The 243793-nt window shown below is 39.2% G+C and overlaps 1 protein-coding gene across 2 annotated transcripts; it reads left to right on the plus strand.

Moving 5' to 3' along the window:
- The first annotated feature begins 90059 nt into the window (after positions 1-90059).
- On the plus strand, positions 90060-238681 carry ARHGAP28 (Rho GTPase activating protein 28). 2 transcript variants are annotated; one of them, XM_060120913.1, is made up of 19 exons: positions 90060-90324; positions 170433-170635; positions 176164-176381; positions 181803-181895; positions 186964-187056; positions 193929-194018; positions 201893-201977; positions 204007-204149; positions 206438-206603; positions 206731-206822; positions 209103-209180; positions 214022-214184; positions 218941-219023; positions 221772-221969; positions 222293-222406; positions 229324-229380; positions 231781-231905; positions 234898-234962; positions 237038-238681. In XM_060120913.1, the coding sequence occupies exons 1-19, from the start codon at positions 90149-90151 to the stop codon at positions 237130-237132; spliced, it is 2337 nt and encodes a 778-aa protein (XP_059976896.1). In that variant the 5' UTR covers positions 90060-90148; the 3' UTR covers positions 237133-238681. The 2 variants fall into 2 exon arrangements, with proteins under 2 accessions (XP_059976896.1, XP_059976897.1); XM_060120914.1 differs by lacking the exon at positions 181803-181895.
- The last annotated feature ends 5112 nt before the right edge of the window (positions 238682-243793 follow it).

Genomic DNA, 243793 nt, shown 5'->3' on the forward strand with positions numbered 1-243793 from the left:
CCTACCCTTCGGCACTAGATCAAAGCACCAGGGGAGTGATGCACGAGGGCTGCCTGGGAAAGCATTTTTGCTTTGCTATCAGATCTTCTAGGTCTTTGCTCCTATCCGTCTAGAATCTTTGCTCCTATCAGTCCAGAACTGTCTGATCTCAGGACCAGAAGAGGCTGTAGGCAAACTTCTAGAGCAGTCACTTACCATCAGGAATAACCACAATGAAATCATTTCAGAGAAATGCATCGTCTTAAGCTCTAGGGAAAAAGAGCTCATACTTTCCTTGAATGATGGCTTCAAGGAGTTTAAGCCTTTTCCAGGAAACCTCCTTGATGTCTGATTCGACCCTCCCGTCAGAGTTTGGCAGCCTGCTGAGTGCTCTGAAGACAAAGTAGGTGCTTTAAGGGGACACAGGAGTGGACGGACAAACAAGGCCACAGTGTAAGCCTCTGCTGCTTGCTCTCAGTGGAACACAGTGGAAATGCATATGAAAGTGACTCTCATTTTCTCTAGATAAATATTCACGTCCCCTGTCGCCCACCCTTTTAACTCCTCCTGTGACTCTGTGGAATTGTCTAATCAATCGTCTTTATTTTCTCCATAACTTTTTCAGCTGTAAGAGAGCAGAACAAGTTGCTGGAAAGTCCATCAAGAGAGGCGAGTCATTGAAAGATGGACTGAGTTTCCCACTAAATGGCACGAAAGAGTCACACTTCCAAAATACCATCCCTGTAAGCCACAGGCACTGAGATGCCACTTGGGAGGAAAGACACCTTAGGCTGTTAACCAGCCGTAGAACTTAAGTTTGATTCTGGCAGTCAGGTTACCCAGCAGGACCCCAGAAGCAGGGGCGGGTAGTGAGCTACAGGACAGATACGCTTTGCTAGGGGAAGAGGGGGTTAGTGGTGAAGTGTTAAGGAAGAAAAGGGAAGATTCAAGGCCTCCCACAGAGCTGGCCTGCGAAGGCAGGGAGGGCTTGCCAGGCCTGCGAAAGTCAGAATGGGGCATTTGGGAATGTGAAGCTTGTGAAAACCTAAGGCGAGCTGCCAGAAAGGGAGAGAGAATTCAGAACGTTTTCTAGAGTTAAGACAAACTTCATCCACTCAGTTTTCCGTAAGGCCAGCCTGCAAGAAGTGCAAACCTCACATGATGTCTGAGACGCGGCCTTGTTTGCAACAGTGCATTGGCAGTCCATCACTCAACATGCATTTATGGTGGTTAAGAGCACAAACTGTGGATCCAAGCAGCATAGGTCTGAGCCCCACCCTGCCATTTACTAGCTGTATAAACTTGCTCAAATACAGTCATCCCCTGGTGTTCGCGGGGTATTGGACTCCTGCAGACACCAAACGCCAAGGATGCTCAAGTCCCTCACATAAAATGGCAAAGTACAGTGAATGCGATTGGCCCGCCATATCCGCGGGTTTTGCATCCACAGATTCAGCCAACCGAGGATCCTTCTGTGTCTCAGTGGGGTCATCAATGGAATGGGGCTTACAAATAGCCCCTTCCCTACATAGGATGTGGATGAAATCAACTAGCTAATATCGTAAAGCACGCAGACTGCTGCCTGGCACATAGGAGGTGATGGATAAATACTAGCTGCTATAATTTCTAGTAACATATTAATGAAAACCAGTAGTTACTGTAGAACTATTCTACAGTTTTATTTTCAAAAGCGTTCCTATACCAGCTAGCTACCATAGCTGAGAGAGAATTGTTTGCATTCTGCCTTAAGGTCATCACGTCTTCTTTTGTGCCAGAAGCCTTATGAATCAAAATTTGCCTCGTCACTTAATTTCCAGTAATAGAATAGTTAAGAAAAATATGCTGTCCTTACTTAATGGTATATTAAGCAACTTAAGATGAGGACAAGAGGACGACATGCCCAAATGGAAGCATACCTTCAAAATAATAAGTGAAAAAAGGAGGGTGAAAAATTGTGCAAATACTATGAGGACATGCATATGAAAAAATAGACTGGAAGGAAAAGACCGAAATTAAAACAGTCTTCTTTTTTTTAAACACTGTAATTGTTTTATTTTTCAGGTTCATTTTGAAAGGCAGTGTTCATTAGGGTGTATATTTTGGCAGTTTTTAAGAGGGACTTTTTTTAAAAAAAATTTATTTTATTTATTTTTGACTGTGTTGGGTCTTCGTTTCTGTGCGAGGGCTTTCTCTAGTTGTGGCAAGTGGGGGACACTCTTCGTCGTGGTACGCGGGCCTCTCTCTATCGCGGCCTCTCTTGTTGCGGAAAACAGGCTCCAGACGCACAGGCTCAGTAGTTGTGGCTCACGGGCCTAGTTGCTCCGCGGCATGTGGGATCTTCCCGGACCGGGGCTCGAACCCGTGTCCCTGCATCGGCAGGCGGATTCTTAACCACTGCGCCACCAGGGAAGCCCAAAACAGTCTTTTTTTTTTAATAACCTGAAATTATGGGTGAGTTTTTCCTTTATTTTTTTAACATCTTTGTTATATGATTTGATTACTTTTATACATTATAACGAAATAATGCGCCATCCCAATGCTTTCTGTAATTTACATAAAAACAAGCAAGACATCCCTATAGAACCTGTTATAATGATTTTAATTTCACATGTATGCGAGAGGGTGAGTTTTGTATGAAATAAAGGCTAAGGGTGTTCAGGAACATCAGGGAAAATGAACGAAAACCTTTTAGAAAGAGTAAGAATCTAAGTCCTTCCATAAAAAAATAAATTTTCCTTAACAGCTAAAATTGGCTGTCTGTGCTGAGAAAACACTGGAGGGGCCAGGAGGAAATCTGAGGCTGCTTACATTTCCACTGTGGAAGGACTTCTGACTGATGGAGGCTTCCCCTCCTTCCCTTGTGCAAGCCTGCAGGAACTCTGCCTGAATCCGGGCCACGGAGCTGACGTGACCCCTCCCCCCCCACCCCCGGAGCCCACCCCTCCCACCCCCAGAGCCCACCCCTCCTGCTCCTGCAGGGACCCAGGTGGGCCTGGTCTCTGCAGGCTCCCCCTTCTGCAGTTCTGGCCTTGTCCTCCTCTCCTCTCCCCACTTCCCCTCCCCTTTCCTGACATCGGTAGGTCAGTTCCCAGATGTTACTGGAAACAGGCAAAAATGTCTCCCGCCACTGGGCCCACTAGTCATGGAGAGATTCAAGAGTCATGGCCATTCGTGGTGGCCAGTCATCGTGCAGCATAGCGGTCACGCAGGAGCTCTGGCTTCTGATTATCTGCTTTGAATTCACAGCCTCACTTCTTAGCAGCTGGTTTCAAACATGTTAGCTCCCCATTGGGAAAGCTGGGATGGTGGTGACGTCATCTGTCTTCTAGGGCTCCTGTGAGGAATCAGCAAACTGCTGTAGAAAGTGTCCGCATGGTCGATGCTCAAGGAAAGTTAACTACTATTCCTATCTTTTTATAGAAGTTTCAGCTCAAGTTTTGCCCCTGAGATAGTTGCCTCAGCAACCTTTTTCTGAATCCTTTTTTGCCTTTCAACCAGTTGCCTTCCCTCCCCGCATTTTCTCCCCCAGCTTCCACTGGATAGTATATTATTCTGTAAAGGCAGGAGAAAGTGAGCCCGATAAACTTCTGTACTTTCATATCTAGAGGAGGCTGCAGCTATTCACCAAAAGCCTAGTGAGAGCCACTACTGGGTCCCATCTAAACCCAAGCGTTTATTTCCTTCCTGGGAGACCCCGAGAGATTAGGCAAACCGCCCAGATCTCTGCAACAAAGTCGTGGATCTGAAACACAATGAAACACAAACCACATTTGTCCGATGACACCAGGGTCCATGTATGTCCGAAATATATATATTTAATTCTTTTCTTTTCTTTTTCTTTTTAAGAGGATTGACTGAAATTCCCAGGAATTGGGTATCATTAGGGGAGGAATTAGGGTCACACGAGTTACCCCTGAATCCCAGTGCCTCTCATCTCACACCACTTAAGAGACCTGCCAGGCTGCCCAGGGGCAGAGCCTGCACCTGCGGGTACCAGGTGGCACCCACAAACCTGTGTGAGATTGGGGGGAGGAGGGGCAGAGGGGAAAGCCCAGCCATCTCTTGGCCACCTTACTTTACACAAATTTCTTAAAAAATTGAGTATAAACCATTGTAAATTGGATCATATTTTCAATTGACTTTTAATTTCAACAACGAGGTCCCCAAAGAAAGAAATTGGTCCCAAGACCACAAAAGAATGCAGTAAACCATTTACAATAATGCATTTCGACAAAAAGTATTACGAACTATTTTAACATAACCAATTTAGTGAAATAATGTGATAAAAATAGAGCAGAGACCACCAGAAACTGTATAAAAAGGAAAAAAATTCATTTCATTGGAGCAGCTCTTGGGATTTGCGGGTATATATTTTTCTTTTTACACCAAAATTAGCCTCAAAGGTCTATTTTTCCAACAACTCTTCCCCCGACCCCTCCCCGAGGTTCTAGGTGGCTCCCTCTCTCTTATTCACTGGCCTCATTGGAGACATCACCACCTCCGGCGTGGAGCTCCCATCCCAGCCTCCTGGATTCTCTGTGTGACTCAATACCAGCGGACATGAGCACATAGAAAAGCAAAACCTTGGAAGTTAGTTACCTTAGTAAAATAGGTGGACAGGAATGAATGTTTTTGCCCAGTATGGACTCCAAGGGGTATTTGACCAATGAGACCCAGGCTGGGGTCTCCTGGGAAGCGAGCTGGCCGCTTCCTTCTGTTCCTCCCCGACCGGTCCTGTCACCTTGAACGCTACCTCACATCCTGTGTTCACCAGTTTGGACTGGTGTGCCAGAGAGGGTAGTGCTTTCTGAAGAATGGGGAGAGAGTTAAGGAAACCAGGAGAAGACAAAGAATGAAGAGGCTGCATTCTAAAGCATCAGCACGACTCCCACACATTTTGCTACGTGTGGTAGCCAGGGCCTAGCTAAACTACGTATTGCTGACTTTCTGGGAACTAGGCCTTGTCACTCAAGTTTCTGGGCCTGTGAATAAAGGATAGAAGAGGGAGGTTTTAGCACATGGGGTGTCACAGAATATTGGGACGCCTCCACTTCTGTGCAGTTTACCGCATCAGGGCCAACTCTGCTCAAAAGGTGAGAGTCCCCGAAGTTTATCATTGGGATCCACTTCTGTCTCTGAGCTGATTATCACCTGCCTCTGTCCTCCCCCCCGAGTCTCCAGAGCCTGAGTCCTATAGAACAGCCCCTCCCCCAGACCTGTCCTCCCCCAGGGTGACCCACACTATCCCCTCACACTGGAGTGGTCCATGTCTTAGCATCCACTAAATTCATCCCGGTGTCAGGAGAAAAAGAGCTGATTAACTCAATCTATCCTAATATCCAGATGATTAATGACTACTTAACTCTTCGAGAACTTCACTCATTTGGGGGCAGGTCGAGTACGGACCCATGAGAACTTTCTGGTATGCAGTGAGAGAGGAAATGTGTCCCCAGGAGGCTAACTCACTGGCAGGCCCGCTCTGACTGCCCAAGTACCTTGGACCATTTCTGTTTTCTTCCTCCATTGATGAGTCTGCAGTTTCTTCCCAAACTCCAGGTTACTATGGTCCACCCTGGTTCTGGGAAGTGGCAATGGAATTGCTACTGTGGTCATTATTTTTTAAATACCACCTGTCATCTCCATGAGCCTCAGTTTCTTCATCTGTAAAATGGGGTTTAATAATGTCTACCAAAGATTATCTCAAAGATTGAAATAGTAGGTGGTAGACAAATGTTAGTTCCATCCTGCAAAAAATCCAGTGTTCTCAAGCCAAGCAATGACCTTTACTTCATGGGAGATACTCAGAGCTCTTAGGAGAAACATGCTTTTGAAAAAGAATCTTAGTGGACAAACGCAGTTTTTACCAGACAGCATCTAGTCCCACCTTTTCTGAACCCATCGTGACTGCCCCCTCTACCCTCCCTGTACATAGACTGCACAGTCTATTGTGCTTTGTGTAGAACTGGCCTTTCCATTTCTAAAGATGAGCATATGGTGAGCATATGAACAAAGATGAGAGGGAGAGAGAAAACGATGTCACTGGAGACTGGTTGATGTCTGCATCCAAGCATCCGTGACACTGGACCTGCCCTTGATTTTAATTTTACAAATCTGGGAATTCCTTTCTTCCTTTACTATTTTTCCTAACTTAAGGGAGTTTGAATCCTAAGACTCGTCTCCTTTTTGTGATTACTACCTTTTTTTAAAAAAAAAACAAAAAGGTTATGTAACCTGCAGCCCACTGGTAAATATGTAAAACTAAATATGGGCACTTGGCAGTGCTGATTTAAGTCAGTGTCTCTGAAATGTGTTTATTGAAGCCACCTACCCAACAGAAGAAACTTAATGCTTCTGAGGTTTGCAGGCCCCCTAAATGTTAAGATCTTTGTAGCCTTGTGTTCTATTATATAGAGTGGGGATTTTGCATCCCACTTGAAAATATAACCATTGTTTTTTTTATTATAAATGCATTTTAAGTTATAAGTTGTATTGCCTTCATTTCTCCTCCACCCTCCCACACATTTGAGGAAAATTGATGCCATTTATCCTGTGGATTGCTTCATATCCCAGAGGTACATGTAAATTAATTTGAGACACACACACTAAAGGAAACCAAGACGGGACCCAGAGCCTGTGAGCTCAACCCCGGAAATGTCAACCATCAGAGAAGTCTGCCCTTCTAGCTAGCAGTCCACTTAAATGTGCAAATTTACTTTAATGGGCATAAATTTAAAGGGACATCCTTTAGCTATGGCACCTGCAATGACATTGGCATAGACAACCAGGTCCCGTCGCATTCCTGCCGTGTGACAGTGATGGCGGAGGCAGAGAGCAGAGTCTGGGCTGCGTGAGAACACGCTGGTGAATATCACCCAAAGTACAGAGCCGCTTAAGAAAATATTCATCTCATGTCTCTGTCTTAACCTCTTCAGGGCTCAAAACAAAGACTGAGCAATATATAAATGAGAACAAGGAGTGATTAGTTCTAAAAGTTAGAGCTCTACCCTTTCCTAGCTGTTATCTCATACCTTGGACAGTTGCCTGTTTGGCCGCCATCCCTTTTTTTCTTTTCTTCAATCTTCTCTTTTTAATCTGCCCTTTCTCTGTGAGGAGTTCATGCCGTGGCTAGCCAAGCAAGGAGAACCCGAGTTGGAGGTGGAGAAGGTTATGTCCTTCTAGAAGGATCCATGAGTTTAGCCTCCTTTTGCATTTTAAAAACCGCACCTGGATTTGCAAACCTTTCCAAGGTTGTGAAGTTTTCTGTTGACGATCGTAACATTTGATATCATGTGGCAAACACACACCAGTAGCAAATGTTAACAACTTCATGGAATCCTAGAGGCTGTGATTTCAACTAACTAAATAAAAAGATGGGGAGGGTGGAGATGGAGTCCTTTGGGGTCAACTATGACATGACAAACCTGTGAAAAGGCTTACTTACATCTAGGAACTATTCAAGAGAGCTATAGTTTTGGCCGAAAGATATAAAGATTTGAAAAAGTACATTAAATTGAAATTCTTTACTTAAAATGGGATAAACTGTGTTTGACGTTTGGAAACTGCTGTTTCGGCAAAGATAAAGGTACTAAGGTTTCCAAATGTAAGGGTGAGATCAAATGTGAAGGCTTCTTGAGATTCTGAAGTACAATTTAGGAACTTGGAACAAAAACGGTTTCTTGGAAGATGCTTGGGGAAGAAAATATTTCTCTTGGCATGATGTGCTTCATTTTTCTTAGGGAAAAACTAGAAAAAAGAAAAGGCTGAGGAGGGCCAGTTTGCATAAATGGGGCAGAGGCTGAAATAAAAAATAATAAACAGTCCAAACTCATTCCTTTTTAGCTTCAACAAAGTAGGAAGGAGTAAGCAAAGAAAAGAAAATAATTTGATCAGAAATTATTTTAAAGCAAAAGCCTTGGGACTTCCCTGCTGGTCCAGTGGGTAAGACTCCACACTCCCAATGCAGGGGCCCCAGGTTCGATGCCTGGTCGTGGAACTAGATCCTGCGTGCATGCCGCAACTAAGAAGCCCACATGCCACAACTAAAGATCCCACATGCCGCAATGAAGATCCTGTGTACCACAACTAAGACCCAGCACAGCCAAAATAAATAAATAAATAAATATATTTTTAAAAAGCAAAAGCCCTATGAATTCTTACCAAAGGAATTCTGGGAGGGCTTAATATCATAGATTAACATCCTTAGCAACAGAGTGGGCTCGAAACTGAGCGAATCCATCAAAATCCTGAACCGAAGAACAGAGGATGCCTGCCTACATGAAAATGCAAACATCCCAGTCTTCCTAGATAGAAACAAAGAAACTGCAAAGTGTGTACAAAATCATGGCTGGCCGTTTTCTGTTCAAGTTTTCCACTTACACAGAAATGGGAACCTGTCTGTCAGGTTTTGGCCCTAGCATGTCTCTAGAATAAAATTGTAAAGCTAACAATGGAAGTTCATCACAGCAACTCTGTCAGAACTTCAACTACAGTGCTTGGAACCAGCAGTTCTGGTCAAGCTCACAGACAGTTTCAGGATACAGTCTGGTTTTTAAAATCTTTTTATTCGACTTGAAACTGAAAGTTCATCTCTTCCTTATTAAATTGAAAAATGAAATGGTACCAAATCGCAGGATTATAGATATCATAGGGTGTTAAATTTTCTCAGACAAATCTCTTACTTCACTTCACACTTGAATCCCAACATGCTTATTACTTTAATTTGGGGAGTCTCCAAATCCAGTGATTTTCTGAGCTCCACTTCAGCTACCCCACCCTTCTGAAGAGCTGGGGACAGCTATGTCTGACCACACATCCATCTAGACTGAAGCAGGCATCAAAGACATGCTTTTGATGTTCGTAAACACACAGCCGTCAAATGAAACATTGTGCAGCAGTGAACTTGATGTCTGTCTTTGCAGACAGATATATAAAACTTTAATTATCAAGAGTCTAAGGAATAAGAAACTGCAAATAACTGAACATTTTTCTGTGTACAGACCAAAAAGCCAAGGGCAAGAAAACACAAGAATTTTGAGATTTTAGTCAAAAGACCATTTCTAGCTCATGCTTCAGGCTTGGTACACGTTCAAGTCATCTTTCTTTCTATTTAGAGCTGAGTTTTAAGCCTTGCTCACCTCTGTTTACCCACAGATGTCAGGCCCATATGCTCTCTCAATTATTACTCTCAGCTCTCTCTGTGAACTAGTACCATCATCACGGGGTTCAAGCTCTGGTTAGATTCCCAAGTCGGTGCTGGTACCTTCTCAGGTGACACGCTCTGTAAGCCACCAGTAAATGAGGAATGGATTACATCAAGGTTTCTCATTTTTAGAAGGCGGTTTGGTGGTTTTTTTTTTTTTTGACAAATGTAAAAATAAAGCTTATCTTCAATGTATCTGTCAACTATCAAGAAAATTTCTTGAGCTATCTTTTCTGAAATTGATATGAATATAATATAAAAGTATAACATCAAATTTGCATCCAATATTTAAAAAGAAGAATATATTCAATATAAACAAATTCAATATTATGATTTTACATGTGTAAAAATGAAAAGCATACCTATTATAACTGTGCCCTGAAACTCAGTGCCACGGAAGGGACAAGCAGTTTTCAACCAACTGACCAGCCAAAGAAACGAACACGAAATAAAGAAGAAAAAAAGAAAGGGAAAAAAATCTGCACTAAAGTAGAATGCGTTTGCAAGCCCCCTCTTCCAAGACATTCAAGTATTCATTTATTTGGGAATGTATCAGGAATTAATCCCTCCAATTCCTGTTGACCTCCTTGTGGAAAATTCGGGTAGGGCAGGCACTCACATGAGAATTTAGAAGCGCACTGCCCTGTCTTGAGATTTTCTGTCCTGGCTCATTGATTGGAAGGTTGGGAATCTAGTAACATGAGACGTAATATCAGCAAATATTCCAACTGACCTCAGCATACCCCTTCCACAATCTTCCAACAGCTAGGAGATTTGCATGGCAGAGGTAACTAAGGACATAAGGGGTTTCTAGTGACATCGTTACCATGAGTGCTGCTGGAGAAAAATAGATGGAGAGGTGCTAGGGTAAGTCGTTTGAAATCTTATTAGCGCTGCTCTGTGACCAGGGGATTTCATAGCATTTTTTCTGAACTCCATCTGCTACAGTTCAACAGTTTGAAATGCAACATCCCTTTGCTTCAAACATTCTATCAAATTGCCCTGGTGAGATGGGTCCTTTTGGAGGTTCTAGGCTGCATCCTCTGATTTACTCAGTTGTCAGGATGCCCGGGTTTTATCACTTGAGTTCCGTTTTTAATTAAAAATCATGTGCAGAAAATCTTTTCTTTAAAATAGCTTAAATATATATTTAATCAGCAATGAGAAATGACCTTGGGAGCAGTTGTTCTTCCCCGGCGTGTTGGGACGAACACACAGTGTTTGTTGTCATTCTGACAGGCTCTGGATGTTCTGTCCTAGCCAGCCTGTTGTGGGGTACTGTGGTGATCCATGGGAAGTGCTATTTATTTGACCTGTGTGGAATGTAAAGTGCGGTGGAAGGGGTCTCAGTGTGAGAGCAAGCTTTTAACTATGGTAATTCAAGTAAACCAACTTTTGAAATGACTTGGTCTTAAGGTCAAATTCAATTTGCTGTATTGTTTTTCCTTTCAAAAAAATGCTTGGAAAATCTGTCTTGAAGCAGATTGTGAGCTGGGCAGTGAGTGGTCTTTCATCTTTGGAACTAATTCCTGATAAATATGATACTGAGAATTGTGCTCATATATCAGTTTTCTCAAAATCCTTCAATAGATTTAGCTCTACTTAATTTTTGCTCTAGAGAAAAAAAAGATATGACAAGTGTTATTATTAATATCGATTTAGCAGGATGACCCCTGTAACCAAAATCACTGTGATTAAAGAAGCCATGATGAAAATTCGACGCCTGTCTTTAGTGCTGCTAAATTCCCACTTAAACTGCTTCCATTTTCTCTGTTACTGGGGCAGTTTTGTTGCTGCTCATGGTTGAAGAAAGTCTCATACTGGAGCTGACAAAGCCCTGTAAAAAGAGCAACTCTGAACACTGTCGATCAAAGTGACCAAAAGCCCAACTTTGTTTTGTATGACCTCCAATTTTTCCCTATAGGAAAACTGCATCAGAATGACAGAAAAAAATCTGAGTGCCTTCTTTGCACAGATGTTTTATTTTCATCATCTCTGTAATCTTCTCACGGAGACTATGACTTATCATTACCGTTAATTTACACTTTCTGAAAATGAGGAATGGTTACAATGCCAGTTTTTTGTAATCCTGTTTTCTGGCATGTTGTCTCATAAATCACTGAGTCTCTCCTCATTTTTTTTTTTTTAAGAATTTTCCCTAATCTCTGGGTCTCATTTTAGGTAGTTTCTATTACTATTCCTTCAAGTTTATTGACCTTTTCTTTTGCAGTGTCTAATCTTCTATTAATCCTATCCAGTTATTTTGTAAAGATATTTTTTCCTCAGAACTTCAAATAAATGGTTCTGTTTATGTCTGGCATTTAGTGTTTCTAATTAGAAGATTGGTGCTATTCTCTTCTCAGTCCGTTTTGGAGACCTGGCTTTCTAGAGTTCTCTATCCCCAAGGTATTAGTTGTTCTTTTCATTAGCCTTGTTATTTGGTGATTCCAGTCTGAAGACTCTTGTCTCTTTTTTTTTTTTTTTCATCTCCAAGGATTTTCCTTCTGTTACTTCTTTACTTATTCTCTTCCATTTTTTCTTTTCTTCACAGCTGGAACTCTTATTGGAAATATTTGGATGCCCTGCATCTATCTTTCATGGCTTATAACTTTAATTATTAATCTCCTTGTTTTCTGTTCAATATTATATTTCCTTAACTTTGCCTTCCAGATTAATAATTTTCCTCTTTAGTTTTGTCCAAGTTTTAAATCCAGCACATCCACTGATGTATGTATCCATGTATTTTAGGCAACAGTATTTTTTTTTATTTCCAGGCAAACTTCATTAAAACCTCGACCCAATCAGAAACTAGTTACTTCTCATCGACTTTCCTGGTAATGTCCAGACCTAAGCCATCATCATCCCTCAACTGGAATAACTTATATCCCTTGCCCTCCCTCTCTCCAGAGTTTGTTCTTCACATACAAGTGGTCTCTTTAAAATGTGTTCCCATCATTTCATTCCTCTGCTTAAAATACTACAATGGCTTTCCATCTCATTCAGAGTAAAATTTAAAGTCTTTACCATGGTCTACAAAGTCTTATTTTACCTGGACTTCTACTACTTCTTCTGTCAACTCTTCTACTTGTCACCCCCTCCCACACTGTTGCCCCAGGGCATTTGCTCTTGTTCTTTCTCATGCCCTGGGACACTCCTCCCCCAGATTATACATGTGACTTCCTTCCTCAACTCATTCAGATCTCAGCAAAGCCTTTCCTGACCCCTCTGTTATGGACTAAACAGTTGAGTCCCTCCCAAAATTCATATGTTGAGACGAAGTCCCCAGTCTAATGGTATTTGGAGGTGAGACATTTGGGGGGAGGTTAGGCCATGAGGGTGGAGCCCTCAGGAATGGGATTAGTGTTCTTATACAAGAGGCTCAGGAGAACTTCCTCCCACTAACACCACGTGTGCTTATAGCAAGAGGCTGTCTGTGAACCAGGCAGCAGGTCTCACCAGACCCATAGTTTTCCTGTACCTTGATTTTGGGCTTCTCAGCCTCCAGAACTGTGAGAAATAAATATTTGTTGTTGATAAGCCAACAGCTGATGGTATTTTGTTATATTAGCCCAAACAGACTAAGACACCTTCTGTTTAAGATCCCAACCCTCTTGTTCCCTCCCTTCCACCATTCTCTGCTTTATTATTCTCCATATTATTTCATTTACTTATGACATATAATATCTGATTGATTTCCTGTGTGCCCTCCTGTAAGTTCCAGGAGGGCAGGGGGCTTTATCTGTTGTGGATAGTGCTATACCCCCAGCACCTAGAATAGTGCCTGGCAATGGTAGGCAGAAATAATACATGTATGGCAAATTGGTGAATGAATAAGTAAGCAAATAAACGCTTCTCCAATTTTTATCCTAATAGCCTCTGGATTAGAACTCCTCTGAAATACTGGTGACAATTTTGTGTTCACCTTAGTGTATTACTTGTTCTCAGTTTTCCTCAAAGATCTGATTCTTCTTCGTAGTGTGTTATTTCTTCAGCTACAGTTTTCTCTTTTTCCTCTGCTATAAATTTTATTCCATTCTCTTCCACCTTCCGTATAGTCCTTAATATTTCTGGGCCACTGATGATACACTTATGGTTGCATAGTTTAAAAAATATATTTATTGTAATTTCAGAGGGACTTTGGTGGGCAGCAACAGGGATGTGAGTGTTCTGTCCACCATCTTGAATAGGAAACCTTGGCTCTAATTCTCAAATCTGATAAATTTATTCGTAATGCCTCCAATTTGCCTACTTGGCTTTTTACTCGAGGACATATCTTAATATGATAAATATCGTTCAGGGATTGTTGGGTAAAATCTGTTTCCCTTCATAAATATTTTTGTCTCCTTTCCTAAGCTTTCAGGATGAAACAAAACCAAAGAACCAAACAACGAAGGAAGACTTGTTAATTGAACATATGTCTTTCTGTCTTGAGGCACATGTTTATAAACTCTGCCACATCAGCATTCTATGAGTGCAATCTTCCACTTTTAAACGTCATTGAAACGTTTTAATATTAACTACTTGAGCGTATTTTCTGCTTTTGTCTTATCTTTTCATCTTAAATATGAAAAAAACACCAAGTGACATTTGAAGAGAACCATGACAAGTTTATAGGAGGAAAATATGGCATCATTTTATGTTCATTTATTTTCTATTTCCTTTTGTTTATCTTATTTTTATATTCTTTGAAGCTTGAATTAACTGTGTCCTCTGAACTCTGGGATTTCTACCAGATGGGCTATTTAATTAACTCACAAGCCTTCATAGAACATTTTGAGTGGATAAATCATCCCAGAAATTAAACTGGCAAATTAAAAGTGATTTTTGGTATCAAGAGTTTTGGGCCTAAGATTATTTTCAGTTGATAAATAACATTGCAAAATAGTTGAGCCTGCAGTTGGTTATCTGAGCCTTTATAGTTTCCCAATGTAGTAGGGGCAAATATGATCCAGAAAGGAAGACAGAAACTGGAGAAAAGCCTCAAGCGTGATAGACAATATCTGCAATAATTCTGTACCCTTTTAAGTGATTCAAAGGCAAAGTTAAATGAACACACTCTACAAATACATTTTGTCCATTATTTATTTAGTATAAAAAAGAATACATTCTAAAGAATACATTTTATTTCCAATTTTTTTGTCGGTCTCTATAGATCTAAATGAAATGGTACATTCTACATTAGAATGAACCACTTTGGATTACTGTCAAATACATGGAGATGCCAAAACTTCCTCATGGCTTGAAGTGACGGCATAGTCCAGAGCACTCATACTTAAGGACTCATTTCCATTTATTGTCCTCTCATCTTTGTGAATTCTTGTGAATTCTTTTCCTGCATGAACATGTTATTCCCTACTGAGGACATTACCATTTTTCTCTTTCCTTACTCAAAGGCTGTTAAAATCAACTGAGCTACTTAATTACTTAGTGAAGAGAAAACATCTTAATTGGAAAGTATCTTCCTTCTGCAGCCAGTTTTAGAATTTAGAGCTTCATAGCTACAGCTTAAGAGAAATTTGCCAAAAGAACCTCAAGATGCTAATTATAAGGGTATATAATTTACATCGATTTACATATACATTTCGATTTTTTTGAGAATTAATGGAGTGCAAACTGATGAGGGTAATCACTGGGGTATTTTAAGATTTTCCCCTGTGATCAACCCAAGCACATCATTTATTTTTAAAATGTGTATTAGTTTGTTCTAATGAAAAGTATCTCAAATAGACATAAATAATTATTAGTTAGTATTCATGAGACCACATGGAAGAATTCTTTAATCGTGAGAATTGTAGTCTGGTGGGTCTCTAGTCATCTGGATACAGAATCACGGGGGGGAATCTCCGAGATTAGGGTTTAGTTACTCTGGAGTGTGGCCTAGGTCTTTGTGTCCTTTCAGAGCCTCCTGGGTCATCCTTCTGAGCAGTCGGGTAGAGTCAACAACTAACGTGAAGCATATCACATATCATTTTACAAACACTGCCACCAAAATTGTCATTGAGTTATACCATTAACAAACTTCAGCAGGGGCAATGTAGTGAGCATTTTTAAAATTAATGATCCCCTTAGAAAATCCTTGTGATAACAAGGAAAATTCTTGTTACCTGAGAAATCCAAATCTCCAATTTTCCCTTCCTTCCTTCCTTCCTTCTTTCCTTCCTTCCTTCCTTCTTTCCTTCCTTCCTTCCTCCCTCCCTCCCTCCCTCCCTCCCTCCCTTCCTCCCTCCCTCCCTCTCTCTCTCCCTGCCTTTCTTCCTTCTAGTCATACTTTGGTAGCATTCAAAATGATATGGTCTTCCTAGCTATCCTAAATGATTAGGAAGAAATGTCCATAAACTTTAGTATTGTCTTTATGTCTGATATGTTTTTATGCAAAATCTAAGTAAATTCCTATACATTCCCTGGTACACTAAACAGGTTCAATGTTATTTCCATACACAAATGATAAGGTGTATGTTCTTTAGTATTAAGCTAATGAAACCTAATATTGGATTGGCTAAAAAGCTCATTCGGGTTTTTTCCGTAACCTCTTATGGAAAAACCCCAATGAACTTTTTGGCCAACCCAATACTAAGGAATACTAAGGGCTTCCTAACTCTTTGTCTTTTTATTCTTTTCTCATTAAATTGACTCCTTCTAATCAGAGTGGTCTGAGATCTGTAATATTGCCTAGTGTTAGTCACAGTCACAAAGTCAATTTTTTCAATATTAATGTTTCTAATCATTACTTGATAAACTACCAAATACGAGGTTATACCTGGCTCAGGCCCAGGACAGCCACCAGAAACATATATGTCCAGTTGCCTATAACTCTGGAAAGCAAATTTCGGCCATTTTAATTTTGGTTCTATAAATATAGATGCATCTTGATCTAAGAAAGAAAAATGCACTGAGGTTTATGACACTTGAGCTTATATTAAATATTCATATTCAGGTGATCGCAGCATAGTTTTTTCATTGACTTGATGTACATGTTTTTTCCAAAACCACTGAGAAGAGTCAACTGATGGTTATAAAGAGCTGATCTTAAAATTAAAGACACACACAAAAAGAAATCACGAAATGACACCTAAATATCTCTTGACAAGATTAAATATCTAACCCTTTCAGGTAACAAACGAGAAACCTTATATTCTTCTGGTAAAGAAAAATCAAAATTACGGAACAAGCAGGTAGGGTGGCTGTGTTATCTGAACTTCCGAAATCTTTAAAAATGGCTGAGTCAAACAAGTTTGTGTCAGTCTCTAAGAAATTATTCTAAAATAGGAACTTTGGGGAAGGTTCAGACATTTTTCTATTATTCCTGTTTTTGCCCCTAAAATTATGTCACAAAAAATTTCCTCCACAAATGATATCAGGGAAGAAACAGTGAAATAATTCCAGTCTCTGCTTGTAGGCAAGCTAGTTAGTTGACTGCATCTACTAAACACCAGGTGGCTAATTGTACCCAGAGTGGTTTATTTTGCCAGCATCAGACTGCTTTTGTCCGTGATCATTTTGGTACCAAATTTTGCATCTGCAAATGGACAAATTATGAATATAAATTGGAAGTTTATACTGTGTAAAATTCACCCTAAATGTAGAAACTAAGTTTTTTATTTTGATGTGTGTCCAGACCTTATTTTCATCTGAATTAAGACAAAACATGTACCTAAAAGCCATCTCAGGATGTCATCACTTCACACATGTGACACCAATACCAGTGACCTTTGGGGAGTGCATCTGTAGCAATTAAATCATTTCTTCATTTTATGTAGTGTTTCCTGAAGTACATTCCACGAAATTTTAGAACATCCTATGTGGAAAGCAAAAGGTAAGGGAGAAAAGGAAGACTTGGTCCTGAAAGTTTGGGAAATATTGTCTTCAGTTTTAAAATACAGTGCTTTTAAACTCCTTTAATGAACAAGTATTCTTTATGGATCTCCAAGATCAGAAAGTGTAGCATTTCCCAAATGTATTTGACCTCGTAGGACCCAGTGAAATGTAGGACCTACAAAAATCCTGCTTTAATGAATCAAAACTACACATTTGTGAAGATAATTTCCATTCCCATATCCCTGTTGTCATAATTATTGCTCTTAACTTATATCACAAACTTGTCTGCATTCCAACAGTAAAATAGATTTTACTTATCTCCTAAGTATATATGCTAAGACAGTTGCAGTGGTTTAAAACAGACAGCTAATATCTCCAGGGACTTTTCTGGAAGCTGATACTACCCCAGGATCTAGGAGTGAGCAGGTTACATGAGGTGGGTCTTATTAAGTCTGGAGAGCCATCTTGGCCACTGAGCTGAGCTCATTTATATATACCTTGTTTCAAATAGTCACTTCTATGCCTAAAATTTTACAATCTTGCTATTAATAACTTACTAGGTACAATTTAGAGGCAGCTATAATCGTGCACATAGCCCTTTAGATAGGACCTACTCAGAAATTATCAGGCAGATGCTGGTTAATTTCCCATTATATTAGCCAAAGCATTTTTTGTTCCATTAACCACTGTCAAGTACACACTTAAGACACTCAGGTATTACCTGCATTGCTTCCAGCTCCTGTTGAAGACGGGGTTCAACTCACCCTGAGCAGTCCAGGCCCCCGAACTAGTAGGGTTCTCTGTGTCCCTCTGGTGAACACAGAAGGCTTCCTCACATCAGGGTCTCTGGAGGCAAATGGGTAACTGCTTCCAAGGTGTATCCTGATGCCCTTTACAAAATCAACTTTATTGAGATATAATTTACATACAATAAACGCAGCCACTTCAATAAGTTTTGACAAATCATAAATCCGTATAACCGCCACCTGGTGAGGATTTGGGACAGTTCTGTCACACATGTTCTCTTTGAGCATCAGTTTCTTCAACCCCTGGCTCATTCTAACAACTGATCTGTTTCCTCTCCCTCTAATTTTCCCTTTTCCAGAATATCCTATAAATAGAATAATACAGTATGTACTCTTTGTGTGTGGCTTCTTCTGCTTAGCATATTTTTAACATTTTGAGGCTGATCAGTGCTGCATATCTCAGCAGTTCATTCATTTTTAGTGCTGAGTAGTATTCCATTGCATGGTTACACTACAGTGTGCTTATCCACTCACCTGCTAATGGGCATTGGATTGTTTTCAACTTAGAGCTGTTATGAATAATATTGCTATGAACACTGGTGTTCAAACTTTTGTGTTGCCATATGTTTTCAGTTCTTTGGAGTGAATGCATCAGAGTAGAATTGCAGGGTAGTACAGCTAAGAGTGGGTTTAAATTTCTAAAACTTGCCAATTTTCCAAAATGGCTCTACCACTTTACATTCTCATTAGTGATCTATATGAGTTCCAGTTGCTCCACTGGAGTAACTATTAATAACCAGTCTTTCTTATTGCTTATTACTGTCAATGTTTTTTGTTTGAGTCTGCATTTTCTGATGACTAATTTAACATTTTTCATTGATTTCTTCACTAACATTCTTATTTAATATGAACCAAAATTTACTTTTAAAAGTTCAGTGCTAAATAAATTTCATGAGCTCAAATGTATCTTTTTTTTAAATAGATTTTAAAAATTTATTATTTATTTATTTATTTTTGGTTGTGTTGGGTCTTCATTACTGTGTGCAGGTTTTCTCTAGTTGCGGTGAGCAGGGTCTACTCTTCATTGCGGTGCTAGGGCTTCTCATTTTGGTGGCTTCTCTTGTTGCGGAGCATGGGCTCTAGGTGCGCAGGCTTCAGTAGTTGTGGCATGCAGGCTTCAGTAGTTGTGGCGCACGGGCCTAGTTGCTCCAGGCACGTGGGATCTTCCCGGGCCAGGGCTCGAACCCATGTCCCCTGCATTGGCAGGCAGATTCTTATAACCTCTGTGCCACCAGGGAAGCGCCATGTTGCCATCATTTTTTTTTTGCGGTACGCGGGCCTTTCACTGTTGTAGCCTCTCCCGTTGCGGAGCACAGGCTCCGGACGCGCAGGCTCAGCGGCCATGGCTCACAGGCCCAGCCGCTCCGCACCACGTGGGATCTTCCCGGACCGGGGCACGAACCCGTGTCCCCTGCATCGGCAGGCGGACTCTCAACCACTGCGCCAGCAGGGAAGCCCCATGTTGGCATCTTTTGTCAGAGATTTTGGTCCTGTCACTGGATACAAATTCTGACCTCTTGCTACAAAGTACAGGGGCCCTTCCCAATCAGGAGGAGAGAAATGTTGTTTTCAGGGGGAAAAAGAAAACCAAAACATTTTATTTCATCAAAGCCTGGCTATCTCCAGTGGGCAAGTGTGGGAGAGTGACAGGTACCTGCTCAATACCCAGTCTCTTTTTCTTGCTTTGTAAGAAGACCCTTCTTTTATTCATGCTGGCAATGTGTCCAAGTAAAAGACTGTATTTCCCAGATTTCCTTGTAACAAAGTACAGCCTTGTAATGAGCACTGGCCAACAGAAGTAAGTTGGATTTTTGGATGTGATGTCCAGGGAGAGTGTTAGAGGGAGCTGTTCCACATTTTCCTTCCTCTCTTCTGCCTTCTCACTGCTTGGACAGTAGATGTGATGGTGAAGCTTCAGCAATCCTATGATGCTCTTGAGGACAGAAGTACTAAGCAAAAGATGCAGTTAGAAACAGAAAGAAGAAACCAGGGGCCCTGAGGAATTTGTGGAGCTGCCTACCTGGCCCTGTTTACCTAACTCAACTTTCACGGTGTGAGAACAGTTATAAAAGAGAACCATGCTTATACAACTGTTATTTGGGGTTTTCTCTTTTATGCAACCTGAACTAATCCTAAGTGCTACTGCCAGCAGAGAAGAGGCATGAGCACTGTGGCCACCTGCAGTGCCCCCATCACTCCCTGAGAATTACCAGCCAGCTGCAAAGGGGAGGGATGAAAGCCAGCTGGAAACAGCAAGTAGCCATAGCAACTCCAAGCTCAGTAAGATGGTCCTGATCTATTGTCTGGTCTTGTTTATTCCAGCAGAGAACTTTTCCGGGCAGTATACTAAGTCTGTGAGCACTCTGGCCATCTGAGTAAAATAAGTAAATCAATAGACTTATTTCATAAAAATCATTCCAGGCAATCAGCGTGGTTTAAAGAATAGAGTATTGAACCAACACTCAAGAAATTGGGGTTCCAGTACTGTTTCCACTTGTAACTAACTCTGGGAAAACTGTTTCTGTTTTCTGAGCAATAAGTGAATAACTCCATTGCTATTAGGAAGGTTAGTCTTTAATGTGATCCTTCTTTTCTCCAGTGATGGTCCAACTGTGACTCTAGGTGAAGGTGACTGAAAGATAGTGGTAAGGTAAAAAATCATAGACAGAAGGCAAACAAAACAAGCTAAAATTATGATTTTTACATAATATCCTATGCTTATTATATATAATTTTATATACTATTATACACGAAGGTGACTTGAGGATGTTAAAATAAACTACAGAAAGCTCATCTTGGAATTGATTCTGTTGCAGTAGAACGGTAATAACGAAGTAGCCATAATGCCCAAGCTTCTCTTTTCTTTTCCACCTTCAGTATATTTATTTTGTGTCTAGGCATAGTATAGTATCTGCTTTAGGTTGTGAAAATGGACGCAGCTCCTCCCCCTCCTTACACGTCTGCCAGGTATTCTGCTACTGCCTCTGCCTGCCCAGCTGACAGCCAGCCAGCCCCTAGAAGCCAGCTGCCCCCAGACACGCAAGTGAGCCCAGTCAAGGCCAGAGCAGCCCAGATGAGCCCAAATTGCTGACTCACAGCATCATGAGCTAAATAAATGGTTGTTCTTTTAAGTCACTAATTTCTGAGATTGTTTGTTATTCAGCCACAGCTAACTGATACTTATTCCTGTGACTATTTGAAACGGAATTTCCTTCTGTATCTTTTTTTCCTTCTTTAAACATGAAAAAAAAAAACAAGGAGGCATTTCAATGCAACATTTTCCCTCAGTAAACTATCATGTTTGGGGTGACCCAACAATGGAAGGGATGTAGATCTCTTTTGTGTCCACCTTAAGGCCATCAAACTAAACACACTTTTTTTTTTTTTTTTTTTTTGCCGTACGCGGGCCTCTCACTGTTGTGGCCTCTCCCGTTGCGGAGCACAGGCTCCGGACGCACAGGCTCAGTGGCCATGGCTCACGGGCCCAGCTGCTCCGCGGCATGTGGGATCTTCCCAGACCGGGGCACGAACCCGTGTCCCCTGCATCGGCAGGCGGACTCTCAACCACTGCACCACCAGGGAAGCCCCTAAACACATTTTTATTTTGTGCTGAAGCAACTACCTGGACATCACTGTATTTCTCCTATCTTTATAATGAGGTTTTATTATTTTTTAGTGCCCTGGTCAGCTTTACTGGGACCACATGAATTGATGTGAATTGCTGGTGCTGGAGGCACCTGGGCTGTGAGGTCTCAGAGTGAGTGAGGCATTATCCACCATCACTGCCCTGTGAAGAGTGAAGGTCTTCAACGGTCCATTTCCCAGCCATGGGCTCCTGATGTGGGCTCACCATCTCCGCCCCCGATGCAGGAAGATAGCAGGCTGCTTTCATTTGCAAGCTTCAAAGTTAATTTTGAAATCATATGTTTGTCTTCCCATGAAATCCTCGAGGTTTTCGTGGGTAAACGCAGGTATTGGCTAATTAAATAATCTGTTTTCTGATGCCCCACCTCATCATGCAGAGCACTGACTGCAGTGGCTGCAGGGGTCTTGTCACAAGTTGACAGATTAGGAGTCCTGCCCAGGACGTAAATTTAATGGTGCTGTGAAAATTCCTTGCTCTCCCTCAAGCGTCTGTCTCATGCTTGTCACCACACCTGGATTCACTCCATTAGCTCGTTATTTCTTCTGATCTTAAAGTTTTCTTGATGTCTAAGTGTTCCTCGTTAGAGATAAACCTCCCTGGCATCATCACTTAGCACATCTGCGGAATTAACTGATAGCTAATGAGGAGGAAGACCCTTGTAGGATGTAGGATAGGTCCTGAGAGGGTAGGTGGTGTCATTTCAGGGACTTCGCCGAGTATTTGGGGGACTGTCACTTTTCGCTTTGGAGCTTTTCTTTGGAAAGCTCTGCCGATTACTCACCACCACCTCCAAGTCTCTTTCACACTCAGCAGATGACAATTTACTTCTGTTCTTTGAGATGTTCGTGTTCCCTTATTATTACTTTGGAAGCAGCTTTATTTCACTGTTGAGTTTTGCTCAAGTCATAGAATTTCATAAGCATTCTTAGAGGTCATCTCTTCTGATTCTCCCTCCATCCTGATTTTATAAACCAGGAAGCGAGGATCAAAGAGCTCAAGCGAGTTCCCTGGGCTCTGAGATTCCCCACTAACTGCCTGGTTCCTCTCCTTAAATACACACACACACACACACACACACACACACACACCTCTAAGGATCCTGGGATTTGGAGGAGTCAAGCCTGGGGTTACAGGGAGAGAGAAGGAGGGAGAGAGAGTGAGGGAAATAAGAAATGATAAAAAGGAAGCAAGGGGGGAAGGAAGGAAGGAAAACATACACGTCTGGGAAAAAAGGCATTAGGACTACAGATTTTGCCAGATATTTAGATCCTCAAAGCTGATGGAGGCCACCTCTCTGGGCCTCCAGGAGGTCAGGGTGGGGTGGGATTTGTACTCTAGTTACAGACATGTCAGGTTATAGCAAATGAAGTAATAGTCTCCATTTCCTTCCCCTTCTTTTAGGTATAGAAATCTTGAGTGTGAGGGGAAATTAGGGAAGTACATCCGCAATTATCCCCACGGGTACCTACGAGCCACCAAAGGTTTCTCCTTGCTCTGTTCAAGGACAACATCATTTTTTGTGTGAGTCAGTAACACCTTAGCCTCCCTTTACTGACTGTGGCAGAGACCCTTGTGGGGGTAATGAAAGATGCTCTGAAAGGAGGAGATTCAACAGGATGTAAAGAAATTGTCTTAGTTTGGGTCTCCCAAGAGCGGGGCCTGAGATGAGGCTGGGTGCAGGGAGTTTATCTGGAGGTGGTCCTGGCAAAGAGCAGTGAGGGCGCCTGTGCAAACCCGGCAGGATTTCCCCACCCGAAGGGCCTGAAGTGGGGTGTTTCTACACGCATCCATCCGCTGCAGAGCAGGTGAAGCCAGCGGGTGGAGGGGCGCAGGTGTGGACGCCGTGGATGTGGACTGAGCTGCCGCAGCTATGCGCAGCATCTCCGCGGTGATACCTGGGCTTGGCTCGAGTCGCAGACAATGTCTTAACTCCCTGATTCCCTCCTGAGATGTGGGAGACGTAAGTAGGCTTCGTATTGATATGGTTCCCAAATGACAGCAATCAGGACCTTGAAAACCTGTAAGCATCAAGTTAGAAGAGGGACTGTCCCCCAGTATGCCCTTTGGGTTTGATTGACAGATGCTGATTGGAGCCAGGACTGGCCTCCACGTCTGGACCCCGGGATCCCGGCTCCTCCCACCAGCCTTGCCTGGCAGGTCTCTGCGTTCTCAAGTTGTACCCTCTGATCATCATATCAAATTACGTTTTTCCTTAAGAGAGAAAATAGTGAAGTTGTTAAACATTCGGGTTTAGTGCCAGACTGCCAGCTTCAAATCCTACCCCTGCTGCCCACCAGCCATGTGAGCTGGCAACTCCAGCTGTTTGGGTTTCAGCATCTGTAGAACAGGGGTAATAATACAAGAGAACCTACCTCCCGTGGTCGTTGGGATTCAGTGAACACAGCGGGTATAGAGCACAACTGTTCCCAGCACTTATAAAAAAAGCCAGCTAAGTAGTAATTGTGGATGTTATGATTCCTTATGTTTTAGGCAGACTTACTCTTGTCTCCGCAATTCCCCAGTGTTCCTTCTTCTTAGTATTTAACTTACTGTGTTGGGATTGTTTGGCCGCCTTTCTCCCTGCTAGTCTGTGGGCCCCTGGAGAGAAGACTGTCCTCTTTCTTTTAATTTTCAGAAATGAACACAGTACCTAGCACATAGTAGGTCATTTAAAATCTTGTTTGATTGAGTGATTCAATGATTTCATTATACTCAGAATAAAGCCCCCATTTTTTTAAACATGGCTTTCAGATTCCTTTTATTTTTTAATTTTCAGATGCTAACACAGGACCTAGCACATAGTAGTTCCTCTAAAATATTGTTTGAAAGAATGATTCAACAATTGCATAATACTCACAGAATAAAGCCCAAATTTCTTAATATGGCATTCAGATTCCTCCAGAACATGACTACGATGTCACCTTTTAATCCCCTCTAAACCTCCGTGTGTCATGTTCCATCCACGGATGCATCATGAGCTACTTGCTGTCATAACGTGTCCTGTTCCTACTCTCACATCCAATGTCCGCCTCCCCTTGCTTTGCTGGGTGGCTTTCTTTACTTCCTAAGGCCTTTCTTGAATGTCACCACTTGTGAGAGTTCTTCCAGGCTCCTTCAACTCTACAGGAAGAATATATTGCTTTTTTTTTAAAATGTGTTCTCCAGGTTCTTTGTTCTTCCGTGTAGCGCTTGTGAAAATAAACTGTGGTTGGTCACATGCGTGTCTCCCTCCTTTAGTTTGCCAGCTCCTCCTGGAATAAGAGAATTGAGGCTGCCAGATATTCAATAAATATTTGTTAAAGGTTAATGCCTGTGACTTTGCTGCTTTGGGTGATGTTTACATGTCTGTCTGCCACATCTACTCAGGGTTCAGGAGGTGATTTCTCCAGGCCAAGCTAATCAAAGGCATGCGACTAGGTGGTCTGCGCCTGGTGGAGTCACAGATCATTAAACTTCATCCCTGGTGTTCAGTGAACCGTTGAATAAGCCATGTGTTCCTTTCTTTGTCCTTCTCTGTACTGACTCCTCAAGCTGGAGCCTACGGATCTGGAATATACTTACCCAGGTGGGGGTGGGAGTGGGGCTGGAAACCAACATGTTTAACATCCTATTTGAGGTTTCCCTTGGCTTATTTTTAGTGATTGATTTATTTGTTTGCGGGTGGGGAAAAATAACTTTATTTTTGCTAATGTCAAACTAAAATCAATCATTTTATTCACATTGGAATAAGGATGACAAACCGCTGTAATATTAACAGTCCCTGAGATGTTGGCAAAATAAGTCCCAGGTATTTTCATATGATATTTCACATGTAGCAGATATCATTTATGCTAGCATTACTTCAGAATTACAGGGTGTAGTGATTAGTTGGTCCAATTTTTTAAATTAATTTTTTTAATACAATTTTAAAGGTTACCTTCCATTTACAGTCATTACAAAATATTGGCTATGGACTTCCCTGGTGGCGCAGTGGTTAAGAATCCGACTGCCAATGCAGGGGACACGGGTTCGAGCCCTGGCCCAGGAAGATCCCACATGCTGCAGAGCAACTGAGCCTGTGCGCCACAACTACTGAGCCTGCAGTCTAGAGCCCGTGAGCCACAAGAACTGAGCCCGCGCACCTAGAGCCCGTGCTCCGCAGCAAGAGAAGCCACCACAGTGAGAAGCCCGTGCACCACAGTGAAGAGTAGCCCCTGCTCGCCGCAACTCGAGAAAGCCCACACGCAGCAATGAAGACCCAATGCAGCCAAAAATAAATAAATAAATAAATTATTGGCTATATTCCCTGTGTTGTACAATACATCCTCGAGCTTATCTTATACCCAGTAGTCTGTGCCTCCCCTCTCCCACCCCTAAATTGCCCCTCTCCCCACCTCCCCACTGGTAACCACTAGTTTGTTCTCCATATTTGCGAGTCTGCTTCTTCTTTGTTATATTCACTAGTTTGTCGTACAATTTATTTTTAAATGTTGGAGTTTTTCCTCATTCTTTGCAGAGAAGAGGGGACTTTGATATTTGTTAAGAAACTGTAGATTCTTGTAGGTAATTTTTGTTTGTCTGTTTCCTGGATGGATCCTAACACTGTCTTGCAAAAATAAGCAGTTTAGTAGTCTCAGATGGATATTAATCTGAGAGTCTTTGTGTCCATACAGGCACTGACATTTAGAGCCAGGTTTGGGGACAGAGAAAGAAGAGGAATGATGAATAAATGTCCCCTAAAGAAGGGCAGTGGAACACCCAGTGTGACAACTGACCTGTGTTAGCTGCCTATTCTCTTCAGTTGTCTCGGGTCAGAGACCAAAACACCAGCCACGTCCCAACAACTCTGTTCCCAAGCCTCTGTCTCTCTTGACTTTTATGTGTCCCCCTCCTCCCTCAAAGCCTAAATGCTACATCAAAGGTTTCATGCTTAGTCACATGAAACCAAAGGAGAAACAGGTAATCCTCTTCCACATTCTCTGAGGTCTAATTATTGTCAGGCAACTCTTAGATCTAATCATTAAAACTGTGCATTTACACGTGTACACACAGACACACGTGGAAGAAAGTGCTTCAGTAAGATATGAATGTAAGCATCTACTTTTGTACCTGGTATTTCCAAACTGTTTTCTTAAGTGTTAGAGCTTTGTACGAAGAAATATAGTGTGGATTTAAACATTACTTTGCATTGATACATATGTTAAATCGAGTTGCCAGGTTTTAACTTCAAGTAGAAAAATGAGGAACATACTATAGTTTAAAACTAGTATTCACAACATGAAATAGATGGACGCAGTATCTGTTTTTATGACAACTTCAACTGTGTAGCAAGATCAGGATACATGTAGTTCAGATAGTCTGCCAATGGTACCATTATGATTGTAACAGTCCTGAAGTAACAATAGGTTATATTTCCAGAGTGTTGGCTGTCTAGAGAGATAGCAAATGTGCAGCCTCATTTAAATCCTACCTTATCACCACCAGGGAAATACCACTATTCCCACGTTATAGATAAGGAATGGAGGTTTAGAGAACTTGAAAGTAATTTGCCCAAGGTTACAAACTGGCAAATAAATCTGAACTCAGATGTGTCTGGCTCCAAAACTCATGTAGGCACAGCTATGTTACCATACTATCTTCTCCAATAATAATTGTTCATATTTAGCACCTACCTTCTCACTTCCAGATCCTGTGAACAAAGCTAATCCAGTGTTTAAATAGAGACGGCTCAAAGGACATTCAGGGGAGTATGGACTTCATGAGTTAAATGTACTTTATCTTTTACATGCACCCCTACGTTCATAGCAGCACTATTTACAATACCCAAGACATGGAAACAACCTAAATGTCCATCAACAAATGAATGGATAAAGATGTGGTACATATATACAAGGGAATACAACTCAGCCATAAAAAAGAGAAAAAAATGCCATTTGCAGCAACATGGATGAACCTAGAGATTATCATACTAAGTGAAGTAAGTCAGAAAGAGAAAGACAAATACCATATGGTATCACTTACATGTGGAATCTAAAATATGACACAAATGAACCTATCTGTGAAACAGAAATAGACTCACAGACATAGAGAACAGACTTGTGGTTGCCAAGGAAGAGGGTGGTCAGGGGAGGGACGGATGGGTCTTTAGGACTAGCAGATGCAAACTATTATATATAGAATGGATAAACAACAAGGTCTTATTGTATAGCACACAGAACTATATTCAATATCCTGTAATAAACCATAATGGAAAAGAAAAACATTTTATGTACTTTATCTTTGATACTATGTCTTAAAGAAAAAAATCTAAAGAGATAAACTTAAATGCATAAGTTCAAAATATATTTATTACCATGACTTACACTAAACCTTCTTGCTCCTGTGTGGACTCTTACCACAGTCTCCTCACTGATTTCTGTGTCTCAGTCACTTCATCTCTGATCTGTTTTATATTCTGCCTCCAGGTAAATCTTCACAATGCATGATGCTCTGCTCTTCAAAAACCTATGGTTTCAGATTCAAAGTTCAGCTTTCTTATCCCTCTGAATAACTAGACTATGTTGTTTATATTACTCATGTGATACTTATCTCATACCCTCTTGTGATTCAGCAATATGTATACAGTTTATATTTCTTTACAGAATGTAAGCATTTTAAGGGTTGAGCCCTGAATTAGGTAGCCAAAGTAAACAGTAAATAATTATCAGATTTGGAATTTTCCAGTAGGCAGCAGAAAATGCATTATTTTGGTTCTGTCGCTGGCTTTTCAAATGAGCTCAGCTCAGGCATGCTGTTCATTCCTGAGCAACTCAAAAACCTGCCACCATCTCATCTTAGTTATTTACCCAGATCTCTGCCCGCTTCCTTTTTCTCAACCCCATATTCCTTGGTCTTTTCTTCCACAAACCTTTAGCTCTGTCCTCTAGCCACTAAATCTTCCTCTGGCCTTGCTGGATCGGAGGGTGCATTTGAGCTCCAAATATGATCCTCCAACTCTGATTCTTGGTATCCTGTCTTGAACCAGTCATTGTCAACAGTCTTGTAACTTGTGCCAATAATTGTACATATTCCTTCCTTCACAATCTGTCCCATGGAGCTAACACCAGAGCCAACCTCCCTGAATTCCTGCAGGGGAACATGTATCAAACATATTGTCTGAAATACTTATTAGCCACTAGGTACTGGGTGGGTTAACAGATGAGAAATCACAGGGCTTCTCAGACAACAAAGTGAGGGTTGATTAGAATGCCTTCGAAAGCCATGCCTCCTCGAACTGAAGGGGATGCAAGAAAAATTGGACTTAGAAATAGAAATAGAAATAATAGAAAGAGAAATAGAAATAATAGAAAGAGCCTTAGCTTCAGAGTCCAGATGTAGAGATTCCATTTCTTAGGACTGTCAGGTGCAGGTAATAGTATCTGATGTGTCCCTTAAGGGCTGTGGAAAGAAAGGGTCAAATGAGATGATGAGTATGAAAGTTCTTTGCCAACTGTAAGTGTTATAAGATAGAACTAAAAGACAGAGGCCCTTCTCTGTGACAGTTTCCCATGTGGAAAATGAGGATGTTGGACCAGAGCATCCTCGACCTTCCAGGGCTACAAGACACAAGCTTACGTCTCTCCAAGGCTGAGACACCTTCCAGTCCTGTGTCTTCACACTGGGACAGTTGGGAAATTACTCTTTCTTCTCTTTTGTGGATCCACAGATGCAGAGTACAAACTCACATGGCCAGAGGTGAGGGATACCCATTCCCTCCTCTGCTCCTGTGACAGTTGCCTGGACCCCTGGAAGAGCTGGTGTCCGGCAGCTCCTGGAGGGACTGTGCCCCCCAACCCAAAAGTGTGGGGAAGATAGGTCCTCATTGGGGTGGTCTAGAGTTGAGGAGAAGCCTGCCTATAAAATGTTTACCCTTCTTATCCCCAGTGGGATAAAGGGGCTTCAAACAGCATCTTGTCTGTGCCCCACACAACAGAGCAGTAGTTGTGTTTCCTTGAGAAGCTCTGGACAGCTCGGTCATGTACCACTTTACCTCTGCTTTCCCTCCTTCCCTGCCTCACTTTCTTCTTTCCCTCTTACTTGCTGCCCCGAGATTACACTCCCAGGTAGAACACTGGCACAAGAGCTTTGCCTTAGGTTCTGAGTTTTAGGAACCTGGGTTAAACAGATTCCCAATGTAGAGATTTTGACCAGGCCATATCTCATTTCGGGCAGTGACATGGCCTAGTTTCTGATCGCTTTGCTGCCTGTTAAAAAGATTATTACCAAGAGGCATGATCATACACACATTTTCCTTAGAAAAAGTACTTGGTGGCAAAATATGAAGTCACACCTAATAATTTAACCAATAATCACTCAGTTAAAAAAAGCTACAGCATTTTGCATTGAAATGATAGCGCTCAAATTAAATTGTCAAATCGCATGTGTTTGGCATGCTCTTTGGAGAAGTAATTTAATTTAGAAAAAGGACACTGGAGGATCATGTTACGTAGTTTCTAAAAGATCCCCACTCCAGTGTTTTACAATTTAGAAAGAACATGCAACCTTTTTGATACTCACATTTTGTTTCTTAGCATTTTTGAAGGAGTCACTATGATTTTAGGAAAGAAAAGAGAACAGAAGCTGGGGCAACGTCAAGAGCATCCAGGGCGTTAGGAGCCTGGGAGCCACGTGCAACCACGTGATTACGTGGTTCCACGTGGCTCCCAGGCTCCTAACGCCCTGGATGCTCTTGAATTTGAAACCATAGCCACAAATTGAAATTCAAAATTCGAATTTGGAATTTGAAACCATAGCCACGAATACATCACCACGTAGCCAGGAGCAGATTTCCTGGTTCACACAGTGATGGAATTACACGGAGGCATGAAGAGCCTGGGTGGGAAATGATGAAGTAGCAAGAGCTTGGGTTGCCAAGGGACTGTTTCTGACAGTGAGACTCAGAAAGTGTTAGGACCAAGGAGCTGTGCTGTCGTTCTGTTTTAAGATTGATGAGCATGTTTTTATTTACATTTTTACAAGTATTTATTACATTTAATTTTTTTATTGGTCATCAGGAACTTACATATTATCATCATTTGTTACAAGTCCTCCTCCTTCTTTTTTTAAATTAATGCATTTTTAATTGAGATATAATAGACATATAACATTGTTTTAGTTTAGTTTAGTACTAGTTTAGGTATAAATCAAATAATGATTTGATATGTGTATATATTACAAAATGGTCCCCACAATAAATTTAGTTAACATCCATCACCACACATAGTTACAAATATATTTTCCCCTTGTACGAGAGCTTTTCAGATCTACTCACTTAGCAACTTTCAAATATACCATACAGTATTGTTAACTGTAGTCACCATGCTGTACATCACATCCTCAGGATTTATTTATCCTGTAACAGGAAGTTTGTACCTTTGGTAGCCATGTACTTTACTCAGAATGTGTGAGGACCAAAGGAGTTTTTACAGCAGAATCCAACCTGAAAGTAGAGAATCTATCCTTGGGTAACGCACAGCTCTAGCTGTGTTGCTGAGAGTAATCTGGTGGAAACAAATGCAATTAACGTTGAGATTTCCAGGGACTTGTGTAATCCCTTGTAGAGTCTTAGAAAGCTAAAACTATAGGAGTGGTCAATGAAGTGCCTGTACTGCAAGCCTGAACACTGAGAAATCACAGCTTGAGAGAGATGAAGGACCCCCAGAGTCGCTAGGCAGCCCCAAACCATGTGCTTATCCGCGGTGAGTAGGAACCAAGTGGGGTAAAGTCGACAACACAGAGGGAAGTCTGGCTAAAACTCTGACGCCAGATTCCCTTTGCTGCACTTAATGGATGGAGTGTTTTGGCAAAAGGCAGTACCAGACCCACATCACACAACAGGTTTTGTTTGGAGGTAACTGTAGGTTTGAACTGTATATACTTTATTCCGTGAGATTATTTTAGTCGTTTTTATTTCTCACTTAGTCCCTTTGGTCCTTTTTACAGAATTCCTAGGCAAAGATCTTGTTAGTATAGGCTGAATCATGATCGTTGGAAACAGGAAAGACCCCGCTGGCAATAGTGCTCATTCTGCTTTGAGGTGAGGGCCAGGGGAGGCCTAGTGGAGACCAAGCACAGAGCCCTTGGCCTAGATGGGCTTTGACAGAGAACACTGGGTGGAAAGTTGTTGGACTAAGCATGCTGTTCTGCTCTGCCCAAAGACGGAGAGGAGAAAAGTAGTCAGAACAAGGTTGTTTGTAGGAACTGACGGCTGGAGCTGATGAGGAAGGGGGAGGAAGCGTTCAGTACACAAAGATAGGTCAGATGAGCAAAATACAGACATGGTGGCAGATCGCCCAAGAGGAAAACTGTCACAAGCAGCCAGTCAGGATTAAGCCCCTGAGTGCCTTCTTTGCAAACATAGAATCCGGAAGATGCTACGTAGCAGAAAGCTGAGGCTATTTGATAAGGATGGTGGTGGTGTGCAGCGGCGAGGGTGTCCAATTGAACGTTATCCGACAAGGTGATTTTGCAACAGCTCGTGTGTTTCCATCTTTGCTGATCTAACTTCATTCTTTAAAGAGCAAATGATGTGAAATCTGACACCCAGCTTCCTGTAAGTAGCCTCCTTTATGGAATGGTGCTCAAATAAAGCTTAGATTTAAAATGCCTTTAATTACATGTGTCTAATCAGGCTCCTGACTTATCTGTTGTGAAACAGCAAACTTGGGCCGTGTATCTTTCAAACTTACATCTTGAGGTTTTCCATGGTAAAGCAAACTTTTATTCTTTCACTTAGGTGGCGCTGTTGATCGGGAGAGTGGCTTTCCAGGGTAGGGCCTCTCTGCAGAGCCTAAGCCAACTTCCAGAGGAAGGAATTTAGAGCTTTTCCACCTATGGGAAGATGCAAGAGTCTGGGCTCATTGAAACCATTCCTTTGATACGCACCTTAGCTATCTAGGGCCTGTATCCTGTTCTTTCCCATCCTGAGTTCCCACAGGGCTCACCGTCAGGGGCCTGCAGTGGCTGATGGCAGCAACATCCTTTGTTTATTGATATGGCAGGCAACATTTTTCATTCACAGCCTTGATTATCTCTCCCTCTTCCATTAACTTTCTTATATATGTTTTTTTAATCTTCCTCATTTTATTCAAAGAGGCAGAGTATACGTGTTAAAATAAATTTCTTATAGGACTTCCTTCGAATAGACTGTGATCTACAGGACTCCATGGATTGTGCCCTGGGGTGGAATTAGACACTGGGGTTGTCACCCTGTGATACAGTCAGCCTTTCTCAGGACCGAAACTCACCATCTTACAGGGCTCAGTTCTCTACTATGTCAAGACTCATTTCGTGAGCTGGAACCACTTAGGAACCAACTTTCTTGTTATGGGCGAATCCCCAGGAAATACGATCATTAACATCGAAGTGTTCTATATACTAAATTGCTATATCACAAACGACCCATAACAAGTAGAGAAAAAAAAAGTCCAAAGTAACGAGCTAGTTATTATGCCATCTCTTCATCATTCCTAATTATCTCAACAAATTGCTAAATCCTTAGAAACCCTCCATGTAGTTGTCTCCGCACTACAGAAAAGAGGAAATTTGTGGTTAGAACAATAAATCCCTAGTTTAAGGTTAATGTAAACCAGAATTTTAAAACTCCTATCGTTTCGACAGTGCTAAATTATAAAGAGTTCTAACTTGGAATTGTGTATCCCTCTAGGGGGTCATGGGTTTCGGACACTATTCTTAAGCAGAATTAGGTCTCATCTTGATAGTTTTCTCTACTCCCAAGATCTCAGCATCTTGGTGAAAAACAGATACTCATTTCTCACTCAAGCCACATGTCAATGTGCAGTGGGATTGAGGGGGGTGCGGGTGGGCCTGGGGAGGTTCCCAGAGCCCTTCCATCTTCTACCCACTTTCTGTCCTTGGTGTCCTCTGTCCATTTTGGTTGCAGGGAAGATTGTGGAGGAAGCTTTCCTGGGTCAGACCTCTAGGTGGCATCCTTCATTCTTCCCAAGTTCTGGGTCACAAGGAGATATCCATGTGCAGGTGAGGCTGAGAGCCCAGAAAGGAAAGGAATTAGGACTTAGAACAAGGCAGTCTCCCTCTCATATTTTGTTGCCCCCAATTTTCTGTCTTCGTTGTATCAGCAAATTTTGACAGAATTTACCCCACGAAGGAGCAATTTGTTCAGTGTGGGTCTTTGATTCCATGTTGTCAAAAGTCTCTACCTTCACCACTAACACCTTCCACCACTTGTGATTCATGTAAGGTTCTGTTTGTTTGTTTCTCTCAAATCAGTTCACAACCAGGTTTAAACCATCTCCATCAGAGGAAGAACTCCCATGCCTCTAGGGGTCAGGGGGGTCAGGCCACAGATTGTCGTGGGATGGATGTTAAGAGACAGTGAATTGCTGAGGCTGTGCTAGCACAGGAGTTGCATCTCATGTTTTCCATGAGCCACCGTGCGGCCCCTTGCCAATTGTTGCCAAGAAGGAACATGGTCCCAGGGTTGTAAGACCGTCTACTTCTGTAAAAGACACAGATATCCAGATTTTTCAGTCAAATGTCCTCATTTGGAAACGTTAACCTAACTAAAAACTGTCTTTAAACCTCTGAGTAGGCCATTCCAAATGTATCCGAAGGCCAGACTTGGCTGGTAGGTTGCCATTTTGCAACCTGTTTTAACTTTTCTGCCCTCGTGAGTGAAGACAAGGATTCAGAAGAAGTCAGAGCAGTGAACCGCAGCCCTTTCCCAGAGGAAGGAAAAGCTGCCAGCTGCTTCCTTAAAGGCCTGGTGTTGGGATTTTAGGGACAGTCATCTCTGCAAGGGTAATTAAGACTCGGAATTCTACATGTTGAACACCCTTGTTATTTCTTTGCAGATGTTACAAATACCAGGTGTATGTAAAAATGTTGAAGTTCTTTTTTATGGGCAGAAGGAATAGGACGGTGCATCCGAATTTGTTGCTGCTGAGTAGGAAACTGATGTGTGTGTGTCTGCATTGTGGTGTGTGTGCATGTGTTTATGTGTGTGTATATGTGTATGTGGTGTGTGTGTCTGTGTTTATGTGTGTGTGTATGTGGTGTGAGTGTGTCTATGTATTGCGGTGTGTGTGTGCGTGTGTGGGTGTGTGTCTGTATGTGTGTGTATGTGTATGTGGTGTGCATCTGTGTGTCTATGTATTGCGGTGTGAGTATGCGTGTATTTATGTGGGTGTGTGTCTCTGTGTGTGTGTGTCTGTGTATGTGGTATGTGTCTGTGTATGTGGTGTGTGTCTGTGTACGTGTATGTGGTGTGTGTGTCTGTGCTGTGATGTGTGTGTTCATGTATGTGCATGTGTGTGTCTTGGTGCTCACGTATCAGTGGAACTTGTCTAAACTTAAAGTGGCGTATACTTGCAGTCAAATTAGCAAGAGTGCTCGGTAGAAATAGTTTTGCAGTGTTTTGTTTTTAAAATGTTTGTTAAAGGGTGTGAAGAATGGTGCGGGGAGGAGTGGGGAGAACAAAAAGAGCCTGGTCAAGAGTACAGGGAAAAATATTATCTGAGGAAACCACTCAGTTGTCCACAAACAGACCTACCAGAGTAGAAGAGAGACCGGGGAAGGTGGACACACAGACCAGGACTTTCCAGCGGAGACTTGCAGACTTCCCACTTCTCTAACCCACAAAGCCGAAGCCCAGCGTCCTTTAGGGAAAAAAAAATAAGCCAGGAATCCCTCATTGAGCAGGAGGTTGGAGTAATGGCAACCCTGGACATCTGGGCCCATTGGGACAGAATTTACAAAGAGAGAAAGAGTCAAGTTATGGCACAGATCAAGTCCCAGATTAAAAGGACATAGAAAAATATTCAAATAAATACATAGACCCTTAAGAGAACGGATGTGAATTAAGAGAGGGATAACAGATAGGAATTAAGGAAATTGAGATTAAGGAACACCAAATGCTATAAAGTCATAAAATGAAAAGTGTGTGTGTGTGTGTGTGTGTGTGTGTGAGTGTGTACATGCAGATTGTTTCTAGACATGACTGGAGGTCTGAACTTTGTGCACTTTGCAGCCATGTTTCTTCTTGTTCAGGAGTTTTTGCTACACGTGGTCCAGAGCTCAGATTTCCAGCCTCAGACATGCTGTGCGCATTCAGTAACAGATGTAGTATTATTTGAATGAGTTGGCTTAAAGTTATTTTGTTTTTATTCACTCACTAGCACTCCCCTTTAAACATCATTTATCATAAACAGAAGTTTTGCACACATCTTATGTACCATGGAGAGGTTTTATCCTATAAATTTTTTCCCCGTGATATATCTCCAATTTTAGGAATCTTTTTTTTTCTTTCTTTTTTAGTTGAGATATAACTGACATATAACACTATATTAGTCTCAGATGTACAACATAATGGGAATCTTTCCTTTTCTAAGAGACTGGTCTGCTCTTAACAATAGAACAATAAGACTTTGTATTTTGTAACTAGCCACTTTTTAGAGTAGGCCTTTGATAAAGTGTTTTCACTTTCCTGAAACTTATTATTTTTATTTATACTTCATTTTTAAAGTATGTTATGAAACTTAGCATAGGCCTGGCCCATGGTGACATGAACCTTCAATAATTAAAATGTAAGTCATCAGTCCTGATTTATTTAATTAATCTAAATTTAATCAATTAAGTTTTCTTTTCTATAAATAAACAGGTAAACATTTAAAATCCCTACATACTTATGGAGACTTCAGAAATTGCTTAAGTTTCATTAGATAGTGGTACAGATTTCTGGTAAATATATAAGAACCTTATAATGGCAGAGATATTTACCCTAAAATCCTCTGTGGAAAACAGACAGGAATTTTCACGAACCTGATCTGTTTGAGACTGAATCCAGTTGGCTTTTTCTTTTCTTTTTTTCCAGAAGTTCTCTTGCCTTCAATTTTCCAAGGTACTGGATGGAGCCAGAAAATCAAAGATCAACTAAAACTTAAGGTAGATCTTCAATTCCTTCAGTTATATACCAAATTTGATTAAGGCAAGTGAACACTTCTGAAAGGAATAGACAAATGTACAATGCCAAGGAATTGAGTTGAAATGGGGAATTCACTTCTTTGGGCCCATTAACTCTGTCAAGGAGGGCAGCACTGAGAACCATATAAAGGCAGAAAGCACCTAGTGCTGAAGGTGGGTCTCTGCCTATGGTTCTAAATGTTCCACATGGACAAAGAAAACAATCTGGGGAGGCACTCTCCTAAAATACCCTGAGTCTCCGTACAAATTTGGATTCCTTTGATTCAGGAAGGCCTGAACTACATTTGGTGTCGGTTTCTGGCTTACGTTTAACCTTTGGGTGTGTAAGGCAAGGAATGTCCGTTAATCACCTTTAGCCCCATAAAATCTGGCGGCTTAAAATGTTGACACTGTTTTGGAGCCATGAACTCCAAAACGGTAAAGATTTTATATAAATGTAAGCAAATATCACAATAACTATTTTCATTATTGTTGTTTAAATTAATATTCCACAACATAATGTTGTAGTAATGGTCTTGCGGGATGCTTCTCTTAGCTTAATTCAGCAAAATTTTGATGTATCATAGTGTCAATTTAATGTAAATTCTTGAGATTGTTTGAAAACTTTTTGAATACTTAATAATTTAGAATTTGGGACTAAATAGTACCTCTTGGTATTACAGGCATTTCCAAAGCTCTTACAAATGGACCTTGAGTACCAACTTTCTGGTTCTAAGACAGCCCAGCGACTCATCCTCTTTTAACCAAGGTGCACATTTTTAACCTAGGAAGGCTCTGCCCTTCAGCAGTTTGGTGCTGTGAGGGAGAAGAGGTCCAGTTCCTGACAGGCCAACCCTGTCCAGGGTTGCAGATGTCACAGCCAGATCACCCTCAGTCTGCCGAAGAGGAAAATGTATGACTAAGGCACGTGGCAGATTGTTGCAAATTGGTTTCATGGAAATTTCGCCTGCTATTCCATTCCTCTGTTCACTTATCCATTCCTTTGCCCCTGCTTTTATGAGTTGTCTATTGCTGTCCATGTGTCTGTCATCTGCTCAGAGCTGAAGACACAATTCTGAAGAGTAAAAAGAAGAAAAAGGGAAAGAAAGAAAGAGGAGGAACAGAAGGAGAATAATAATAAGGATAAAAAGGCAGCAGACAAATAATTATTGAGCATTTATTACATGTCAAGTCCTGTGCTGAATGCGTTATCTACTATCTATAGATGCATTATCTCATTGAATCCTCTCACTTCTTGAAGCCAATACTGTTATTTGTTCCCATGTTTCAGATGAGAAAATAGTTTCATTCAGGGCAAGAAATGACCCCAGGTCCAATAGCTAGTAAGCAGTGACTTTGTTCTAGAACCCAAGACTCTGATTTAAGAGGCAACACCTTATCATGATAAAGAGCATGGTCTCTGCAGATAACTGCCGAGGTTCAAATTATGGATCTGCCACTTACTGGCTGCGTGACCTTGGGATAGATAACCTCTCTCTGCCCCTGTCTCCTGTGGGGTGGTTATGAAGATTAGATGGCGTTCGTCTACGTAAAGCACTCAGAATAACACTTGGCGCGTAGCATTCACGGCAAAGCCCATGTGCATAGCTATCACTTGCCTGTCCTCATGGAACTTAGAGTCTAGCAGAGAATCAAGGTCATAGTACAGACCTAAACAGCCTGCTAAGGGCTCAGACAGGAGAAGTGAAGGGCGCTAAGGGAACGTGCTGGTGGTCTCGAATCCAGACCTGGAGTTTCAGGAAATGCTTCCTTGAGCAGGTGGCATCCAAGTGGAAAGACCTGAAGAAGGAGAAGGAGGAATGAACTATAGCCCAGGGAGTTGGGACCTGTGTACCAGGAAGGCTAATTTTCTTCTGGGAAATGTAAGTGTTAAAAAAATTAATTCAGGGAATTATTGCAAGTCTTTACTAACATTTTCCTGACTATTGAAGCAGGAAACAGCACACTTGACAAAGAACAGTGTAAATAAAATTTCCAAATAGATGCTAATTATTGGATCTGGAATTAGCTTTTGCATCAAGAACTTTAGAAGTACTTTTGATAACCTTTGATTGATATTCAGCACCATTAATATCTGTGTAACAGAATGCACAGAAAGGTCAACTGTCTCACTCTTTGCCTGTTGCCTACTAGTCTTTTTTTGTCCTTCCATGTCTGTCCTCTCTGGTCCCCCATAGAATTCCCCAGTGACAATATTCACATCAGGTCTAAGTGCCTGCTACAAACCTCTGTGTCCTCTCAGTGTGCTCATAGCCCCAGTGGTCCCCGGCTGGGGAGAGAAGACAGCCTAAATGACGGAAAGAAAGAGGGAAGCAGGTATGTTCAGGGAACACGTGGCCACCTACCTTCTATCTAGCGTGCTCTGAGGATGTAAGACTTTCTCAGCACTCCCGCCTGCCTGCTCTGTATGAGGGAGGATGCTCTTTGTCTCATCAATATCTTACCTTCTATAAGAACGTCTCAGTATCCAAAATGTAGTACTTTCACTCCAAAACAAAATTAATAATATAATATGATTTCAATCAAGGCTATTATGAGGTGCAGCCTAATCCTAGATACAAAAACCCAGGCACGTGAAACCCATGTTTCTTCACCTCTTAGCAAGAGAGGGCATTGCACTTAATCACTTAATCCAGGGTTATGCAATCCATACAAAAGCAAAGTGAGAAAGATTGCTTTCATTAGCCCTTGCTATAAATTCCCAACTACTTTAAGAAGAAAAATGCAGCATCCCCTCCCCTGCAGCAGAAGAAAAGCAAGTGCTAAACGTTTCCATTATAAAATTTCAACCCCACAAAATGAATTTTTAACTTAAATTTTTTTTTTGGTTAAAAAAAAAATTGTGTTTTTTAAAAAAAAGTCTCTCAAGAAAAGACTGTCCCTTGTGAATGCTGCCTAACTTTTTATAAGCGTTACTTTGCCAGCTCGAAGTTACCCCTGTTTCATTTTCTGTGGCTAATGCAGTGAGGGCTGAGGTGTAGAGTCACATCCCCCTGTCTGTGGGGTTTAAGGTGTGGTGCTGGTTATAATAGTCTTTATCTCTACTTTTCTGTGATTGCAAAGAAAAAACCCTTGTTTGCCAAGTCCAGACAGGATCCCTGATTCTTTTTGTTGATCTTTCTATGCTTTTGCTCATTAGAAAACAAACTCATCCAAATCATCTTTCTTTTAGTGGAACCTAATAGCACACTTGCAAAATCACCGTATAATTTTGTGAGCTATATTTAAAAGCTGATTACATCCTACTTGAGCAATTTTTTTGCACAAGAAACCTAGAAATGTCTCCCAGTATAAATACGAAAATGCTCCAGGCCAAAATATATCATTGTTTTAGCCATATTTTCACTTGTAAGGCACTGTGCACTGAAATTGTGTTCTTTATTTCCATCCTATTAACTCATATAAATACAAGCAATGAGAATAAAACCGGGATAACCGAGGAGGGTAGATAAATGGATGAACCTTCTCTCCTCTGAATACCTAGAATTGCTGCCCATACACTTCACAAGTGGCAACTCACAGCCAATCCACAAAAGCACTGAGAGCCGTAGGTGGCCCCAATACACAAAGCACAGCTGGAAGATGTGGATTTGGGGAGCAAATAATAAATGTCATTAAGACATCCATTACTGTACTTTGCCATCAGCGCTACTCCCCTTAGAAAGTACACTGATCCAATGGGAATTGGCCCCAGACTTCAGTTTTCTGATCATGCTTGCTTTATAGCTTTGCTGTTTCCTCTTGGGCTATCATAATGTCAACAATCGCTACTTCATATTTCTTTCAGTTGGAGTTTTAAAGGTCTTTCTGAATTTGAGGTTCTTAATCTTTTGTAGAGCTCTAAGTGAGGACCATTTCTGTTTTAATGCTCAGGAGCATTTTTCTTTTTCGCCTTCGATTCTCATTGGTGATTTGGACAGTTGAGGTTTTTGGATACATGATGGATCTGCTGTATGAGGCTACAGTGTTTGAAACGAAAACTCTGTGCCTAAGAGTAAGCAATTCTGAATGTGAAAATATGTTTACTATTAAGGTAATCTGGTTGTCCATATCTTAGTCATACCAAGGCTAAAATTAATTCTAATTCTTCTTTGACATGAGTTTGACCAAAATCAAATGTTCTTCCTATGAAAACATATCCCGTTATAGTTTTCTTTTCACTTGATGCCAAGCGATTATTAACTTATTTCTAAGATCTTTTACAGAGCTCATGTTACAAGAATATGGCTATGGAAATACACAGCTTTTATTTCTCAGCACATGAACCTGATTTTAGCTAAAAACAAAGCACATATTTCAAACAAATGAACAAAACATTGAAGCATGTGAACAAAAGAACACAAATTATCATGGTTATTCCATCAGTTTGTGATTAGGGCAAAACATTTCTAGTATAAAACATGTGTTGAACACATGCATGGCAGTCTTCCAAAATATTTTCATAGAAAAATCAAGAGGGCAAAAACTCAAAGTGCTTTTCACATTTTTAATACTCAGTTTCTGCTAAAGGTTACAACAGAGAAATAATATAGAAATACCAAGTAATAATTAGCTATTTCATTATCATTTGATTTTTACATGTAGGGTAAATTTGAAAATGCCCCAGATTAAAATCTGCTATAAAATATTCCTGGGAAAACTGGAGTATAGGAATATCTCTAAGATATTGTACGTAGTCCACACTGAAGGTGATTCTTTCACTAAATCTCTATGCCTCATTTTCTAGCCAATTGCTACTTTTGAAACAGAATGAAGAACTAAATCAATTAGCCAGATTATTCTTTTCCAAAATAAAGGTAATTTCACTTTTCTTCTGATTTTAATTATAATATATACTCCTGGCTTTTTATTTTGGTGAAATCCATGTCACGGAAAAATCAGGTAATTTTAACCTTGAGCAAGTTCAAAACACTCTGAAGAAAGTAAACATTACTCCTAATCACACCACTCAGAGTTAGGCATTCTAAACCTTTAGAGGACCGTCTCTCTATACACGTACATACATATACATGAGTATGCAATTTCAAATAAAGTGAATTATATGTATTGTTTCATAATCTGCTTTTAAATCAAGGTGTCATATAGATCTTTCCCTGTCTATGAATGTAGATATACATCATCTGTCAAAGGGTTACATAGTATTCTAATATATAGCCAGACCACAGTTTATTTAACCAATTCTGTATTAATGAAGTTTTAGATTGCTTCCAGGATTTATTATTTTAAAAATGAAATGTTGTGGTGAACATCCTTGTACCCTTGTAAATCTGGCTACTTATCTTATGGGAAACACTCAGAAAATTCCTTGTATGGGCTGGAAACCCTTGGTTATACCTGAGCAGTGATTTTTCTTTTTTCATGGAAAGTGGAACTGACATTGATCATCGTCTATCACCTTAAGCAACTACTGCAAAGATCCATGTGGCCCTTTCCAGAGTAGAGAATACATATTTACAGTGAGAAACAGAGCATCTAATGTTTCAAGTTTCCCTCTGAAAAGCCCTTTTTTTGTGTACATGGATATAATTTTCCTTTTGTATGTGGTATTATATTGACCTTGGAGAGAAGTAAAAAGATGCATTTCATCTGACACAGTTCAGCTGAATAATGATGGCTTTGAGTGTGCTTGTCTCCTAAGAAAGAGTCTTATATTTTAAGGAATTATGTTTGAAGAGTAATGTTGTGGTCAGATAGACTTTTACCTCTCAGGAAGAAAGGGTTTTCTTTTCTCTGGGTCTTCTTGTCAATAAAAATAAATCAAATATTTGGATTGCTTGCTTTTACTTGCTTTAAAAATAAAGAGTGAACAAAAATGTGAAGAAAACTTTTCTGAGACCATTGAGTGGTTTTAAATACTAGAATGAAGGCTTTATGCTAAAGGGGTAAGTAGACACAATTATGCTGATTTGTTTTAAGAAGCTCCAAAGGGAAAAGAAAGTGATTACTCTGAGACTGATGTAGAGAAGCCAAGAATCATTTAGAGCTTCCAGAAAACTGGGACAAAATCAATAGGAAAAGGGGTCTTTGTTTATAAGGGAATTTGAAATTTAAAAGTGAAAGTCACTAAAGTCTCTGGAGCTCCCCAAAGAATTGCTAAGTGAGTGAGTGGGTGAGATCTGGTGAGGCAAAGGAGAGGAGATGAGAGGGAAGGAGATGTAATAAATATTGCGCAGTTTCAGTGAAAGAGGAAGCCACCAGTAATTCCTTTACGTGACTAGACTTTATCATGGGAGATACTCATGAGTGTTATATAAGAATTTTTCTAGTTTTTTTCCATTCCTTCAGGTCAGCTGAGTTTTGCCTAATGCCCAGTGGAGGTCCTTGACCTCCAACTTAGGGTAGCCCCCTGCTATGACATTAGAGACCTATACAGGACATGCTGACCTCATGTTGACCTCTACTTTTGAGCTGATTATTGAAAGGTAAGATGAAAACAAGTCTCTAAAAGTCACCCAGACCTTCCTTTTCTGCAAACGGCCAGCTAGATTATTTCAATCAACCCTCTTGCTGGAAACAATGAAAATGAGGCTAGTAGTTTTGGCTTCTGGGGTTCTGACAATGTTGTCTTTCTTGATCTGAGGTTTCCTTGGTAGTAATTACATCTCTTGACCTGGGTGGTGATTACTTGTTTTTGCATTGTTCTGTATGTAAGTTATATGTCACAGTTAAAAAAAAAAATGTAATTACCTAATTTGGCCTTCAACCTTCAGGCAGGTAGGTTTTGCCCACTTAAGATATATTTTCACTCTCCATGAATAGAAGTATTATCTTTCTTTAGAATCCAAAAAACCCTTTGTCAAATTCCACCTCCTAGTGGCATTAGTCATCTTATATATCAAATTGAAAGCTGCAGGTCCCAAACTGAAAATAGTGAAAAGACTTCCCTGAAAATTTTTGTCTAGAACATTAAAGTTTATGAGGTTGCCAGTTAGAATCATTTATAGTGGGAATAGTCTTCAATGTTTCTACTACAACAATTTTGTTTTAGCAAAGAGTTCTTATTCCTCTCATTCAATTTCTTTAAATCCTGCATTAGGAAGTTCTGGTCTCTGAACATTTCTCACAAATCAAAAAGTAATGATGTGGCTTTTAATAATTGCATCAAAAGTTTGATTCTCTGCATCTAGCCAAAAATATTTGGAGTAGGAACTCTTTTTTTTTTAACATCTTTATTGGAGTATAATTGCTTTACAGTGGTGTGTTACTTTCTGCTTTATAAGTGTGTTAGTTTCTGCTTTATAACAAAGTGAATCAGCTATACATATACATATATCCCCATATCTCTTCCCTATCCCACCCCTCTAGGTGGTCACAAAGCACCACCGAGCTGATCTCCCTGTACGATGCGGCTGCTTCCCACTAGCTATCTATTTTACATTTGGTAGTGTATATATGTCCATGCCACTCTCTCACTTCGTCCCAGCTTACCCTTCCCCCTCCCCGTGCCCTCAAGTCCATTCTCTACATCTGCGTCTTTATTCCTGTCCTGCCCATAGGTTCTTCATAACCTTTTTTTCTTTTGATTCCATATATATGTGTTAGCATACGGTATTTGTTTTTCTCCCTCTGACTTACTTCACTCTGTATGACAGACTCTAGGTCCATCCACCTCACTACAAATAACTCAGTTTCGTTTCTTTTTATGGCTGAGTAATATTCCATTGTATATATGTGCCACATCTTCTTTATCCACTCATCTGTCGATGGACACTTAAGCTGCTTCCGTGTCCTGGCTATTGTACATAAAGCTGCAATGAACATTGTGGTACATGACTCTTTTTGAATTATGGTTTTCTCAGGGTATATGCCCAGTAGTGGGATTGCTGGGTCATATGGTAGTTCTTTCTATTTTTAGTTTTTTAAGGAACTGGAGTAGGAACTCTTAAGCTCATTATGGACAATCATTGTCATCAGAATAATTTCATCAACCACAGCTAAACTTTATTGAACTGACTATGTACAGACATTCTGCTAAGTATATACAAGCATTATTTCATTTAGCACACACACAAATCCTGTGAGACAGGGAGTGGAATTAGTCAGTTCCAATTTTTAGACTGGAAACCTGAGAACCATAAAATTTAAGTATCTTTCCCAATATAAGACAGCTACTAAGTAATAAAGCTGAGATTCAAATTCAGGTCTGTCTGACCCCAAAGTCATAGCTCATAATCATTGTTCTATGTCCTACGGAAGTCATAAGCAAATTGATGTAGAATCATTGGTGATTGTATTATATCCTTAATAAAGATTTTTTTCCCCAAAAGATAAAATTGAAAGTAAGAAAAAAAAATGATTAAAGTCTGATGGGCCATTTTCTCTTCTCTGTATTTCTTATACCCCTGCATTCTCTAAGTCCACATTTTTCTTGAATATTCCATTACTCCTACTGTTTTCCTTTCCATAATTATGATATTATCTGGTTAGTCAGTCTTTCCTAGGATATAAATGAATATTTCATTTCCAAGTTAAATTGGCAATAACTATATTGAAGAAATGAGAAATATCTTTTGTTTAAGTATGAAAGTGGAGTAGATTACAGTAAAGTTATCTAACTCTTATTTTCCTAGGTGATATGATGCTATCATGTCAAATTTGATTCCATTGAGACTAAGTTATTCAGTTTCCGTCTAGTCTTAAATTCAGTGGTACACCAACCAGAATTTAGTTAACAATAATTTATGTAGAGAATATGTGATAGTGATTGGCATGTAAAAATTAACCAATATTTAGAGGAGGTAAAGTCAACGTTGGATAAACCGAAGTGTTGCACCATTTTATAGGTGTAACCTCAAAACAAAGCAGCTACCAAGAGGGTGAATGCGGCTGAGCCTGGAGGGAATGATCTTGGGCACCCCACCCTCAGGGACCTTATCATCCCCCGCTCAAGCTCAACACACAGGATAAACTATGCATGAATGAGAAGCAATTCCTTTCAGACTGCGATCAATGCTGTGTGTCACACCACGCACACCAGTTTGCTGAAATACACAGAGAAAATTATTGGCTCAGACTGAGAGAGAACATTGCAGTGGGAAACGATAAGCCAAGACATACAAAAGGTCCCAACTTCCCTCTGGAAGTTCCTTGATAGTCATATCAAATTCATTTCATCCTCTGTGTACTGAAACATTTCATGTTTGAGAAAACGATTCAAATTGCATGCAAATAAAAACTGAGAAAGAAAAACTGCCGTTTCCTTATTTGGAATAAAAATCCAAACAACTCTGAGAAGTGACTTAGAAATATCTGAGATTGGCTTTAAATTCTCTCTCTGTAGTAAGATAAAAAGCTACATAAAAGTATTTTCACTAATGAAGGGGAAAAGTAAGATAATTTTTTTAAACTCTTGAAATAAAATACTCAGTAACCAATCTCTATGGAGTACTGTATCCTATAAATAAATGTATGTGTGTTTGGGTAATTTTCCTTTAATAAGCGGTTGCAAAAAATTATATAAAGTAGGTGCTTTCTAGCTTAGGCAAACTTCTCTCCCTGCAGAATCAGCAACACTAAACTTTAGCATTAGACCACATTATCAATTATAATAATGGACATGATAGGTCTTGTGAAAAATGGCTTTTCTTTGAGGATAGTGACGGACACACCAAATCATTGCAGTTTCTCTCGGCACAGCTAAATTGAGAGACTATTATTAATCACGTGGAATTTGTTGAAATGCTTTTTGTGTCAAGTAGGTACAGCACTGGCCTATTATAGTTACTGTCACACTCTTCATTTTTTTTTTAATAAACCAGATATTCTCAGAAGAAAGCAGAATAGAATTTGATGTGAAAGGAATGAGTTTATCATGCTAGTTGTGATAAATGAACCACATAGAAAGATAATACACATTGGTAGAGATTGAAGCTTAAAATATCTCCAGAAGGAAGACCAAGAATTACAAATAATGAGCACCCAAAAGAAGGAACATTATTCATGTTAATATCCTATAGAGGAATATTATTCAGCCTTAAAAAGGAAGGAAATTCTAACAGTCTACGACATGAATGAAACTCGAGGACATTATGCTATGTGAAATAAACCAGTCATGAAAAGACAAATATTGTATGATCCCACTTATAAGTACTTAGAGTAGTCAGTTCATAAAGACAGAAAGTATTGGTTTGGCCAAAAAATTCATTTACGCTTTTCTTAAACTTTTTGGCCAACCTGATAGAATGGTGGTTGCCAGGAACTGAGTTGAGAGAGGGGTGGGGAGTTGTTATTTAAGGGGTATAGAGCCTCGATTTTGCAAGGTGAAAAAGTTCTAGAAATTGGTTGTACCGTAGTGTGAATGTACATAACACTACAACTGTATATATACATTTAGAAATGGTGAAGATGGTGAATTTTATGTTATGTGTATTTTACCACAGTCGAAAATTTAAAATGTCTTATTGATCCCAGTTACAAACATTGTATTTTTCAGAGGAAATCGTACACTCTTCATTCAAGTGTGTTTGATTCTCAAAATAATGCTGTTGGGAATTTATTATCTGTGTTCTTCATCTGGAGAAAACAAAAGAGAAGAAGGGGTTAACTAACTTGTTTAAAGTTACAGAGCTAGTTAGTGTCAGAACTGGGACTGAATCCCAGGTCACCTGTTTCTAAATACAGAGCTCAGGTTGCATATTTATGTACATTCTATTCATATATGTGTATGTTATGCATAGCCATCAATTGTGACCACAGTGAACCATTCAGTTCAATTCAAAGAATATATATTTTTTAATTTTATAAAAATTTTATTGAGGTATAGTTGATTTACAACATTGTGTTAATTTCTTCTGTACAGCAAAGTGACTCAGTTATACGTATACATATTCTTTTTCATATTCTTTTCCATTATGGTTTATCACAAGATATTGAATATAGTTCCCTGTGCTATACAGGAGGACCTTGCTGTTTATCCATCCTATATATAATAGTTTGCCTCTGCTAATCCTAAATTCCCAATCCATCCCTCCCCTATCCTCCCCTTCCCCTTGGCAACCACAAGTCTGTTCTTCATGTCTGTGAGTCTGTTTCTGTTTCGTAGATATGTTGATTTGTGTTATATATTAGATTCCACAAATAAGAGATATCATATGGTATTTGTCTTTCTCCTTTTTTTCTTTTTTGCTGTGTTGGGTCTTCGTTGCAGTGAGCGGAGCTACTCTTTGTTGCAGTGCATGGGCTTCTCACTGCAGTGGCTTCTCCTGTTGCAGAGCACGGGCTCTAGGCACACGGCCTTCAGTAGTTGTGGCACGTGGGCTCAGTAGCTGTGGCTCGTGGGCTCTAGAACACAGGCTCAGTAGTTGTGGCGCACGGGCTTAGTTGCTCCGCAACATGTGGGATCTTCCCGGATGAGGGATCGAACCTGTGTCCCCTACATTGGCAGGCAGATTCTCAACCAGGGAAGCCCTGTCTTTCTCCTGACTTACTTCACTTCGTATGATAATCTCTAGGTCCATCCATGTTGCTGCAAATGGCATTATTTCGTTCTTTTTGATGGCTGAGTAACATTCCATTGTATATATGTACCACATCTTCTTTATCCACAAAGAAAATTTAATGATCTCATACTAAACTTTAGAATTATAGCCCCTTTCCTATATCTTAAATTTGTTTTCCCCCGAAAATGCTTGCAAATCATTCTCTCTATATTCTTAACAAAACGTGTTAGGCAAGCAGTCAAAAATCTATTACCTTCACATATTGGCTGAGAAGCAGAGAGGGTCAACGCAGTGCTTAAAATCAAATGAGCTAAAAACCTGGGGAGCTGAGAAGAGTTTAGGGCTCCTGACTCGGTGCCAGGTTCTGTGCACTATGCCCTGGGAAATCTGTGTGGTGAAGACTGTAATAATCATGTAAAGTCAGCATTCTTTCCCTCGTGGAGTCCAAATAACCTATGACAACTTGAACTGTGTTTGGGTCTGTGTTCGAGTGAATCTTCCAGAAGTCTCTCATGCTCACCTGCCGGTGGTCACGTCGCTTCTGCTTCATTACAACCACAGTCTGTGTTGCAACAGTGTCCCTTTCATGTCTGGCCCATCACAGGGCTGAGATGAGAGCATAGTTCAATACTTGTCGACGGGCTTAGCCTAGAGCTTCACTCCTGCTGGCCTTCTCCTGCCACTCCATGCCAAAGACCCTCTTGACCATGCATCTCCTTATTTTAATTCTTTTTTTAAAATTGAAGTACAGCTGATTTACAAAGTTGTGTTAATTTCTGCTGTACAGCAAAGTGATTCAGTTATACATATATATACATTCTTTTTTATATTCTTTTCCACTATGGTTTATCATAGGATATTGAATATAGTTCCTTGTGCTATACAGTAGGACCTTGTTGTTTACCCATTCTATATATTCCTTAATTCTTTACGATACCATCATTATCATCCCCATTAAATAGGTTTGAAATTCACTTGCCCAATTTGTAAAGTTGTGACTTGACAAAGCCGGGATTCAAACCCAGTACTCCCGAGCCCTGATACTTAACCATCATGTTACTTGCCTTAAGTTTCTACCTGGGAGCCATGTGATTGTCACTTCTGTCAATCTCTACATAATAAGAATGCTTCTTTTTCTTCTGGTGCACACACTTCTCACCTTCCTCCCTCTCAATTCAGTTCTCTCCTTCTGCATCAATCATTACTGGATAATGTTTAACCTAAGAGGCAGAATCCAGTGACAGTTCTCATTTTCTAAGAAGACTCATGGACTTGGTACAATATTTCCCTTGTGTAAACTGGTATTTGATCTCAGGCTCCTCAAGGCTCACTGCCAGGCCCTGTGCTTTGCTGACTCTGCAAAGCAGCAAGTGATAAATTGCTTGCTTCTTTGGCTTCCGTGCTTTAGAACACAGTCATCCGTCCACATCCTACAATTTCTGTGTCCTTGTCAGTGATACATGATAATGTTTGTAATCTGGTAAGGTGAACGAGTCTCCCAGATGTCAAAATATATATTGTGACACAGCTTTCTACATCCCTTATTACATTCTCAAATACAACAGCACAGAAAATGTTGAACAGAACTGAACATAATACACAGTCTGACTTCACTCAATTCTTGTTGGACATTGAGTGTTGGTCAACTTTTCAGGCTTGCCAAGCTTCTGAAGAGTAGTTGCCAGGATGCAGTTCTTCTAATGGTTGCCAAATCCTTTGTAGTTTTAGGAATGCATTTCAGAGATTCTTATGCTATTTTCTTCACATTTCCCGTGCATTAAAACTATGTGTATTATAATTTGCCTTGATCTTAAACACATACATAAAGCTTTACATTAGCTGGCTCAGGGGTTTCTAACTAGGGTTTGCATTTTCAGTGTGAAGGTCATTGTTTGAAATGGGTAATATTTTTCAATGTAAAATATCCAGCAATGATTAGCATTACAAGTGACCATGAACATTTGGTACATGAAAATTTGAATTTCTACCAAGGCACCTGCTTCTAAATCTGTAGCTCTGTTACCTATCCAATGATAGATAGATAGATAGATAGATAGATAGATAGATAGATAGATAGACAGACAGATAGATAGATAGATAGATAGATGGATCTCACTCTGGGGAGCCAGAAATTGAATGTATTTTAAGGTATATACATCTATCAAATAGTCCTGTTTACACAAAAATCATTAGATTTAGCAATAGAAGGATCAGAACTGTAATTTGTTAATTTGCTTATTGTTCTTCTGAATTTAGTCAGCATGGTTTGTTGAGCTTACCCTACTTTGGCATCACAAATTATGTAAAAAAATTATAATGGTTAGACAATCTAGACTGGATACTGGAAAGCTAAGTTGCAAGAAGAAAGACTTCTTTTTTAATTGGAAGACTCAGATATACATAGAAAATATCTAGTAGACAGTGTCAAGAGTGGAGATAGAGAGGCTATTATAGCCTAGTGTTTGGAGTTTGTGAGACAGAGCACCTTTTGCTCTGAGAGTTAGTGAAGGTTTCCACTCCCTTTTAAGCTCAAGTTCTCAGAACCTGCTACTCAGCCCGACCCTGACTAGCTCCTTTGAACTTAAAAGTCATTCCTTGGCCTGTGATCAAGTCCTCTTGGTCATGACCTTCTGGATTCAAACCCCCTCCCCCCCACCAAGAAGGAGGGGGTTTCACCACTATTGGACTTGGGGATGGAGAGGGGTGTAAATCTTGAGCTGGTCCTTTAACTCTCAACCATGTCCAGGTGGTCAGGACTTTCCCTTTCACACCACCACTGCCACTGGGGTGTTCAGTGTTCCATCCATGGTGGTCCAAGGATGGAGAAAAGTCTCTAAGTACAGACAGGAATCTTTCCTGCTGGGCCACACACTGCTCTGTGGTATCTCAGGACAGGAGAAGGTGGGTGCTCACTCAGATGTTGACAGACAGTGGGCACCAGAATGGCCTCTGACAATTGTCAGGGTTTGCTGGCAGAGGCTGAGCTAAGTACAGTTGTGCCTCGGTACACAGATGGGGGGTTGGTTCCAGGACCCCCTCAGATACCAAACTCCCCAGATGCTCAAGTCCCTTATGTTACATGGCATAGTATGTGCACATAACCTACATAACCTATGCATGTCCTTCCTCCCATATATTTAAAATCTCTCTAGATTACTTATAATACTAATACAATGTAAATGCTATGCAAATAGTTGTAAGTACTATGTAAGTAGTTACCGGTGCTCCACAAATTCAAATTTTGCTTTTTGGAACTTTCTGGAATTTTTTTCCCAAATATTTTAAATCAGAGGTTGGTTGACTCCTCGAATGCAAAACTGGTCAATATGATCTTAATTTCTCTCTGCATCAGTGCTCCCTCTGCACAGTCCTCCTTAGGTGGGGTAGGCTGGCTCTACTCTTTCAAACTATTATTTATATATACTCCTTAGAGTGTTTTTAATTCTTAAAACACATTTCCACCCTCTATAAACAGAAGCAAAAGAAAAATATACTCCCAGTTCTTATCAACCAAAGCTTACCAATGCTAGGCAAAACCCAACCTGCTGACCCCGCCTTCTTTCGAGGCTGCCCCGCCCCCCGAAGACGCCCCGCCCCTGCTCCCAGCCGCAAGAACGGGCGTGTGTTGGAGGGAGATCGCTTGGCTTCTACTGCGCAGACTCAAGAGTCTGAGGCCCTGAGAGGCAACGCTAACAGCGCCTCGGGGTGTCGCGTACTCCTCACCACGTTGACCCAGACGACGACGATGACGACGGACGAGGATGTGAAGGACTTTGCCCCGAGTTTCCCGGTCTAAGGAGAGGAAAGGGCCCCAGAGAACCATGAAACTGCCCAAGCCGGTGGGGCCGAATATTCCATCAGGAGTCCAGGGCGGGCGAGGGCCGGGCCTCCGACGAAGAACGGCGGCTCCTGGGACTCCCGAGACCCGAGGCCGGGAGCGGCCCGTCCGAGGGGGCGGCTCGGCCGCGGAGGGGGCCCAGGCCCCGGCCACTCGGGCCCGGTCCCCGCGCGGCCTCCGGCCGGTCCCCCACATATTTCCTCCTCCCGGTTATTTGCACCGTCCCTTCCGCGAGTAAATGACACCCACGGCCCCGTGACAGTGACCGGGAGGCGTGCACGCGCTGGACCCGGGCTGGGCCGGGGCTCGAGGCGGCAAGGCTTCCAGGTGAGACCCGGGGTCAGGGAGCCAAACCCGTGGCTTTGGGAGAGAGCGTCCTGAAGTTCCCGCACAGATGAGGCTTTGCGGGTCAGAGGGAGGGGATGGGGAGCCTGCTGTCCTTTGTCCCTGTTTTCAGAACCATTCTGGTGGCCTTTTAGGACAGTGCCTCTCAAACTTTGGTCCAGGATTTCTTCACACAGCTAAAATTTACTGAGGACCCCGAAGAGGTTCTGTTCATCTGGGTTTTTATCTGTTAATATTTACTGTCAGAAATTAAAATGGGGAAGTTTTTAAATTTCAATTTATTTAAAACACAGTAATGAAACCCTTACACGTTAACATGTTCGTGTAAAGTAACTGTCTACAAAACAAAGAAAGAGTGGCATTGTGTTACATTTTTGTGAATCTCTTTAATGTATTCTATCTCTTTCAACATTCAGTCTCTTGTGATATCACATATCATCTAGTCTGTAAATAACATCTTGGTATTATTGTGAAAATAGTTTTGGCTTTGCAGCCTGCCTGAAGGGGTCTTGGGAACCCCGGGGTCCCCACTTTGAGAACCTCTGGATTACAGAATTGGGAGGTGCCATCTGACCTCCATGGTGAAATGGATCAGGGTGCTTGAGTTTGGCTGCCGCCTGTAGCACACACCCGGAGAGACAGGTCCTTTGACAAATCACCCTTTTGATAATATTGTTATAGGAAAACTAGTTGCATCTGGCATTGTGTGTCCCTGAGACACATACTCCCTAAATTTCCATCCAGTGTGAGAATTTAGGTAAGATGGGAGGCTTTGGTTTCATAATGCTCTGCTAAGGAAGGAGTCGTTTATCCCACGCAAATCACTGTTTTCCTCTGTTCTTTTAACTTGGGGTATCATTATAGATTGTACGAAATGGAGTTCTCCAGGTTTCCCTCAATCTCCTTAACTGCCCTTTGTCAGTCTCCTTTGCCTGCTCCTTCTTTACCTAAATCTGCAACGAGGAGTGGAAAAGAGGGACTCCCACCCATGGTAGTTTGAATGGACTGAGTGAATTTTCAAAGTACAAACAGGCATCTTCCCAGCCTGACTGTGGTCAGCTTTCTGGTTGCAATGAGGAACACTGGTAAGGCTTCTCAGAACAGGAGAACTTGCAGTGCTCTGAATGCTCTTTCTTTATGCTTTCTCCCTAGATTATTATTTCATCCAGTCCCATGGCTTTGACTGTTTCTAGCTTCAAAACACATTGCTTCTAATCTGAATTCCTGGCTCAACATTTAGCTGTACATATGATGTCACCACTTTAATGCCTTGAGGACAACTCAAATATAACACAGACGAAACTGAGCTTCCAATCTTCTCCCCCACAGTATACACACTCAGGCCTGATCCTTCTTCAGTTTTCCCATCTTAGAAATTGGCACTGTAGTCTTCTAAGTTGCTTAGAATATAAATCTGAAAGTCATTCTTGAGCTCTATTCATTTGGACTCCTTATGTCCCAATCTGTCACCTAGTCTTGTTCATTTAAATTCCAAATTATATCTCTAATACATTCTAATACATTAGCTTTTTCACTGCTACTACCCTAGTCCAAGTTTACCATCATTTTTCACCTAGTCTACCCAATAGCATTCTTCATATCTCTTCTCCTTACATTCACATAAACCATTGCTCTCATTCCAGTCTGTCACCAAATAATCTTTTAAAATCAGAAATATAAATACATTACTCCCCTGCCTACAGTTTTTCCATGGCTTCTTAGTGTTCTTAAGGTAAAGCTCAGCGTTCTTAACAAGGACTCTGAGATACCCTGTGATCTGCCTCTGTCCACTTCTCTAGCCTTTTCTCACACCCTTCTCTCCAGTACCCTTTATTCTTCACCTGTAGTGGGTATCATTTATTCAGTGGTTAACATGTATGACTAAGCATGTACCTTGTGCCAGATACTGCTCAGGGACCAAGGATACAGTGGTGAACAAGGGCAGGGGTCCTCTTCTCACAAAAAATATAGTCTACAGTAGGGAATTAGGCTACAATAACTTTCAGAGGTAATTTCAGATGGTAAAAATGCTACAAAGAAAATGAAACATAATGTGATAGAAAGAAAGTGATGACTAGCTACTTAGAAGTGGTCAAGGAAGACCACTCTGTGAAGTTGAGTTCAAAATGACAAGAAGGAGCCAGGTCAGCCGTGTTACTATGTGGGGACATAGCATTCCACGTAGTGATGACCATAAAAATAAAAGCTCTGAGGCAGAAACAAGTTTGTTCATGGAATAGGCTAGTATGTCTGGTTCATTGTGAGGTAGTATATTAGTTTTCTATTACTGTGTAAAAATTACCACAAATTTAGTGGCTTAAAACAAAACAAGTTTACATTCTTCACAGTCCTGGAAGTCAGAAGTGTGAAATGGGTCTCTTTGGGCTAAAATGAAGGTATCAGCAGGCCTGTAGTCCTTTCTAGAGGCTCTAGGGGAGAATACATTTCTTTGCATTTTCCAGCCTCTAGAAGCTGCCCACACTCCTTGGCCCATGACCCTCTGCCTCCATCTTCAAAGCAACGTGGATTGAGTCTTTCCCGCGCTGCATCATGTTGATGACCTTGCTGCTGTAGTCATATCTTATTCTCTGACTCTGAGTCTTCTGCCTCCCTATTCTACTTTTAAGAACCCTTCTGATTACATTGGACCTCCCAGATAATCAAGGATAATCCTCCCATTTCAAGGTCAGTTGATTAGCAACTGTATAATTTCATCTGCAGTCGCAGTTCCCTTTAACCATGTAAGGTAACATATTCACAGGTTCCAGGGGTTAGGATGTGGATATCTTGGGGAGGGAGGCATTATTCTGCCTACCACAGTGTGGAAGAAAGATAAAAAGTGTAGAAGGAGATGAGGTTAAAGAGGTGGGCTTGGGCCAGATTATGAAAGGCTTGTAGGCTAGCTTAAGGAGTTTGGATTTTATTCCAAGTGAAAGGGAGAGCCCCTGGAGGATTTCAAGAAAGGCAGTGAAGTGATCTGAATTGCATTTTAAAAGGAACGTTCTGTTTGCCATGGTGGACTTGGATTTAAAGAGGGAAGGAGTGGCTGTAGGGAGACTAGTTAGGGAATATGTGAACTGGGCTTGGTTAGTCAGATTAGGGTGATGGTAATAAAGGTGGAGAGAAGTGAATGATTATAGGATGTATTTTGGAGATAGAGACTTGTTAATATATTTACATGGGGGTAGAGTAAGGGGAAGAGAAGAATGAGGGGTGAACCACTCATTTACTAAGATGGAGAAGACTAGAAGATGAGCAGGTTGGAGGGGATGGGAATCCGCTTTTTTTCCGTAAGTTTGAGAGGCCGATTTGGTATACAAGTGGAGACATAAGGCAATTACATATGAATCTGAATCTCAGTAGAAAGGCCAGGTCTAGAGGTATGTATTTGAGATTGACAACATAGTGGGATTAAGGCCATGGGACTGGGTGACAATGTCTTAAAGATGTAGATAGAGAAAAGGAAGGTGCTTAGGATCCAACCCTATGGCTCCAATATTGAAAAGTCAAGCAGAAGAAGAAAAGCCAGCAAAGAAGACTGAGACGGTGAACCCAGAGATTGTTACCAGCTTTTTAAAGAGGGAGGGGGTATGATTAGCAATTTGAATGCTAGTGAGAGATTGAATGAGATGACAGAGAAGTGCCTGTTGGATTTATAATATGGTGATCTTTGCTGACCTTAAGAATAGTGTGAGTGGAGTGGTGGAGATGGGAACCTGGATGAAGAGTGTTAAAGAGAGAAACAGGTGAGAAAGTAGAGGTGGCTATTATAGACAATTCTTCCGTATTCTAAGATGTGCTATGATCTATCCCAGTTCGAGTCCATTGCTGCACACTCTCTTTCTTCTGCTTGCTATCTCTTTGCTCTTTACTATACCCTCCTCCACCACACCATTTGTCCTTCTTAACTCATCTGCATACTTTGAATCTCAGCTCATACATCACTTCCTCAGAAAGGGCTTTCCTGATTATTCCAGTCTATCTGCTTAAAAGAGATCTTTCTGCCACAATTTTCTTTCATAGTACACTTCACATTTTATAATTGCATAGTTATGTGTACTTCCCCCCCCTACACACACACACGCACACTAGACACATGACAAACAGTAAGCTCCACGAAGGTGGGAGGATTTCACTTTGGCTCATATTGTAGCCCAATGTATAGCACATAGTAGTTGCTCAACATTCAACTCGTTTGTTGAATCAATGAATAAATTATCTTTTAATACCTTGGACGAATGATACGGTCTTGTGTTTATGTTTTCTGTAGCTCATTGTTCGCATGTGATGTTTGGCAGCCATTAATGAAATAATACATAGCTCTATCAGGAACACTCTGATTAACAGCTAATGAACATTTTGGCCTGAAACAGCTAATAAACATTTGGCCTGAACATCTTTTGCAGCAGATTCTTGGTGAAGAGCTTCATAAGTCAATTCAGTTTTGACGTTGAGAAGCTGCATGCTGTTCCCAAAGGGTAGTGTTCCCAAAAGCTAACAAAAAGCTGTTCTGAAGGTTTGGAAACATTCTTTGTGTTTCTTATTATTTATTAGCTGGGTCACAATGGGAGACCCCTTAAACTCTCTCAATGTCTTTATCTGTAAAATGGAGGTCAGTGCCCTTATTTTGCCCACCAAACAGGGTTGTTGTAGTCAAATGAAATAGAATGAAATAGAATATGTGAGAACACTTTGAAAATTCTAAAGCACTATGAAAATCTAAAGTATTATTACCAGTATGACTCCTTTTCAATACAACTCCTATTACCAAAATGGAATGATGAAAATACCCTCTCTTGCTTTCCTCCTTTTTAAACTGAGTATCCTCTTAACGGAACTTACAGTAAGAGTAGATGGCATTAAACCTTTTATCGCTTGTTCAAGAGCCAAGCTCTCTAATATTTTTATTTGGATCCTGTTTTTACTGTAATGCATTATCTGTTCCTTTTGTTCATTTACCTCTCATGGGAAGAAAACAAGTCATTTGTGACTTGAAATCTGTAGGCATAAAATGTGCCTTTCTTGTCTGTTCAGATACAGAGAATCTAAAAACATGAAACTTGAGATGTTTCTTCAAGGTGCTGTGAGATTTGAGGTGAAGAATTTACAAAAGACCAATATTCCACCAAACAAAAATCTGTAAATATGAAAATACCTTTGTGCTACAAGAAATCTTTCTAATTTATCCACACAGTATGCATAGTAAATATAGAGTGATTTTCACAAACAATACAGAAGAATCCATTTCATTACGTTATAGCTGTCCATTTCTAAATGTGTATATATAGTAATACCATACTTAGTGCAGTGACTGGTGTCTTTATAAAAAGGGGAAATTTGAAGAATGACACATACACAGAGAAAAATAAAACATGTGAAGATGAAGGTAGAGATCAGGGTAGTGATTCTATAAGCCAAAGAATGACAAGTTGGCTACCAAACCACCAGAACCTAGGCAAGAGGCATGAACAGATTCTCCCTCACAGCCCTCAGAGGGAACCAACACTGCTAAGAACCTTGACCTAGGACTTCTGGCCTCCAGAACCTTGAGACAATAAATTTCTGTTGTTTAAGTCACTCGGTTTGTCATACTTTGTTTCAGCAGCCTTAGCAAAGTAATACATTTCCCCACTGGAAAATGAGTGAGAGCAGCCAGATAGAGTCTAGGAGGCAACAGCATAGGCAGGCACACCAAGGACATTCTCGTGTCCTTTCTCTCACTGCCCACTACTGAAAACCTACTTACCCTTCCAGGCTAGTCTAAAAGCCATTTTCACCACAAAGACTTTCCCAGTCTTCGGGTCAGAAACAATTGCTTCCCCTTTTGTGCTCACAACCGAGAGAGGCAAGCATATTTCCCTAGTTCATCCTTTCCCTCCAAAATTCATTATGCTGATGAAGCTAGATTATCTCACTTAAGAATCACCCTTATTATCCTAGATATGTTTTCACCTCTGTCCCTTACGCATTCAATTCTAAGGATTTTGAGAACAAAGGAGGTCTTATTCATTGGGGTATGTCACTTCCATCCCCTACCAGCTAATGAAGAATGCAATGCTAGCCTGGCACATACAGTGGATGCTCAGTAAATATTTGAGAACTCGAGCTGATTTTCCCATCACTATTTCTTCATCTTAATGGCACTGTGAGAGAACCTTTCAGAGGGAGGAACTAAACTTAGTCGGAGGACCAAAGGTAAATACCTAAAGGTAAGTACCTAAAATATGGTTTTTTTTTTTGAGGTTTGTGGAAAGGGACCTTGTGGCCAAAAAGCTGCCAGAGGATATTAGGGAGTTCAAGGCACAGAGGCAAGCAAACTAATTTTGTTCAGTTGAGGTGGAGGTTGGGATTGGATTGATAGCCTGGAGAGCAGTTCAGGGCTGGAAGTCTGAAGGCTGGTCAGGGTGGGAATCCTGGCTATCACAGCGAGAAGGAAGGTAAGCTTATGGAGCCCAAACAGATTGGAGCTGGGGGTTGTCTGAGTGTGGTGGTGGTTGAGAGGAAAATGATAGGGGAGCCAAAGGGTGTCCAGCTACTGGTCGATGGGGAGAGGAACTGGGACCACAGCGGGAGTGAACCTGAGGACTGGGTACAAGTAGGCTTGATGACGACATTTTCCAAACCAAGAGTCAGAACATGCGTTAAATACGAATGAATGTATCCGAACAATAGTTCAGAATATTTGAAACTGGAATGATTCAAGAAAATTACCACATATGGTTGCTATCATAATAGAAATGATAATTAGAGTAAGTCTGAGGTGTTGATCTTTTCTTGCTCCTAGGTTTTGTCATCTTTTCCGCTTGTCTAGCCTGAATACTGAACTGAAGTACGTTTTTATTATGTTTTTGTCTTAAGAGCAGGAGAATTGATTTCCTATTTCTCTTTCTTAAAATGTTGATTAAATTGTTGGTTGTCTATAGCCCTCAATGGATTTTTTTCCCTCCACTGCTTAAAATTTCCCCTCTTGCTCTAAGGTCTCCTTATAAGAAAATTTAAATTCCCTTTTTTCATTTCCCAAGATCAAGAGAATTTCTCCTTCGCTTTGGGATACTCTATATCTGTCTTAATGGCTTATGGAATTTTGTTCACCTTTTCCATTATTCTTATAACATCTACATGAATAGGACTTGCAAAGACATTTTTTCATTGGATACTTCCATCCAGCACAAGAATACTCATATCACTAATGCCTTAAGTTTAAATTAACTTTAATATATTTTTATTTTAGGCAGTGCTAGTTATCAAGGGTAGGGAGTGCAGTTGATAGAACGAGTATAGTTTAGCTACAAAGTACAAGATACTGTCCCTGTCATTGGGCCATTTTCTCAAAATAATTGTAAAATAGGCTAACCACAGGAATAAATTATATAGCAACATAACTTTGTCTCTCACATTATGTCTTCAAGTGTGTAGACCATAGGTTACATTTTACAAAATTTCTGCTATGGCGTGTTCCCTGGCTTTCACGTGTCTCCTATGGGCATCTACTGGAAGTGGGCTTATGTTTCCATCTGTGTACCTCCAAAATTCTGTCCACAAGCAGTGCTCCTATAATCTTCCAGGAGCCAGCTTGTGTGCTATATTGTGAATAGGTAAGCTTCTAGCACATAAAATGAGATGAACTTACCTTATTGAAAGAAAAAAGCCAATAAACTTGCAACAGTTTTTTTAGTTGATGAATCTTTGCCATTATAATATGTAGCAGATTGAGAAAATTTTCTTTTACCCCCTATATTTTTTCAGTAAATGAACAGTTAAGGGTCCATCCATGAACCATTAGGAATTGTATATTTAGTTCAGTTTACTTATTCTTAACTTTCTCTTGACCCTTACTCTGAAGACTGTCTTTTATGTAGATTTTAAGAACATGTTCAAAGATACTTTTTAAACTGACATAAGCTTAAGTTGATTGATATGTTTAAAATATGGCATTTAGCTATATAGAGAGAGGGAGTTTATATTGTGAGCTGTAGCATAGCTGAAGCATCAGAGGAGTTTAATAGAGAGGTGGCAGAGTATAATAGTTAAGCAGCCCCAACCTGGGTTCAAATCCCGCCTCTGCTACGTACTAGCTGTGTGACCTAGGATAAACTATTTACTATCTCTGTACCTTAGTTTCTTCTTTAATAAAACTGTGGTGTTTCATTACGTGGTAGCCTATAGTAGCTACTTTATAGGTGTATGATGTTAAATTAGTATTTATAAAATAATGAGAAGAGTGCCTAGCTTATAGTAGGTTAAAATAAGTGTTAAGTAAGATTCTTCTCATAATTTAACAATAAAAGTATTTTTGGTGGCATTTCAGCGGTACATTTCTTTGGATAAGTATTAAATAACTATATTCATGTGAGTCCTTTTGAAGAACTCTGAATCTTGTTTTGGGGTCTGGTCAGTGAGAGATTATGAAAATACTTAAGCCCATTTATTCTGAAGAGCTCTTTACATTCCCTAGATCAGGTCTCAGACAAGGGCCAAATGCTACTGACTCTTGTTGCTTGAGGTTTCTGAATATTGCTTGGAATGAGGGGGAAACTCTGAATGAGAGGCGGTAGTAGGAGAACATTTCATTTCTGCTTTTGTGACTCAAAGTGAATTGAGGCATCAAGCAGTACTTCCCCTGAAGTCCTGTGATGTTATTGGTATGTGTGGATATGTGGTAGGAAGGTGGATGTGAGAAAAACAACTATTCCTGAAAAATAGCTGACAGCACAATACAGTACTACAGTATTATAAGGAAAATCAATCAGCAAGTTAGAGAAGCATGGTAGGTTAAACAAAGAATTAATATTAGTTTTGACATTAAATTGGTGGTTCTAATCTGGTATAATATTAGCAAAATCCCTCACTCTGCTGAATTTAATGGGGTAATAGGGCTGACTGGGAATATGCAGCTCCAGAATCCATGATGATCAAGAAGGATGAAGATTGCATCAGCTACCCATGACAGTAAGATAGACCTGATTCCTTAGGTTGGGTTTCAAATGCCTATGTTAATTCACTTCAGTTTATTTCCCTTAGCAAAACTCAGTTTAATATACTCATTCTAGAACATATTCTTGTAACAGTGGAGCACCTCATAAGAACACAATAATACTTACTAGACTCAGCTTTGATATTTTGCCTCACTTGTAACTGCAACCTGATCAGTGCTTTCTTTTCTACAATATTGTAAGAAAATAAGGCTTATTTTGGAAATAGCAAGATTAATGACTGGCTTTTAAAAAAGTTGTTTGGTATCTTTCTAAGTTTTTCATGTTTCTATTTTCAAGTTAAAAATCTAATCTCATTCTACATGTCATCTTAGTTTCATAATCAATTGTGATCTGTCATTTAAATATTATTCTTCAAATACCTGAATCTGAAAGTCTGATTTGCTACTTATGACACTATTTAAAGGATTCATTCTATAAATACCAGGTATAAGATGGCTTCCAAAAAGCATTTAAAAATCATTCTCAGTTATCTTCTTCGTATTTAACTGTTAGTCTACTATATTATGATAGCAAGTATCTTTTAGCTTTTTTTTTTATTATGGGAAGTCTCAAAGATGCACTAAATAGAATAGTATAATGAAGAATTTCATCTACCTTTCAACAATTATCAATCCATAACTAATTTTGCTTCCTCTACAACTTACCTATATCCCTTTCACCTCCATATTATTTTGATGCAAATCCCAGACACCATATAAATTGGTCTATAAATATTTCTTCATGTATCTCTAAAACAGACACTATTTCTTAAGTGTTATCACAATACCATACCCCTTCAAATCAATGGTAATTCCTTATATTATCATTTCCCCACTATTTCCTTTTTTTTAAATTTCTTACTTATTAAAGAAATCAGGTTTGTCCCATAGAATTTCCCTTGGTCAGTGTATCATTGATTGCATCTCCATGGTGTCATTTAACATATTCTTCTATCCATTGCATTGATAGTTAGGTCTAGATTGATCAGGTATAGGTTAGTTTTTTGTTTGTTTTTATTTTTGGCAAGAATATTTCATAGGTGGTATTGTTTACCTTTACCTAAAAATATAACGTCTAGTTTTTCTCTTTGTTGGATGTTAGTAGCCACTGATGATCAATGTCTTAGATTCATTATATCACTATATGTCATAAAGAGGTGGAATTTTAATTATATTATTTCCTCCTTAATTATTAGTTGGAGTACTCCTATAAGAAAAGATTCCCTTATTGACTTTTTTTATTTCCCTCAGGTAGAGTTCCTATAATAAAAGGCAGAATAAATATTAATTTTTTAAAATATACTATAAACAATTGTGAAATTTTTGCAACTCATTGATTTAAAGATATTTGATGTGTTTCAGTGCTCTGCAGTTTTTATCCTTATTGATAACAAAATAATATTGATATTGTTTCATCTTTGGCAAGTGAGGGGTTATCAGGTTGACTCCTGAGTCCATTTTTGGTAAGGCTCAGTAGTTACAGATAGCTTCTAGTGTGTTAACACTGCCATCAACAATATGATTACTAAAAATAAATTTTTTTTTGTCCTGCTAGCATATCCCACTAGGAGTGTATAGTCAAATCACTGTGTTATAGGGTCACATGGAATAGTTCCCCAAAGAGAATTATGCTTTTGAGTGAATGCAGATTAGGTTAGCTTGTTTTATTGTACATTAAATTTTTAGGGATTGCTTGTATAATGTTTAATTTTCCTTTGTAATTATGTGAAATAGGTATATATACCAAATAAGGTATATGCAATGAATTTGCTTCCATCTCTGTACCTTCTGTTTCCTCTTTCTTCCTATATATAACTACATTTTAAAATAATTTTTCTTTCTTTTAAAAATAGCTTTCATGGTAAACAAAATTAGCTAATTTTATTTTTATCACTTGATGCCTTCCAAAGAATGTAACACCGCTACACACTGAATCACATGTAAACACCAGTATGCACAAGATATAGACTATTTTCCTTCACCTCAAAAAGTTTCTTTGTTCCTCTTTGCAGTTATTCCCTTTTTCCTCCCTCTGGTCCGTGACAACCATTGATGTGCTTTCTGTCACTATAATTTGTCTTTTCTAGAATTTTATATAAATGGAATCCTATGAAACAAACAACACAATTTAAAAATGGGTAGAAGAGCTGAATAGACACGTTTCCAAAGAGGAAATGCAGATGGCCAACAGGCATATGAAAATATGCTCAACATTGCTAATCATCAGGGAAATGCAAATCAAAACCACAATGAGATATCACCTCATACCTGTCAGAATGGCTATCATCAAAAAGAACACAAATAACAAATGTTGGCGAGAATGTGGAGAAAAGGGAACTCTTTTACATGGTTGGGAATGTAAATTGGTGCAGCCACTGTGGAAAACAGTATGGAGGTTTCTCAAAAAACTAAAAATAGAACTACCATATGACCCAGCAATTCTATTCGTGGTTATATATCTGAAAAAACCAAACACACTAATTCTAAAAGATACATGCACCCCAATGTTCATAGCAGCATTATTTACAATTGCCAAGATATGGAAACAACCTAAGTATCCAACAACAGATGAATCGATAAAGAAGATGTGGTATATATATACAATGGAATACCACTCAGGATAGAAAAAAATGAAGTTTTGCTATTTGCAGCAACATGGATGGAGTTGGAGGGTGTTATGCTAAGTGAAATAAGTCAGAGAGAAAGATAAATACTGTATGATATCACTTATATGTGGAATCTAAAAATATGACAAACTAGTGAATATAACAAAAAAAAGTAGACTCACAGATATAGAGAACAAACTAGTGATTAACAGTGTGGGTGGGGGGCAATATACAGGTTGGGGAGTGGGAGTTACAAACTGTTGGGTGTAAGGTAGGCTCAAGGATGTATTGTACAACATAGGGAATACAGCCAATATTTTGTAATAACTGTAAATGGAAAGTAACCTTTAAAAATTGTATAAAAAATTAAAATTTAAAAATGGAATCATACAATGTATAGTCTTTCATGTCTGGCTTCTTTCACTCACCATAAGCAGGTTGCATAAGTCCTTCAACCTCATTATTTTTTAGAAATGTTTGACTATTCTAAGCCTTACCTTTGCCATATAAATTGTAAAATCAGCATGTCTATTCTGCAAAAGCTTACTTGACTTGTGATTGGAATTGCATTGACTCTATAAGTCATTTTGGGGAGAATTGACATTTACCAATACTGAGTCTTCATGAATATAGTATATTTCTACATTTATATATGTATTTTAAAATTTCTCTCAGCAGTAATTTTAAGTTTTCAGTTTACATGCCTAACACATATTTTGTTAAATTTATCCCTAAATAATTAATATTTTTGATGCTATTATAAAAGATAATTCTTTTTAAAACTTTTTCCAAATGTTACTTATATATAGACACAGTAGATACTATATATTGACCTTGTATCCTGCAACCTTGCTATAGTCGCTTATTAATTCTAGTAACTTTTTTTGCTAGATTCATTAGAATTTGACAGTCATGTTGTCTATAAATAAAGATACTTTTATTGCTTCCTTTCCAGTCTATGCCTTTAATTTCTTTTTCTTCTCTTATTCCACTGTCTAGGAACTCTAATATAATGTTGAATAGAAGTGGTGAGAGCAGGCATCCCTGTCTCATTTCTGATTTTAGGGGTAAAGCAATTAGTCTTTCACCATTAATTAATGAAGGTACCTGTAGGTTTTTCATAAATGCCCTTTATAGGTTGAGGGGTTTTCCCTCTGTTTCTATTTTACTGAGAATCTTTGTCATGAATGGGAGTTGAATATTGTCAACTACTTTATATGTGTCTACTGAGACGATCATATGATTTTTCTTTTTCAGTATATTGAGTTACACTGAATTTTTTTTTTTTTTTTTTGTGGTACGCGGGGCTCTCACTGCTGTGGCCTCTCCCGTTGCGGAGCACAGGCTCTGGACGCACAGGCTCAGTGGCCATGGCTCACGGGCCCAGCCGCTCTGAGGCATGTGGGATCCTCCCGGACCGGGGCACGAACCCGTGTCCCCTGCACCGGCAGGCAGACTCTCAACCACTGCGCCACCAGGGAAGCCCTACACTGAATTATTTTTAAATGTTAAGCCAACTTTACATTCCTGGAATGAACTTCATGTAGTAGGGATGTGTTATCCTTTTTATAAATTGCTGGATTTAATTTGTTAAGGATTTTTATTTCTATGTTCATGAGGGAAATCAGTATATAATTGTCTTGTAATGTCTTTTTCTGGTTTTGCTTTTATGGGAAAGCAGACCTCATAAAAAAATACTGAGAAGTTTTTCCTCTTCTTTCATTTTATGAATAAGTTTGTTTTAAGTTAGCAGTATTTTTCCTTAAATGTTTGGTAGAGCTTATTTATGAAAATATCTGGGTCTGAGGTTTTCTATGTAAAGGAGTTTTTAACTATGAATTTAATATCTTTAATTGATATATGGTTAATTAGGTTATCTACTGCTTCTTGAGTGAGCTTTCATAGTTTTTTATCTTACAAGGAATGTGTCCATTTTGTTATAAATTATCAAGTTTATTTACATGAAATCATTCCTGATATTCTTTTACTATCATTTCCATACTTGTAGGATCTGTAATGGTATTCCATTCCCTCATTTGTTCCTTATATGGATATTTTTATTTGCTCTTTTTTATTCTGGTGAATCTGGCTACAAGGTCAACTTTGTTGACCTTTTCCAAAAGAACCAGCTTTTGTTTTCATTTATTTGTCACTATTTTTCGCCTCGTTTTTATTTTTATTTATTTCTACTCTTATTATTTTCTGTCTTCTGCTTATTTTGTATTTAATTTTCTTTTTCTAATTTTATGAGGTGAAAGTTTAGATCATTGATTCAAGATTTTTTTTTCTTTTCATTATAAGCATTTAATGCTCTAAATTTCCCTATAATTACAACTTTATATGTATACCACAAATTTGATATGTTGTGTTTTTCATTTCATTCAGTTTAAAATGTTTTCCAGTAAATTTTAAGGCTTATATATTGGTTTATTGTATTCATATGTAAGGATATGTAAATATACACATACTTGTTTTCAGAAATGTATTATCAATTTATACTCCCACTAGTAGCATATGAGGATGCTAGTTCCTCTAGTTTTGATAATATCAGTATTATAAATTTTGTAATATTACTTGCTAATTCAATAGATGAAAATGGTAAAAAAAAATGTTTTCCATTTTCCCTTGTGATTTCTTCTTAGCCCTTTGGGTTATTTAAAAGTGTTTAATTTATAAACATCTGGTGATTTGACAGATATCTTTCTGTTACTGAGTCAATTTAATTCAGTGTGGTCAGAGGACATGTTTTGTATGAGTTTAGTCCTTTCACATACATTGTTACTTGTTTTATAGGTCAGCATGTGTTTTGTGTTGGTGACTGTTCCATGTACACTTTCAGAAAAATGTGTTTCCTCCTGTTGTTGAGGGCAGTATTCTACAAATGTCAAGTTGGTTGGCAGTGTTATTAAAGTGTTTTCCCTCCTTATTGATTTCTGTATTCTTGTTCTATCAGTTACTGAGAGAAAAGTGTTTCATTCCCCAACTATAATTGTGGACTTGTCTATTTCTCCTTTCAGTTCTTTAAGTTTGGCTTTGTGTATTTTGAAACTCTGTTATTGGGTGCATACACATTTAAAATTATGTGCTGTTGATGAATTCATCTTTATATCGTTGTGAACTATTCCTTTTTATTCCTAGGAAATATTCCTTGCCCTACAGCATACTCTGTCTGACAGCCACTCTAGTTTTCTTTTGATTTGTGCTTGAACATTATGCTTTTTCCATCTTGTAAGCTTTAAACTATCTGTGTCTTTATATTTAAAATGTGGCAACATATGTTTGCCAATCTGATAATCTCTACCTTTTAATTGTCTGTTTAGTTCATTTACATTTAATGTAATTATCTGTACGGATAGGGTTAAGTCTACTATCATACTACTTAATCACTATTTGTCTCTTCTGCTTTGTTATTTTTTTCTCCTTTCTTGCCTTCCTTTGTATTAACTAAGTTTTCTTTTTCTTAATGATTTCAGTTTGTTTCTGTTATTGATTTATTAACCATGCCTCCTTTACTTTTATTTTTTAGAGATTTTACTGAGGTTCACAATAAACCATTTTTAACTTATAGTCTATCTTCAAGCAGTATTATAACTACTGAAATAGAAGAATTATACTACTATTTCATCTTTCAATACGTTATTATTTTTTTGCTTTAAAGAGTCAGTTATTTATTAAAGAGTTTAAAAATGAGAAAAATACATTTTATGACTTCCTGCATATTTTGGTACTCTTCATTTTGTTGTTGTTGATTTAATTTTTTTATCTGTTGTCATTTTTTTCTTCTGCCTGAGAAAATTTATTAACATTTCATGGTATAGGTCTATTAGAGATAAATATTTTAAACTTTTATTTTTCTGGAAAAGAACTTGTTATCCTTCCATTTTTATAGATATTTTGGCAAAGAAATCTAGGTTGACAAGTTTTCTTTTTTCTTTAAATACTGTAGAGATGTCTAACTATGGTCTCATTGCTTGAATAGTGTCTCATGAAAAGTATACCATTATTATTATACTTGTTCCTCATTATGTAATGTGCCCTTTTTCTCTGGCTGATCTTGAGATTTTTCTCCGTATTACTGGTTTTCAGAAGCTTGATTAAGATGGGTGTGGATGTGGCTTTCTTTGTGTTTCTTTTGCCTTTGAGTTTCCTTGAACATATTGGATCTATAGATTCATAGTTTTCAGTAAATGTGGAATATTTTTTTCTGTCCTCCAGGCCCCTTTTCTTGAACACCAATTGCACATATTACTCCCAAGGTCACTGATGCTGTATTAATTTTCAGTATTTTTTCTGAGTTTCATTTTGGATGAATCCTATAATTAATCACTGGTCTTTTCTTCTGCAGTGTCTAATCTGCTTTTATTCTCATTCAATGTATTTTTAATTTCAGCCTTTGTAATTTTCATCTTCAGAAGTTTTATTTGGGTCATTTTTATATCTTCAAATTTCTCTTCTTTGTTGTCATGTTATCCACTATCTTCTTGAACATCAGGAGTATATTTATAATGGTTGTTTTAATGGATTCATCTACTGATTCCATTATCTCTGTCATCTCTGGCTCTGTTTGCATTGATTTAATTTTATCCTGGTTATTTTTCGTATTTTGCTGCTGCTTTTTTGTGTTTCATAATTATTGATTATATGCCAGAAATTGTGTATTTTATGCTGTTGGTTGCTGGATTTTGTTATATTCCTTTCAAGATGTTTATATTTTGCTCTGATGTTTAGCTAATTTACTTAGAACCAATTAGTCCTCTTTCGTATTTACTATTTTTTTTTTTTTGTGGTACGCGGGCCTCTCACTGTTGTGGCCTCTCCCGTTGTGGACCACAGGCTCTGGATGCGCAGGCTCAGTGGCCATGGCTCACAGGCCTAGCTGCTCTGCGGCATGTGGGATCTTCATGGACCAGGGCACTAACCCATGTCCCCTGCATCAGCAGGCGGACTCTCAACCACTGTGCCACCAGGGAAGCCCTCGTATTTACTTTTAAAGTTTTTTTTAGGGTAGGTGTAAACAACCCTTAGTTTAGGACTAATTTTGTCCCTCTAATAAAGCAATACCCTCTGTAGATTCTACCTGATTCTCAACATACTGTAAGGTTTTCCAGTTTGGCTAGTGTAAACATGAACTTTTCCTGGTCCTCTGTGAACTGCTAGGGACATTTCCTTGTTCCTTTCCAGTAATTTTTTTTTTTTTGCGGGGGCACTTCGGGTAAATTCTTCTTACGTATTTGCACATCAATACTCAGCCAAGGATAGGGGTGAACCCCTCTGAAAGTCTTTGGACTGCTTCTCTATGAAGCTACTTCTCTGGTATTCTGGCTCACAAATTCTAGCTGCCTTTGCCTCTCTAAACTCCAATCTCTATTTCTTCAGTTCATCAAAATCACCAGGTTATGTTTGGATTCCCTTTCCCTGAACTGCGACCTGGAACCTGCCTCCAGTGTTTGCCTTGTTTCCTTTCTCTTAGGGATAAAACTCCTGAGCTGCCAGTTCTCCAGTGTCTGAAAAGTATCACTTCATATTGACATATTTGCTCAGTTTTCTAGATATGAGATTAAATTTGGTCTCCCTTACTCTGTCTTCACTTAAAATGGCTATCTGCCTTTTAAAAAAAAGTATACGCAAATGTATATATTCATACCCTGTCCACATTTCTTAAAGAATGCTATACACACAGGCCATATGTACTTTTCTCTACTTTGCTGTTTTCAGTTAACAGTATATCATGGAAATCTCTCCATAGTAGTATATACAGGTATCCCTCCTTCCTTATTAAAACTGTGTAGTTCTCCATTGTGGTCTCAATCAGTCTGCTATTGATGAACATTCAGGTTGCTCCTGTCTTTTCTATTACAAACAGTGGCATAAACAATAGACTTCTACATATGTCTTTCAGTATTTTTGCCAGTGTTTCTTTGGTTAGATCTTTATACATGAAACTGGTGAGTTAGAAAATAAATGCCTGTGTAGTGTTGCTGGGAATTGCCAAATTCTCCTCCATAATGGTTGTACCATTTTCAGTTCCTACCAGCAATATCCGAATCCCTTTTCCCCAAGGTTTTATGAACGTATTTCAGATTTTGTATTGTTGTCAATTTATTAGGTGAGAAATATCTGACTCTAGCTTAATTTGCATTTTCTATTATGAATGAGGTTGAGCATTTTTTATATAAGAATTATTTGCATTTTTTGTAATTTGTTAATATCTTTAGCTCATTTTTCAATAGGGCGTTGGATTATTTCTTCTCTATGCTTAGAAAATCTTTTTATATTCATAATACCCCTTTTCCTGTGATAGAAATTGCAAATATTTCTCTCTCAGTTTTTCATTTTGGTTTACTTATGGTACCTTTCCTATCTATAAAGCCTTTAATTTTAAGATTTTATGTAATCACGTTTACCAATGTTTTCTCTTATTCCTTCTAAATTTTGAGTTATAGTTATGGAGTTTTTTATCACTACCAAGTTATAAGGGAATTCACACAATTTTTTAAGTACTTGTGTGATTTCATTTTTTACATTTGATCTCTGATCCTTTTAGAATTTATCTTACACTGTAAGCCAGGCACTGTGCTTTGGGCCAGCTGGGAAGTGGTGGGATGTCTTGGATTGGGGATTTGGAGGCAATTAAATGCAAAGTTTAATGAGAGACTCTCTCTGCATCAAAGTGCTATTACTAGAAGAAGAATCAAAACAACTCTTAAGAAGAATTGAATAAATGGATACTATGAATGTGTATGGTAAGATAATATGGTAAAGAAATCGGTTCTCTCCAAATGAATTTATTGATTTACTTGTGGACACAAAAATATTCTTAAAAGATAAGGTCTGACAAATGCATTTACAGAATAAGATGATACAAAATAGTTTATTTCATGGGATAGTCAAGAAAAGAATTGCAAGTGAAGTGACACCAGAGATGGGGTTTTTAAGGATAAGCAGGAACACAACAAAGTTAAGGTGAAGAAGGAAGGTATTCCTAGAAAACAGAACATTTGCATGACATGAAAGTACATGCCATGTTTATGAAAAAGTGGAATAGTTCCCTTGACTTGTTCATCCACATATGTGTTGTGAGGAAAAAGGTATGAGAGGACTGACTCAGTGATCCTGCCGGAACAAAGGTCAAGAAATGTTTTCTTAAAGGGCCAGATTGTAATATTTTAGGCTTGCCGAGACCATATGATCTGTGTCACAATTACTCAGTTCTCCTGTTTTAGCAAGAGAGCAGCCATAGACAATATGGAAACAAATGAGCATGGCCGTGTTCCAAAGAATTTTATCTACAAAAACAGGTGGCGATCTGGATTTGGCCCATGTGCCATGGTTTGCCTTTCCCTGAATTAAGATTGGGATTGGAGAGCAGATGGGGAGATGGGATGTTAGAAACACAGAAGAGTTTAGGAAGTATAGGAAAAAATTCAAAGCAACACAGTCTCTTTATTTTAGCATCCTCAAAGAGCTAAGACTTCTAGTGTGGCAATCACCACTATGTAATTTTACAAAAATAGTTTGTAAATTTTAGATCAGAATCCTTTTGACCTTTTATATTGAAAAACATGAATTGTAAAAATCAGAAAAGAATGCTGATCTCATTTTGCCTTGCCCAAGTGGGAGCAGGACAAGCAAAGTCTTCCAGAAACTTGGGTAATCTTAATCCAGTTACAAGCAAGCACCACCCTGTGCTGGAATTCTCTGAAAGTGGGGAATTTTGACATTGGAAATCAGCCTCTTAGTGTGGTAATTAGTCAGCCTTGTCATTTTGGTAGTTGAACTTACAGAAAGCTTAAAGGCTTCTCAAGCATTATATAAAAGTCTGATGGGGCTTCCCTGGTGGCGCGGTGGTTGAGAGTCCGCCTGCCAATGGCAGGGGATGCGGGTTTGTGCCCCGGTCCGGGAAGATCCCACATGCCTCTCCGCAATGGGAGAGGCCACAACAGTGAGAGGCCTGTGTACCGCAAAAAAAAAAAAAAAAAAAAAAAGTCTGATGAATTAGATCTGAGAGCAAAAGGGAAAACCTCTTGATGACTGGGATTCCTAAATTGGGTCTGAAGGTGGATTAGACAGATTCTAAATATTCTTCAGACTTGCAGATTCTATACAAATAAAGGCAACTTCATAACAGAACCTATCAGAATGTTTGTTTTTGACCAACTGCTAAATAATAAATAATAGAGAAGTTCAATTGTGTGGATGCATCTTCATTTTGGTAACAGTACAAATAAATATTAATTATGTATTTCAAATAATCCAACAGTCTGAATACAAATATATATATATATATTTTTTTTTGCGGTACGCGGGCCTCTCACTGTTGCGGCCTCTCCCATTGCGGAGCACAGGCTCCGGATGCGCGGGCCCAGCCGCTCCGCAGCACGCGGGATCCTCCCGGACTGGGGCACGAACCTGTGTCCCCTGCATCGGCAGGCGGATTCTCAACCACTGCGCCACCAGGGAAGCCCTGAATACAGATATTTTTAAGTCACAAGGGTAATGACTATAAAAAAATTCTTATAATCTTAAAAAAAGTGACTCTACATCTCCAAAGAAAAGTCTAAGAATTATTAAAGATGGTAACTTTCATCATGGAGCCAATGATGTTTCCATAATTATTGGTTTACATAAGTGTTTAAGTCATTTATATAATTACTTTTTAATTTTTAGAATTCACTAGACAGAACGAAGATAGTTATTGAGCAGGATACTTATTGAGAATGTTAGCCTGAAGCAAATCACCTATCAACAAGATGAAAGTTTCAGGTTAATGCTAACTGGGATTCTCTAAGGTAGCTCCATACATTATGGTATGTGCTTTTTGAAATATAGAGATAAATAACTTGGTCCTTCACATTATTTCTTTTTTCTTGTTTGTTTAATTTTTCAGTAAAGAAGCAGGCATGAAACATGTTTTCCCTTTTTTCCCAATTATTTCTCACTTTGCTTACTGGGCTCTTTTTTTTCTCTCTTCACTATCCTCAACAAATAAGGTTGTTCTATGTGATAACATACGTTTAAGTTCCTCAGTAATTAGTTGTTTTGTGACCTGGAAAGTGATCCTTGCTTAAACTATGTATATTTTTGGAAGCTTGTATTTCACCTCCTGGGCTTTTACCTAATGACTTAATGATGATTCGGGGGGAGGTATGCTTGGTAGATGTGAGATTTGAGCAAAGGGATAGAAAGTGCTTATGAATACTGTGTCCCAGTCACTATATTAAACTCTTTTCATACATGATTTCATTTAAGGAGGTCACAGTCCTGAGGAAATGGGAGGAATTATCATTAAGATGTGTCTGATAAAACCGTATAGATTGCTCTCCCCTCTTGTTTTAACGCATTGGCCAGGACATCCAGTTAGATGTTGAATCTGTGTTTTATATTTCATTCAAAAAATTAATGTTTATAAATATAAGTGATCATTTCATACCATTGCCCAGATCTTCCTTTCCCTTCTCCTCCACTCCCCACACACCCACCACAACCCAATACCTAACAAAATGTACATACTTAAGAATTTCTTCATATCAATTCTAATATAGCATGTAAAAGGAGATGAGACAGGTAAGCAGTGTCCAGGCCACGGGGCAGAGGGCAGGGGGTGATGGTGGTGGTGGATGTGCCATTAGTGAACACGATAATAGGGACCAATAGAAGGACCATGCTCAGGAGAGTGGCGTGATCTGACAATGTAGGAGGTGGGCTTTGGGGAGCCAAGACTGGTGGTCAGGGAGAGTGGTGTGAAGACTATTGCAATGTCCATATAAGGAATAGTGAGGACTGCACTGGTAGAAGGAATGGTGACATTGGCATAGATTTGAGACTGATTCAACCATTACTATGTATGGGGTAGAGGAAGAGGGAAGAATCAACAATACTCCTTAGATTTCTGGCTTGGATGACTGGGTGGATAATAATGTGCTGAACTAAGGTAGAGAACACTTCCTGGTTTATTAAACAAAGCAATATTTTCAGCTTTCAAGTTCAGACATGAAGAGTAATCTTATATAGGACTGTCCAATATAAATCTAATACAAGCCACACTTGAGAGACATATATATAATTTTAAGTTTTCTAGAAGCCACATTAAGTAAAACGAAACAGGTGAAATTATTTTTAATAATATACTTTATTTTTCCCAATGTATTCAAAATATTGTAATTTAAACTTTTAACCCGTGTAAAAATTATTAATGATCATTTTACATTTTATTTTCATATGAAGTCTTCAAAATCCGGTGTGTGCTTTATACTTACAGCACTTCTCAAACACCCTAGTCACAAATCAAATGCTTAGTGATCACATGTGGCTACCATATTGGACAGTGCAGCTGTAAAGCATCCTAATACACTTAGATAAAAGCATTCTTTTTCATAAAGAACCATATAGCTCTTCAAAATTGACTAGTTAGGGCTTCCCTGGTGGCGCAGTGGTTGAGAGTCCACCTACCGATGCAGGGGACACGGGGACATGCCCCAGTCCGGGAAGATCCCACATGCCGCGGAGCAGCTGGGCCTGTGAGCCATGGCCGCTGAGCCTGCGCATCCAGAGCCTGTGCTCCACAACGGGAGAGGCCACAGCAGTGAGAGGCCCGCGTACCGCAAAAAAAAAAAAAAAAAAAAATTGACTAGTTAACTAGTTAAGATAAATCCTCAAGTATAGCTCGTAAAGAAACCATTTAGCTTAACAAGAGAACAGATTATCAGGAGATGTGGCACCTGCTTTGGGTTCTAACACTAAAAGTTGTGTGATCATTGGTAAGTCAATTTTTCTGCACCAGAGTGAATCTAAGATCAGGTACTCTTTGTACAGTTTACTTTAGTATCTGTAAGTCAATGATTTGACTACTTTGTGTTGCAGCCACAATTGTAGTAATAGTAGTGGTAATGAAAATGGCAAACCTTCTACTGTGTGCCGGGCACTGTGAAGTGCTTTACACATATCAATTCATCTAATTATCACAACAACCCTATGCAGTAGATTCTGTTCTAATGTTTATTGAATAGATGGGGAAACTAAAGTACAGAGAGGCTATCTAAACAGATAGCAGAGTTGGCAGTTTGCAAATTTGGGTTTAAAATGCATGTATTCTGATTCTCAGGTCCATGCCTTTAACCACTGCACATACCATTTTCTTAAAAAGTAATAAGTAAATAAGCTGTTATTTTCTTTCAAACACCACAAACTTAAATCCTTTTCAAACTCATAAAAATAATTTCAAAGCCACACTAATACTTTTTGGAATACGTTTGAATAGCACAGATAATGTGGTGTGTACATATTCATCCTTAAACTGAAATAAAATTTTAATTGTAAAGAAAATAGAAAGGTAATTATTGCCTTCTCTTTCCTTGTAGTAGCCCTTAAGCCAAGCTCCTTGTGACACTGTAGAAAACAACAAAGGGCCAAAAGGTAGAGATATAAAATTGGACATTTCTCACTAAAGAGAGATAACTGTCCTAAGAGTAAAAACAAAACTAACAAAAAAATAAAAATTGAACGAATCGCTCACTTTTCCTAGATGAGAGAGAGGCACATGTAATGGTATGCTGATAAGTGACAATTGTCTCTCTGGAAAAGAATGTACGAATGTACTTGTTCTATAAATAAGCTTATTATAAATTTTATATATAAGATTTGTACCACACAATTTATAAATAATAATAAATATAACTGTGCCCTTTATTTTAAGCTCCATACAGCCACTGATTCTTATAAAATGCTTTTATTGTTTTTTTTTTTTTTTTGCTTAACCCATGTATCTCTTGGTAACCTTTGGTAACAACTGATGAATGAGTGTAGTTTGGACATGAATGTTGACTGATATTTGCATTTATGTTAACCAACAAGACAACAGAGAAACAATCAAGACATAGGTTGGAATGTCACTCTTTTGTAGATGACATGAGTCATTTTGCTGAATCAGAAAATAGTTTTTGAATACTGGAAGGATATTTCTTCATTTATTTGTTATTTACAATGGAATGGCTATGGATACTGCATAATTTTAGGATTAATCTATATCATAAACACTTCCACCTTCATTTTTTTACATTCTAGGCAATCAACAAACAATCAAGCCCTCATTTATAGTAGTTTGCTAATTCCCTCGGTGTAAATACCCCTCACCAAGGCCACTTTCACACAGCAGACATAATGTCACTGAAAGGAGAACTGGGAAGAGATTCTCAGTATCTCAAATACAAATGGTGTATCAAATACACCATTATATTTTATTTCCACTATACAGGAACAGTACATGTAAGTAGCCTCAAAGGCATAAAAAATAGTAAAGTGTAATAAAATAATTAGAAAGTATTTCTTACCTTTGTTTTAAATATGATTTATTTAACTGTAAGTTTATGTAATAACAGCTGTGTCTAAAAACTGGCTCACAGAATTCCTAAAATCTTAATAATCATCTTTTATGAGCCAGTACAAATCAACTGCAGCACATCACTGACACAAGTATGGGGACTTTATATGCTGACTTAGAAAGGAGTGCATGGAGAGAATCACATCTCCCAGCTGAGATATGCAAGAGATTCAAAACCACCACGAGATTGTACAGCTTGGAAAGATCTTAGAGCATAGGAGCTGTAAAAGCATAAGTAAGCATAGCCCATTTAGCATGCTCATCAAAAAAATAAAAGTCCTTGCCACTCCTTACCAGAATCTTGACTTTAATAACCAGTCAGGATCCATGCAGACGGGCATATTTAACTTAGATTTTTATGGAAACATCAAAAGCATTTGTTGAGAATGACTATACCGATACTCTGTAATAAGACCTCTTACAATTTAGAACATGTAAAAGTAACTATAAAGGAAGCGGAATGTGTTTTTATACAAGTGTCTGTTTCTTCCTTGCCAAGAAATTGATGACAGTGCTTTATCTATTGTGATTAAATGGCCTTGCTGGCTCCAGCCACCTCTTCTGCTACATGCCCCCAGTTGTTGCCATAATTCAAAATCCGTTCTGTCATAAGATGTCTGCTGCTTCCTTCAAAATCTTGGGTACAAAGTAAAGCCATTTTTTTACCTTTTTGACAAACCCTACCCTAAATTGTAAGATTTCTCTTGTCTGACCTAGGAGTGCAGGCAAGGCTGCAGCTCTTTGAGCCTTTCCCAAGCCTCCTCCATGTGGACGGTGTCTCTGTGCCTGGGATTTCACTGGGGAATAAGCATTCTTCTACATCGCATCTGGGTTTTCTCAGTGTCTAATTTTAAGGTGCTTTGGAGGAAAATCCCTTCTTGACTGGGGTCTGTTCTGAAAACAGATCCTCCATAGCTGGGACATTTCCTGGGCAACACCAGTAAACATACTGTATGAACTTTGCCCACCTCCCTAGCACATAAAATACAAAGTACCTGGAATCTTGTCACTTCCGATATCATGTGGGGTTTATTGGGTCAAGAAAATTGCCAGTATAAATCAGACCTTCCTTGGAGCTATCTACCTCATTTTTAAAATTTTTTTTGGAGTGAGATTGAATAATGGTTTATGATGATTTCAATATTTTTTAAAAAACTGATAGACTTCATTTCTGTTCCTTCTCAGCGTTTGCATTTCCTGACTAGTTTATCATATTAATATTTCTTTCCATAGAGCATCTTCCTCAACCTAGTGATCACTTAGATTGTCCTTTAGCGGGCTTTCATCCAATTGTTTTTCTCAATTGGCATCATATTTCTGCAGTAGAACGTTAGCTCTTCTGGCCCTATATCCTTTTTCTATTCTCACTTTAGCCACCCCCGCCCCAGGCCCAATTTATAAGCATGAAATGTATTTATTCATAAAATGTCAACATCAATCATATGCAAAATTAAGGCATGAAATGTATTTATTCATAAAATGTCAACATCAATCATATGCAAAATTATAGGGCAGAAAACTCCTGGGTTCAATACCTCACCTTATAACACACCCCTAGATTATAAAGTTCTTGAGGCAGGAATTTTATCTCATTCATCTTCATACAGTGGGTTTTACATTTCAAATACAGTCACGAGTCAGAGGTACAAAAAGTCTACCTTTACTCAACTTAGTTCTATTCTATCACTTCAAAGACATTCAGTATCTTCCGACTGAAAGAAGTCTTTATTAGGAAATTACTAAATTCAGAATTTAAGCTCAGTCAATTCACACCACAGCTTCCCATCACGGTTCTTCTCTGTGGTGATGGAACCCTGGTTCTCCTTCTCCTTCTGCTTGATCCTGAGATTGTGTCTGGGTACAGGAGGCTTTATGTAACATTGTAGGGGTTTTGTGCTGTCCTCTAGACTTTGATCATCTGCTTTACTCTTCAGTTAAGGGGCTGGCGTGGCTGTCCATATTGCCCCCACTGCTGGAGGAACTCCTTATTCACTCTGTCCACAAAGGCAATGCTTGTCGGGAGCTCTGACATTTCCCCCATGCTCCTTAGGACCCCACCTTAGATCTCGCTGGCCCTGCAGACCTCCTGTGGCCTGGCTAGACCTACTCTTTGTTCCCCAGATTGGGCCGTCAACCCTGAGGCCCTCTGCCATAAGGTCTTTTCATCTCAGCTATAATGATTCCTCTGAGAACTTGCTAGTCAGTACTTACTGGGGAACATGGGAGATTACTGATCTCCCCCATGCCCTCTGTGATAGCTTCTGGGAGGCGTGGGTCATCTCAGGTTCTCTGCAGGACTGCCTCATCCCAGACTTTCAGGTGGGGATGGCACCTAATCTTCTCCATCCTCTAGTACTCAAGCCTATCTCTCATGATACCCTGCATCCCAGAGATTTAACCCAGGAAAGGGCAGACTGGATAGTTCCTCTTGAGTATAATTCTCTTCTCTCTTTGACATCTCTCCCAAGCCATAGAGTTTTCAAGTCCCCTCTGTGTGGAAGCAGTGCTGCCCTTCTCTTGACATCACAGTCTGTAGCTTTAAAAATCTCCACATTCAGTCTCCCAAACTTTGGTTTTTCAGATTAATGGGGAGTTTTTAGAATTTAGGAAACTCAAGTGCCAAGCTCTAGTCATGGAAGCCTAGTTCTCTTGACTAATATATCTAGAACATCCTTCAAGAGCCAGTCTTGAAAGTCAAAGTAAAGCGTTAGCCATTTCTCTCTTCCAGCTATAACAACCTCTATCAGTCTCTACATCTGCAAATGTAAAATGGAATTACAGGACTGTTATTTCACTGTGACTTCTTCTAAAAAATAGGAGAACTCAAAAGCATAGGAGAGCAGTGCCATTGGGCCTCAAAAGTAGAGAATAAGATGCTGTGTAACTTATACCCCTAGAGTTGTGTGATGCAGCCCAGTTACAATAGCTTTGAAGACAGGAGCGTAAGGCTAAATTAAACAATAGTTGCAGTAATAAAACTTGTGTTGAAGGGAGAGGACAATTCTGATCTCTGTGTGTCATCCACTCGCCTTGAGACCATGTCGCACTTTTGTCTATTCCAGATTCACCTGTGGAGAATCCACACTAAAGCATTTGAAACCTCTGGCTGTATAGGAAGAACATCATATTAGGAAATACAAAAAAGAAAACATATGAATAAATTTCATAGTGTTATTTTACTGTATTGTATCCTCAGAACCCAGAATGGTGTCTGGCATATAGCATCTCAAGAAAGGTATATATTTATAAACATGTTTAATTTATATTTAGTGAGATAAATCAGGGTGATTTTTCCCTTCAAAACCCACAGCCAAGTGACAGTACCCAGAAATGAGCACAGTTCTCTTCTCCAGGGGGACCTGGGGGAGCAAACCAGCCAAGAAGAGGGAAGTGGCTAGTTTGTCCTTTCTCTGCAGAAAACAGATTCAAATAAGAACGGGGAAGCTGCAGGGAGGGAAAATCATAAAAGAAGCAGACTCTAAATGACTGCAGTTACCTGAAGGTAAATTGCTACTAATCAAATTACCTTTAGAATTATATTTCATTTGGATCAGATTTGTGATCTGTAGATAACAGGATTTCATCTACTTTAGGAAATATACCCCTTTCCACCATTAGCACGTTGAAATGAATTCAGAACAAAGGGATTCTAAACCTTTGAAGCACTGTGGTTAAGTGTATAATAATTCTTTCTCAAGTATCTCATCATCTTCAGCCTCTTTTCAGTCACTTTGAGAGGATTTTTAAAAAATAGCCAGGCCTCAAGTGACCATTTATTCCTACATGTGATGGCAACAGGGACAGATACAATCAAGTCATCAGGTCCAAACTGATGGTCCATTCTTTCGCTGTGGAAATGAACAAAACTGTTACTTGCTTTTAGGGAACAGACTATCATGATTCTTAGAACCCAACTTTTTCCCCAAATCCTCAAAGCTGTTTTGTAATAAACTCGTTTATTCCCACCCACCAAGCACCACTCAGAATGAAGGAAATGGAATGAAGTAGTGAATAATTGCAAGCACTACAATCACTACTATTTACTGAGAGCCCACTCTGATAAAATGTTGTGTATTTGCTCCTTATGTTGGAGGCTTAGAGATGGTGAATTCCTTGCCCAAGTTCACAATATTTGTTTGGGCAGTTAAGAGGCAGCATGGTGATGTTGCTAAGTTTCTAGACCCTGGTGCCAGATTACCTGGGTTGAATCCCAACTGTATCTCTTTCTAGATCTGTGACCTTGGATGAGTTAACCTCTCTGGGCTCCCATTTCCCCTCTCAAAATGGAGAGGATGATAATAATAGTGCTACCACATGAAACTGAGAGTCAAGTGCCTAACGTAACACGTGGCATTTACTAAATGCCACGTGAATGCTGGCTGTTCTTATTCTGTGGTTGCAAGTGATAAGAACCCAACTCACACTAGCTTAAGCTGCACAAGAAAAGGCAGTAGTATTTGCTTCAGACGTGCCTAGGAAAGAGGTTCAAAATCACCCCAGCATCTCTGCTTCTCCTTGGCTTCAAGATATATCAGAGAAGCTTTGTGGTAGTAAGATGGCTATTTGCAACTGCAGGGCTGCACTATCCTTACAGAGAATGAAAAAATTCTTGTTATGAAGATCTGGCAGAGGTCCCAGGGGAGTGAGGAAGGAGGGCTAGGTATGCTCAATCCAAACCACAAGGCCTGAGGAGAGTTCCTTGTATGAAGGCACTTAGGGTGATTCCTGAAAGGAAGGGCTCAGGAAGAAATATGAATAAGTATTGTGTATGCATATCATCTCATGGCTGGCAGGTGACAGAGCAGAGATCAGAACTGTCCTCTCCCTTCAACACAAGTTTTATTACTACAACTATTATTTAATTTAGCCTGACCCGCCTGTCTTAAAGCCATTCTAACAGGGCTGCATCCCACAACTGCAGGGGATAAGTTACACAGCATCCCATTCTCTACTTTTGTGGTCCATTGCACTGCTGTCCTAAGACTTTCGAGTCCTCCCACTCTTTTGAGAAAGGCACAGTAAGGTAGCAGTCCTGTAATTTCACCTTATATTTGCAGATGTAGAAAGCAAGGATTGAGTAGACCAGGGCTTCTTATTCATTAAGTAGTTATATAAGCCTACTTTGTACCAGATGCTATACTAAGTCTGCTAGCAGCCTTCTGAGAGCCCAACCAGAAATGACTGATCTGGAATGCCAGTGCTGTGAGTCAAGACTTCCTCTTCAGACGCCATGCCAGTATTCTGGCCTAGTGATGCCAAGGCAGTCAGGCTTTCTGTGAATTTTTTGAACTGGATGATAATAATAACTAGGTACATCACTGAATAATGTTTCAACTGATAAACAAACATCAAGTTCTCACTATCTGCCTATGCCTGCTCAGTTTCAAAGGATGGCTCTGTTACAGTCATGACCCTTTCTGAAGAAATATTTATAGTCTTTGGAGTATATTGAAATGTCTTTGCTATAAGACTAGCAATGGTGGCTAGAGTTTATTGAATTCCCTTGGAAGCTCAAATAGGTACTGCTAACAAAGTAGAAGGAAAAATAACAGTGTCTTGGAAGCATAGCATAATAAAAGGAACCTATGTTTATTGAACATTATGTATGCAGTGATCCTACAAGTTATCCTTTCTAAATCCTGGCCAACAATGCTGTATGTTAAATGCTATCTCATTTTACAGATGAGAAAAATCAGATACCAAAGAGATTAAATAAAGGCTTATAGTCTTATGGCACTAAATGGAAGAAATAGGGTGTACTGGCATGTCTGTCCTGCTTCAAACACTGTCTTCTTTCTACCATCCTTTAACCATCCATGATTAACTTACTTTAAAATTATACTTTCAATTATTCTTCTATGGATTCAGGTGACTCAGTTCAGGTCATGTAAATCTTAATGAATGATGTAATTTGGGACCTATTTGAGGACTGACTTGTCAATATGGATTTGAACCTTGCTATTCTCATCACAAAATCACAGGTCCATTTGATTGTAAACTTCAGGAAATAAGACCCCCCTCCCAACCTTTGCCACATCTAGACAAAACTGCACAGTGGGCAGGTGTGTTCTTTCTTTATCTCACTCTGTGAAACCCCTTCCTTTCTCAGCTATTGGATATTTTTACCACCCATGACCCTTACAGAAGGCAACGGGGTCCCTGAAGGCCATGTCACCAGACCATTACTTTTAACACCCAAGGACTGCCAAGTGGAAGGTAAGCATGCAGCTGAAGCACAGACAATCTGATGCAATGTTCTGGAAGTCTGTATCCTGAGAAGAATGAAGCAAGGATGGGAGAAAAGTTAAAATTGGTTAATTTTATAAGAAGCACCGAGGCAAGACTGTATTCTGGCAAGATTATGTTCTCATTCCTGCCCCAAGTCTTGTTTTCAGCTTGACCTTCACAATCCTGTGATATTCCCACGACCCTTCTAAAACATTCTTCCTTGTTTCAGAATCAGAAATGTTTTTGTGGTTTGCAACCAAAGAACTCTCATAATAAATCTTCCCTCCCTGTTGGTAGCCCTACATGCCACATCTCTCCCTAAGCATCTCACTGTTGTGTTCTTTCTTCACCAACTCAGTGGAAACCTAGTATCCTTATTCCATCACTTTCCAGGTCAGGTGATCTGTACTGCCCAGGGTGACTGAATGAATCAGGTAGCTTATCTCTAAGATTGAGCTAGTAACATAGAGAGGGGGTTGATAGATCCCTTTCCTCAGCTTCCCCTCTGAGGCATTTACATAATTTATTAAAGTTCTTCTCAACAACTGTTTGAAATCCATCTGGACTTTGTCTTAGGATTCTATCTGGAGCTTAGCATCTGGACATTTATAATTGGCTTTCTTCTTTCCCAGGCTTCAGTGTATACTCTTCTCTAAAGGAGGCTGGGAAGCACAGGAGATGTAACTCAGAAGAGTTAAGACCACACTGCGCAGAACCCAGGAAGGACCATCTACAAGCACAAGTAGACCTTGGTTCTGTGCTGTTGGGAACCTACAGTGGATTTCCCATTTGAACTTCTCACTCAGCATTCAGATCCCCCCAGTGCCTGGCCTCTGTAATTTAGCTTCATCTCTAGCCTTCTCTCCTTTACACTTTATTCTCCAGCAAAGCTAAACTAAAGTTGCTTTCCTGTATGTGCCAAATTGTTTCTTTTCTTTGGGCCTCTTATTCAGTCTATTATCTCTCTGGAATTGCTCTTTTTCTCATCCCCTGCAACTGCACTCACCTACTCCTGAGCTGGCCGATTGTTATTTATCTTTTAAGACCTATCTCTAGCATTACCTCCTCTGGGTTCTGTGATGACCTACTCTCCATCCCCCGCCTCTACCCCTTGCAGGGACTGTGCTTTCAAACTCTTAATCATTTTTATATTCTTAGTGCTTAGCATTATAGGTGCTAATGATGATTGTAGGTTCTTAGGGTGGATGGATGGATGGATGGATATAGCCTTTGTATAACTGCAAAGCATGGCACTGTAGAAAGTATTCCATAATGCAGATCTTTTTGGACAGTAACTTCATGTCTGTTCCCTTCCACCAGTCTGCCTGGCTCTATTAGTAGTGATTCATTTCCAATCAATAATGATTCAGTTTATTTGTAAAAGTCACCTAAGTCACTCAGTTATGTCACTTTAGTGGCTCAGTTATGTCCATCACATAAAAAACACAAGTCTTGACCTGGCTGACAGGCTCTCATGGTGACATAGTCTGCTTAACCTGATTACCAAACTGATCATAGAACTCAGAACAATTACTGAAGGAAAATAGGCCCTAAAATCTTTTTAAAGATCTTTTAATCTTTATGCTAAGAGAACAATAGGAAAATCAGAGTAGTCTAAAAATTCTGTGTCCTCTTGAGAGCACTCAGAAAATAAATTTGTATAATTTAATTAGTGCCAGTAAGTTTTAAAAACTATTTCAGGGTAGAAATTCAAGATTTATCAGCTGACTCAATGATGAAGAATTTACTCATTACTTTCTAAATACTTTTAAAATAGTTGTTTCATTAAAGTATTTTCTCTTTACATAAATGAAATTTTGCATTAATTCCCCCTAATTTTACCCAGTCTTTCTAGAGGATTTGGGGGAAGTGGTGAATGTATGTAAGGTGGAGTTTGACAGAATGCACATGTTTCTCTAGGTAGGTAAGAACTGTGCCTTCATTTCCTGCAAGATAGGGCCGGTAACTATGAAACTTCAAACCCTCTTGCTGAGAGGATGGCAGGCAGCGGCTACAAAGACTCCTGCAGCTACAGCTGTTTTCCTTTTCTGGTCCTAAACCATTATCCTAGCAGATAAGCAGCCAAAGCCACAAGAGACACTTTTCTTTTGTCCATGTTAAGCTTTTGCATAAATGCCCTGTTTTCTTTCCTTTCCTGGTGGGGTTGAATATGCTGGAATATCTACATACTACATAATACTTACTGCCGTGTCACTTACACTTGGGTCCCAGAGTTTGTGAGGCTTTCTCAGGTAAGCTTCATTATGTGAATTAAGTCTGACTCATCCCTCAGTATAGGTTCTGAAACACCTTTGGAATTCTGAAGATCAGGTTGTTTAGTCTTGAAGGTAGAACTCAAATGATGCTTCTGTAAAGGCTGAGGTAGAGGACAGGGGACAGGGGATAGTGAACAAGAGAGAAGGGAACCCACATGTGCTGAGCATCTATGATATGTTTAGCACCATGACTGGTGTTCTCAAGATGCTATTCAACTCTTGGAGGAGATACCCCACTTTTCAAATTAAGAAATTAAAACAGGGAAAAATTAACACAGAGAGTAGGTAGCAAATTCAGAATTCAAACTCAAACTCAACTCTGTCTGACCCTCTTTGGTCTACCACTCTGCCTCCTCTGTTTATTTGGAAAGTGCAGAGTCTTTGTGCACCTGTAGATCACGTATGTCACTACCCTTTAATACCTTATATATGTGATTCCACTGACAAATTTACAAGGCAGAATGAAATACTGAATTAACCTTCAACACATTCTTAGAGCAGTTAGTGAACTGCATATACCTATATGTGTATATATATATATAAATAAAACATAAACTTTGAACTCCTTATTATTGTGCATTGAAAATACGTGTAATTCCTTCTTCATTTATTACATTTTCATTGTCATTATTATATGCTAGTGATATCTATCCTCCAATGTTTTAAACAGGTTTATGGAAAGTTGCCACAAAGAAGCATAAATCCTACCCATCTCATTATATTATAAAGGAGGAATGGGCTTTGAATCTCAACAAACGTTTTATGAAAGAGAACTATAATACTTACGAGCCTGGATTTAGGGAGCCAGACTCCTTGGGTTTGAACCCTAGCTTTGGTATGTCCTAGCCTGGGTGACCTTGGGCAAGTTACTAAAGCCAGTTTCTTCAACTGTAAAATGAAGATGCTAACAATATTTATCTCAGTAGGCTGCTGTGAGTGTTTCATGATTGGTGTTCTGATGCCTAGAACAGAACCAGGCACATGGTAAGTACTCAGTAAATGTGGGCTGTTTTGTTTCTCTTACATGTGAGGAAACAGGTCTGCAGTTCAAGCTTGCTCAGGTCCGGGTGTTCTGTTGTGGCAGAGTTGGTGCTGACACCCAGGTCTCCTGTTCTCAGTCCACTGCTGGGCACTGCAGTGACCACCAGAGCGGTGCAGTGAAGCAAACGAGAATTTTCCCTCTACTGTTGCCCCTAGTCTAAGTAAACTGAAAATGCTATTTCTGTGCACTGAATGTCTACTGTCTACCATAAGGGCAATCTATCAGCCCAGTTCCCAGATGGAGAATCTTTCCCAGGGTCCCTGTTCACCGCCGAGTCAGCGGTCACAGTCTTGGGCTGTCATCCCCCAGCCCAGTGGTTCCCAGCAAGCCACAAAATGTAAGCAAATGCTACCAGGTCCACAATCCCATATCTGTAATTCCGAAATCCAAAAAGCTCTCAAATCTGGAAGCTTTTTCTTTTTTTTTTACATCTTTATCGGAGTATAATTGCCTTACAATGGTGTGTTAGTTTCTGCTTCACAACAAAGCGAGCCAGTTATACATATACATATGTTCCATATCTCTTCCCTTTTGTGTCTCCCTCCCTCCCACCCTCCCCATCCCACCCCTCCAGGCGGTCACAAAGCACCGAGCTGATCTCCCTGTGCTATGTGGCTGTGGAAGCCTTTTCTTAACTCATTTGACTGTAAAACTCTTTCAGACCTGAACTTATTTGGCGACACAGCACCTGAACTGACATGAGTTTATTTATCGTGTGTACCTATCCCTCATAGTGTGAGTCCTCGCACAGTTGACTGCAGATGTGCTAATGCTTTTGCTCACAGGGTACTGCCCAGATCTCAAGGGGATACCTATCAGCCAGGGTCTTGGCAGGAAGGGATGGGGTACTCAGCCCAGGTGAATGAGCAGAGTTTATTAAAAGGACTGTCTGTAAAGGTGTGGGTGGGGTGAAGGAACAACAGGGATGTTGCAGGAGGGCAGAAGGAGGGATTACGTGATGAAGCAGAAGCTGTTACCACCCCTAGGCATGAAGGGCCAGATGGAGGTAGAGTTACGGGAATCCAGAGAGAGCAGCATGGGAGAAGGCTGCAGTTAGGAGCTCTGGCCTTGGGTAGAAGGAACCAGCTGGCAGCAAAATAGAGAAGAAGCCTGGGAAATAAATACCCAACCTGGTTTTTCCGTCTCCCTCTAGATCTTCTGCTGGAGCCTCTCTTTGATCGCACCCTATCTGAAGCCAGAGGCAAGAGAGCTCACAGATGCAGACCATAAAGTGAGCCACTGGCACCAAGCCGGGGCATGAGGGTGGCAAGTGGATCTGAAGGGCAAAAGGTGAATATCTTGTACAGTGTATTCTATAAAATCTAATACATGCTCTCTACCACATTTATGAAACTTGAAAACTCACGAATGCTTAAAGAGTTGTCGTTTATTAAGTCAACAGCGTATATCCACACTCAAAAAATATTAATACATACATGTGAAACTTTTTATTAGTTTGCAGTGCCATAGAGAATTATTATAAATGAATCATTTATAATAATTCCTTGGCTACCCTGAAAATTGCAACTATCGCACTCAAGAGGGCTATCTCATTCACTGTTTCATTCATTGACTCATATATTCACTCAACAAGATTCCTTACTGAGTGCCAACTCTGCAAAACATGGGCTCTGGGATGTAAAGATAAAAATGTGACACTAGCACTTTCAATAGCTTACAACTTAGGAAAAGACACTGATGTTTTGGAAAATAGTAATGCAATCCTAGCACAGTTTCATCTCAAATCTACCTTGCTGCTGTGGGCTCCATTCTGAGATTTTGTGGCCACATCTGGGCTTGGTGGGAAACACCACTCTGCCCTGTTAGCCCCGTGTGATGAGTGCACAGGAGCCAGGCGTGAGCTCAGCGCACACAGGGCTCTGGCTGACTGTGCTTTCACTGTAGGGCAGAGTGGGGTGGTCCCCACTGCAGGAGAAAGAGCAGTTTCCTCAGGAGGGCAGAAGGAGGGGTTCCTTTGGTTTGGAACACCTGAGAAGGCTTCGTGGGGGTAGGTAGGGGGTTTTGAGGATTTCCAGACAGGAAAGGACAGAGAAGAGCAAAGGCAAAGGTAAGAATGCAAGACAGGCTGGTGTAAGTGGGCCACGGAGACTTGGGAGTAAAAAAGTAGTAGGTGACCAAAACAGATTAATGAGAACCTATTCTAAGGAACTTGGACTTAATTTTGTAGCAAGTGGGTTACAACTGAGGGTTTTTGAAAAGGGGAGGTCCTATGTTTTAGGAAAATCACTTTCCCAGCACTTTGAATGTCGGGGAGGGTTGAAGAGGAAGGTGATTGAAGGTAACCTGTGTCCAGGAAGCTCACTGTCACCCAGGAAAGAGACGGTGATGCTAGAACAAGGACAGTGGTGGTGGGAATAGAATTGAAAGAATGAGAAAAAAATGACAGATGTGATCACTGTTTGGAGCGAGGACCCCAAGGGACTCCAGGGTGTCTAAAATATGAACACTCAAGAGAAAGCGGAGAGCCGCTGCAGCTGGCATGAGGGAGAGCTCTGCAACATTGCAGGTGAGTTATGGAAAAAATATTTTCAAGGAAGTACCCTGCAGGTATTTAAAATTGTGAGTCTGTAGTTCAGAAACAAACAAACAGAAAATGCCAAGGAGAAATTCCATGCCCAGAAAAGGTTCCACTACTATAATTCCTTATGGTGATTCCAAAATTCAAAAAGCTGTAAAATTACACGTTTTTAAAAGTTTAGTGTCAAAACTTGTCTGGTGACAAACCTGACCTCATAAATGTAAGGGTATTAACAGACTTTATTTATCCCACTTAGGGTCCATTTATTTGCTGAAGGAGTAATATATTTGAATACAGGGTTCTGTCCCAAATCGCACTGGACAGGAGGTGTTCTATGTTAAATGGTGCATGCACCAAATTACCTTTTAAAAGTAAAAAATATTTATAAATTCTAAAACATATCCCATTCCAAGGTTTTAGATGAGGCATTCTGGACGTGTATCAATACTTATACTATTTCTTTATTTCATATTTTGAGAAAGTATTCTCTTAGTTTCAATGTATTTGGCATTAAACACAGTCGGTAAACAGATGCCTCTTTGTAGCTGCAATTTTTGGAGAATGAAGCATTCTTTGTGCCCAATCCATACACTGATGCTTCCCAAGTTTGTTTATTCAGAAAATTGAGATAATAATACTACCTACCTTACAGAGTTGTTTAAAGAGCTAATGTATAGGATCCAACACACAGCCAGTAAGTATTTTAGTAAATGTTATTATTATCCCACCCTTTTAGTCAACAAAACATTTTCTAAAAAGCATTTTGGATGAATTTTTTTTTTTTTTTTTGCTTTCCCAATCTCTGGAAGTGCAGTGAAAACAAATGTCTCCTTTCTTGATGAATGTGAAGGAAGCAGCAGAGGGAATCAACATTTCTTGAGAGCTAGCATGTACTTGATGCTTTTGACCCCACGAGAAGAATATTATTCTCCCCGTTTCACAGATACAGAAAGAGATTCTGAGATGTTAATAGCAGGATCCAGGTCACCCCTCAGCGAGGGGTGAACTCAGTTCTCCTTCCAGTCCGCCTGCTCCCAGCTGAGTGTAAGAGGCGGAAGGTAGATGCCTTCTACCTTGTCTTGTCGGGGTGGGCCTCTATGTAGCATTCTACTGCTTCTCTTTTTCATTGGATAAAAGAATGTTCTTTCCATATGTGCTGTTAGTCTGATGGAGGTAAAGACGTACTTCAGACCCCAGATGTCTGACTATGCCCCCTTTTATCCACCTCCCTGCCAGACCCCAGACCCTCCCTCAATAAAGCCCTCTGGGAATAACAGGCTCTCTTCCCAGAGCGATCAAGTCTAATTTGCAGGCCAGCTGAAAGCAGGATGTGAATTTGAGCGGCATGGGGAGGACGAAAGGGATGTGGGAGTGAGGTAAGACCCTGATGGTTGCGGCACCGAGGGTGAGGGAGGGAAGTGTCCTGCTTGTCGTAAGAGGGCATTACCTGCCCGCAAGGAAATCACGTTGACTGGAACTGGACTAAGTAAACAGCAACGTGACCCGGTTCTTCAGTTTTTGATGTGGAGGCTTTCAATGAGACGGCGTCGCCTCTTCTTCCTTTCCTCGCCAGCCCGCGCACGTTGGAGCCGGCCCCTCTGCTTCTCAGCCGGGGCTCCCCAGGCGCCCTTTCTTTCTCTGACTTCGGGCTGCCCAGCAGGAAATGTTCCTAGCCATGGGACAAGCCTCCCGTTTGAAGGGGTGGGGCTGGGGGTTGAGAAAAGGAACAGGAAAAGAAACAAAGCAAGCAAAACTTTACTAGAGCAGCCAGCCCGAGCCCCTAAGCATCGCGGCGGGTTTCCAGTTTTCTAGACGCAGGGATCCCACACCCCACTTCCCCCGTCCTCGGCCGCCTGCACCCCGACGCCCCGCCTCGCCCTCCCCGCCCCACCCCACCCCAGGGGGCCTGGTGGGCGTGTATTTGAATCCGGGCTAATCGGCGGCCGGCGGGCGGGGCGGCCTGCCCGCGCCCCTGACAGCCCAGCGGCGGGAGGAGCCCCTCTGCCCTGGGAGCCGGACGGGCCGCGCCTCCCCGCCGGTGACCGGTCCGGTGCGCTGGCCCATGCTGGTCCCCGCCTTTGTTCTCGGGCCGGAGCGGAGACATGCGCGGCTGACGATGGAAGTAGAGGACTCGGGCGGCGTGGTGCTGACCGCCTACCACTCGTACGCGCGCCCCCAGCCGCCCAGCTCCGAGCCGCGCTGCGCGCCCCGGGCCGCCGCCAGCCACCCAGGCAGCAGGTAACCCACCGCGCCGAAGGGGCAGAGGTCTCCTGGGCTGGGGTGGGGGTGGGGGGTTCATATGCAGCTGGGTTTTCCGACGGAGCGTAGGACCACCGTCGCTTGATTGTTGTTTCAAGTTTTGGAGGACTGGATGAGTGAGCCTCCCGTTCTTTGTATTTGTCCTTGATGGGAAGTCTCAGCCGGCAATGGCTAAAGACGATGGCTAGGAGAGGTCAGCAGCGGAGTTGCATTCTTGGTACAACTTGCTGATAATAGGCATATGCCTGATGTCTGCCAAATTCACCTACTGAGCTATTGGAGAATTAAAAAAAAATTTTTTAAATGAAACAGAAGGGGAAAATAAAAAAAAAGTAAAATATATTATCTTAATTCTCAGACACTATCGAGAATGTATTTAGTAACTGCATTTCACAGGAGCTAAAGCGCAGCTGGAGAGTCTCCAAAAAGGAAATCTCAGTAGACTTTTAAAAACAATTTTATTTCTAGATTTAAAAAAACCTTCCAATTGTATACATTGGTGTCACTATTATTGCTAATGTTGACTCTGTCTATAAATGCAATTATAATTTTCCTTTGGATCAAAAGAGGTTTGAAGGCTTCTCACTATGTGCATTTTAGATTTAATATCTATGTTACTTAATTAATGTTAGTCAATCTATCAGTGTTCATCTATTTGATGCAAGATCAAGGCCAATGAGACTTCTATTAACTAAACGAAAATGTTAGACCGTTAGGAAGTTTCCTTCTGTGGACAAAAATATTCCACTAAGTGAGATGATTTGATATCTGACACATATTTAGGAGAAGTATTATTTGTTTAAATGTGACTATCTGCAATGGATCCATTGACAAATGGTTTTCTTTACGAGTGGGGAGATTTGAGTAGTGTGCTTTTTGCATGTTTATTTTCAGTCATTTTTTCCTCATACTTTTATCTTTAGTTATGTGATAAAGATTACTTGTTTCCTAATTTAATTGACTTGCAAGGCTTTCAACAGATTGTGACTTTATTTCAAGAAATATCCTCTTGGCTAGCATCCATGCGAAGAGCAAACTGCATTGGCATGAGATCTGTGTTGGGCTTGGCTAACAAAGAAAATATTGTTTCTTCCTAAAAGAGCAGCATGAGTGATATCTAATTTTTATATACAGACAATGAGAAAATAACATTTTTCTTCCAGTTTTAAGAGCTGTGCACATTATTTTAAAGGCTACTTGAAGGTACAAACTTGCATTTGTCTTTGGAGTGTTTTCTTTTCTAAACATGATCCTTGACTATAGTTACTCCTATTATGAGTAACTAAATAGATATACGTGATTTGGTGAGAAGTGGGGGCCAGGTTTGTGCATTTTTAGATGGTCCTGGTGTAGCTGTCCTGTCTGTACCTCCCTGCAGCTGTCTGGGAGCAAGAGCCAGATTGTGCCATTTGGGCAATCCGAAATTATATCCCTTTCCATAGCAAACTGGAGAAGTTCCATTAACTCAGCATGTGGTCTCGTGGAATAATAATATACGAGAGCAAAAGAGTTGCCTATCATAGTGTTTTACCATACATTACCAATTAGATTTATGTTGCTCCAAGTTTGCATTTTTGGTGACTGCCCTGTACCCTCTGTATGGGAGCCTTCGTGCTACTCACCCCCTGATGCAGGAGATAGACGACCCCCGCCCCCTACAACTAAATTGTGAGAGAAGAGCTTAATTCCTTGGTTCTCAGTAACAGCGATCAAAAAGAGGTTCCTGTATTTACAGGGAGCCTGAGGACACTATCAATCATGCGTCTGGTAACAGAAGTAATCAGGCCTGAGTTATTAACCTTTGACTCACTAACTACTGATCAATACTCCCTTTCAAGCCAAGGAGCAAGATTGTATTGTTCCACTTATGAAGAGAGCACTCTCTCTTTCAAGAATACCCTTTCCTTTAAATTGCTTACGTATGTGTAATGTATTTGTGGAGTAGTGACCAGTATGGCACTAGGAAGCATGGGCTATTGTATCTGACTTTCTAAGTATCATCTTTCTTTAGCTCTGAGTAGCATAGTTTCATTTCAAAGCAAGCCATCTCCTTATTTTCCAAGCCCACATACTTCATCTAACTTTATGTGCTTTTGATTTTTTTTTTTTGGCCTATTTTTTCCACTAAAATATAGTCTCTCTCTCTCTCTCTTTACTATTCTCTTTTCTTCACTATTGTATCCCAAGTGCCCAGAGTAGTGTCTGCCCACTGTGGTAGCTCAATAAATTAATGAATTCCTACCAAATGGCCAAGATAAAATGGAAGGATTTTTAACAGTGTGTCAACGTATTTGTACCTACTATGTGCCAGAAACGCAATAGGCATTAGTGATACAAAGAGAAATGAGATGAAGAGCCTGCCTTGAGAATGTAGCCCTTGACCTTTCAGACCAATAGGATTTTTAGAAAAAAGCTTGAAATAAGTGGCAACATTTCAAAATCAAGAAGCTTCAGATATAAATCTGGACGTCAGCTTCCCATTAAAAACAAACAAACAAACAAACAAAACCCCCAAAGGATCCAGCAACTGAGGCTTCCATGGGCTCCATTACACACCTGTCCCTGTTACTCTTCAACACTGAAGCTGGGTGTCCATTGTAATTTCTTTTGGGGCCTGCCCATTTTATTTTATTAAAGTGAGTAGCCAGTATAAAGTGTACTTGCCAGTTACTCAGGCTTGGGGTCAGACTGCCAGACGCTGTTCATCACTTACACCGTTTCCTACCATGTGACCTTGGGCAGCCTGCTTCAGCTGCTTAGACTAGCATCCGACACCAAGGAAGCACCTGATAATTGTTAGCTGCATTATTACTGTTACCGCTTTTAATCACAGCTGTTGACGTAAAGAGGAATAGAACATTTTTGGTACCTATCCCCCAAACTTACTCATTCAGGGAAGAGACTCAGGAGTACTAAGCATTTGTTGCGAGGAGGGAAAGCAATTCCTTATTTCACAAACATTCTATATTTGCATTCTGTTGTAAGGATAAAAGAGAACAAAGGATTACAAATTCTCAGTTCTGTTGAAACAAATGGTTGGAATTATCTTTAGAATCATGTGATTTTTAGAGAAGCTAAGCTCCTAGACCCTTATTCAGAATCGAGAGTGAAATGTTAACATATGTTCAAAATGATTTCACTTACAAAATGAAAGGTAGCTGAAGATGAAGCTAGAAATCTTGTTTTTCAAAGATTTCCTAAGTTATATACAAGTAACATATACAACATTTTTTAGTGAAGGTATAGTATAAAATGGCTATGAGTATTTCTGATGTTTATCTCAATATACCATAAACTTCCTGAAAGAAGACAAAAATAGAGGAGGAAAAGAGCCAACTGTTCCTGAAAAACAAATATAGAAGCTTCCCGAGGTTATCCTAGGAATTCTAGTTCTATAGCAATGTTAAAACTTTTGTCAAGGGCATATTGTTTCCTAATAGCATAACTGTTCATTATAATGGGAATGATTTGATTAAAATGGAATTAGTGATGAATAGAAAGTAAATATTTTGTTTGTGGAAAAGACTAGAGTTGGCAACTTCTCCCCTCCTTTAAAAAATGTTTGGAACCGTGGTCTCTATATTCTGCAGCCAGCAGAGGTGGGACCGAGCCATACCTGCCCTTGAACTCCAACCCTGTATGGCCTTCCCTCTCCAGTAAGTGGGTTTCTTTTTTTTAACCTTGGCAGTGTGCAGAGAAAGAGAGGTAACACCCCCTATTCCTCTGCACCAGAGCTCAGTATTTCTGCCATGTAAGCAGGGATCTTGCTGGGGCTGGGGGAGCCAGAAATGGCAATAAGAGTTTGTTGACCTGGGCTAAAAAAAAAAAAAATCCAGGAATGTACCACATATTTAGTGGTACATTCCTAGATTGAAATTAATTAATTAGAAAGACGTTTATTTCAAGGTGCCAACTCTTGTTCAGTTAAGCATTAATGTAGGTCTGTGTGAGCTTACAAACATATACACAGGTACACCAAATTCTGGGACATAGTAGGTATACTTTTCTAGAGGATTCAAAAAGAGTAATGGAAATAGGATTCTTAGGAGAGAATGAGGTATTTATAGGTCGTTCTTTATGTGATAGCTGAAACCAGAGTTGGTGGCTCTGGTTTCTTTTTACAGTGGGGTCCCTGCTGATGTAGGTGCCTCCATATGTAGAGCTGTTGGAAAACATCTGGCACATTTCCTTTGATCATGTCATTTGGCTTAACATTTGGCCAGTTGCTCTGTCCATTTTTAACCTGCTCATTTCCCCCTGATCATTAATCCTTAATGTATCTGAAAAAATTCAGGGAACTTAGAGTGTTGTAGAATCATTTTCATGTGGTTGAAAATGATAACTTGCCCTTAACTTTTTATTTTGATGTAATTTTAGGCTTCCAAAAATTTGCAGAAGTGGTGCAGTAAGTTCCCATGTAACCTTCTCCAGCTTCCCTAACCTTCCCTAAGATTAATATCTTGCAGAACTGTGTTCTATTATCAAAATCAAAAAATTAACACTGCTACAGTGCTATTAACTAAACTATAGACTTTATTCTGATTTCACCAGTTTTTCCATTAGAATTGGAATTTTTCTGTTGTAGAATTGAATCCGGGATCCCACATTTGATTTAGTCATGACTCCCAAACCTCTTACAATCCATGACAGTCTGTTGTCTTTTGTGACTTGGCACTTTTGGAGTACCAGTTGGTTGTTTTGTAGGAAACCCCTCAGTTTGGATGGGTCTTGTGTCTTCTCATGACTGGATTGAAGTTATGTGTTTTGGGTGAGAATTCCACAGAATGATGTCAGGCCTTTCAGTGCATCATTTGGGGGGTTCACGATGTCGCTGTCTCGTTAATATTGATGTTAGCTCTGAACACCTGGTTAAGGTGTTGTCTGCCAGGTTTCCCCATGTAATTAATAAACATCTTGGGAGAGATACGTTTTGACTGTGCTAACATCCTGTTGCTCCTCAAACTTTCCTCCTGATTTTCACGTCCATCTACAGATCTTGCCAGTAATATTTATTACAGTGATGTTCTTAATAGTGATTTTCAGTTTTTCTCAGTCCTCCTATGTTTGACTTATCTTACATACTATAAAATCCACATTCAGTATTCTCTCTAATTTTATTATTTGTGGCTTTTTTTGCCTTTAAAAAGTCAACCAAATGTAATCTAACCTACTGGTTTTTTCACAGTTTTGCCACAAAATACAATAAAATGGCTTAGTTTTATCTGGTCTGAGTTCATGAAACCTATAAAGATAAATTCCCTAATTTTAAAAATCTATGATTTTTTGAAAGCAAAATTTTATTACAGGCTTAATAGAAAAAATAATCAGAAGGTTGCTAAATTAAATGCTGTGTTCAGAGAGGGTGGTTATTAGGTCCCACTTTGCCTGGCACTTGTTACTGAGGCTGTCCTTCTGTTTTCTTGGTACTATGCTTGCATCTGATGGGAAACATTTTCCCCTTACCAGTGTTCCAGTGATGTTACTTAAACATTTACAAATGTATCATAACTAAAGCAAACATTCTAATTTGCATATAATCAAAATTTCTTCTTACTGCATCCTAAAACCAAACTATTTCACTTTTGAAGTCATATCTGTTCTCTGTTTTCTCAATCTGTGGTCTCTAGATATCAGTTCTAGCAAAGATTAGAAGTAGAATGTTACATAGAAAAGCAAATGAAGGGAGTAAAATGTTCCTCAGAAGAAAATTTTGGAAATAAAGTTTATCCACTTAAACAGTAGACTTCATTTTGTTTTTAAGCCTCTTTGGATGAATATATGAAATCAAATCTATCTTTAGTGCAGAAAAGAACCTTTTCTAAACGACTATCATCAAGTCAGTAAGAATTACAGTGCGGTGTAGTACAGGCACTGATTGAGATGTGGATGTTTTGCTGTACTAGTAAATAGCCTGAGAGTGGCATGGACATATATACACTACCAAATGTAAAATAGCTAGCTAGTGGGAAGCCACCGCATAGCACAGGGAGATCAACTCCGTGCTTTGTGACCACCTAGGGGGGTGAGATAGGGAGGGTGGGAGGGAGGGAGACGCAAGAGGGAGGGGATATGGGGATATATGTATATGTATAGCTGATTCACTTTGTTATACAGCAGAAACTAACACACCACTGTAAAGCAATTATACTCCAATAAAGATGTTTAAAAAAAAGTAAATAGCCTATATTGGTGTATTGTTTTATTGATTATATAATTTAAATATTATTTATTATTATTGTTGTTTTCCTTCTTTTCAGGCAGACCTTAAAGCCTTTAGCAGTACTTTTGTTCTTTCTAATATTGCTATTTTTAACATGCTTTGTAATTTACTTTTGATTAGATAATCAAGCTTGTTGGAACTGTTGTAAAGAAAATGCTGCTCAAAGAACTAAAATGTATAATCTAACAAAAGGTTTTGATAGCATTTATTTCAGTTTCCTTGAGAATTTTTTGGTTTGCTTGTTTGCTTTCAGTTTCTTGCTATGTTCTGGTTACTTGAGTTAGTGAGTTTTGTATAATGTGTTGTTCTTTTTAATGGGGAATTTCACGTATCCATTTCTTTGTGATTATTAGAGGATGTGCATCAAAATATTAATATTGTGTCCAAAAGTGCCTAAAGTGGGAACTAAAGAAAGTAGTAGATTGTTTTACTATATATCATCTTCCTAAATATCTGTGGTTTATGACACATTCTTTGAGTATCAAATGTGTTATATCAGTCTTCAATAAATGAATATTATAGGTAAAACTATCCATTTGACAGGCATTAAGTGCCAAGTAATTCCAAGTGTGGGAGGACATATGCTAATATCAAGTTGAGAACCAGCTGTGGTGTCTCATGTTACTCTTAAAAACTAATTAAACCTATGCATTCCATTTCTGATCCCTTCGATGAATAGATGATGACTGCACACAAACACACAATACCAAAGACAGGAAGGAGAAGGAGAAACTGGAAACCAAAGGCAGAGTAGTATGTAGTAGTTTTAAATTGTGAAACACTTGAGATACATTTGTAGTATTTTAATAATTCTAAGTTGTGGTGCTGATTATCTTTTACGTATAAGAGATAAATCTTTATTCCTATGTTAAATTTTGTGGTCAGACACAAAATTTGCTTTTGTACATCTGTAATGTATAGGGACAAGAATTCCTTTGAAGTTTCCTGTTCAGTATTCATTTATGAAAATCAATTTAGAAAACACTGGACAGTGCCTTTGGCTTTATACAAAGGCCCATCAATGGATTTATATTTTTATAGAGCTGTAAAGAAACCTGACAGGTGTTTAGAAAAAATGTTAAACATACTAAAATGACACTATAACTGATAATATGATATTTGATCTCTTTCCTCCCCACTTTTCCCTGCCTTCATTACCATACTGAAAAATTCACATAGTAGCCAAAGTTAACAGGTCACTGGTTGGGACTAAACCCATATTTAAGTGGCTGCGCTGTAAAGGGAAAACACAAGAGGATAAATGTAGCTAAAGAAGTAAGGACTAGACCTCCTTTCTGAAGACTTCCTTCACAGTAGTAGCCAGAAGGGTTTTTACCTACCATAACAATAATGATCCGTTGGTAATTCATCACGCACAGTCCTGTGGTGTCAATTCTTTAAAAAAAAAAAGGTGCCAGGTTTTATTGATAGCTTACTGAGCCTGACATGCACTATCTCATTTAATCCTCACCACAATCCAGTGACATGGGAGGAATCTGAGGCACAGAGAAATAACCCAAGATCACACAGCAGGATAATGACAGCCCTTCTAAAACTGGTGCTTTTAACCCGTTATTTAAACCTTGAAACATTATTTAGTATATCATGGATTTAGTCTTTTTCTGCCGCAATTTGGTTATAAGTTTATTGAGAGCAGGGACAGTATTATCATATCCCTGCCTAGCAACCAGCAATACTAACTTTCACATAGTAGATATTATACTCAGTTTTGATTTAGTCTTTCCTTTTGCAGTCATGTCTATTCTGTGTTAATGGAATGAGCATGGAGCGAGTTAAATATGAATGGATATAAATAGTTTGAGAAATTTTGTTGCCACTTGAAGTAAAATAATAAGATTTTTTAAAATTTAAAAGCTATATACTTGACCATCTTGCAGTCTTATTTAGGTAACTATATTTTAAAATAGACAGGGCTTCCCTGGTGGCACAGTGGTTGAGAATCCGCCTGCCGATGCAGGGGATGCGGGTTCGTGCCCCAGTCTGGGAAGATCCCACGTGCCGCGGAGCGGCTGGGCCCGTGAGCCATGGCCGCTGAGCCTGCGCGTCCAGAGCCTGTGCTCCGCAACGGGAGAGGCCCCAGCAGTGAGAGGCCCGCGTACCGCAAAAAAAAAATAAAATAAAATAAAATAAAAGACAAAATGTGCTACAGAAGTCATTCAACTTGACCAGAAAAGTGAGATCCAAGCAATGAGTTATAGGAAATCTTCCTTAGGGCTCTTTTTTAGGCAGAAGGAAGGGAGGGCAATTTTTAATCCTCTAACCCTTAGGTTCATGTTCTTAGAATTTTTCATGTTAGTTTTATTAATCATTTTCTTTAACTACTAAGATAGATTTCTATGGTTAAAAACATATTTTTCACTTTGTTCCTTCCATGTGATTTATAACATAACAGTTCTTAATGCAGGTTGAGAAGCAATGCTCCATGAGAATTAATGGGGTTTTCCTCTCCTGTCTCCTAATATTCAATCATTTCAACCTTATCTTGATTTTGAAGCCAACCAAGGGACAAGCAGGTCCTGGACCATGCCTTTGTGAGGACCAGTTCTGTTCAAAATGTTACTCAGAAACTTAGGATAAGTTAAGATAGGTTGTGCAATCCAGTCCGGACCCCGAGCCATCCCTGGTCTCCCATCAGCCTGAGCACAGTCCCTATCCCTCAGTGACCTTGGAGCCATGGATAATGCTGAACCTAAATTGGGCTTCAAGGATTTCTGTTTAGGAAACAAACTCAGGGCCCATTGTAGTCTGGACTTGAATCTTCCGGAGAGGTCAGAATCAGAGTGGCCTCCAGGCACTTGTGTTCATTTTCCGAGGTATTCATTTTGATAGCTTTGTTTTTTAGAACACTGTAACTACAGAGGCTGGACAGTTATTTTAGTTATACCTAAACAGTGTGGTCTGGACTTCTCTGCCAACTGCCATGTCATTAGAAGTCTTCTCTAACTATTTTTAACTAGCCAACTTGTTCAGAGTGTATTACTAATAGGAACTAAACATCATGAAAGACCAGTAATGATTGAGGACTAATCTCTGTCGTACAGCTGGGAAGCAAAGTATGGAAAAGTGTCTTGTCGAAAACCTCACAAGGAATAACCAACTTGTTGAGCCAGGCTCTGAATTTGTTCTGCTGACCCCTCATCACCTGCTTGCATTACCACGGCACCTACTGAGACCCACAGCATGGACCAATGTGTTCTGGGAGCAGTCAGGCCGCCAGCAAGGAAAACATGGAGGAGGGGAAAACTGGCTTGCAGATGGGAGAACATTAAAGGTCTAGGACTGGAGAAAAGGTGGTGACCGTTAATGAGAACGACATTTCCTTAGCTTCCTTTCAAACACTATTACAACTCCCCTTGCACGTTATCTCACCAAACGTAACTTGGAGAGTCTCGAAAACACACTTGCTGTGACTTTTCATTGGCATCTTAAAGAAAAACATTTGCTGACCTCAATAGAGTAAGCAATTAAATGGGAAAAGAGCTGACTGTAAGTTTCCGTAGATTCTGTTTTGAAAAAACAGAGGATGCCTGGCCCCTGTGATTTTTAACATACCACAACTTAACTTCTCTCCTCCTCATTTACAAAGCTCAGTGATTACAAGGTCGACTTGGCAACTGTTTTTGTAAAGTCAAAATTGTGCTTAGTTGCAGAAGGCTCCACTCCAGAGGACTCCCACCTCTTCAGTTGCTGGAAGCATGTAATTGGAAAAAGCAGGCCCTGCTCTGCTTGTTTAGAGCTGTGTCATCCTTTGTGGGGCAGTGAGTCAACACCAGCTAAAACAACATGAGTCATTGCTTAGAAGAAGCCCAAGTGAAGCTGATTTCAATTATACTTATCCTAAACAAACATGATACTTCTCTTATCCAGACTCTTAAAAAAGTTCTTATTGTGGGAGTTAAAAAAATTAGCACCAGTTCTCTTTAGTATTCATGGAAGTACTTTGCACTCAGAGGACTTTTTAATGGGTCTTAAGGAGGAACTCTCTTCAGTTAATCAAATTTTACACTGATTTATTCTCCCTTCTGTCTCTTCCACTCTCCAACCCCACCCTGCTCATACCCGATTTAGATCATTACTATTTTAATCTGGTTTCAGAGCTATTGGATTAAAATCCACAAAATCAAAATTGTGATCTTGTAACTGTTTGCTCCTTCTGTTCCAGGATCCCCCAGTGTCTTTTTTTCTCTGGAGTAAAACAGGTGGCTTTAAGGCGCATCGTGACTATCTGGAAGGCTAATGCCCTTGTCCAAGTAAAGATGATGAGAGCCTAGACTAGGGTCGTTCGAATATGGATGGAAGGAAGTAATGGAGTCTTTGGGACAACAAGCAATGAAGTTAGTATGATTTGGTAATTAAATGCATACTGGGGACCAGGAAAAAAATCTTGAGTTTTTGTTTTAGTGTTATTAACTGAAATTGAGAATTCTGGTGGATGAGCAGATTGTGGATGGGAGAAGTTTAGCCTGTGAAATTTTGAGCTCAGTGTATATACCCAGCTGATAGCTGGCTATACAAGTTGGAAGCTTGGGAAGGAGATCAAGGCCAAGACTTCTAAGCTATTTATTCGTGGGAATCTTCAGCATTTGAGAGGTAGTGAAAACTGGGACTGGATGAGATCTGGCAGGAGGGACTAGAGAATAGAGTCTCTGTAGAGACAGCAGTGGAGCACAGATGGAAACCCGAGGAGCAGTGCCAGTTAGGGAAAAGCAGAGCTTTGGGAGCCTCTGATGGAGACCCAGAACGGGGCATTCTGGAAGCCAAGGCATTAGGTTCAGAATGAGTGGACAACCATATCAAGATAGCTAAGTGACCAATAAGGTCAAGACTAAAAATTGTCCCCCGGATTTGTAGTGTGGATAACAATGAAGATCTTTGCGAGCATGGGTTTAATGGAAGTGAGAGGTGGAAGCCTGTTTGCTGCAGGTTGAAGAGTGAGTGTAGGGTAAGGAAATAGAGGCAGCAAGTGGAACCTGTTGTAGAAGCTTAGCTTATGGGAAGGTGAAGAGACCAAAGGGGGGAGCTTTTAAAACTTAGCACAAAGAGCTGAAAATTAGCTAAACGTCAAGAAGGAAACCTAGCATTTCTAAAATGCAAGATTTAAACACATTTAGTCTCCTATTTATAATCCTTTGATAACATTTTTGCACTTAGGATGAATCTTTATCACTAGCCCCACAGTAGTGCTTAAGCACTTCTGGAACAGGAGCATTGTCTGTCTTCTTCATTGCTGAATCCTTCACTACCTTCCCCCCCCCCGCCCCCCCTATTAAAGGGCCTGGCACTCAGCAGAGTCTTAACAAACTGTTGCTGAGTAAACACAGTGGGGGCTGATTTGTGGAAATGTGGCCTCTTCTTGGATTGAGAAGCATCACTTCCTTTGTGAGGTCTTCCCTGACTGCTTCCTCCTCAAGCCGTGTTGGTCACTTCCACCTTTGTGCCTCCTCTACCTCTACATTCTTCTAGTATTGCACTTACCCACTACTTATGGTAGTACTTACATAGCTGACCTGGAGTTTGTTGATGCCCTGGACCATGTCTCATTCATCTCCGTGTCCCTGGCCTAATTCAGTGACAGGTACATATATGCTTTTTGAGTAAATTAACAATTTATTCATTAAATAATGGTGAAGGTAATATTCCTTTTAAATATATGATGATAGTTTCATAATTGCTATTATTTTTGACCCTGGAAGTATTAGAAATCTTGGATTGGTGTTGTGTTGGAGAATATACTGTTCTGACCTTGCCTACTACCTGCTTTCCCAGAATCTGATAAATTAAACTTTAGTCATAGGATAACATAAATTCTTGGTAATATGCTTTGAAGTAAAGAATGATTAATAAAAATCAAAACTGGCAACAATTGTAAACGAACATGCCATGACACATAAAACTGAGAGCAGTATGGATAATTAATAGAAGGTAAATATACCCTCCATTGTTTTAAAGATTAAATTTTGCTCGAGGGTAATTTTATTCATTAAAAGAAGAAGAACTTGAACTCCTGATTTTTACAATAAAAGTGAAATTGAACAGCCATCTATTGAGCCTCTTATGTCATACACTCTGTCAGGTTCTGGGGCTGCAAAAATGGTTTAATAGTCCTTCAGTGAGAATGGATGGACTGTTAACAGGCGTTTCAGCTGCATCTGAAGTGCAGCTCCTTGAGGGTACAAAGGAAGTCTCTCTCTCTCTCTCTCTCTCTCTGTCTCCCCAGCGTTAGCCCACTGGCCCAGAGCAGGCACTCAGTATTTGAATGGTTGAAAGAATGACTGAGGAAAAAACGCATGAGGTGCTCTGGGAAAACAGAGAAGGTGTAACTAACACTCGGGGCTCAAATTGATGTGGGTGAGAAAGGGGTCAAGGGAAGCATCTGGGAGGAGTCATAACTAGATTAAGCCTTAAAGAATGAGCATGACTTAGTAGGAAGAATAAGAGTGGGAAGAGTTTTTGGCAGAAGAACCAGTCTGAGGAAAAGGGACAGAGATTGTAGCCACAGTTGCTGGTGTCCTGAGGCCACGTAATATGAGACCAGCCAGCGAGGGGAGAGACCACTTACTGTGCATTTTGGGTAAAACGATGAAGGTCAGACTGAACTCAGTTACATGCCCAATTTCTTCATTAGAATAATGAAGGGCTTCCATTAGCTGACCTCTAGATCCCTTCTAACACGTAAATTCTCTTTTTCTCAATTGTTAAGTTGGAAATGAAGGTAATTAGATAATTCTAGATTTTTTAACCAAAACATGGGTTCAGACCTGTACTAATTTTGTAATAACACTTTTTCCCTTCTCATTTAACTCTGCCAATTTAAATGATCTCTTGGGTACTTATGCTGTCTGTGCAGTAAGCATGTATTGTTGCCTAATTTAGTACTTTGATTACTCTTAAGTAGAGTTTGGTACATTTCAAACAAGCTACCAAAGTCAGATTAATATATCAGTAAGGTATTTATTTGTCTTTCAGCTTTTCTTTGAAAAATATAGCCTGTCCGATAAGCAGAACTGATTTTTATTTCTCAGATGATTGTAGACTGTAGTAGCCCAGTTAATAGGAATGCTAGATACTGTTGAAGAATGCCATGGCACTTCCTTGTTTTTTGTTCAGATTTAAAAGAGCATTTATTAATAACAATGTTATGAAAGATACATTTTTATTTATTTACATATTCATTTATTTACATATCTATTTATTATATGCAATATTTACATATTTATTCATTATATGTAAATATTTACATTTTTATTCATATTCAATATCATATGTGCTAGCTTTAATACTTCTATTTGGCACAATATTATAATAAATTTAATGCAAATTAAGTAAAGCAGAGACTTCCAAGAAACATGTGAGTGTGTTGTTGTATATCTTCTCTGTGTTTTTTAATAGTCCAACAACACATACATACAATTTAAGGAGACAAATCTGTTTCAACTATTTCCTCATTTTCTGCTTTTGAGTTTTTGTGAAAGACTAGGTCCCCAAACTGAGATATCCGATGACATATTGCAAGAATGTGCCTGTGAGGGAAATGGGCACAGAGGCCAAGAACCACCTTCCCTTCCGCTCACCCTCTTCACCATTCCTATGGGGGGAAATTTATATAATGACAATGATCCTAAAGATCTTCAAGATTTCTGAAGACATATCCCCAAACAAAAAAAGCCTTTATTTAGTGACAATAGTAACTTAATACATTTTAAAGTTGAGATATACTTATTATAGAGTAAAATGCACAGTTAAGGATTCAGCTAGTTGATTTTTAACCCGTGTAACTGCCATCCAAAATAAGATGCAGAACATTTCCTTCACTCTGAAAATGTCCTTCATGCCCCTTTTACTTCCTGCCAGTTTCTGACTTCTATCACCATACCTTAATATTGCCTATTCTTGGAAGTCATATGAACAGAACATTACAGTATATATTGTTTTGTGTCTGCCTTCATTTCCTCAGAGTAATGGCTTTTGAGATTCAAACACATCATTTCCTCAGACCCTGAAAGTGGGAAAAATGTATGTAGACCCTTTGGTGGTTTTATTTTATTGTCGTACCTGATTGTCATCCAGCTGTCCCATAGGCATTGGCTGTTACATAAAAGAGGGGCTAGGTGAGGGAGCAGGTTTAGATGAAAACCCATCACAATATCAAAATCTAGAGACTCATCTCTCCATGGTGGACCCAGGCAAAATTGGGAAGTAAGCAAATTTGTCTTTGGTGCCTGCTCAATTTGCTTTGGCTTGCCTGGGCCCTTCCATTTTCCTTTGCTGTCTCAGATAGGGATCATTTGATTACTACTAGGGGACTATCTACTTAACACTTGAGGCATTTTGCCTTTCCAAAGCATATATACGTTTTGTAACTTCTAATGGTGAAATTCCAGGTCTTATTCAAGGAAGAGAGGCAAGATCTTTCGGTAGGAAGTCACAATCCTCAATGCACATCTTGTAGAACTGAGATTGGCTATGTTTTCCTACAAAAGACCAGTATATTGGGCTTTGCTGGCCATACAGTCTCTGTTGTAACTCCACCATCATTAGCATGAAAGCAGCAATTGAGAAACCGATAGACATGACTGTACTATAATAAAACTTTATTTACAAAAATGGGCAGTGGGCTGGATGTGGCCTGTGGGCCCTAGAACTCAGTCCCCTAATGTAGACAGCTTCCTGATCTGCCTACTCATGAAACTTGTAAGCCTATAATAGCAAGATACAGAGAATTTATTCTCTAGAATACATAAAGCTGAAAGGAACTGGGGGTTGTATTAGTAACAACCTCTCACCTTTCAGCTAGGACATTGAGTCTCAGAGTGGTGACTTTTCAAGGTCACAAGGAGTCAGTGGAAGAAGATCCCAGACTATTCAGAACCCCAGGTCTTTAGCTAGTGTTCTCTGCCCTGTTCAGTTTGTGATGGATATGAGTCACATTACTTCAAATATACTATCAGACTGACGTTTGGGGAAACTGTCTTAGCTCACATATTTTAAAGGAATGAAAGACTGAGAGAGAGAGAGAAAAAAAAAATTAGGAATTCAGTGGTAGTATTCCGGAAACCAAACCAAGGGTTGGCTAAGAAAGAATGAGGGTTATACATTTAGCAAACAGGTTAACTGATTTAAAAAACCAGTATATTGAATGCTTTGTCCAAATAATAGTTCTAACATTGTAAGTTTGTGAAAAAAATAAAAATTTAACTGAGAAAATAGAGACCTCTAGATTCTCTGTCATTCAGTTCATTCATCCATTTATTCTTTCTTTGAATTTCTTTCTTAGCACGTATCTTTTGAGTATCTTCCCTGAGGGCACTGTGAATGATCACAGCTAAACAGGATGGAGTTTCCGTGGTTGAGGGGCTGTTAAGGGAGCCTGAGACCATTGGGAACCATGTCTGATTTAGCTTCATGCCTCTGGAGAGAACACAGACTTTGCTTCCTAGAGGAGTGGTGTTTTAGTTGGGCACGTGGACATACTGGGTGATGTGGGTATCCTGGTGTATGGGTAGGGTGTGCAGCAAAGAGAGGGTATACAAGGGGGCTCAATTCAGCTTGGATGTACTGAGAAATGTGTGAGGGAAGTAGTGGTAACGTCTATACAAATATTTGCAAGATTTTATTTGTGGGATGGGATTGGCTCAGTGAGTGAATTGTCAAAGAGATATTAACTGTCACAGCCAAACCAATGAAAATAAATTAATGAGAGTACCTCACCTTGGGAGGGTGTCTTAAACTCTTTGTACATTTCTTTAAAAATTAATGAGAATTTGTTTTGAAAGAATCAGACTGAAGCATAAAAGTAATTCTTTTAGAACTTTATTACCCACCCCCTACTCTACTCCCCCAGTCAAATAACCAATACAAAGTAGCTTATATCTTGGGAGTAAGTGGCTTAATGATAATCGCAAACATATGCTGGAATCCTAGTGGTTCAGCCAAAGTCCCATCTTCAGACTTCACATTTAGCATAGCTTTTATTCCCATTAACTTGGCTTGCAGTTGGGTGACACAGCTGGGTATTGTGGATGACAGAATTTTCCTAGTGTTGTGCCCCAGAGGGATACAGGGCAGATGGGGGAGAAGACTAATTCAACACTAATGAAACCCTGACCCCCACATGCATTTTCGTAATTCCATGAAGGCAGGAATGTTACTAATAACAGAGTAGATTTTGTAGGTCATCTCAAACTTGGTCAGCTGCAGTTAAGCCTGTGGCTGCTGGTGTTTGGAATGCACCCCTATTTGTTTTTGGAAAGTGGTGAAGGAGATTCAGTTACAGGTTTTCCATCTTCCTGGAATTATGCTACTCCTAGAATAGAATTCTCCACATACCCAAGTGTGATTGGACCTCAAATTTAGCAAGTATTCAATTAAACGAACCATTTACTGTATCAATACCTACTTTGGGGAACTATTTTACATCCAGAATATCTTTTTTTTCTGGTGTTAGGGTGAATTTTTTTAAAGCCAAATTACAAAATGTATTGTCAAAATTATTTGATGAACTATTGAAGCAAGGTAACTTTTCACAGACAGCATGTGTAGCAAATACTGTCTTTTAATTTGGTATTCATTGCTCAAAGATACACAAATGAAGGCAAAAAGTGATATATTTTATGTTTCCTTGATACTTCTAGCTTGTGCACCTGAGTTGTATTTTTACATACTGAAATAGGAAGAGTTACTTACTTTTTATCATGTAGTTCTTAGCTATTTCAAGTCATAGAATGCTTCGAGAATCTACTAAAAGCCTTAGACCTTTATGAAAAGTACACATATGTATGCTGTACAAGTTTGCATGCAATTTCAGGTGATTCGTGGACCGCAGGTTGAGAAGATATTAGTCAAGAGATATTTCCTCTCTTTTTTTTCTATCCAGGGTATCTTTACATTTACAGTTATCAGGACCATTTCATATACCTGGAGAGTATACTTAATAGTATTCAGAGTGTTTCCCTAGGACTTGAGGTGAGCTTTGAATGACTGCTGGACAAATTCAATGTAAAAACAGATAGAATGCCCGCTGTTCTATGTGTCTCCCCACAATTAGGACACTTCTGGGTGGCATTACTGTGATGGCCAGCGTCTGGGCTTGGGCATTTCTGGCTGATGTGAGAAAGCCAATAGGGCAGAAGCAGGGGTGCCTTGGGCTTATGAGATAATACCTGTATGAATAGGATGTTTCTGTTCTCAGAAGTGAAAAATGTTGGCAGTCAACATTTAACGAGATCAGGGCACAAGAAGGTACTGAGTTTTAACCATTCTCGAAGAAGGTGTAGAGGAAACAAAAGCCTTTCAGTATTTCACACATGAGGGGTGGGAAATTGTATAATTGTTTTCTAATAGGAAGACAAGGTAAATTAATCCACCCCGCTTTTTTTTTACCCTCATACCCACAGTCCAAGTTCAGTGTCCTGAATGGGAGTTTGCTTGGTGTTTCTAGTGCTTTCCTTGGATCCCTGTGCAGGTGTGTGATCTGCACATGAGACCACCAGTCCCTAGTCTTGTGTGCCAAGACAGAGAGGAAAGTGTTTGCTTTTGTAAATGAAGCATTTCTGCGATTGGAGTTAAAGCTTCTGGTACATCTCTGACCAATATAATCGTAACACGAGGAAAAAAATGTTTGAGCTGAAAGTTAATCAGAGCAAACAACTGATCTGGTCTGTTTGCACATTATCTATTCAGTAGCCGTACCACACTGAAAATAGATTCAAGAAAGGTGAGCTGAAGTCATGAGTTGCAAATTTGTAGCATATCTTCATAGGAAAGTTAAAAAGGTAGCAGCCAAACAAATACTGCTGTTGCCTACAAACATTCCCTGCCTGGCAGCATTGTCCAACAGATTTCTGGACTGGACAGATATTTCTCCTTATACAGCATTTTATATCCTGCCTTGATTACATATATAGCCTGTTCATCAGGCAGTTTATAGCATATTTGAGGTCCCAAGAGCCCTTTCTGCACATCCTCCTTCCTTTGCTGGGAGAGCCTTCTCCCCAGTCTTCACCTGGTTAAGTCCTGTCATCCCTGGGGATTGGACCACAGCTTCTGTTGTCTAGAAAACCTGCCCTAATACCTTTTCCTCTTCTCTTCCAGTCTATGTCCAGTTTCTCTCCTTTGTGCTCCCAGTGAACCCTGGGCCTACTGCTGCCCTCAAGTTATTATTCTTGATGATAATGCTGATGTGACTTCTCTGTAGCTGCCCCCTGTACTCCACTGCTCGCAGCCCCCTAAGAGCTGGAGCCATGGCGTGTCTTTATGATCTCAGTGTCCAGCAACATGCCCCATAAATGTCTGTGAAATGGAGGGAAGGGGGCCATGTATGATTTTTTTTTCCAAAACTAGAAAACAAACTAATCAACTCTGGTTAAAATTTATTGTAGAAGACAGTTTCTTACAATAAGAAAGAGAAAATGAAACACTGAAGAAACACAGGGAAATGCTAATCAGGGTCAGGTTCCACATGGTCAGTTGCTTATGCTTTCACTTTGTCAGATTTTCTCTCTTGTAAAGAAAAAAATCCCTGGCAGGTAACAGAAAAGGGAAATGCTTTTGTTTTTCAAACTGTAAAACTAGAGTGTCCATGACCTCATTTGAGACAGTCGTTCTCAGAGATAATGTGTCTCCTGTTAAAATGCAGCATCTAATTTAGGACTCAGTAGCCAGGGATGATTCAGAGGATATTAGAGGATATAATTTTAAAGACTGGAAAATAATGGCCATGAGGAATATACATAGAAATTGAGATTGTTGGGACTGGGGCATAGAAAGACAAAATGAGCCGTGCCAACTGGGTCAACAAGAAGCCTCAAACCGTGGGCACACACATACTTTACTGGGGTGTCTGAAGTATCTACTGGTTCTCTACTGGGGTGTCAAATCTGGAGGTGGCACTGCCAGGCCCAGTAAGAGCAGCGGCAGCAGCTTCATAGATCACAGAATACAACAGTGCTGTCTCTGTGATGGTGTAAACTATGGTATTTGCTATGTAATTTTCCTTTCTGATTTTAGTTTGATTTCCTTTCCTTGAAATTCTCTAGGGTTATGAAGTTAATTGGCAATTGCTAAGACAAGAAACCAATTTTTCTATTATAAGAAGTAGCGAAGTCCCTCTCGTTTTGAAGACATGCCTACAAATCTTTTTAAAAAATTCCAGGTGTCTGGGAAGTCCAACTTCATAAAGTAGTGTTTAATTAGAAAGGAAGGAGAGCTATGTTTGTAGAACAGACCAATTTGATTATACTTTAAATATTAAATAGATTAATTTTCAGGGTGGCCATTCCCATTACATGCATTTAATTGACGTTAAATTGTATTAAGAATTTAATTTTAGCTCCCTTTACGAATCCGCCAATGCCCATTCACCCTTGGTAGACTAATAAGATTTCTACTCAGACATGCTTTTATTAATCCTCATGTCTACTCTGGGAGGAAAGCATGAGTGGAGCCAAATGGAATTCTTTCCCCTACTGAATTTAACAACCACAGTTTCTGGAACTGTTGCAAAAGAATGTGAACATTATCATAACTTATTGGGTCCTCAGACCCAAATTCAAACAATGAAGCAAAACAGACCTCCTTATCTATTCTGATTGTATCACTGGCATCACAAGTAAACCAAGGACTTAGAGCTTAACTTTCAAATTCGAGCTTTTGTTTGATCCTGTCTCTAACTCCGTCTCTCACAGTCTTTTCTGTCTACATCTGAGACCATTTGTATCTTCAGTTAACACAGACCTCGTGCGGCGTAGCATAGGTTCCAGGCTCAACAAAACCAGTTGCTGAATTCACTCCAGCCTCTGTACAACGAGAACCATGTCTAAACAGAAGGGACTCTGTGAGCTGGGCTCGGGATGCTTCTCATCTGGTGCAAGGTCAGTTCTTAGCTGGAATTGCTGTGTGGTAATTGCCGTGTGGTACACAGGCTCTGCCTCCTCAGCTAAAGAGCACGGACAGGTGACAATGAGGTCTTGTTCCTCTCCACACTTCTTTATCATCTTGGTCACAATTCAGGAATGCAGAGAGTAGTCTTCTAAGAAATGCCTCAGTATCATCCCACCAAGGTATGCGTTTATTTTTCCCTCTTTATATGCTCATAATCATTCTATGTGATTTTGTCTTTGACTCACTGATTGAGGATGATTTTTTTCTATTGTTGCTATAAACACTATACATAGGAGTGTGATGAAGTAAAAATAGAGCCTCAAGCGTCTCAATAAATCAGTAGCTTTTGTGTCTTACAGAAGTATCACTTAGTCAAGTGATTGTGAGTCTAGGCTATAATTTGGGAGGGCACAGTGAAATAAGAGCCTTGGGATACCTAGGTGCCAGTGTGAAATGGTACCTGAGGGCTGATTTTGTAGTGTTTTTAAATTTTTTTTTTTAAGGAAAGTGTCCTTGAAAGAGACTATTAAATATTTCTTCTTACTTTCAGTACAATATTGCAGTTGTAAAAGGTTAAAGTAAAAAAAATAATTCGACATGAGAGCCACTGCTTGTGTCTAATTAAAAACAAATCTTCAAATTAGCCTTTCAAAAAATTTTTTAGACATTCCTATTCTCTCTAATGTAAAGGGACAGTAAGAACAAGTATCGTGTTTTCAGTGAGACCAAACTGAAATCAACTATATTTTTTTCCTCTCTGTCCCCTATCTGTATTTGTGATTCATGGGGATAATGCAATCATATGATTTACTCTGTATCACACAGTAAAGTTTCAGCTCATTCAATAAGTGCAGTCCATAGTTGGAAGGAATAATATATAAAACCTCACACAGTATGAGGTTTAGTTAGAGACTGACCTTTAAAAATTATTCTTAGTAATATGGGTATTGTTAAGATAATTGAAAGGATGACATTTAGAGAAATGGAATTGAATGCTTTGAGGTGTCTTCTTTTGCTGTTGTTTTAAAGTTTGAATTCTGATGGTCTTCCCAGAGCTGTGGCTTCTGCGTGTGTCTGACTCTAGTTGAGTTTCATCTTGAAACATTTCACCCCAAGCATACCGATTTTTGTCTTAGTAAATATTGTCCCTGTCCATAAAAGACAAAGAGATTACCGAAATTCCTATAGGAGTGTAATTGTAAAGCTGACATACAGAGACATGCTCGTTTTTCATGATTAAGATTTGGTCAAATTTTGGTCTATGTGTTGGCGAACATGTGCTTAAGTGTCACCTCATCGCTCTAAAATATGTGATACAATTGATTCTCTGTTTGCAATGACTCCAGCTTTGTTCACGATATCTACTTATCGCAAATAAGACCACTTTCATGAAGGAACAAGGTAACAGGTAACTAGGAAGTAATGTCTATTTAAAACATTATTATAGAATGGAATGTATAATTTGCCTTTGGCCATGTGACTCTGAAGCTGTAATTACTTTCCTTACATCTTTAATGAAATTCACTTCTTTCTGTTAAATGTGATTTTCAAACCTTATAGCAGTTTCTCCCCAAAAGGTACCACACATCCAAAGCAACTCTTATAGAGAACCCTTTAATGATATGTCATTATCATAGTGAGATTAAACCTCTTTGGATAGCTGAGGCCATTTAGTGGAAATTAAAGATGAATACAGTTCTATGTTGGGTATCAAAATCAAGATAAGTTTAAATACTAAGATCTGCAGAACATGGTCAAAACTTTGAAGTCACTAAGCAGGACATTGTAGGCTATTGTCTCCCTCATGACGATTTACACTGGCGTGGAGCACTTTCCAGAACTAGTGGTCAACTGTACCCTCGAACATCTGTAGTTATGTGGACCAAGATAAGAGTAAAACAATGCAGTCCGGTGCTTCAGGGCACATAAACTGATCTCCTGTGGATGGAGGGCAAGAATTTCCTCCCTTCTCTCTGTAGGTCAGTTTCCCAAGGATCTTCATAAGCAATAAGGTGAATGAAGCCTAGGAGCTGGGAAGCTTTATTTGTCAGCTGAGTTTCCCAAGTAGACTGTACGTCTGAGTGGATAATTTGATCCAAGGGTAGGGTGGTCAGGAGTTTTGTGTAAGGAGACCAAGAGTAAATAATTTTCCAGAAGAATTATAAAGTGCTATGGAGAGAGCATAGGCCTACTCAGGCAATTGCTGAGTTGGGGGCATTACTGGAAGTGTAATGTGAGAGAGTGAATAATGAACAGTGGCTTGTTTCCAAAAAGTGACAATGGAATCCTTAAGGACAGAAGTGTCACTAGAGTGGTTATTATAGAAAAGAAAGTATTGGAGGAGGAAAGGGAGTAATTTGGCAAAGGACTAGAGGGAAATGAAGTCTTTGAAGGTAGGAAGAGGCAGAAAAAAGGGAAATGGGGAAAAGCACCACTGAGCTCATTATGGTAAAAACAACTGATTTTAGGATGAGGAAATTAAAGAATCAGAATTATTAAAGCCAAATGCAGCACTTATCAGTTTTTATGCAGATGTTGATTCTCAGAAGATGAATAAGAGATCATTTGAAATTCACATGGTGATGTACAAAATTCTGTAAAGTGTTTGAGAAGAAAAAGATCAATAGAACTCTCCCTTTTATGAGCATATATGATTTTAAAGTAACATTTATTGAGGTAACTTTATGTGGCTTTAGTTGCACAGAAAGTTTTTAAATTATATATGTCTTGAAGTAGGGAAGGAGGGTGTTTGTTTTGTATTGATTTTGCCTTTTAGAAGCTTTAGAGTTAATCAGTAATCCTAATTAATTTTACAGGTAGAAAAAACTGAGTGAAAGATTCTTGTTGAATAGAAAGCTTGGGGATGGGACCATGAAACAAGAAAAAATGTGCATAAAGATAACAGAATCAATGCTGACAGTGAACAGCCATTGGTTGTTGTTGGCATAGACCAATAGCTTCTGGAGTTGCTAAAAGGAATGACCTGAAAATAATACAGTAAAGAGATTGGATCTGAATTTTGTGCAATTTGACTTGTGCCAATTACACTGGTTGTGCATAAGTAAGATGACTATATACTTTCTTGTCCGAAATGGGACACTTTTAAAAGTGAAAGTAGGTGCTATACAATCATGCCTGGACAGCAGGTATAAACTGAGATTTTCCTAAACAATCCAGCACATGTGGTCACCCTGTGCCTGAGCCCAAATACTTTAAAATGTATTCAGCGTTTTCTAAAACGAATATCATTCCGGGACAACATTTAAGCAATTTTTCTGTATTATCAATAAGCACCAAAAAAATCAGTTTAAGTTAGTGTATGTCTCAACTATTAGGGTTCATATATTGGTCACAAAGAAACTGGACCATTTTGGTCATAAGTCAGTTTCACTTTCACCCTCTCCAGTATTGAAATAATCAACTCTGTTACCTTTTTTTTTTTCCTTTTAGTGGGCTTGTTTTGTTTTATTTTATTTCATTTTATTTATTTTTGGCCCCACCGTGTGGCTTGCGGGATCTTAGTTCCCCGACCAGGGGTCAAACCCGGGGCCCTGGCAGTGAGAGTGCAGAGTCCTAACCACTGGACCGCCAGGGAGGAACTCCCCTCTGTTAGCTCTAAAAGAAGCAAATCTATGTTGAAGAGCAAGATTTCTGGCTCTTCTGCTGACTTGGGCAAGTTATTTAGCCCTTCAGCCCCTCATTTTCCTCACTGGGGATAATAACAGAATTAATCTCCTAGACTTATTGTGAGGATTAAAGACATCAATATAAGTAAAGACCTTAGAACAATGAGTGCCACATAGTAAGATCTATGTAAGAATTAACTTGTTATTCTTAATCTTACTCTTATTCGTATTCTTATGTCCCCATGAAGCACCGTTCTTTTTTTGCACAGTCCTTTGAATCATCATTTCCTGCCCTCCTTCCCTTCCCCCCTCTCCCTGTTCCACCTCTACCACCGTAATGTATTGAAAACCTAAACACAGGAGCACCTAGCATAAAATATCCTTTCTGACCCTTTGCAGAGAATATGACCTGTTTGATAGTCATCACATATGGGAAATAGCAGTATTTTGGGGAACATGAAACTGATGAGTAGAGTAAGCCACTCTTCTTTAACGTGGTGAAGTTTGGGAAACAGGAGAAAGCTCTGTTGTGTACTTTGTGGAGATAGAGAGGGGAGAATGGGGAGTGGAGCAGGATGGAAGGACGGGAAGAGAAACAAATGGAGCAAAACCTAAGAAGTAAAATGGGTCTAGAGAGATGGGTCAGAGTCAGAGATAAACGAGAAGACAAACCTGGCCAGCATCGCATATCGGGAGGAGTGTATCTGAATTAGGCATTATAGGGACATACTGATGATTAATGCAAAGTTTGGATTGACAACTATCATGATGTTACTACCCTCGGGAAATAAAATTCATACAGATTTGGTAAAGGAACAATTTAAGTAGTGTTTGATGTTCTACCTACCTATCCTATTGGATTAAGAATTAAGCCATGACAGGGTACATATAATTTTCCAAAATTGCGTGATCTCTCACTCTTTATGTCCTTCTCTCCATCATTCCAGTTAATGGGACCTGTGACATCAGAGATACAGGACCAGACTGAATAGCCAATGTTTTTAGCAACTTTGGTAAATTCTTTAGAAACTGATGTCAAGGGAGTTTTCAGAGTTCAGTAGAATAAAGCATTAAACACAGAGTTGTTCACCCCACACAAGCAGGACTGGATATCAGGCTTTCACACTGTACTTCCCCAGAAGAAAATTAATGAGTTCTGCTCCTTGGATTACCTGTCAGGAGGCTTTGAGGATGGTTTCCCCAGGGGTAGACCTCAGAAGTTCCATGCCAGAGCTATATAATTTTGACTCCGAGGGTTATTTTCCAAGTGCTGTGAAGTCCATTCGTTGTGCTGTGTTAAATAGCTATTTCTCAAGTTTATTTAGGAAACTGAAGCTTGAGGAATGATTATTTTTACATGTCACTGTATGGGATTGTAGGTCTGCTATGAATATTATTTAGAAGATTCAAAATAAGAAATTTCTGTGGCAAACATACTATAATTGTATCAGATGAGAAATGGGGATGGGGGAGGTGTTAAAATCCGTAGAGCATATATAAGATGCTGTATAATAGAGCATATATAAGATACTCTATTTTTCTTTGGTTTAGGGCATAGAATTTGCTTTAGAGTCTGTTGCTTGCTTATCCTTTAATATTGCTCCAGGAAGCAGGAAAGGATAGAAAGGGAAATGTAAATTATCCGATTTTCCTTCTGGATGGTTGGGCTAGTTAAAGATTTGTAGGTAGACAGACCTGAAAGTGAGGTATTAATGGTATTTGTGGCTTTTTCGCTCTATATCTGTCCTTTTATCATCTTAGATAAATGAGAGTTGTGGTTTTTAATCAGAGAAGATGAAAGGCAAGACAGGAAATGATTTATTGTGAGCAAGAGTCAGGTAAGGACATAGGACTGCTTTAGATTTGTTTTAAAATAATATGGATCTTGTTGCTTTATTAAATGGGTTTTTATTGAGACTTTTTAATACTCATTTTACATGTAACATTGTAAATGTAAGTTTTAATAAAATGCTGGCTAAAATCAATGAAAATTTAATACTTAGCAAGCATGGAGTGGGCTTTTCCTTTTAAATGCTTACTGTTTTCTCCTAATCTTTATTTCACCACAGATACCTTATGTATAATTTGAAAGGAGGCAAATTCAGATATCCTGGCAGATGGGGATTTAGTTCTTACTCTAATCCTTTTAGACACAATTTCTAAAGTTTCAGAAAGTTTCATTAAAGAGTTGGTAGGCAAATTTGGAACAAATCAGATTTTTCAAAAAGAAAAGCTTAGAAATGAATAAGGAAATTCTAGTTCTGCTTTAGAATATCTTATTGGTGATCAATAAAATCCCCACTTTGGGTATACTCTTTTTTGTTTTATACCTTTGCAATGACTTGTCTTCATTCCTGTGATTGTCTAATTTATTTTTAAAATGTTACTAATTTTCACCCAGTTATCCCTGTATGGTTGGTTAGTTAAAATACATATACATGTATATTTAGAGCTTGTGCTCTGCACCTAACAAGTTTAAGTAATTTAAATAAGCCAGAGATGCTTATGGGACATCAGACTTAAATGAGTGAAGGAACTGAAATCTACAACTCATCTATGACAGGAAATGAATATGGAAAATTATAAGAGCAGAACCGAAAAGTAAAAAGTAGCTAAAGTTTGAATACTTTCACAGATTCTTATCTATCTGACCTTGAGAAAATTAAAGATATGACAGAGAAACTAGGCTTTCACACCCAGCTGCAGAGTTTCTCAGCTAAAAACAACTTGACTCACAATTCACCTGGAAGTTGCTGCTTCCCACTGAGTTTAAAGGCAGAGTATCCTGCAGTCAAAATATTGGTCATAGGCGGTTGATTCTTTTCTCAAAAGGAGGTTCATTAAGATTGTAATCAGAACCTTGTTTGGCTCAACAAGAAGGTTAGGCTAAATGTTGGCTCTTTTGTAGGAGAGGGACATCCAGATATAATCGGGAATTTCAGGGGGTTAAGAAAAACGTGATCAAAAGATGTGCGGTAGGAGTTCAAAGAATTCACTATGCTAAAAAATGATGGGACTCTTCTCTGATATGGGCTTATATCCTAACTGTGCACACCTGTGTAGGTACAAACAAACAAACAAACAGACCTGTTGTGGAGAACAGTTAGGTGAACAGATAAGTTTTTTCTCCCTTTACAAACATTGGGTAACTTTAAAAGTTTGATGGCAGTAAATTTGCAAATATGATTGTTTTCACCTTCCAAGTCAAAATTTTTTTTACAGTTTCTTTAATACTGTGATTGAAAGCAAAAGTAGTATAATTCATAAGAGAACTATCAAAGCCAAGATCCTCTTACCTTAAAAATAAGACTGTAGGGCTTCCCTGGTGGCACAGCGCTTGAGAATCTGCCTGCCAATGCAGGGGACATGGGTTCAAGCCCTGGTCCGGGTAGATCCCACATGCTGTGGAGCAACTAAGCCTGTGCGCCACAACTACTGAGTCTGTATTCTAGAGCCCGCGAGCCACAACTACTGAGCCCGCGTGCTGCAACTACTGAAGCCTGCACGCCTAGAGCCCGTGCTCTGCAATAAGAGAAGCCACCGCAATGAGAAGCCCGTGCACCGCAACAAAGAGTAGCCCCCACTCGCCGCAACTAGAGAAAGACTGCACGCAGCAACAAAGACTCAACGCAGCCAAAAATAAAATAAATAAATTTATTAAAAAAAAAAAAAAAAGACTGTAATCCCTGCCCCACCAAGAAATTCCTAGGTCCAGGGAAGAAACAAACTCAGAATTCAGCAAGTACAATGTAGTATTATATAGTATAATGAGCAGAGTAAAATATTAAGTTAAATGTACAGCTTCTATGAAATTGTTTTAGAAAAGAATTTTTAAAACTAATGAAAAAGTTAATTGTCATTTCTGTTGTTTTTAAAACACATTCAAAATACTATCTAAAGTCACTTTCAATTCCTTAGCAGTATGAAAGATTCCTAACTAGAAAAAGGGATTACTTTGATAAAGCAACAACTGGAGTTGATTTCACATTTATTATCATCTAAATTTACTTTAAGCTATTACAATAGAACTTTCCCTTTAAAACCTCTCTTACCATTACTATTACTTTACATCCTAATCTTTAATTCATCTGAAGGGATTTGTTACAGTTAGTCTGGGTCTGCAACTCAATCTCTTCTAAAGGATGCAACACCGCAATGGGCCTTGTCCTTCCCTGGATTCATTTCACATTACCGATTTTACCTGGGAATATGAATGTTGTAGGTACTATGTATCCATCCATGCGGGCGTCCTTAGAAGATAAGAAAATGAGTTCATAAGATTATACTTATGTCTCCATCTGTAACAACCTCTTTTTTTCCCTCAAGTTAAATTGCAGACTTTAAAAATGCATGTGGACAGACACAAAAGAGTGCATACACTGTACAATTGCCTTCATATGCTGTACAGAAGTGGCCAGAACTAATCTGTGGCATCAGAGGTTAAGATAGTGGTGCCCCAGGGGTGGTGAGGGTGTGGGAAGGATGTGGCCTCATGGCCAAGTTACGCATCTCACTAAGGCTCAGCTTCCTTGTCTGTATTCTAGAAAGGTGCACGATAATCTACATAATTTCTTGGCACACTCTGTGGTGTATAGTCAGAGTTTAGTAAGCATAGATATTATCAACAGCCAGTGGTGTAATGGCAGTCCCATAGGTTTCTCAAATTCAAAAGGTCCATTTCAACTTTGTCATCTTCCTTCACCATTATCTGCCCATCTGCTGGTTATGTGGAAATTGTTCTCCTTTCCCCTCCTGCCCCATCAATCACAGAGTCCATTGATTAGCTCTCTGGAGTTTATCAGCTTCTTGTACCCCATGGCCTGACTCAAGGCATCAACCTTTCTCACTTGTCTTATTTCACACACCTTGCCTCAAACTCACTCTGCCTCCAAAAACCTTCTTATAATGCAGGCAGAGTGATTTTTCTCTCTCAAATGGAGTTCAACTGTGCCACATATACATCCTGCTTGAAATTCTACAATGGTTTCCCATTCCCTTAGGGTAAACTCCAACTGCTTTATATTTAAACTCTCTTAGAGGCCTTACATGGCCTGATTTGTCTCCACGTTCTAGCTTCAACTCTTGCTATTCCTCTTTTGCAGTCTATACTACAAAAGGGTTTAATTTCATTTGGTTTCTCGTCAACATGCTACACTATCCTGTTTCAGTTCACACATTATTAGAAATAGTGACGTTCCTAATATTAATATTTAATATTTATTGAATAGTGATATTTCTGTTAGAAATAGTCCTCTTCTCTGTGCTGCTTCCTGTGTCTCCCATTGTTATGGGCTGAATTGCACCCCCCCCATTCATATGTTGAAACCCTGACCCCCAGTACCCCTGAATATGACTGTTTGGAGATAGGGCCTTTAAAAAAGAGGTAATTAAGTTAAAATGGGGTTATTAGGGTGGGCCCTAATCCAACCTGATCTTAGAAGAAGAGGCAATTAGGACACACATTGGCACAGGAGGAAGAACATGTGAAGACACAAGGAGAAGATGGCCATCTCCAAGCCAAGGAGAGAAGCCTCAGCATGAAACCAACCTTGCTGACACATTGATCTTGGCCTTCAAGATTCCAGAACTGTGAGAAAAATTCCTTTGTTTAAAGCACCCAACCTGTAGTACATTGTTATGGCAGCTCTAGCAAACTGATACATCCACAATGAATTCCCTCCCATTCTTCAGACTGAGCTTAGAAGTCACTTCAATTAGGACACGCTGGGTTAGACCAGGTGCCCTTCTATGTGACATAACCACAGCAAAGATGCACTGTCCATTCATTGTGGGCCCGGCCCTGTTCACAGCATTTTGCCTTGTGTCATTCCATTTACTTGTCACTAACTTTATGAGGGAGGTACTTTTAAATCCTAAATTTACTGATCAGAAAATGGGGGAAAAAGCGTTGCCAGACATGCAGTCATGTACAAAAGACCCAGTCTCTTTTCTTCAGTTCTTATTTGTCAAGGTAGAATATTCTTAGAGTTTGAAAAGTATTAGAGTTTGACACCGAACGATCTGTATTTACCTTATCATGACATCCATCCAATGTTATTGCAAATACTTGTTCAGTTTTCTTCTCTGCTAGTCTCTAAACTCCAGGAGCACAGAGTCTATCTGGATTTCCCTACCACCCCCTGATTCTGTTGGCTGGTGTCCAGTGCAGTGTGTGCCCCACAGATATTTGGTGGGTGCTCCCAGCAGCTCCGGTGCTGAGGCGGTGAGTGGCCAGAAGCTGTCCTGCCTGGCCTGCAGCTGGGGAGGGAGACCAGCACCGGTGCCCTGAGTAGAGCACATAAGAGCAGGGGTGCACCTGAGGGCCCTCAGTGAGCATGGCACCCTCCCGGCTTCTCCCTCTTCTTTCCCCACAGTGTTCGCAGTTCTGTTGATTGGGGTCAGAGAGGGAAAGCACTAAAGCAGACAAGTAATTATCAAGAACTATTATATATAGAATCAGTATCCCTACATCTGGTTGGCCCTCTCTTGGCTGTTTTGTTCTATTGAAATTCTTTGAATAAAGACAGTTTCCTTCAGAAATTTGGGATATGGATGATAAAATCTAATTCTACACAATTAAATTTGCCCATGGAAAAAGTCCTCATAGACGTAAAAGAATAAGACTGAATAATTCTAGTGAAATGAAGGGCAAAAAGCTCTATTGTCGAATTGTTTGATGTTAGAAAAAAAAATAATGCAAGTTGGCATGTTTTCTAGAATTTCACAGGCACTTTCTACAATGCAGGGTCCATTAACATTGGCACACAGGCCCATGTCCAGATTCCAGGCCCCCAATAAGAGCTGGCTAGGCTTGTTCAGAATTAAAAGAAGCTTTTAATTCATTTAATTTTTTTGTGAATTTCTATTCAGTACTTCATGTGTACCAGATATCAGGAATATGAAGATAGTAAGACAGTCTCTGCCGTCAAAAGGTTTTCTGTCCAGTGGAAGAGGCAGATATGAGAGTAAATAAATGTAACGAAGGAGGCGGGGCTGGGGTAGGAATGTTACTCCCTGGGGAGACAGGAGAGCTGTCCAGGGACAGTGGCCTTTGGGCTGAGTTCTGAGAAACCCTTGAAACAAATAGAGCTCCAGTTAGAAATAAAAACAGTGATTTCAGACAATTCTTTTGGCATGTTGCATATAACTTTTCTAAGGGGATTATCATCAAAAGTGACTTTCACACAAATTCTCTCCCTTTTGCTTCTCTTAGGACAGATGAAGATGCTTGCAAATTATCCCATTACCTTCAAATATTTTCCAAGTCACTTCAAAACAAAGTGACTTTCAAAAAATTGATACAGCCGTCATCCAAGTACACGGACTCTCTAACTCTAGTGTTCATTTTTTTTTTTAATACTCAGTTGTGACTTTGTTTTATTGACTACATTTATCTTGAATCTATATCCAGTAATTCAGTTCAACATTTATTGAATACTTACTTTGTGCCAGGTATTGTTCTAGGCTCCGGCATACACGGATAAATGTCTTGACGTCCGGTTTACAGTCTTGTAGGGAGACACATATGCTAATAAGTAATTTAGTATATAGGTGTTAACAGCACCCAAAAATAGGTATTTAAGTCTGAGTAGTGAGGGAAACTGGTTAAGATTTCTTGGAGGTGGTAACATCTGGGTAGGGTTTTGAAAGCTAAATGAGATTTGTAATTTTATAAGAAGCTGAGGGACTTCCCTGGCGGTCCAGTGGTTAAGACTGCGCTCCCAGTGCAGGGGACCTGGGTTCTATCCCTGCTGGGGGAGCTAGATCCCGCATGCTGCATCCTGTAGGTGGTAACAAGATCCTGCATGCCACAACTAAGACCCTGTGCAGACAAATAAATAAATAAATAATATTTATTTATTTATCTATTTTTTAGAAACAAAAAATTAAAACTGAGCATTAACTTTTAGATGCAGTATTTATGGAGGATTCTCTATATATCATATTGAATGTAATAATTAATAAGTGCATGGACTGACCTGCTGTACTTATGTGTACTGTAACACATGTGACAGAGGACATGCATGTTTAGGGCTACTTGTATTTATAAGGAATCTTCAAAAAAGCATAGTTTATTAATATTATTTGTATCATCTTAATTTTTAAATATCCCGATTAATAAAATAATCTAAGAAAGAGAAGTAAGATTTTTAAAATTTCCTGAGGGAGTGGGAGTGGGTGACATCTCTGCTCAAAGCATTTTTGTGTCCCCATTGCTACACTGAATGTTGGTAAGACCTGGTTAAGGAAAGGAAAGTTTTCTTCCCATTTGGAATTTAGGATTAGAAAGCCAATCATTGGCTTTTGCTGATTAAAAAAAAAAAAAGACTTTTAAGTTAGGTTAAATGAAGAGTCAACCCCTAAGTTTCAGGCAAAGAGAAAGCTAGAAAGACTAGGTATCTTTTCATTGTTAAGTTATCTCATAAACAGAGATAACTTCCTCTGCTTTCCATGAATATAGATGCAATACAGGAATTGAAATTCCAGTTTGACATACAAAATTAGTAAACTTCTAGGAAAGGGACATTCGTGTTTTACTGGTATCTCATCGCCATCATCACCCATATGTCGACCCTTTTATTTTTTTCCTAGCATGTATCACCGTGTATTTCTATGCTCAGACTCATACAAAAATGAAATACTGATCTTTAATAAATTAATGGCTTATACTTGTCCACCACTCAACAAATATTTATTGAACCTAGTGAGTTTCAGGCCCTCATCTCAGTACTGAGGATACAGAATTGTACAGAACAAAATAGATAATAATTTCTGCCCTCATGAAGCTTACATTCTAGGGGGTAGAAAGGTGAAATAAATAAATTGAATTTTTGGTTAGTATATAGTGTATTGTGATAAATGCTATGGGGAAATATACAGGAGGGCTTATATGTATTAAGTCCTTTAATAATCACAGCATCACTATGATATAGGTACTGTCACCCATGGCTGGAAAATTGAGGCACAGCAAGGTCAGGTAACTTGTCAATGGTTAGTCATCAGCATAACTGGGCTTCAGACCCAGGAGTCTTACCCTAGAGCTCAACCTTTGACATGATACAGTCTAGCCCCCCAGAAGAAGTAACCACCTCTTACAAAGATGCCCCTCTGGGGTGGGCAGGCACAGGGCTCAGTGTGTGGTATGGGTGTGGTGTGAGCTTCGAATCTGACAGATCAGAGGCGGACTTCTGACCTCCCCGCATATTTACTTGGGCACTTTACATAACCTCTTTTGTCCTCAGTTTTTCTAGACCTTAGCAATGGGAATAATACCTTATAGGTACATTGTCAAGATTTAATCAGATGAAGTGGAAACAACATAACACAGTTTTTGGCCCAACCTGGGGACTCAATAAATGTTTAGTTTTTCCCCTTTCCCTTTCCACAAGTCATGTAAACATCACCCAGTGATTGCATTTTCCTTCCAGGTCTTCTGCACAAAGAAGATACTAGAGCAAGTATGATTTTTCTTGTCTTGCAGAATGGGTTTCCAAGACAAGGTTCTATAAATCAATGTCACATCCTTTTCTCATTTCAAGATGTGGAAGTTCGTTAAGTTTTGATTTTAGGACTGAATTGATTTCTTTTTCCTCTGGGTCAGCTGTGCTGGTCTCCGTTCTACCTTGCTTACCTTTCAACATAACACCTTCTCACAGGCTGTTACTATGCTGTTTGCAAATGTGCTTGTAGTCTTGGAGTGTGCTACTGGATTATTGAAAAGATTCTTCATCCCAGCAAGTTGACCTGCTGCTGGGAAGCTCACAGAACCAAATTAATGTTTCCTCACACTGTATTTTTCCTGATTCAGCTTATTAAAACCATAGAGACAAAAAAGTGTCATTTCCAGAAGTAAAAAAACTTGTAAAAATGTTAATTCCTGCAATGTGAAAGCAGAGGTAGTAACTGGTGCACTGGGGAATTACTCTTCAGTTTTTACAGCATCAGAGCCTAGCTGTGCAATCCTGGGCAAATTCCTTAACCTCTCTGTGCCCCATACAGCATCAGAAGCCAACCTGTGGAATCCCGGGCAAATTACTTAACCTTTCTGTGCCTCCATTTCTTGATCTGTAAAATGATGGAAGTAATAGTACAATCTCATTGGGTGGTATGGAGGATGAGATTGGTTAGTATATGTAAAGCACTTAAAATACTAACCAGAACCTAGTAAATGCCTAAAGTGTTTTATTACTATCATTAAGCCTGGCATGACATCTTGATTGTGCACATCTCCCTATGAAAGTCTAGACTGTTGTTTGGCTTCTTAATATAAGAAACATAAACACTTGAGAAAAATAAAAATTGTTTCATTTACTAATGACCACTAATGATTAGAATTAAAGACATAACTTCTTAGGTAAGGCACATAACTTGATTGACTTGTAAATGGAGAATCGTGTTATTTTGTTATTTGTTCTTCCTTGTTGTATACATATATGATTAAATTTTACTCACCGGCTGCATCCTTTGCAGAAGAATTACCAAAAGGCTGTTGTTTACAACCCAAGCCCAAGAGCTGTTGAAAATGGGCAATAAAATCAAGTTTTAGTAGAAGTACAGCATAAAAGCAACAGTCTTCCTGTGACTTAATGCCCTCACTATGCAGTTGAGTTAATAATCATTGGCACATAACTGCTAATAGTCAAAGCTGGCTGTTCACAGCTTATTGTAAAACAAGAACTGTTTGCTATCCTGGATTCAAAGCACACTTCCTCCTGACAATCATCTTGCTTCTTTTGTTCCTAGGAATCATTCTGGGACCGTTTGTGTTGTCAAGGAAGGTATAGTTTCACTTCCAGACTTTTTAATTCCAAAAAAGAGATGGGTTGAGATCCAGACTCATATTAAAACCTACTTGTAATTAAGGGTATTAGCTAATAATAATTTTGCCCTAATTATGCAAGTACTGTTGTAACCGAAAGTGGGGTCCAGCTGCTTGCCGCTCAAAAGCCAGTAAAGAGGCAAGGTTGCTGGAAAGGAAAGTTTGCTTTAGTTTGGATGCCGGCAACAGGGGGCGGGGAGGCGACTCCCCCTCCCTCCCCACTGTCAACCAGTGGGCAAGAGCTTTTATAGACAGAGGGAGGGGGCTACATGCAGAAACAGCACAGTCAGCTCTGACCGTCATCTTGAAATTGGTCATCGGTGGTCTGACCAGCGTCATCTTGATTGTTTTAAGTACAGTTAGTCTTCAGTTCCAGGGTTGGTTTGTTCCCACTTCCTCGAGGCCAGTTCTCGGAATTATGGCAGCTTATGTCATGGCTACAATCTGGTCATCATGTAGTTAACTTCCAGGAGATGGCTCGGAATATATCTATCTATAGCCCTTGAGAAGGAACTGAAGGTCCTTGACTGTGCTTAATGACTAAACTATTATTATTTAGTCTTGTTGGACTGTTTTCCTTTGTTTCTGCATTTTCTCACTTCTCTAATTAAACCTATTCTTTGGCTAAAGTTTTTCCACAGACAACAGGCAGGTGGAAGACATGCTGGGGGGGAAGGACCACAGCGTCCTGCTCCATTTCACTATTACTTTGGTTATATTCATTCACCCTTTATTTCCCCTTCCTGCTTTATCTGTTACTGTGAGGTATCTTTCAGGATTTTAATTTTTACTGGCGTAAGGACTTTTGAAGCTAAAGTTATCACACTGGTGAGGCTGGTTTTCTTTTGTCCATGAATAAATTACTGCTACATGGAAAGTATAAAATCATCAGTCAATATTCAAAATAAATATAGGTAGTTTCCATTTCTTCTGCTGTCAGTTTTAGTAGTTTATATCTTTCAAGGAGGTTGTCCATTGCATGTAAGTTGTTTAATTTCTTGGAGTATAGTTTTTTATTTTATGCCATTACTATCCATTAGCTATCTTCAGGATTTTTAGGGGCAATCCTCTTTGTCCTTCCTGATACTGGTAATTTTTGTCTTCTCTTTTTTTGATAAAAGAGCTACAAATTTATCAATTTTATTCCTCTTTTCCAAAACCTAACTTTTAAATAATTTTTCTCTGTTCACCTGTTTACTCTTTCTTTCATTGATTTTTGTTCACTCTTACCTTAATTATTTCTTTGCTTTGATTTATTTCGGCCTTAATTTGTTCTTCTTTTACTAGCTTCCTAAGGTAGAAGCTTAGATCATTGATTATAGACCTCTATTCTATTTCAATAAGCATTTAATGCTATAAAATTCCCTCTAAGGATTGCTTCAGCAGTATCCTACAAATAGTGATATGTTGTAGTTTTCTTATTATTCAGTTAAAAATATTTTCTACTTTCCCTTGGGATTTCTTATCTGTGGGTTTTTTAAAAGTGTGTCCTTTAACTTTCAATATTTAGGGATTTTCTAGATATCTTTCTTTTCTGATTTATAAATGAATTCCTTTGTGGTCAAAGAACATACTTTGTATGAGTTAAATCCTTTAAAATTTATCAAGATTTGTTTTATGACCTGGCATATGATTTATCTCGGTGATATTTCCTGTGAACTTAAAAAGAATATATATTCTGCTCTTTTGGGTGGGAGTATTCTAAAAATATCCATTAAGTTAATTTGGTTGATGCTATTGTTTAAGTTTTCCGTATTTTTCTTGATTTTCTGTCTACTTATTCAATGTATTGCTGAGAGAGGAGTGCTGAAATATTCAACTGTAACTGGGCTTTGTCTGTTTATCCTTTCAGTTCTAAGAGGTTTTTTTTTTTTTTTTTTTTTTTTTTTGCAGTACGCGGGCCTCTCACCGCTGCGGCCTCTCCCGTCGCGGAGCACAGGCTCCGGACGTGCAGGTTCAGTGGCCATGGCTCACGGGCTCAGCCGCTCCGCGGCATGTGGGATCTTCCCGGACCGGGGCATGAACCCGCGTCCCCTGCATCGGCAGGCGGACTCTCAACCACTGCGCCACCAGGGAAGCCCCAGTTCTAAGAGTTTTTACTTCAAATATTTTGAAGCCTTGTGTTTCAGTGTATGTGCATGTAGGATTGTTAGGGTCTCTTTATGAATTTTGCTTCTTATCATTAAGAAATATCCCTCCTTGTCCTTGGTCATACCCCTGGTTCTAAAGGTGTGGAAGCCATCGAGCTGTGCTCTTCAGACCTCCTTTCCCCAAAGTAGTACACTTAGCCCACAGCCTCAGCTTCAACAGTTTGGGGATCTGCCACATATCCCCACTGTGGTTATGTTCTCCCCATGGTGCTGCCAGCTCATGACTGACCCCAACTGTTTCTGCCCAAAGCCAGCTCTTCCGATGGGCAGTCTCAGCTGGGGACTCCCCATCAGCCTGGCTAAGACTTTCACAGAGCCTGCAGTCTCAGGCTCCTCTGACCCAAAACTTCTTTCTCCTTTTCTCCTTTCACAGGTGTCAGATCTGCATTCAAGTCTGGAGACCTTACCCTGCTCAATCCTATTCCCTCTTACCTTTATCTTTCACAAGTGTTTCCCCCAATAAATCTCTTGAACTTCTGATTCAGTCTTGACATCTTCTTTCCCAGGACGCAAATTGACACAGAAGTCTACTTTGTCTGAATTAACATGGCCATCCAAACTTTCTTTTAATTATTGTTTGCATGGCATATCTTAGTCCATCCTTTTGCTTTTACTCTGTGTCTTTATAATTAAAGTGTGTTTCTTGTATGGCTGTGCTTAGTCTACTGTCTTGCGGTATGTTTTCTATTTTTTTAAATTAATTTTTATTGGATTATTGTTGCTTTACAATGTTGTGTTAGCCTCTGTTGCACAACAAAATGGATCAGCCATACACATACAGATAACCCCTCCCTTTTGGACTTCCCTCCCATTTAGTTTACCACTGTGCATTAGGTAGAGTTCCCTGTGCTATGCAGTATGTTCCCATCAGTTGTCTCATCTGTTCTCCTTCCCTTTTCTCTTTTTTTTCTTGCCTTTTTTGGGATGACTTAAGTATTTTTTTAGTATTCCATTTTATCTCCTCTCTTTCTTATAGTTCTTTGATCATTATTTTTAGTCATTACTCTAGAGTTTACAGTATGCCACTCTATCTTATCATATCCCACCTTCAAATAATATTGCTTCATGTGTCATGTAAGAGCTTCATGACTTTATGCTTTCATTTTCTCCTTCCTTTCCTTTGTGATATTGTTGTCATACATTATATTTATTACGTATGTCAAAAACCTAACAATACATTATCTTGTTTTAAATGGTCAATTTCATTTTAAAGAAATAAAAAAATAAGGAAATAGTTTATTTTGTATGTACCCACATATTTACAAATTCCCACACTTTTTGTGTAAGTCCAAGTTTCCACCTGGTGTTTTCTTTCTTCTTGAAAAACTTGCTCAAACATTTCTTGTAGTGCAAATCTGTTGGCCATGAATTCTCTGTGCTTTTGTTTGTGTAATGTAGTATTTATTTAGTCTTCATTTTTTGAAGGATATTTTCACTGGATATAGAATTCTAGGTTGACCTTTCTTTTTCTTTTTCCAGTCAGGTCTTTAAAGATGTCATTCTACTGATTTTTGCTTGTGTGGTTTCTAATGAGAAGTTTGCAGTTGTTCTTCTTGTTGATCTTTTGTACATAATGTCTTTTTTTCCCACTCTGCTGCCTTTGATATTTTCTCTTTATCTCTGGTTTTCAGCAATTGCCTCATGATATGCTTGGTTCTGGTTTTCTTTGTATATCTTTGTTGGGGTTCATTCAGTTCCATGGATTTCTGGTCTGTAGTTTTCATCAAATTTGGAAAAATTTTATCCATCATTTGTTTTTATCATTTTTATTCCCACCTGCATCCCAGGACTGTGATAACACATGTGTTAGACCACTTTGTTGTCTCACAAGTCACTGAGGCTCTGTTCATTTTTTCAGGCTTTTTTTCCTCTTTCTATTTACATTTGGGTATTCTCTACATTGTTCTGTCTTTGAATTTACTAGTTTCTTCTGCAGTTCATTAATGTCCTGATAATCCCATCTGGTATATTGTTTATTTCAAATATTTCTTTCACTTCCATAACATCTCATTGCCTTTTAATCTTCCTTTTATCTCTTCATATCTTTCTTTTAAATCCTTAAGTATATTGAGCATATTTATAATTGTACTTGTGTGCTAATTCCTCAGCTCTGTCATTTCCAAGTCTATGTCCCATTTTCCTTCTTTGCATGTGCAGTAAATTTTTTACTGAATGCTAGATTTGGTGGGGGGGTGGTTGGTGTTTTGTTTTTAGTTTTTTGTTTTTGTTTTTGTATTATTTTGATTCAGTGCCAAGTTTTGTTGTCTTTCTCTTAAAAGGTTTGTTAGGGCAGGTCTGTAGTAACCTTTACTCTAGGCTTCATTTAACCATACTACTAAACAAATACTTTAAAGAACCTTCTGGGGTTGTGACCTAAAGCCCCAGTTGCTCAGCAAAGACTGTCTATTCTGGCTGGTAAAAACTCACATGGCTCCCAGCCCTTTGCCAGATCTGGGGATCTTTTATCTTGTAGATCCTCATTTGTTTTTGCCCAGTATTATGAAGTTGACCCGGCCCGCGTGCAACTTAATATTCAGCAACAAACTCAAGGATACCCCGTGTGGATTTCTTGAGCTCTTTGTCAGTATAGATGCTTCCTGTCTAGTACTTTTCCTATAAAATTCCATCTGCCTTTGCCTCTGTGAACTCTGTTCTGTGTCCCCTTTACTTAGTGAGACCCAGGTTCTTGGGTTTCCTCTCACTGCTCTGCAAGCTGGGTTAACCATCAGACTCACCTAAGTTGTTCCCTTTCTCTCAGGGATCACATCTTGGGCTTCTTTTTGTCTAGTATCTGTAAATAGTTTTCCCTGTATTTTATCCAGTTTCCAGCTGTTTAGGCACGAAGGCTGATCCAGTCCCAGTTAATGCATCATGGCCAGAAACAGAAGTTTCGGTTTTTATGAATATTCTAGATGTCTTCTCCTAGACATTAAGGTGGTCTTTGAGAGTATCTGTTGTTGAGAGAGAAGCAATTTTGGGGGGAGAGAGAAGAGGCTCCAAGACCATTTACTGTGCCCTGGATGGCACAGGCTGAGACTGCACACAGGACCATGGGTGGGCATTCCAGAAAAGAGGGGGGCATGGCATCTGGGAGATAAGGGGGCTGTGGCCCCTTTTCTTTCCAGGTACTTTTCCTCAATCATCTTTCACACTGAAGGGATATAAGTCAAGGACAGCCTGTACATTCAACCTATTCCTAGAGCAGTTTCTCAGCTGCAAAATCCTCTGTCTCTTATTTTATTTATGGATGGAATTTTCTTTCTCCTTTGAATGTCCAGGGTAATTTAAGTATTTCTTCTGATTTTTTTTCTTCTGCATCAGTGCTATTTATTGATAACTTCCAAAATCCAGTCATTCTGTTAAGGGCATTCATAAATTCATTTAATTTTCATCAGGACCCTAGGAGGCAGTACTAGTATGATCTCTATCTTATCCATGAGAAAAGCAGGGCTTAGAGGGATTAACAAGTTTCTCGAAGATCAGACAGCTTGGAAGTGGCAAAGCCATTGAACTTGTGTCCTCGCTTCATGCCCTGCACTCTTTTCTTTCTTTTTTTTTAAAATGTATTTATTTTTGGCTGCGTTGGGTCTTCGTTGCTGCGTATGGGCTTTCTGTAGTTGCGGTGAGCGGGGGCTGCCCTTCGTTGCGGTGCATGGGCTTCTCATCGCTGTGACTTCTCTTGTTGCGGAGCACAGGCTCTAGGCGTGCAGGTTTCAGTAGTTGTGGCTCGCAGCCTCAGTAGTTGTGGCTCTCGGGCTCTAGAGTGCAGGCTCAGTAGTTGTGGTGCAAGTGCTTAGTTGCTCCGCGGCATCTTCCCGGACCAGGGCTTGAACTGGTGTGCCCTGCATTGGCAGGCGGATTCTTAACCACTGCGCGACCAGGGAAGTCCCCATGCCCTGCACTCTTGACCTGAGTGATCTGAGGTTTTCCTTTCTCTTTTACTACACACTACCTTGTACTAGATATTTCTGTACCTCTCTTACCAGTTCATGAATTGATTGAGGATGGGAACCCTGTGCTTACACATTGTATGTTCTTAAAGCATTTAGCAGAGCCCTTGCCCACATCCAGTTGAGAGGGAGGAAAGGAGGAAAAGATATTATCTTCTTTGTTTCTCATTTTGGAAAAGAAATAGCCCTAACCTCTTAGAACTAGCTTGCCATCAAAATACATCCTTATCAATAAGATTAATCTTTCGATGTGACTTTGTTCTACTTATTTGAGTCAGCTGACAGGAAATCTGCTGTCCTATAAAACAACAGATGGCAGAAAGGAAATATTCATTATTGTTCTGTCTTCCGGTGTACATACCTCGTAATGATAGACTTTGGGATAGTGTATTTCTATGATATTTGCTCCTTTTACTCATGCCTATAAATTATTGTCCCTTACAAGATTGATTTTTATGTTTTCTGTAGCATTAGATAAATGTTTATTAAAATAAGATATGTGATCTCAAATAATGATAGAAATAACATAACAGGACCCTGTAATCAGTAATTTGAACTTATCTTTTTATTTGTTAACCAAATACACAGTGATATCTTGACTAAGTCTGTTAGTTACTAGGGCAATAAAACTATTTTATAGCAAATAGCTAGTGGGGTGCACCAGCAGCCCCAGGGGAGGATGTCAGAGCTTCTTGAAGAACTCTTCTTAAAGAAGTTCTTTATTGGATGAAGAAGCAGCTTGACTACAGGATGGTGGTTTCCACAATTCAGCCCCTCCCCCAGTGTCAGCTGTACCTGTTCCGGAGGCATTTAAGCGCATCTGATAACCCTCATGGTTGAACTCACAAGCCCCAGGCAGACTGGTATTTGTCAGGCTGGAGGCTACCGGCAAGGTGAGAAAGGCTTGCTGCTGGAAGCTATCAAAAATCGGTTTCGAACCTTCTTTAAAATCTTAAATTGCTCAGTTAAAAATGCCTCTAGCGCTGGGGGAGCTGTGTGAGAGAAGGAGGAGGAGGGATGTAGCGAACAATATCGTGTCTGAAATTCTGAACTTAGAAAAACAGAATAGATACTTGTTAAAGGTAATAAATTCTGATTTTATTTGATCATCACTCTGTTCTTCAGAGATGCTTTTTCGTTGGCCAAAAGCTGTAGAACTTTCAGGTTCAATGTTTATGAGATGCTTCCTCATATTTTGGAACTAAAATGACTTCATTCAGAGCGAGCAACTTAAAATCTTTATATGGCACTTTTAACGCTTGTGAAAAGATCTGTATGTAGTGGAATAGCTCTTGTCCTATCTATAAAGCAGGAGCCGAGAGAGGGCAGAGAGGAAAGGAGAAGAGACGCGGAAGGAGGGTCCTATTTCTCAAGCAAAGCAAGAGAAATCCTTAGAAGAGGGAATTATGTTTCACATGATCTTTTAAGATTCAGGATCGTTCCTCTCTTCGTAATTTTATAAAGTGAACAAATATCCACTATAGTTGCTTTCTTCTTTACACATAATAGATATTAATGAGCAGCCGTCAGAGGATTGATTTTTAGTCTCTAGTGGCCTGAACTGGATTCAGGCAATGATGTGAAGGCTCAAAACTAAATCTGTTGTTTCAGATCCCTGAGACTCTCCTGTCTCCCAGCATGTTGTTATGTTATATTAAACATTGGTAGTTGGATCATAAGAGCCACAAGGAACCACACATCTTTATCCTTCTTGTCTGGGTAATGCTCGTAAAAAAAAATAAATGAATCCTTATCAATCCCATTGCCACCAAGCTAGGACTTAAAGGGCAACAGCGAAAAGAGAGTTTCCACTTTGAACAAAGACAGGCCTGAGGAAGGATTTTAGGTACAAACTAAGGTAAACTTTTTCAGCGAATTAATTCATATTGGATAGCGTACCTAATATCCATGAGATAAGAAGTTTGTACATTAACCATCTTAATAATATATTTGAACAAGGTGATCTAACAAAACATACAGTCATATTTATCTCAAATGTTTTTCAGGGTTCCAATGTGTCTTAAAATTCTGTCATGTTGCATTTTTACTGGGATGTTTTTCTATTAAAAAAAAGTGGTGGTACCTTCACTAATAAGTATTTGTTACGGGCTTACTGTTTGTAGAGCATTGTGCTTGATTTTGCCTCAAATGATGCATTTATCTATTCATTTACTTTACAAATATTTATTGCATGTTAATAAATGTGAAGACTTGTTCTTGGTACTGGGATATTGTTAAATCAGCATTACCAATGAGGTCTTTGGCCCTCTGGCAACCTGCGTGCCAGGGGGGAAGTCAGCTAATACACAAGCAAACAAATACATATGTAGTATAATTTTGGAGAGAAGTGAGGAGATGTATTAGCTCTTCATTTGCCAGCTACCAATTTCTCATATTATGTAATGGCCACAGGGAAATTGGATACCTTGATGTAATGACAGCGTGCTCTGACCTTTTAGGGCAAAGTATGGGGTCTCTTCCAGTCCTCTTATGCAGTTCTCACAAATAGACATGTAAAGCACACATTATTAGTCTCATTTATTCGGACAAAGAAACTGAGGCCCAGAGGGATTGAGTGCATTTCTTTATTTAAAGCTAGTAAATGGTAAAGGTTTTTTCGACTCAGACCCTTGCTTTCTGACCAAAAGTTGCATGGTTTTCCTCTGCATTATTAATTACTTGATACATATTGGATTAATCAGCGACAAATTTTTTCCTTTCTACATTTCAAGTGAAAAATCTTTCAGGAGTAGAAATACTTTTACCAGATCACAACATATACAGCTTTTGCTTTTGACTTTAAAAGTACTTTTAATAAAGCCTCATATCTACTTAGTGGAGGAAAGAAGGAAAGGGTAAAAGTGTTTCTAAAAATTGCCCTTGCACCCCGCATGGGTTTTCATAAACCTCAGCCTTCTCAGCGCTGATTACTCTTTGCAGTCTTCCTTAGGAAATGGATGAAAATTTGATCTGGGACACAAACAGGAAGGCTCTGAGGCAGCCTTCGTCCTGCAGACACCACCTCTTTAAACGGCTGCCATGCAGTGGGAATTGTTCTCCACTCAGATGAGAAGCTCCCCTGCCCTTTGTTTCTCTGGCCCTGCAGGGCTGGAGGCAGCTGGTGAGGTCCTGCTCCGAGGTGGAGGCCGAGCTCTGCAGGTGTGAGGGTGCAAGTGGACTGGAGGGTGGCATCCCCACCTCTGGGCCATGAGGACACCGGGCCACAGAGAGGTCTTGTGTTTCTCCCTTAAGAATATCATCCATGAGACTTTCAACCTGCTGAAAGGTAAGTTTCCTAAACCAATAATTTGGGCCACAGACTTATTTCTGCAGACTGGTTCTTCCTTTTACTTAAAAGAGGAAAGGAGAAAGCAAAGCTTGCCGGTAGCTTTTTTTTGTTTGTTTTAAATCCATTTTTAGGTGAATGCATGGGTGGGGCTCACAGTTTTATTAGTAGGTTATTGGTACATAACCTTAAGTGCCAGTAAACTGTTACTTTTTAACCTTTCAAAAGTTTTGTTGTGGTATGAATGTAAGTTTCTAAAGCTCAAATATAGAAGGCAAGTAGATAAGCCTTGTTACTAATTTGGGAAGGCTAGTTAAAATGGGATCTTAATAGATGCATAAAAAGGAATGGCTTAGAGATGTTTTGATTCCAGTTCCTGTTTTTGAGCAGGAGCCTTTCAACTATCTCATCTAATCTTTCCAGATGATTATCTAATTTTAGAAACATCAACTGAGGTAGACTCCATTACTCAAGCAAGCTCTTCCACTCTTTAATGGCATTAAAATATTTCTTTGGTGGGGCTACCAGCCTTTCCTCTTGTGTTCAGTGCTGGGACAAAGGGAACCAACCAGAAATGGCTGTGTTCCTTGCCCTGGTCCGAGAGAAGACATGTGGGTAGGAAGGCGTTCTCATCATGTGCCTGCCCTCATTTGGCCTGGGGATTTGTGTGATCTGCCGCCATCCATTTCTTCTGATCTTTTCCTGGCCTCTGCCTGCTCCTCTCTTATGCACCTTCTTCGAGACATTGGTGCCTGAGTTATAGAGTGTACACTCGAAGCCAAAAATTCCTCTGATTAATCGCAAGCAGAGGGTCTACTTCAGTAAACACAAGTGCATGCTCTTCCAGAAAGACTTCCATAATATCTGTTCACCTTGTTTCATGTTTAATTGTTAGATCATTGTTATCCGTACAGCCACTTTGTCAAGGGTCCTTGCTGGTCTTTTATTTTCTTTTTATTCCTTTTCTTGTCCTTTGTATTGTCTTTTAGAGGGAAGTGCAAGTATCAGGAAGGATAGTTTTGTTGCTTATTTGAAATTCATTTCCTTTAAATTGGATTAGAATCATTTGCTTTACTGTGTTCTTTTTTTTTTTAGTTAAGTAGCATCATTTTTATATTTTGCAAGTGTGTTTATAGTTTCTTTGTTGTTTTTAAATTGTTTTACTAGTGTATTTTGTAATCAAAGGTAAAGTCTACTTTGGCCTCAGTGAGCCGCCTTTTTAGATTAGAGTGTAGTAAGAAAGCCTACCGAAATGCAATATTGTTTTTTTGGGTATAGTGTGGGGAAAATTTTTTTTTTTAATCACAGATTTCAGGGGGTGGTAAGAAAAACCAAGGTTCATGATAGAGGATAAATGTCTGGCACGATGTCTAGGATTGTGGCAATAGCTTGATGTACTCATTTGTTTGTGAAAATAATTTCACACTTACTGCTAAATAAGAAGTCTTTAACTTTAAATCTTGCAAGTAATAAGGAATTTGCATATTTAGAAATTGTTTTCAGTTTCACATTCTACAGTTTCATTGTGATAGCCCCTGTAGTTCTGCAAATAATCACAAACCCCCTGCCCTGACCCCTCTGTACACGTCCCATCTTTTACAAGTTTTGTAAGGCCCTTGTTAAACTCTAAGCCCAGGGATTAATTGCAGAGCAGCTGTGCTAATCAAAGGCAAATTTAACAAGATATGACTCTGAAGGACTTCATTTTATGATCCTAAAGTTAAAAAAAAAACAAAACAGATGGAAAACAGAACAACACTTAGCTTACCCAAACAGGCAGAATCTCTACAGATAAGGAATTCTGAAGACAGTGGGCATAATAATGCAAGGCTCTAATAGCCAAGGTTCTGGCAGAAATTTTATGAAAAATAACAAAATAGCTTATAAGATGAGCTAAAAGGAAATCAGTGCCCTTCTGCAATAAGTAGAATGATAAAGTGAAATAACAGATTTACTGGAAGGCCTCCTACTGACCCCAGTTGAGTGTAGGACTGTGTTTCAAAGCCTGTTTAAAACCCCAGAGATGTTGTTTTGAATCAGTCTTGCTGACGTAAACACAGACCCTGCCTGGAAATTTTCCAGAAGCAGAGATTGAAGGCAGCTTAGTCAAGATGTGCAGTATTGTTACATGAAAGACAGGGGGGAAGGCAATTTACCGCCTTCTTGCCAGAGTGCAAAAGCCTTTCAGCTCTCTCTGAAGGCCTCGTGGGATGTGGCAGTAAGACCACTGACAGAGAGAAGATTGCACCAACAATTGCCCCCAAGTGCTTGTCTAAACAGAAGGAAGGAGGCTTTGAGAAAAAGGGAATTGTTTCATAGTGATAGAGAAGCCTGTGGATTATTTAAGGGGAAAAAACTATTGAGAGGAGTATTTGACCAATGTGAGCACTGATGAGATGGACATTCATTGCTAGGAGTCTTGAGTGATGAATAAATGATAGGCTTACAGAGCTCAGGTCCCAAACAAACTCAGGGTTTGTAAGTGAGCAGAGTAAACAGGTCTTGTCTCTGTTAGCTTTGAAGGTCTGTGTTACTTTCTGTTTGTTAGATGTAGTTAAGCAAATGAACATGAAGACTTCAACTTTTTTCTTTCTCTTATGAAAATACGTAGTAAAATTGGGGCCAGATATGTAAAGGATATCTCCTGCTAAAAATGCAGATCTCTGTTTTAGACTTTCCAAGAATCCAGCTTGGTACGTCACAAAAATCACTAGTTGGGACGTGAAACGTCCATTATTTTGCTTAAAAAGACAGAAGGCACAGTACTTCAGTTATTTGTGTACTGAAGTGGTGTTTGACTATCTGAAACTCCTGGAATAAGTAGGTGATAATATAGATGTTTTCACCCTGTTTTTCTTCCTGTTCCATGAGTTGTGGTGCTAATTCCAAACAGTGCTTCCATAAACTTCAAAAGGAGTTCTGGAGATAAGGAGACAGGAACCACATGTCAGTGCCGCCTGCTGAGGCAGTTTCGGGAGCCTGGTGGTTGACCAGGCACCTTCAGCGCTGGTGTCGGGCATCCACAGGCGCAGTAGGGCTAGTCCAGACAGAGTGCTTTGTATTATAGCAATATACTTATCATGGAGGCCAGCAGAGCCTACATGTACTTCAAAAGATTCTTTTATATAATAGCATAGTATGCATCAGTCGTCTTTCATTCTTTTGACAGCCTCAAATTATTCAGTAGCTATGAATGTTCAGTATCGTTCAGTTAAAATATTACAGGATTTACCACTTGATCCATCTCTGGTTTCTGCTGCTGTTGCTTCTGCTTCTGCTCTTCCTCCTTCTCCTTCTGACAAAACAAAAACCCTAAAACCCTAAAACCTTTTGAATTAGGCAAGTCTGTGGAGATCCCTTACCAGTAAGAAGTTACAGTCCCTTCAAAAACTGCTTTCAGGGCTTCCCTGGTGGCGCAGTGGTTGAGAGTCCACCTGCCGATGCAGGGGACACGGGTTCGTGCCCCGGTCCGGGAAGATCCCACATGCCGCAGAGCGGCTGGGCCCGTGAGCCTTGGCCGCTGAGCCTGCGTGTCCGGAGCCTGTGCTCTGCAATGGGAGAGGCCACAACAGTGAGAGGCCCACGTACCGCAAAAAACAAAAAAAAAAAAACAAAAAAAACTGCTTTCTAATCTGTGAAACAGAAGAAATCAGACATCAGCATGAGACAAACCCATCTCATACTTTTTCAAGAAGTAGTGTAATTTCCAAAGCATCGAAGTGCCTGAACTATCAAAACATCTACCGCTACAAATCCGTAGGTTTTGGTGACCACGGTAGGAGTGGAATTAGAGTGTGTGCAGGCATTTTACAAATGCGGCTTCATTCATCTTCACGAAGACTCCATGCAGAGGTGGTTATCCTCAGTTTACAGATATGGAAACTGAGGCACGAGGAGGCCAGGCGTCTTCCCCAAGTTTGTACAGCTGGTACGTGGCAGGGTGGGAATGTGAACCAAACGTTGTTTGCCTGAGAGGCCTGGGAACTCCCTCCCACACAGTGCTGAGTGAGCGGCACAATTTGTTACCTGTCTGTGTTTTTCAGTCTGGAGGTCGTAGAAGAACTCTGAGGTTTTGCTGGAAGTAGCTGCAGGACTTTGAACAATGCAGGCAGGCCACTTCTCCTCGGGGCTCCCAGGCTACTCTGACCATTTTTACGTCCTTTCTGACTGACTCTCTTGAAGGAAGAGATAGTATCTATCCCTCTTCCCCAGTAATATGTAAATTTTGTTGCTTGCATGGGTGCAAACTTGTTGTGTGTGTGTGTGTGTGTGTGTGTGTGTGTGTGTGTTTAGGGGCGCTGTTGTGAGAGAAGAAGGGAAACATCATCTTCCTCCTTATCAGGAAAGATGTTTAGTTAATGATGAAAATCCATTTGTCAAGACTCGAGCAGGCCTCGGACATTTCTTTATTGCTTCACAATTACTCTGGCCAATGTGTGTCTTTCTAACAACCCTCTGGCAGAAATGCAACCATCCCACTACAAAAGTAAATAGAAGAGAACCCAAAATGTCACTGTCAGGGAACTCCAGAGCCCCTAGCTTACGTAAAAGAGATCCTTAGGAACTGGGATAGTTTGGGAAACTGCAGGGGGAATACAAGGCTGCAGTAAGACGTTGGGAAGTAGAGGCAAGCAGAAGAGTCAGACCCTGCCTGTGATCAGGGGAGCTGGCAGCCACGTGACGTGTGTTAGCGGGACTTGGCTGTGCATGTCACCCCTCAGGCAGGACCAGGTACCTGGAGAGACAGGTGCTTCCAGGCAGGGCTGCCACTTACAGAGCATGGACTGGACCTATGAGACCATCCCAGCTCTAAATCAGAGTTAATCTCAGGTGAGATTAAGATGAAGGCCAGATGGCCAACAAGAATCTGCTTCTCCATTGTTGGCCCAAGTGAGACCATGGGGGTGCTTTTTCTGGATAGAATTTGACCTTGACTGAATATTCACATACAACATTTAAGCAGTGAGGCTGAGAAAAATCAGTCACTTGTAATGCACATCAATTTCACAGTCACAGAATATAATTTTCTTTATTTTGGCAACAAAATTTGTATTCTAACTCGAATCCCCTATTTTTGACAGATAGCAGGAAAAATTAATCTAGTCACAGCCACAGCCAGTCAGCCACATCCAATTTTGGAGTAACTTGCTTCCGGTTAAGATTCAGGAATATTCAGGATCTTTCCCCTCCATCCTCCTCGTTCCCCTCCCTACTGGTGCTATAAGGAGTGCCTCTATAGAGGCCGTCAGGGACTTGGGTTCTGGACTCAGCCTCCCCTCCCCTGACTTCTTGGAGCCCAGAGCTGACCCCTTGACCCTAGTGGAGTTGGGGGCAGTGCTTCTGGGATGCAGACATGGATCCGTGGGCACAGGTGTGGCTCCCACCTGGCTATCTGCTAGGCAGCCCCTGCTATCAGGACTCTTAACCTCAAGCCAGGAGTGTCTGTTAGACATAGAATCAATCAATCTCCTTCTCTTTCTGTCTCTCAGCTAAAATCAGTACCCATAGGCAAGGCAGGGAACTCCTGACCCCATGTGACTTAGCCCACCAGGATCCTCTATCCCAATTCTTCTTGCCCTTGTCCCAGGGGATGTCTCTGCCGCTGCCTTTAATGGTAGGAAGCATGTGTCCTCCCAGAGCCTCCCCAAATTTGGAGAGAAAACTGTGATGACCCCAACTCCCACCTGGTACATCGGGGCTTTATTCTGGGGATGGGATACTGAATGCACAGCCGCTAATTGCTTATCATGCTCTTTTTCCTCTCTAAGTTTTCCCTTCTTCCCAGTTTGGAGTGGGGTGGTTTAAAAAATAAAGAAAAAACAAAACAAAAGAACAACAACAAACAAAAAACTTCTCCTGCCAGTTCATATCTCTTTTCAAAATTATTTTTGTCTCTCATTTGAACTAGAGCCAAGAACTTGGAATCTTTCTTTATTGCGTTTTCTTTTCTTTCTTTTTCCTCCTGACAATTCCCTCTGGGGCAAGTGGTGAATGAGCCCTGCCCCAGCCAAATCTCTTGGAATATGGGTTTAGGGAAGGGGGCGGAGGTGGTGAAGAGGGAACACATCAGTCAAAAGTATATCATATCATCAGGCTTCCCTGGTGGCGCAGTGGTTAAGAATCCACCTGCCAATGCAGGGGACACGGGTTTGAGCCCTGGTCTGGGAGGATCCCACATGCTGCGGAGCAACTAAGTCCGTGTGCCACAACTACTGAGCCTGTGCGCTAGAGCCTGCGAGCCACAACTACTGAAGCCTGCGTGCCTAGAGCCCGTGCTCCGCAACCAGAGAAGCCACTGCAGTGAGAAGCCTGTGCACCACAATGAAGAGTAGCCCCTGCTCACCGCAACTGGAGAAAGCCTGCGTGCAGTGATGAAGACCCAACGCAGCCAAAAAATAATAAATAAATTAAAAAAAAAAAGTGTATCATATCATCCTGGCAAAAGGCAACCAAATCTCCCTCAGTCAAGGTCCAGACTGTGTTCTCACTTCATTGGGAGTGCAGCCATTTCTGAATGCCCTGCAGACTTGGGAAGGACTGCTCTGCTTAGCACTGACCAGGAGCATGGCACATCCCTCAGGGGTGATGAGGTGACACTATCCTTTAGGGTGAAAGATGCTGGCTTTTAGCATGTTGAAAGTCTAAATATGAGGATGTTGATTTTCCCACTTTTTTTAGTGTTTTCCTAAGAGCCTTGATTAAAGCTCTAATGAGGAAGCCTGTGTGTGTCTCTCTGTGTGTGAGAATACATGTATATATACATACACATACAATTTTAATCATATGTCTCTAACAGACTTCTGGTTGGAATTTTTTAGGAGCTAGCATTTATGATGCTTACTCTTTCCAGCTTTCCTTGGGTCTGCTTTCTTCTCCAAATCTTGGAATTCAACCAATGATATTGCATCTACATTTTAAAAAGGAGTTGGAAATTTTTAGGCAAAGTGCCTCTGAGAGCTAAGCGAAGGCTCTCTGCTTTCCTGCCCCCAGCGCCAACCTGCTGGTCCTGTTTCTCTAAGAGATCCTGGGGCCACTCTATTCTTCACTTCCTGGGCTGGTCTTTTAATGGCTTCCCAGCACTTCCTTTCTGCCCTTGCCTCAGGCAGTCAGCTTGTTTTTCTTTTATCTCTAAAGCTGCCCCTACTTAACAAGACCCTTGAGAGTCTTCTCCTCCTAAAGATTGCCTACGGAATCAACACAGACTGGTGCAGTCTTTTTTCATGTAGCTCCCTTAGACAAGTCCAGACTCTTTGTGTTTTAAGAGTATTTACTTTTAACCACAGGAAATAGTAATTGCTAAATTGGTTGGAGTTCCTATGCTGGCTAGCTCCCTGTGCTGTCCAGTCCACTCTCCTTTCTGTGCTCTGGGTTGCTCTAGGGGGCTTATCAACAAGGCCTCCTTGTCCCCTAGGTCCCAATTGTATCTGGCCAATGGGAGGCATGGGAGGGGATCAGAAGCTGCGAAGGGAGGGAGACAGATATTTACTCTCCCTCTTCCGCCCTAGGAAGTGCCTTTGCTCCTCTACCCAAGATACCCAAGAACACAGCTCTTTTCATGACCCTGTCCTACAGTTCCTGTTCCAGCTTCAAAGTTCTTTGATTCTGGTAACCTCTCCCTCCCTTTGCACCTTTTGGTTTGGGGCTAGTGATGGCTCATCCTCCCAGTTGCAAGTCTTAAGGTCCTTAATTTTCTCTTGCTGGTGTCCCCTAATGCTACTCACATCTTAGTCAAGGCTCCTCAATTAAGCTGTTTGCGTTTCCTGTCTACTTCTTCCCAGGACCCCAACTGAACCCGTGAGTTACAGACACTTAGAGCGCAGGTCCTGAGGCTGCCTTGTTACTTGAGGTGTGTCTAAACTGAACCAGCAGCATTTGGAACCCTTGGGAGCCTTGTTAGAAAATCAGACTGTAGGGTTCTGACTCAGACTTCCTGAGTCAGAAGCTTCATTTTAACAAGATTCCTAGGTGATTTATCTGCACCTTAAGGATTGGGAAGCCTTGCTATAAAGGTAAGCTTCCTTCTCAGGAAGTAAGTGGCCAGGAGCCCTGTTGGGTTGAAGCTTGCTACTCTGAATGTCATCTCCTTCGTTTCCTGGGATGGCCTGCAATTCCTCTGGCTTCTCCTGCCCTGCTTCCGCCGTCCCCACTACCCACCATCCTAGAGCAAAGCTCACATCCCTCTTACCCTCTTCTTATTTGCTTATGTACTGGGTATTGGACACATTCTCAACTCCAGGTACCGTCTAGGTTTTAGGAATACAAAGAAGAATAAGGTGACAGACACATCCTTGCTCTGAACTGGATTTAGTGAAAGAGTGAAGACTTGTTCATAGTCAGTGTGAAGACAACAAGAGTACATGCTATAACAGAGAGAGGAACAAAAGGAGGTGGAAACAAAGGCCAAAGTATCAAAATTCAAGTTACTTTACTTGATGAATGTGAGGAAGTCCCTCTGTAAAATCCTATGAAAGGCCTTGTGTTTTCTAATTGTAGTCACATTTGAAAGTCTTGAGTAAAGATACCTGATTGTAATCCCCTGTCCTCAAACTTCACCCTAATGTCACACTTGACAAATAGCAGCATCTCTCCCAGGACCAGCCAGCAATCTGCGGAGTCAGAGTTGTTTGTATCGAGGCAGCTGCTGAGCAGCAAATGCCGATGGGCACCCAGAGCTCTAAAGGCATTAAGGAGCTGATTTTTTTCTGAAAGGAAATTCAGGGAGGAAAAACCAACTGATTACCTCATAAGTTGTCTTTGGAATTAATTTCAGTGCTTGTTAACGAATCTAAGTCTCCCTTTCGTAAGGTTCTCATAGGAGTTCCTAATTAGGCCCCCAAGTTTGTCACCTGTAAGCAACTCTTCCATTCAAGACTCTGCATAATTCATGTACACAAAATAACACAGATTCCAAATGATCCAAGCAAAATGGGGGGGGGGCAATTTTTATACCAGTATGAATTTTTAAAAAAGAAATACTGGCTTAGGGCTATGAATATTGATTTAACCGTTCATTCATTTGTTCATTCAAGAGAACCAGGTGTGTCACTCAAAACATACACATTACCTGCCGTTTTGCTACCTCTTCCTGGCGCTAGAAGTGAGCGATAGAGGAAAGGTATCTTCTTCGTTCCGGATTCTTGACTCTCAACTCCCCCTCCTCTGGCCCCAGACCAGCAGGTACTGCTCCCTTCTCTCTGCTTCCCCGGCTTGTAAGCAGCTGGAACTTGGATTAACTTCTGTCAGTACTTACGGGAGTTGATGCGGTGACTGTGACCCTGTTATTCTCACACACCTCCCAAACCCGGTATGTCATAGTCCTTACTGTATCAGAGCCAACCAGCAGGTTCTAAGAATTCTCCCAAAGTGGGCGGAGTTGAGAAACTGGGAAAGGAGCATTATTGTGTCCGATGTGGAAACAAGCTTCTGTGTCTGTACCAGCACTATTTAAATAGACTGCGCTGGGACTCTGCAGGCTTTGCTTAGCTTTCCAGCCGCTCGTACCACCCAGTAGAGGGTTATGAAGCCAGTTTGGTAGGTCACTATCAGCATGTGAAAGAATGGAATAGAAAATACATCAGAGCATGTCACGCATAATGAGACTTTCATGAAATTTGTTTTTGTTGCATATATGATTTATGTGTGTGTTGTGTGGAGATATAAATTGTATTTCTTGATATGAGTGGAAGTTAAAAAATTTTTGAAAAACACTCCACTAAGAGATAGTATAGTGTTTGAAATAAGGACAAGTTTTAAGAGGGGGGCAGAATTGAGAATAAGGTGCTTGTCTTTAAATGGAGAGAAAAGTCAGTTAAACAAAAGAGTGTTTTGAGATCAAGTGAACAAGATAACGATTTCTAGCATTGTTAATTTATGCCAGTTAAACTGCATTATGAAGTCACTATTGGTCACATACTTACGCATTACAAATTTCCTGTTTTTGTTTTTTTCTTTAATCATTTCATTTTCTTTCCCCCTCCTTTCTTCAGTTTTTAGTAAATAAATTTTGAAAAACTATCCTGTCATAGATTCTTAAAGAAAAATTTCAGGGAATTTTTCTAACCATGCCAGAGTCTAATAAGGGGTAAGTATACCCAAGTCAGGATGAATTGGTGACAACGAGGGTAAAGATATGGGAACCCAAAGGAGGAAAGCAGCCCTCAGGAAGGAGAGTTGGAATCAGCTTACCTCTCCAGTCGCCTTTCCCAACTCCGGGTCCCAGCTGCTGTCCCACTGCGACCCTCCCTCCAAAGCTGGCAGAGCTTCCGTGTCCATACGAGCTCAGTTTCTTACCATAAAATTTTTTGTTCCCCAGTTTTTCTTCCTTTGGCCTTTCTTCCTTTGATATTTGATAAAAATATCAAAATATGGTATTGGAGTATGGTATTCCAATATGATCATTTATGCAGATTTGAATTTTATATTGAAAATGTATTTTGAGAATAGAAAAAAAATCAACTAAAGTAAAAATCGGCACCCCTTGAGTGAAGAAGTTTATTTAGACTAATTGTTGTTATTTACCTTTCTTTGATACTGAGTGTATCATTTGCTGTCACTTTTTAGGAACAAAGTTAACAATGAAAATAATCATGAAGTATTAATTTCCTTCTGGGGAGATGATCTGCTGTTGGGGAAAACTGTTTTCATGTAAATGAGTGATTCTCAACAGTGGGAGCTTTTAAAAAATACTGACATCTGGGCCCCGGCCCTTAGATTCTGATTCAGTTGATCTGGAATGTGGCCCAGGCTTTAAGATTTTAAAAGTTAGGATGTGCAGACAAAGTGATGGTACCTTGAGTATTAATCTGGTGTCTCGGCTTCCCGTAGGTGTTCCCATGGTGGCTTTATTTTACTACTCAAAAACACAGTTTTAACCAAAGTGTTAAAGACTTCTCTATTATAAATACATGGGCACAAGGTATTGTTTTAATGTAAAAGCTTAATTCATCTTTTCTAACAGTCTCCACCATTATCAATTACTGATTAATCCAGCTGCCATTTCCTCCTAACTAACTTGACTTAACTTAGTGTTCTTCTTTTGGCACATTCTGGTTCCTTCTGCCTTTTGTCTTGTCAGAAACTCGGCTTCAGCTCCTCCAAGCCATCTGAGTATGTGAGGTGCTTGAAGATTTTCTTCCTGCAGCTTTTGGCTACATACATTAATTTGGTCATCGATCAAATGCTTTCTGAGTGCAGACCTTGTATCAGGGCTCAGAATACAAAGGTGACTAAGACACAGTATTTTCCCAGGAAGAGGAACTCCTGTGGCCATTCCTCTCTTATACCAAGAGATAAATGCTAACAGAAGAGTATCCACAACAATATTTGGGAGGAGCCTGTGAGAGGCTCTATCTCTGTCAGCAAAAGCTTCAGGCTGTAATGGCATTTGAATAGAGTCTTAAAGGATGAATGTGTTATTTGACCTGGCAGCAAAAGAGAAAAAGGACATTTTTGTCGAAGAAAACAGACTTGCAAAAAATGTCACAGTCCATGGCTTGTTCAAGCAAAGGTGGAAGGTCTGTTCGTTGGTGAGGAATTGCAGAGGAAGAGGCTGAAAAAAGAGACTTGGGAGACAGGTTCTCCCATCTTTTTATGACATGTGTATGTGTTTGCTCCTCGACCTTTGCACAGGTGGGGAGCCAGCAGAAAGGGAACTCCAGGGACAAATCTACATTTTGAAAACATTCATCTCAAAGCAGTGTGAAAGATGGACAGAAGGGAAAAGATACAGGAAGCAAGGAAAGTGTATGCGAAGGCTGTTATAAGTGATGAAACTATGGTCCAGGCACTATTGACAAGACTTGAAAAGGACTTAAAATAATTACTTATAGGAAAAACACGCATGGTGGAAAATCACAAAGATAGCAGAAGAAAACATTAAGGGGAAAATACAGATCATCTATAATCCTTTCACCAGGGATAAATCACCATTAGTGATTCATTCCAGTCATTTTTCCCTGCATAATTTATATGGTTGAGATAATTTTAGATCCTTATTTTTCATAGAACACTATGAAAAACATTTCTTATTATAATAAAGACATTCCATTAGCATAATTTTAATGGGTACAAAATCACTTTTGTATGGATGCATAATAAAAATACCAAACCATTCCTTTAGCTGGTTTTTTCCAAATTTTCATAAATAACCTTATATTTAACATCTTTGTGCATAAAGTTGTGTAAAATTATATTTTTACAGGCTATATAACTTAAGTAAAAATGAGTTAAACCATACGTAATGTTAAGGCTGTAATGCTACTTATTGTATTTCAGAAAAAGTGCAAAAACTTGTGCTCCAGATTTTAGAAATATTCAAGATATAAAATAGTTTGTTTGGATTTGGTGAGCAATTACTTTCGGGAAGTGTAAAAATGATGTATTATTCTAAAATGATTCCAGTTTTCTATAATTTGGCAGACTTGGTAAATTATATCATCCTTAACCAAGAAAAACAGGAATACAGGAGGTGCAGACTTTGCACGGGAAGATAATGCGTTCTGTTTTGGACTTGCTGCATTTGAGATACTGCACTGGTAGAAAATACAAGTGGTACACAGTGGGCAAGTGAAAATGTGGTGTGAAATTCAGCAAAAGAAGTGGGAAACTCAGGGTCTAGCCATTTGGCAAGTAAGTGTTAGTCAAAGCTGTCAAAGTAAGCAAGAGAGATAAATCAGTAAAAATAGAGGGATGGGAATGAAACTCAGGAACACTGCAGCTTTTATGAGTTGGGTATAATAGGAGCCAGTAAAGTAGACTAAGGAAGGAGGGGTTCAGGAAAACCAGGAGATAGCATTGTCCCAGAAGCCGGGAATGAGAGATTTTCCAGAAAAGAAAGAATGGCTAGGGCCGTGACTTTCAACCATATCAGATACATTGTTCCATTTATCAATCCCAAGATGAAATTTACAGATAATATACTCTCCTTGTGCACGTAATTTTAAAAATCAACATAATGCCCCAACTGTAATATATAAAAAAAAGGAAAGTGCATTTTATATAATAAGTGTTTCAATATGTAAACATTGGGACACAGCTCAGGCAGAGGACACTGTGAAGGAGTCAGATGGTCGCTCTGACGCGCAGAATTGGCGTGGATGGGGGCCCTGCACGTGGAGACTGGGCTGGATGAGCTTGTTCTGTGTTGCTGCACAGGACCTGAACTTCCAGGAGGGTGAATATTCAAACAAAACAAAGTACAGTTTTCCCTCAACTTACACAATAATTGTGTTCCTGGAAAATTCCGTACATAAAAAATACTTTGTCTTAAGTCTAAAACTGAATCGGGCTCTAGGTTGCAATGATTACAAACAAGCCTTTCACCTGTGGTCAGTGTCCAGAAGGGTATTTGAAAGTCACGTATGACACAGGACGATTCTTTCTCCGTGCAGGACTGTTCACTGCATCATAGGACTCCTAGCATTCTGGCCCTGCCGATTAAATACCAGAAGGCCCCTAGTTGTTTCGACAGTTTAAAAGCTCTCCCACAGCATTCCAGAGCACTCCCTATGGAGTGGCGCAGTCCAAGAGAGAAGCATGGGTTCACAGTGTCAAATGCCCCTCCTTAGTCTTTACATTTCTTTAGTTTTTAGAGTTCTGGCTAAGCAAGAAATGGAGGGGAAGTAACATGATGGTGCAGCAATTGTGACCTCTGTAGAATTCTGTGGTTCTCCCTCCGTAAACCAATTATAGAGTTTTTCCATTGTTTCTCTGTAAATTTTTCCAATCCCTTCCTTCCTCTCTCAGCTATAGGTTCTTAGGTTAATTCATTAGTTATACAAATATTGCAGTTCCCCTTAGGAATGGCTCTGATCGAGCAGTTTCCAGCCCACTTACAAACTAAATTTGTTCCTTAAATCTGCTTCCAGACCAATGCTTATAATTACCTGGTTCAAATTTGTATTTTAAACACTAAGCAGAACTTAATGAGGATCCTGAAAGAAACACCTCAGTTATTCTAGGTGATTTGTGTGGCCTTTATACTGATCATTTGGGTGTAAAAGCTTTCCTCATTTCTTCCCAAAAGACTATTCTGCTTTGTCCTGTGACCTTGGGCAAGTCACTTAACATCTGCATGTTCCGTTTCTTTGTAATTAGAATACTTATGAGACATGATAAATGTGAAACTCTAAAATGCTATAAAGTATAAGGTCCATAATTGGTATGGACCATGGCTGACTATAGAAGCCCTTGGCGTGTGAGAGTAGGTAAGGTCTTCTTATGCTTAAAATAAGGACAAATGAAGAAACTTGCTCCTTCAATATTTCTTTGAAGTATTATTTTAAATATTCAGACCATGAATGTTCCTCTTACATATACCTCTATTTCATTTCATGTTCAGTTTTTCCTCTTCTTTCTATCTTTTCATGCCCAAAGGGGACTGGCAAATTTGGGGTGGGTAGAAACAGTATGGAAGAAAAAAATTGAATTTAGGGCTCTGGTGGTTATGTTCTGAGTGGCAGAGAATAAAGAATTACAGTCTATTTTTAGGGAACTGTTTAAACATCTTCCCCTACTCTCCTTCCTAGTCCCACCTCAATTGCACATGAAGCCATGCTGTGAATTGTGAAACACTGCAGTGTGTTTCTGGGCAGTGACATTGAAAAGATGGTAAGTTACCCTCTGTTTGCTTTCATCAGGAGAGGTTCTAAACTGGCTTCCAGTTTGTTCAGGGAGATCCATGAAGGTTACGAATAATCAGGAAGGGCATCAGAAAATATAATTCACAATACAAATACAAAATTTGACACCCAAACGCATTCGTCAATATGAGATTATCCTGGATTACTTGCCCAAGGCTCTATTAGATCATTCCTACAATGGGTATAAAGGGGAGAGAGGGGTTATACATTGTAAATTCTGTACAATGATGAAATTAATTATATTAATTCTTTATTCATTTTCAGTTAAGAAAAATAAAAATATTAAATAACGAACACTGATCAGCTGTTTTCTTACTTCAATTCAACAATATTTCTCTTTAAGAGAATGTGTATACTGTGCAATCCTAGGCTTAAGGTGCTGCAAAATAGATACACAGAAAATTGATCTTGCTTCTGATAGCTGCCGGGTTGGTCCTGTATTTTCTATGGTATATCTCACTGCACATGATGAATACTCCTCTCCCAGCCCCTTGGAACCTCCCCACAAACTAACTTTCATAATAGACTAGCAAGTTTTGTTAGAAGCCATCTTTTTTCCTTCATAACGTGGTAAGTAAACTGCAGTGGTTTTTGCTTGATGTTTTTGCCTGACTTCAAACACTAGAAAAATTGTCACTTTTAAAAACTGGCTCGTTGGCCTTCGGCATGTAATGGGAAAATGAGGCCAGGGTCCTGTGAATTGCAGAAGGGTCTTGGAACCAACCAGTCCTTCCAGGAGGAGCTTGACCCTCCACTGGTCAGTGACATTGTGTTGCTGTTCTATCTGTCAAAGGTCATACCTTCGCGCCAATAATTTTGTTCTGGAGTCATTGTCTAACTTGTGATATTAAAAATTCATGGTTTTCAGTTTTCTTATACATTCTTTAGATTCACTTTAAGGGCCTGAAGTCTTTATTTCCAGATCTTGCTGTTTGTTCATTCAACAGAATAATTCAAGCCTCTGAATTCTAATATCACATGACCGATTGAATTTTTCAGTTATGGTTCTTCCTAGACGTACCAAGGAAGATTAAACAGGTTTAAACAGGCTTTCTGGAGAAATCAACTGAAGCGTTGAAATTTTATTTTCTCGATTGCCATTAGAGTATTTTTCTGCACATTTGGATTATTAAAAACTAACTTTCTAAATCCAAGAGTGGAATTTAGAGCACTTTTCTCTCTAGATAAGTGGACCTTTATACAAAGATTCCGACTCAGAGTATGAAAAGAGCACAAGCGAGTTTTAGTTGAGCCTCCCATTCTTCCTGAAGTCCAGGGAGGAGAGTCATGTGTTAAGAGTGTCAGTGTGCCCGGAGGACACAGCCTGTGCTCCTGGGGAAGAAGTGGGGCAGGTATGCTAAGCGCCATGGCTCCTCAGCATACAGTCTGCTCTCTTAATCTGGAGGAGGGGACGGATGTCTCTAGACCTGTCTGAGGTGGCACACAGCGGCAGCCTGCACCAGCAAAAGCACATTTTCTTTTGCTCTGAGCCAGGAGTCAGCACACTTCCTGTAAAAAGTCAGATATAAATATTTTCAGCTTTGTGGTCCTTAGCACCTCTATGGCAACTGTTCAACTCTGCCACTGCAGCACGAATGCAACCAAGGGCTACTTCGACAGTGGGAGAGGCTGGATGTCAATAAAGCTATCTCTTGTCCATGTGTGGTTTACTGAGCCTCCTTTTCATTGGGTGACCTGGGTGTAGTCCGACCTTTAAGGTGAGAGGAGACATTTAGGTGTCTGGTTCCCATCCACATAAAGGGTGACCAGACATTTAGAGGTTGGGCCTCCCAAAGCACTTGTGGTATCCAGGCCACTGCTTGGAGCATCCCAAGGAAATTTTTAAACAATAGCCAAGTAACATTTATACCCTTACATTTTCATGTGTAACACTGGAGTCTAAATTCAAACTATAACGTGCGGCACAAGGCAGACTGTCATATCTAAGGCCTGCAGACTTTTCCTGTGTTTGGGGACAGTATGGTAAATGGATGGATAGAAGTGCTTAACAAAATGTATGGAATATGTGAGGGTGAGATTCCAAGTATTAACTCTCAAGCCCAGGTACCAAGAGCAGCATGCCCTAGTGGTAGCCAGCAAGGATCTACTGGCAAGAACTAACTGGAAGGAAGTTCTCAATAAATAGAAACAGTCTGAACACGTGCATGTGCACACACCCATGCACATATCTAGGTACACATAGAGATACACACACATACTTTATCCATTACAGCTCTTCATCTCCCTTCCCTCTATACCTGATGGAGAAAAATAGGATTTTGCCAAGCTTGAACCCTGCCTTCCTGCCTCCTTGGCAGCCTTGCTCAGTCCCCTTGGGCCCCTCCCTTACAGATCAATCTCTCCTTTTCTTTCTTTGTTTCTTTTTTTTTTTTAATTGAAGTATAGTTGGTTTACAATGTGTTAGTTTCTGGTGTACAGCAAAGTGATTCAGTTATATATGTATATACATATTCTTTTCCATTATGGTTTATTGCAGGATATTGAATATAGTTCCCTGTGCTATACAGTAGGACCATGTTTATCTATTTTATATTTAGTAGTTTGTATCTGCTAATCTCAAACTCCCAATTTATCCCCTCCTCATCCCTTTTCCCCTTCAGTAACCATGTTTGTTTTCCATGTTGGTGAGTCTGTTTTCTAGGTTCATTTGTATCATATTTTAGATTCCACATATAAGTGATATCATATGATATTTGTCTTTCTCTGTCTTACTTCACTTAGTATGATAGTCTCTAGATCCATCCATGTTGCTGAAAATGACATTATTTCATTCTTTTTTTATGGCTAAATCTCTCCTTTTCTAAAAGCTTCCTGTTCCTGCCTTTAAAGATGCTCAGATCATCTTCATTCTAAATCAATAACCACTTATTTGAATACAACATTTTCTATCCGACATGTTAGTCATTTTCTTCAGAAAAGTTAGGTGGTCACACAGGCTCTAAGAAATTCAGTAGCAACCAATTCACTGCCCTCTTTTTAATCTCTCTCTCTTTTTCCCCTCTGAATTCTATGAAATTCAGCTTTGTTGTCATTTTTCAAAAACACCTAATTATAACATCCTATAGGTCTTATAAATGAGACTGGCGAAGTAACCTATTTAACGAAGTCCCATCAGACCTTTGGGGAATTAAAGGAGCAAAATCCCGGGTTAGTCTAAAACTGCCAATTTGCGCTTCTCCTTTTCATATATACACACACACACACACACACACACACACACACACACTTCTGTGATTTTATGTTTCATTCAAAATTAATTTAAAAGTTAAATTTAACAAATAACAAATGGAAAATGAGAAACATGAGCCAGGGTGGCTGGTTGGTACAGAGCTCTGGAAACTGATGGTGGCAATAAAATAAGGTTTATCTAGGCAGGCTTCAGAGCTTACCAGAAGGGGGACAAGTTTGTATGTCTATGTCTGATAAATATTTATTGAAAGTAAATAGACTCGGGGGGCCTACTTGGTCCCCGCCTGTTTGTTTCTGTTCAGGCATTATGTGAGGCTGGCTTTCTGTGGTTAGCTGTATACACTTTCAAAATCTGTCCTGCTCTGTGGCAGATGGCCTTTATTTTATCTTTGGCATCAGTGTGCCCCACCTGAAGCGAGACTTTAGAAATGGAAAAACCTAGATCACTTTGATGCCTTTTGGAGTTTGTCTCTGTGAGACTGGGAGAGAAAAGATGGCTGTCAACTCACAGATCCCTGCTGTCCCGAAGCTCTCATAGCTGAGGCATCTGCCTTTCTTCAGAATGTCATTTGAGGCCAGAAGCATCCTGGCAGTTGTCTCTGGGACAATACCTGCAACTTAAGGACACTGGATTTCCATGAAAGTTTGTGTGGTATTTCTTCCCCTCCCTCTCCCCAGTCTTCTGTTTCCTCTTTGCTTCCATAATAGCATAGCTTTGTTATCTTTTAGGAGCTGGCACTGCCTGGAACCGATTTCTACAACTTGGAGGTCTGTGAGAGAAAGGAAATTAGAGAATAGTGATTAACTTCAGATAATGGTTTTTAAAAACAAGTTGGTTTTTTTTTTTTTTTCTTAATGCAACCTTGAGTTTAAAGGAAAAGCCTTAAATTTGGAAGGAGGAAGAAGATAGGTACTTATTTTCCTTAATGAAATTCAAAATTTTCTAGAACACATAAAAAAGAAATTATAAAATTATTAAACTTATAAAATAATTTTCTGCAACGTGTTTCTTCAATAAAACAGTCACTTACGAAAGGATTTCTATATATACCTACAATTCATCTATCTTTATGCACTTAACACTTGCATCAATGAAGCAGGCATCATGCCAGGACCTGTGATAGACGGAGAGATGTCAAAATCAATCTGATATAATTTCTAATTTCAAGTTTAAAATCTAATAGTTGAGGTGAGTCCTATCTTCAAGTCAGTGTAATACAAGATTGTAAGTGGCATATGCTGGCAGATAATTTTCCTCTGGTAAGATCAGGGATAATATCAGAGACAGTGGTACTTCAATTCTTAGTCTGTAAAACATCTCATTTTTCTCTCAGTGATGTGTACAATTTTCTTCTTTGGTAAAGTGTTCAAATCTTCTTTTTGTGACCTATCTATGAAATCTTCACCTAACCCAAAGTCACAAGGATTTTCCCTTTATGTTTTCTTCTAGAAACATAAAGGTTTCTGAAGTTTTTAAAAGGTTTTAGGTTTTACATTTTAGCTCTATGACCCATTTTAAGTCAATTTTTGTATATAGAATAGAGGTAAAGATGGAAGTTGTTTCTGTTTTTGTTTTGATTATGGTTCTTTATTTGTTCCAGCACAACTTATTGAAAAGATTATTCTTTCCCCACTGAATCCCTTTGCACCTTTGTTGAAAATCAATTGATAACATGTTTGTGCGTATATTTTTGGACTCTGTTCTGTTTCATTGATCTGTGTATCTATTTGATGGCACTACTATATTGCTTCCTACTGTAGCTTTGTAAGTCTTGAATTTGGGTAACATGAGTATTCTGATTTCCTTTTCCCACAGTTGTTTTGGCTATTCTAGGTTTTCTATATTTCCATATGAACTTTAGAAAGCTTGTCAATTTTTACAAAGAAATCCGACTGGAATTTTGATTGAGATTGCATTAACTCTATAGATCAATTTGGGGAGAATTGACATCTTAAAGTATTTAATTTTCAAATCCATTTACAAGTCACGTCTCTCCCTTTATTTAGGGCTTTAATTTCTCTCAGCAGTATTTGTAGTTTTCAGTGTACAGGGCTTGCCCATCGTTTCTCAGATTTATTCTCCTAAGTAGTTCATATTTTTAATGCAATTATAAAAGATATTGTTTTAAAATATTGATTTTTAATTGCTCACTGTTAGTACATAGAAATACAACTGCTTTTTGTGTATTGATATTGATTTTTACCTTGTGACCTTGCTAAACTTACTTGTTAGTTTTAGTAGCTTTTTTTTCTGTATTCTATAGGATTTTCTACATAGACAATTATATCTGTATTTAAATATAGTCTACTTCTTTCTGCACTGGTTGAATCTCCAGTACAATCTTGAATAAAAGTGGTGAGAGCAGTCATCCAGATCTTCTTGATCTCAGAGGGAAAGCATTCAGTCTTTCATCGTTAAATATGCTATTAGCTGTTTTTCCTATCTCTGGATATATGCCTGGGAGTGGGATTGCTGGATCACATGGTAGCTCTATTTTCAGTTTTTAAGGAACCTCCATACTGTTCTCCATAGTGGCTGTACCAATTTACATTCCCACCAACAGTGCAGGAGGGTTCCCTTTTCTCCACACCCTCTTCAGCATTTATTGTTTGTAGATTTTGTGATGATGACCATTCTGACCAGTGTGAGGTGATACCTCATTGTAGTTTTGATTTATATTTCTCTAATAATTAGTGATGTTGAGCATCTTTTCATGTGCTTTTTAGCCATCTGTATGTCTTCTTTGGAGAAATGTCATTTACATCTTCCCCCATTGTTTTGATTAGGTTGTTTGTTTTTTTATATTGAGCTGCATGAGCTGTTTGTATATTTTTGAGTCTTACTTCTTCTTGATTGACTTTTCTGATATTAGAAAATGATTCCATTAACTTCTAGTGGTATTTTTTGCTCTGTAATCAAATTTTCCGATGTTAATATAGCCACTCAGCTCTCATTTGATTTTTTTTTCAGCATGGTGTTTTTTCTGTCTGTTTGCTTTTAACCTATTTGTGTCTTTGCATATAAAGTGGACTCCTTGGCAACACTGGGTTTTGTGTGTGTGTGTGTGTGTGTGTGTGTGTGTGTGTTTTATTAATCTAATCTGACAATCTGCATTTAATTGGGAGGTTTAAACCATGTACACTTTAATGTGATATGATTGGGTGTAAATCTACTATTCTTATATATTTTTTGTGCTTTTGTTTTTTATCCTTTTTTTCCTTTTTGGGGGGCTTTTGGGTAAATCAAGTATTTTTTACTTAATTCTTCATGTATTTTGGCAATTGCTTTAACTACATATTTTAATCTTTAACTTATCATAATCTACCTTCAATTAATGTATATTATCATTTGATTATATATTATATTATATATTAATATTATTAACCTGAAATGTTATTTTTGTTTCGAACAATCAATTAACCTTTAAGGAGATTTAAGTAATAAGTTAAAAAGTTTTGTGTTTATCCCTATAGGTACCATTTCTTATGCTCCTTATTCCTTTGCATAGATCCATATTTCCATCTGGTATTATTTTCCTTCTGCTTGAAGGATTTTCATTAACATTTCTTGCAGGAAAGTTCTACTGCTAATGAATCTTTATGTCTGAAATAAAAACTTAGTTTCCCTTGAATTTTTGAAGATATTTTCACTGAGTATGTAATTCTAGATTGATAGTTTTTTCTTCAAGTATTTTAAAGCTACTGCTCTGCTATCTTTTGGATTGTATTGTTTTTAACATGAAATTTGCTGATATCCTTTTCTTTGTTCCTCTTTACACTGATGTTTTTCAGTGTCTAATCTGTCATTTATTCCACACAGTGAATGTTTTATTTCACATATTATATGATTTATGTATAGAAATTTCATCTTTTATATTTTCTACTTCTTTCTGCATTACGTTCATCTTTTATTTTAGGTCCTTAAGTATTTTGAGTATTTTTATTATAGCTGTTTTAACATTTTTTTCTGCTAATTATATTATTTCTGTCTTCCTACTGACTGATTTTCTTCCGGTTATGAGTCACTTTTTCTTCCTTCTTCATATATCTTAATTTTCCTTAGATACTTGAACTTGTTAATTTTAGGTTGTATATTGGTATATTTTGTTGTGTTTCTTTAAAGAGTGTACAGTTTTATTTTGGCAGACAGTTATTTGTTGATTTTGCAGAGGGGTGGTGAGTGCATTCTAGAGTAGCCTCTAGCTAGGGCAAACTTTACTATTACGACATGAGACTTCTAAGGTTTCTACTGTGTGTCCTGCGGATTCTATCATATCCCTACTCTGCCTGGTGTGAAGTCTGAAACTTTGTCATGGTTGAAAGCAGAAGTTCACTTGATAAATTTTTAGTATACACACCAATGTACATACACACATTCCTGGCTTTGTTTGAACTCTGGAAATTTTTGGGGTTATAGCTCCCTGGTTCTTTCCTCAGGAGTCAATTTTTACCAGTTCTTGCAAAGTTTTAACTTATGCAGCCCTGATAGGTGTTTAACCAGAGTCAAGGCAACCTCTATGCCAATTCCTGGAGCATTTTCACTTTGTAGATCCTGCCATTCTGGATTTGCTGTCAGAGGTCAGATACTGAACTAGTAAAGCCATTCATCTCCAGTGCGGGGAGATCTTCAGAGCCCCACCACATGAAGTGTCAGCCAGTGTGAAACTAGTTATTTGATTCTCTTTTGGTGAAACTTACAGCTCATTTTTTTGTCATGCTGTGAGAAGGACTTTGAGGACCCTAGTCCCGAAAATTGTTTTTATGGCATTTAGAGGGTGTGAAGTGCTCTGACTGCTGGCTCTTTGATTTGCTCAAGGAATTTATCTGGTGATGAACAGTGTTTTGAGTAAATTGGAGAGGGTGAGGTAGAGTACTAATTTAAAATGACTTCAATTGGATGATGGTGATGATGATGATTACCAATAGCAACAGTAACAAAAATGTGAATTTAGGGCTATGACACCTGGGAATTGTCTCTATATGCCACAAGGAAAGCTGAGTAAAATGGGAGTCTTAGCTTCTACTACCTTGAATGGTTTTAAAATAGAATGAATTATTTACACTATTTCAATAAATTTTAATATATTCTAATATACCAAGAAATGGATAAATTAAAAATGTGATTTATGTTTAATAGTGCTAATATATTACTTTTATATTGGATATATAGCAGTTGTTTTTTTTTTGTTTTTGTTTTTTGTTTTTTTGCGGTACGCGGGCCTCTCACCGCTGTGGCCTCTCCTGTTGCAGAGCACAGGCTCCGGACGCGCAGGCTCAGCGGCCATGGCTCACGGGCCCAGCCGCTCCGCGGCATGTGGGATCTTCCCGGACCGAGGCACAAACCCGCGTCCCCTGCATCAGCAGGCGGACTCTCAACCACTGCGCCACCAGGGAAGTCCAGCAGTTGTTTTTTTAATGTGTGTTTTCTGTCTATATTTTATATACAGCTTAGATAATTGGTGTATTTGGTCTGCTATACTTGCCGATCTTATTAGTTCACTTTCAGATTTTCAGAGAACTTTGCTTTTTAAAAAATCTTTATTTTGTGGGACACTTTTGCATGTAGTGCTCTTGTTCTTTAATGAAAACTGACTGGGGACATAATTTCCAACATATTTTACGATAAAAATATTATCCACTTGATTTTTTAATCATGTGCTCTTTAAGAAATACATTAAGGGGACAAAGAGGATAATCTCTAATGTGAAAACGTGAATCTTTATTTATTTTGGTGAGTGGGTGAAGAATAAAGCATAAATGAATTAGGAGACTGGTGGTCAGGGGAGAAAGAGCATGGAATAAGGCATCAGGAGGCCAAGTTTGCAGTTCTAGTTCTCAGTAATTAGCTGTGTGATTTTGGATGAGTTGCTTGACCTCTCTGATCTTCATTTTTCTTATCTTTAAAACGTGGTATTTTATTTGGCATTTCTCAGATTCCCTCTTAGCTCTCCAATTCTAGGATCCTCTGTTTCATTGGAAATCCTAGTTATGGCTCTCCAATTCAAAGCTGTTTGTAGGGAAGTTAGGAAACAGCTGTCTTAAAGTTAGACAGTGAAAACAAATGGAATACAATATGGTTATTGCTCAAATGGACCCTGTGGAATTAAAGCCATCATGGAATGAGTCTGAGTGTGGAAAAGTATATTGTGAAAGAAGAGAAATCAATTTGGATAATTATTCATCCAAATGGCCAACTCCTGTCAGAATATGATAAATTGGATTTATATTCTACTTTGGATTCTATACCAAATAGTTTAAAGCTGAGCTGATTCCAGTGCCCCGTGAGGAAGAAGGTCAGTCCCACTTCAGGGAAAGCCTTGTCGGGATGGACCGCAGAGCTCTTTAAGGCCACATGAAAGGTTCAGTCCACATGAGAATGACCATGTGGGACTACCTGAGACTCCCAGAGATCCTATTTGTGCTTCTGTCCTGCTATTATTGAATTTTTGGAGCTGGAGAGAGGCAACAGACAAAGGCAATTGAAAAACAGTACAAGGATGCAGTAGAAGAACGTTTTCACATTGCGTGGCTGAGCATTAATGGCTGGGTAGTAATGATAATAAATACAGACCAGAGATGTGAAGGAAACAGAGGTTGAGTGGTTGCATTCCAGCAAATCATCACAGCACCAGAGAGGCACACAGGTAGCTGGAAAACAAAGGCAGACCCTCAGTAGACATCAGAATGGGGGACTCATCTGTTTAATTACTTTGAAAGTCAGACATAGCAATACCAGCCACAGCAGACTCCTCAAAACTACATAATAAAAATATATACTGGGGCTTCCCTGGTGGCGCAGTGGTTGAGGGTCCGCCTGCCGATGCGGGGGATGCGGGTTCGTGCCCCAGTCCAGGAGGATCCCACATGCCGCAGAGCGGCTGGGCCCATGAGCCATGGCCGCTGAGCCTGTGCTCCGCAACGGGAGAGGCCACAGCAGTGAGAGGCCCACGTACCGCAAAAAAAAAAAAAAAAAATATATATATATATATATATACACACTGCTATTTGGTACTGAAGAATAGAGGGAATATGTAGCTTACATTTGATATTAAAAGACATCCTTTAAAAATTACTTATCCAGATTACGTGGAGAAGAGTAATCTCAGAAGCACAAAACATAGATCACCAAGACTCTTATAGTGACATGTGTCGCTGAATGGATAAAGGATAGAATTCTATTAAGGAGTAAGGGAAAGCTGCTTTTTGCTCGTATTCTGTTTTATAGATTCTTTCCTGGGCATCTCCTAATTTTATAAAAATACGAGCCTCTGAGCAATAATTAGGTGTCACCAAACTAGTCTTCCACTCATAATTTTAACTTATCCTTAAGGATAATGTGACAAGAGTCACTTGTGGGATTGACTGAGCTTCACCAAAATCAATATATACTTCAAGCTCATAAACTGCATACTAGTTTTAAAACAGAACATAAAACATTCACACTTGGTGATTTCCTTTGCCTGCATAGCAGACATTTCATCCTGTCTCTTGTTTAGATGATTATTATTTGAGCAGATAGGACCATTTCCCATCTGTGATTGTTATTCTTTGCTCAAAGCAGCCAGTAGCTTTTCATAGAAGTATCTTTCCTTTCTTTCTAACCCCCTGGGTATTTTTGCAAATTTGATTCCTTTTTGCATTTTCCTAAATTTGCCTTTACTTTGAAATTCCAAAGTACTTTTCTTTGAAAAAAAAAAAAGACTTTATCTTTTTAAAGAAGTTTTGGGTTCACAGCAAAATTGAGGGGAAGGACCAGAGATTTCCCATATGCCCCCAGCCCCACACATGCACAGCCTCTTCCATTAACAACACCCCTCTACCAGAGTGGTACATTTGTTACAATTGATAAACCTATATTGACACATCATAATCACCCAAAGTCCATAGTTTACATTCTGGGGGTTTGGACAAACGTGTGGTATCATACAGAAAAGTTTCACTGCCCTAAAAATCCTCTATGTTCCACGTGTTCATCCTTCCTTTCCCCCTCCCACTTACCCTGCTGCCCCCAAGCCCTGGTAACCACTGATCTTTTTACTGTCTTCATAGTTTTGCCTTTTCCAGAATGTCATGTAGCTGGAATCATACAGTATGTATGTAGTCTTCACAGATTATCTTCTTTCACTTAGTAATATGCATTTAAGATTCTCTCATGTCTTTACATGGCTTGACAGCTCATTTCTTTTTAGCATTGAATAATATTCCATTATCTGGATATACCACTGTTTATCCATTTGCTTACTAAAGGACATCTTGGTGGCTTCCACATTTTGTCAGTTATGAACATAGAACTCCTATGAATATCCATGTGCAGCTTTTTGTGTAAACATAAGTTTTCAACTCCTTTGGGTAAATACTGAGGAGAGAGCGATTGCTGGATTTACAGTAAGAGTGTGCTTAGTTTTAAGAAACCACCAAGCTGTCTTCCAAAGTGGCTGCACCACTTTGCATTCCCACCCGCAGTGAATGAGAATTCTTCTTGCTCCACATCCTCCCCAGGGTTTTGTATTGTCAGTTTCAAAGCACTTGTAATTATCAAAATTAAAAAAAAGAAAGGTGGGGCTTCCCTGGTGGAGCAGTGGTTGAGAGTCTGCCTGCCGATGCAGGGGACACTCATTCGTGCCCCGGTCCGGGAAGTTCCCACATGCCGCGGAGCGGCTGGGCCCGTGAGCCATGGCCGCTGAGCCTGCGCGTCCAGAGCCTGTGCTCCACAACGGGAGAGGCCACAGCACTGAGAGGCCTGCGTACCACAAAAAAAAAATAAAATTAAATTAAAAAAAAAGAAAGGTGATATTTTTCTCATACAATTAAAAAATTGAGATATAATTTATATAACATAAAATTCACCCTTCTAAAGTGTATACAGTTCAGTGGTTTTTAGTATATTCACAAGTTGTGATACCATCACCACTAATTCCAGAACATGTTCATCATTCCAAAAAGAAACCCCACACGCATTAGCAATCACTCTCTACTCCTCCCTCCCCTCAGCCAAAGTAGGGGAAATTTAAGAACCATTCTCTTTTGGTTTTGTCATGTGTATGTTTGCATGTATCCATATAAGTGATGTATTATACTTAAGTGGTAACTGTTACAAGCATTGATTTTAGTTAGTGGCTTTTCTTGGTAGAGCAGTAGACAGAACATAACAGGTTACTTTCCTTCAAAGTCAAGCATGTGGAGTTGCTTTGCAGGAGAAGTAGAAGTACAGAAAAACCTGCTGTCCTCCTCCCACCTCCAGGAAGAGGTTCTGTCATTCTCTCTTACAGAAGAGCTTGTGGCCCCATTTGAGCCCCCTCCTTTGTAAATACTGGAGTTCAGTGTATAATAGTTGGAAGTTATTATTTCCTCATTCTCACTTTTCCCATTTCTAGCCCAGTGCCTGTACTCAGAGGTGATACACGGCTGCATAAGGATTTAATTGCTGCTGTGAACCTCAATTGGTTAAAAAGAATTCTAGCTTTCAAAACCATTTCAGATATTCCCTGCTGAGTGACTGAGGTTTGTTTGCTGTTTTAAGCCTCCCCTTAATCTACAAACACATTTTTCTGTATCTTTTTCTGCCAACAGAGAGGTTCAGGCAGACCTGTTTACCTTTTGAAGGAAAAGCTTCATCAGCTTTCTCCTCATTCCCCTAGGAGGGCTGAGGAAGGCCAGGAACAGAAGAGAAAACTGGGCTGGCAGGATGCGAAGGAGAGGATGCCAGAATGATAGTGAAAGACCGAGTCAGGGAGCCTGAGAAAGAGCGGGAACCTCCTCTGTGTTCTTGCGTCTATTAATCTGAAACCATAGCTTCTTTTTTTTTATCACCATTGCCTTTCAAGTGCTTTTTCCAAGACATCCAAGTTGAGCTTGTTTATAAGCATGTTAGAATCCAAAGATATTGAGAAGCCAGAGCCTGAAAACAAGGGATTTGTCCTCTTTCTTTCTCATGCTGAATGGCCTCCCCAGGAAGCTAAGAGTGCAGACAGCAGCATTACTGGGACTGTACCCAGCGTCTGTCCCAGAGAGCCAGAGGTTTCTCTTGCAAGAACCCTGCTGCACAGGCTCACTGCGGTCAGGGTCCAAGATGATTTCTCTAGATGGTCATGCTGTGCCTCATTCAGTGATAATGACAGTGGGGAATGCAGTCTTATTCTTTCAGAAAGAGAAGGGGAAATCTTTGATTTTGATATATTCTTCCTAAAATGTTTGGAATATGTTTGATTTGAGAGCAATGTGAATATATTCCCTGCATACTCAGGCAGGGAGATCTTTAGCAGGAATGAAGTTTAACTCCATAGTGTACTGATCAAGACCATACCAAGACTGGGGTTAGGCGAATAATTTGGTCACCTTTAAAATGGAAAATCATTACATTAGATCCCACCTTCCTTTAGGAGGCAGGTTACTGACTGTCTAATCTTACTTGAATAGTCTCCTTAGTGGGGTGGAGATGGTGTCTCATCTTACCCCACCCCAAATGACTTATTAAAGTATTTCTTCTAGGTATATCACTTAGGAATCGTTTGGACTGCAAGTAGCAATAACAACAGCAACAGAGATTACTGTAGTTTTTAAAAATAGGAGTTTATTTTTCTCACGTTTCTGGAAGTCCAGAGAATTGGCAGCATCTGATGTTATTTCTGAGACTCCATAATATCAAGGCTGATCACTACAATTTTCATGGCTTTTTTCTCATAGTTGCAAGATGACTGCTGAGGCACCAGTCATCTTGTCTACATTCCAGTAAGGGAGAGGTAGGAAGAGAAAGGGGTAGTACCTATATGAGGAAAATAAAAGATTACACTGAAACTATGGAGAGGGGTTTTTCTTATGTGACTTGGCCAGAATTGTGTCAGATGGTCACTTCTGGCCTAAGGGAGTTGGAGAAACAAGGCTTGGGAATGGGGTTGGATCAGAGATGAGTTCTGATAAATGCAGTTTTATTTATCTCATTATATTCCTAGTAAATTTTAGTGCTGCTGTGATATTTTACCACCCGTTTTAGTCTGACCCTAAACCTAGCCATAGGCATGCCAACAAATTAGTTAAATTATAGTAATAACAGATGGGATTACTATGTGCCATGCATTTTACATATATTTACTCAGTTAATCCTCATAATAACCCAGGGCATGTATGTGATTAATGTTCCCATTTTACAGATTAGGAAATGGAGGCCCAAGGGTTCAATTCCTTTCTCAAGGTTGTAGATCTAGGAAGTGGCAGAGCCCACATTCAAATCTGGACCAGCTGTCTTCAGAGTTTTTCTCTAAATCACGATACTATATTCCTGGTATAAAAATATGTAGAGCTATACACAGATACGCAAATACCTGAGGAGACATTTGAAATTAAGAAGAATTACTGTAGGGAAAGCATTTGGAAAGAATTGAAAACGTGTGAATTCATATCCTGGCTTCACTGTCCCTAGTCATTCTTTCAGCAAATATTTCTGAGTTCCTGCTATTGGCCAGATACTGTGTAAATAAGACAGACACGGTTCCTCTATATTCTAGTGGGGAAAATAGTTCCCCAAAATGAAGTAGGTGAATAGATAAAGTTATGTTGTTGATGAGTGAGAAGAAGGAAATGCAGAAAGCTGAGATGGTGGGTAATTGGAGGAATGCTATGTTAGGGTGGCAGGGAAAAGATCCCCTGAGGAGGCGACATTTACATTAGGAGCTGAATGATGAGAAGCATCTTGCCATGGAAATAGACAGAATGTTCCAGGCAGAAAAAAACGGTAAGAGAAAGGGAAGGAAGAGCTTGACTTTTTAGATAAACTGAGAAAAGATTAGCAGGCCTGGTGCTAGTGTTAGGGGAGAGTGATATAAGGTGAGACTGGATAAGACGTTTGAGGACAGAACATGCTGGGCTATGAGGTCATAGAAAAGAATATGCATTTTATTGTAATTGTGGTGGGAAGTTAATGTGTCTTCACTTTACTCTCTGTAACTGTTTCCCTTACTGTATACTGAGATGTATAATACTTGCTTTGACTACTTCAGGAGGTTAAGGTAAGAATCAAATGATGGAATGTGTATGATAGTAAACTGTTTCATGTGAAATTCTTTATAAAATAAGAAATAATAAAGGCCACAGAATATTTCATAGCAAGAAGTATGTTTTTTTGAAATATTCTGTGGAATATACTCAGAACAATTGAACTTGTGGTTAGACAGAGCAAGCAGTTCATTAGTAGATGCAGCATTTTAAAAATATCTGATGTGTATACAGTGTTCTGTGGGAGTTCCATTTCCAGTTAGAACACAGACTAGGTTGCAGCCGATTATCTTTCTCACTGTTGCAACTAGAGAAGAGACGATGCATGTAAAATCATATGTTTTAAAGCTGTTTATAATGGAGAGCTGTGGACACAAAGAAGTCTAAAGGAACTCAGTTCCAGGGAGGGAAGAGCTCTTTCTAGGTGGCCAGAGCCCAGCAGTCACTTCAGTGTGTGTCTCTCCCTGAGTCTGTGTACTGCTGGGCAGAAGATCACACCTCCCTTGGCAGAAGGACTGTATGGGGAGAGGAGACACCCATGGGGCTGCCTGCACTGGCACAAAAGGTTGGAATCTGTCGAAGCCCCAAATGCAGAGCTAGTTCTCCAAGTCTGACAACTCTACCCCTTGGGATTTTGCTGAGAGCCCAACAACACAGGAGGCTCGCGGCTAGGCTCTAAAGTAGAGAGCAATTTCTGTAGTCCTGTGGTGTTTATCCGAAAGCCCTGTTGAGGGAGGGACCTATAATACACACAGGACAGATCAACCCCCTCAAAACATTTGGAATCAGAGGTAACCTAAAACTGATCAAAGTTGCAACTCAGCCCAGACCCACCTCAGCTCCTTAAATGGGTTGAAGTGATCTGTACCTCATTTCAACTACCAGACAGAAAGCTTACCCTTCTTGGGGAAATTACTATTTACTCCAGTTTTCTAGAGTTCTTTTAAAAACAAAGTCAACAAAAAATTGTGAGATTTGTAAAAGAAAAGGCAAATATGATCCATAGACAATTGGCTGTTTTTTTTAATCAATATTAGCAGATGCACTGACAGCACAGATGTTGGCACTGAGACAAGAACTTTTAAATAACAATAATAAGTATGTTAAAAAGACAGAGAAAAGGGATAAAAGATGAGTAATGTCAACAGAGAGATAGAATCTTTAGAAAGAACTAATAGGACATTCTTGATTTGAAAAAACATGGTATCAGAATTGAAGCATTCATTGGATGGTCTTAACTAGCACTGGGCACATAGAAGAAAAGAAAAGTGAACCTGAAGACAGGGTAGTAGAAATTCCCTAAACTGAAGTACAAGGGGTGAGGGTTGGAGGGGAAACAAAAATATCGTGAAGGACATTTGGGACAATATTGGTTGTGTTATTGGAGTTCCAGAAGAAGAGGAGAGAGAGAGTTGGACAGAAGAAATACTTGAAGAGAAAATGGATGACTACCCTAAAGGTGATGAAATACATCTACCTACAGATTCAAGAAGCTCAGTAAACCTTAAGTAGAATAAATACAAATAAAACAATCTAGGCATTTTATAATTAAGCTTCTAAAATCAAAAGATAAGGGGAAAAAATCTATTAAAAGCAGTTAGAGAGGAAGAACATTATATTTAGAAGCATGTCAGTAAGAGTTATAATTGAGTTTTCATCAGAATCAAGAATACAAAAGACAATGGAATGCTGTCTTTAAAAGGATTATAAAAACAACAATAAATCTGCCAGCCTAGAGTCCTATGCCCAGGAAATATATTCATCAAAGATGAAGGTGAATTAAAGACATATTCAGAAAGAAATATGAGGGGATTTGTTGCCAGCACATCCATAGTACAAGAAATGCTAAAGAAAAAGAGAGGAAATACCAAAGGAGGTTCTCAAAACCGATTAGAATGATCTGTTATGGATACATGGACATGCAGGAAGGATGAAGAGCACCAGAAAGGATAAACATAAAAGACTACTTATTTAATTTTTAAAAAGATTATTGACTTTTTAAAAGAAACAAAAATAATAACCATTGTGGGGTGTAAACATGTGAAGAAGCAACATGTATGACAATAGTAATATAATAAGGGGTGGAGGGAGCATTAAACTCTTATACGTTATTTGCATTGTTCTGAAGTTGTAGCATCTCCAGTAATCATTAAAATATAAGGTATTTCTAAAAACATTATGGAGGGGAAAATGGAATAGTAAAATCTTTTAAAAAATTTTTTTTATTAATGCCACTTTGAATTTATGGTAATTATCATCCACTTAAATCTAATTTTAAACCTAATGGTGTTTTGGAACTTCCCTGGAGGTCCAGTGGTTAAGACTCCGTGCCTCCACTGCAGGGGACCCGGGTTCAATCCCTGGTCTCGGGAACTAAGATCCTGCATGCCGCATGGCGTGGCTAAAAAAACCCCACAAACCTAATGGTGTTTTCCCAACAAAAGTTGCTATATAATGCTGTGTAACAGTTGCATTCTGTTTTTCATGTAGTGTTTTCCTGGTATTGTTTTGGAATAAAAAATAACAAACAGCTGATGAAGCTGAAGCTCTGTTTATCCTAATATGGTGAGGTTTGAAGCTGTGAGGCTCATCAAAGTGCTGGATGAGCCCAAGCATCACAATTATGTAATACTTTAAGACTGGAAGGTCACGGTCCCTACTCTACCCTGGGGTGAAGGGGGAAATATTTGGATCCCTAACTAAAGAAGTGAGAACTCTTCCAAATGCGCTTATCCCAAAAATGCTGTTTGACTTACTTGCCAAAAAAAATAGTTGACCATTGCAATTAAAGGATTCTTTGGGTGGATTGTCTCAGATGAAACCAGTGTGTTACGCAGATGTTCATGACCTGTATTTCACCTCCAATCCTCCCGTTCCCAGCAGAAGTTTATGAAGATCTCTTCTCTGAGATTCTACCAGTATTCCCTTTGCATGAGTAAGAAACCGTGCTGTAACTAAAAGGATCATTATTAGCCCTAAATATATATGCCCCTCATCTTCTAAGATTCACTTAATATTTCCCAGATTTCTCACTTTTTCAAACATTTTCAGTGCTTAGGTATATCTGCATGTTTTCTTAATTTCTAAGAGAAATGGTGCTTTTCCATGCAGCCATTGAGGTGTTATCTCTGTATTGGCATGGAAGAGATACCTATGACATGTTTTTGTTTTTGTTTTTGTTTTTTGCGGTATGCGGGCCTCTCACTGTTGTGGCCTCTCCCGTTGCAGAGCAGAGCACAGGCTCCGGACGCACAAGCTCAGCGGCCATGGCTCACGGGCCCAGCCGCTCCGCGGCATGTGGGATCTTCCCGGACTGGGGCACGAACCCGTGTCCCCTGCATCGTTAGGCGGACTCTCAACCAGTGTGCTACCAGGGAAGCCCTATGACATGTTTTTGAGTGGGGAAAGCAAAGCAGCTTATCGAACAATATGATATGATACAGATAGGAAGAAACCTTCAGCTTCTGCTTTATAAATCGTGTATTACTTAAACTTTTATGCTTATAATATACCGCCTTATAATTTTTAAAAACTTAGTCCATGTCTTCTGTTAAGACTGTTAATTTTTTATAAGTTACATTCATTTTCAAAGAATAAACCTAAAAAAAAAACCCCAAACTGGAACTAGAGAAAGTTTTGGGCATCTATATACTTTTTCCTGAATATGGTACACGGAGGGCAGTAGGCTGTGTGAGCAGTGGTAATTGATTACAGTTTCACAGAAGTAGATGTTTATATACTATAATTCTATGAATTCATTAGTGGTTTTCAAAAGAGAAAAGGCTGAAGAGCCTAAAAATAGTAAAGGGAGCAGTAACTGCCTTCATGACCTGTGTTGATTTCCTATGTATTTCAACCACTAGAATGTGTCTGTCTTATCAAACTGTAAAGAATTCAGTGAAGAACTCTCATCACCCAATTATCAAAGCGTCATAAAATTATTTTTATCAGCAAAGAATAAAAAAAATAAAAGTGGATATCTAATATTTTCCTGAAATGCTCTGAGTTTTAAAAATAAGTTGGCTAACTCACTGCAAAACTAGAACTACTTACAGTCTGGTACAGTCTCAGGATCAGTGATCAAATTCTAGAAATTTATACTAAAGGTGATTGAGAAATCTAGGATTCCTAGAGGTATAGACCATATGAGCACATGGAACTTTTTTCTTATTCCCCTTTCTTTTTGTACTGTTATACATATCAGTGTGCTTTACATATGCTCTAGGACACGGCTAAGTTTGGTAGTAATCCACTGCTGCTCTGAATGTCAAAATTGAATTGTCCTAAGCGAGTCAGAATGCCACGGTTGGACATTACTATGTCCTTGCTCTTTCTATCTGGGTTTCTTGTTTTGGATAAAACAGCTCTGACCACACATTGGTTAAGTAGTCTCAACTTTTTGGTTCAATTCCACCTGGACCCAAGGAGAAGAAAGCAAGTGTGGAGGAGTTCTTTGACAGGAGTTGCATATACACTCCAACTGGAAAATTAAAAAGAAAAAAAATCATGTAAGAATAAGAACAGAAGATCATACTGCATAGACTAATTCAGTCATTCTTCCTGGTTGAGGACTGAAGTGTTATATGTAATCAAACATTCTGTTCCTAAGAAGTGTAATATTTGTCAATCATATATCATAGAGTCAAACATTTAAAAACTTTTCCAGCTTTATTGAGATAGAATTGACATATAACATGGGGTAAATTTCAGGAGTACGACCTGAATATTTGATATATGTATATATTGCTAAATGATTACCACAATAAGGTTAGTTAATGCATCCACCACCTCACATAAAATATTTTATTTTTATGTAAATCTCCAAACAATCTCAGAATTCCAGCATTTTGGCATCTGTCTCCCCTACTGTGTCTCTTGTTTTTTAGACTAACATCTGTTGGATGTTTTATGTCCTAAATGCTTTACGTGTGCTAACTCACTTAGTCCTCGCAGCAATCCCACGAGGAAAGCACCCCATGGAGCTGCTCTGTGCCTTGTTCAGCCGTTGTCTGCTAGGCTAGCAGTGGTCCTGCTGGGTGGCGATACCTGGAGCTTCGCTGCCCCCCTAAGCATTTGGGCCTTTCCCTTGGTGGTGATCTGGTTCTCCCTGAACTGAGTCAGTGCCCCACTTCCCCATCCTAATACAGAGTTTTTCCATTTAATGTCATGGATTATTTCCTCTCATTAGCTCATTTTCTCAACAGCCAACTTTTAAAAAATGTATCTTTAAATTTAAAAATATTTGTTTTTAAATTCTGGTGCAATGTGCGACATAAAATTGACCATATTAACCCCTTTAAGCCTACAGCTCAGTGGCATGAAGCACATTCACACTGTTGTGCAACCGACTCCACCTTCCAGCTCCAGAACTCGTTCATCTTGTAAAACTGAAACTCTCTACCTGTTAAACAATAACTTGCCATGCCTCCTTCCCCGCAGACCCTTACAACCACCATTCTACTTTCTGTCTCTAGGCGTTTGACTCCTTTAGGTCCCTCACATAAGTGGAATCATACAGCATTTGTTTTTCTGTGACTGGCTTATTTCACTTAGCCTGATGTCCTCAAGGCTCATCCATGTTGTAGCATGTGTCAGAATTTCCTTTCTTTTTAAGGCTCAATAATATTTCGTTGTATGAATAGACCACATTTTGCTTATCCATTGGTCTGTCAGTGGATGTTTAAGTTGCTTCTGCCTTGTGGCTATCGTGAATCACTGTTATGAACATGGATGTACATGTACCTCTTCAAGACTCTGCTTTCAGTTCTTTTGTATGTAGAGTCAGTGGAATTGCTGGATATCACAGTAGTTCTGTTAGAGTTTTTGAGGGATTGCCATGCTGTTTTCCACAGAGGCTGTACCATTTTACATTTCCACCAACAATGAACAAGGGTTCCAGTTTCTCTGCATCCTCGCCAATGCTTATTTTGTTTGCTTAATAGTACCCACCCCACTGGATGTGAGCAGCCAGCTTTTTTCACTCTTCTCTGACATCACCTTAGATACTTTACAGGGGCTAACTTTTACTATATATGTTTTGACTAACATGAACAGCTTCCCACTTTATGAGTGTGTGAAAGGTATAAAAAGTATTTTTGTGGTAATTTCCGCATGGCCACAAAGTCATTATGAATTATAGAGAATGAAAAGGACAGGGCCACCGCAGACTGGAGGTTATTCCCTCAAACCCCTCTCTTTCACACTAACTCCATCTCTCCATTGATATCACACCTAAATTTAATTTTGTGATTTGTAACATGAGACACTGATTTTCGTTAACAGATACTATTCTTTTCTCAGAAAATCCATTTCTCGCTGCCGAAGAATTAGCAGGATGCTCTCCAATGAATCCTTACAATCCCCGGCATTCAGCCGCTCCAACTCTCAAGCCTCCATAGACAGCGCCTCCATGGAGGATTTCTGGCGGGAAATAGAAAGTATCAAAGAGAACAGCCTGGGAGTTCAGGAAGAGCAGACGCCAGCTGAGGCCAAGCCCCTGGATGGTGAGGTGCTAGATTGGTCTTCCCCTGTGCTGTCTTTCTTTGTATGCTCTCTTATTCTGTTGGCAGGTAGAAATCATTCCACTAGTAGTTTAACAAGTGAACCAGTAGAATTTGGCAGATCAGCTGCCTGCTCCCACCAATTTATATCTGCTGGTCTGGCTCAGGGTGGCTTCTGTGTAAGGTGACATGACCTGAAGGAGGGCTGTCAACACAATGCAAATTGATCCTTTACGTATCACCACTTAGGGATGCTGTACCCGTCTGTTGACTTGATTCATAATCATCTAGCAGATTGAGTATTCTCATTTTGATGGCTTTTATATTTGTATACTTGACCATTAATTACCAAAAGAGAGAGACAGACAGAAAAAAAATTTACCAACATAACTCTGGATTAAAAATATTTAGCTATGAAGCATGTACTAGCATTAATGTATTTAGAGAACGGATAATCTAGTACTTCACCAAATAAGAGCCGTGTCAGATATGTCAATTATACTAGTTTCCAGTGAAATTAGACAAGAAGGTTGAGGACCCAAAACGTATAATTGTCCGTAATTGTCAAAAAGTACAAAATTACTCACCTGAGATTAAAAGCATAGGTTATCTTCTCCAGGTACTACCTATGGACAAGTAAATGCATAAGAAAGACTGAAGGTAGTTTAGCAAGTATCTAAGAATGTTTTCATTAGCCAGTGATTAACCTCAAGACAACTATCAAGATAAACTGAAACTTTAAAAAACTTTTTTTTCTTTATTCCCTTTCTACAAGCCTATCCTTCTTAGATCTGAAAAACAATAGTTCAGATGTACCACAATTAGTATATTTTCACTTAGCATTAGAAATAAAAAGTCCCACCACAGATTTAATGAAAATCCATTCAAGGGAACTGTCCTCCATCAGAGAAGGATATTTTTATTCCTTTTCCTTACATACTTACATTTTGCCTTTTCAGATCCAGAAAGACACATAAAGGAAAATACCTCTTATTCTCCACTTCTTTTTCCTTACTAGCTAGCTAGCTATCTATATTAAAAATCATAAGTTCGTACTGATAACCTCCAATTCCAATCCAACACCACAAAGTTTGTTGTCTTCCATTTTTCTGTATTTATAACCCCCTTCTCCAATAATGACAAACCTGTTCCTCAATGTACTTTTTCATTTGCTCAAGCCTAGAGTATACAGAAAACATTCTCAGGCGTGCTAACATAAACTTCTACAAAAAGCATACCTACTAACTGGAGTTCAAAATTTATTTGACTGATATTATTTTCCTTGAAGCATATGCCTAGATCTTAAGTGTGCAATTCAGTGACGTTTGACAAATACTAACCCTGTAACCTCACACAAATCGACATAACATTTCAGTCAACTCAGAATTTCCTCATGGTTTTTCCCAATCTCATCATCCCCGTGACTTGCTGTCCCTAGCCAGAGACAACCAAGGTTCTGATGTTTTTGCAGCATATAGTTTTGGGTTTGGCTTCTTTCACTGAACATAATATTTTTGAGATTCATTTGGTGTATTACTATTTCATTGCTTTTTATTATGGGATAGTTTGTATTAGTTTCCTAGCGGTGCTGTAACAAAGTACCACAGAACTAGGTGGCTTAAAACAACAGAAATCTGTTCTCTTGTGGTTCTGGAGACTAGAAGTCCAAAATCAAGGGGTCAGCAGGGCCCTCCTCTCTCTGAAGATGGTAGGGAAGAATCTGTTCCATGTCTTTCTCTTAGCTTCTGGTGTTGCCAGCAATCCTAGCTGTTCCTTGGCTTGTAGACAACACTTGCCATTCTCTACCTCTGTAGTCACGTAGCCTACTCCCTGTGTTGTTGTCTGTGTCTCACCTCCTCTTCTTTTTTTTTTTTTTTTTTTTAATTTTTTTTAATTTTGATGTGGACCATTTTTAAAGTCTTTATTGAATTTTTTTTTTTTTATCTTTTAAGTATGGCTAAAGAAATTTTTTTTTAACATCTTTATTGGAGTATAATTGCTTTACAATGGTATGTTAGCTTCAGCTTCACAACAAAATGAATCAGTTATATACATACATATATTCCCATATCTCTTCCCGCTTGCGTCTCCCTCCCTCCCACCCTCCCTATCCCACCCCTCCAGGCGGTCACAAAGCACTGAGCTGATCTCCCTGTGCTATGCGGCTGCTTCCCACTAGCTATTTACCTTACGTTTGGTAGTGTATATATGTCCATGCCTCTTTATCGCTTTGTCACCGTTTACCCTTCCCCCTCCCCATAACCTCAAGTCCATTCTCTAGTAAGTCTGTGTCTTTATTCCTGTTTCACCCCTAGGTTTTTCATGACATTTTTTTTCTTAAATTCCATATATATGTGTTAGCATACGGTATTTGTCTCTCTCTTTCTGACTTACTTCACTCTGTATGACAGACTCTAGGTCTATCCACCTCATTACAAATAGCTCAATTTCGTCTCTTTTTATGGCTGAGTAATATTCCATTGTATATATGTGCCACATCTTCTTTATCCATTCATCCGATGATGGACACTTAGGTTGTTTCCATCTCCGGGCTATTGTAAATAGAGCTGCAATGAACATTTTGGTACATGACTCTTTTTGAATTATGGTTTTCTCAGGGTATATGCCCAGTAGTGGGATTGCTGGGTCATATGGTAGTTCTATTTGTAGCTTTTTAAGGAACCTCCATACTGTTCTCCACAGTGGCTGTATCAATTTACATTCCCACCAACAGTGTAAGAGGGTTCCCTTTTCTCCACACCCTCTCCAGCATTTATTGTTTCTAGATTTTTTGATGATGGCCATTCTGACTGGTGTGAGATGATATCTCATTGTAGTTTTGATTTGCATTTCTCTCATGATTAGTGATGTTGAGCATTCTTTCATGTGTTTGTTGGCACTCTGTATATCTTCTTTGGAGAAATGTCTATTTAGGTCTTCTGCCCATTTTTGGATTGGGTTGTTTGTTTTTTTGTTATTAAGCTGCATGAGCTGCTTATAAATTTTGGAGATCAATCCTTTGTCAGTTGCTTCATTTGCAAATATTTTCTCCCATTCTGAGGGTTGTCTTTTGGTCTTCTTTATGGTTTCCTTCGCTGTGCAAAAGCTTTTAAGTTTCATTAGGTCCCATTTGTTTACTCTTGTTTTTATTTCCATTTCTCTAGGAGTCACCTCCTCTTCTTATAAGGACACTAGCTATATCGGATCAAGGGCCCTCTCTACTCCAGTATGACCTCACCTCAACTTAAATCCTAATTATACCTGCCAAGGCCCTGTTTCCAAATAAGGTTACATTCACCTGTATTGGTGGTTAGAACTTCAGTGTATCTTTTTGGGGACCCAATTCAACCCATGACAGCAGTATTCTGTTGTATGAATATGCCATAATTTGTCTATACATTTAACTGTTAATGGTTGTTTGCAGTTTTGGCCATTATGAATAAGGCTGCTGTGAACAATCTTGTAGAAGTCTTTCGGTGGAGATATATTTTTATTTCTCTTGGATATATGTATTTTTCATAGAATATGTGTAATTACATAAGAAACTGCCAGCATTTTTCCAAAGTAGTTGTACCACTTCACACTCCTCCCAGCGGTATCTGACAGACAAGTCTAGCTGCTTCACATCCTTGCAACATTTGATGTTTTAAGACTTATTAACATGAATGATTCTAGGGATGTGTGGAGGTATCTCATTGTGGTTGTAATTATACTTCACTGATGACTAATGATGTCAAACGCTTTTTCCTGTGCTTATTGTTCATTCATATATCTTGCTTTGTGAAATCTTTTGACTATTTCTTTTAATTGGGTGTCTCTCTCTTGTTCTCTCACCTCTCTCATTTTTTAATTATTTGCAACTGGTGTGCAGTACAATTGATTTTTGTACTTGACCTTATATTTCATTACCTTTCTAAACTGACTTACCAGGAGTTGCCTACTACTAGATTTCTTAGAATTTTCTACATAAACAAAGAGATCATTTGTGAATAGAGACAGTTTTACTTTTTCCTTTGTGACTTCACTCCGTCCCACAAATTTTGATATTTCATATTTTCATTATTATTCAGTTTAAAAAGTTTTCTCATTTTCTTGTAAAGCGTGTGGGAAGGCTTTTGTTCATGTACCAGTGATAGAATAACATAAGCAGAGTCCAACGCCTCTGGACTGATGATTTGATAGTGTACTTGCAAACCAGTCAATTCTGCTCTTTAAAAGAAACCTTATTCAGGTAATGCCTGTTTAGCATAGTTCCCAGAATGTTATAGTGTGTACAGTGGATTTTCTGTTACATGATGTTGTTATTCTGAATTCTTTAGTATTTCTGCACATCTAATTTATAATAGCGATTGATCTTCATCATGATGAATTTTAAGTTTTTTAGCTGCCTTCTGAGAAAAGGAAAGATTACCTAATGTTCAAAATAAGGAGAAAAGTAAGAGAACGAATATCTATTGAACACATACTCTGTTCTAGATTTTTTCCATCTGTCACAAATTCATTGATAAAATAATCCTCATAGCCACCTAATACTTTGGTGATTATTACCTCCGTTTTGCCAAGAGGACACGAGATCTAGAGATACTTAAAACTCTCCAAAGTCATTCAGTTAGTAAATGGTGGTTGGGATTTGAACCTGAATTTGTGTGATTAAAAAATTCTTTTGTGTGCCATTAAACCACATTTTTTCTGTCATGGTTTTAGTTTAGATATTAATATTTTATCATTTTTTGAAATTGGCTGTTCAGATATGGCTTATATTTAACTCTCTGGTAAGGAAAATTACCTTCCCAAATCTGCCAAATAACCTTACTCTACTAGAAGATACTTTAAAAATTTGACTTACTTAAAAAAATACAATACAGACTTTTTATTCATTCCTATAGGCCGTTCCCACAATTACTATGGGAAAAAGAATGGTCTTTTAAAGTTTTTTGAGGTTTAATTTACATACAATATTATATTAGTTTCAGGTATAAACATAATGATTAGATATTTGAATACATTGTGAAACAGTCACCAAAATAAGTGTAGTTAATGCCCATCGTCACACATAGTTACAAATGTTTTTTCTTGTGGTAAGAACTTTGAAGATCCTACTCTCTTAACAATTTTCAAATATGCAATAGAGCATTATCAACTATAGTTACGATGCTGTACATGACATCCCCATGACTTATTTATTTTATTTTATAACTGGAAGTTTGTACCTTTTGACCACCTTTACCCATTTCGCGCACCCTCCACCCCTGGCCTCTGGTAAGCACCAATCCGTTCTCTATATTTATGAGCTTGGACATTTTGCTTTGTTTTGTTTTTAAACTCCACATATAATGAGATTATATGGTGTTTGGTGTTTTTCTTTCTCTGTCTGACTTATTTCATTTGGCATAATGTCCTCAACGTCCAGGATGGTCTTAATATATTGTCTAGTGATTATTTCTTACTTGCTGATGTGTACAGACTTACAGATATGCATGGCTTCCAATCTCAGAGTATTCTAACCTTCTCTTGGTAACTTCATCTTACAGAAGGAGAACTTGAAGCAGAGTGGTTGCAAGATGTAGGTTTATCAACCCTGATCTCGGGTAATGAAGAGGAGGGTGGCAAAGCCTTGCTCTCGACTTTGACTCGAACCCAAGCAGCTGCAGTGAAGAAGAGATATAATACTTACACTCAAACCATGAGAAAAAAGAACAAGCAATCCATCAGGGATGTCAGAGACATCTTTGGAGTCAGCGAATCTCCTGTAAGTAGTGAACAGGGCTCAAAAGGTTTGGTTTGCTTGAGGGGAGGGAAGGGGAATGTGGAAAAATTATCAGAAAAGGTCAATCATCTTCTAGCTTTAAGAGAAAAGTAAAGCAGACAGCAAACTGCAAAATTTTGCAAATTTGAAACTTAAGTGATTATTTCTTATTCCCCATACAGCAGTCTCCCCGCACACAAAATTTATTCCCTTCTTTTGAAGTTGATCACTTCTTTGGTAATGGAGCAAGTCTTTGTGGATGAGATACACGGAGCCTTTACTTAAACCTCAGCACTGAATGGAAACTCTGTGGACAGGCAAAGGAGTCCCAGAGAAGTGGGCCCAAGTATTATGTGCAAGTCTGTGTAATTTGTTTTAATTGGGGGTGGGGATGGGAGAGTGGTTAGGGTACCCTTTATGTTCAAAGAAATTAAAATGATGAAAAGTGAAAGATGCAGCATTAATCAAATGGGCCAGAGAATGATTCAAAAAACCATGAGGGAAGCATCACATGTTTTCTGAGAAATGGCTGGTTGAAATGCCAGCGTACCCTTGGCTATTCCACGGCCACAGTTTTACTTCTGAGGCTGAGTCACGTCCTCCTATTTCTGTGGTTGTTTTAATGGTAGCTCTGCTTTACAGTTCACTCATTCATCCATTTATTGCATCATTGCAGTGTTGCATTGAAATAATTGCGTCATTGATGCAACAGATAATTACTGGATACATTCTCTGTGCAATTCTTATATCAGGTTCTATGCGGATAGGATTCTTGGAACTTTGGGGTAATTCATATATAGGAAAAGGGGAACTTGATATTCTGCTGCAGTCACAGGTAAAGTTGCCTGGGGCAAGTTGGTTAATCACTTTGATTTAGGTTTCTCATCTGTTTAATTGTAATATCAATAGTGACATAAATTAAAACTTCAAGGATCTTGGGTAGCTGGCATAACTGAAGACAGTCTCTAATTTGAGTTAGTTTAGGTTGTCTGTAAGTCAAATCTTCTCTTAGATGCATTAATCACAGCGGGGTGTTGCCAGGGCAGCTCACATATACAAAGTTAAGCTTTGTATTTGTGTTTACAATGTCCTAGAAGAGCACTGTCCTTTAGAACTTTCTACGGCGATGGAAATGATCTATGTCTGTGCTGTCCAATATGGAAGCCCCCATCACATGTGGCATTAGCACTTGAAACGTAGCTAGTGTAAGTAAGGAACTAAAATTTTAATTGTATTTAATTGTAATTGATTTGAATCTAAAATGTCACATGTGGCTTGTAGCCAGTATAATGAACACAGTTGTAGAATCCTCTGCTGTATATAATGATATATACTCAAGGTAAGCCATTTTGAGTTCTACGCTGTTTGAACTTTCAGCCTAGTTGAAACCTGGGTCTTCTTGGAAGGTGAGATTGTCTCAAGCTATAACTGAGTAAAGGTGATGCCCACAGCTTGAGGCTAGGGCTCCAGCCACATGAGTCCTGGACAAGATGCCTATCAAAGAAAAGGTTTACCCTGCAGGTTTAAATTCCCTGGGTCATTTTCCAGTTATCTCCCAGATCATCTTGAGAGAATCCTAAGAACTTGGCCTACATGCGTCCTTTCCCCATTTCTGTTTCCAGCTACTTCAGACTAATATTTTTCCTCTTCCCTAGCAAACTGCAAAATATGGGTCTATAGCTTCTCCTGAATCCTCCAGTTACTCAAGAAAATGCATAACTAGCCTCTCTAGGTTTCCCAAAACGTTGCGCTATAGTCACATAGAAGCAGTGCTTCTCCCATTTCTTTCACTTGGACCCCGAAGGGAATCGTAAGGTGGGCACTTAACACATTAGGGCTTAAGTATAAAATGAAATGAAGAGTCTTACTTTTCCATAACATGTAAGTGCAATAAACTGTTTGGTGTTTAACTCCAGCAAAGGCAGAGAGAGGGCCGCATTCTTGGTGGGCAAGGGGAGTAGCCCCGGGGGCTCTTCCTCCAGTCTGCCTTCCTCTTCTCCCACATACCCCCCCAGTCTTGCTGCGGAAGCCCCAGTTCTAGAGAGAATGGGGAATGAGGCAGGGGAAGTGGTCACAGGTAAAAGAATGACCATATATTCCAGGGAGTAGAGGTCTTGTGGTGTCCTGAGAAGTGGGGCACCTGGAAGTCAGGGAAAGCCTGGCATTGTATTATGCTGCTGAAAAATTCACATTGTTCTTTGTCAAAAATGTAAAAAGCCATATAAAGGCAGCCTTTTAAAAATATGATATATTTACAATGTGTAAGTCCTAATAAACATTCCCACAAGATTGTTTTTTCCTAAAAACTTCAGCATCTGCTTCTGCAGGTAAATAGACTTGGAGGTTCTTAGAAATGTACCTAAACTTTTAAGTTAAGTTAAACTTTTAAGTTTCCGATTTGAATTTGACGTCATGAATACCAGTTCCTCCCTCCTCCTCCTTCTTCTCTTCCCCACTCTCCCTTCCTTATTCTCTTCTATTCTTTATTTCTGTCTTTGTCATCATTTACCTACATTAATAGAACAATTACATAAAGTTTCCATTCCATTTTCTTGAAGTTTTAACATTACAAGTTGCATTAGGTAATTTTGCATTAATCTTAGAATTATGAATCTGACCCACTATACTCACCAAATGAAGATATAAATAATTTTAAAAATAAATGTTTTTTCCTTAATTTTTTGCATACAGAATCCCAGGTTCAAAATCATTTTTCTTCAGAATTTTGAAAATATTTGTCCGTTATCTTCTCTCACGCACCATTGCTGTGGGGAAGCACAATATCTACGTCAACTTCATTCCTTTATATACAAATGTGGAAGCTTTGTGAATTTCACTTTTTATTGTTGGAACCTTGAAATTTTAGCAGTTTTCCTTTTTAAAAAAATTCATCCTGGTCACTACCAAGTGAGCTCTTTCATTCTTCATCTTGTTCATTCTGCATATTTTCTTCTAATGTTTAAAACAAGTATTTATTCCCTTCATTTTCTCACTGTCTCCTTCTGGATATTAGATGATTGTTGTTAGATGATTGTTGTTAGATGATTGTTTCATTGTTTGGATTGAATCTCAATATCTCTTAAATGTCCTATTTTCCAAGCTTTGTTTTTGTGTATGTTTGCTCTACATTCTTGGCTGTCCCTTCAACTTCATCTTTTATATCATTAATTTGGCCTTGGTTGTATTAACACTTTTACCTTTCATTAATTTTTAAAACTTTAATAGTCCTCTTATGAACTTACTGAAGCCCCTCCTTTCCCCTAATGTTTCCTTTATTTTGTGATCTGTTCCTGTTTCTCAGCCGCAGTAGCCTCTCAGCACTCTGAAGGTACTAAATTAAACCTTAAATTCCAAGGTTCTCTTTTTTCCTTGAATTATCTCTTTCCTTCAGGGTCATCTGTTTATTTTTGGCATCATTACATTGCTATTGTTCATTTAACTTTAATCTTTGGATATTGATTTATATTCATTAATGGAGAACTAGATTGACTGATTGATTAGTATAGGTAGTGGTCATATATTTCTTATGCAGTTATGTAGACCCATTTTCTCCCAAAAACTCTCCCCCAGAACAGGAGTCTGGGCCTGTGTGAGTGGTGAAGTGTGGCAACGTCAACTGTCACACTTCACTTTAAGAAATAAATATGGTATCAATGCCAAAGTAACAAGATCCTGCAGAATCATAATTGGTTTCCTTTTCAGGCAAACCCAACTTTCCTTTTTATACTCCTGTCTATATCCTTTTAGAAGGCCCCAATAAAGTGCAATTCAACATTCTTTCTATCCGGGACCACCGCACCCATACTAGGACAGCCACTACCACTCCCAAGGCAGGTGGTCACTCTGTCACCGAGGGGACACTTGGGTTTTATCCTGGAATTACATTTAGCTGCTGCCTGCTGTTCTTCTAAACAGCTGTTGCCTTCTGAATTGGGCGATGCCTTCCTGCTGTTTTTATTTTCACTCTGGATATGTGCTTTTTCTGGATCAGCATTTACCGTCCACACATTTTTCTCTTATACCTTTTTTCAGGCCGAAGTTTTTCTCTACCCTTATCAAACCGCTCTTGCTTGCTTTTTATCTTCCAGAAGCATCCAACAATTTCTGTTCTGCTAATGGAAATGTTTAGTGGTTTCTAGATCTACTCTTTGAGAAAGGTATCTCTTTGACATTTTGAGTGATTTGCAGGGGGAGGAGAATGTGGTATGTGCATTGTGATATCTTGATCCAATTTTCCTACGTTGATTTTTCAGTAGTATTGGTTCCTTTCAAAAAATGTGTTTTTTTCCTTATTATAAAAGTAATGCAGCGTCTTTAATGGAAATTTAGAAAATATGGACAAGCGAGGTAAAAAATGAGTATTTCTATGGGCCCAAATAAAATTTTATGATTTAATTAAATATCCAATGAATGTAATTTTCAGTGAAATTCTAACCATAAAAGAATAGAATATTTAACCCTTGTTTTGGTAGAGCTCTTATACACTAAATCACAGATATTAAATCACCCTTTGGATACATAATGCAAGGTCTACAATCCATTTCATCATGAGCAGAAGTTCAGTGCTCAAACAGATTTTTTCTAATATTCAGAAGATGTGAATCAATTATTACCTTCAGTAACACATTTAATTGAGCAAAATAGTCAATCTAATTTCATAATTGATAAACAGTTAAAGGTGGGACTAACTCATAATTAACTGTATAAATATAGGCATACAGTCCTTAAAAAAAATGTTATATCACACATATACATTTGACTGCATGGCCCAGAAAACCCAAGAAATCATGAGTTTATACAAATATGAATTTGTTTTTTCTCTCTTTCAGAGGAAACTGATCTTTGCTTTAGCGTAGATCCAGCTTCCTTCCATCTTTCTATTTTATCTTTCACATGTGGCCTCCATTCTTTTGCTTGCCAAGGGGGCTGGGCCACTCCTGCCAGCATGCCCGTGTTCCTGGTGGTTCCTGGAGCTTGCACCAACTGACTCTATCTCTCTGACTTCAGTTTCCCAGAAATCTTACTTGGTAGAATTCCAGTTACCTCTCATTGCCTAGAAATGTTATACAATCATCCTTAGCTGCAAGAGAGCCTGGGAAGTTGATATTTTTTCATTGTACACAGAAGTTCCTGAAAAAAAAAATCAGGATCCTGTTAAGGAAGACAGGTGACTGGGTTTGGGGCAGGCAGTTGACAGGATCTTCCACACGTACCAGTGTCTGTCACCGGGCCTGGTGTGTGGTGAGCTCCCAGGACTGGCTGCTAAGTGGCCAAATGCAGTGATCAGTGCATAGGCAGTCATATCTGTGGGTGTCTCAACATGTCTGTATGAATGTGCACATCGTATGTGTAACACGTGATTAAATGCAGTTACCCTTGGGAGAACATGCCTGAATAAAAATGCACTTTCATTTTTCTCAATAGCCAGATGATTTTTGTTGTATCCCAGCTCCTCTTTTGGATGTGAACCCAGATGAAGAAGGGATGCCAGCAGTTCCCTGCAGAAATGGTCAACTGGTAAGACAGAGCAAGGGGATCAGGAGAAGTGGTTAATTCAAGGCAGCCTGGAAAGTTTTAAAAAAAAGCCTACTTACCTTGTAACAATGAAGAAAAAAGGGGACTCAGACTCAGGAATGAATAATTAAATAGTTAAATCCACAAATTCTGCGGGGCCTGCTTGTGCGTACAATAACAAAAACAATCACAGCTGCAGCTGCAGCCAGAAGTCAGTGCATGTGGGAGGTCATCAGCTAAACTATTGTTCTCTTTGCTGAGTGCATAGTGGAAAATTTTATGCTACCTTCTATAAATCTTTCAAAATTAATTTAATTGTCACTGTAAGAAATATTTTGACATTTAAGTTACTTTCTAAATGTAAATATATTGTGGGACGCAGCACTATAGCATCTTGAACCTGTAACAATAAGTGGAAAAAGTGCACAATCTTGCACAGGAGGTAAACACGTCTTATTTAGAGCCCACCTCACCCAGTTTAGTGCAAATTTCAAAGAGTGATGATCTGAGTTCCAAACTGTCAGTGAAGCTATTTCAGTGAAAGAGATGAATCTCATGCTGTGATCTGTACCTCCTGGCATGAGGCCTGGGTCCTCTTACTGAAGTGGTGACCCTTCACCCTGATAAGGACATGGGTTCCTGACATCTTCCTCCACCTGGACTCATGGCAGCAGAAAATTTACAGTAAGAGACCTTCCTCTATCATGCTTCTATGTGTTTCCTTCTCTTTAGCTCTTTATTTTCTTTCCTAGCAGAGGAAGAGGGATTCTTTGTTGTTCTAAGAGTAACCCCTATACCATTCTTGATCTGATTGATGATGATGATGATGATGATGATGTTTAGATTCTCTACAGTTTACTTTCATCTTGCATATATTTTATGTGGGGCACTCTGTCCACATCTTGCAATTGTCTCGATACAGGCTAGCCCCTGGTCCCTTCCAAAATTCTGCTCAAGGGTTTGGATGTGGCCAGTTTGTGTTCTGGCTGCTCTTCTGTTGCCTGAGGGTAGGTCAAGGTCTGGAGGTGGAGGGTGGTCAGCTGGGGCTGTGAGCAATCCTGTATTCAGATATTTGTCTCAATTTTTTTCTAATTTCATTGCATTTCTCATAAGAGTGTGAACTCTGTCTAGTCAGAGGTCTTTACATTTTCTGTTGAGTTGGGAGATTTTTCCCTCGGTTCAGGGAGTCTTCTATACCATCCTTCCAGCCAGGACACTTGATCCAGGCATTTGTTCCTCTCTGCCCGCCTGCTCCCCTTCACAGCAGCCACTACCTCTTCTCTCAGCTAGAGGAGGGGCAAGTCAGAGTAGACACGGGGTGTTTTCAAAGAACGATTTCTATGAGCTTTTCACCCCACCTACCTCTACCTACTGTTTTGATTGCCTCCTCTTCACCCTGGGGTTATAGGGATGGCTCAGCACATGACCCCTGACACTGGAAAGATGAGACAACAGCAATTTATTACATGTTCTCACAGCCCAGGGAGGGAGGACACCGCACACCATACAGAGCCACATGTGGGGTGCACTTGGGAACAGAGTGAACAAGCTTTGTAGTATCAAGAGGGGGAGTGCCCCCTTGGTTCTCACAGAGGATGGATTGGCTTGTTTGAATAATTCCATGGGTGGACAGGAAACTGAAACCCACTACTCAGGGATAAGCAAGAACTGTGTCTGGCCCCCTGGGTAAGAAGTGTTGTCTTACTAGGGGACCTTATCTGAGGGAGCAAAGTGGGAGGGGAACTTGGGCTTAGACCACTTAGGGCCCTCCCACTTTTACCGGATGTCAAGGCAACGTGTAAGAGTGAGTCTTATTTTAGATCTTGTTGCCTCATTGACACTCCACATCCAGCCGTGGACTCTCATGATGAGTCTGTGCTTATTTTGTTTCTTTTCTCTTTTAGCACTATCCCTTTTATTTCAATTCTTTGATGGTCTTGTCATCTTTTAAAGGTTAAAGGCAAGTGTGGTGACGAAACACATGAAGAAATCTCCCACTGAGGTGAACAAGAATGATTAAGTTTTATTCCAGACACACCCCTGAACTACTCACCAGTTTATAGAATGAGAAAGCAGTACTGCTCTTATCCCTGGAGGAGGATGAGGGCTAGCCCGCCAGAATGACCACAGAGAAGAGTAGAAATACTAATTTCCATAATCACATATATTACAAACTGTTACATCTTCTTAGCAGATTGCATCTTTTATCCTTTGAGCAAATCTGGCAAGAAATATCTCTGGATACTAAATTTTAATAACTAAAAAGCTTAAATCCTAAACTGGTTAGTATCAGTGTGCTAGGCTGTTGATCATTTTCTTTCAGAAATTTGTAAATATTAATCTATTTGCTTTTCATATAGTGTTAATGTTGAGAAGCCTGATGCCTCTCTAAATCATTCCTTTATTTGCATCCTACTCTCATTTTTATATTTCTGGAAGCTTTTAGGTTTATCTTTGTTGTTAGAGACCTGAACTGCCATCAGGATATGAAATCTTTTTTTTTTTTTTTATCATGATCCAGCACTCAGCTTTTTGTTTCTGAAACATGTTTCCTTTCAGTTCTGAACATTCTTTTCCCATTATTTCTTTTACTTCATTATCTCCATTTTCTCTCTTCTTCTTTTCATTTCTTACATTAAACTCACACAGCTCTTAAGTTGTCTCTTATATTTCCCATGTCTTTGTTTTCCGTTTGTTCTGTATGCTAGCAGGTTTTGTCTACATCATTTTGTGGGAACCTAATTCTCATTTTTGTCATGAGTGGTTATAATTGGGTCCCTGTTGATTTTTAAATTCAGCAATCATACTGTTAATTCATAAGAACTCCTCCTTTTTTCACTGATTTACCCTTTATTGTTATAGTTAGTCCTGATTTATGATTGCAATAGTCTCTCAGATCTCTCTGAAATTATTAAATCATTATAAGCCTTTTTCTCTTCCCTCACTTATCTCTTTCTCCCAGAATGTATACCAATATACTTTTTTTTCAGAATGTTGATTTTCTCCACAGCTGACTTTTTTATAGTGTTGATTTTTCTCCAGTGGCTGATGATCCTTAGTGATGGTCTGGATTGACTAGTTAACAACTTTTAGGATATGTCATTGCTGTATGATTTCTCTGCCATTATATAGATATTTTCCCAAAGGGCTCTTTATTGAATAAGAGGGCTGACTTTGGGTCCTGTGTAAGCAGTAAGGTATGTGAGCAGTCTGTGAATGGACGTTATTTTAACAGCACACATGGGTGAGTCCGTGCATGTGTGCATATGTAGACACACGTACATACACACGTACACACACAAATACACGCATGCACATACCTTCAATGCCAAAGGGAGAGTGGCAAATGACATCATTCCCAGACAAAACTCATGTTCTCCTTTTATTCTCCCATCCATGTCTTTCATGAAGGTCCAGAGTGACCTGATATTGAGGTCTGTTTTGGTCCCAACCCTGGGCATCTTCCCAAGGCAGGTAGTTCACTTCATTCAGAGTGCTTTCCTTGGGTCCATACGTGGCTGCTGTCTGCTGTTCCGTGTAAAGGGAACTGTTGGGAGTTCGGTCGGGCCCTTCCATTAAGGAAACACTTTGCAATAAATTATCCTAGCCATTGCCCTGGGACCCCTTCTTGTCCTGTGTGGTTTTCACTCTAAGCTTGATTGTTTGTCTGTTTGCTTTTTTGTGGATTTGCCCTTTCTTTGTCTTATGCTATCCTTAGGCTGAGAATTTCTTTACAATTATGAAATAAATTACTTATTTTCCAGGAATTTCTAACAATTTTTAATCTGTTATTAGAACACTTTGTTGGTTTTCAGTGCCCTTGGAGCTATACTTAAAAATACGCCCTTTCTCTAATTCTGAGTGATTGAGAGTGGTACACTCTCTGACCTCCATCCTGACCTAAGTTTTCTTGTACTGCCTTTTCAGCATTGTTTCCCCTTCCAAAGAGATGTGTGTTCTTCATAGCAATATAATACATACACATTGGGGGAAAGTTAGAAAATATGGAAAAGTCAAATGAAAAATGTTTCTAAGTTCTCGTGTAAAAGTTTATTTCATTAATATCCAGTATGCTTAGTTTTGCAAAAAGTTGCTTTAATCATGGAGTAGAATATTTACATCTTATTTTGGGAAATGCCATTATATCACAAATGCTGCTAAAAATCTTAGAGCATATGCACAAGGCCTACAGTGCAGCACATCGCAATTAGAATAGTCTCAAATCCATTTGCTGCATAGTGAAAATCAGATCTTTTCCAATACTCAGTGATGGGAATGAAATATTTGGTTCAGTCATATGTGTTTGTGAGATAATCAGTCTAATGTTTTTACAGTTTCAAAATGAAAAAAAAACCTGAATACTCTTGCTTTTGATTTGTAAATCACTCCAAAATACAGTCATAAAGTCTGATTTTTAAGTAGCATAGTTTAATCAGTAAGCTTCCTGACTTAGACAATTAGAGGTTTATTTTCCTTACAAAATAAGAAGTCTGCGGCTGGTTTGACTAATATCCCTCTCATGGACCTACCAAATTCTTATCTTTCCATTCTGTTCCACTCAGCATACAGGCTAGTATTTAATGCTTACAGGATGTCTGGGCATCACAGGTACCATGCCCATGTTCTGAGAGAAGCATCAGCCAGCTGATTCCATGCACTTCAACAAGAAAACATTAGCCTTCCTGGGTGCTCTACCAAGTAGGGTTTCACTCGAATCTCTTTGGACGGAGCCATCACATGATCACACTTAGTCCTTTTAGATAGACACGCAGCATCTTAGAGCAAGATCATGATATTCATATGTTAAAGAAGAAAAGAAAAGTGGGTTTTGGCAGGCAGGCAGCAGTGTCTGCTTTTGAGACTCATTTCTATTGCAGTGCATGACGTTTAGGAGGCTCAACATCCTTTTGGAGGAATTGGTGAATGCTACCAATTGCACTGTAGTCATTAACTCTGTGTACGTCCACATGGCTGTGCATTTATACAGATTCTAGTGTGATGTATAATTGAATAAACAATCACATAGTGAAAGATATGCCTGGATAAAAATGACTTTCGTTTCTTTCATTAGCCAGGCGATACCTGTGACAACCATCCTAGTCAGTTGGACGACACCCAGGAGGAAAAAGAGCTGCCGGGAGTTATCAAAACAAGTGGTTCCTTGGTAAGTGATAGCAGGAGAACTGGGGTTAGGGATGAAAAAAGAAGCCGTTCCTTCAAGACAATCATGCAAAACTTCAAAACAACGCAACATAATTCAGGTGGCTGGACAACTCCAGCTGTCAACATGCCTATCTACTTTTATTTGATTTGTAGGAAGCCATTCAGCAGTAAATGAACCCGAGTTTAATAGTTAAAGCCACAAACAACTACATGCTCTATTAAAACAGATACAAACCCAGAAAACCAACGATGGTAGGCATTTCTTTATGACAGATTTAGTTCCTTTCCATTTTTCGTTTATTTTGAAAAATTCTCATAAGAGTGTTGGTTCCATTGAGTCACAGCTCCACCAGCTATGGACGTCAGGTCACAGGACAGCAGTAGGTGTCCTCAGGTTGTCCACTGCTTCCCTGGTGCAGGGCGAACACCAGGCATCTTAGTTCTGACCACAGTCTTCACCCTAGGTGTCTAGTGCCCTCCCCTTCCCCATCCCCCTGCTTTTCCCCAGAGCCACTTCCACTCCCCACTTACCCAGAGGAGGGCAAAGTCAGGCAAACGTTGGGAGAAAGATCCAGCTTCTGTCAGTTTACAAACGGGAAAGATTGCTTTATTTATGGTTTAGCCAGAGCCTGTTCTCACGTCTGTTTTTACTTGCACTTCTATCCTAAGCTATCTTTTCTCTCCCTTGGTGGAGCTTATGTACTCTACCTTTCCTTTAATTTTTCCATCTTCATATTCCCTCACCTAACTTCCTCCCAGGTAGAAAAGAGCAAAATGGTGAATCCAATAGGTTCCCTCCTCCCTACTGAGATGGTGTTGGGGAGAGACTGAGTTTCAAGGGCTCTGCTCATGTTGACCCCAGATGTGGTTACTCACACCTTCAGTTGTTTTCCCTCATGATTTGGAGGAGATAGTAGTTGTCTATTTCAAAAGTGTCTCCGTTTGATTAGGAGGGAGGTGGATTTTGGAAAAGAATTTACATTATTCCTGGAATATTTCTCTCTGACCACCACTCGTGTGAATGTTGCTGGGATTCTTTTTTCTTTTTTTCATTATGTTTTGTTGACTCTACTAGGTTTTAGGAGAGAAAGCCTTGGTCATTGACTTAACTCTCCCATTTTATTCCAGAATATAATCCCTATTGTTTACAGAAATAATACATAACTCTTTTTTTAAAATTAATTTATTTTATTTATTTATTTTTGTCTGTGTTGGGTCTTTGTTACTGCGCGCAGGCTTTCTCTAGTTGTGGCGAGCAGGGGCTACTCTTCATTGCGTTGCGCGGGTTTCTCATTGCAGTGGCTCCTCTTGTTGTGGAGCACAGGATCTAGGCACGCAGGCTTCAGTAGTTGTGGCTCATGGGCTCAGTAGTTGTGGCTCACAGGCTCAGTAGTTGTGGCTCGTGGGCTCTAGAGCGCAGGCTTAGTAGTTGTGGCGCACGGGCTTAGTTGCTCCCTGGCATGTGGGATCTTCCCAGACCACGGCTCGAACCCATGTTCCCTGCATTGGCAGGTGGATTCCTAACCACTACGCCACCAGGGAAGCCCCAACTCTTTCTTTTTATATTAAAATTATCCACAGTTTTTTCTCTGCTGGTATTTCCAAGCTTTAGTTCCCTCGCCTTTTTTTTTTAATAACATTTATTTATTTGTTTGTATATTTATTTATTTGGCTGTGCCGGGTCTTACTTGTGGCACGTGGGATCTTCTTTGCGGCATGCAGGATCTTTTAGTTGCAGCGTGCGAACTCTTAGTTGCGGCATGTATGTGGGATCTAGTTCCCTGAACAGGGATTGAACCCAGGCCCCCTGCATTGGGAGTGCAGAGTCTTAGCCACTGGGCCACCAGGGAAGTCCTAGTTCCTTCGACTTTATCACACAAATCCTCTACTTTTGAAAACAAATCAACTTTCTGTTTCAGGAACATAGTTGGAGCTTTCCAGTGATAAAATTTTGTTTGGTCTTTTCTCATCTTTTCAAATGGGCAAAAGATTTGAATAGACACCTCTCCAAGAAAGAGATTTGGATGGTGAATCATCTTATGAAAAGTGCTCAGTATCATTAGTGATTATGGAAATGCACATAAAGCCATGATGAGATAGCTCTACATACCCTGTAGAATGGCTGAAATTTAAAAAGCTGACCGTATCGACTGGTGCTAAGGATGCAGAGCAACTGGAACTCTCATACATTACTGGTAGGAATGTAAAATGGTCCATCCACTTTGGAAAATAATTTGGTAGTTTCTTAAAATATTAAGCACATGCCTTCCATATAGACCCAGCCGTTCTACTCATAGGTAATATATATTCATACGAAGACTTATCCACAGAAGTTTATAGCTTAATAGCCCCAAACTGGAAAGAACCCAGTTTTACCTGCAGCTAAATACATGAACAAATTGTGATATATCCATACAATAGAATATTTCTCAGCAATAAAAAGCAATGAACATTTGATATACAAAGCATGGATGGATCTTAAAATAATTATGCCATGTGAAAGAAGCCAGACAAAAAAGATTCAATTTATATGAAATTACAGAAAATGTAAATAACCTATAGTGAGGGAAAGAAGATCAGTGATTGCCTAGGGGTTGGTGAGGAGGAGAGGGAAGGAGGGATGACAAAGGGGCGTGAGGACATTTGGGGAGTGCTGGTTTTGTTCATTGTCTTGACTGTGGTGATGGTTTCATAGGTCTATATATTTGTCAGAACTCATCAAATTGTATACTTAATAATCTATCTCAAGAAACCTTTACAAAAGAGTCCATATAATATTTTATGATTTCTTTAATATCCAACACATTTATTTTGCAATAAGCTACTTACAATAAAGGAATTGTCTATTATAATACAGATGATTGTCTATTGTCTATATATTATACATGGTTGAATCTTGACTCTGGATCACAAATGCCACTAAATCTGGGCATTTACAAAAGATTTACAGAAGATTTACAACCTGTACAGAAGGCTTACAACCCAGTCTACAGTCCTTACAAACTAGTCTACAAATCACTTGTATAGATAAAAGAAACATTTTCCTTATGTGTAGTCAACATAAATGAATTAGTCATTAGAGGTGTTAGTTAACTCAAAGGCGAAGTAGTCGATCTAGTTTTTTTCCATCTAGTTTATTTCCAATGTCTTAAGTCAAACTCAAATGGCTACATTTGCTATTGATTTATAATTCACTGCAAAATACAATCATACCTTCTGTTAAAAATGATCAATTGCATCTGTGTTTGCTTTGTAGTAAAGAAAATCTAAGGAACCTTGGTTTAAACAAGTAGGAGTTTGTTTTAATCACAAAATGAGCAAGTAATGGTGGATAAACCAAGGCTAGTACAACTGCAGTGCAATGCACTGCCAACCTTAGCCCGAAACTTCTAACTTTTTCCTTTCATGCTGCCACCATAACATGTGGATTTAATCCTTAAACTTACAAGATGGTTAGCAAACTCTGGATCCCATTAGGAACATGTGCCAACTGAGTGTTCATTGTTAACAGAAAACCTTAGCTCTCCTGGAGAACCCGCACAGTGACATTTCTCATATTGCTCATTGACCTACTCTTGCACTCTTACATGACAATCTGGGTTTCTTTTCTCTTCTTTGGTTGCCTGAACCTTATTCCTTTATAAATAAGCTTTTTGTGTTTGCCCTCTCTACAACTTTTTTGAATTTTGAATTTATTGCTGCAATTCTGAACTTTCACAAGAATCAGCCCCTTATTTCATTCATCTTGGTGACTGCTCAGTGAGTTCTTTCTGAGAACTGATTTCTTTCTTCAGTTTCTGGACATTGTCTTCTATTATGTCTTAAGTTATTTTTTTCTCTGCATTTTCTATGTTCCCCCCTTCTAGAACACATATTAGATGGTTCCTGCTTTGCTTGAATTGAATTTCAGTATCTCCTAAATTTTCTCTCCTGTTAGTCTGTTTGCTCTGATTTCTTCATCTTTATCTTCCAGATTAGTAATTTTTTTCTTGGTCATGATTCTGTTTTTTTTTTTTTTTAAGCTTGTCTTACTCCTTGTACATTTCAGCAAACATATTCTTATTTCCCAAGAACAACTTTTTTATTTCTGATTTACCCATTATGGTAGCTGTAGGTTCTTGATTCATAGCAGCAATAGCCCCTTGAAGATAAGAATTATATTATTTGTAAGGAATGAGATTATTTCTGTCTTTTTTATTGATATATATATATTTTTTAAAGTGCATGCATTTTAGGTATATAATTCAGTTTGAAGAAGTGTTTTCACTCATATAACTACAGTCAGTCAAAATAGAAAACATTTCCATCACCAAAGAAATTTCTCTCAGGCCTTTTCCAGTCAGTTGTCCTCCTTTTCCTGCAGCGGCAAACCCTATTGAGATTAATATGCACTCTTGTGTCTGGCTTCTTTCACTCAGAATAATTTTTAGATTTATCCATTTGTTGCGTGTATTAGAAATTTAGTCCTTTTATTATTAACAATAATCCATTGTGTAAATATACTATTATTGGTGTAGCTATTCACCTGATGATGGACATGTGGACTGTTTCCAGTTTTGCGCTATTATGAATAATGCCGCCAATACATTCATTTAGTATAAAGGATGTATATTCTCATTTCTCTTCCGTAAAGATGCAACATAATTCAGATTGTTGGCAAACAAGCCACCCTCCGCCCCATCACCCATAACCCTTAAACTCAGCTAGGAATAATTCAATAAATCAAAAATAACTAAATTCTATCCTTTAAAGAAAGCATCTACAGGCAGAAACAACAACAACAGAAACTAATTTTTTAAACTTATATCCTAAGTGGAGGATGTTGTCAACTAAAGCTTGGTCCTTGTGGGTGAGCTCATATGGAAAAATAACAGATTACCATGTAAATTGTTTTTCATTATTTTCAGTATCAACTAAGAAACAAAAATTTAGTTTTTCCCAGTTATTTTCCAAACGTAAACATCTTGTGTGGAGAACATGCTAGCTTTTGGAATGCATAGCAGTAAGTGATACAAGCAGTGGAGTCCTGCCCATGTGCAAGCACCATCTGATTAGGGAAGTGCACATCTCCTGTCGGGTGACAGCAAGTGTCCCCAAGCTTACAGTGCAGGGAGAGCTTCTCACCAAGACTATGGATCCTGAATGTTTTTTCAAGTCCAGCTCCGCAGTCCCTCCACTGTACCCCTGTCTATCAGAATCCTGTCACAGCAAGACGGTGGGACGACCCACCAAAGCCTCCATCAGGGCTGAAAGTGTTCAACAAGACAGAAGATGCCAGCACATTTTCAGGTGGAACTACCATCCCTGGGCCCCTAAAGTCTGCAATCATAATGCAAGTCTTTATTAATTTTGATTGATTACTGGATTTCCTACTCTTTGTACATTCTGTTATTTTTCTCTTCCCTCTCTAAAAAATTTTCTTTTATGCTGTTTTCAAGTAGAGGTTTTTATTTTACCAAATCAATTCTATTAGCTTTTCTTCTAGAAATTTCTATCAGCTATGGAATTCTTTGCTGGTTTCCATTGCTGTTAACAATCTGTTTCTTTAAAATATATATATATATATATATATATATATATATATGTTTTCTGCCATTTTTAGTGATTTGGGGTGAGGGGAGTTAGGTGATTGTCAGCTTGCCATCTTGACTTAAATTTCTTGAGCTAGATCTTTTGTTCTATTTGTTCCTTTAAAGAAAAAAGAGTCTATGTTTTTTTTTGCGGTACGCGGGCCTCTCACTGTTGTGGCCTCTCCCGTTGCGGAGCACAGGCTCCAGACGCGCAGGCTCAGCGGCCATGGTTCACGGGCCCAGCCGCTCTGCGGCATGTGGGATCTTCCTGGACTGGGGCATGAACCCGTGTCCCCTGCATCGGCAGGCGGACTCTCAACCATTGCGCCACCAGGGAAGCCCAAGAGTCCTATGTTTATTTTATAAAGTAACACATACCATCTATAGAAAATTTAGAAAATGTGGTCAAGAAAGATGAGTGACAGTTTTTTAAAAAACAAAATATCGTATGTTTTTATAAGTATCGAATATATTCGATTTTGCCATAAGTTTCCTTCAGTAAAGAAAAGAATATTCATTTCTTAAATTTCAGTAATGCCCTTGTACACTAAAGCAAAAATCTACTTCAAGCTTTATAAATGAAAAAACAATTTGGTACTATTGCTATTGAATTCTAATCACTGTGAAAGATAGTCCTAGGGTCTGTTTAAAATAAATAAGATTAGACAAGTTTGTGTTTGGCTGCATGTAATAGGAAAGTCGGAGTTGCTTTGCTCCACGTGGAGATGCTTAAGAGGGGGTGGTCCAAGTGTGACAGGGCAGCCATGTGATGCCCCTTAGCACAGACCCAGCCATCTCTGCCATCCATCATCCTCATTGGAGCAAGATGCCTGGCAACTCCAGGCTGTCACCTAGAGTGCTGTCATGAGCATGTAGCAGCTGACCCTACTCTTTTTGGTCAGGAAAGCCTTAACTTTTCTGGAGGCACTCTTCTTAATATTACACTTACACCTCATTGACCACACTTGTCACATGATCACTTTTAGCTGCAAAGAAGCCTGGAAATCAAGTTCTCTGGTTTCACACCTCACTCCCTGGAACAAAACCAAGATATTCTTAAGGAAAATGGAATTTGTGGCAGACAAGAGCAGTGTCTGCCACAGGGCCAGGGTCTGTCAGAGGGCCAGGCATTTAGCTGGTTCGCAGTGATGAGCCCTGAAGGGCTGGTGCAATTGCCCATGCCCTGGCAGTCATAACTCTGTGTATTGCCACACATATCTAAATACGTACGCATAGTGGAATACACAAACATGTTAGAAAGTATTTGCCTGAATAAGAATGGTGCTTTCATTTCTCCATTTAGCCAGATGATGCGTCTTTCAACATTACTACCCTGTCAGATGGGTCCCAAGATGAAGAAGGGAGTTTTGCAGTTCCCAGGAGTGGCTCCATGGTAAGTCATCACATGCTCAGATGATTGCATGTCAGGACAAAATTGCAAATTCAAGGCAAGAAGAAGAATTTTTTTCAAACAGATGAGAAAAACTTGAACTAACACTGTGAGGAAACCACAGCTGCCAATAGACCCATCAACCTTATAACAATTAGGAAGAAAGAGACTCAAAACTGAGGAATGAATAGATCAGTTTGAAAGAGGACTCCATAAATTAATACTGATGCAGTGTTCTTTAGGAGCATCAAGCATGGAGCGATTTGTTAACTTTTGTCCCCTTGTCTGAGTTCATACAGATGATCTGTCCTAACTCTGCCATCTTAACTCAGAAGTCCTTTTACCTGCAGGATAAATTAAAATTTCCTCCTCCTGATATTGAAGGCTCCCCACTGTTGCCTGTGTATCCAGCGTTGGATCTCAGGACTCATCCAAACAAACCCTCCACTTACGACAGATTCACTCACGTGGCCTTGAGTAGTAGAACTTCTACTTTTCTTTGTCTCAAACTCCCGTCATTCCTCCCCCTCCCCACCTCCACTGGGAACCCCCAGTTGGTGTTTCTGTGCAGGAGCCCTGGCAGGGTGTGGCATAATGGACCAGAAGTGAGAGACCCTGTTAGATAGGGTAGTGGTTCTCCACTGGCAAGTTGATGGAAGGCAAAAGAGCATGACAAGATGGGCAGATGGAGGGGGCACATTCAGCGTCCTCCTGGGCAGTAGTTTCTCGTCTGTTGTCGAGTTTGATATACCGGGTAGTTGATATGCACAACGCACTCCCAGGGCACCCCCATTGTTCAGGGAGATAATGCTGTTAGCCCCATGTGAATGAGTTTTTCTGTTGTGTTTTTAGATTTTTGGTTATGAGGTTGTTTTGTTTTGTTTCATAGTGATCATTTAAGAAGCATAAAGTAATGTGAGTGATTTTTATCAGTAGCACTCACTACAGGTTATAGCACCGATAGGCTAAGGGTTACCCACAGTTTCTGACCTACTGGCTTTAAATTCAGCTGTTACTTTCCCATTTAAGACCATGCATTGGAATGCAGATAAGTGAGAATATCTCTACTTCAGAGATAATCTCCAGTTCACCCCACTTAGCGATGAAAACAAAGTAAGTCATTTGCAAACTGGTAACTCCTAGAAATGAGGAGTTTCCTACAGTAGACCTTACATGGTGTGCTGTCCACCCCCACCCCACCCCGTGACCGAGGATTCCTCTTCTAAGTAAGGCCTTGCCCAGGATATTTCATTTTCAGTCTCAGCTGGAGATACCCATGTGCCCAAGACTCAGCCCCAAGTCTTAGCCTCACCTCTACTTGTCTTCTCTGACACCTGTTGATTTTATCTTGTACACAGTTCTAGAATATGTCTACTCCCCTCTTTTCCTACAACTACTTCCTTAGTACAGAAACTCATCATCTTTCTGTGTTACTGAAGCAGCCGCCTAAGTGATCTCCCGGACTTTAGCTTATACCCTCCATCTCATCCTCGCCGTGGCTGCAAGTCATCGGTCTACAATGCAAGTCTTGCTCCATGCCTGCAGCAGTTCTCCCCACTTTCTAGTTAGTGTTAGTGTTAGGTAGTTAGAAAGCTTCTGTCTCTGACCTCTCGTCCGTCCGCTAGCTGACTTCACCTGTTCTATAAGCCAACAAGAAAGTACTGTGTGTAGTTCTGTGCACACACCAAGCAGAACTTGAAGCATGGTGTTTGCACCATTGAGTTGCTAAAGAAGAGGAGGTTGGGTAGGCCTGTTTTCTAGGCTTTTCCATGGCAGCTCTGTGACCACAATGCTTGTGACGTTTTTCTATTTCTTCATTCTTTGCTGATTCATTGATTTATTCATTCACCAAATCTTTATTGAACACGTGTTGTCTACATATAGGATCCTTGAAAGTTTGACAGTGTAAGAGAAAGAAAATGATCTTGCATGGCAGTTATAGATAGAGCTTCCTGGGGTAAGTTAGTCACTCAGATTTCGTTTTTGTTTTCATTTTGTTTTTCTGAAAACTGATTGAATGTCAATAATGACATAAGTAAAAGTTTCAGCAGTAATGACACTCAAAAATATTTCATTGGAACCTGTCTCTAGTGTGACTTACTTTGGATTGTTTGTTACTCATAATACCTTTACTTTGAAATGTTAAACAAATTGGTTAGTTGCTAAAGTAGCCCACAGATGCCAACTTCACTCTTTCTGCATCTGTACTGAAAATCATTCTAGAACTTCTTACCATGACATAAACACATTTTTGACTTCCCTGCTTCTTGATTATAAGGAGCCATGGGCACCCCGGTTTGGTTCCCCAGTTTCTTCTACATGGTGGGATTTCCAGTGATTCAGTGCAGTGGAGGCAAGGGCTTCAGGGGTCCTGGCCATGATGCCTATAAAGGTAAATCTCGCTGGCCTGTCAGGGAAAATCTCACTGACTATTTACTGTTATCTCCAAGACTCCAGAGGCTCTTGACAACTTTCACTATTGGCATTTATGTTGTGGAATGGGATAAAGTAGGTAACCTAACTTTATTTTTTCCAAGGGGATAGACTTGGCTTGACCAACATCTTGTTTTTTCATTCTTTCATCTTTTTTACTTGTTTGATTTGCACCTTTATGATAAGTGAATTCTCTACGTACACAGGATCTATCCTAATTACTATGACTCTATGTTTTGTTTATTTAAATTTGTTACAAGTTTGCCATCATTGTTTAGAATCAAAATTTTCTTTCCTCTTCTCAGAAGTTTTTTTCTTTCAGATGAACTTACATTGAGGCTATCACTACCCATTAAATAAAAATCTTGTTAGTACTCCACTAAGAATTTCATTGAATTTAAAGATTGTTGGAGAGAATTCACATCTTAAAATATTGAATCTTCCCACTGAGAAAAAATTGTGTCTTTCCATTCATTTGTATCTTCTATCCTTCAGTAAAATTTCATGATTTCCTCTCATATTTTTTCCTACACATTTTTTCATTTGTTAGTTACTAGGAACTTAATGGCTTTCATTGGTATTTTAAATGGTAGGGGTTTTTCATGGTATCTTCTTGTCTGTTTTTGTGGATATACAAGGAAAGTATTTTTGTTACTCACAAAAGTCTCTCTTATAGTTTCCTTTCTGAAAATTCTTCTTTATTTCTTAGAATTTTTCATTTGATTTTATAATTTGTGCAGACATCGTCTGAAATACTGAAAGTTTTATTTGCCCAATCTTTAAAATACAGTTAGCCCTCTTTATTTTTAGGTTCTGCATTCTAGGATTCAACCAACTACAGGTTGAAAATATTCAGAAAAAAAAAAATCCCAGAAAATTCCAAAGAGCAAAACTTGAAATTGCTGTGCACCAGCACCTATTTACATAGCATTTACATTGTATTAGGTGTTATAAGTAATCTAGAAATGATTTAAAGTATATGGAAGGATATGCATAGGTTATATGCAAACGCCACAACGTTTTGTATAAGGGACTTGAGCATTTGAGGATTTTGGTGTCCTTGGGGGTCCTGGAACCAATCCCCCATAAATACCAAGGGACGATTGTAGTTATTCATCTTATTTACTTTTCTTATCTTATTGAACCAACCTCAAGCACTTATAACATTGAATAATAATTATGGAGATCTTTTGATACATTTTTGATTTTCTCATGAATTCTTCTAAGTTTCACTATTAAGAAGAATATTTGTTCTGGGTTTCTGAGCCTTGTAGTTACTTTTATCAGGAGTAGAGATTGAGTTATATCAAATGATTGTATCATCTATTAAAATGAATGTATTGTTTTTCTTCTTTAAAAGGCAATTACTTTAGGAAATTACATTGATAGGTTTTTCTAATGTTGAACTATAATTTCATTGCTTAGTTAAACCCTACTTGTGTTATATTATTCTTTTCTTATGCTACTGAATATGATTTGCTACCATTTTAGCATTTTTAACCACTATTCTAGTAAGTGGGGTTAGCCTATGATATATCATTTCTTTTTGTTATTACCAGAGTTATGCTAATCTTGGTACAAACATGTTGAGAACTTTGAATCTTTTTCAGTGTTTTGGAGCTATTTATTAAACTTTGGTGTAAACACATATAATCTGTGAAAACTATTATATACAGTTTTATGCCAAGGTCTGGCATCGCTGTAGACCTAATGCTTTGATTAATTTTTCAATGGATATGGTTTAGGGATTATATTCCTTTCAATCCCAACTTGTATGAATTTGGTAATGTGTATTTGTTCTAGCAAAACATCCAGTTCATTTAAAATTTCAATATATGTTGGTGTGTGTGTGTGTGTAAACACATATGTATACAAATATATATATGTACATACACACATTTGTTTAGGTGCATAATTTTAAAATTTTCTGTGAAGGTAGCTATTACTCCTTTTTTCTTCCTAAAATTTATGTCTGTCAGAATGTAAATACTTGCCTGTGTTGGCAGTATTTTTTTTTAAAGTCACTACCTTTAATTAATTAAGCCTACTTTTTCTATCATATTAATTTATTTAATCCTTATTAATTTTTTTCATTCATTCTTGGGTCTACTTGGATAATTTTTCCTAGTCTCTTGGATTATAAACATTTTTCTTCTTTTTTTTGAAATATATACTCATTTTAATGTCAGACACAAAAATTTCAGAATATCCCTTTTTAGAAGAATTTGCTCGGAACTTATCCATTACATCAGCAACTTTTTTTTTTCCTGAATTTTATTTTATTTATTTTTTTATACAGCAGGTTCTTATTAGTCATCAGTTTTATACACATCAGTGCATACATGTCAATCCCAATCGCCCAGTTCATCACACCACCACCCCCAGCCTCCTGCCGCTTTCCCCCCTTGGTGTCCATTTATTTTTAAACTTTATTATTTGTGTTTAAGGTTAAAAAGTAATCTGAATAATACTTCGGCTATTCACATGGATTTTTGGAATTTATTACTCTCATTGTCTTTAATATTTAATTTATAATTTCAGATGTCATAGATGGCATCAGAATGCCTTTACGTTCACATTTGGATAGATTTTGTAATTTTTATTTTATTTCAAAATTGGTTACGTATTTGTCAGTGAATGTGGCTTATTTACGTTCATCTCTGGGGAATTTGGCACAGTGGATTCAAGAGGTGGATATTTATCAGTTCTGATCTCAGATGCAGAAGAGGAATATGGGGAGCCTTATTGTCTGTAATGACTGAAGCACAGGCAGATTAGTGTATAGAGTTATAACACATAGATTGAAACCATGAGAAAAAACCAAGCAGCCAGTCAGGAAGGTCAGAAACATCTTTTGAGTCGGTGAGTTTCTCCTGTAAGTAATGAACACGGAAAATATTTGGTATGGTGTTTCTTTAATGTGAAGGAAATATCAGATAGTCGAAGTCTAGTTTTAAGAGAACTCAAGCAGATAGTGCTAACCTTCTAAATGTTGGAATTTAAAATAATAATCCTTCAACCCTTACTCTCCGATCCCAGTGCAGTAGGATTTGGGCAGCGGAGCAAGCGTTGGTAGCTAGGAAGCTTTGCCTCTCCTAAAGCAGCTGAGGCCCCAGTGGGGAACTCTAGTGGTTGGGCATGTAGGGAAATGGTAGGATCCATTATGGACAAGCTAGGGAAGTTTGTTTTAAATGGGAGTGGCATTTATGTTTGAAATACATTAAAATCACTAGTGAAAATATTTTAACGATTCTAATATTAATATGTTTAATGAGTAAGTGGATGTTTTAAAATTATGAATACCAAGCACTGAGCCTTTTCATTCAACCTGCTTCAAAACTCATGGTCCCTTTATTGGCAGAGAGATCTTCCTTTCCATTTTCACCAAGTCATCCCCCTGCTTTAACACATGAATGTTCTTTTGTTTGTTCTGTTGTGTTTTAACCGTTACGAGTCTAAGTCTGAGAACCTCTACCTGGCTTTCAAAACCTTCTTGACTAACATATTTCTCATATTTTTCTAATACCTTGTCTCAACTCCTGACAAATCAGGCTCTCCTTGATCCTCTCATGAAGCCAAAATGCTTCAGATTTCCATACCTGAAATTTATGATTCCACGTCTGTCCTGAATGCTTTGCCCTCCTCCCTGCCTTTGTAAGTCCTTTTCATCATTCCTTGAGTTTCAGTGCAAGGTCAGCCGCCCCTTCAGTGAAACCTTTCGGGTGGCACCTCCTTCCTCTCCTTTACTCTCCAGTAAACACAAGTAGTGTAGAAATTAGCTCTTAAGAGTGGATTGTCTTTTAATAATGTTCCATAAATGTTACTCTCTTCTCCTCATTATAAATAGCTAAAGAGCAAGGGTCACGATTTAAATTTCTGCTTCCCCCAGGAAAGTCCCAGAATAATTTATATTACAGAAAGTGGGACCTCATTCAATACTATAGACTGGCTGGAGGCCAGTTAAACCAGACAGCAGATGGCACTTCTCCACTTTACGGATTACGAAATTGACATTTAGTCCATTTGAAGATCCCAAGCCATCAGCTCCAAGCCTTACATGAGTGTTTCTCAATTTTCAGGAGTGTTCTCTTCTATAGATGAGTTATTACAAAGTTTAATAGAACATTTCTTTCTAGAAAAACGTAAGGAAACCACTGAAAAGTGTTCCACATCTTTTTAAGGATTTCAGTGTATAGGTAATCTTTAATCTGTAGTGTTAGTTTTTAGAGCCACCAATTACATAATTGAGCATCTGTGTTTTAATAGTTGGCAATATATTCACATTCTGTTTACACAATAAGATATGTTATCTCCTTTGGAATAAAATAGGAAAGAGAGAACGCCAAGCTCAGCATTCGAGATTCCCTTGTGCAATTTGTAGTACATAATAAAGGATCTTTCATGAAGCAGGTGTTCAGTTCATATTGCTAAATAAATATGAGCGACATCAGGCTCTGGGGGAAGAAGAACAGACTTATGTGTGAAGAGCATAAAAAAGGTTCTTGATGGAATAGCAGATTTTCACCCTCACACATACAGCTGATAACTTCCACGTTAAAATTTATATTGGTAGAAATGGTAGAATTTGTGTGTAAGTGTTTACTAGTACCCATCCAACCTGAGTTAGAGTTCTACAAAGCTCTACAGAGCTCTACAAAGTTAATTACTCAACTTCTGATAACATTGCAGAGGAGTACAGTGCTTTGGCAGGATTGCAGTGAAGAAAGTAGGAAATTAATTAAGAGAGGACACTGAACTAGAAAACGTACTTAAATTGTTGGTAGTTATTATCACTCTGTATTTCCTAGCAAAGAAGTTAATGTATGAGTATATTAATAGTAGCTAGCCCTCGTGCAGTACTCACTATGTGCCAGATATTGTTCCATGTGATCTATAGTCATTTAAAATTCATAATAACTTGTTGAAATATGTTCTATTATCATCTTCATTTTACAGATCAGGAGATTAAGCAATAGAGAGTCCTGTAACTTGCTTGAAGTCACACGAAGTGGAAGAACCAGGATTAGAATCCAAGCAATCTGGCTCCAGCATCCCTGTTACTAACCATCTAGCTATGTCATGACTTAGAGTTTACGACCAAAATGTGTGACCAGCTGCATCAAGAATAACAAATATAATAATCATCAAACTATGTGACATCAAGCATTGTAATTTTTACGTTAGGAACTGTATGACAACAAACATTTAAGAAGATGTGGTTATTTTGACCTTGACTTAGTTCTCTTTTGAGAAAACTGTGTGAGCTGTACAGGTCTGAACTGAGTGAGAAAACAAAGGAAATGAGATGCAAGCCCTTCATGGAGTCAAGAATTGCTTTTTGTGAAAAGAATTCAAATATACAGCAGAACATAAATCAGGTTGAAACGTAGGGTAGACTGTATTCATGATAAGCTGTTTTGTGTTCGTCTTCCCTTGTTTCACAGTCTATCCTGGAGACTATTCCAGATGCGCCAGCTCATTCCAATGGCTCAGCAGACCCTGGACAGTCGGTGCAGAAGGCAGTGAGTGGTGAGTGACACAAACTCCTACTGAACTCAAGCTGCGTCTTTTTGCTTTTGTGCTGGCACTCAATTCAGTGAGAAGTGAATTTCTGAAAGCAAAATGTAAGTGTGTTTTCTCCCCTTTTTGATTCTGTCACCCGGGCCTCTCCTCCCATCACCTCCAAACAGCCCATCTGGTATACCAGACGAAACTAATTGAACCACATTGGAAGCAGAATCTTTTCCACCTTTACTCCCACGGCATCATTTAGAAACTACTCACTTAGGCAGTGTCTTTGATTTGGGGCCTCTCTCACAGGTAATCTGGATCTGCTTAACGGTATCAAGCAGACCAGGAAGCAGACCACTTCCAAGAACCTCTAATTATGCTCAAGTAAATGCAGCAGCAGAGCAGCTTGTGATATACAGAGTAACAGGGTTAGCTTTTAAATGGGCCTCTTCCACTTGAGCATTGGATACTCTGCATGGACTCAGTATGGAATCTCAAATCCTCCTTGTTAGAAATAGGCCCCTTTAGGCCACACTTTAGTGATTCCTCAAAATTTTCCCTAAATAATGCACTGTCTTCTCAGAAACAGCAGAACCCCATACTTGCAGCATTAGCTTCAAAACTCAAATAAGTTGGGGTGATGAAAATGTTCTAAACTTGATCGATGGTTGTACAACTCTGCAAATATCCTAAAAACCGTTGACTATACACTTCAAATAAGTGAATTCTAGGCATGTGGATTACATTTTAATAAAGCTGTTTCCAAAAAAAAAAAGAAAAATCGAAGAGAATGGATTTGCTGTAAATTATTCCACATCATTCTATTTGCTACCATATTGTTATTCAGTTCAACTCATACCACTAAAAGATAAAAGTCTACCTGGAGTAGTCTGGTGATTTGGAGTATCGGCCTGTATAATCAACACTGTCCAAAGAATCTGTCCATAGGTCCTTAAGAAATTAGCATTTTATTTAACAATCTTACTCTGATTTGCATGCAAACCTCTGTATGATGAGTGAAAATCTTAACTGTGCCCTCATTATTTTCTAAGTTCTTACTGTATCCATTTATTGTGTTTTAATTCAGTATAACTGTTTAGAATTTTAAATTTGTTGATTTACAAATTTCTCTGTTAAACTTTTAATTGAGATTAACTAGGTCTTCTGTCATTTCTATCTTTTGTTCCTTTTGTTCTGTTTGGTTTTCATTTAGTCACTGTCTATAGAAGAGGGTAAAAGAGATGAGCTCTTTTTTTGGTAATCAAATAATTCTTTTCATGACATATGAACAGTTTTGCCAGGCAATGAAACAAGATGGCAAGCCAAACTCTTAGTCAAAAATCAGATTTAGATTTACTCGAATGATTTCACTTGTTTTTGGTAAGGAATCTATTGTCTTAATTTCAGACTTGAGAGAAACATGGATATGGGACAGTACTTGTCACCCATTTAGCTTTGTAATGTGCATCATACGAGGTCAGGTAACGATACAAAATCATAAGAATTAGAATTAATTCACCTGAACAAATCTAGTAGTGAAGGGCAAACTGAATTTGAACAAATCTTAAGAGGCACAGTTCCCCAGTTTGGGAAAAACCCAAGAGGAATGAAAGTAGGCAGGAATTTCCTGTGGGGCCTCCACCCTTTCTCCCTCTGCTTTAAGCTTTTGCTTCCCCAATAGCAGCAACGTTGGGTCTGGATGGACTTAATTTTAATATCATGAGAATATATAGAAATATTTCATTTTTGTCTTTCTAATTAATCTTCAATGCTTTTCATGAGACATAAACATCTAAAATTAAAAACATCAGATTAAATAGAAAGTTTGCTTGGATAATGATTATAGAAGTTTGTTCATGTGGAAATCTGATGACACTACATTAATTGCTTAACCGAAATCATTCTGGGTGAGTCTAATGCTTTTCCTGGATGTAAACATTCTAATGTGCTTATGGATTAACTTGTAAACATTTTGTGCTTACTTTACAGTAAATGGTATTGATTGATTAAATGGCATATTAAATATTCCACATCCTCTGTTCTTTAGATGATGAATATCTGGAAAAGGACATTCCACTACAAGCTGAAGAGCTGTCCTTTGAAGAATCTTATTCAGAAATGGTTACAGAGGCTCCAAAAAGAAATAAATTGAAGAAGTCAGATTTTAAGAAAGAAGACTATGTTTTACCTGTAAGTAAAAACCTTTCATGATTATTCCACTAGCTTCCTGTGACTTCTCTGTGGGACAAACTGGGATTTTAAAAAAAATTTCTTTGTGTGTGCACAAAGGCATGGGGAGAGGCCAGGCATCAGTGTTGCATCACACCAGGGACATTATTTGTTGCGCAGTACACAGCCTGCCTGGCTGTACCTGGCAGCCCTGGGTTGAGGAAGAGTTGCTAGGGTATATGCTTGAGTACTGCTTTATAGATGAAATAGGTTTTCCACTTGGCTTGTGTGCTTTCATGCACTTTCTATCCTTACTTTACTTATAACAGTTCTAACTGTATACAGTTCTATATATACAGTTCTAACTGTAACTGTATACCTACTTGTGCATTAGAAGCCACACGTCAGAAAGTCACAGTCATTAACAATAAGAAGTGAGAGCTTATAGGGCAGACACTAAAAACTCATCAAAAATAAATTCAAGAATTTGTAATATTATTATGGGATGGGAAAGTAGAGCTACATACTTCATTAGCCTGAAAGCCTCATTATATATATCCAGGATAATTATATTCTGAAAGCCCAATACAGGAAATATGCTACACTGATCTATTTGCTACTCAGTCAATGCATTTGTGAAGAGTTCAAGATGTGGGGTCCTGAATATTCTGTGCTGATCAGGGCTGGAGGCATGATGAGCAGGGCTCAGGCCGTTTCAGGGCTAGAGAAATGAGTCATCTAGAATCAGGCAGAGGCTTTGCCCCAGGCAGCCTGGACCATTCCTGTGAAGGAGGGGAAGAGGACAGGGCAAGAACTGTAAGACCCACCAGGCGCCTTCTATAGGCCAGACACTGCAGTAGGTATTCTAGTTCTCATCATCCTAGTGATTGCTCCCATTTTACAGTTGAGGAAACTGAGGCCCAAACAAGCTAAGTAACATATCCAAATCTTCACAGCTAATAGGAGGCAGAAACAGAATTTAAACCTACACGTGTCCATCTTCAGAACCCCTCCTGGACCCTATGCAGCCTCTATGTCAGAGGGCACAGTGGCATTCTGGGACAAAAGAGGGAACCCAGCTCTGGGACTCTGGTTGCAGGGGGAGTCCCTCTGAATCTTTGGAGAGAATTGTCCAAGAGAGGATGCTGACCCCCAGTCTCCTCATCATGTCTGTCTCCTCCTGAGTTTGGGCTCCCCTGGGGTGCAGGGCAGCCTCCCATGAAGAGCTCTGCATAGGGTATAGCACGTAGTGTCAATAATCGCTCAGTAATGATGGCAGTTCTTGTTGTGTTGCTGTTCTTGTTATGTATTATTGTCATGTGGGGCCTTGGTTTCAGAAAGAAGGTAAAATAACCAAGTGTTTAATAGCACAAGGTATACCTCAGACCACACCCTATGTTTTGTTGTTTAGCTTTTAAATACTTGGAATTTCAAAGAACAGTTGTTGAATGAATGAATAAATGAATGAATGAATGAATGAATTGGAAGATGCTTTAAAAATCCCAAGGAAGCTCTAGTTTAGGGAACTCCTATGGAGAATGTATACTTACAACTTTGTAATTTAAATAACTATTGTATATTTCTACTTTAGCCATTTTCTTTCAATACCAGGTTTTCTGAGAGCAAAGTATTTGTTATAGATTTTATATATATACTTAAATATAAAATTTGTATTTTACTTATTATGTAATTATATATTAACTTATATAATACTTATATTTTATTATTATTACTTATATGTAATATTTCTGTTATTTATTACAAGAACAATCTCTTGTTTTTTAAAGGTCTTACTTCTTACAGTCTTCACAATATTTCTGGACTGTTGAAGGGTTTTTTATTGTTCTTTTAGTGTATTTTGTTTCCTAGTGTGGAAATGGAGAATATAACAATATAATTGGCTTCAAAATGATAGTAGAATTATTTGGCACTTTCTGTGCATTTTTCTTTTTTAAGAATATTCTGAATTACCTAAATTTGATTTTTAAGGTAGAATAACTATTGTCTCAGCAAGCAGGCGCAATCAGTTTCAGTTGAGAAATTACCTACATTCTTTACATCACAGTTGTGATGATGACGTTATGGTATACTTCAGATCACTGTTTTGTTTCAATTTAGTGTAGTAGTGATCTGCAGATGTTCTAAAAATCATATTCATAATCTTTCTGTGATGCAGCATGCTCCTCAGAGATTTTTTTATGAATAGCATGTCTTGCTGTACAGATTTAGAATGTCCAGGTGGCATTTGAATGAAGGTATAATAATTTTCCTTTGCCATAAAAAATAAATATCCTCAATATGTATTTTAGAAATTTATTGTTCAGAAAACCAGATTTGGCCTAACTGAAGCAGGAGATCTGTCTGCTGACGACATGAAGAAAATCCGCCATCTCTCTCTGATTGAATTGACGGCCTTTTTTGATGCCTTTCGTATTCAACTAAAAAGAAACAAAACGGAGAAAGTAAAAGGACGAGGTATTAAGACTTATTCTGAAAACAAAACAAAACAAAAAGACTTTTTCTGGCTTTAACACTTTGATACATGGGAATAAGACGGTGCTTTTCTGATTCTTTTTTCTTTCTCGCCTATTTTACAATGAAGACAGTGGGATTTTTGGAGTTCCTCTTACAGTCCTGCTGGAAAATGACCGAAGGAAAGATGCTGGAGTGAAAGTTCCCCTTGTGTTACAAAAAGTGAGTTCAATATAAATAAAGGGGGAGTTAATAGAGCCCGTGCTTGCAATGTGCTATTTGTAAACCCACTAATGAATTTTCCTCTAGATTTAAAGACACTAAAGCCCTATTAGGACTTGGGCCTTGGTGATTTCCAGGTTTCCTCCATACATCCACATGACATCCACAAACACTTGGGCATGTCTGCCTTGCTGAGAACTTCTGTAGCCTGTTTCATTGTCTGATCATAAAGCATCAGGTGATGAGTGCAGATGCTCTGTCACATGGCTTCCTTCAGTTATATTTCTTTGAATATTTAAAAAATGTTATTTGTGTGTATGTTTGTGTGTGTATTTGATTATTCTGTCCTGTATAAGAGATGACTAGCAGTCCATTTACTAATCATACAAGTATTTGCTGAGGTATATCACAGGTTGGGTGTTTTTAAATGTGTATGTATAATTGTTTAGAATTTTCCAGACAAAGCTAAATAAAGTAAAAGTCAGCTTATTCTGGTGGTGTTTGAGGCATGACTGAGAAGGTATGATCCATTTAGACAAAGAAGAATTTCGGTTTGGGAGGTTTTGAAACTGATATTACCTGAACTATCATATGTGGTTGTCTGTGACCATCACTGGTTAATGGCTCATTTGCTTTTGTGTCACGTTTTTTTATAGCCAACAATTTACACTGGTTTAATTATGCATTTATTCAACAGTGACATCCGGTGGCACAAGTAAAATTCCAAGCCCTAAACACAAATCTTGTTGAATTTTCAATTCAGTTTTTAAATGATATGTGAAAATACTGAGTGAGGAAACATACTTACTTTATTCACAATAACAATTCTATGTCTCTTTACTATCTTCCTTAATTTTGCTACCAATACCTCAAAGTGAGCTGCTCCTCAAATCAGGTGATTGATTGGCTGCCAGTAGGAGCAGGGAGGATGGCAACCAGGGGGCCAAAGGATGCGGGCGACACCCAGTGTGTGCGTCTGTAGGGCACCTCCCCTGCACCCGGCCGTCTGTACTTGTCATGTCTGGACAGCACCGAGCAGCCCCAGGAGGTCGGTGTTATCATCTCCCTTCTACTGGTGAGGCAACGGAGGCATCGTAGGGTGAGGTAACTTGCCCAAGAACACATAAGAGGTAGATGCAAAAAGGAACACAGTATGTATATCCAAGGCCAAGTCCATGGCGACTCTAAGATTTCCTTTCGTTCCTTGAATTAGAACCAGAATAATGCCCTTTGTCCTCTAGTGAAAGGACAGAGTCTGAAGAAAATGCATAAAAATCTAAGACTGAGAAGATTCAACACAAGAATTTATATTGTTAAGTAGGTGCAAAATCCTAGCACATGGAAGGTGCACAGTAAATGCTAGTTAAAACTAAATCTGGGTTTATCTCGTATTAGCATCTCAGTAGGTGCTAGCTCTAGTTACGCTCCTCATTTAAGACAGCTTGAGGCATTGCTCTTCTCCTCCTGTGGGAGAGTCTTTTCTTATGAACGTGTTTCTTCTTCCTAAATATCTACTTCTCTTCATACCTACAGGAGCTACCTTAGCTCCAGGCACCATCATTTCATGAAGGGAAAATGGCAGAGACTCTGGATCCTGCTCTTGCTGTGTGAACGTGGGCAGATCCTTTCTCCTTTCCATGCCTCAGTCTCCTCAGCAGTAGAATGGGGATTCCACTAGTACCCGCCTCATAGGATTATTGTGAGGGTTAAGTAAGTTAATGTACGTAAAGTGCTGAGAATATTATCTGACACACAGTAAGTGCACAATCAGTGTTAGTGTTTATTATTATTTAATAATAAACCATCATCATTACCATGAGAGCTCATGAGACCTATAAGCCTTTACAGTATGTAATCCCTTGGTCAGATTTCGAGAATCCCTATAGTTTCTTAGCCAGAATAGTGCAACTAATGATAGTAAATTTAGGATCTTTTCTTATTGGTCAATCTGCAGAAAGAGATACAGTAATCAGATCTTAAAATAGTTAAGTGGCAGTGTAGTTTCTTGGTTAAGAGCACAAGCTTGAGAGAGTTGGTGCTATTACTTTTGAGGTTGACCCTGGGGAAAGTGGAAAACAGCTCTAAGTCTCCATTTCCTCATTTGCAAATTGGAGGCTAATGTTGACCTCCTGGGAGAGTGTGAACATTTAACTAGGCATTCAAGTACCAGGCATGTATATATGCTTGGTAATGTATCGATTGTTTTCATCATCATTATTATTTCAAATGTTTGTAATCATATGGAGGTATTTATTTTTGTAATGTATCATTGCTTTCCAGTTCTTTCAGAAAGTTGAAGAATCGGGTCTGGAATCTGAAGGGATTTTTCGACTTTCAGGATGTACTGCCAAAGTCAAGGTACCAAACATTTTCTCTCTTCCTCGTTAGAGATCTCAGCTAGCTGGACCCAAGTTCACACAGGCATCAGGTGTGTCTAGTTGTTTGTTGTTGTTGTTTTGATACTACCACTTGGCCCTGTAGAGCTTTCCTCAATACCTGTGTTCCATGATCCTGGGTTATGTATTCCTTCAGACTAAAACAACAACAATAAAAAGCCAACAACAGTGAAAGAACACATCAATTCACTATCAAAAACTGCTGCTTGTCTTTAATTTGGTAAAGTTGAAATGTCCCATCATTGTTTTTTGAGTTAAACACTTTAGCTTTTTTGTGTTCCTCTCAGTCATGGAATTCATTAAGCCAGTATTAGATGATCCCTGATTTCCATTGTCAATTGCTTCAAACTTAGAAACATTCTTTGGCTTTCCTTTTAATGGAAGTCCTTATAAGAATTTGTAGGAATGGCTGTAACCACTAGAACACTCACTCAGCAGTTCTAAAACCCAATTCCATTTAAGGTAATGTTAGTTTCTACATATAAAACCACCCATGCAATGTGAATTCCTTTACATTCCTACTTCTGTATGGTGGGAAACTCTTCAAGTACAGCAAAAAAAAAAAAAAAAAAGAATTGTTAGAAAAGAAAAGCTTTTCTCATAAATTTCCAGTAAGATATCCCACTTCGTGTGCCGGTGCGCATCCACAATGAAGCGTCCCTCCCTGCCTTGTACATTCCCCTGGTGGGTGGGTGTGGAAACATGAGCAGTTCTCAATAATGAATCCTTGAGAAAAAAAATCTCAGGGAGAGGGAAAAGTGAACTTGGTTCTGTTTGAACTAGTAAAAGGAATTGTGTAGGGGCAGGAAAGCATCTCTTTGCTAATTCATTTGGGCACATGTTTTGGGAAATTCTAGTTGTATCAGAAGTCTCAGAGTTTTTATATAGACGTATGATGAGATATTTTTCAAAGGGGAAACTGAGAGTAAATAGGCTGTGTCTATTGGAAGCTCCAGAAAGCAGGTGCTGGGACAGAGTTAGGAGTAGAAGACGGTTATCGGGGGACCGTGCTTCTCAAGGATCAAGGGGGAGGAGGTGGGCTTGGGCGGGCTGAGCGTCAGACCGGGTGCAGTTGGGACTCTCTCCCTGTGCCCTGTCAGCCCCACGCTGCACTGTCACTGCTGGGGCTGCCTGCAGGGAAGGGCCTGAGGCCAGTCAGAAGATGCCAGCACCTGGGGAGTCAGCTACCTGCATTTTTGCCGATGAACAGCCAGTTCTTTTTTGAAGGGAGACCTGAGCAGTGCTCTGCACTTTGCCAGTGACAGAGGGATCAGCACATCTGGGGGGGCTGTGACTTCCCTGGGAGTAGAAATTACTAAATACTGACACAAGTTCGTTTGGAAGGCAGGAAAGTTCCTAGTGGATCCTTAAGGTTTGTCCTCTCTGAAAGGGATCTACTTTTTGTTTCAGGTTCTCACAGGTATGGTTTTTATATATACTTCTAAATAAATGTATCCTAAATCTGAGGACAAAAGCTGTTACTAGTTTTGGTTAAGTCTTTGTGGTTATATCTGTAGAGTCAGAACCAAAATGAAGTCAGGAAAATGAATTTCCTAAACAGAATTAGACTCCATCCCTCTAAACCTCCCTCTATAATAGGAAAGTTGTATTCGCACATATTCTTACTGACTCTGTGTGTGTGTGTGTGTGTGTGTGTGTGTGTGTGTGTGTGTGTGTGTAGGGGGAACATAATGGATATGACTTAAAATTCTGTTTTTGAAAATAATCAAAAGGAGACAACATTACACAACATTTCTTGTGTGTATGAATTTTAACATCATAGCACAAGTTGCTTTTCTTTAGCTAATCTTTGACTGAAAAATACTTATCAAAGGCCAATAATTCATTTAACGTGTTCTAATAGGCACATGCATTCCTGAACCACATTTAGGTAAAAGTCCCTTTTGGCCCTTAATAGGTTTTATGTAGTTTTAGCCTATTTATTCCATCTCTTACTAGTCCGAAAAATGTAATCCAGATGTTTTCGTGGTTTGAGCTCCAAGAAAGCCAATGTGAAAGAACTCCGGGCCAGTGAACAGAAACGGGGGTATTGCAGTTAGAAAGGCATTGTAACGTGATATAGTAAAGGGGCCTTTATTTCTCTTCTTTGTTCAAACTTTAAACTTTAAAAAAAATTTTCGTCTATGAATGTGCTTGGGGAAAGAAAGTTAAAAAAAAAAAAACATTGTAATTATCCTCAAATTGTGCCAAGTGGATGACGCTAACACTAAGGTATCATTATGAAGAAGCCAGCCTGGGTTGTGCTTTCAAGTCCCGGTTAGACTCACAGGGGAGTAGCCCTGGGGGACGCTGCTGGTTTTAGCCGCACGGGGCACATAACTGCCCAGCCCATTCCTGGATGTGAGGCCTCAGATCATTTGGAACCAATTTAATGCTTTGGTGTTTGCAGTGATTTTCTTTTCCAAAAATGACAGAAATTTGAGCCAAACACCGGGGAATATATTTCATGGAAGAAGGCAGACTGGTTTGACATGCACGGTTTTCTTTTTTGACTCGTGTCAGTTATTCGGAGGCTGCTCTAAATGTTTTATAGTGATGTTACCTGGTCTGCTGGTTTCCCTTCCTGAACTGGTTTTTGAAGCTGAAAGCAGGTTATTTGCATTTTTATAAAGTTACCTCAAAATTGGAAGCAGGTTATATATTTGCTCAGAGGAGATTGAAGGACATGGCTCCTGACCCTTGCCTGGTGTTCTCATTAACAGTGGACAGAAAGCATGACTTTTTTTTAACATGTACACGTCTCTGGCAAGGAAGACTCAGCCCCTGGTTCATAGGGCTTCATGTTTAGGACCACTGTGGACATGTCAGCTCTGCTCCTACTTCCACTGTGCTCTGGTCCAAACTTCTCCGTTTGTCTCACGCTGGCCGTCTAGACAAGACGAGGTGCTGTTATTACCAGAATATCCACACCACATACACATGGGTTTCCTGTAGTAATAATACTAGAGGTTGTAGCAGACCCAGACGAGGGGAGGGTAAGTGCAGCCAGCATTTCCTGAGCGCTCTCTGCATGCAGGCCCTGCCCCCTGAGCTCTACATTGTAGTATCCAATTTAATCTCTGTGAGGTTGTTCTAATATCCATCTTTTAAAAAAAATATGATTGCTCTTGACTTTATTTTATTTATTTATTTTTTAAAATTTTGGCTGCACCACACGACATGTGGGATCTTAGGTCCCCGACCAGGGATTGAACCCACGCCCCCTGCATTGGAAGCTTGGAGTCTTAACCACTGGATCGCTGGGGAAATCCCTAATATCCCTCTTATGGAGCGAGAAACCTCACAGGCGTACAACTAGGCAGTTGTGGAATTAGGATAAACACCTAAAGAATGTGGTTATAGAGCCTGCCCTTGACCCTGGTGCCATGTTGCCTCTTAGGTGGCAGGGAAGTAGTGAGAGGTTAGAATCACCTTAGTGTTTCAGGTAGCTTCCTGTGGCACAGGTCTGTGGGCAGTGGATTTGAATTATTCTGCTCTTGCCAATACTTCCTGCCCACTTGCAAAACAGTTTCCCCTTTGCCTTATGGCAGTGGTACCAGGCAGTGGACAGAAAACATTTACTCCTCCCCCTCTATTTCCTGTTAACAACACCTCCATCTGCCCATTACTCCAGCTAGCGATCTGAGAGTCATCCTGGACTGTTATTTCTCCCTCTGAGTCTCATGTTCAATCCATTACTGATTCTTGAGAATTTTCCCTCCTAGGCGTTTCTTAAATGCCACCTCTTCTTTCTATCCTACAACTGCTTATCCAGGTTAAGTCCTCGATGATCCATCACCAGAAATGGTGCCCTAGCCCGATAACTGCTTTCTGCATCTCTGGCCTGCTTCCCAGCCAGTGCCGATCTCTGAGCTCCCCCAAATCACTTTTCCGCCTACCTGTCAGGAAAGATAAATCTCACCTTGTCGTTCTCTAGCTTCTCTTACATGTTCAAGGCTGGAAGACTTAGGCGTCTCATGAGAATAAAGCAAAGGCCTTAAGGATTTTCAGAGTTTTCCCTTTTTTTTTAAGAATCCTTTTTGAAGCAGTTATTGTCAGTTGGGAAACTGACTCTAACTGCCTGGTATTACTGGTAAACTCTAATTCAAGGGAGCAGTAGAATGGGGGGCACTGGTCATCAAGTGAATTAATAATGTAAAATGCAAGTAAAACTTAAGGATGATTAGTGATTGTTTTAAAAAGTATTTACACAGTGTTCCCAACCTTACGAAAGATTGGGCAAACATGCAGACATGTGGAAGACATGTGTACGTCTTGGCATGAAACTTTGCTGTAACTGCTCCAGGAAGATATCATTGGTGTGCATGTTGCAGTGAGGTCAAAGTTCCTTTGCTGGGATATTTCTCATTCTGTATGTGAACTAGCCAAGAGGCATACATTCTTGATCTAATTTAGAAACAGAAGACGGGGTGGCAGAAGTAAGGCATCATTGAAGAAAAGGGGGAAGTGGAGGCTTTGTCAAAATCTAGCAGTGCATTTATGATGTGGGCATAGGCAGTGTTCTGCCAAAACCATATAAATGAAACTATGATCTGAGTAAAGAACTTCTGTATTTGTATAGATGGCAAATTATTTTCAGATTAACATTATTCTAAAAGGATTTTAGAAAACATTAAAAAGATATATTCAGAAATAGCCATTTCAGTTCTTTAATCATGTTGAAAAAAGATAAGCTTAGTAGATATTAGCTTTTCAATCTAATTACAAAAATAGTTTATGTAATGAGAGTTTTTAAAGGGGGAGGATCAGGTGGTAAAACTCACTATTTTCCTTGATTTTCAGCAATACCGTGAAGAACTGGATGCCAAGTTTAATGCTGATAAGTTTAAATGGGAGAAAATGTGCCACAGAGAAGCTGCAGTAATGTTGAAAGCATTTTTCAGAGAACTACCCACCTCTCTCTTCCCTGTGGAATATATACCTGCTTTCATCACTCTAATGGAAAGTAGGTGGAAGAAGTTAAGTGTGAATGGACTAAGTTACAAGGCCAATAAAGTGGCACAGAGCAGAAGAAATATGCATAATCAGATGTGATCATAAATGTATAGATTTGCTATTTCCTGGTACTGCTTGATGAGCTATTGAGTTTGATGGTAAACTGTCATCTCTTCACATGTTTATATTTCTGAGTCTGGTTGATATGATTTAGAGGGTTTTATAATCATTAAAAGGCAGAGAGGGTTACAGAAAGACCTGGCTCTTGAGATTTGAATTCCTGCTCAACCATCTGTTAACTATGCAGTCAACCTTTCTAAGCTTCACTGCTGCACCTGTAAATTACAGATAATAATTACTTGTCAGGGTTGTTGTGGGTATTGAATGAAGACATCTAGGATAGTGCCTGGTGTATAATAGTCCTTCAAAAAATATAAGATCTCTCCCTTCTTTAAATCCGAGGTCCTGGGTCTGATGATGTAGCATGCAGTAAGAAGGTGTTTTGTCTCTGAAAATTACAGTATCACATAGTGTTTCTGAAACTTAAAAAGTCACATAGATGAGGCCTTAACTGAGGTACTTGGATAAAAAGTATAGAAACTGGACAGTGTGTGTTGTATTTGGCAGTCAGAAAGTAATTTCATCCTAAAGGTTGAATATTGAAGAAGGTGTGATGAGAGAAATTCAGAAAAGTAGGATGAGGCTACATAGTGTGGGCTTTGACTACCAACCTGAAGAATTCAGGAGTCACAAGTCTAAATATGTATAAGCATGCCAAGTAAGTGATTCTATATGGACAGAAAGGGACTGTGGCCAGATTGAGAAGACATATCCCATATAGAGAAGTTGGCCACTGCTCAGCTCTGGATGATGGTTACCATGCAGGAGTGAAAGCCAAAATCCAGGCTTTAATGACAAAACTCTTCATTTGAAAATGTCAGCCACAAATTCAAATTTTAAAACACTACATGAGCGTAGCAAGTATTACCCGTATCTGCCAGTTTACAACCTTCTGCAGGTTGACCAGAAGTATAAAATCCTTAAAATCACAATCAGAGAAAATAATAGTCACATCCTAAGTTGTATGACAAAATTTGTCCTAAAAATTAGTTGGTTCTAAATCTTTAAAATTTTTAACTAAACCAGATTCATAAAATAATCCACTGTGTCTTCAGAGAAAAGAATATAAGACAAGGCAGTCCTTTTCTAAGCTTTAATTGACATGCTGTGACCAGTATCTCTTTTCTTTGTATGATGTAGTATTTTTGTTTTATGAAAGAAAGAACTAGTTCTCTTCATTCTTTATTTTATTTAATTTATTTATTTATTATTTTTTTTAAAGAAGATGTTGAAGGTAGGAGTTTATTTATTTATTTATTTATTTTTGCTGTGTTGGGTCTTCGTTTCTGTGCAAGGGCTTTCTCTAGTTGTGGCAAGCAGGGGCCACTCTTCATCGCAGTGTGCGGGCCTCTCACTATCACGGCCTCTCTTGTTGTGGAGCACAAGCTCCAGACGTGCAGGCTCAGTAGTTGTGGCTCATGGGCTCAGTTGCTCTGTGGCATGTGGGATCTTCCCAGACCAGGACTCGAATCTTCATTCTTTTTTATTTCAGATATTGTATATTTTCAGTTCTAGAATCTCCAGTTGCTACTTTAAAACTATTTTCTATTTATCTGCTGACATTCCCTATCTTTTCATTCATTGTAAGCATATTTACCTTCATATCATTGAGCATAGTTATGATAGCTGCTTCATAACTAGTTCCAACATCTGGGTCATCTGAGGGTTGGTCTCTGTTGACTATCTCTTCCCTTGAAAATGGGTCACTGTTTATGTCAAGTAAGTTTAAACTGTATCCAGAACCTTGTGAATATTTTTTTGGAAACTCTGTGTTCTGTAATATTTCTCCAAGGAGTGGGGTTTTTTTGGTTAGTTTTGTGTTTTGTTTGTATTTAAGCAGACAATTTGCTATTTAATACTTACCTGTGCTACTCCACATATGCATGGTTTATGGGGTGAGCCATCATTTGGGTGGATTTTACACCAAAATTAGGGCCTTCTATATCTTGACCTTCCCTTTCTGGGATTCCCCATAACTTCCCAGTGTCTGTGGTCCTCCTGAACCCTGCCCTCTCTTTGTTCAGGCCAGAAAGATTGGGATTTTCTTTTGGAATTTCAGCCACCTCATGCCATTACTGTCTATGGCCTGACCTCAAACTAAAAGCCAGGAAATTGGACACTCTCCCTGTGCCATTCCCTAATGCCAAGTGTCCAATGCCCTCCTAAATCTGCCTGCTTTTGTTCATTCTCCACTGCCTCAGGTAGTTGTTTTTTGTACATTGTCCAGAGTGTACAGTTGTCTTAAGGAGGGTTGATTGGGTAGGAGCTTACTCAGCCATACCAGAAACAGAACTCCCTCCCTCTGTTTCTAAGTCAGAGAAACACAGGATCTTCTGTAAAGTTTGCTGTCCTGGAAAACAGGCTGCAGAAGTCTTAACTTCACTTTGATCTGCAGTTTATATACTGAACAATTCATCAAAACAAATGGTGCCACAGAGGATTTTTTTGTTTTAGTTTTTCTTTTTTTGGTCTTATGGAATTATACAAGGAAGAGTCAATCACCATGTAAAACCTGTTTGGAGAATCATATTTAAGAAGGAAATCATATTAATTAAATCATATTAAGTTTTTCTTAATATCATTATTCAGATGTTGAAGCCAGTACACTTCAATGAAGGGAGAGAATCTGGAAAATATCCTGAAAAGTTTCACAGGACGATCCGCATTTATTTGTATGACTTTGAAAGTGAAAAATAGTATATTGTCGTGATTGATTTGATAACTAGCCAACCCCACAGGAAGCCCAGTGTTCTGGGCTGATGCCATCGGGAAGAATGGCCTTTTTGCCACCTGGAGTAAGCTCTCGTTGTAATGAGATTTTCTGAAGGGAAGAACTGTGGACATCTGTGTGTTTAAGCTGCCCCTGTATTTACTCTAAAACGGAGGTCAGAGAATGTAGTCTTTTCCACTAGTGTAATTACTTTCTCTTTTCAAACTTGGTCCAAAAATTGCCCATAAAATTAAAAGACTAATAGTTCATCAATCAAACCTTAGATACTTTCATGAAAAGTTGAATAACTTTCTGAGAAAATAATGACCTCAGGAGTGAAAAAAATGACTTAACCAGGGTGCAATAAATGAATTAACTACAAAACTATTAACCACAAAACAGTGTAGGGCTGGGTTTTCTAAGCAAAATGAAAATGGATTATTTGCCAGTTTAGATTTTTAATCTTAAAGGGAACTTTGTAATTTATCTGGAATTAATGGAAATAGAGAGCCTGCATCTGCATCTATTGTTTCCCCCCAGAGGTTTTTTTGGGTTGCATTGGAAAATTATAGACAGCCCTTAGCCTGCAATTTATGCACTAAAATAATGTCTTATCTGTCCCCAAATGCTTTGTACTGAGATATACTCCTGCTAGTGCCTGTTATTCAGGCAAACTCACATCAGTGTGCATTAGCCATTTTCAAAAACAACCTGGACCTGTGTCATTTTTGTTTACAAATTTGACATAAATTTTTAAAAATCCACATGGGGATTGTGCTGAGACAATATGATATGAGCCTATAAATACTCCTCCCAACTGTTCCTTCATTACGTGGTTACACACAATAATCATGTACTCCTAACTCGGATGCACACGACCTCCTGTGACCTAGTAGTTTGTCACGAGAGTGTTTCCACTACTGTAAAGCTAAGTAACTCTATAGGCAGCTGACTGCCTTTATCCACTGAGTCATAAATGGATAGATTTTCCTTCAACTTGAGAGCTCCCCGGGGGTTACAGAACATCATGCTTCCCTGCAGGACCTCCCTACCAAGAGACCATTTTGGGGAGAATACAGAAAGAACAGGCAAAGCCTGGATGCTCTGGAATACCCTACGTTTTCAGCACAGCTGGCTGTGAATTATCCAGTTGTGGATAGATTTCCTAAAATCCTTTCCCTAAAATGGGAAAAGAGCCAATATTGAGAACACACAGTAGTAGAATGCCAACTCTCTGGTGCCATCTTCTGGATCTCCAAAGATCCAACTGTGGTTACCTTCCCTTTCATGTCCATTTAAGAGCTAAAATAAACGTCACTGATCATAACAAGAGCAAACACCTATGGAGGTAGCTATGTACAGGTACTGGTGTAAACACTCTGTACATTAGCTCATTTAACCTTCATAATGGCCCAGTGAGGTAGGTATGATGATGATTCCCATTTTATGGATGATAAAATAGAAGCAACAGGGGTTAGATAGCCTGCCCAAGGTCACTCAGTGACTAAATAGTACGTGCAGAATTTGAATCTGGTTCTAGAATCTCTGCTTCTAATTATTATGCTTGGCTGCCTCATTGTATGGAAATAAAATTTATTTTCTCTTGAATTGAACTTCAAGCCAACTGTTTATAGCATAAAAGTAAAGCAAGATCTATGAAAGTACTTTGAAAAGAGAAATGTTATACAGATCCAGAATAATTTTGAGGATCTCGTTGGCCACCTGCCCCTACAGTGGCATCCTAGGATGCTAAAAAGGAGTTGATAGACTGAGGCTCCTGTCCAAGTGAACAGACTTACATTGTCAGTCACAAAACCTGAGTCTTTACCACTGAAAGCTGTCAGGGTCTTCGTATGCCACCAGATGTTAGCAAGAAATGCTGTCAGAATGCATGAGCGTTGTTCAAAATGTGTGGTTATTTCTGTTTTCTTGTTAGGAGGGCCTCACATCAAAGTACAGTTTCAAGCCTTACACCTCATGATCATGGCACTGCCTGAGGCCAACAGGGACACAGCCCAGGTATGTTGTATCGACCTCATGGTCTGTCATTGACTCTTATTGGTCAGAGGAAATGGCTCAGGTGGAAAAATGAAAACTGAGAGGACAACTTACCAACCAGCTGAGCCTGCAGCAAACCCGCTGCCTTTCCTTGTTCCCACCGCTGTTCTCCTGAGGAAGCCAGGAAAGAATGTGAATCCTGGAATCTTCTTTGAACATTTGTTTCATTCATTCAACCTGTTAAGAGATGTTGAGCATCTACAGTGTGCCAGGCACTGGGCGAGGGTTAGGAGTAGGAAGAAGAAGCAAAGATGGAAGACTTAAATGGAATAATGTCAGAAGTGAATGAAACCCCTGCTTTAAATAAAATTTCTAGAATGTTCATGTCTTACCATAATCCAATTTAAAGAATTATAGAATCCCAGAAGTTTACAGATCACCTGATAGGACCTTGCCATTTTCCAGATTAAGAAAATTAAGCTCAGAAAAGTGATTTCTCCATTAATATAAAATAGAACATTTGATAGAATTGTATTCCATAGTTCTCCATCCCAAATATCCCTCCTTTTATTTCAAATTCATTTCTCTGCTTTATGTTTGTAAAAATCAAAGTTTCTGTTGCTGTTTTGATAATGATTCTGTATACAATAGGAAATCTGTTATAAGTACAACAAGTGCTTGGAATCTTTTTTTTTTTTTTTTTTTTTGCGGTATGCGGGCCTCTCACTGTTGCGGCCTCTCCCGTTGCGGAGCACAGGCTCCGGACGCGCAGGCTCAGCAGCCCCAGATCACGGGCCCAGCCGCTTCGCGGCATGTGGGATCTTCCCGGACCGGGGCATGAACCCACATCCCCTGCATCGGCAGGCGGACTCTCAGCCACCGCGCCACCAGGGAAGCCCCAGGTGCTTGGAATCTTTAAAATGAAATTGAGGTGAGGATGAGTTGGAAAGAGTTATAATTTTGAGGCCAGTAAACATGATGCTGAAAACAAAGATGAGTCTTCGTGCTACCTCTTGTCAGACATTTCAGTTTGGTGAGGACCTTTCCTCCTACCAAGTGAAACCATCTATGTCAATTATATTATATCCTCCACCCAAGAATGGGGACTGGCAAAGGCATAAGAATGTCTGTTTTAATACAATTTGGTATTTTTCAAAAGCTGGAAATTTACTAGCTTTTTTTTGTTTGTTTGTTTGGCTTTGTCTGAACAATGCTTTTTTTTTTTTTATCCAAAGGAATGAATCTAGTATCAGATATCTGAGTCAAAGTGTCATTTCCCCTTTCATATAACTAAGAATGTAGCAATTATCAAAGAATTTAGTACATTCCTAACAGAAGATCCTCTCTGTCTCTCTCTCTCTCCCTCCCTCTTCCATTCTGAATTGTGACTGGAATGAAGATTGAAGCTAGTGTGTTGTAGAGATCAAGATGTCTGGCTCAAGAATTAGGCTTCCTTGGATCAGATCCTGGCTCTGCCACTTAATTAAGTGACGCTGGGCAAAGCTACTTAATCCCTCCCCACCTTAGTTTCCTCATCTGCAAAACAATAATAGTACCTACCTCACAGGGTTTGGAATGATGATAAAATGAGTAGGAGTATATAAAGTACTAAGAATAATGCCTGGCTCACAGTAAACCCTCAAATAAATGTTAGCTGTTATCACTAGTATGTGCTGTCCTTTTTCTCATTACACATACTATAGCAGAATTCAAACTTGGAAAACCAAAGAGCATCTCCTTTTAGGATTTCAGCCCTCTTGGTGAATTTTAGAAAGTTCTGATAGGCATTTATACTTTGGTGGCTCAGCCAAACTTTTATTAAGCTTTCTCAATTTTTTTTAATGCTGAGCACAGGTGCATGTAATCATTTCCCTTTGGTCTGCTGAAGATTCCAAAACTGAAAAGCAGTACAAAAATGACACCCAAAAAGTGAAAGTTTTCAGCTTTTTGACTGAGATATTTTTGAAGTGAGGAATGAGATACTTATTTTGTTGTTTTTATTCTTTAATTTTTTTCTTTACTTTATTTTTAAATTTTTTATTGAGGTGTCATTGACATATAACATATTAATTTCAAGTAAGCAACATAATGTTCTGATATTTGTATACGCTGCAACATGATCACCATAGGAAATCTTGTTATCCTCCATCACCATTACAAAAATTTTTTTCTTGAGAGAACTTTTAAGATTTACTCTTTGTAACTTTCAAATATGCAATACCGTAGTATTGACTATAGTCACCATGCTGTATGTTATATCCCCGTGACATTTGTTTCATAACTTATTTATTTTAAAACTCATTTTTTTCAATGGACTTTCCATTCCCAAGGAAACAAAATAATTTTTAACAGTAATGCCTTAAATTAAGAGTGAATTACTTTTCTACCTTCACGACAAAACTGCATTTCATGTTTATTTGAGCTGTAGTGCTTTCTCTCTCTTGTTTACTGTTTAATTTTAGTATTTGTCAAGCTTGTTTAAGATAAAAGAAAATAAGAAAATGCAAACTATTATTTATAGAGATCCCAACATAACAAATTCCATAAAAATGGAGCTACTTTTATGAAGCAGAGAAATGAAAAAACTCTTCACATTTCTCATTAGTACTTTTAAGCAGTTAGAGGGGACACATGACACATTCAGCCATTCTGTAGCTCCGACAATTTTCCAGAGGCCCAGTGAATGGGTATGGAAATGAGTGATAGTAATCAGTGATGCCTCTTCCTAATTTACAATGACTAGAGTGACACTGTGCTGTTTCCTATCAGGCCCTCATGACATTCTTCAATAAAGTCATTGCCAACGAATCAAAAAACCGGATGAGTATATGGAACATTTCTACTATAATGGCACCAAATCTTTTCTTCAGTAGAAGCAAACATTCTGACTGTGAAGAATTACTCTTAGCAAACACCGCTGCCCACATCATCCGCTTGATGCTAAAGTACCAGGAGATGTTGTGGAAGGTGAGTGACAATGTGACGACTAGGATGTTCTCATGTCTGCTAGCGCCCAGGAGATGTAAAGACTCATGAGCAAGCACTGCCCTCAGGCACAGGGAGAGGTGGGAGACAGTAATCCCAGGTTGCTGGTGGCATCTTTATCATTCCTTAAGGCTGCTCCCGAACACATTTTCCTTTAAACAGGAATCCTCATAGATTTTCCTAATCTTTATGAGGACAGAACCACAGTTCCTGGTTCCTGGATACTGAGTGGCCAGAAGACAGACTCTACCAGGGAGGTTTAACTCAAGTGTTTTCCTTCTAGTCAAGCTCTGTTTCTTCTCCAGGTTCCATCTTTCTTAATCGCTCAAGTCAGAAGAATGAATGAAGCCACGATGTTGTTAAAGAAACAGCTTCCAAGTGTCAAAAAGCTGCTAAGGAGGAAGACCATAGAACGAGGGGTAATAACTAAATAAATGCACAAATATCATGGCCACCCAGGCTCTTATTTCTCACAGTGATGCACAAAGTAGCTTGTAATTTAGAACCAAAATTGTTATATTCTCATAAAGTGTCAGTCTTATAACTATAAACACTGTGGAAATTGTGTTCATGACAGAGTACTGTGGTCTTTACATTTTGTTGAATTATGTGATTTGCAGTTGAAGTTTTTGAATTATCTCTGTCATGAAGATTACTTAAGGGCAAAATGATTCTTACAAATGCTGAAAGTCAACATTTCAGTCCCTGTGAACTGGATTTAAGGGCAATCCAGTAGTCAATATATCTAATAAGTAGAGATAGAGATTTCTGTAGTGATTGGATACTAAAAGAATATGTAATCCTCAAGTTGTTTTGTGTAAATTCATTACATTTCAAAGAATGTTTGCCTTAGCGCGGTTGTCTGTGTGGAGATGGATAATGGAAACAGGCTTTAGAATTATCTTTATTGCTTTAATTTGAGGATGATCGTGAGGCATAGCATTTGGCCTTGAGGAGGATGTAGAGATACAGGAAACTCACTTTGTCCTTAAAGGAACGTATATCTAGTAGAGAAATATCTGGTAGAGAAATGTACACAAGAGCCATGAATATGCATTCAGTGTGAAACGTGTCGTACAGACAGTGTTCTGGGAATCATGCAGAGGAGAAAGAAATGTGCTCCAACGTGGAAAGTGTGCAGACTTCACGGAGGAAGTGGCATTTGAGCTGCATCTTCAAGGATGGATAGTAGCATTTGGAAGGGAGAAAGGAGGGGAAAGTTCATTCAGGGAAAGGAGTAGTAAATCCCAAGGCAGTAAGGTAGGAGTATTGCTAATTGATTTATCACAAACAGGCTGAATGGCTGTGTTCCCTCATTGATTATAGGCAAAGTGACTTCAGATCAACTAGAACCAGCACATTAAATTTGGGAAAAAAATTTTGTTTTGAGAAGAAATTCACATAATATAAAAGTTACCATTTTAACTATTTCAAAATGTATAAAATTTAGTATATACTTTTAGTATATTCACAAAGTTGTGCAACCATCACCACTATCTAATTCCAGACTATCTTTACCACCCCCCAAGAGAAACCCCATACCAATTAAGCATTCACTCCCCATTACCCCCTCCCCACAATCCCTGACACATTCTTATCTACTTTCTAGCTCTATGAATTTACCTATCTGGACATTTCATATAAATGGAAGCATGTAGTATGTGGCCTGTTATGTATGACATCTTTCACTTAGCATAATGTTTTCAAGGTTCATCCATGTTGTAGCATGTATCAGTATTTCACTTCTTATTTTTCATTTGTGTTGCATTTCTCTTGGGCATATGTTGGGTCATATGGCAACTCTATGTTGACTTTCTAGTATTTTGTTGAGAATTTTTGCATCAACTTTTATAAGGGACACTGGTCTGTAGTTTTTCATTTCTTGCTATGTCTTTGTCTGGCTTTGGTATCAGGGTAATACTGGCCTTATAGAATGAGTTGGGAAGTGCTCCTTCCTCTTCAATTTTTTGGAAGAGTTTAAGAAAGATTAGTGTTACTTCTTCTTTAAATGTGTGGTAAAATTCACCAGTGATACCATCTGGTCCTGGAATTTTCTCTGTAGGAATTTTTTTTTTTTTGGGGGGATTACTGACTTAAGTTCTTTACTTGTTATAGCTCTATTCAGATTTTCTATTTCTTCTTGAGTTAGTATTGACAGTTTGTGTGTTTCTAGGATTTTATCTGTTTTAGCTAGATTATCTAATTTGTTGAAATACAAATTGTTCATAGTATTCTCTTATAATCCTTTTTATTTGTATAAGGTTTGTAGTAATGTCCCCAGTTATACTCTTGATGAATAATTTGAATCCTCTCTCTTTTCTTGGTCAGTCTAACCAAGGGTTTGTCCATTTCATTGGTCTTTTTGAAGAGCCAACTTTTGTTTCATTATTTTCTCTAGTTTTTTGTTATTCTCTAGTCCTTATTAAAACTCAGATCTGTATTGTTTCCTTCCTTATGCTTGTTTTGAGTCTAGCTGGCTTTTTTAGTTTCTTAAGGCGGAAGGTTAGGCTATTAATTTGAGATCTTTCTTTTTAACATAGGCATTTACATCTATAAATTTTCCTCTGAGGACTACTTCTCCTCCATCCAGTAAGTTTTGGTGTGTTGTGTTTCATTTTTGTTCATTTCAAGGTCTTTTCTAATTTCCCTTAGGTCCATTGGTTATTTAGGTATGTGTTGTTTGATTTCCATATTTGTAAATTTTCTAAATTTCCTTTTGTTACTGATTTCTAATTTTATTCCATTGTGGTTATGTAACATACTTTGTATTATTTTGATATTTTAAACTTCACTGAGACTTGTTTTGTGGTCCAACATATGTCTATCCTGGACAGTGTTTTATGTGTACTTCAGAATGGATTCTGCTGTCATTGTCCTATATATGTCTGTTAGATCTAGTTGGTTGATAGTGTTGTCTAAGTCTTCTGTTTTCTTTCTGATCTTCTACCTACTTCTTCTATCCATTATTGAAAGTGAAGTATTGAAGTCTCCAACTATTGTAGAACTTTCTATTTTTCCCTTCAGTTATTTAATTTTGGACTATATGTCTTACATGTTTTAATCCTCAGTTTCTCCATTACTGCCTTCATTTGTGTAAAATAGATATTTTCTTGTGTACCACTTTAATTCTTTTGTTGTTGTTTTTTACTATATATTTTTGAATCATCTTTTTAGTGGTTGCCCTGGGGATTATAAGTAACATCTTAATTTATAACAATCTAGTTCATATTAATATACCTTAAGTATATAAAAACTTTCTACCTATATTCTTCTGTCCCCCCACATTATGCTGTTATTGCTGCATATTACAGCTTTATAAATTGTGTGCCCATCGACATAAATTTATAATTGTCATGTACTTGTCTTTTACATTAGATAAGGGAAAAGTGAGGTTATAAACAAAAAATACATTATATTGCCTTTTATATTCTCCTAAGTAATTTCCTTTACTGATATTCTTTATTTCTTCATGTGGATTCGAGTTACTGTCTAGTGTCCTTTCATTTCAGTTTGAAGGACTCTCTTTAGCATTTCTCTTAAGGTAGGTCTGCTAGCAGTGAACTCTCTCAGCTTTTGCTTATCAAGGGAGTGTCTAAATGTTATAGTTTGCATCTACCAACCCCAAACTCCCAGTCTTCAAGGATTTTTGCCAGATGGAATTTTGCTTGTCAGTATTTTTTTTTTCTTTCACAATTTTAATATGTCACCCCAGTGTCTTCTGGCTTCCATGGTTTCTGCTGGGAGATCAGCTATTATTATTGAGGAGCTCTTGTACTTGAATTGATTTTTCTCTTAATGCTTTCAAGGGTCTCTCTTTATGTCTGTCTTTTGACAGTGTGATCATGATGTTTCTTGGTGTGGATCTCTTTGATTTTATCCTATTTGGAGTTTGTTGAGCTATTTGGATACATAGATCATTGTCTTTCAGCAAATTTGGGGAGTTTTCAGCCATTGTTCCTTCAAACGTTCTTTCTGTTCCTTTCTCTCTACTCCTTCTGGAACTCTAACTGTGTGTACGTTGGTGTGCTGGTGTTGTTCCACAGTTCCTCTAGGTTCTGTTCATTTTTCTTCATTTTTTTTTCTTCCTGTTTCAAGACTGGATAACCTCAAATGACCTATCTTCAGATTTGCTGATTTTTTCCTTCTGCTTTTTTTTTGACCACATCGTGCAGCTTGTGGGATCTTAGTTCCTGACCAGGGATTGAACCCAGATCCTCAACAGTGAAAGCGCAGAGTCCTAACCACTGGACCACCAGGGAATTCCCTCTTCTGCTTTCTTAAATCTGCTGTTGAACCTCTGTAGTAGGCTTTTCATTTCAATTGGACTTTTTTTAGCTCCATAATTTCTTTTTGGTTTCTTTTTATGATGTATTCTCTTTATTTGATATTCTCTATTTGGTGAGATATCAGTCTCATGGTTTTCTTTAGTTCTTTAGACACAGTTTCCATTAGTTCTTTTAAAGTATTTAAAATAGCTTTTTCAAGTACGTCCAATGTCTAGGCTTCCTTAAGGAGTTTCTTTTGAAACTATTGACACTAACTTTTTTTTTCCTGTGTATGGGCCATATTTTCTTTTTTTTAAAATTAATTTATTTAATTTATTTATTTTTGGCTGCGTTGGGTCTTCGTTGCTGCACGAGGGCTTTCTCTAGTTGCGGCGAGCGGGGGCTACTCTTTGTCGCACTGTGCGGGCTTCTCATTGCAGTGGCTTCTCTTGTTGCGGAGCACGGGCTCTAGGCTTCAGTAGTTGTGGCATGCAGGCTCAGTAGTTGTGGCGCACGGGCTTAGTTGCTCTGCGACATGTGGGATCATCCTGGACCAGGGCTCAAACCTGTGTCCCCTGCATTGGCAGGCGGATTCTTAACCACTGTACCACCAGGGAAGTCCGAGCCATATTTTCTTGCCATTTTTTTTGCCTGTCTCATAATTTTTATTGAAGAATGGACATTTTGAATGTTAAAATGTGGCAGCTTTGGATTCTTCCCCCTCCCCCTGGTTGCTGCTTGTTATAGCTGTTATTTATTTGTTCATGACTTTTCTGCTGAACTAATTTTGTTATGTCTATATTCTTTGTTTAGTGTGGCTACTGAAGTCTCTGTTCCATTAGCCTAGTGGTTAGCTGATGTTTGCACAGAGATTGTCTTAAATATCTGAAACCAAAAAAATCTCCCAGTCTTTGCAGACGAGCTCTGTGTGTTTGTGTGCTTGACACACCTTCAGTATTCAGCCAGGCAGTTTACAACTTGACCTGAACCTTCAGTTCCTGTTTGGACAGAGCTTAAAGGTCAGCCAGAGGTGAGAGCTTAAGTTCTTTTCAGGTCTTTCCTGAATATGTGTACAGCCCTGGGCATGCCCATGTCCTTCTAGATTCTCAGGTATATGTTGGAGCTGTTCAAAGACCTTATTCCCCAAAGCATCTCATTCTCTAGGCTTGCCTCCCAAGATTTTTTCGTTAGTTATTTTTTCCCCCAACTCTTACCCACTACATCAGGCAGCAGTGATTAAAACATTTGCCTGTAAATGTTTTCAACATTACACCGCTTTAGCACTGGTCAAGTTCCAAGTTAGGCAAGTTAAAGGCAAGCCAGTCTTCCAGGGAACAAATAATTAGAATTTTTTGTGAATGAGGTCCATTCTGCTCCCTTCAGTACCTATACCAGAAACGCAGGCTGTTATTTTTAAGGCTGTCGCTGAACTGTGGAGCTGAGATGGGAAAGTGTAAGTTAAAATGCCACAAAGTTCACTCTTATCAAGATTCAGCTGTTTTTCTTACGTAAGCACTCCCCAGGCTGCAACTTTTGGGTTAGTTTCCAGAGTTCTGAAGAAGTTGACAATGACAGTTTTTGGCAGTTTGTTCATTACTTTTATGGAGGGACAGACTTTTGGAGTCCTTACTCTGCCATTTTCATTCTGGAAAACTTCAACGGCCTAAGTATGATGTGTGTGGAGCTGAAGCTGGGGTCAGGTCAGTCTTTGTGAGCCAGGGCAAATTAAATTCTTTCTCAGAGCCTCAATATTCTGTCATGCAGAGTGAAGTAAGTCAGAAAGAGAGAAACAAATATCATATATTTACGCATATATGTGGAATATGAAAAAATTGGTATAGAAGATCTTATTTACAAAGCAGAAATAGAGACACAGATGCAGAGAACAAACGTATGGATACCAAGGGGGATAGGGGGTTGTGATGAATTGGAAGATTAGGATTGACATATATACACTATTGATACTATGTGTAAAATAGATAACTAGTGAGAACCTACTGTATAGCACAGGGAGCTCAATGCTCTGTGGTGACCTAAATGGGGAAGAAATAAAAAAAAAAGGGGATATGGGTATACATATAGCTGATTCACTTTGCTGTACAGTAGAAACTAACACAACATTGTAAAGTAACTATACTCCAACAAAATTTTTAAAAAACATTTTCAATTTGGGGAAAAAAGTAATGATATCTATTTCACAGAGTTGTCATTAGCATCAACTCACATAATGTGGGTGTAAAGCACTGGGTCAACTGTGTAATGCTATATGAATGTCAGTTGCTTTAATGTTTTAATTATAAATAGAACTAAGTAAAATTTTAAAAGGCTATAAGTACCATGAAAGCAAGCGCTTACAGATGAAGAAATGGTCTTTCTTCAGTTCTGTTGTACTATACTATGTTTTTACTTCCTGACTTTGATTGGAATAGACAATTCATTGACAGTTTACAAAATTCAAAATATTGGAAGGGGAAAAACTATAGAATAAAAGTTGACCATCTCTGACTTCCCCTCCTGAACACAAGTAATGTCAACAACCAATGACAGCATGTGTGTGCACAGGAACACACAGGTACATATATGTCCAGAGAGACACTATGACATACAAGCAAATACGAATATATGGTCTTCCCCCTTTTTTTTACATGAATGATAACATACTTGAAACACTGTCCTGCATCTTCTTTAATGACTTATGAAATCATGGTGATTATTCCACATCAGTCCACAGCCTTCTTCTTTGCTTCTTTTGCATGGTATTCCATAGACACACTGAAACTTATTTAAGTATTCCCGTATCATTGAACAGCTAGATTGTGTCCAATATTTTGCTATTAAAGTTTATGCATTGGTGAATAAACATGTTCATATGTCATTTCTCACAAATGAAGTCTATTTGAAGGATAAAGTTATAGATGTGGAATTGTTGGGTCAGAGTGCATATGCATTTTATAATTTGATAAATATTGCCAAAATGTTATCCATAAAGATTGTACCAGTTTACACTTCCAACAGCAGCATATGCTTGTTTTCTCAACGTTAATCCTAAAGACTAACTGTTTTTTATTTAGGTTATAAGCCCCAAGACTTCAAAGGTACTACAAAAATCACCCTCTACAAGAAGAATGGTAAGAAAACAAATCATTTCCTTTCCTCCCTAATTATTAACTCCTTACACAGTATTCTTTGGCTATATCCACCTCATCTGTGTATAATTTTGCTCATGATACACCTTCAAACTTGACATTTCCAGTGTAGCACATGAAGGACTGTATAAGGACTCAACTAATTGATGACTCAGAATTTGTGGTTAGACATTCTGTTCACAAGAGTGAATACTCTAGAAAGTTAGAGGGAAAATGTGATCATTATAAGTGGCTCAATGATATCAGGAGTGTGAAATTTATCTTAAGAGGCTTCTGTGGAGCTGGCAGGGGACGGACGTGAGATGCCCACAGGAGTGTTTTGGGAGGGTGCTTTTGACTGCAGTGAACCAGGGGCTCCCTGCCCCCTCCCAGCTCTAAACCACTCACTGCCATTCCCTGTCATGCTCTCCTGCTTCTCACAGGTAATAGTAGAAAAGTACTGTTAGAACTGACCCTTAAAAAGTAGTTTCCTAGTGCTGCAGTAACAATACCAGGGTGGATTAAAACAATAGAAATTTACTCTCTCACAGTTCTGGAGGCTAAAACTCCGAAATCAAGGTGTTGATTCAGTTGGTTCCTTCTGAAGGTCGTGAAAGGAGGACGTGTTTCTGACATCATTCTTAACTTTGGGTGACGCCAGGAGTCCTTAGTCTTCCTTAGCCTACAGATGATGCATCACTCCAATCTCTGCCTCCATCTTTGTATGGCATTCACCCTGTTTGTGTGTGTGTATGTGTGTGTCCTGTTATACGGACACCAATCACATTGGATTTAAGGGCCCGCCGTGCTCCAATTTGAACCTCGTCTTAACTAATTACATTTGCAATGACCCTATTTCCAAAAAAGGTCATATTCTGAGGTCCTGGGCTTAGGACTTCAACATATTTGGTTGGGGGCAGGAGGGAGGACACAATTCAATCCATAACACATTTTTTCTAGGGGATATACTGAGTCAATTCACATAAAACTACACCAACAGTATTGTCCCTTGAGAACACAGATTTAAAACAATTACCTGAAGAGTAGCCAGATCCTCAAATAGAAATTTATTTCTGCTTATATCCAAATAGAGAATTAATTTTTAAAACATTCAAGATTTTGAAACAAAAGGAATTTTCCATTCAATTCTAACAAAAGAGACTTTATTGTTAATTAGACAGCACCATTCTTTGAATATTTCATTTAGATGAGAGCTCTGAGGTCCCCAAGCCAATCAGAGCACCTGAAAGCAGGGACACTCTTCCCCAACAGCTGTCCACACTCCATTCTTCACAGTGTTAATAGGACACTTTGAAGAATCAAGTTTGGTGCCCATCTGGAATTCAATTTGGAGTGACCATTCATTGCTACTGACTAAAGAAAAAGAATATTTGAAAAGCCACATTTTTCAATTAGATCCTTAAATTTTTCAGAAGGTTGATTTTCTTAAAATAAATTGAAATACAGAATCCTACTTCAAGTAGGCTTATTTAGGACATTGTTCAAGAAAATGCACTGATAAAAACATTAGATTTTTGTCACAACCCAGATTTTTTTTTTAACATCTTTATTGGAGTATAATTTTTTTTACAATGGTGTGTTAGTTTCTGCTGTGTAACCAAATGAATCAGCTGTATGCATACGTATATCCCCATAACCCCTCCCTCTTGCGTCTCCCTCCCACCTTCCCTATCCCACCCCTCTAGGTGGTCACAAAGTACCTAGCTGATCTCCCTCTGCTATGCAGCTGCTTCCCACTAGCTATCTATTTTACATTTGGTAGTGTATATATGTCCATGCCACTCTCTCACTTCGTCCCAGCTTACCCTTCCCTATCCCCGTGTCAAGTCCATTCTCTACGTCTGCGACTTTATTCCTGTCCTGCGCCTAGGTTCATCAGAACCATTTTTTTTTTTAGATTCCATATATTTGTGTTAGCATATGGTATTTGTTTTTCTCCTTCTGACTTACTTCACCCTGTATGACAGACTCTAGGTCCATCCACCTCACTACAAATAACTCAATTTCGTTTCTTTTTATGGCTGAATAATATTCCATTGTATATATGTGCCACATCTTGTTTATCCATTCATCTGTCGATGGACACTTAGGTTGCTTCCATGTCCTGGCTATTGTAAATAGTGCTGCAATGAACACAACCCAGTTTTCTTCCCTCATGATTTTAAGGCATTATAGTGAGACCTAAGCCTGTAACAAAAGTAAAATCCCAGATTAAGTTTAGTCATTAGTAAATCTCCTGTTAGGAAGAAAGCAATGTTTCATTCTGGTTAAATCCTGGTCATGTTTACATGTTTCCCTAATTTGGAATGCCACTGATTTTCATGTCTCTTAAGTGTAATCATTGAGTTTAACAGAATGTACCGCATGTTTCCTCCTTGGCAGTCTGACGTGCCGGAGGGAGTCATAAGGATCCATGCGCCCCTTCTCTCCAAGGTGTCCATGGCCATTCAACTCAACAGTCAAACCAAAGCCAAAGACATCTTGGCGAAATTTCAATATGAGAACAGGTGAGTAGAAGTGAATATGAGTCTCTGTACAGGAAGATGAACTTTTATCTGATGAGAAACTCCAGGCATTTGAAAATTTGACCTTTTTGAAAACTTAGAACCTGTTACTGTAAGGACTTCACCAGTAAATGAAGAATCAGAAGTAGAGAAAGAAGTTAAGTAGACCATAGAATTATCAGTAACAAAAGTTTTTTTTCAAGGAATTTCTACAATTGGGATTCTAAAATAGGTATCTTCTGTCCCGGTGTCTTCATTTACTCAATTGGTTTTACTTTTTAGTTGAATAAAAAAATTAGCAAGTTAGTTTTGTAGATATCTTGATAGATTTCTAGGAATATCATTATTCCAGGCTCCACTGGGCTGTAACATGACTATATCAAGTAGAGTTTATGTAGTTGAGTGAACATCATAGCTGTTGGTCTCCCTAAAACCTACTACCAATAAACCTTAGGATCAGAGTGATGTTGACAAAATATTTTTTACATATCTGCCTTAAGTCATGTTAAAGAGCATAAATCATGATAATTTTTGTACAGGCATACTTATTCAGGGATAAACATTTGCCCTGAGGTTTTTTTAAAAGACGAGAAGCACTAGTTTAAATCTAACCATGATAAAGCAGGTACAGTTTGATGGTCTCTAGTACAACTGATGGATATCCTTTAAAAGCAACTTTCCAATCATATTGAAAAGGAGTAGCCATGTTGAGCAAAAAAAGGTTACATATTGCAAGACTTCATTTATATAACATTTTTGAAATGACAAAATTGTAGAAATGCAGGGTAGCTGAGTGATTGCCAGAGGTTGAGGAGAGTGATCATGGAAACTGGTATTGCCCCGATACCAAAACCAGACCAAAATAATACAAAACAAACACTACAGACTAATATCTGTCATGAACTTAGATACAAAAGCCCTCAACAAATCTAATCCAAAGTATATTAAAAGAATTATACCTAGAACAAGTGGGATTTAGTTCAGGTATGCAAGATTAGTTTAACATTCAAAAATCAATTACTGTAATCCATCATATCAATTGGAGAAAAATCATATGATCATGTTAAATGATACAGAAAAAGCATTTGACAAAATCCATCACCAATTCATGATAAAAACTCAGCAAATTTAGGAAAAGAGGAGATCTTCTGCAACTGGGTAAAACTTTTAGAAAATAACATAGGAGAAAACCTTTGTGATAGAGGACTAGTGAAGAATTTCTTAAACTTGACATCGTATGACTCATACGAAACAAAAATTGGTAAATTGGACTTCATCAAGATTGAAAACTTGTACACTGAAAGACCCTGTTTAAAAGATGAAAAGACAAGCTAAAGACTTGGAGAAAATATTTATAAAGTACATATCAAACGAAGGACTAGTATCTAGAATGTATAAAGGACACTCAAATCTCAACAGTGCAGAAACAAACAATCCAATTTGAAAATGGGCAAAAGACATGAACAGAAGAAGATATACAAATGACAGATATGCACATGGAAAGATGTTCAGTATTTTTAACCATTAGGGAAATACAAAACCACAATGACATATTAAACACCTATGAAAATGGCTAAAAAATAATAATAATGACAACACCAAGTACAGGTGAAGATACAAAAAAACTGAATTACTCATACATCAGTGGTGGGAATGTAAAATGGTCTAGTCACTCTGTAGAACAGTTTGACAGTTTCTTATAAAATTGAATATGCAACTGTTGTGTGATGTGGCATTCACACTCCTGGGCATTTATCCCAAAGAAATGAAGATTATGTTTACACAGAAACCTGTACACAAATTCTTATAGCAGCTTTATTTATAATAGTCAAAAACTGGAAAAGAAAAAACCTATGTCCTTCAACAGGTAAATGACTAAACAGGCCGTGGTCCATCCATATCACATCTGCTACGCAGCAGTAAAAATGCAGCAGCCTGGGTGAATCTCCCGGGATCTATGCTGACTGGAAAAAAAAAAGCCACTACAAAAATGTTCCATACTGTGTGTTTCCATTTATATAATGTTTCTATAAATGACAAGTTTATAGAAATGTAGAATCCAGGGATAAGGGGCGGAGGATGGGGACAGGGGGAGGGAGGTGGGTGTGGCTATAAGGAGAACAAGAAGAGTCTTGTGGGGAAGGAAATGTTCTGTACCTTGACAGAACCCATGTGGCGCTTCTGGTTGTGACATCACACTAGGGTATTGGAAGATTTTACTATTGGGGAAACTAGGTAAAGAGTACACAAGAATGTGTCTGTATATTTTCTTATAACCACATGCAAATCTACAACTATCTCAAATAAAATGTTGAATTAAACAAAGAGGGTGCACGTCGTTCTCCCTCACAGCAGAGAGCCGAAGACCATCTTTTTGAGTAACCAAGCTGACAGTTCTAGTGGGCAGGAGCTCAGTGATGGTCTTTCCAGACTCTTCTGACCCGGCAGCCTAGTCTGGGATGGAAGATTAAAATTGGACAATTATTTTCTCTGACTTGCAGAGACATGCAACAAAGGGCAGAGACATGCAACAAAGTCAACGTTAGTTTACAAAGCACTGGGCAAGCTTAGAAATGTGCCATGGGCTGAGGAAAGAATCTCATTCAATTTTTGGCAAATACAGAAATGGAACCTGATGGCTTTTGAACTGAGAGTAATGTTGCCCTTGACAAGGCAATATTAAACATCCAGCTGCTCCTTGGCCAGCCTTGATGTGTCAATAAGGTGTCCTCTCTTAAGAGGAGCTGACAGTGGTGGATGGAAGGGCTGGGGTGGCCGTGAAGCCTGGCGGCGTCCAGCTTCCTCTCTGCCTCAGATGCTTGTCTGTGTCAAGCAAAAAAAAAAGATTTTATCATCACTTCAGTCATAATAATGATTTGTGTGGTGTATTTCACCCAAGGCAGAATGATTGTTTGTTGCCATGATTATTTAATCCACAGGTTTACCCCAGATCACAGAGGAGGGTTTAAATTATATTGCTTTCTTCTTTTCTCAGTCATGGTTCATCGGAAGGCATTAAGATCCAGAACCAAAGATTATATGAAATTGGAGGTAATATAGGTAAGCATTCTTTAATGTTTTTACTCCTACATTCTCTGATTACTCTAAAAGAAATATGCTGCTCTTATTGTAAGTGTACTTTACAAATTTCTTTAGATAGAAAATCAAAATCACTGTGTCAGATTTTTTAATTCTCACATAAGAACAGTATGACTTTCCGAAAATATTTTCAAAATTTAAATGTAAATAGTTTAGTCGATGTGGAGTAGATTTTTGCGTCTTTTAAATGTGACTCTGAAAGTTGGAGAGTCTGGAGATTCATGCAAACGAAAGGAGAAATTGTGGCACTTTCATCATCTCGACATCCTTTGTGTTGAACTTCCTGCTCAACTCTCAGTCCAGATTCATTCTTCCTATTCCCCTGAAGGGGGACAGAAAGGAGTAAAAAGAAAATTCCGTCCACGTGCCTCTGTGTCCTTACCTTCCTCTTGCCCCCCTTCACAGTTGGGACGAAATACCCGTGCTCCTGTTTAGGGCGGCGCCTTCCTCCTGTGGACGAGGGCTTGGTCAGTCTCCCATCCTCTCCTCTGTCATCAGCTTTTCCCTCCCAACCACACCATTTCTCTCTGCATAAACAGTTTTGTAATTTTTCTCATCTCCACAAAACTCTCTCTTGACCCCCTTCAAGTCTACTCCCATTTCTCTGCTCCACTTACAGCAAAAACTCCTTGGATCATTTGTGTATATACTCCAGTTTCTTCCTCTCCTTCTCTCTTGAAGGCACTCCAGTCAAGCTTTACCCCTCAACACTTCAGAATTGCTCTTTGGTTGAGGTCACCGGAGGACCCTTCTGTTGTGAAATCCAGTGCTTCATTTTGTCTTTACAACTGCCTGGGTTGATCTTTCCCTTCTTTAAGAAAACACTCTCTTCACCTGGTTTCAAGGACCCCCTAAGCTCCTGGCTTTCCCCCCACTTCACAGGCTGCTCCTTCTGAGTCTCTTCGGCCTGTTACTTCTCACCCTCTCAACCTCGGAGCACTGGAACTTCTGTCTGCACTTACCTGCCATGGTGAACTTAGTGCACCTCATTGCTCTGAAGGCACCTGGATGCTGCCATCTCTCAACATCATGTGCAGACTCCCCTGGACACCAGCTTTCATATCCAGTCCCCAGCACATCTTGCCCTGGGCCTTCACATCCGCTTTGACTTTTGCCCTGGATGCTTTCCATTGGATGGTTCCCTCCTCACTCCCTTACCTCTGTCAGGTGTTGGCCGCTGTATCAGCTTCTCAGTGAGACCTTCCTGGATTGGACCCTCTTTCTGCGCCTTCTCCAATTTCTTGTTCTCTCATGTTCTTATCACCATCAGACTTACTTTCTATCATACTTGCTTATTTGCTAGTTGCCTTTTACCACTTTTAGAACGTAAGCACCCCGAGGGCAAGTATTTTTGACTGTCTGATGCATTGCTGTAGCCTCAGCCCGTACAATAGTGCCTGGCACGTAATAACTCAAGAAATATTTGAGAAATGAATGAATGAATCAGGCAAGCAATTAAATATTGCTACTTTTGTTTGAGACTTTAGTATACATTTCGAACACACTGTACATAAGAATTTTCAAATGTATTTGCCCCCATGGAATGATCTTTTTGTTGTTATCAATTCCAGATCTCCTGCCCACAGGAAAAATGAAATGACCTTCCCTAAAATGAACTTGATATTAGTGTCTAGTCCTGGTCAAGTTTCTATCAATAAAACCGTTAGAGGATATGTATTGTCATCTAAATGATCATTAGTGCTCATTATCATATAAATGAATTGATACCTGAAACAGGTTCTTGTCATATTTTTCTAATTGATGTAGTGAGTCTAGGGAACAATTTGCTTGTGATTAGCGTGTCTGTTTGCTCCCCAGTGTCACATGGGATTTATTTGAAGTACTTCATAGTCAGAAGCAAAGAAAAGAGGGGAGGAAGGCTGGCTTTGCTAGGAAACTTTAATGTATTCATTTTTGGCTGAGGGAACTATACTGGCCTTATTTGAGCCTTGCAAACACACATACATGCACACATGCACACACACGCACGGAAGTGTGCACTTTTGAAAACATACTCTGATTTTTCTTTCTTTTAGGACAGCACTGCTTGGATCCAGAGGCTTATATATTGGATGTATATCATGTAAATCCCCAGGCAGAATGGGTGATTAAACCCCAATCAAGTGTTTGAAATACCCCCCAAGATGGCAGCTATCGTGCATTACCTGCCAAGAAGTCCTACATTTGGTAGGGAAAAAACAAGACTGCTTTTGACATGTTTGTTCCTAGAACCCTCTTGGTGTTTCTCAGCCCAACTGGTGTCTCCCACTGGTGTCAACACGAATTGTGGAAGAGGAACTGGTTGACCATTTGAGCTGAAGCTTTCTCATGATGGTTCTTTGATAAGAGTGAAGTAAAGAGGATGTGATCCTTCCAGAAGAAAGGCCAATATAGAATATGGAACTCTAATCGTTTCTAATACTTTGACTTCACAGCAGAAATGAATTTGGTCCTCTACCTGGGGATAAGAAGCACTTCTTGATGTAGCAAATGCTACCAAACACAAGAGGTGGAAAAGACTTTTTTTTATATACTTATGTTATATATATAGAGACATTTTTGAAGGATGCCAGAAATAACAAAAATTTCTGCTCTGAAAAATAATTTAGATCTACTTACCAAAGAGAATCAGTTTCCAGAGTCACACAAACAATGTTTATGCTCTGACTTGCTTCTGAATTGGAGGAGGAGAACCTTCTATTTAAAAACCACTGTGTTGTTATGTATGCTGTACTGTATTGTGGCTGTCTGCATTCTGGTGCAAATGAACATTTCCCTATCTTGGGCTGTTGAAAACTGACATTCTTAAAGCTTGTTCTCTTATGAGCACAGGTCCCCATAGTTAAGGTTAGGTTGAAAAGGGCTGTTCCTGTGCGTCCATAACCTTTGGTGTAGTCAACGGTCACAGGGCCCCTATTTCCTCATCGTGAATATGGTGCTTAGTGAATAGCTTTCCATGTGCCAGGCACAGATTTCCTTTCCTCATCAAACATATCATTTTTTATATTTCACAGCTGTAGAGAATCACTTCTGCAGCCCCAGTTTTAAACTGCAGAACTGCCTTTGTCCAACTGCTCTTTCTTCAAGAGTGCTGAAAAATACTGTTATATCCAGATTTTGTATGCTGTAAAAACAGGTTTTGTTTCTGTTCATCAATCATAGACTTGGCCAAGCACTGTGGATTAGCATCAGGCTTTAAAATCAGATGAATGTTTGGTGAGCTGAAAACTGCCTCGCTATCAAGATCCCACGGAGCCATTTTCCAGACCTGCAGTTGGTGAGAAAGCACAATTCATGATTCTAATTGAGAGCAAATCTGAAATTTGCTGGGGGGTTGGACAGCCCTGCCTTTCATTTGGAGACTGCAGTATAGTCGTTCTAGAGTTGGTTAGAAATGGGGACAGAGGTCTCATTTATCCCATGTATGTGCTTTGGATTAGAATCTACTAATTAGATTGAGATTTTGATGAATTTACACCAGTTTTAATGAGATTTAACGCCCAAATGACTCTCTCTTGCAAATCAAACAATAGACAAAGTTGCTCACCAATGCAGAATACATTTAATCTACTTACCAAGTCTCAAAACAAAATGTGATAATAATTTAAGCCTATAGTATAGAAGAAATCTTTTACATGCTCATTATGCCTTGATATCTATAAAAAACATAATTTATATTCAACATGTAGATAATTGCATTTCTGGCCATTAGAATTTTGTTATATTTTTATAGAAAACTCAAATATCCATTCATTTTATTTGCTTATTTGAGAATTTTTTATTTCCTTTGCCTGAAAACCCATTAGAAGATAAACATGTGTTCTGTTGGTTCATATTTATTCCTACATTTCATCAATTTTCAATGTATGGCTAATTGACGGCATGTGAGTTTACATAATGAACTTTGAGGGTCTGAGAAAATGCCGTTATCATTTTTGCAATTCAAACAACAGGAGTAAACATTTTACTTCATGTAGTTGCTAAGGTCCAAGACATAAGATGGCTGTAATTTATGCCCACATACATGGAAGAAATTCTTCAAATTAGCTGCCTTACACTTCTGTGTATGTATTAAAACAATGACTGATTTTTCTCACTGAATTTCCTATCATTTAGAATATATTCTGTTGTGTTTAGAAAATTCACAGATCTATCCATTTAATTTTTTATTTGGGAATTTTTTTTTATTTCTTTTGACTGAAAACACATTAGGACAGATGCATAAGTTCTAAAGGTTTTAAGATTTACTTCATTAGTCATTAGTTTTAAATAAATGGCTAACAGATGACAGATTAAAAAAAACTAAGTTTCTGAATTTCTTATCCACTTTTATGTGGTTTTAGATGTCAAAGGCTTAGCCCAGTCAATAATTTTAATCACTTCAGTGCATCCAAGGTTGTGTGACAACTTTCAAATAACTATATGATATGGAAGCCCACGTCAATACCAATATCATTGGATATAACCTGAATTTTTAGTCATCAAGTTAACAAACTGATTAGAGAAGAATTTCCAGTAGACACACAAACTAATTTTTGTGTGGTTAAAGAAGTCCTTTTTACTAATTTTTACTTTTCTTTTTTTTACTAATCTTATTCTTAATGAATAATTTTATTCTTAATGAATAAACAAACCCCTACAATTAAAACTCAAAATTGCTGGTCACCTAAGTGTTGAAAAAACTGTCTTTGCCTTATGAAGAGTTGTTTTTTAAAATAGTTACAGTAATCTGTAACAGTGAATAGTGTAAAAGCAAACATGAATAGTATATCTGCAAACAAAAGAAGAGTCAGATACTGGGCTTCTAAATTCTTTTCTTGATAGCTTCCCACCTCATCTCTTCCCAAGAGCTCTTGGTGTACAGTTAGGAAAATTATATCTACGAAAACATTAGAGAAAGTTAACGTTTTAGGAACAATTATTCAGAAAAAAACCCCCTAGAACAGGCTCATTCTTTCCTCCATTCTACGAAAGAAGATCCCTTTGCTAAACAGCTCACTTGGGGATATGATTCTTGGAGTCATTGAACAATGAGTTTAGTGAGTTCAAGGAGTGACCTTTGAACAAACTGGAATATTAATCTCTTTACAATGTATATACAATATAAACTACCTCACTTGTCTTTCTTGGGAGAAAAAAATAACAGACGTTAACAATTTTTGTTACAAACTGTTCCTGAATCTTATTATTTAAGTCACTTCAGTTAGCTTTCAGTGTACATTTAATAATATACATTTAATGATGTAAAATATTGTTAGCAAAAGCTTTAAAACCAAATACTCTGTAACTATGATGTGTGGTGTAGACGCTGAGAGAATCCGTGTCCCTTAGTCATTGTCTTGTGTGTTTAACTGTGCTGAATCACAGGTTTTCAAATGTAGAAATTCACTTCATCTTCTTTCATGCATTTTCAACCGCTTTCCCCACATTGCACTTGACTAAAAGTAGCGTGAGATTAAACTTCTATCAAGCATATTTCAACTTTTTCATAAATGTATCACATGTCTGAAAGGAATATATATTACAGGATTGAATAGTTTCTGTTTTCTGACAGGCACTTTCAACTGTTTTTTTTTTTTCCATAAATATGTCACTTAATAAAAAATAATATGACATGGATTAAAATGTTTCTTCCAAACATTTTCAACAGTTGTACACACACACACACACCCCTTAATTTAAAAATAACATCTTTTCTTTTAGGCATTTTCCAACTTTTCTAAAACTATGTGCTTTGATTGAAAAATCATGTTGTCACTAGGTTGCCAATTTTTTATGTTGTCTCCCATCTCAAAAGTTAATGTTCTTTCATCCCATCAGTTTCATTGTTAAGTATATGTATGTTGCATTTTATCCATAAAAATAAAGAGGAAAAAACTAAAAACATTATAATGAGAATTCTTATATTCAACTAGTCTGAGGTTACCATGGTGCTGGTGAAAGAAAAGGAGCTTTAAATTCAAAAGGTTTGTGTCTGAGCCCAGTTTCTGTCACCTCCTAGCCAGATGGTGGTCTTGTGCAAAAATCACGAGGCACTAAGGTAATGGTGGATGTTTGTGCAAAAACTATTTACTAAACTTGTTTGAGTGCTTTTTAATCTGCGCTTAAAAAAAAAAAAAGAATCTTTTCAATAGATACAGAAAAGACATTTGGCAAATTCAGTACTCATTCATGATTTTTTTACACTCAACATTTTACTGTATACCAAAGCAAGGAAAAGAAATAATAAAAGGCATAAAGATTAGAAAAGAAGAAATAAAATAGTCTCCATTTGCAAATAATATGATTATTTATGTACAAAAGCCTAAGGTATCTTCAACTATTAGAACTAATAAGATAATTTAGCAAGGTCATGGAATACAAGATTATTATATAAAAATAAGTAGTATTTTTTATGCTAGCAGCAAGCCATTGGAAAATAAATTTTTAAAGCTTCCATTTAGAATAGCATCAAAACACAAAAAAATACTTGTGAGTGCATTTAACAAAATATATGCAAAACATGTATACTGAAAACTACTACTATACTAAAAGCAAAATATTTGTGGTAGAAATGAAAGTAGCTGAGTAAATATATAGATACAGTATGTTTCTAGATGGGAAGAGGTGGGTGGAAGAGAATTGGCAAGATGTCAGTTCTCCACAAATATATCTGTAGATTCAGTGCGATCCCACTGAACCTGGGCCCCCTGTATTGGGAGTGCGGAGTCTTATCCACTGCACCACCAGGGAAGTCCCTCTACCCCTGGCTCTTGACTGTGGAGTGGGTGCTCTCCTCTGCTGGGCATCCTGGAAGCTTTTCACCCTGCTTGAGCCCAGTTGAAACCTCTTCCACTACATCAATTTGGAATCCTGTTGGCTGTAACAAGTGATGAAGTACATTAGCTCAATTCCAAAGATCTCTGCAAAATGGGGTTTGACAGCAAAGCATATGAGCAGATGGAAAAGACTCAGGAGTTCCCAGGGATGCTGGGGGCTTCCACAGACCTGCTTCTCTTATCATCCCAGCAGTAAATGACACCTTTCCTGACAGGCCAGACAGAAGTTGGGAGCAGGTGGAGGGCAGTCACCAAAGGTTCATCTGAGTTTTATCAACTAACAATCACATGCTGACTCCTACAGAGTGTCATCTTGTTTGTGAACTTTTATGCTCTAACACTTCATTCTCAACTGTTGCTCTGCATTTGTGTAACATTTTTATTACTGCACAGCAGCACAGCCCTTAGCTCCATGTCTTTAGATGACAGATTGGGAACAGGCTTTTCTACCATGTGGCCCTCACTATGTCACACTGCAATGGGGCAGTAAAAAGTTAGCCATAGAAGGAAATAATTGATAAATTGGATCCACAAAATTTTAAGAAACTGAAAACATAGATTTATTGAAAAATATATAACACACTGGAGAATAAAAAAGGGAGTCTGGGGTGCAATTGTAATTGGTCATATTTTTTCTATAATCGAGGAATTCAACTAACCAGCATTTTATTGAGGATTTTCACATCTAGGTCCAAAAGTAAAATTGATCTATAATTGTCTTACAATTCCCTTACCTTGTTTTGGAGCCAGGGTTGTACCAGACTTGTTGAATGGGTAGAGTAGCTTTCCTGTTTTTGTCCTCGGCTTTGCAACAGTGTGTGAGGGGTTTCAAGGAGGACTGGGAGGGAGGGGTTGCAAAAGGGCAGGAGGAAACTTCGGGGGTGATGGGTATGTTCATTATGCTGAATGTGGTGATGGTCGCAGGGATGGATACATTCGCTCAAAGTCATCAAACTGTACACCTTTAAGTATGTGCTGTCAAGTTTATTGTATGTCAGTTATTCCTCAGTAAAGCTGTAAAAGAAACCAACTGCACACACTTAGGCCTGGGCTCTGCGCTTGGGCCCCCAAACATGGTGCCCTGGACTCCCCTGTGACTGGACCCTGGAAAACGGCCAGGCTTCGCCCACCGCCATTGCCTGGAAAACAGCACCAGGCAGGACACCAGGGACAACATTTAGATCGTGAGACTGTCCAGAAGGACAGTCAAGAATATCTCCTGTGCAAAACAATGATTTCCATTGGAACAACTTTTGGAAAGAGACCGAATCTTCGCGTGCTCCTTTCCAGGAGTCGGGAGAGTCCGCAGTTCCTCCCGCCAATGACCTCAAGGTTGGTTTGGAGGGGAGCACGAAGTCTCCACGTTTCTTCAGCAGGTTTGACTGCCGTTGTTGGGCTTCCAGGGGCCATGTCACAGCCAACACTGGACAGTAGTGACAACAGAAATGACTTACAAAGGCTTCCGGATTCCTTGGACACACAGCCTGTTGGGACATGCGGGGGGAAACCAAGATGTTTTACTTCAGCCTTCCCCGGGGTTCCAGATGGATGTGTCGCTGGGCCAGTGTTCCTCTCAGGAGCACTAAGGATCTGAAGTCACAAACCCCACGTTCTTTAAGAAGGAATTACCAAAGCAGCCTTCACTAATTTACAGCTGGAATGAAGCAACACACAGGAGGACCCCTTATCTGATCTGCCTGCAATGGTGGAGGCATTAAAGGGGATAAACTGTGTTACATTTAATGCCTACAGAGGGGCTGTTGGTCATTGCTATAATTCTTGAGATATTTCTTAGTCGGATAGTATCACTTGACAGATGTCTTACAACCATCAGGAAATAAAGGCAAAAACACAGTCTCCTTTCAGAATGACTTAGTGGTCAACGTGGTCTCCAGAGAAAACGGCCCCCAACCGCCAGGATAGCAGGCAGGAGATCAGGAGAGCTTGGGCCGCCTGGACAGACCTCAGGCCCCA

Source organism: Lagenorhynchus albirostris, chromosome 14 (assembly GCF_949774975.1).
Source record: "Lagenorhynchus albirostris chromosome 14, mLagAlb1.1, whole genome shotgun sequence".
In the NCBI taxonomy this organism is placed as follows: Eukaryota; Metazoa; Chordata; class Mammalia; order Artiodactyla; family Delphinidae; genus Lagenorhynchus; species Lagenorhynchus albirostris.

Coding starts and splice junctions, on each gene's coding strand:
- ARHGAP28 (XM_060120913.1), top strand. CDS start 90,149: ATGCTGGTCCCCGCCTTTGTTCTCGGGCCGGAGCGGAGACATGCGCGG. Junction 229,381..231,780: donor CACCCTCTACAAGAAGAATG/GTAAGAAAACAA, acceptor CCTCCTTGGCAG/TCTGACGTGCCGGAGGGAGT. Junction 231,906..234,897: donor AAATTTCAATATGAGAACAG/GTGAGTAGAAGT, acceptor TTCTTTTCTCAG/TCATGGTTCATCGGAAGGCA.